Raw genomic sequence first — 288,358 nt, 5'->3', positions numbered from 1 at the left:
ACATCATGAACAGAAGTACAGACTTCACCAGAAGACACAAACCACAAATTAGCAAGACAAGCAGGAAGGCCAAGCTGGAATTTGCCAAGAAGTACAAGGAAAAGGACTGATGAGACAAAGATGAACCTTTACCAAGGTGATGGACAAGCTAAAGATTGGAGAAAGAAAGGATCTCCTCATGATCCCAAACATATGAGTTGATCTGTGAAACACAGTGGAGGTGATGTCTAGCATCTAGTCCATGTCTGTCAGGTACCGCAGCAGCTTTGGGAAAATAAGCTATTTATCAAAGGTAAGAAATGTGAATTTCATGTGGAAACAGTCTCTTTCTTGGGACAGATAATTGAAAACAGACAAATAAAGGCCTTCTAAAGTGCAAGTAGTCTCAGAATGGCCAAAACCAACAACTCACAAGGAGTTGCAACATTTTTAAGGTTTTGCCAACTTCTATTGATGGTTTATCAAAAACTTTAGCAAAATTGCCTTGCGTCTCACTAGTCTCACTTCCCCCAACATCCCGTTTCACTGGAATCCTGATGAGCCTTCAAGACTCTGAAACAGTTCGCCTCAAGGTGCTTTATATTGTAAGGTATAGATCATACAATAATACAGAGTAAATTCCAACAATTACACAACCCTATATGAGCAAGCACATGGCAACAGTGGGAAGGAAAAACTTCCTTTTAACAGGAAGAAACCTCCAGCAGAACCAGGCTCAGGGAGGGGCAGTCATCTGCTGAGGGGGGTGAGGGGAGGGAGACAAGACAAAAGACACACAGTGGAAGAGAGCCAGAGACTAATAATGACTAACAATTAAATGTAGAGTGGAGTATAAACACATAGCCAGTGAAAAGAGGTGTGTGAAGAAGAAACAGTGCATTATGGGAACCCCCCAGCAGCCTAGGCCTATAGCAGCATAACTAAGGGAGGGTTCAGGGTCACCTGATCCAGCCCTAACTATAAGTTGATCATAAAGGAAAGTTTTAAGCCTAATCTTAAAAATAGAGAGGGTGTCTGTCTCCTGAATCCAAGCTGGGAGCTGGTTCCACAGAAGAGGGGCCTGAAAGCTGAAGGCTCTGCCTCCCATTCTACTCTTAAGCATCCGAGGAACCACAAGTAAGCCAGCAGTCTGAGAGCGAAGTGCTCTGTTGGGGTGATATGGTACTATGAGGTCTTTGAGATAAGATGGTGCCTGATTATTCAAGACCTTGTATGTGAGGAGAAGGATTTTAAATTCTATTCTAGATTTAACAGGGAGCCAATGAAGAGAAGCCAATATGGGAGAAATCTGCTCTCTCTTTCTAGTCCCTGTCAGTACTCTAGCTGCAGCATTTTGGATCAGCTGAAGGCTTTTCAGGGAGCTTTTAGGACAGCCTGATAATAATGAATTACAATAGTCCAGCCTAGAAGTAATAAATGCATGAATGAGCTTTTCAGCATCACTCTGAGAAAGGATGTTTCTAATTTTAGAAATACTGCGCAAATACAAAAAAACATATCACTGTACATATTGATCTTTTGTCTCATATTGATTTTTATGTCAAATCCAAATGTTTTCAGTCTACAGTAAAAATAAAGCTTTTGGCCTCAGTGTTCCAATACTTATCAGGTGTGACTCTGGGAGCTATAAAACTAGTTACAGTCAAATTTATTTATTTATTTTACAGTGATCATAATCAGCTGGCTAGAAGCAGATAAAAGTTCTTCTGTAGGAAATTGCATTTAAAATTAAAACTCCAATCTCACCTGAAGGCCAGCTGGGCACTTGTTCTGCAGGACAGCAGCCTAAACTCATTTTTTCTCCAGAGGGAGTAGTGGAGCATCCAAACGCAGAGCCAAAGAGAAAAGCAGAACCAGATGTCAGGGATCTAGGTTTCCAATTCAGTCACGAGATGCAGCTTCAGCCACGCTGTGGAGAACAGAGACGGATACAGACATAGGTACAGAATCAAAGGGGCTCTGCCCAACTCAAACCACTTGGACATCAACTGGACTCTAACAGGAAACCTGTGGACCTTTTCATACCAATTTCAGCAGTTCAAACCTTATGCATGCTGCAGTTAATTAATTAATTAATTAAAAACACAAAAGAAAAAAATATTAGTGGATCAAGATCACTGCCCCGGAGTTTTAAAATAGATAAGACTAGTTTTCTACGTAGCTTATCAGCTCACTAGAAAAAAAAAACAAAACAGTATAATTCCATCATATCCCTGATTAACTACAGCATACACCAGTTTAAAACTGTTGGGATTTATTTTCCAGAAATGTTAGGGCTCTGTGGAACGTATAAGGACCTCATTCAACCAGTAAAGGATCGGCCAAAAAAGGATCCCAGAGGCTCCATAAGGGCAATCTGTGAGAACCCACTCTGAAGGTGAAAGACACATGACATCGCTGTCTGCTCACAGTGCGGTGAGTGTCCAAAATCAAACTATAGGATACCATAAAATCCCATGCCCGTCACCTGTCATGGAATACAACAAGGATATAGGAGATGTTGACTAGCTGGCACAGAACTATTCACCAACTCATTCACCAACTCCTTGGACACTGAAGCCCTACTGTCTTCAAAATGAGCTCTGTAGTGACTCATAAAGACATCTTAATTGTTCTGGTAGTCCAGTTGTGTGGTGCCACTCTTTCACTCGTCATGCTAGAACAAAGAGTGGCCACACATCCGTCCCAGCCTCCAAGGCAAAGGGAAGACACAAATCCTGCGCTGTGTGCAGGCAGAACACACAGGTCATTTGCTGGAAGTGTAATGTGATGAGGCCCTCTTACAGACTAAAACTGCTTTCATAACTGCCATCAGTGATTCTTGGAAAGAAAAAAAAAAAAGAACTTGATTTAAAAAAAACTGTTTCTTAGGCTGACGTGGGAGAGTCATGCAGCTGGGCCAGATCAACTGATCAGTCTCTCTTCCACTCTAACTGGCACCACGATACTTTCTTGGTGGTTTAAACACCACAAACAAAGTATCCATATTTAACTCGGTTACTTTAGGCTGCTCGCTTGTCAGAAGGGGTTGCCCAATAATGCTGGAAAATGTATATGTGTAACTATATCTTGGATGTTTAAGAGTTTGGGATTTGGTTAGTTTGTAGCCAGTCAGTTGTAGTGAGGTACCCAGAATCAGTCAGACAAATCAGTGCCAAGTCAGGTTCAGTTCCAGAGTGCTCCTAAATGAAACCAATAAGTTGTTCACAGAGGTGGACTCAGGTGAAAGCAAAGGGTGTGGTCTTCTCCTCTCAGAGCAGCTCATCACCTCAGTTTCAGCTCTTAAATAACTTGTTTGTACTTGATTACTTTAGAAATGATCATCCTTCATAGAAAACATGCAGCTCAAAGTTATTTACAACTAATATAAGTGACTGCAGTTTTAACCTATTCAAACAGAATTCCCATTATAAACTCTGTATACAACTGCTGCTCTGCAGGCATCCTGACCTCATATGTATCAGATAGCAACATTCAGTCTATAATACTGCCGTCTGATCCTTCATTAACAGAATTAACCACACTGAGCTCATCTGGGCCAATCCTGGTGGCTGGCAGTCAACCAAGGACTGATTTGTAGGCCACATCAGGAGAGGAAAAAGGCTTAATTCCTGGAACTGTCCTCAGTGATTTCATCTAAAATGACAAGCCTACTGGACACAAATCAGTCTCCAAATTACAACAACTGTTGTTTATCTTTATCACTCTGATATTGGTATTTTACTGTCATTATTCTATATCATGTATTGTTGCCTATATTATCACACACACACACTGGATTAATGGTCACATTATATATTGTTTGTCACCTAAATTGACACACACACACACACACACACACACACACACACACACACACACACACACACACACACACACACACACACACAGGAACACTGCATGCTTTAGGTGAGTGGAAAGGACTGAGGCCTGCCCGGCTCAGGGCCTCATTTTTTTCCCTTAGTAAAACCACACTCATTCATAACTAGAGTCTCACCTTTGTACACTGTGCACTTTTGACACTGTACTGCCAGCGTGAAGGTCAAGTTGCTGGGAGCTGTGTGTCCTGAAGGGGGGGGGGCTGAAGTCCCACCTGAGCTAATTTAATGATGTAAGGGAGTACTAAGATAAGACTGCCCAAAAAGTGTTTCTAGTAATGAGAAATTATGGACAGCTGGGCGGGGGAGCGCCTCTGTGGGAGGTATTTTCACGTGGGAAAATGGTTTGTTTTGACAGCCCCCAGAGAACAAGTCATGGAGCCTCTGCAAGAAGATTGAACTAGTACGGTTCATGGTGGATTGGAAGCGCCCTTCTACGCCCACTGGCCCTGATAACAGAGGGGGGAGGTGTGAATTTGGGGGAATAAAAGGCAGTGGTAAAGTTGGGAGGGGGCGCTCTTCTTGCTCATTCTCTATCACCTTTGCAGCGGCTCCAGGGCTCTCACTCCCAGGAGGGCTTTTTGCTTTCTTGTACTCTGTTTAACTCTGGACTGCTACTTCTTCTTTCACCCCATTTTACTCACTTTTTTCACTCACTACTTTCTTCTACTCTTTTGTACTTTACTTCTCCCTTCTTACTTTTTAACTTCAAAAATACATCCATCCATTTTCTTCTGCTTATCCAATTCAAAGGGGGGCTGGAGCCTATCCCAGCTGCCATGGGTGAAAGGCAGGGCACTCCCTGGACAGGTCACCAGTCTATCACAGGACTAAAAGAGAGAGATTCAAGGATTCTTTATAGTCATTCACACATTTGCATGCAGTGGAATGAAATTGTGTCCTCAGGTCCCAGTGCTGCCCATGTGATACTTATGACAGTTTCAATGATGAAAGAAGAATAAATATAAGTGTCAATAATATAAAGAAAATATATACATATATATAGACATATACATGTATGCATACTTTTATATCTACACACACTCACACACAAATATATGCACGTGTGTGTACCTTCCAAGGTAAATAAAAATAAATATGACATTACAGTTTAGGATGTGGAGTAATGGTAAGACAGAGACCCGTGGTGCCGCAGCAGCAGTGTGTGCGACAGCAGTGTGAATAGTTGTACGGGAGACAGACAACATTCACATTCAGACCTACAGCCTAATTAGAACTGCCAGGTAACCTAACCCCCTGTATGTCTTTGGACTGTGCAAGGAAGCCAGAGCACTCAGAGAGAACCGCTGCAAGCATGGAGAGAACAAACTCCACACAGAAAGGCCCGCTGACCTGTGGACTCAAACCCAGGACCTTCTTGCTGTGAGGCAGCAGTGCTGTTGTGATCCTGCAGCATTTTGGACTTGAGTTTCTTAGGTTGTTTAAGTTTGTTTCTCATCTTTGTATTTTTCTATGTTCTTATTTATCCAGAGTTTAGTTTTCCTTGTCTCATGTCCCCCTTAGATCCCGTCTGAGTGGCTCTATGTTTGTATCCCTTTATGTTTGTTCTTCTCTGTGTTTCTGTCAATCAAATTTTTTTGTGTGTCACATTATGGTTTATGTCTGACCTCAGATTTTGTACTCTGGACTTTGTTAATCAGTTTCAGCATTAAAGCTGCCTCAAACGTCAGTTTTGTCTGATGCGTCCTGCGTTTGGGTCCACCCCTGCCTGCCACACAGCCTAACCATGACAGTCATGTTGCGCCCCCCCCCGCCAAATAATTTGAAATACTTAAACTTTAGGATACCATGTCCTAAAAATGAAAAAAAGCCCTTTTGTTCAAACAAGTAAAATGTTTTATTGAACAGAGTATAGTCTACATACAAAAGCTGATGATACATTTTAGGCTGCCTTTTTTTTTTTTTTTTTAAACATTGCTTTTAGTTTTGGCATCATTTAGTTTAGTTACTAAAATAGATATGAATCATCATCATAAACCTTGAAAATTGGATTAGACAATTCAGAACTACAAATTGAGGCCCTGAGAATGATGCTCTGCGTGAACTTGAGAATACCAGGTGCTGTGGCTCAGGTGGTACAGCTGAGAGTCTGGTACTTGGAAGAAGAGTGATTGATCCACAGCTCCTCCAGCCCAGGTGTCGAACCATTCTTGGGCAACATACTGAACCCTGAGTTGCCCCGATGCCTCCGCTGGAGTGTGAGTAGTAACACCTTTTTTTCAAAACAGATTACCACGGTGTGAACGGGTACGTGTATTCAGCTAAATATAGAGATGATAAGGTGTTGCTGTGTGTGTATTGCAGGGATGAAGAGATTTGGGAGGTTGGTGGTTCACACCACGTCTACTAAAAACTGGAGACTGTTTCGCACTGTGGTAATTGTTTTAAATTCACCCTCATCATCATGCTTCTTTTTGCGAGGACGACCATCAACCTGCGCACCTGATGACGTACCTCCGAAGTCGGTCCTGATTCCAAAAGGGTCAGACGGGTTCACTCCAACAAGTGGGTTGAAGGACGTCATGGCTGTTTAGATGGATGGTTCGTTGATCGCTAGATGGCTCAAATATGCCGCTCGCTGTCGACGTAAAATCTCACCGGAGATGTGCTGATGTTGGAGGTCAATTGAAGAGGTGAGCTACGTACGATCTTATATACACACCCTATAACTTAAGACACATCCCACTAGGTGGAGACACCCATCATAACCCTTTGATGTGCACCCTGGGCCCTCCGGCTTTTCTGTATGTAAATGTAGCGTAACAGCCCAGCGGTGAGCTCGGACATTGGCCATTATTTCGCCATAGTATTTTAATTAAGTACTGTCTAACAAACAGAGACTACAGCGCGTTGTGCACTCTGCTGAGAAGGTGATTGGCTGTAACCTCCCATCTCTCCAGGACCTGTACACCTCCAGGACACTGGGGCGTGCAGGTCGGATCACAGCCGACCACTCTCACCCTGGGCACAGACTTTTTGACCCTCTCCCCTCAGGCAGGAGGCTACGGTCCATACGGACCAGAACCTCCCGCCATAAGAACAGTTTCTTCCCCTCTGCTGTTGGACTCATGAACAATAACCCTAAGACTGTTACCACCACCCTCCACAAACGCTGATGACCCTATGTCTATGCACCTGTCTGACTGCACTGATGTACATATTAGTGGAATATAGTCTACATTCTTTTATCTTTTAATTAGTCTCTGCACTGTATATTTTGTAATTTTGTAATATTGTGCTATAGTTATAGCTCTAATATCTCTGTATATTTGCAATTTGTATACTTGTATATTGTCTTATAGTTTTTATACTTATTTGTTTTTTTTCTGTAAGCACGAAGTACCGCAGCAATTTCCTAATGCTGTGAACCTGTTCACCCATATGGCAATAAAACCTTCTGATTCTGATTCTGATTCTGATTCTTGTCTGTTTTATGCTCAACAGGTGAGCTCGGATATTAGATTATTTACCTTTGTATTTTTAATTAACCACTGTGTTGTGAGATTGAACCTCTTTGATGATCGTCTGGGAAAAACCCTTGTAAGGAGAGGCAGGAGGAAGAGACAGTGAGCTCGATTGTTTTGATTGGACACCTTGTACGTCATTATCATAAAGCAGCGCAATCATGCACAGACACACACGCACGCGCACACGCCCTCTCATGCACGCGTGGGGCTTTTTTTTCACACCTAGGTGTGAAAGGGCCGCCTCCCTATTACTACTAGTGTGAGGAAGTGTGTGAATGTTAGATAAAAGTATGAATGGGTGAATTAGACATGTACTAGAAAGTACCAGCCCACTTACTTGCAAATATGGATATTGTTTTATTTTCTTTAAGCCCGAGTTCTTGCTCCTCCTACTATCTGTATATACTTTAATGCAATTTGAAAGTGATGTGATACACAATGTAATTGCTATAGCATGATGGCACATTTAGATTGACAGAGTACATCTGACAGTTGTCAGTATCCATTAATCCAAGAATGAAGATTTGCTGCTATAATTTACATCTAAATGAAAGTCTGGTTAAAGGCTTTAGCATAATGCTAAATGACTGCTTTGACTTCCTGTTATGAAAAGTGATGGCATTTTGTAAAGTGTCTACCTACAGTCATTCAGGCATCCAGTGACTAACAATATGTGAAACAAAAATTTTAAGAGTTTTCAGGCAGTCCAGTCAGAATACCACATGCAGAGCACAAGTCGCCCCCCCCCCCCCCAGCAGTGAGCCATGAATAGCAGTCACATGTTCTTTGCTCTGCTGAACTGTTCTGTATGTAGGCTGATTTCTTCCTCCACCATTAGCTTCACTTCAACACTTTCTTCCTTCTTTTTTTCCTGCTCCTGTCTCTGGGGCTCCTCTGTCCTCCTTTCAGGGTTTGTATCACTACAACAGCGATGCAGTGAGCAGGTCAGTTACACAGTCCCTCTGTGTGAGCAAACTTGCTATAAACTAACTGGCTCACAGAATGCCACAAGATTTTTTCATATGATGCACTGTCACACAATGCTATGTGTTTGACTGCTGTCTCCCTGTTTACTTTGCTTCTGCTTTTGTTTTAATAAATACATCATTTTCAGCTAACATTTAACGTGCCTGTTAGTGGTCTTCTACCTTTGGTTGCTACCAGCACAATAAACAGATGGATTCCACTTCAGAGACCCAGCACTATCAGCTGTCACCAACACCACCACTGGCCTCCTTCTGGCTGCTCTGGAAGATCAGACAGTCAACGTTTACCAAATCCCAGAGAATGAACGTCTGCTGAACCTCCTGGCTGCAGAGGCTTCCTGCCATCCTAACATGTCCTATCATGGCCATCAAACATACATCTGCAGACAGCTATGGTCACTGTTTCTAAACCCTGGATTATCTTCTGGGGGAGGAAATGAGGAAGAAAATCCTCCTGCACTCCATCAGGATCCATCACCCTGACTAACAGGTTTGACTTGCTATGGAGGATGGAACATCAGCACTGCTCTGCTGTCAGCCTGGAGCCCACGGCTGACCCTGCATGGGGCTGACTGCCTCCAGAGTTGGCCAAAGTCCCAGGATGGTGCCGTGTCCAGCAGCCATGTGACCCAGTCAAAATCCCCAGTATGCCACCTAGAGCCTGCAACACTTCTCACACAGCAGGTTACAACTGTGACTCAATAATCAAATGTTAAAATGAGCTCAGCCATAACCTACTTTTCCCCAGGACCCACTGTCAGGACAGAGGGAAAAGCTGGTGAAGCTCGTGTTGGCCGTGTTGGTGTTATTTTGCTCACTAAAGAGACATGTGGAGCCCATTATGTGTCCAGGTCCCAGCTCCACCTGTGGTCTTGGTGTTGGGCATTTCAGCAGGTTATTGTCACTGCACACCTGGCTGTCATCAGCCTGCACTGCCTGCAATGTCTTTAAGTCTCTACTGGGAAGCACCCCACCCAGAGACTCTAAGAAGGCTGGGTAATCTGAACGGTCATTCAGCGTGTAGGTGCAAACAACGGTCAGGACCCGTCCCCTGGTCCAAAGATGCAGGGAAACAACTCTCTCATCCACCACTGAGCACTCTGACATACAGGCAGCAAGCAGATGATCCAAGGACACTCGCTTCAACCCACCGCCTCTCACTGGCGGTAACTCCAGACTGGAACAGAGTCCAGCCCCTCTCCAGGAAACTGGTCCCAGAGTCCAGGCTATGAGTTGAGGTGAGCCCGTCTATACCTGTTGATGTTCCATGTGCCAGTAACCAGCAATCGGTCCGCCAGGGCCTCCGCTCCACACACTGTACTGGATTCCCATGACACGTCCTGCCAGTGGTGGGCCTACAGGAGTGCAGGCCTATTTCTCCTCTTTGGGCTGCTTCCAGTCAGGCCCCAGAGGCTCAGGCGGGCGGATTTGTGAGCTTCCTGCAACAGCTTGAGTGAACTTAGCATAATAACTACATCTTTCTTTTCCCTAGATCAGTGTCCCCTTTCCACCTCTCATGGTCACTCCGAAGATATTTTTCCCTTCTCTCTCTCTTCTGTCTTGAATGACTGAGTCATTTACAACATTCAACCGTGTTACAGGAAAAAAATTTTGCCAAATAACAAAGGTGGCAGTAATGCCACATTTAGCTAAGACAGAGGCAGCACGCTGCATTTAGAACATCATAAAACTGGAATATGTATCAACACAGCACCGTCATTTATTCATGACAGCGCTGAAGCGCTGAGCCTGACAACCTCAATCTGACAATGAAGAAACTAGAGGCAAGAAAAGACTCATTTTGTAGAGGGGTAAATGGTATGGCATTATAGGGTTACAAGTAGATTGGAGATATGAGTAAACATTGTAATTTCATAGATAATTTATGTAACTTTTTCAGAAAAGATTCAATCCTAGCATATTAATATCTTGGCACTAATTATATTTTGTGTATATTTTATATTCAATTAAATTGTAGTAATAGTGGGAGCATGCAATCATGTATGTTCTCTATTACTTAGATTTATTTATCTATTGATGAGAACACACTTGGTTATAATGCCTTTAACATATTTTGTGGTTTCCTTCAGCTGAAAATCAGAGGATCTAAAATATTCTAATTACACAATTTATAATGAGCTCCATTCCTGATCTCTCATCTTCCTTACTGAAGATCTAAACGCTGAACAAGTTAAAAGTGGTGGGGGCACTTATTCGTTCCATTGAGAGCTGAAGTGGGTGGTATGAATTGTTGAGGAGGATTTATTAATTATGCCAAATAACAAAGGACACTAAGAATATGAGAGTGAGTACTTGACTTAAAAATGTGGTGCTGTCATAAGAAGGATATAAGGTTAGGCACTGACTCCTGAAGGCTGTCAGCATTTGCTCACCAATCCTCCCTCGACTCTAATTCTAGAAAGAAATTTTCAAAAAATACAGGCTGAATGTACCAAGAGAACCTTTACGGCAGGTTTTTGTGGCATACATAATGAGAGCAGCAGGAAAACAGCTGGCTGACTGCGCAGGACAGAGCTTCATACATTTATACTTAAAAAAGTATTAATGTATGTGAGCTTCATTCAGAGCCGGAACAACTCAACAAGAGAGATCCTGACACTCTGCCAAAGTAAATGTGACTGGCTCTTCATTAAAGCTACCTGTTCTTCATTAATTTAATTAAGGTGGATGAAGCTGGAGAGACAAAAAAAGGAAACATCCTCCCTTTCAAACTCAGCATATAGCAGAGGTTGATGCAGGCTGATGAAACACAGTAGGACCAGTGGAGAATTTCATTAGGTCAAAGGCCAGAGTGGCAGCAGGCCAGTGTGCACACAGTAACCCTCTGATAGGCCAGATAATGAAGAGCTGGAGAGTGTTATATGATGCCAAATAAACAAATATTTTACTCACTTGTTCCTCCTCATCACATCAGCCTTCCTCTTCTTCACTTCCCCACCTGCTGATTTTATTCTTACATATTGCTTTAAGGAGGACGTTTATCAATTTTACAATAAAAATATGTGAGTGTTAAATGGATGGGTACTTGTATCTTCTTTTCACTGCTCTGCCACAGAGGATCGTCTGCCTCACCCCCCCCCATCATCTTCTTCTGTCACGGACAGGCTGCGTGGTGGGAAGGGTTGGACCCAAATGCAGGACACGTGAAACTGGAGCTGAACTCTAACAGCTTTTATTTGCTGCAAGCTCACAAGTTACAATAAACAAACAACTAAATATCAACCAAAGCAGAAATTAATGCACAAATAAGCCTGGGAGAAACTAAGGGGGACAAAACACTAAACAGGGGACACACTGCTAAGGTGGAAACACCAACAATGACACAACAGAGAACAACTGAGGGCTTAAATACACACAGTAGGTAATCAGGGCAAGTGGAAACAGCAGGGAACCACAGGTGAAACAAATGAAACTAATAACACAGAGAAAACAAAACTAAACACAAAGCACAGTGAACACGAGACTGTCAAAATAAAACAGGAAGTGACCAAACAAGATACAAATGCAGACACCACACGAAGAGTAACACATAGGCTGGGGAAACAGACACAAAAGACACAACACAAGGGAAGGACACCAATGGAAACACAGGGAAAACTAAACTCTAAAGCTGCGGGAGAGGAACCTAAACACCACACAAGGAAACAATGGGAAGGGCACTAAACACAGAAGGGCCAAGACACGGGGACAAAACACACAGGAACACAAACACGGGGAAGACCAGGACAAAGGGAAACCAGAATAACACCCAAACAACAAACTGAGGATCTAAACTGTAAGGAAATCTAAGAAAACACAACCACAACAAACAGAACTTCACAAAAAGAACTCAGAACACTGGGCCATCAGGACATGTGTTTTGCACGTCCTCCATTACATCCATGAATTTTCTCTGTGTTCTTCCTCTTTTCCTCCTGCCTGGCAGCTCCATCTTCAACATCCTTTGTCCAATATATCTGCTGTCCCTCCTCTGCACATGTCCAAACCATCTCAGCCTTGCCTCTCTAACTTTGTCTCCAAACCACTCAACTTGAACTGTTCTTCTGATGTACTCATGAAAATCTTCAATTTTGCCACCTCCAGCTCAGCCTCCTGTTTTTTTGTCAGTGCCACCATTTTCAAACCATCCATCACAGCAGGTCTCACTACCATCCTGCAAACCTTCCCTTTCACTCTTACTGCTCTCCTTCTGTCACAGATCACCCCTGACACTTATCTCCATCAACTCCACCCTGCCTACACTCTCTTCTTCACCTCTCTTTCCATTGCTCTGGACCAGGGCTCTTCAACTCCAGGCCTCGAGAGCCGGTGTCCTACAGGTTTTAGATGTGTCTCTGCTTCAACACACCTGAGTCAAATATAGAAGTCATTAGCAGGACTCTGGAGAACTTGACTGCATACTGAGGAGGTAATTCACCCAATTGATTCAGGTGTGTTGGATCAGGGACACATCTAAAACCTGCAGGACAGGGGCTCTCGAGGCCTGGAGTTGAAGAGCCCTGCTCTGGACGGCTGGCTCCAGGTATTTAAACTCATCAACCATCACTCCCTCTGCTCCTCACATGTTCACATTTCGACCGGTCTCCCTCTCATTCACACATTCTTGCTTCTACTGACTTTCATTCCTCTTCTCTCCAGAGCATTCACCCACCTCTCCAAACACTCTCCCATCTGCTCCCCACTCTAACAGATCAATGTCATCTGCAACTATAATTTTAACTAGCCCTAATCCATCACCATAGCAAACAAGAAGAGGGTCAGAACCAATCCCACCCCATCTGTCACTCCCACCTCACCAGAGTCTCACTGTCCTCATACACATGTGTGTATTGGGGTGGCTGTAGCACAGGAGGTAGAGCAGGTCATCTACTGATCTGAAGGTTGGTGGTTTGATTCCCTGGCTTCTCTAGTCTGCATGCCAACATGTCCTTGGGCAACATACTGAACCCCAAGCTGCTCTCCAATGTGTTCATTGGAAGGTGAATGTTAGATAGAAAGCATTTAGACATCAAAACAAGGTTGAATGTGTATGAATGAGGCATCTTGTACAGAGAGCTTTGCGTGCTCAGAGAAGAGTAGAAACATGCTATATAAGAACCAGTCCATTTACCATGTCCTGAACCAGACTCACATGCTTCTCTGCCACTTCTAACTTACTCATGCAGTACCAAACCTCCTCTCCTGGCAAACTATCATACATCCACAAAGACATAGTGCATCTCCTGACTTTCTCTATACTCCTCCATCAACACTCTCAAAGCAAACATTGCATCGGCAGTGCTCTGCCTTGGCTTCAACAACAACTCTTTCCCATATCTTCACCGTGTGCTTAATCAAATTTATCCCTCTGTAGTTACACAACACCAGTGTTGTTGAAAATAGGCATCAGGACACTTTGTCTCCATTCCTCAGGCATCCTCTCATTCTCCACAATAGTGTTTAACAGTATGGTCAAAAACCCCACTTCTCTCTCTCTCTCAGAAATCTCTGAGGAATGTCATCTGGACCAACCACCTTTTCACTCTTCATCCTCTCCATGCCATGTGCCAACACAGTGCAGAGCAGCTACCTAAACTCTACTCCCACTGAGGAAGATTATCTCATCAATAGTTTTACATCCGTATAACTTTGGATACTGTGGCTCCTCTGAAAAGGAAAGCTTCAAATCAGAAGTGCCTGACTCCGTGGTATAATTCACAAGTGCACAGCTTAAAGCAGATAACCCGAAAGCTGGAGAGGGAATGGCGTCTCACTAAATTAGAAGATGCTCATTTAGCCTGGAAAAAGAGTTTGTTGCTCTATAAAAAAGCCCTCCGTAAAGCTAGGACATCTTACTATTCATCATTAATTGAAGAAAATAAGAACAACCCCAGGTTTCTTTTCAGCACTGTAGCCAGGCTGACAAAGAGTCAGAGCTCTGTAGAGCCGAGTATTCCTTTCACGTTAACTAGTAGTGACTTCATGGATTTCTTTACAAATAAAATTTTAATCATTAGAGAAAAAATATTGACCATCCCATAGGCGTATAATTATTTACAGTGACTTTCAATACTAGTGACATTTATTTGCTTTCTAGTTCCCATTGAGCTTTCTGAGTCAACTTCAATAATTACAAACCCTTCTATTACATCCCATTCCTACTACTACACTGCTCAAAGAAGTCCCACTATTAATTAACGCTTTGATCTTAAACATAATCAGTCTGTTTCTATTAACTGGCTGTGTACCACAGGCCTTTTAGATGATTAAACCTCTACTTAAAAAGCCATCACTGACCCAGCTGTCTTAGCTAATTATAGGTCAATCTCCAACCTTCCTTTTCTCTCAAAGACTCTTGAAAGAGTAGTTGTAAAACAGCTAACTGATCATCTGCAGAGGAACGGTTTATTTGAAGAGTTTCAGTCAGGTTTCAGAATTCATCACAGTGTAAATGACATTCTTATGGCTTCTGATAGCAGACTCATCTCTGTGCGTGTTCTGCTAGACCTCAGTGCAGTGACTGATACCATAGACTACAGTATTTTAATACTGATAGTTGAACACACCTTGGGTATTAAAGGTACTGCACTGCAGTGGTTTGAATCATATTTATCTAATAGACTCCAGTTTGTTCATGTAAATGGGGAGTCTTCTTCACACACTAAGCTTAATTACGGAGTTCCACAGGGTTCTGTGCTAGGACCAATGTTATTTACATTATACATACTTCCCTTAGGCAGTATTATTAGAAAGCATTGCATACATTTTATTGTTATGTAGATGATACCCAGCTTTATCTATCCATGAAGCCAGATGACACACATCGACTGCAGGAATGTCTTAAAGACAAAGTCCTGGATGACCTCTAATTTCCTGCTTCTAAATTTAAATAAAACTGAAGTTCGTGTACTCGGCCCCACAAATCTTAGAAACATGGTGTCAAACCAGATACTCTGGGTGGCATTTCCACTAATGAGAAGGTTGGTGGTTCAATTCCCTGGCTGCTCTAGTCTGTGTGCCAAAGTGTCCTCGTGCAAGATACTGAACCCCAAGTTGTTCTCCAATGTGTTCATTGGAGTGTAAATGTTAGATAGAAAACACTTAGGCATAGAAAAAAGGTTTGTATGAATGTGTGAGAAAGCTTGAATGAGGCATGTTGTATAAAGTGCTCCGAGTGCTCGAGTAGAGCCAAACAGCGCTGAACCGGTCCATTTACCATTTAAACATATGCACTACAAGTAATTAAATAAGTGGTCTAACCATCCATAAATGCCATTCTGTAATGTGCAATTCAACAGTCAGTCATAAATATGCATTAAACACACAACCTAACACGCAAAGCCAGCTGCAAGCAGCAGTAACCCTGGGACGATCAGATGTTAAAACAAAGTATATTTGAATCACTAAAACTGCAAGAAGACGAGCTCAAATGCAGATGTCAGAAGATTCAGTTTGACTAGCATTACATTCTCGTATTTGTGAAATGCAGATTTTTTTAAACCTGGTTTTCCCAAGCAACTCAAAGGCCATTTCATTCTGTATGATACTTTGTTTTGTTTTAGTGGACCCAGTTTCATGGCAACAGCTTGTGTTTTCTAAGTTTTAGCATAAATTCTGTTTTGCTGTTGTTGTATTGCTTCTTCTTCGGTCTTAAAATTTGTCAACTTAGTGTTTAATAATAATACATTTTATTTATCCTTTCAAAACACCCAAGGACACTTTACAGAAATAAAAACAACAATCACAGAAGATAAGATAAAACTTTAATGATCCCACAACAGGAAAATTTACATTTACAGCAGCTCAAGTACAGAGAAGAAGGATAAAATAATATAGAAAACAATATATACATTTGTAATTAAAAAAAAGCACATAAAAGCAAAAAAAAAAGAAATAAAATTCAAATAACCTGGGAACTAGAGTGAGTGTGTTGGCTATCTTAAACAGGTGAGTTTTGAGTCGTGTTTTGAAGACAGAGTGAGTCAGTGTTGCGGATGTCAGGTGGGAGAGAGTTCCACAGTCAGGGAGGAGAGTGAGAAAAGCTCTGCTCCCCATGGTGCTGATGTGGGTGGGGGGTACAATAAGGCAGATAGAAGAAGAATGAAGGAAGCGGGAGGAGGAGGAGGCAATGAGAAGAAGATCCAGGTTGTGGATGGCTTTGAATGTATTTAGACGAATTTTGAATTGAAGTCGGAATTGAACTGGGAGCCAGTGCAGTTGCTGTAGGACTGGGTGATGTGGTGAAATGAGGGGGTTTTGGTGATAACATGAGTGGCAGAATTCTGAAACATTTGAAGCTTCCGGAGAGATTTGAGAGGGAGGCCAAATCAAAGAGAATTACAGTAATCTGTCATGGTCCTGGGCCGGTGGCCCAGTATTCTATGTTCTGGTTATATAGTTCTGTTTTATTATGGTTTCACTGTTTCTGTTCCCCTGTGTTCTGTTGTGCTGGTGTCAGTTATCCCTCTGTCCTATCATCGGGTGTCTAGTCAGTGTGTACTATATAAGTTACTTCCTGTTTTATGTTGATAGTTGTCCTGTCTCTGTCTGTTGTGTTCAGTTTTGCTTCCTTGTAGTTAGCATCACCTGTGTTCCCGGCTGTTTCCACTTCCCTCGTTATCCTCCCGTGTATTTAGGTCCCCTGTTTTCAGTGCCTGTTGTTGTTGTGTCGTCTTATCCTCGTCCCAGCTCTTCGTTTCCCCGTGCTGTGTGTGTGTCTGTCAGTTTTCCCTGTGTTCTTGGAGTATTGATTTTTTGTTTGTGCCTTTGTCAGCCCTGCCTAATAAAGCTGAGTTTATTTATCCTGCGTTGGGGTCCTCCTTCCTGCCTGCCACACAGCTGATTCATGACATAATCAATACGGGAGTTACCAAGACTATGAACAAGGATGGAGGTGGAGAGGGAGGGGCAGAGACGCTTTATGTTTCGGAGATGAAAGTCTGCAGTATGGGTAATATTACTGATATGGGAGTGGAAGGATAGAGTGCTGTCGAGGATAACACCCAGACTGTTAACCTGAGGGGAGGGAAAAACTGAGGAGCTGTCGATGGTGAGGGAGAAACTGCCGACTTTGGATAAGGTGGATTTTGTTCCGACAAGAAGGAACTCAGTTTTATCGCTATTAAGAAAGTTTGAGGTGAACCAGCATTTGATTTCAGACAAGCAGGTGGTGAGGGAGGAGGGAGGGAGGGAAGAGTTAGGATAAATAGATCTGGGTATCTGGGTGTCATCTGTGAAGCAGTGAAAATTAATACTAAATTTATAAAAGGGGAAGAAGATAAATAATAAAGAGGAGGGGCCCCAAGACAGAGCCCTGAGGCACACCTGTGGTAAGAGGGGAGGGGTGGGATTTCACATGAACAGAGTGCAGCCTGTGAGATAAGATTGAAACCAGTCAAGAGGGGTGTGGGTGATGCCAATGGAAGCTAATGTACTGAGGAGGATGTTGTGGGAGATGGAGAGCAGTCCAGAATCAGCTGCCATTTTAGAGTTCATTTTAAAATTCTTTTATTTGTATTTAAGTCTTTAAATGGCCTTGCTCCATCGTACCTCTCAGTTACTGCACCTACACTCCCCTTCCCACGGGCTGAGATCAGCTGACAAACTGCTTTTGGATGTGCCGAGGACTAAGCGGAGGCTTAGGGGGGACAGAGCCTCGCTGTGGCAGCTGTGAAACTTCCTGCCATTGCATATTAGACAGGCCTCTTCGCTGACAACTTTTAATTGGAATTGTTCATACAGATTGTTTTGGGTTAAATGGGAGTGAAGTTGAATAGAATTGGTGTTTTCAAGTATCTTGGAAATGAAGAGCAGGTTAGAAATGGGGCAAAGATTATTGTAATTATTTTTATCAGAACCAGGCTTTTTCAGACTTGGAGTAACAGCTGCAGTTTGATAAGAGTGGGAACAATTCCAGTGGTGAGAGAAGAGTGAATAATGGCAGATATGAAGGGGGGGGGGGGGGATTTAACCAGAGCTGTAGGAAGAGGATCAAGGAGACATGTGGAGGGCTTGGATTTACGGATGAGGTCAGTGATTTCAGAGGAAGTTGGTAGTTGAAAACTGGAAAATGAGGGGGTAACATTCAGATGGGGGAAGGGCAGAGAAACACAGCAGAGGTGCTGGTGGATTTTGTTAATTTTTTCATTGAAAAATAGAATAAGGGGGATGCAAGTTGCAGGTGAATAAAAGTGGAAGGGAAACGAGTCAGGAGTTTAACAGTGAAAACAGGGTTTTAGTGTTGCCTTCATTTCTGTTCCATTCTGTTTGTACATGGCTGACCAGTTTCTTGGGATCAATGCAAAGTAAATACACAGTAAAAAGCCCAGCTCAGTATTTCTGTTTTCATATCTCTATACCTTGCTGGCTACTCAGCATTTAGCATTCCCAACCCCTGTGACAAATGCTGCAGGTTATGTATGAGATCTGTAATTGCAGAGGAGGAATAAGCTGCTTATGCTGAATGTTCACACTGTAAGAAGTCACAGTCTCAGCATGTACTGAGAGCACAGTGCTATTTCTGAGGACAAAAGCATATTCTGATTTGTTTTTAAATGACATTTCTAAAGCTTTTCTCTTGACCCACTTTTTCCAACACAACTCTGACCTCATTTCATAAAAACCTGGATAATCTTTTTTTTTTTTTTTAAACCAGACCCTCATGTCACAGATACACAGGACAAAGCAATGATAACTAAAGAACAGAGAGGGGTGCCCTTCATCCTGACTACACACCAGGCCACAGAATGGACGAAAGAATAAACTGATTAAAATGAAGTGAATGTGGTTTGTTAAGAGGTGGTCAGCAGTGTTGGGAGGGTGGGGTTGTTTTTGAAGCAGGGACTAGAGTGGGCCTACAGACTGAAGCCTGTTAGTATTTACTGCTGCTGCCAATGTGACATTTATAATTATAAACTTAAACTCCACAAGTTTAGAAGGTAAATTATAACAAATACATTTACAAGATTATTTTAAATTAATTTATTACTCGTGTTTTGGACCCAAATGCAGCACTCAGGACACACGAGTGGACAGAAAGTGAGACGTTATTGCTCACTGTTCAAATATAATCCAGGAGGTAAGCTCACATTAGGGAACACAGAGAAGAGGGCACACAGCAAAGTGAGGGACAACGCAACAAAGGGCAATGACACACTCAGACAATATATACACAAAGGGTAAAGACGGCAGGAACAAATCAGGGACAACAACAGAAGGGAAGATAGATACAAAGCACAAGAGACAAAAGACCACCAAAGTAAAACAGGAAGTAACTGAACAGACGTCAGACACGTATAAAAAAATAACGACACAACAGAGCACGAGGGGAAGACTTAAGACAACAATAAACTATAAAAAATACCCCGAAACTTGAGTATACATGGAATTAACCAGAACTGAAACAACTGCTTAAAGGGGCAAATAAGAGTAAACAACAGTTTAAATATGACAAGAATTTAAAATACATAACAGATAAACAGTGACAAACTCAAACCCCAAGAACCACAACAGTAACATTACAATAATATTTAACATGCCAAAATAAAACTCCACCTCACTTACAGTATCTCCATTTGGCCACACCTGCCATTATAATATTTAATAAGAACTAACCTCAAAATCCACAGTATAATGTGCAGTCAATAAAAAACAAAATAAATATTGTGCTACAAAAATAAAACAAACACCACTCTGTTTTGAAGATGGACATTTTCTGCTTTCCTGCTGGTCATTTGTGGCATTTTTCCATCATCTCTGCAAATCTTCAGACAGTGAAGATTACATGTTCCATTTACTGAGATGAAGGTAGACTTTCAGAGTTTGAATGTCAATAATTATCACATTTTCACAGTATCAAGTTCTAATTTGTAATTTGTCCTTTGAATGAAGGTCAGGTTGCTCTTCTCACAAATGTGTTCGGCTGCTCCATCACAGCAGCTGCATCATCAGTTTCAAAGCCAACAAGACCCAAGGTAACATCTTCAAAGGAAGCCTGCATTCAAGGCTTTCTAGCAGCAAGAGGTCAAGTAGCTGAGGTAGCTTCTTGAGACTGCCCATTAAAATACCTCATTAAAAAATGATGCCAGTACACTCTTAACCCAGATATTAATTGTAATTAAACATTTTAGTAATCATTACTTATTCTTTCATGTTTGGTAAAAATGTCCCATTACTAAATCAAATTAGTTAACTGTACTTTTCTACACAAATATAGAGTGTAATGAACTTGTTAAGCAGAGATAACTAAAGATATTATGTTTTTGAAGTGAAGGGCAGGGCATATATTCAAACTCAGTCCTGCTGCAACATGCACGCAGCAAGTTCAACGGCTCCAGAATAACTATTTTAAACATGTCTTTGCTTAAAAGATAGCTGAGTTCCATGTACAGATATAACTGAAAATTACAGTTGCAGCCTACCACCACTATTATCGACACTTTGGTAAAGAGAGGGGTTTTGGAATCGAAGTTAAATATCGCGAGTGGAGCAGCGAGCGCGAATGTTAGCACTGGCTTAGTGTTAGCGTGCTGACAAGTCTCAGTTTATAACGGACAGTTACTTTAGGAGAGATGCAGTTTGCTGAAATAAACCTTTATTACACCAAGTTTAAGTCGAGTGTATCCTGTCTCTGAGGGTAATTTTTTTTTAATCGAAAAAGACAGCTAAATGCTATTGTAAGCTTAGTGTTTCATATCGTTCATAACAGCATGTGCTTGTGTTAACACTAGTTCAGGTTTTTTTTTTATACGGTTTCGGACGTACTGAAATGTAATGGTCGTAACCATTACATCTGAAGGTTAAAATCTTGTATGACTAAAGAGCTGAGGCTGAGCTTATTGCCAGTGGTTCTTCTCCACCTCTGATCTCCAGACTCTTAAAATACAGAACTGACAATAACAAGTTAGAAACATTATTAAATCTGTCAAATGTCTACAGACAGAAGGGTAAGCCTAACTCATTTGGCATTATTTTAACTCTAATGTGAAACAGGAAAACAAATTTTTCAGACTGAGAATAGAAATTTGAAAGGTAGACAGTATATCAAAGTACCATATTTCCTTGATCACTGATGACATGGTTGTGGACAAGTGTGCTAAAAATTTTATTATTTTTTGTTCTTACAGGTCCGTGTGAAGATGCAGTGGAAGTGCAAATACTGTGAGTTTACATCAGAGAAAAGGGGTTACCTACATTACAGGCTAAAACATGGAAGCTACACCAGAACTGTACCATGTCCTTGCTTACAACAAGAGTGTTTATGCACATTTATGTCCATCAGTGCACTTAGGGTCCACTTATCCAAAATTCACCAGAAAGACCAAGATGCACAACTGTGTGAAACACTGGCCTTTCATTTAAGTGAACTGTCCCAACCACTGCTGCATAATTCAGTCAAGGACATTTTGAAGCTACACACAGATGTAGATGATTCAACTGTGAAACAGGTAGTCAGGGCTGCCTCAGAGAGCAATATCATACTAAAATATTGTGGCAAAGGTGGCTCCTTATCAAGCTTTAAAAGGAGAGCAGCATATGTGAACAAAACCTTTGATGTGGTTATGCCAGTTGAGTACTTTATTGACAGAGAAAAGAAATCCAGTGCTGTATATGTTCCGATAAATGCCATGCTACAGAAAATGTTGAACAGGGCAGACTTTTTAGATAAAGCTCTTCCAGTACAAAAACACGTGCCACATGAGTACAGTACATACAGACATGGTTTGTACTGTAAAGAAAATGGCCTCCTTAAAGGCGAGGAATTCAGAATTGCTGTTGGACTTTACACAGATGATTTTGAAGTGTCCAATCCATTAGGGACATCTAAGAAGAAACATAAAATGACTGCAGTGTATTGGGTACTTGCCAATGTGCCATCAAAATATAGGTCCACACTCCAGTCCATTCAACTTGCTCTTTTATGTAAAACCTCTGATGTAAAAGAATATGGCTATGCTAAAATTCTTCATCCTCTAATCCAGGATCTGGTTTCTTTGGAGCAAGATGGCCTATATTGGGGTGGCTGTAGCTCAGTAGGTAGAGCAGGTCACCTATTGATCGGAAGGTCAGCGGTTCGATTCCTGGCTACTCCAGGTTACATGCCAATGTATCCTTGGGCAAGATACTTAACCCCAAGTTGCTCTCCGACCGTCCTGTCGGAGTATGAATGTGTGTGAATGTTAGCTAATTAAAAGCACTTAGCTTAGTAAACATGGAAGTGCTTGTATGAATGGGAGTGCATGGGTGAATGTAAAACATGTTGTATAAGCACTTTGAGTGCTCTGACTGAGTAGAAAAGCGCTATATAAGAACTAGTCCATTTACCATTTATATGTTGAGAAGTTGGAGCATGTGTCAAAGGCACAGTGTTGCATGTGGCTGCTGATAACTTGGCTGCTCATTCTTTTGCAGGATTCTTTGAGAGCTTTGAAGTGGACAAGTTCTGCATGGCAACGAGGAGTGAGATCCAAGACAAGGAGGTAAGCTCAGGCTCTCTGCAGACATTCACAACAAACAGGTACAGGAGGTACAGCAGGATCCCACTTTGGCAAAACGGTATAGTGCAAAGGGACGGTGTGTACTAATCTTTTGCATATACTTTTCATGACAAAACTGACCAGCCTCAGCCTATTGCCCAAGGCTTGTCAACCAAAAGGACCATAGGTGGAAATGGCCATGAGAACTGGGCTCCAATCAGATTGCTCACACTTCTCATTGGCCATAAAGTGCCTGAAGGGGACAATGCCAGGAACGTTCTGATGCTCCTTAAAGATATTGTTGAATTGGCTGTAGCAACAAGGCACACTGAAGAGTCTATACATTTCTTCTTAGCACACAATTAAGGATCAAGGACATGCTAGACCAACAACTCTTGTGTTCTGTGAAAATTACTAATTTTGCTTATGGCATTTGGTTGGCATGAAGAGAGTGCTGTAACTTAAATTTCTAGTCAGATAGGTCAGTTGGACAGCAATGTATGATGCTGAAAATATACATATAATATGAAAATATAAGTATGCATCCACTAAAACTGATATAAAATACAAGTTACAGCAGTGCATTGCTTATCTACCTACACTGATCCACCTGCTGCTTCTGCAAAGTGGGGAAAGGCTGACCACCATCTACTGTAGGTAAATATGCTGACCATCTGTAAGCACCTCATGAAACGCACTTTAAAAAAACCCCAAACTATCCCTTTAATCTTAATTTATATCTTATGCTATGCTGTGTTGGGTTCATGTCAGGATTTGGGCATAGACGTACAGGTGTGGGAAAACAGATGGCAGTTCCAGTGGTTGAAGAAAACTTGTGAGCATAGTTTTAAACAATTCAAAGGATAAGGTATCATTCCACTTAGCACTAGCACATGAAGATGCTGGATAGGTGTTCTTTTGTGGAGCTGAAACTCATTCAACATTTACACTAGGAAACTAGGGCTGCATAGTATGACAAAACAGACAATATGACAGAAATTGCAATTTCATTATGGAAGTTATTTTTTTATCAATTATTGATGGTCACTGAAATATCACTGTTGTGCTCTTGTCATTTATAAAGGACTCAGATGATGATGACTCCTTCCGCAACATTGACATTGGGATCCTCCTCATTCAACCTGAAGGTGCTGTGCCCTCATCCTCCCTGCATCTCAGTCCAGCCTCACTAAACATCATCATTGAGGGAGAAGTGGTGATGGACAACATTCAAGAGCTGCCAAAAGCTGTCTGTCTTCTCTTTGGACTTGCATATGCAATGCATCTCAATCACCCCATTTCTATGAAGTTCACATTCCAGTTCATCCAACAGGTATTTCTTGAGCTGGGCCATGTTGTACTAAAACCAAAGTTACAAACATTGAAAAACCAGCTTGCGATGTAAAGAAATGTCTCGTGTTGTCAGTGAACAGTCAGGGGGTTGAATATATACTCAAGGGCAACTTTATCAACTCCATCTGCATTATGTCATGCAGTTCAGTGCAGCAGTACTGCCTCAACTTTAATTTCTTAAGAAAGTTTGTAATGTTCAGTTTACAGTGTTATAAGAGACATCAGTGTCAGGCCACTTGTACTCTACAGGACAAGATTTAGAGGTGTATGCTCAGGGCTCCATAGTAATACTTAGTTGATACAGTTCAAGGAAAATTCAGCACTTTTCATGTAAATGTCCAGTTTGTGTTGATGGTAAATGTAGTCATTTGAAGCAGTAAATTCAAAATAATGTAATTCTTCCTCAACAGCAACATCCCCACTTATTTTACAGGTTCTCACAGTCAATAGCAGCACAAGAATTTATTGCTTCAGTTGATTACAGTTACTAACAACACAGACTGTACATTTACATAAAACATGCAAAATCTTCCCTTAAATTTAGTTGATCTGTTCATTTTCAAATTGGAGATTTGTGTTCAGTTTTAAGGTGTCCAGTTTTTCCAAAAGGATGTAAATATTTTTGTTGAATGCTGCTGCATTTGTATTCCTTCTCTAAATATGTTAGAATTGATTTCAAGAACATATGCCTATTTTTACTTCCCTTGTGGATGGCAAACCTTTTTTGAATGGCTACTGTTTTGATACATGTTTTATACTTGTGAAAAGCATGACAAACTACAGTTAAAATTGTCTTTTGCATAAATATTCTGCAAAAAATAAAATATTGGAATATTGAAATGTATTTGATTTATTCTCGTTACAATTTAGTGTTACATTCAGAACAACTTGAACATCAAAAGGGTAAATAATTACATCAGAGGAAATGTTATTAATTATATTAACAAAATATAAATAGCTTTAAATGTTAAATTGCTTATTTGCTTTACATGTAATTTTAGCTTAAAATAGTAATTTTATACAACTCACTCTTAGCCCGAATTAGTTGAGTTTACTAGAAATTCGCGTGGAAACTCGTTGCCTTAAACCATTCTAGTCATCAGGTATCAGGATGAAATCCTTGGGTCCACGCTGGTGCAGTGGGTCCTGGGTCCCTCTTGGTGCACAACTATGCCCGGCCTCGTGTGGTGAGAGTATGCAGGCAGTTCCTGGAGGATAACCAAATTAACAGCATTGGCTGGCCCCACGGGTTATGTTTTGTTATCTTTTGTATTTGCCTTCAGTTAGTTATTTCTAGTTCCTTGTGTCTCCCTGTATTCTGTGTCAGGTTTGCGTCTCTGTTCCCTCGTCATACTTCCTGTTTTATTTTGATAGTCGTCCAGCCCCTGTCTGTTGTATTCAGTTTTGCTTCCCCTGGTCTCGTCTTGGTTATGAGCGTCACCTGTGTTCCCACCTGTTTCCTCTTCCCTCATCAATTCTTCTGTGTATTTAAGTCCCGTGTTTGCGTTGTTTGCTCCCCGGCTGTGTACCTTCCGTGTTCTTCTTTGGTTTTCAGTTCATACCTGATAGTATTTCAGTTTTGTTACCTTTTGCTCCTGGCTCAACCCTGCACTACGTCTAAATAAAGGCTGTTTCACCTTTTACCTCATCTGCCTTGGGGTCCCCTTCTTGCCTGTTACACAGCCGTTCCATAACAATGCAACACCACCAGTTTGCACTTCAGGCTGCCCAGGAGCTCAGTGATGCTCTGGTCTGGATCTGGGAGGAGATCCCCCAAGACACCATCCGTTGTCTCATTAGGAGCATGCTCCATATCATGATGAGTGGGGATGTGGACCCCAGACACTTAGACACAAACATGAATGAAATGAAACTAGGAGCATACCTTCAATGATAATCTGTATAAACAATCCAAAACAAACATAGTCCAAAAGGTACAAAAATCCAGGAAGTTCAGGAAAATCATGGAAACAGAAAATCGACCAGGAACATGACGGGAAGTGAAAATAATGCACTGTCAAAGACAGAGAGGAAATTGACTCTCCTTATACACAGGGAACAACTCAGGTGTAGACAACTGGGGAAATTATACTAGGGAAAGTAAAACTGAATACTAAACACACAGGACCAGGGCTTAAGAAAATAAAACTAGTAGTGACTTCATGGATTTCTTTACAAATAAAAATTTAGACATTAGAGAAGAAATGATTCATAACCATCTCAAAGATTATTCTTCATGTTCGGCTGCTTTCAGCACTGCTGGTATTTGTTTAGACTCTTTGGCTCCAGTTGATCTTTCAGAGTTAACTTCAATAGTTACTTCCTCCAAACCAGCAACATGTTTGTTAGATCCCATTCCTACTAGACTGTTCAAAGAAGTCTTTCCAATTATTGATGCTTCAATCTTAAAAATGATCAATCTGTCTTTATTAGTTAGCTATGTACCACAGACCTTCAAGGTGGCTGTAATGAAACCTCTACTTAAAAAGCCATCAGTAACCCAGCTGTCTTAGCTAATTATAGGCCAATCTCCAACCTTCCTTTTCTCTCAAAGACTCTTGAAAGAGTAGTTGTAAAACAGCTAACTGATCATCTGCAGAGGAATGGTTTATTTGAAGAGTTTCAGTCAGGTTTCAGAATTCATCACAGTACAGAAACAGCATTAGTGAAGGTTACAAATGATCTTCTTAGAGCCTCTGACAGTGGACTCATCTCTGTTCTTGTCCTGTTGGACCTCAGTGCAGCTTTGATACTGTTGACCATAACATTTTATTACAGAGATTAGAGCTTGCTATAGGTATTAAAGGTACTGCACTGCAGTGGTTTAAATCATATTTATCTCATAGACTCCAGTTTGTTCATGTAAATGGGGAGTCTTCTTCACACACTAAGGTTAATTATGGAGTTCCACAGGGTTCTGTGCTAGGACCAATTCTATTTACATTATACATGCTTCCCTTAGGCAGTATTATTAGAAAGCACTGCATCAATTTTCATTGTTATGCAGATGATACTCAGCTTTACCTATCAATGAAGCCAGATGACACACATCAATTAGTTAAACTGCAGGAATGTCTTAAAGATATTAAGGCCTGGATGACCTCTAATTTCCTGCTTCTAAATTCAGATAAAACTGAAATTCTTGTTCTCGGCCCCACAAATCTTAGAAACATGGTGTCTAACCAGATACTTACTCTGGATGGCATTACTTTGGCCTCCAGTAACACTGTGAGAAATCTTGGAGTCATTTTTGACCAGGATATGTCCTTCAATGCACATATTAAACAAATATGTAGGACCGCTTTTTTGCATTTGCGCAATATTTCTAAAATTAGAAACATCCTTTCTCAGGGTGATGCTGAAAAGCTCATTCATGCATTTATTACTTCTAGGGTGGACTATTGTAATTCGTTATTATCAGGCTGTCCTAAAAGCTCCCTGAAAAGCCTTCAGCTGATCCAAAATGCTGCAGCTAGAGTACTGACAGGGACTAGAAAGAGAGAGCAGATTTCTCCCATATTGGCTTCTCTTCATTGGCTCCCTGTTAAATCTAGAATAGAATTTAAAATTCTTCTCCTCACATACAAGGTCTTGAATAATCAGGCCCCATCTTATCTTAAAGACCTCATAGTATCATATCACCCCAACAGAGCACTTCGCTCTCAGACTGCTGGCTTACTTGTGGTTCCTAGGATACTTAAGAGTAGAATGGGAGGCAGAGCCTTCAGCTTTCAGGCGCCTCTTCTGTGGAACCAGATTCCAGTATGGATTCAGGAGACAGACACCCTCTCTATTTTTAAGATTAGGCTTAAAATTTTCCTTTATGATAAAGCTTATAGTTAGGGCTGGATCAGGTGACCCTGAACCACATTTGGATGTTCAGAATTAACACGGTTTCAAGGTGAGTAAATTGAGTAAATTGGTTATAACTACACAGGCAGGACTGCTATGCTGTTATACTTATTTCTGCAGCATATAATCTTTCCAGTTGTTGTTTAGCGCTCCAATATATATATATGCCAAACTGACATTTATTAGATATTATATTTTGCTATATTATTTCACAAAAAGATTTAAGGTCCTTGTCTTCATCATCTTCACATGTCAGACTTTATATTTTAGATGAGGTCTGATAATAATTTTAGGACAATCCTCAGATACTTTTTTTTTTTTAATCTTAAGCTTAATAAGTTGTATCCAGGACAACAGAGCACATAATTATCATATTAACTGAAGTGATGTATATTTATTTTACTATAATAATGTAATACATTGACAAGGACTTTGGGTATTATGGACCCAGGTCTCTTGTTATTGAGAACAACCATTAGCTTTTATGGAGTTATGTACTTATGTACTGATTTCTAAGAACTGATCTGGAAAGCAATAACACAATGAATGGAGTTGACAAACTGATCAAAATATAGCACACTATCCATCAAGCAACACAAATGGACACAGATTTGTTACTTTCATGTTTGAGAATAGACTGAAGACCTACAGGGCAAATGTAGGACAGTTCTTTCATTCAAAGTGCTGTGACCTGGACCTGCCTGCTAGTAAAACAACCACAACTATACTGTGTAGATGTGGATTGTCTGCTAGCTATCAACCATGGGGCCAAAACCTCTTATCATTTTTTCATGATTTCTGAGTCCTTCTTGTATGTGTGAGCTAATCCTGACTGACAGTTCAGCACTCTGGTAAGTCTGTGGTCCCCCAGCACTGAACTCAACATGCCATGAAACCAAGCACCTGGGCTCTGCTGCTGCAAACATCAGTGAAAGAATGAGTCTCAGTGGGTTCCAGCATGGTACCGTGATAGGATGCCACCTGTGCAAACAGGTCCATTCATGAAATTTCCTCTATTAAACATTCCACAGTCAGCTGCTAGTGGCATTATAATAATGTAGAAAGGATTGGGGACAACAGCAAATCAGCCACAAAGTGTTAGACCATGTAAAAATCACAGAGCAGGGTCTGCGGGGGTCGGGGGGGGGGGGGGGTCTGGGGATTCATCTAGTTTCTTTTAAGCAAAGCCACAGGAAGCTAAAACAGCCACAAGGTTGAGACTCCTGTTTTGAGATTTTTCAAGTCACCAAATTTCTGTGATGCTCAAGAAAACTCGAAAACCTGATGACTGACAGATCGGCTGCACCTCTGTCTTCTAAGCAAAATTATGGACTTTTACAATGAACAGGAGAAAACAGTGATAACAATACTAAAAACCTGTAGTTATGAGAGAAGAATTTCTGGTTCCAACTGTAACAGCTGGGCTCCTTAACACTTTAAACACTTCCCTGTTTAGCATGATGATGTTGGCCTCAGGTTTCTCTCTCTGCAAACGGAATCTTATTTTGAAGGAGTCAAAATGAAAAGACAGGACTGTTGCTGCAGCACAACACTTCACACATCAGTCCTCCCAAAACAGGAGACAGACATCTACATCGTTGTTTATTTGTTTGTTTGTTTGTTTGTTTATTAAGTTGTTTTGTGCAAGAGCTCATATTTTGTTACCTGATTAAATTACGTCCATTTGATCAAAGTCGATCAGTGTTGTTACATCAATTTATTGTTATTTTTTCTTTTAATTGAACATTTTTATCATTTTTTGAGGCTGTTTTTGAAGAGAAAACAGGCTGAAAAAAGGTTCAAACCTAAATGAAAACCACTGGTAACTCCCATTCTCTGGGAAAATGCCAGATTGGTAAAATCACTGTCCGAACCACCAAAGCAAAACAATATTTTTTTTAGTTTGTTTCCATGTGCAGAACTAGAAAAACAGTTTAAACCCAAAGACGAGAGAAAAGCGATGTTATCACAGCTGTTTTCCAGTCACCAAATCTTCTGCTGATAAACTAGTTCTGTTTCCCACACGCAGATCAGATCATCTACTAATAAAAAAACTGACTGGGCACGATGCTCACCCCCAAACTGTCCCCAGACTACAAAAGTATTACATCAATAATAGTAACCACCAAGTGATATCTTATATCTTTCTACTCTGAGCATTTAAAGCACTTTCTAACTATCATGCATACACAGATGCAACAGGGCCAACTTGGAGTTCAGTATCTTGCCCAAGGACACATGCAGACTGGGACTGAACCATTAAATGACTCCTGTTGTACCTCCTGAGACACAAGCACTCCAAGCATCAGTTCAACTACAGATTATGTACTAATTCATAGCACGATGTTGCTAACAGCTGCTTATTTACATAGAAATAACTCTGTTAAAAACTGCTCACTGGCTTTAGTGTACTTTCACATGTACAACACAATCCATGGATGGCATATGGAGAGACCGCTGCTCCCGCCACAGACATATCACCTTGCACTCTGGGAGGAACATCCTTCATTTGGTGCGGGCTGAAAAGGGATGAAAGGGAATCAAGGACGTTAGCGGACTACAGGAACCAACCTGAGATGGAGGCGGTTCAGACTGGTTCCCAAGAGTGCAGCTCGGGTCCACAGTCAACGGACATAAAGCTTTTGGAAAGCACAGAACCATCTCCTGAGTGAAAGGATATGATAAGTCCATTTCACTATAGATGCACTCCAAAACAAGAACAACCAGACCCTGCAGGAACGCTCACCACACTTACCTTCCTCTAACTTGGACAAGGAACAACTGGCACAACATATAGACAACTCCTGAAATTCCAGTCACTGCAAACAAGGACCTACCATTCAGAGCTAATACCCAGAACATCTGGACACAAACAGGAAGACGTCACTATCAAAGACAGCCAAGAGAAGTGGGTGAAGAACCTATCAGACAGGCTCCTCGCTGAACCAGAAGAGGATGTGCTAGCCAAGGGGCTCAGTTTTGCCATATCCCCACAACAGCTGCTCGTAGTGGATCTCATCACAGCCACAGAGTCAGCGATAAGGGTTAACAAACTAACTCAACTTAATTTTTTTTTCAAAACGTTTTCTCTTCTAAACATATACACATATCTATTGGCATATTTAGGTCTACTTTGAAATCTCCCCCTCTCTCTGGACAGCTACCCCATGAGGCAGTGATTCGGGTGGGCAGTGGAGCCGTTGACAACTCTTGACAACTAGAAAACCTCTGATATGACCCTTCAAAAACACGTCTACAGGTTGTAATCAACACAGTCTCATCTGAGCATATCAAATCATGCTGTTTGTCTGAAGCCACGGGTGTCTCCAAATTATGCACAGGCTGTTTTTGGTGTCCATGCTTGAGCACTGAAAATGATGCTTAGAGATGCTTACAGCCCTGCTGTTGTTCCTATGAAGTGATGACTCAAAGACTGGTGTCAGTCTGTCTCACAGCACTGCTTCCGGCTCCTGCTGCTCAAAGTGATTGAAGCTCTCAGAGCACATCAGATACATTAAAGAAACACGCTGTTACTAACTGTGCTCCTCCATCACCACAGGCTGCACAGAGAGAGGAGGTGGGTGCTGACTCACTGACTGACCACAGAGACAGATGAGGACCAGATATGACAGAAAGCTAAGGGCCAAAAGGGAATGCACCTTAAGAGAATGTAGATGGAACATAAGGTGTGCGCTAGTCTCCGTCCAAGCCACAGTACATCAGCCAAGAGCACTGTGACATACTCTATGTGCCATTATTTATAGTCATGAGATCCACTGGAAGACCAAGGACTGATTAAAGAGGGCATCATCTGGGAGCCCAACAACCAACCTGGTTGCTATCATGCTCAGAGGACACATATGACCTACACCTGACCCCAAAATGCACCACATGCAGTGCTGTGAACAAGTATTTGCCTCTTCCTGATTTGTCGGTTTTTTACATATTTGTTACACGAACATGTTTCAGATCATCAAGCAAAATGTATTATTAGAAACAAATAAACTGAGTAAATATAAAATGCAGTTTTTAAATGATGATTTCATTTATGAAGGGAAAAACTCTGCCTGCCCTGTGGGAGAAAGTAATTTTCCCCTACACCTAATAACGGGTTGTGCCACCCTTGGTAGCAAGAACAGCAATCAAGTATTTGCAATAACTGGCAGTAAGATTTTTACATCACTGCGTATGAATTTTGGCCCACTCTTCTTTGCAGAACTGTTTAAATTCAGCAACACTGGCCTGTAAGGATGTGCCAAAGCAGCTGATGTAAGTCCAGACTTCAATATAACCATTGAGCCATCAGAGGTGCACTTTCTGTTGTGTTCGGATTATTGTCGGATTATTATTGGATTATTAAAAGTCTTGGGGATCATTAATATGTTTTTTTGGAATATGTGAGACGAGCCTTTGTGTTCTTGTTGGTCAGCAGTGGGTTTCTCCTTGGAGCTCTCCCATGGAGGCCATCTTTGCCCAGTCTCTTTCTTATTGTTGAATCATGAACTCTGACCTTAACTGAGGCAAGTGAAGCCTGCAGTTCTTTAGAGGTTGTTCTGGGTTCTCCTGTGACCTCCTGGATGAACCATCAATGCACTCTTGGAGTAATTTGGGTAGGGTGGCCTCTCCTGAGAAGGTGCCAAGTTTTCTCCATTTGTGGATAATGGCTCACACTGTGGTTTGCTAGAGGCCCAAAGCCTTAGAAATGGCTTTATAACCTTCTCCAGACTGATGGATGTCGATGTTTCTTTAGACTGTGCTATAACGCATTGTTGTCTGAGCTCTTTAAGCCTGCTTCACTTTATCAGACAGGTTCTGTTTCAGTGATTTCTTGATTCAACAGGTCTGGCAGTAATCAGGCAGTGAAACTTAACTCCAAAAATGTGGTTAATCACAGTTAATTTAAAATTTAAGAAGCAGGGCAATTACTTTTTTCACACAGGGCCAGGCAGGTTTAGGTAACTTTTTCCCATAATAAATAAAATACTGCATTTTCTATTTACTCAAGTTGTCTTTGTCTAATATTCCAATTCGTTTGATGATCTCAGACATGTGTGACAACAATGCAAAAAGATAAGAAGGAAAAGGAATACTTTTCCACATCACCATATGTTCTCAGGAGATGGACTAATAATGCCACCAAAACACAATTAAAGTGAAGGGGGTACACTGTCCTCACACTCACACTCCCTTGAGGGTGGCTGCAGTAGGACGTAGAGCAGGTCACCTACTAATTAAAAGGTTGGTGGTTCAATTCCTGGCTGCTCCAGTCTGCATGCCAAAGTATCCTTGGGCAGGATACTGAACCCCGAGTTGCTCCCGATGTGTTCATCGGCGTGTGAATGTGTGTGTAGGTTAGATAAAAACACTTAGATGCAGAAAGTGCTTTTATGGATGGGTGAATGAGGCCTGCTGTATAAAACACTTTGAGTGCTAATGTAGAGTAGAAAAGCACTATATAAGAACATCCTGTTCAGTGCACCAGTGAGGTAATACAAGTCATAGCTCTGAAAACTATCAGCCACGATTAGCGTGGGGTTAGCAGCTTCACTGTGCCGCCACGCCTGAGGTAGATTATTGTCCACCAACTTGTATCAGTCAGGACGTAGTGCTGCTCCACCTCCTGCAACTCAGCCGCCTCTCTAACATCAAAATATGTTCTGGAAGGGTTGATGATAAATCAGTTAGACTGCGGCTCTACTCAGGCAAAGGCCATCTCATAGCAGGCAGTGGGATTAAGGCCAGAGATTCCCTCAGTTGGCGTGCTGCTTCACCTGAACCCACACTGCCTGTCTAATCCTCTGCTGAAAAGCTGCAGCAAAGTAAACAACTTCCAGCTTACATCCTTCTCGTTGGCGAGGTGGCCACCGAGACAGATGTACAAGGCCATGTATTATTGCACTCAACCCCAGACAAATACCTGAGCGGGAAGCACAGGGAAAGTCAAGGTTGTGGGCCATAAGGTTCAACAAATATTCACAATTCTTAGCTTCTGAGAACAAAATGGGAGATGGGAAACAAAATCCAAGTGCACATAATCATCGGCGCTGCAACCACAACAAGGCTGTCCTCAGACTGATCCTGGGTCCGTACTGCTACATGTGCTCTGCAATCCTCTGCTTTAGCAAACAGTCTGAGGGACAATACAGAAATACTAAACACTCCAGCTGTATTTCATTTGTCTGTCAACGATCAGAATAAGCAGGCAGATGGAAGCTACTGCTGGACACCTGCACCTGAAAGCCTTTTTACCCCCCTGTTCATTAACATCAGCGTTGGAATATTGCGTGGGGAATACATTTGATACTTGACTCGGTTTAATAAACATAGCACAGCTTGTGCATGCGAGCTGGCAGGGGAGTAAAGGCGGAGCAGAAACAGCGCGAACGCAGCCGAGCCAGAAATCAGACCACAGCTTGGAGCATGTATGATCATTTAATGCGCAGGTCGTTAAAATGCTCAAAGATAGCTTACAGCGTCCACAGAGCGGAGTCAGTCACAGGAGTCAGTCGCGTTCTTACCTCGTGTGTCGGCTTTTTCAGACGTGTCCTCTGTCCAGAACATGGTCAGTGGTCAGTAGATTATCTGTCACTTCAGCATTAATTCCTGTAACGTTTTGTAATCTCCGTGCTCTCTGCTGGATTCCACCTGCCCACGCTCTGCGCTGCGTGCTTGCGCGCACCCCTCAGCCCACTCTGAACGCGCCACGGACGAGAAAACCGCTCCTCCGGAACCTCGCGTGGACATGCTCCGAATGGAGGCTATTTTAAGTTCGCAAGAGAAGAGGCGTGCTCAGACTCTCAGTACTCAGTACTGTATGTCCTAAATAAATGTGCGTCGCACAAAGTCTGCGCTGCTGTCTGTGGATGTGACTGCAGACTCCTGCAGACTGCGCTCTGCGCGGACGGCGGATCAGCTGGAAACTGAGCACATGCACACATTCAAGATGCGGATAATGGACGCCTCCCAGCACATATCTGATTCACAGCAGCCCTTCTGAGCACTGACCAAACAGCACTGCTTTATTACAGAACAGCGTTTCTCACACCAACTGCTCCATCCTCATCGATCAAACCGTGTCCCTTGCACTCACTCTTTATTTATCACAAATTGTGATTACAGGCATGATTAGAGTTGTTATTATTATTTAATTCATTTTATTTGAAAAGGGACCATATACAATATTAACATAAATGTTGCCATTTGATGCACTGTATCAAAGTTAGCTTAGAGCTCATTTGCATCTGCAGTCTCTTACAAGCAAAACATCACAACAATGAAATATATAAAAACCGAATTATAAAATGCATAACAAATTCTCTCAGACACATTCACCACACACACCCTCATACACCAAGCAAGAAAAAGTGTGTACAAGTCTATAAGTGCTCGGTAGAGTTTTCCATTTGTTTTTAAAGCTGCAATAGAGTCGCAGCTTTTAACGTGGGCATCCCACTGGGTTGAAGCTTTCACAGAGAATGCTGATTGCCCAAAAGCAGAGTGACAAAAAGGTACAGTACAGTCTTTAGTTGAAGATGTTCTTGTAGAACCTTAATGAAGCAGTGGATGAGGGGCCAAACCTTTTAATATATTTAACACAAGACGCATATTAGAAAATAATTTTTAAAATATAAAAACTCCAGACTCTTACAGAAATCAACCTACAGGAAGGCAACACAGGAGCTGGCAGGGTGGTGCAGCAAAAACAACCTGGAGATGAACACCACTAAGACCAAAGAGATGGTCACTGACTTCAGGAGGCAGAGAGGGGACCATGCTCCACTTTACATCAATGGAGTCTGTGTAGAGAGAGCAGCCTCCTTCACTTCCTGGGGACCCACATTTCTGAGGACCTCACCTGGACCACCAACACAGCAGCGCTGGTAAAAAAGGCCCAGCAGAGACTCCACTGTGGAGGAACCACCTCGAGGAGAAGCTGCAGGTGTCCTTCTACCGAGCCACCATAGAGCCAGTGCTGATGTACTGTGTGTCTGTCTGGTTCACTGCCTGCTCTGCTGCAGACAGGAGGGCTCTGCAGAGGGTCAGCAGGTCTGCCTGGAGAACGTTGCAGCTCTGGCTGCATTAACAGAGCAAAGAAACTCTTGGCAGACTCCTCCCACCCTGGTCAACACCTGTTCAACCTGCTGCCATCAGAGAAGAGACTCAGGTCCCACAAAGGAACAGTTTTTACCCCTGGGCCATCAGACTCTTGAACACTACACAATAATACACAACAGTAGCTTCACTGCTCACTTCTTCTTCTACTGCCTCACTGAGCTATGTTCAGGATACCATAACCCTCCTCTGTGCAATAACTGGCATTTGTGCAATATTGGTATATTTTGTATATTTGTCACATATTTATTCACCTGTAAGTGCGTGTGGGATTTTTTGCTTGTTTTTTTGATATACATATACATACTGGTTTTACAATATTTTTCTTATTTTCTTGTTTAAGTTTTATAGAGAAAGGCAGTGAACAGTGGCAGCTGCTACATTTTCATCATGCTCTGTGTTTGATGACAATAAAAGCTTTCTATTCTATTTCCAAAATCAGTCACTCTGGTGGAGGGTTCGCACACATCCTTGAACCAATTTGTCACTGTACAAAATGAAAACAAAGGTCCAGACAAATGACAAAACAGTATACCTGCCACAAGTGTAGTGAAAGAGCAGCTAGCTCATACAGTCATTGTTTTGTCTGTGGGGAGGCAGATCGCAGGGCAGTTGGAGTTGTCGCAAACAAGGCCAGCAAAAAAGCTCTAGTCTGTCTCCTGCTGATGCACACCCATTCAGCAGCAGTGGACAGCCAAACCCAAAACCACCAGACATATTTCCAGAGGAGTTCATGTGAGAAGTAGTTGGGTGAGACTGAGGCAAGTGAGAGGGTGGCACAGCTGGTGAGTACAAAATGTAAAATCAAGTGCTGAATTCACAGCTGTTCAGTGGAAAGCGCATTGGACACAGGTGCCAAAGTGAAGCGGACACAGACATGCCTCCCTGATTACAAACTACGACTACTGACAGAAATTATTGGAGATAAGTCTCTCAGTGTGCTTGGTGTCAACCATTGCCCTACAATGGCTGGGTGATGGGAGCCTCCCACAGAACAGCAGCCCAAATGTGACTGTACAAGAGTGCCCGTGGACTGTTCCATGATCAGTTTCAATGTAACCGAACAGTTGGCAGTGGGTCAAACGCAGTGCAAACCTCATACCAAACATTAGAGCTGTGTCCAAATTCAGGGGCCGCAAGACCGCATGAAGCCCACGAAGACCGCAAAGGCCGGAAGTGAGCAGCTGTGAAATTGGACGGTCTAGCCTTCATATCAGCATCGCCTGCCCTCACCTCAGCATCACTCATGTTGCCTGGTAACTGTGACAATGTGAAGCACAGCTGTGGAAAAGAAGCTATTAAAATGGAGCCGAACTTTTGCTCCTTTTTGTGGTTTATTTAATGCCATCTTTGATTCAAAATAAACTGTTAAAACAAGCATAACACACTTCAAGGAATACAGATGAGCAAATGGGTCAGGGCGGGCTGTGTGGTTTGTGGGAGTGTCTGTCTTCCAGGTGATCTGTTGGGGCAGGCAGCTGTGTTCCTGTTGTCACAGCTGCACCTGGGCACACACCTGTTCCTGGTTGTCATCAAGGTCGGGAGTATTTAGGAGGAGCTGAGACGCTGACTTGCTGCCAGATTGTTCAAACAGCAGCTGTTAGAGAGCAGCTGAGTTATATCTGTGTTTAACTTCCACTCAGTGGCAAAAGCCAGCAGGAGTTTGAAAAGGATGTGCTGGGAGTCAGGCGTTCTCTCCGGGTATAGTGAGCCTTGATCAGGCGGTTCGCTGACAGGTAGCGAGGCGAGCTGCTGGTAGAGCAGCGGTAAAGGACATCTCCGAAAACGTCAGAGCACTTTTGCAATTAAGCGTTATCTTGATAAAACGAGCCGATATTTGAGGTTTACACATCTACATTCTCGCATGAAAACATCTTAAAAGTTTATTTTGTGTCACAGAAACAGTCATATTTCAAACTTTTGGGCTGCTCTCCTGGGCCATTGCAGCGTTTGTGTTTTGATGTGCAATGAATCATGGGATATGGTAGGCCACAAAGGATACACCGGACCCATCCTCCAAATTTGGGAAAAAGAAGGATGCATTCGTCAACCGCATTTGGAGGAGCCTTCAAATTTGGACAGCCTCCATCACCTCGCTGTGACGTAATTGGCCTTCGAAGGATGTGGCCCCTGAATTTGGACACAGCTCCTGAGTCTCCTGTGCAGTGCAATGAACCCTCAGGATGACAAAGTGTACTGAAAGTGGGGCTGCATGACATAGTAATTCTGGCTGACCAGGTCAAGCATGTTGAGTGTAAAGTACCCTCCACACTTGACATTTCTAACACATGCTCTTTGAGCCAACTGGGAGTAACCCACAACTGCAACAGCTTGATGTTGGCAACAGCCTCCTGACAGTTTATGAAGCAAAAGTCATGTATATATGAATTCCCAATAGTTATGACACAAAGCATGATGTGGCTCTCATCCGACAATGTTGGACTCTGTAGTTTTCTCTGGGCCTCTCCCTAATCGGACCAGGAGTGACATGTTTAGCTGCATGGTCTCCTTAAACTGCTGTTGGCCTGAGTGGTGTCGAAAAAATTAGCTTTATGGATAATTGGGAAACTGTCTGGGTAAAATGTGGTCTTGTTAGCCACTTTTGATCTAATAGCTCTCATTTCTAGAAATCCGATTTCTCAAACCCCTCAAAATGTGACTGTCCAGGGTTGAGACCAGGAAGTAGGGTTACAGTCTTTCATGCCTCTCTGCAGCTTCTCGCCTCCTTTTATCCCCCCAAAATGCCATCCCCATAGAGACTGTGTTTACTCCCAGACCACCAAAGAACAAACCATCCATCCATTCATTCATTTTCTTCTGCTTATTCTGAATCACAAAGGCAGCAACCTAAACAAGAAACCTAGACCTCTCGCTCCCCAGCCACCTTCTCCAACTCATCCGGGAGGACACCGTGGCATTCCCAGACCAGCCCAGAGATATAATCTCTCCAGCGTGTCCTGGGTCTGCCTCGGGGCCTCTTCCCAGTAGGACATGCCCAGAACACCTCACCCAAGAGGCACCCAGGAGGGATCCTAGTCACCTTTTGATGCGGAGGAGTAGTAGCTCTAGTCTGAGCCCCTCCCAAATGACTGCACTCCTCACCCTATCTCTATGGGAGAGGCCAGCCACCCTTCGTAAGAAGCTTATTTCCTCCGCTTGTATCCACGATCTTGTTCTCTCTGTCACTAACCAAAGCCCATGACCATGTACACTGTTATGTGTACATGGTCATGGGCTTTGGTTAGTGATCATGTACACTGTTATGTGTCTCATGCGCATGCTCCAAGATAGGCCTGAGATCCTTACTTGATGCCTGTGACCGTTTAGCATTCCGGACCACCTCTGACACTCCTGCAGCTTTGGTAACCCATCTCTTCCAAAACAGGTCAGACAGGTATTGGACCTGTGCACATACATGTCCATGGGTTGGAACACCCCTGGTTGTAACGATGGAGAGGTCTTTAAGAGTAGCAGATGGTTTGGTGTCAGTGCTTCCAGGTCCTTTGGATCCATGGAGGCCTGGGTGATTGGGTGGCTGTGATGGCCTTGCAAAGCACTGTGTGGCCTCTTTCCCACCAACAGGGTTCCGGAGCCCGTGCCGTAATTTGAACCGTTAGGCGGGTTTTCCACCGCCAAAACACTCGGTGCTCGGCCGAAAAACAGGTTCAATTCCGGCCCCGCAAGCTAGCTGGTCACGAACCAGGAACGCGTGATGAAAGCGGCAGAAGGGCGTGACTCTGCCGTCTCAACATCAAGTTTTCTACCATATTACATGTGTATTACATGAGAAAAGCGAAGCGATTTTCAGGGCTGTGAATTAGGTTGGGCTCTAAGGCTGAGCTTGCTGCTTTGTATCAGTTCATATCACAGATAAAAGGACACAAAGTGCGTACTTGTCGTCTTGCTCTAATCGCTGTCTGTGTTTCCCTCTGTGCTGCACACAGATGCTGCAGTAGTTTGGTTTGGACCCTAAAACGTATTTGCAGCACAGAAAGGAGAGCGTGTTCTCCCACGTTTGTGCGCTTCGGCTTCCGTGTCCAGACGAGGACCCGCCCACGCTCATACGTAAAGGAGCAGTTCACAGAAACGCGGTGGGAACGCGGGCCCGTTCTTAAGTGTTTCGCCGGTTCATTGGGAACAACACGAGCACTGGCACGCGAACCAGTTCCTCGGCCGTGGGAAAGTAGCATGCGAAGACCCTCTTCATCCAGGTTGAATTAAGAACCTTAGCTACAGATCTTATGAGCCGTTCCCATGACCCTCCATGATGCGAGCCAGCTGATGGGTTATGGGTTATTCCCTTCTGCAGCATGATGTCGTTAATCTGCTCCTGATTCCACTGGTCTATGGTGGTCCTCAGCTCACACTCTGCTCCTATAAAGTTTGTTCCATTGTCACAATGCAGCTCCCAAACTTGACCTCTTCTGGCAATGAAGTGCCTGAATGCGTTTATGAAGGAGTCAGTATCCAGTGATGGCACAACTTCAATATGAATAGTCCTGATTGCTAGACAGGTAAAAATGGCACCATCCCTCTCCACTAAACTCCTTCTACTCCTTACCCAAAGGCCCAAAGTAATCTATTCTGAGTGAATGGTGGTTCAGCTGGAACAACTCTTTCATGGGGTAAATCTGCCATCTGCTGGAAATGTGGCAGAGCATTCATATGGTGACAGATGACATGTTTTGACAGCACCTTCTTTATAGCTGTGCTCACTCCAGTTATCCAGTACCCGTGTCTCAGCTGGGAGAGCATGTGGTCATGGCCACTATGTCCCACTTCCTCATGTATATGGCTTAGCAAGAGCTCTGACACATGGAGATCTTTTGCTAAAATTACTGGATGTTTCACTTGGACAGGCATAGACAATCTACTGAGGCGACCACCAACTCTCAGGATCCCATCTTGCAGTTGTGGACAAAGATGAGTGGAGCTCTTAATTGGCTGGCCTTTCTCCAAACTGGCCAGTTCCTCTGGAAATCTTTTTTTGCTGGCAAAATCTGATGATTGCCAACTCAGCCTGATCCAATTCCTTCACAGTGAGAGTCCCAACCACAGGGATCTTCTTAAATTTGCTCATCTTGTGAGATTTTTCTTGTGTAAGTTTTTATACTCATTTTATACTAATCTTGTGTGTTTTTATATGCTATTTTTGATGGTTTTTACATTACTTTTGATGACTCTCAAGCAAGATAGTTTTTCACTAATAGTGATCACAGCATGCACTGAATTATTATGAAAGATATTGATTTGAAATGACTATTGACTCAGTTTGTTTTGACTATGATGCCTGACTTATTCTGACTGTACTGACTGAAAACGTTGACTTAGACTGTGAGATTGAACTGAGACTGTTTTGATTTACATTCTGTTTTGCTTTTGTCATTTAAAAAATGATTGTTTTATACTTATTCTAGATATTGTTTTTTATGTCTGCATTTAATGGATCCTATCATGAGTGTGCTGTGTATTATGCTCTACTGTGCTCTATTCTGAGGTTGTGCTGTGAGTGAGAGAGTCAGACTAGTGGGCAGTCAGAGTAACTGCAGGACATAAATTAAGGCTCCCCCCCCCCCATGGTATTGCCACAGTGTTACCAAGTAAAGGAGTTTTCACACCGGGTATGCCCCTCCCTATCTGTGTTTTGGCATCTGGGGGTGGTACAAACAGATGATGGATCATCACCAGGCACCTGCATGTGACAGGAAGGCTGCCCAATAGGTCAGGCAGAAGGCCAAAAGATTATGTAAACTCTAGCATCAAATTTGATAAAGAGAAATAAAGCTTATATAATCATAAATAAAATGTGAATAAGCATATTCAAAGTATGTAATTGGTTTTAAAAAAAACAACTGGACAAAATTGGGAAAGAGATGATTCTTAAAGTTCAAATAAAATACAATTACAGCCAAGAATAGTAAAATATGACATAATGAATGGAGGTGTGTTTAGACCAGCTGAAAAAAGGTGGCTCGTAGAAGCCCCAGAAGCTTTCATCTCTGAATGCTACTATTACCTGTTGACCTGCTTATGGCTCAAGCCCCGGAGCAGCATTGCTTTTTTCTCTTCATCTTTTTGTGCTTTGTTGAACTCTTTGTTCAATAAAACTGGCAAAACTGCTCTGTTTAGTGAATTTTTCCTCACGTGTTGATTCTGGAACTAAAAAACTGGGAAGATAGCATATCGGCTCAAAAAGGGAGGATTACTCCCGGCAATCTCCTCATCCACAGCCAATGACCGCTCTTCCTTGGAGATGTCTAACTGTGCCAAGGTCAAACGCATTCGTCTCCTCTTCTTTATACAGGACAGAAGCCAGCGTTTAATCTTCAAGATCCACTGAGTTCTCCAAGAGAAATAATGCTGAATAAGGTGAAATACTGGCTCCGTCTTTGTCTGTACAGCATTCACTATAGCACTCCTTTTTAGCTCATCTGTTGAAAGCTGGTCGTCTACATGTTTCAGTGAGTTGCTGAATAACTCCATGAACCTCTGATTCTCCCTTGACATTCCAGGTTGCTCATCCAGGCTGACTTCAGGGAAGTCATTATTGAATCCCTGCTGCCAAAGCTCATCCAGGTGCACAACTTTCACACATAGACACAGGTAAGGGGAACTATGTGAGAGTGCTGTTTGTAGATTACAGCTCAGCATTCAACACCATAGTTCCCTCCAGGCTGGTCTCTAAGCTGCTGGACCTGGGCCTGGGCCCATCCCTGTGCAGGTGGGTTCACAGCTTCCTGACCAGCAGACCACAGGTGGTACGAGTGGGTCACCTCACCTCATCCTCCCTCACCCTCAACACTGGATCCCCCCAAGGCTGTGTGCTCAGCCCTCTGCTGTACTCACTGTACACCCATGACTGCGAGGCCACGTCAGAGTCCAACGTCATCATCAAGTTTGCTGATGACACTGCTGTTGTGGGACTAATCTCTCACAATGAGGAGACAGCCTACAGGAGAGAGGTCTCCTGCCTGGAGAACTGGTGCCAGGAGAACCACCTCCTGCTCAACGTCAGCAAAACGAAGGAACTGATCGTGGACTTCAGCAGGAAGCAGCAGAGGGACTACCATCCACTTGTCATCAGTGGTGCTGAGGTGGAAAGAGTGGACACTTTTAAATACCTGGGAGTGACCATCTCACAGGACCTGTCCTGGACTCATCACATTAACATCACTGTGAAGAAGGCCAGACAGCGTCTCTACCTCCTCAGGCGGCTGAGAGACTTCAAGCTCCCACTCAAGGTGCTCAGGAACTTTTACACCTGCACCATCGAGAGCATCGTGCGTGGGAGCATCACCACCTGGATGGGAAACTGCACCAAGCAGGACTTCATGGCTCTAAAAAGGGTGGTTCGTTCAGCTGAACGGACCATCAGAACCACCCTCCCCAACCTGCAGGACATTTACACCAAGCAGTGCAGGCTGAGGGCCATGAAGATCCTAAAACAGCCCAGCCACCCCGGACACTCTCTCTTCTCCCTGGTCCCATCAGGCCGGCGTTACCGCTGCCTGAGGGCTAAGACTGAAAGGTTGAAGAAGAGTTTTTACCCACAAGCCATCCGTCTGCTCAACTCTGAGCCCTAACTGGACCATTATTGCACAGTGTAAATATCATAATTTATAAAAGTGTGTATAGTGTATAGTATATAGAGTATAGTGTATAGTGTGAATTACTTTTTTTTTATTTTTATTCTTCTTATTTATATGTGTGTGTATATATGGTTGCAGGTACAAAATACATTTCACTGTGCATTGTACTGTGTATAACTGTGCATGTGACAAATAAACACTATCTTATCTTATCTTATCTTATCTTATCTTATCTTATCTTAACTGGAATTCTATTAACAGTTATTTGGGGCGGATTCGATTTTACAATCTCTTCACTGTCTCCAGTAAGTGGTCGGTTTACAGTCCAGCCCAACATGGGCGTGATGACACAGCACACCACTTCCAGTGGTTCCAGGTCCCTTGGGACATTGATTCCTAATGTGAGCTGACGTGAGCTGCATTAATCTCAGGTAAGTGGATATATTTCAGATGAGGCCCTTTCTTTGGGAATATTTCCTTTGTGCGCGAGTGTGGACTCCTGTGTGCATGCTCTTGGCAGCTTGAGAAGTTCACTTTCATCCAGCACTGCTACCTCCAGTCCTGACACCATGTTGCTTCTCACAACCTTCTCCTGGTCCATGGTCTGAAGAAGAACGTGTCCCTGTAAGATGGAGCTTGTACATAAGGCTCTCAGTACAAAACGCTGCTGTACTGCCTTGATCCAAGAAGGCTCAAGTTTTAATCATTCTGTTTCCCTTTCTAGATTTAACCTGCACTGGAACAGTGGCAGTTTACAGTCTTGGTCTCCAGCCCCTGGAAGTCCACTGGACACATCAACCATATGTGGACAATAAGCATATTGTCCACATAGCCGTCCATGTTCCTCTCTGTCTGCTCAGGATTGTTTGCAGAGGTTTTGTGGAGTACACTGGGATGTTTGAGGCTACACTTTAAACAGGAAGTCCTTTTATGGCAGTCTTTACTGATGTGTTCTGTGCACAAGCAGCTGAAGCAGATGCCATTTTCCTTTAAGAAGCCTATCTTCTTCACGTGTGCCATTTTTCCCAACTTAGTCCACATATGCAGTGTGTGTTCTCCTCCACAGCAAATACAAGCTTTCCTTCCTGTTTGTCTGATTCCCTTTTCCTGTATAGATAATGTCCCACAGGACCTACGATAGCAGCAAAGCTGCTTCCTTTGGCTCGAGACTGTGACTTTGGTTTCTTTGTTCCTTTATTTGAGGCTATAAGTGGGTTTTGTATGTTTCCAAACACAGGATCTGAAAGTATTCTCACTTGTTTTTCAATAAAATCAGTAAATCTGGCTCTTCTTTGTTTTTCCTGAAGTTCACAGGCTTTGCCTCTCCATCTGTCTCTGAGCTTATATGGCAATTTCTTTATGATGATCATCATATTGGAGGACATGTCTAGGTCATGAAGATCTTGTACGTCCTCCGTGATGTTACAGCAGCCTCTGAGGAAGAGGCTCGTTTCCAAACTGTTCTTTCAATAAAGTTTTTGCTCTGAAATGTCCATCCTCTGGGTTCCTGTGGTGACAGCTCCTGACGAGCTCTTTGGTATGGCCTTTTGTGTACTCTTCTAGGAAGTATAGACAATCTATTGTTATTGGTATTCCTCTCAACTCCGTTCTCAAATGCCTTTATGAAGGTATGGAATTTTAATGGATCACCATCATAAACTGGAATCTCTCTCTTGCAGACATTACCTTTGGATTAGCTTATTTCATTCTGCTTCCTCATTATGCCCAGAACATCGTCTGTCTCTACGTCCAGTACATCATTTGAACAGAGTTCTGGATATTTACTGTATCCATGTTAAGGTTGATGGCTGTGCGGTTATATTATTTGAGGGCTGCATGTTCTCCACAGTTGTTTTTAACTGGGCATTTTTATTATTGTTTAGGTCATTTGGTTTTGAGGGTACTGTTGGAATAAATTCCTCTCATTAACATTGAGTTGATGACGAGATGTTCTCTTTTCCAAATATGAATTCATTCCATCTGAAACTTTTCTATTCTTTCCACTTATTGTGCTTTTAGAACAGTCTCCAGTGGCAGCTTCTCCTCTCTTTTGTGTAGTTGTTGCTCCTCTTCTTCAGGTCATGTCTCTCGTGTATTAGCTTTTTTCTAATGGCTAACGCAGCTAACTCAGCTTCAGCTTTCAGACGTGCTGACGAAGCTGTCGCTGAATTTGAAATACTGTCAGCTGGTTTAACATCATCTTTGTTTCCATTCAGACTGATCATTTGCTCCATTTGTTTCCATAGAGAAACTGATTCATTTCTGTTAAATCTTCTTGTTCCTGTGGATTATGATGTTCAGCTTCCTCAATCCATTCATGAATATCCTTTTGAAATGCTTCAGCATGTTTAGTTATGCTTGAGATCCATTCCTTGTTTTAAAACTTCATGTTGTGGAAGCAGTGGTAGCGGTTCATTCTGAGCAATTTATGTGTAGTTATTTTATTTGAGGCACATTTTCCCTTTGTTTCATGAGCTTTTTCATTTCTGGCATCAAAGCTTTTATTTTATTTGACACCACCGAGAAACGTCCTCTGAACCCTTTATGAAAAGCAAACATTCCCCTAACGTCAAGAAAGCTTTCCTGCACGATGTTCCCTAAACGTTCCCCTGTTTGCTGGGCAGTAGGACGGTGCGTCACTATGGATTGTTGGGGTGATTTTGTCTCAAATCAATTCAATTCAATTCAATTCAATTTTATTTATATAGCTCCAAATCACAACAAACTGTCGCCTCAAGGCGCTTTGTATTGTGGGTAAAGACCCTACAATAATACAGAGAAAACCCAACAGTCATAATGACCCCCTATGAGCAGCACTTGGCGACAGTGGGAAGGAAAAACTCCCTTTAACAGGAAGAAACCTCCATCAGAACCAGGCTCAGGGAGGGGGGGTCATCTGCCACGACAGGTTGGGCTGAGGGGAGAGAAAGACATGCTGTGGAAGAGAGCCAGAGATTAATATCAATTAATGATTAAATGCAGAGTGGAGTATAAACAAAGTAAATTAGGTAAATAAGGTAAGGTCTCCTCTCTTTTCATAAGGATGTGATTCATCTGTTAGAGGTGGTAATAAAGGACGCACTGAAGCACATTTCCTTCTATCTGGAGAATTCCAACAGCTCTCATCGTGTCTGCCACACAGATACTCTCAGGAACCTTCCTAAAGCAAAATTTATGGTCCAGGAGAGGCAGTGCAGGGACTCTCGGCTCCAGCCTGGGCCCGTCTACCTGCAGAGAGCGCTGTTGTCAAGCGGCGGCAGTGTACAAAATATGTAATACAACCGGCCTCTGTTGTTGTTGTCCATCAGCCAGCAAGGGGCCGATGCTGTTGGATTTTTTTTTCTTTGCTTTTTTTTTTTTTTCTAAGAGACCGGCCCACAAAAAAATGAACAAATTAAAATAAGACACTGACCTACTTCATTTTCTTTTAGCAATGAAACTGTATACTAAAATGATAAATCCATGTTTTATTGCATACAATACATTAGAAATTAAAACAAAAAAGAGTTGTTTCCAACTTTTGTAAAGTTCTTCATAAATTAAATGTATTATTATTACACAAACAAGGGGGACAGGAAGCAGAGATGTCAAACAGCGTGAGGAGCAAACAGAAGCTCAGTTTGGAGCTGGTTCGTGTGGTCCGGACTCCCGAGTGGAGCACAAACTTGCGCCAAACTAACGGCTTTGTCGCTACAAACCAAGCGATTTTTCCCGGTGTTATTGGACCTGTGGATTAACCCCAGAGGTACACGTACAGGTTCGATTACGACTACAAATGACGTAATTTAGCGGCTTCTAGCGACGTTTAGGACAGCCAATAGCTGCCTTGTTTACTGAGGAGTTGGCAGCACTGTTCGAGGGCTGTGGTGCAACGTCACTGTGTGTTTGCGCGCGGGAGTTTCACAGTGGAGTTTGAGGGAAACAAGAAAGCGGTAAGAAGGTAAGCTCAGCTGCTTCACCAGCCAACAACAGCTGTTAGCCCGCTGTGTGTGACCGGTTGACGGCTGGATATTAAACTGTGGTAACGTTCGTTCTTGGATTTGCTGTAATGTGGGGAAAGCGTCACAGTTTTACTGTGTGCAGTAACATGGTGTCGCTTTGAAGCGCAGAGGCTTACAGCATGAACACTGCTCTGTCTCGGCTCTTCCGTCAGGCGCTGAGCTGGTTCTCGGATCATGGCGATGAGGAGCGAAGCCAGAGTGGAGGCTGCGGTGGAGGAGGAAGAAAACTTCGGGCCACAGCCGTTATGCAGACTGGAGGTGTGTAACGCACTTGGATCCTGGTCCTTCTGATTAGTGGGAGCTGTTCCGTTCAGCTGTGACGAGCTGGCACACATTAGCTAAAGTGCTTACTGTCGTTTTGGGCCAGTGTGGCTCCATTAGTGTGCAAATGAAATGGCTTCTTACTGTGCCTTCTCAGCTTAATTTCATACTTATAAATTGTCATTTAGTTATTCCATTTATAAATGTTTGGTATATTCAGGTATGGCTTAAAATTTGGTGCCTTGTAAGTCACTATTTTTCCATTAGCTGTGAGTCCAGAGCTGAGCCTGGCTCCGAGCTGAGCTCAGCCTGCAGGACCTCAGGTGATTTGATCAGTGTGAAAGTCCAAATTAATTCTACACGAACAAAATCAGCTGATTCTTGGGGCGTCAGCTGGGAGGCACTGATTGATTTCATATCTTTGAACTTGGCCTTTTTTTAATCTCACTTCCTGTGACTGTGCAGCGTGTTAATGATGGTGTGTGTGTGTGTGTGTGTGTGTGTGTGTGTGAGTGGGCTGTATGACAGAAACAACACTTTAAACATCGTCTGTTTGAAGCCAGGATTAATGCTGAAGTATCAGTATGAGCATTTATAACTGCTGATAATGAACAAAGGAAAGCAGAGACAGGACAGCCACCCTTCACTGAGTGGGCTCTCTGTTGGTAACAGTGCAGAGGTGGGCACACAAATCCACAGCTTGTTGTGGCAATAAAAATGTCTTTTTAAACTGCAGTGTTGAATTGTCACAGTAAGGATTCGTAAATAACTACACATAGTAAATGTTTGGGAAATCCGTTTATGCTCCGGCCGGGATGGAAGGGTGGCATTAAAACACAAAAATCCTGACTGTGTCAGAGTCACTGCCCTGTGACACAGGTAGGTCTGACTGAAATTCCAGCTGTGTATTTGTTAAAGGAACTTGGATTTGAGAACTAAAGAAAACCAAAGTGCTGCAGCTTTAGTACAAGATTTAGGCTTCAGGATCCTATCATTCTATTACAGCTTCCAGATCAGTGAAATTCCTTTACACTGTGTGTAGCTGCTAGGAAAGCCAGAAATGACATGTTCCAGAGTAGGTCTGCAGGATCAGTAACTTTGTAGTCATGAAGTAAACACAGTGCAGGCCTTTCGGTTATGGAGAGTCTTGAAAAACTTCCTGTGTGCGGAAAGCTTTTCTTTCTGTCAGTGAATTTAGGCTTCGCTCGCTCTTGTTTTGATGCACACAGCAAAGTGGAATCAGTGCCAGCGACATCAAAAAGCTGGAGGATGCAGGATTTCACACCATCGAAGCCGTGGCCTATGCACCCAAGAAGGAGCTGCTCAACATCAAGGGCATCAGTGAGGCCAAGGCTGACAAGATTCTGGTAAGAAGCAGCAGTCTCCTCTCAGAGGAGAGTGTGAGATGTGTTTGTGTGGAGGAGATGACAGTAGGGATTAATTGTAGGAGCACATCTGTTTGCTTATGCACAGGTCTTCTGTTACAGAACACAGCAGGAAAACGGACTGCAGTCATATCTGTATGTGTATCAGCGCAGGGCTGCAGCTATCAGTTATTTTAGTAATCGATTATTGCATCAAGTAATCAGATAACAAATATCTTAATATGCCCACCATCTCAGTAACAGCTCAGTAACATTCCCAAAGTTTTCCAGCCTCCTCCGGAGTAAACAGACGTGGACCCTTCAGACTTGTGGTGGGGGGGGGGGGGGGGATATCGTTGTCACCCACTTAAACCTAAAGACTGGACTGGCGGGAGACTGAGGAGAAGCCTCGCTGACAGTATTTTTTTATTTATTTTACTTCCCTCACAGACTGAAGCTGCCAAACTGGTGCCGATGGGCTTTACCACAGCTACCGAGTTCCACCAGAGGAGAGCAGAGATCATCCAGATCTCTACAGGCTCCAAGGAGCTGGACAAACTTCTGCAGGGTTGGTTTCATGTAGCTCACGTGTCATTGAGAGGACCAGCCTGGTAGTTATAGTTAAACAGTTGATAGCCAGTGAAGGTCAGATCTCCTGAGCTTGTTTGATTTGATTTTTTTCCCCCTTTGCTCTCCTGTAGGTGGGATTGAGACGGGCTCCATCACAGAAATGTTTGGAGAGTTTCGGACAGGGAAGACCCAGCTGTGCCACACACTCGCTGTCACCTGTCAGGTATTGTGTGTTCAGGAAGCCTCAGTGGTGCCAGAAGTTGTGTAAAAGTCAGTTGCTGTCCATAAATAGGAATTCAGAGCAGCTTGTGATGTGGAGGATCACAAGCTGCTTGCTCAGAGACCTTTAGGAACACTTTACAATCAGTTGTGTTGATGTATCCACAGCTACCCATCGATCAGGGAGGTGGAGAAGGTAAAGCCATGTACATCGACACAGAGGGCACCTTCAGACCAGAGAGGCTCCTTGCTGTAGCTGAGAGGTGAGATGGCACATCTCCCCTACACTGTGGTCCTTTGTTTTCAGCATTCAACACAGCCAAAAAGGAAAATGGGGATGATAACTGAATAAATAAATGTATAACAAACACATGATTTATTTTCATGTTGTTGTTTTTATTATTTGTTTTTATTGGAGCTGTATGTGTTGTGTATCCCTCTGTCCTCAGGTATGGGCTGGTAGGCAGCGACGTTTTGGATAATGTGGCCTATGCCCGAGCCTTCAACACAGACCACCAGACTCAGCTGCTCTATCAAGCTTCTGCCATGATGGCTGAGTCCAGGTCAGTTACAAACCTAAGGACCAGGTAACAAAGTTTAGGTAATCACTGGAGGATGGTCATTTTTTTAGCCTAATTTCACTTAACCAAGAATCAGGAAACGTAGCCAGAAGATGCACTTTTAATGTGTCTGGTGTGGATGATGTTCAGTGATGGCACTCATGAACCAGTTATTTGGTGTTTCACTACGTTCAGAAGTTACTATCCGCCTCTGGAGGGGGAACAGGGTATTGTTTTGGTATGTGTTTCACAAAATTGTTATCTATATCCTTGCTTTGTTCCTTCCTCAGTACAGCTTTGAGACTGTTGACCATAACATTTTATTACAGAGATTAGAGCATGCCATAGGTATGTGCTGCAGTGGTTTGAATCATATTTAGTAGTGATGTGTCTTTGTGTCGAGGCTTCGAAATGCGTCGAGTACTCCAGGAAGATTTTTGTGAGGTGCGTTAAGGCTTGAGTTAATGACATTTGAAGCTGCCGTACTGCGACTCATTCAGGAAATGGTGTGCGAGTTGAAATATAAGCGTCAGCAAATCCCAGTGGATCCTCCCACAGTTTGTGGATTTGGGACTTTATTACAAGTTTGTTTGCAGTTTAGTTGTTGGCAGCACGGCGGTGTGGTGGTTAGCACTGATGCCTCACAGCTAGAAGGTCTGGGTTTGAATCCACCTTGGCCCGCGCCTCTCTGTGTGGAGTCTGCATGTTCTCCGTGTGGGTTTCCTCCCACAGTCCAAAGACATGCAGTTACTGGGGTTAGGTTATTTGGTGACTCTAAATTGCCCACAGGTGTGAATAGTTGTGTGTCTCTCTGTGTTAGCCCTGTGACAGGCTGGCGACCTGTACAGGGTGTACCCTGCCTCTCACCCCATGACAGCTGGGATAGGCTCCCCCCCACAACCCTGGAAAAGGATAAGTGGAAGAGAATGGATGGATGGATGTTTGCAGTTTATTTGAGCTTAATTTTTTTTTTTGCTATGAACTACCCAGAAAGAGGAACGATCTCTCATAATAAGATATGCACATAGTAATAAATTAAGCAATAATTAAATAACACAATCACGTTCACATCACAACCCTCTCCCCACTTTGTTTCCACTTCCCCTCTTGACCCCACCATAGTATCATAAAGTCAGACACCATATTAATAAGTTAATAATTTATGTATTGGCATCACAAACATTCATGGGTTCACCAACTGGATGGAAAGATTCAATGCTTCACGAAGATTCATCACACCATCACTAATATTTATCTCATAGACTCCAATTTGTTCATGTAAATGGGGAGTCTTCTTCACACACTGAGGTTAATTATGGAGTTCCACAGGGTTCTGTGCTAGGACCAATTTACATTATACATGCTTCCCTTAGGCAGTATTATTAGAAAGCACTGCATCAATTTTCATTGTTATGCAGATGATACTCAGCTTTACCTATCAATGAAGCCAGATGACACACATCAATTAGTTAAACTGCAGGAATGTCTTAAAGACATTAAGGCCTGGATGACCTCTAATTTCCTGCTTCTAAATTCAGATAAAACTGAAATTCTTGTTCTCGGCCCCACAAATCTTAGAAACATGGTGTCTAACCAGATACTTACTCTGGATGGCATTACTTTGGCCTCCAGTAACACTGTGAGAAATCTTGGAGTCATTTTTGACCAGGATATGTCCTTCAATGCACATATTAAACAAATAACATTGCTTAAACATCATTTATTATTATCCAAATGATCCAAAATGCTGCTAGAAAAAAAGCAGATTTCTCCCATATTGGCTTCTCTTCATTTTCTCCTTTAGATCCAGAATTGAATCCTTCTTATTGGCTATAAGGCCCTGAACAGTCAGGCCTCGCATTATCTCAAAGACCTCATAGTATCATATCACCCCAATAGTGCTCTTCACTCTGCATTTGTCATCCATCCATCATTCTCTTCCACTTATCCTGTTCAGGGCCGCGTGGGGGTGGAGCCTATCCCAGCTGTCATAGGGCGAGAGGCAGGGTACACCTGTACAGGTCGCCAGCCTGTCGCAGGGAGACACACAACCACCCACACTCATTCACACAATTTAGAATCACCAATTAACCTCTGCATTTAATCATTAGTTATTATTAATCTCTGGCTCTCCTCCACAGTGTGTCTTTTGTTCTGCTATATAAATAAAACTGAATTAGTTTTAAAGGTCAGTCAGTTATGAATAATCTGCTGCCTTGTTTTGTTGTTTTTGTTACACAGCAGCCTGTGCCCTGTGCTGTTGTCTGTCTAGATTTGGTTGTGTTCGAGTTGTGTCTTTCATAATGTATTTATTGTACAGTTTTTAAGCCCAACTAGAGATGGATATCGCAAACTAGCGTGGCTTTTAAAGGCTGTGGTCTGTGGCGTTTCACACATTTGTCCCTACACAAGGAATAATAAAAACACTGAGATTTGAGTGTGAACATGCAGGCTAACATTCTTCGTCCCTTTGTGTGTCAGGTATGCTCTGCTCATAGTGGACAGTGCCACAGCTCTGTACAGAACCGACTACTCAGGCAGAGGGGAGCTGTCAGCCCGGCAGGGACACCTGGGCCGTTTCCTCCGCATGCTGCTCAGGCTGGCTGACGAGGTGGGCAGCTCAGCTCTCACATTTGATTGGATAGTACGCTTCACAAATCAGTGGCCACTAGAGGTGGAAAAAGTACATACATTTTCACTTAAGTGGAAGTATAGACACTTCTATTTAAAATACTGAGAGTTAAAGTACTGATTGAATTTCTCTACTCAAGTAATAGTGTTAAAGTACAGGCTCTGAAATGTACTCAAAGTAAAAAAAAAGTAACTCTCTGGAGGATATTTCTGCCATTTATTTTTCTGCAAGGCTAACTGAACCTCATTATTAATAATAAAAGAATATTTAGGGAGTACAGACTTTAGTTATGTAGATGGGTGACTCTGTGGAATCGTAGCTGTAGGTGGAACTCATTCATTGTGTGAATGTAATCAGCATCATCAGCTTGAATTTCATTGGTCTTATTACACTGATGATGAACACCACGCTGCACCAGTACAACACAGTACATCACTGTAAACTTCACAGTACTGCAAACTAACCCGTGCAGCCTGAAATAACTGCTGAGTATGTTCAGCTCACAGCCTCAAGGAGCTTCACACTGTAAGTAAAGACCTACAATTCATTTGAAGAACAAAAAGTTAATTTACCTCAGTTTGTACTGCAACACGTTTCACAATAAGAAAAAACATAACTTCAGCAGTACCTGATTTAAAAAAACTCAAATGAATGAGGGCATTAATACAAGCTTTAAATGTCCAGGTTATCAAACGTCTCTGAGGGCCCTTATTTTGAAAATCTCCTCTCTCCTTCCTGTCCAGTCTTTCTTCATCCTTCTCCATCTGACTGAACTTCCTTTGGGAAACAGCAGCTGTGCCTCCAGCTAGCAGACACGCTGACACACAGTTTGTGTGTTTGCTGATATTTGTTGAGCTCTTAGAAATGGTGCATTGGAGATGAGCTGCCTTTATGCTCACTTCTCTTCTGTAGTGCTAGTTAGATGCTGAAAAACCACAACCACAGCTTATGGACATGTGCACCAAAAATGCTGGACTGTTCCAGCCCACTTTAGAGCAATAAACGATCCATAGATCATGTTTTCTGCCTCTCAAGCACCAATGAGAGATACACCCATGTTTTACGTGTTGTTTTCTCCATTTGGTTTGAAGGCAGGGAGTGATGGGAAATAACAGTCTTAAAGTAGTGAGCCTGTTTTGAAAATGTAAGGAGAAAGTACAAAAATAAAAATATAGGGCGTAAAAGTAAAATAAATACTCCAGTACAGATGCTTGAAAATTCTGCTTCAGTGCAGTAATGACGTATTTGAGCTTGATGACGTCTCAGCTGTGGTGGCCACAGAGAGACCTTTAAAAAGCTGGGTGTGGGCTGACTTTGACCCTGACGCTCTCAGGGCTTTGGTGTGGACTCGGATCACTTCAGTGCAGTGAGTGTGTACGTTAGCGATTCCCCAAACCTCCCAGTTTGTGTTCATTTAAAGGTGGAGACACCCTGACTTGTATTCAGGCTTGATTGACTGATCATTGATCAGTGCAGTCAGAGAAGCTCGCTTCAGCATAAACTGTATGTGTACAAACACACAGCTTCCCACGGCTGTCAAAGTGTGAAAATTGATCAAAGGTGTTTACATTTACTGTGGCTGAGGTTCACATCAACCCAGCAAGCATCTAAAACATGACTTTTGACCTCTGTCGACACAGTTTGGCGTCGCTGTGGTGATAACCAACCAAGTGGTAGCACAGGTGGATGGGGCAGCCATGTTTTCTGCAGATCCCAAGAAACCAATCGGCGGCAACATTCTGGCTCACGCCTCAACCACACGGTGGGCTTTTATTCCTGACAGCAGTAGCTGCCATCAGTGGAAGTCGCTCTGACTAACATCGCTCTCTCATTTGCAGCCTGTACCTCAGGAAGGGCCGAGGCGAAACGAGGATCTGTAAGATTTACGACTCGCCCTGCTTGCCGGAGGCCGAAGCCATGTTTGCCATCAATGCTGACGGAGTGGGCGACGCCAAGGACTAAAGCTGCTGGGTGCGAGCTGCACCTGCTGACTCTGGGACTGCGGTGTGAGGGAGAGGGTGACCTCACACCGTCATGGTGTTTTGATATGGAATTTGGTGGTTTGATATGGAATGAGACCACAGAGCTGCATTCAGTGATGTAACAGCTGGATGAGATGTGGGCCCCTCCACAGACTGGGAGTTCTTTCATGTTAAAGCACAGTGTGAAAATGAGATGCTTATCGCTGTCGTGTCTAAAGATCTCAGCAGATGTTTTGAGTTTATTCCTTCTGATCCACATCAGTTTGGTGTGTTCCACTCAGATCTAACACACTGCCATGTAAGGGGAAAACTGCACGTTCAAAAGGAAAGCTATTGTATATGATGCATTGGTGCTCACTGGTAATGAAGTTTAAGTTCTCACTGGTAACCCTAACCCCGTTTTCTTTGGGAACTGTTCTCCCAGGTCAGAGAACAAAGAAAATCATTCCGATTGACGAACTTCAAAATGGGCTTTCTTTGTTCCAGCTGCCAGTTTGTGAGCACATCTGTCATCACACAGTGTAACAGCAACGCTCTCCATGGCTCTGATGAAATGCACGCATCATAGGGAACGCACCCAAAATCCTCGCTGGGATCTTTGTGGGACACGGCAATCATTCTGAATTAGTATCTAGAAAAAATAAAGTGGTTCTACGTAATGACAGGAGCTGCATCTCATAAGTATAAAGATGTATAAAATTTGTGGGGATCTTAATCTGATAACGTTTTGTGAAACTGCACAAACACGAGTGACTAAAAATTCTCTGTTTGCTGAATGCAGTGTTTCTGTAGTTGGAGGCTGAGTGGTCAAAAATGATTTTGTATAAAGTATTTTGAGTAGTAAGTGAGGTTTTTCCTCTGTTCCTTTTTTGGCTGTGTGGCAGGAAGTTGTGAGAAGCTGCGTGTCTGTTTGGCCTTCTCAGGACTTCCTGTATCAACACTTCAGAGCTAATTAAATTTCCTTTACCGTTCATGACGACTTCCTGCAGTCATTCTGGATCGAGCTCACGTGTTGCCATAAATGAAAAACATTTTTAATCATCTGTTTCACATCGGTGCGTATTAACAGCCGAGTGTCAGTCTGATATCCACTCCCTGCCTTTATAGTGACATCTGATACACAAACAGCACTGAGGATGAAAATATTAGAATTTTCACATTGATAACCACACAGACCTCCAACAGCAAGAAGTTTGTTACAAAGGTTTTACATCACGCTGTACAGCAGGGACTCGATAAGACCTGAAGAAGCCAGCCGGTCTCATCTGATCCTGATTATCTGCTGCTTTCTCTACAGCTACAAGCATGCAGCACAGAGCGAGACGCACTCAGCCCAACAGTGACAACACAAGTACAACACAAAAACTATGTTTAATCCACTGAGAGGAAAGAATAGTTTTATTCCAAAGGTCCCTGATTGAACTGGATTAGCAGCTCTTAGCCACAGCTGAGCAGGTTAGTCCCACTATGGAGCCCTGCTGCTCTCAACTACTGTGAAATCACCTACTGAAGAACAACTAAATCACACACAGCCTCCTGGATTACCAGATAATGTCAATGATCCAGAGCCTGCGACGCTTGTCTTTAAGAGCAAACACAGGGTTTCATTTTTTACTCTGTAAGCATGCTTGTTGAATTCAGATGGAGGGGCTGTTCAGTTACATTAAATCTAGCAGACTGAATATATGTTAATGCAAATCATTAAAGTTGGCAGAACATCAAACTCATCATTTCACAGTGACAGTCTTCAAACATCCACCCGTGAGGCAGCCGGTCGGTGTCATCGGCTAGCAGGGATGCTCGGTGTGCGCGCCGCCAGTCAGCTGCTTCTGTCAGTCAAGCCCTGAAGCTCCGCCTCCAGTTTACATGTTTCTTCATCCTTACAAATGGGCAGAACAAGAACGATGGTGAATATGCTGCAGCGGTGATTTAAATGGGGACGGGGGTGTGCTCTTACATCATTGGTGTTTGCAGGCATCTTCAGGGCCAGCTCAGCCCAGTTTGTGGCCTCAGAGATGTTTCCCAGCTCTCTGTGACACTGTGAGCCAAAGACAGCACCACGGTTAATCTCACTGATGGCACAGAAGTGGCTACTGCTTGGCTTTTACCATTTGAACATTTGCACTCAGTTTTGACATAACAGATATTCATTGGGTTTCATGTCACTCCTGTTTTACTGATGCCAAAGTACAAGCAAGTCTCTACTCTTAGGCAGTGCAGCCCAGCAGGGGGCTGGAGCCATCTCATCCAGTCACTGAACGTTATCATTAAGGATCAGTCGTATGTAGAGCCAAAAGGTTGCAGCCTCCTTATAAACCTGACAGGTGATGAGAAGAATCTGTGTTTGAGGACGTGATCTGGGACAGCAGGAAAATCTAGTACACGTCCCTGTGAGCACATTAATGTGTGGGAAACAACAATCACACGTGTACAGTGTGGGATCAGCAGATCTGTTGTGTTACCTTGGCGATGTACAGTCTCACAGTCCTGGAGAATCCTGGACTGAGCTCCTCCGCCTGCAAGGTCACACAAAAACAAAGACATCAGCTCACAAAATGAGGGCAAAGACTGATGAAGCACAGCAGGAAAACACGTTCTCAGAGTCCTGAGGGCGATGATGAAACACCAGCCACCTTTCTCATTTCCTCTCCTAGCACCTCCAGAGGAGTCGAGGCAGCAGGCATTTAACTAAATGAGACAAACTCACTTTAGATTTATAGAGTCATCCTCCCTCAGTGCTTTGATATCGCACCTCTCTGCCATCCAGAGGATGGAGGACAGCGGAGAAGGTAACTGATCAGAGAGATGTGAAGAGCCTCGGCATCACACTGATCCCTCCTCCATCCAAGTGTGTCTTTATTAGACACAGGACACACTGCCAGGAACATGTGGCCCAGGAGCAGAATGCATTTTGGCTCATCACACTGAAAGCTCACCAGCATACCCCACTTTGAATGAGAGGTTTGAAACCGCCTGACAGTGAGGAGTCTGACTTCTACAGGAGATTCATACCTTGAGGAAGCTCTCAAGGGCGTCATGCAGTGTGGAGGTGGGGGTGCTCTGGTAGTGGGCAGCAGCCGCCGCCTTCTCCAACCAGTCCAGAGTGGTGACCTATAGACACACAGACAAAGCACTGAAGCACTTGGACACCTCTGATATTAGAACAGAAGTCCAGAATCACCACCAGGCCCTGCAGTGTCACCTCATAACACCATCGGCCAAGCAGGTAGAAACACACGGGGTCATCGTCTCTGAGGGCAAGTGCTCGGTCCAGATGCTCCTAGATGGAAAAAATGATCCGAATAAACTGAGCTGCTCTGAACCTACACTGCTGCCCTGCACCGGGTCTGCCTGGGTTACCTTCAATATGTAGCTGCTCCTCAGTTTGCTATGCATGCTCTCATGCTGGGAGGTCAGTCCAGCCAGCACCGCAAACCTGGAGCCACAAACACAGAATAAGCAAACGATCGCTGATGGGAATTCAGAGCCGGAGTTCTGTGAAAGTTCTGTGTTCATGAGGATTTACCGTTTGTGACACTCTGCATTCAGGCTGTTCTTCTTCAGGGCCAGCTCTGCCTCGTCGCGACCTGCAACATGAGCTCACAGAGTAACAACAGCCTTCCCACAATGCACAGAAGCACCGCCTGTTGATGATGTGCAAACACAAGTATTAACTAAAGGGAATCAAAGGAAGCACGTGGAGAAGAGCACTTGCTGTGGTCTGATGCAGCACCACAGTGGTCTCCTTATTCAGTCTGAACTAGTCTGTTACACTGTTACATACTGTCAGTACAACGATCATCTTCTTTTATACAGAGACCCAACAGTTATTCAATCCATGCCCCACAAATGAAGTGACAGTTGTATAATTGACCCCATTTGACTTTTCTTTGTCGTCTTGGTCTGTGGGAAATGAAATCAGACATTTATTTTATTTATTCATATTAATGAACATTTAAATAATGTAAAATATGCCAGATTACAGTCATTTTCAGGCATTTTGGACACAAACTGGCTTATGATGGTAACCACATGGTAAGCTCTGGAGTTAATCACCAATGTAAAGGTCTGCATCCAAGGTATGCAGAAGACCATATCTGAACACAACACATGGAGGCCTGAAGTAGATGGGACAGAGCAGCAGCAGACCACACTGGGTGGAGCTATAATTCAAATGGGCCTCAGTCAGTCAGTGGAAGACTGGAAAAATGTTGCCTGGTCTAAGAAGTCTCAATTTCTGCTGCAGGGTCGTAGGTCAGCATTTGGTGTAAAGAACACTAAATCATGGCCCTTGTCCTACCTTCTACCAAGGTAGAAGGGTGTGTAATGATGTGGGCGATACCAGCTGAGCATCGTTTAAATGCCACAGCCCACGGGAGTATTGTTGCTCACCACGTCCATGACCACAGTGTACCCATCATCCAATGGTGGTATCCAGCAGGATAATGCACCATGTCCCAAAGCTCAAATCATTTCAGCCTGGCTTTGTGAACAGCTCACTGCACTCAAACAGCCTCCACAGTCACCAGCTCTCAATCCAACAGAGCACCTTTGGGATGTGGTGGGACAGGAAATCCCACCACATCCAAGAAGCAGAATTAATGCAGAGCTGAGCCCTGTTCAGTTTGGCCAAAAACTCTGAGTTTGTTGAACTCCAGGAAGAGCTAACTCCAACTCTGAGTCAGTTACCATGGTAACTAACTCCAACTCTGAGTCAGTTACCATGGTAACAGCCTCTGTGACCCTAACCTGGCAGGTTTTATCCAACAACCTCTGAGTGTCTCTCTGACTCCGCCCCTCCTGCTGCACCTGACCCACCTGTCTGACACTCCCATTCATTTCCTCCTTCATGAAGTGGCTGTCAGAGCGTCAGAGGAGCGAATTCATCTGCAGACGTTTATGTTTCTACAAGCTCTGAAATCCCAGTTAGACGTTAGTTTGTTATTTTTGTAACATGAAGCTTTTACAGTCGTTCACTCATCAGGCTGCAAGGACGGAGACAGCGATGATGTCATGCATTTATAATGAGGCAGCTGCAGCTGTCAGACTGTCAGTCAGTTCCTCTGAAACATTTACTGTAGTTACTGTAGCATCACTGTTACATCACACTGATCTGGATGAAGCTGCTGACACAGAACACACTGATCAGTGATCAATGATCGATCATTGGTCGTGTTGATAAAGCTCACTGATGGAAAAATGTCTGATCCTGGAGATGATGGGAATGTTTGAGTGAAGATGAGGCTGAAATGATCTGAAGACTTCAAAACAAAGATCGATCTTTATCTTTTATGAACATTTAAACTTTCCTGTAAATAAAGTTTCAAGGGATTCAATCTTTCCTTTGGTCCATGAAAAATTTAGTGAGAGAAAAGGAATACTAAGATTCACTTTTGGAAATTTTATTTGTCTTCATTTGATAACTACAAACAATTTAGTGGGAAAGTCTTTTATGTTCAGGCTTAGAATAAAACCAGTGGGGACATTTCACCCCGAGAGCCAAACTTCAGAAATTCCTAACTAATAGTATTCAGAGCATTTTGTAAGCTGTAAATGTAGAGCATGAATGTTGAGGTGGATTGGTATTAAATAACCCATAATAATCTTTAAAATAGTGTGTGTGTGTGTGTGTGTGTGTGTGTGTGTGTGTGTGTGTGTGTGTGTGTGTGTCCATTACCTTGCTGTGCGTAGGTCTTCTTCTCCTGTTTGTCTTCGGTGGACTCGTACATGTCGCTGTAGGCTCGAGCCAGTCTCCACAGAAACTCCCTGTTGTGTCCGTACTGTCGACGCACACAAACACAAACACAACAGCAGAGCAGTGACAGCTTCACTCACCACAGGGCATCTATCATTTCCTTTAACCTCTAGAATGGGATGGATGATGTCGCCTCAAAATGATATCACAACATTTCTAGAAAATTGGTAATAATATTTGTCATAATACAAAAAAAGCAACAATTTATTGATGTTTGCAGGCAGCAGCATTTGCAAGTGTAAGTAAATGAAGTGAGATGCTGTCACTGATGACACACTTCCCAATGTTACGTGTGAATCTGCTGAAACAAGCAGCAGCATTGTGGTGGAGCGTCACACAGTGAAACTGAAAATGATTTTCTGCATGTGACCTTCTATCCTGAGAGGAGCTTTTTGATGTCCTGCTTTTCCACCACACAACTTCCCTCATTTCCATCCTCTGCTTGCTCTTCCCGTCATACGGAGCACAACTAGCGAGTGCAGCTAGCCGAGCTTGGTTTTACTGTTGGTCACAAATCATCACCTGCTAGCATCTCCTCCTTCTTAGCCTGGCTGTGCTCAGGTGCTGAAACATGTCTGTCGCGTCTGTGAACACAGAGTTTGCAAAGTACTGTACTACCCTTCAGACGTACTAAATCATCATGGTGGATTGGTGGACCTCTGTCCATCTTTATTTCTGAGACACTCTCTAATAACTCTTTTTACACCACATCATCGTACTGACCTGTTGCCAATTAACCTAATTAGTAACAAAATGTTCCTTAATGTGTTTCTTTTTACAACCACTTACTGCTGGCTGGTTGTTGCCCTGCACTGACTGTTCTGAGAAATGTTGCTGCCATCAAATTCAAAATGAGCCAATATTTTTAAGAAATAGCAAAATATCTCATTTTTAAATTGTCATAAACTTTCTGTGTAAAATATGGATTAATGACATTTGCAAATTGTTGCAAATTCTCTTTTGATTTACATTTTACACATCATCCCAGCCCACCTGGTCCCGCTGCATTCGGATTTAGAAAATCAATGAAAATGGCTGGCTCACCTCTATGAATGCCACTAAACTCAGTTCAGTTCAACTCCATTTTATTTATATAGCACCAAATCACAACAGTCAGTCAGTCACCGTATATTGTGGGTAAAGACCCTACAATATGTAAGCCAGCAGTCTGAGAGTGAAGTGCTCATTTGGGGTGAGCTGTGAGATAAGATGGGGCCTGAGATAAAGGAAGGTTGGAGGTGAGACGGCTGGGGAAGGTGAGGGCTTTTAAAGTAATTACTGCCATACACGGCCACAGTCACAGAGATACACTGTAAGATTGAAGCATTCATTAATGGAAGGACTCGTTTGAGCAGTCTAGTAGGAGTGGGGTCTAACAGACATGTTGAAACTACTGAGGTTAAATCAGAAAGATCAATCAGAGAGAGTCTAAACAAATATCAGCAGTATTAAAAGTAGCTGTACATGATGATATATCAGTGATATATTTGTGAATAACTAAAAACAATGTGGGCTTTAAAGATAGCTGGGAAACTTTCTGGGCATCCACGTGTCTGATTGTGACATTATTGATTATCTCTGTCAGACCTGTGACAAGCAGAGGTGATGCTGTGGCCTGAGAGCATTTCAGAGTAGTTTGGTGAACTGCTCCGGACTCCGGAGGCCTCAGTGTAACGACCTAACACAGCATCGCTTTAGTTTCCCCTCTGAGACTATTGTTGTATTGAAATTTTCATTGTTGCCCTTGATAAATGTATCCTTCATGTCTGCTCTTTGTAATGACCAATTTTCACAAACAATCTCAATAATAATCACTGTTACTGTTGCATCGTTAGCTTCCTGTCACGTGACCAGCAGTCAGCGTCCTCTTACTCACTTCTGCTCTGTTGTCCATTAGCAGTTGAAAGCCTTCCGCCTTTAAACTGGCATCTCCTGTGTGAAGGATATCACTCTGAGCCAGCAGGAGAGCCAGCTCCCCACTGGGAACCTCGGTCACGAGCTGCAGCCTCTCCTCCTCCTCCTCATCCTCCTCCTCCAGCCCCCTCTCTTCCACCTCTTCCTCTTGGGAGCCATCCTGGCAGAGGGTAAGGACTGTGGCACAGCTCCTGTCCTCATCCTCAGACTCCTGCTCCTGCTCCTGCTCAGCCTCCTCTCTATCCGTGTCACGATCAGTGTAGTCTGACTCAGCATAGGCCGTGGAGTACCTACGACATATACTGAAGGTCACTTCATTTTTATTTGGTGATTCTAAATATGTTAAAGCTTACTTTGAATTTCATATTGTATTGCAGATGATTCTGCTGGTTTTCAGTAGTTTTTTCAGTAGTTTCAGTTCATCCAAATACCAAAGATCATGTTTTATTTATTTACTGTAACCATTCCTGTAGCTGTTGATAGTTTTGGCTTCAAGCACATTATGAAACATAAAGCCTCTGACATTTCTGCCACTGCCCCAGTCAGGGGTGATCAGAGCTGGCTGTGTGGTGCTCAAAGCATTGAAGGTATTATATATGTATGCATTTTATTTTGAAAGTTCAGTCCCTGCTAATCAACAAGCTGCAGACCTTCCTGTTTGCCAACCTGTAGGCTGTCATTTAATGCCTCACAGCAGCAGCGTCTCAGCCTGTCTTCATATACAGAAGAAGGGCAGCGCTGCCTGGTTAGCATGCACTGAACCTTTGAGAAAATCATCTATAATTTAAAAAAACAAAACAACAGTGGTGCTACTTACCACAATCATTTTAAAGTACAGAACACAGCCTTAGCAGATTTAATGTGGACTCCAGCACCAGTTAATTATCTCTAATTGTCTTACAGATTAAGATCAATAAGCCTGTGAACAAACCTACTTAAACAGCCACACACTTGGATCCTGATCAGAGGGTGTCCTCTTTTTACCTGGCTAATCACCATGGTAACTGATACTGAGCACATAGCCGGGGTGTGTGTGTGTGTGTGTGTGTGTGTGTGTGTGTGTGTGTGTGTGTGTGTGCGCGCGTATGTTTATAATACCTTGTGGGGACATTTTTCCTGACATATACTACGTTGTGGGGACCAATTGCTCCTTGTGGGGACTGGAACCTTGTCCCCACAAGGGGAAACCCTGTTTTTGGGTCAGGGGTCAGAGTTAGGGCTAAGGTATGAATTGAGTTTAGGTTAGGGTTAGGGTTAGGTATGTGATGGTTAGGGTTAGGAAAAGGGTAAAGGTAAGGTTTAGGCTGTAGAAATGAATGGAAGTCAATGGAAATTCCCCACAAAGATAGCAAAACACACTTCATGTAAATATGTTGCTGTACCTTACTGAAAGCACTGAGCCAAGCTCCACACCGTCACAGGAATGTTCATGTATTCATTTGGTGATGCAGAAAATGTATCAATGTTATTCTACTTGATTCTAATCTGCTGCTCAGGCTCTTTTACCCTGCTGGACCTGCAGCCACCAGAACACAGAACACACCAAGAACACCTGTTTAATCAATCAAATGACCTTCACTGTGACCTGCGACAGGCTGATTTCCACTTCATGCTGCTGTGGGTCAGTGAGCACACCAGTCATAGCTGCTATAAATGTACAGAGGCGAGCGGCCTCTCCTTACACTGAAGCTTTGTTGTCTGGTCTCTCCTTATTATCCGACTGTGCCTAACATCCTGGTTCACAGTAAAGGGACTGGTTCTTATATAGTGCTTTTCTACTCAACCGCTCAGAGCCCTGAATATAACACATCTGCATTCACCCATTCACACTCTGATGAATACACTGGGAGCAACTCGGGGTTCAGGATCTTGCCCACAGATACTTCGGCACGCAGACTGGAGCAGCCAGGAATCGAACCTTCCGATTAGTAGATGACCTGTAGATGCTCGAGTTCCTGAACCACAGCCACCCCGCGGTACCTGCCTTGCCGAGAGACCGAGAACATCTGAGCATCTCTGTCACGCAGAGAGAGAAAGGGAGCACAATGCCTGATGTTTGGACTCTGCACAGCCCATAAACTACTCAACATGAAAGTTCACACAGATAAAACGACCCTCAGGCCACCGGGAAATGTCCTGCTGCTGCTGTCTGCCCCAGAGTACAGTCTACAGAACAGGCAAAGAGTCGAGCGAGTGTAGGACACTGGGCTGAACCGGTGACATACCCCCCTTCACTGGTCTCTTCAAAGGTGCTGGTCATGCCCTGGCTGGCAGTGAAGTAAATCGAGCTGGATGAGTCGGTGCGCTCTCTGTGGACCACGTGACGCCGCCGCCGTACCCGCTGACTGTCCTCCACCCCCTTCCTGAGTGTGAGCAGGACAACTGTTACTCAAACATCAGCCTCATTTATCATCCCATTACTGGAACACATTTACTCCAGACACTAATGATCCACACTTATCAGTGTGATGTACCATTACTCATCTGAACCTGGAACCCAAATATTTTCCAGAGTTTAAGATGGGAAATCCAACTGGAATGATCAGACTTCAGAACAATATTTACCACGACACAAGTTTTCCAAACCTAATATTAATAACATATCAAATACTCCCCAATCATTAGGATTTCTTTCACCAGACTGATACAGTACTGTGCAAAAGTCTTGAGCCACTTTCTTGTAATTTTTTAAAGTGCTGTTGAGCAGTAGTTCTCCAGGCCTTCTTTCAGAGTTTTCTCTGGACATCGGCTCATTTTCAGTCCTTGTATCAGAGCAGCTTCAGACAGATGTTTTTCTTGTTTGTTTGTTAAGCCTCTTAACTCTGATTCATTCAGTCATTCAGGCGAAAAGGCTCCTAACTCAAGGGATGAGCCAGTGTTGTGGCTACATATAACAGACAACTTAGCAAAGAGCCATTTTTAATAAAAAGGCTCTTTAGGCACTTTGTTACTCGTAGCCTGTTACTGAAACACATCCTTTGTTCCCATTTTTTTAGTCAAATCTATGAAAAATACCAAACATAACCCAGTGTGACAGGCACAAAATAGTATTTTTGCACCACCAGGGATAAGGTAATTCCCAAAAAGCTATTCCCTCAAAACTTGGAAGATCCCAGCATGGTGTGCAGTGTATCCTTAAAAAAATATTATATATATATGGAGACACTCTGGAAAGTGTCTGATTAGCTGCGGCTTCCTTCTCCATGACAATGAATCCAAACACACTGCCAATGCAGTAAGAGCATAGGAACCAAAAGCACAATTGAACATTGTCAGTCATAAATCAGCCTTCCCAGAGCCCAACCTCAATATTATTAAAGGAGTGTGGGGTCATCTTGGCACAGAGCATAACAAGGCAGCTAACATCCAAAAGAGAGCTTTGAAATGTCCTTCAGGAAGCCTGGAGAACCTTTTCCTGAAGACTACTTAAAGAAGTTACAAGAAAGCTGCCTAAGAGCTCAAACTGTGCTGAAGGTGAGTCATACCAAACACTGAATTAGATACGGACTTCGACCTGACAAAATATAAAGAACGCTCAGGACTTCTGCACAGTACTGTAGGGCAGATTCTATGTGGCACAGTTCAACTCACTTGACATCCTGAATGATCTGCAAGGCAATGTCCTGCAGACCTCCCCTCAGCTCAGCTACCTCTGACCGCAGCAAGGCCACGCAGCTCAGTACTTGGTCCAGTTGGTTTCTGAGCTCCAGCTGCTGCTCTGGGGACAGTCCCTGCACCACAGCCTCCACTGCTGCCAGAGCCTGCTGCTGGGCCTCCATCTCTGCAGGAGGAGACAGGAGTTACTATAATGTTTTAAACTTGCTGCAATTTAATAAGTACTGTAGCCATATCTCCAACCTTCCCAGTATAAACACTCTGGTCCAGGTTGCAGTGACACTGATATAAAGTATAAATATGTCCTGGTCCCCTGGTGTGACCTGTCTGAAACACCTCCACAGGGACGTTTTAGTGAACAGGAACAAGGCATTAGTATTAATATGCTGGTACAGTTAACCCATCAATTTATAAAAATAAAGTAAATCATATTTACAAAAATGGAAATCTGAAAAAGAGACAATCAAAGACTGACATGCTTCATTTTTAACATGAATGAATGGCAATATAATCCAGCCTCAACTCACACACTGGTCATTATACGCCAACCTCGACTGCACTGGGTTTACAAAGACATGCTACTGAACACTCAGTGATGTTTCCACGTGGTTGATGGAATCCACTGAAATCATGTCCCTCTTAATCATGTTCTTTGTGATGGCAATTCATGTCATGCCACAAGGTGGCAGTGTTTATTTGTCTAGGGCAGTGGTTCCCAAAGTCAAGAGTGCTGCAGCCCACTTAAAAGCCTCTTTCCCACCAGCAGGGTTCCGGAGCCGGAGCCGTAATTTGAACCGTTAGGCGGGTTTTCCACCGCCGAAACACTCGGTGCTCGGCCGAAAAACGGGTTCAATTCCAGCCCCTCAAACTAGCTGGTCTGGAACCAGGAACCCGTGCCGAAAGTGGCAGAAGGGCGTGACTCTGCCGTCTCAACATCCAGTTTTCTACCATATTACATGTGTATTACATGAGAAAAGCGAAGCGATTTTCACGGCTGTGAATTAGGTTGGGCTCTAAGGCTGAACTTGCTGCTTTGTATCATTTCATATCACAGATAAAAGGACACAAAGTGCGTACTTGTCGTCTTGCTCTAATCGCTGTCTGTGTTTCCCTCTGTGCTGCACACAGATGCTGCAGTAGTTTGGTTTGGACCCTAAAACATATTTGCAGCACAGAAAGGAGAGCGTGTTCTCCCACGTTTGTGCGCTTCAGCTTCCGTGTCCAGACGAGGACCCGCCCACACTCATACGTAAAGGAGCAGTTCAGAGAAATGCGGTGGGAACGCGGGCCCGTTCTTAAGTGTTTCGCTGGTTCATTGGGATCGGCACGGGAACTTGCTCCAGCTCTGGAACCTCGGCGGTGGGAAAGTAGCAAAAAAGTCTAAAATCCCACAGGGCCTCCCTCCCTCCCCCGGACTTCCGACAGTGCCGGCCTGTGAAATTTTCCTGGCCAGAAGCCTGTCTTCACTCTCATCAACATACAAAAGAAAGTGATGGATTTCCTTAAAAAAAAAACATAAACAACACAGGCTGTTGGCTATAAATTACTAATATTACCCAGTCATATGTAAAGTGCTAATGCCAATATGTGACCCACTTGCCACTGGGACACAAACTTCAATACAAGAGCAGTAAATTTAGATCAGAGTAATGGGTAATATCACAAACTAAGTACCTCCTATTACCAGTTTTAGTTCACTTTATATATAAATAAATACATTTATATAAATATGTAACTGTATATCCTTGTGACTAATTTCAACCTGAATATGCTACTACCTTTGCGGCCCACCTGCAGAACCTTCGCGGTCCAGCAGAGGGCCGCGGCCCACACTTTGGGAACCACTGGTCTCGATGATAGGGGTGGGCGGACTGATCCAAATACCAACAGTATCGACGCCTTAGCTTAACTCCTGTAAGTTCAGTACATTCGTCAGAAAGGAGACCGTGCAAACACCTCCTTCCTGCACGAACACTTTGCTCCGCCCCCTCCTCCCTGCACCGCTGTTCAGCTGTCCTGAGGTCACATGAGCAGAGCCATGCAGGATGCAGGGAGTGGATAAGTGGAAGATGATGGATGAACCACTGCAAACAGTGATGCGTGTTGTAAGGAAATTCCCTACTGCGGCAACTCCAACTCATAAACACATGAAAGACCACGAAAAGGAGAGCTTTGTGAGAGCAGCTTCCTGCGAGGAGGAAGGAAACCCCTCTGACCCCACCACGGAGGTCAGAGGTCAGAGAGGCAAAAATTATATCCAGGTAGCTCATACAGTGGTGAAAGCAGTGTTTCAATCATGACACTTGCCGGTTTTCAGCATTAGTTAATGTTGAAGTGTTACTGTCACAGGTGCTACTTCAGCTGAATGATTACCTATAGACGACATTCAGACACTTTAAAGACTAGAAGCTGAGCCTGTAACCACAATTACAAAAATGCGCTCTGGTTGGTTCACTGCTCTCACCTACATACGTAGTATCAGCAGTACTGGCCCTGTATTTACTCGCTGTCGGGCGGTATCGCAGTACTAGATGGAAGATGATGATATATATATATATATATATATATATATATATATATATATATATGAGAGCTGGCCCCTGACGTGCTGCCTCCTTAAAAGAAAAGTAACAAAGGGATGCTGCAGAGGTTTAAATTCTTCAGAAATAAGGAGACAAACAGCACTGACCAGCTGAGGCCAGCGCCAGCCTACCCTGTGCATCCAGCAAGGCTGCTCCATCCGCCCCGAGAAACAGCCGGGACGCTGGCCGGGCCTCCAGCACCAGCCTCTGGGATCTCCTCCGACTGATCTCCCTGTAAATTATGAAGGCAATCAAGCCCAAACCGGCCGTAGCCCCGACAGCGAGCCCGATTAACCCGCTCCTCCCGTGCAGCAGACTCATGACTCCACACCGCCACCGTTTCCACGCCGGTTGCTAACAAATAACCACATTCACGTCATCAGCGTGGACGGCCGTGACGTCGTCAGATCACGATAACAGCGTCATGAATCTGACTTCAGCACACGCACAACTTCCAGGTTAGCCTGGCGGCGTTAGCGTCTCGCGGTTAAACCGGTTAAATCAGTAATAACGCAAATATTCAAATACCGCACTTGTGTATTACAGATAAACAAGCCCGTGTAGTGAGCCTGCACAGCTATGATGCTATAAAAACGTGACGTTCCTGCATCAGCACCGGGAAGGAAAACAACTTCCGGTGATAACTTACAAAATAAAGCGCGTTTTCCCAGAGTTCTGAGGTCAGGCTCCAGAGAAGTCTACAAACGTTTCTTTGTTAAACCTTAACGCTGTGCTCCCTGCTTTATATTTATTAATACGCTACATGTTTATAATTGTATACAAATCTAAGCTGTTTGGAAATAAGTATTAAAATGCTTATTCTCTGCATATTCCTGTTGTCATGTTTTGATCCCCAGTTCAAATGTCTGTGGAAAGCACTAAATTATTAAATGGTCACAGGTATTAGATCATAATTATTTAACAAAGTCAAAGGGGATTTGACCCTTTTTTACACCTTGTGGAATCAGAATGACCTCATCAGAGTACTTTGGCATGGACACAGGAGAAGATCTTACAGGAAGTCAGAGTGGGAGTGTTAAGGACGTTTTTCCCTGAGTCCGTATTTTTCTCAGTGGATTTGTGAGTCTCTTCTGAAGCCTGTTGTCATGATTCCAAACTTTCCAAGGCAAACTGATGCCAAAAGCATAAGAATCACCACACTCATAGGCAAAGCTGTGCTGAGCATATTGGAGCTTTCTGGCTGTGTCTGTGTAAACTGAACACGATGCCTTGAAAACAAAGATGCTCTGAAATAAAGCAGTGACAGAATTACAGGTGTCTAATGAATCCTGTTATCAGGAACAACATAACTCACAGCTGGCAACGAGCAGAGACCCCTTCTTGTTAATATTTCACAACTCAGCAGCAACCACAGTGAGGCATACCTGGCAGGGTGGAGAGTGAGACAGAGATCATCTTCTTGTTAACATCATACAAACACGTTTCTGCTTATAGCAAACATTTAGATATAATAACATCCTTTTGAAGCACCAGTCAGTAAACAGTACCAGTCAAAAGTTTGGACACAGTGTTTTTATTTTTTTGTTTCTTGGTTTTTTCCTACATTGTAAATTAATGCTGAAGTCATCCAGACTGAAGGAACACATAAGGAATCACGTAGAAAACGTAAAGTATGAAACAAATATGTTTCCATTCTTCAATGTCGGCTCCTCCTGTTTTGATCACAGCTTTGGTCACTGTTGGCTTTCCCACAGTCAGCTTCATGAGGTCATCACCTGAAATGGTTTTCCAACAGTCTAGAAGGAGTTCCCAGAGGTGCTGAGCACCTGTTGGCTGATTTGCCTTCACTCTGCGGTCCAACTCATCCCGATTCCCAAACCATCTCAGCTGGAATTAGATCAGGTGATTGTGGAGGCCAGGTCATCTGACACAACACTCCATCGCCCTCTTTCTTGGTCAAACAGCCCGTACACAGCCTGGAGGCTACAGTCTGCTTTTGTGTTATTTGCACATTTAGGCAGAAATGCTCAAAGTTAAGCTGCCAGTTGTTGCCTTTGTTATATCGAGACTTAACAGTAGAAATACAAACTGATTGTAGATCAGGACTTTGTTATATTCAGGACTTTATATGGATCCTACCTTATTAATTATTATTTCATGAATTTGATTTAGCACTGCTTTTCTTTACTTCTCCACTCTTTTGTATCTCACATAACACACACAGAAAAAATGAAATGAGTTTTCAGTCTTTTCCTTCAAGAAACTCACTGAGTTGATGGAGGAAATATTTTGGTCAAACCAACATGGAGACAAAGTTTGATTTAGCCATGGCACAAATAGGCCAGCAGGTGTCGCCATTCTTTTGAAAACATTTCCTGGGAAGCAGCATCAGGATCATTTTGGACTCAGGATAGTTTGTGTTTTTGAAGTCAGAGATCACTTTCTGATCTTGGGAATTATATATATGGGTATAATAATGTAAACAAAACAAAGAGATGATAACTGAAAATACAAATGCTGTTAATGATTTGTGTTTTAGGTATCCAGCTGATAAATTCAATAAATTTCAATATGATGATGGAGGAGTGGTTTGATAGAAGTCCCTCAAGATATCAGTGTTATCATCACAACCCAGTTTTACTTGATTTTGCTGATGTGTTTAGTTTGAGAGATGCAAGGCGCTCCATAAACCCTGATGCCCAAGTCTGAGCGTACCCACCTGGTTTAAACCAGATTACTCGGTCAAATCTAGATGAGACCTTTGGCATATGTCAGAAACTAGCCCTAATCTGGAGACGTTACAATATCTGCTGCTCCTTTAACAGACCACTGCTTCATTAAACCTATTTTCAAACCCGTACATGTGCATCAAAGGAATAAAGGTTACTGAAAATGTTTATTCATGCTTTCATGTGTTCCATTCTGTCAGGAAATTATGTGATACATGATATAATATAATATAATATAATATAATATAATATAATATAATATAATATAATATAATATAATATAATATAATATAATATAATATAATATAATATAATAAAAGACTCAAATATTACAACCTGCAGGGATAAATGGGATTACCTGAAATATAAGGTTTGTCAAATTTCCATATGGGACAGGCTCCAGCACACCCACCCCCACCCCAAGGAAAAAGGAAAAGGAAAAGCGGAAAAGGATTGATGCATGGCTGGGTGGATGGATGGGTGGATGGATGGTTGTTTGTTCTGGACAAGCTGTGGTTAGCACAGAAGTCCAACAACAAAATACCACGTGGTTCAGATGGGGCAGGCTGTTCCTCTCAATCAAATGCCTCCAGGTCACACTGCCATTGCCCACAGGGCTGTTAAAGTCCCCCAACAATACAATGTAGTCCCTGGTACAGCCAACCTCAAACACTGCACCCAAGAAGGCCAGGAACTCTGAACTGTCATTTGAGCGTAAGCACAAATGATAGCCAGAGCCAGTTCCTTGGCCCAAAGGCACAGGGCAGCAACCCTCTGATCCACTCCCTTATCACTCTAGAGCTGCCCTCAAGAGGCGGTGGGCAGGGGTGAGTATGCTGGTATTCCCCCAGTTCGGCGCTGTGGGATACCAGTAGTTCCAGACCCCAGGCTGTTGAGGCATGCCACATTATAACTAGATGGTACTTCTCAGTCTCAAGCACTAGATCAGACTCCTTCCCACTACAGAGGTGACAGTCCATGTTCCTGAAGCCGGAAATTGAACTGCCAGGACCTGTGCCCCGACTGCCGCCCAATCCACAAAGAACCAAACCCCTATGACCCCTCCTCCTCATAGAGCACAGTTGGCCCATTACTTGAACCTCAGATTCAGGACATTTGGCTAAACGGGAACTCCATTAATGGAACATCAGCGTATTCACAACAACAACAAAAAGGTCATTTTAAAAGCAGAACTTTCACAAGACAAAGCAACAGCCGTGTGGATGTAGCAACACTCCCACTGCAGGTTCTCATAGCTGACTTGTGTTGTTTAGCTTTGTTAAGTTAAATAAACACTGCTGATGATATTATCATGAGATATGCAGTCAGACCAGTCGAGTGAACTGAGGGAAGACTGGGACCTGTTCTCATACAAACAAAGTGCTCGAGGCATGAGTGATCAGCTGCACCGAGTGAAACACTTCTGATTAATGCCAACAAGAAATCTATTGTACATTTACTGATACAGGTTTCACATTAGTATCCACACAGAGTGTGGAGAGAGATGGGAAAGTTGTTGTACTCCAAAGATTAAACACTGCAATATCTGAAGTTTTAGTTGATAGTTTTGTGTTTCTTTGGGGTGCTTTGTCATTTTGTGCCTCTTCTGAATTGGTTTTGTTTGTCTTTGTTCTTATTGTGTCTTTTTTGTCGTCTGGATGTCTTTGTTTTGTGTCTTTTTCATTGTGCTGCTTTGTGGTCATTTTCTTCGGAGGTGTGTGTTTGTGTCATTGTGGTCATGTTGTGTGTCTGCAGCTGTGTTGTTTCTAATATTTGAGGCTCTTGTGTCTCTCTAACACATATTTCTCACAGGCCCAGTGACTCTTTGCTGGATGTGGTTGGGTACAGACTCCGGAGTAATGCCTTGCTTGTTGGCAGGGTTCAGCCGGTGGTACAGGTCCTGTCCGTCCCCCTCGAGGTTGTCTCCGCCTCCTGCTTTATAAAAGGACGGAGCAGCCTCCGGCCCGCGGAGGTGCGTCAGTCGGAGAGCGGATGGAGGCAGAGAGCGGTCGTGGTTAGCCCGGTGTTGTTGTGCTGCACCGCGGTGGACCTCAGTGTGCAGCCATCCGTGGATACTCGGTGTTGTTCGCGCACAGAGAAAAACATGTCGTGGAAACGAGTCACGGCTGGGGAGTCCCCGATGAGCCGACACGCAACAGGTAGGAGAGACAAGTGCGTGTGTTTGTCGGCGGGGTCGCTGCGGGCCGCGCTGATGCCCCGGGCTGGATCAGCTTTACACGCTGCTGCTGTCGGCTAACTTTTTGTAAGGCACTGAGGAATTTGCCGGACCGGTTCCTCCAGTCGTCACAGATCACGGACTTGTTTCCCGGCGTGTTGTTAGTTAAAATAATTTGTTGCCAAACTTTTCAGACTTCCAGGGGCCGCTGCAGGAGCAGGAGCCGGCTCCCTCCCCGCCGCTGCCCGCCGATCATGTGCTCAGCTCCGGAGCGGTGTTATTCCCGGGTAGATATTAACCCACACTCCTGTGTCTGCGCTCGGGGCAGTGTATTCATAAATGTTTGGGAATATGGGGCCTAACAGCTGACGGGAAGTGTAGGAGTGACCGGCCCTAAGTCTCTTTACTTGTTTTGGCAGAAATGACAGTGAGAAGAAAACATGGACCGGATGTGAGACTTTTTTCATTTGCACTAACAGCTGATTTCTGGTTCACAGGTGCTTTTGATCAACATGGCTGCCCTTTGGTCCTGTTCCCAGTGGATGGGCAGGAGAAACTGTCCTCAGAGCTCAGCAAAGCTGAAGTGATGGACTTCATAAATTACTTTCAGTATCAGCACAGGTAGGTGGCCTCAAACCCAACATACCCAGCTTTTACACTGTGTGAGTGTGTGCGCCTGTGTGAGTGTGAGTGTGTGCGCCTGTGTGAGTGTGAGTGTGTGCGCCTGTGTGAGTGTGTGCGCCTGTGTGAGTGTGTGCGCCTGTGTGAGTGTGTGCGCCTGTGTGAGTGTGAGTGTGAGTGTGAGTGTGAGTGTGAGTGTGAGTGTGAGTGTGAGTGTGCCAGTGTGAGTGTGTGTGTGCCAGTGTGCCAGTGTGAGTGTGTGTGTGCCAGTGTGCCAGTGTGAGTGTGTGTGTGTGTGTGCCAGTGTGAGTGTGTGTGTGTGTGTGCCTGTGTGAGTGTGTGTGTGTGTGTGCCTGTGTGAGTGTGTGTGTGTGTGTGTGTGCCTGTGTGAGTGTGTGTGTGTGTGTGCCTGTGTGTGTGCCTGTGTGAGTGCGTGTGTGTGTGCCTGTGTGTGTGTGTGTGTGTGTGTGTGTGTGTGTGTGTGTGTGTGCCTGTGTGAGTGTGTGTGCCTGTGACGTTTGGCCTGCTGCTTCTCTCTGACAGTAAGAAGCAGGAAAAGCAGAGTCTGGTGTCGGTCGTCGCTGACCTGCGGGACGCGTCGCTCTCTACCATCAGTTTCATCGCTGAGACTCTGCTTCTGCTTCAGGTATTTCTATAACAGAATGGATTTTGTGGCTGTATTGTGGGAACTAAATGCAGGTGTTTATGTTGTTGTTGTTAAAAATAATAATGAAGTTCTCTGCTGTCTTTGGGCTGCTGCTGTTTGCAGTTCACATACAGCAGCAGGGCCAACTAGCCATGTGTACAAAAGTACTTTATAATCAGGATGGTTTAACCTTCACCATCATGTGACCATGACCAATATGAGCCCAGCATCTGCACTAAGGACTACACAAAAGAACTGCATCAACTGTTTGGAATTACAGGTTAAAGATGTGGTGTAGGGTCATAGGCGAGATGCACAGACTGCAACTATTTCTATTTTTTTTCATACCGGGACCTGCTGATACAGATGTTTCTAAGAAGTATAACTGACCACATACACAGTTCAACTTTCCTTCTATACAAAATACTGTTTTTGTAACAAATGATTAAATGTAACAGTTTCACCCAAACTGCAGTAAACTGCAGGATGTTCTCTCACAAACAGCTGATAATAAAGTGCTTTGCTGCACGTGCATCAAACAGAGCAGCTCGTAATGAGGCTGACGGCCAGAAATGTGCAGATCTCAGTCTCTGGCTGGTTGAGCGACGCGTGCAATTCCAAATGTTGAACTTGAGTTTGGTGGCGTAAAGATCCAAATGTAGAAGCCTAAGAAGGCTTTGGTTTAAAAAGAACTGCTGTTGGAGACTTCAGTCAGAAAATGTGGCCTGGATTTAAACAGTTTTTAAACAGTCAGTTTCAAAGATGTTTGCAGTCATTTGATGAATGAAACACTAAATCTGTGACTGATTCGGTGATGCAGGAGCTATCATTGATTTGAGGATATCAAAGATGATGGTTGGAAAGTTTTCTCCAATATTTTCTAGCTGCAGAAGCGGACGGTCCACACTGCGTACATCCTTCAGCCCAGAAAAAAGGATGTTGACAAGCAGCTGCTGAAACTGTTGGCTCCATCAAAGGATTGTGTCTCTTTCAAGGTACGTATGCTGAACTGTTGAGTTAACTTCAGCGAGTAGTTCTGATCTGCTTTCTTGAACCTTTGTAGAGAGTCCTCCTGAAGGAAATCCCAGAGCTGCAGAACTACATTGACCGCAGCCAGCTACCGTGGTCGCTGGGTGGATATCTGCTGTACCGTCATCAGAGCTGGGTTGCCTTCATTAAGGTAACAGTTTCTTTCTCTGAGGCTGGTTTAGAGTCAGCTGAGCATAAATGTTTGAATGTGACAGTCAAACCGGTTTCAGGAATATTGCTGCGGTAGTGCTTTTCAAAATGAAAATGTCTGAGTGATGATGTGCATGACTAGGTTGGGTAATGCAAAGAGCTGACATGCATCACAGATGTGTGGTAATAATAAATTCTTTGGTAGGGGTCAGTCCAAGGATTTTGTTGAACTCGGTCCTAGAGAGTGAGAGGATGCCTGCTGTCTAGTAACTGCAGAGGGAGAAAGTTAAGTCATGCTATGGAAGCTGGGTTAGCAGAGCAGCAGTATGGCTTCATTCTGAGTGATGGACAGGTAGATGGCAGCAGGCAGGCGTCTGCATGGACGGCTGTTCAGGTGGATGATGATCTGTAGTGAGAGTATGAAGCAGGTGGAGGACACAAAGCCCCCGGTACACCACCAACCTGTTTAAAGTGCTTTTTCCCCTACTCGGCGACACTCCCCCCGAGGAACAAACTCTGGTTATCGGTGACTGTTTTGGGAGACTAGAAGGTAACAGCATCAGCAACCACTGATGGTCTTTGAGGGACCAGAGCAGGTGACTGAAGGAAATCTGAAACTACTGACTGAGGATATATGTAGATGTAGTGAAATGATTCACACTCCAACACCAATCGGAGGTCACTAAAATTAATATTGACTCGGTGTGTAACTTTGCAAAAACGATGTCGGACTCTGTAGTTTTCTCTGGGCCCCCCCCCCCAATCAGACCAGGAGCGACATGTTTAGCCGCATGTTCTCCTTGAATCGCTGGCTGTCTGAGTGGTGTCCAAAAAATGACGTGGGCTTCATAGATAATTGGCAAAGTTTCTGGGGAAAACCTGGTCTTGTTAGGAGAGACGGCATCCATCCCACTTTGGATGGAGCAGCTCTCATTTCTAGAAATCTGGCCAAATTTATTAACCCTCCTAAAAACTGACTACCCAGGGTTGAGACCAGGAAGCAGAGCTGCAGTCTTACACGCCTCTCTGCAGCTTCTCTCCTCCTGCCATCCCCCCAAAACCCCATCCCCATAGAGTCGGTGCCTGCTCCCAGACCACCAAAAACCAAAGCTAAAATCAGCACAAAGCTATTTAAGCATAAAAAATCAAAAAAGAATAATATACCATCCTCAACTGCACCAAAGAGCAAAGGTTAAATGTGGATTATTAAACATTAGGTCTCTAAGTTCCTGTTAGTAAATGAGTTAATAATTGATCAACGGGCAGAATAAATCAATATAACAGAAACCCGGTTACAGGAGGATGAAGATGAATTTAAATCAACTCCCCTGAGTCACACTGTGGAGGAGGAATTAATTGATCTTCAGCTCGACTCTCAGCCTCACTCAGACTTTTTATCTGATTTAGTGCTCAGTTCAGATAAAATCATTATAGTGGGTGATTTCAACATCCATGTAGATGCTGAGAATGACAGCCTCAACACTGCATTTAATCTATTGTTAGATTCAATTGGCTTCTCTCAAAATGTAAAGGAGCCCACCCACCACTTTAATCATACTCTGGATCTTGTCCTAACATATGGCATAGAAACTGAAGACCTAACAGTATTCCCTGAAAGCCCCCTCCTGTCTGATCATTTCTTAGTAACATTTACATTTACTTTAATGAATTACACAGCAGTGGGGAATAAGTTTTATTACAGTAGAAGTCTTTCTGAAAGTGCTGTAACTAAGTTTAAGGATCTAATTCCTTCATTGTTATGCTCTTCAGTGCCAACACAGTGCAGAGCAGCTACCTAAACTCTGCTCCCAGTGAGGTTGATTATCTCGTCAATACTTTTACATCCTCACTGCGTATAACTTTGGATACTGTGGCTCCTCTGAAAAATGCCTGACTCCGTGGTATAACTCACAAATGAACACCTTCCCTTCAAAAGCTTTTTGTCATGGGAAGAAACTGGAAGGTTCAAGGACAGTTGGTAATGGATGCTTGTTTTTATTTATTAATCATTGTTTGTCTTGAATATGTCTGCCTGGACCATGTAAGAGTAAACTGCTCTAACTGCTGAACTTATGTTTGTGTAGCACAGAACCATTAGTCTGATATGAATCAGTCTTATGATTAGTCAGAGGATTTCATACAAAGTAGCATTGTTCTGTGTGTGTGTGTGTGTGTGTGTGTGTGTGTGTGTGTGTGTGTGTGTGTGTGTGTCCTAAAAATTTTCAGCTTGAGTGTGAAGTAACAAACAAATGCAGTCACTGGGGATCCATGGATGTGTAGCTCTGCAGCAGATGCAGGTTCTCATGAGCTCTGCAGACAGCCTGCCTGTCGGTCGCCTCTGTGAAGCTTGTGCAAATGCATTACGTAATCAGCTGATCTTATTAGCAATTGAAAGGAGGCCTGGTTCTATTGATTATACATTCAGTCATGTTTGACTGGGCCATGACTATTAACTGAGGCAGCTCGTGTCCTATAGGAAACTTCTTTAGACTTCACAATTGTCGGTCTGCCTTTAGAATGAACTGAGGTTTAGTCGACTTGATCGATCGATGGCAAAACAGAATCCTAAATGAATAGACCTGAAGCCCGTGCTTAACTTAAAGCTGGCCTAAAATAAACAGTGAGGTTCCAAATTGTGAAATCCTGTTTACATATTGATGGATTTGGATGTTCTTTTAAAGTGACTCTGACTCATGTTGCTTCCTGCAGGAGATTGATGTGTTTGCCCAGGAGTTTGTGTCTGTGGTCCAGCGGCTGCCTGCGTGCATCTCCACACTGCAGGCTCTGTCCAGGCTGCCACTGCCCTCCACCTTCAGTGAGCTCCAGCAGTTCTGCTCCACCACTGATGCCAAGTATCAGCAGCTCAGGAGGTCAGACTGGCCTCTGCTTTATCTAATCAAGCAGCTCAAGTTCAAAAATGCTCTGGCACGACTAATACTGCAATATTCAGTGAACATAAAGGATAAGCACATGACCAATGTACTACTCTGCATAGATGCATGTGATGATGTGGTTCATCAGCACAAGCTGTTATTTACGCTCGCTAATCAGTCGTCTGCTTAAAAACTACTAAACTTGTGACGCCGTCTCCCGTTGATTACACGTTACCATGTCTACGATCAAACCAGACAGCACGGACAGCGTGCGGGTCAGCGACGTTTCGGATCTTCCTCACAAAAATTCAGTCAAGTGAAAGCGACTCATGAGTCGGTTGATTTTAATCAATGAAGTGACGCCTTTAGCTTTATCTGCCTCCTCCGCCACTGCTAACTCCTCCCTCATCCTCCTCACCTCAGGCTTCATCTCCTCAGCTGAAGTCAGGGCTCGAACACACAAAATGAGCATAAACATGTTTGTTCTGTGTTTTGTGTGTGTTTTTTTAAATAAAACAATTTAAAAATGGGAGGAGCTCAGAGTAGAGCTGCTGCTCCTCCAGATTGAAAGGAGCCAGTTGAGGTGGTTCGGGCATCTCATTAGGATGTCTCCTGGGAGCCTCTAGGGAGGAGGCCCGGGGGCAGACCCAGGACACGCTGGTCTCGGCTGGCCTGGGAATGCCTTAGGGTCGACCCCGGATGAACTGGAGGTGGTGGCTGGGGTGAGGGAGGTCTGGGCTTCTCTGCATAGGCTCCTGCCCCTGCGACTGTCCCCAGAGATGATGGATTAAAAAAACCTTACCAGTATGATGCTGTGTGCAGGGAGCTGGGGCTGGAGGAGCTACTGAGGAACTGTGAGAGCTTGGTGGAGAAGCTGCGTTGCCCTGACAGTGAGCCGTGCTTCCAGGACATGGCTGGCACTGCCCTCTTCACCCAAACTGCCTTTGAGATGCTCCAGAACCACAGCAGGTACTGCAGGCAACCAGATCTCAGTGCTGAGTCACGACAATGTCTTTGTCTTAATCTGCCACACATTCCATACAGCAGTGTTACGCTGATCCTGTTTCTCAACAGCTAAAGCGCAGTGCCGTGAGTGTGAGGAGGAAGGACTGTCTAAGCTAAATGTTTTTGCCTCTGTAGTTTTTACAGGTTAGCTTGCAGTGGCTCATTCAGTGAACTTTCATTACAGGATAACTGCTGCTGTGGCCAAAGTGGAGCTGCTGTGGCAGCAGCTCTTTTCTAAGGCTCGTTTACAGCTGCATGTGTGTCAGTTGCGTGATAATGCACTGCAGGTGGGTCTAACAGCTACTCCACATGTAAATGGTTAGTTTTTCATTTTCTTCTGTATAAAATCCAAAAAAACATGGCAGATAGAAAACCATGCTTCCATGTAAAACCATGTAACAAAATAAAAGTCCTGCTCAGTAGGTGAAACTGCAGTGATACAGGTGTGATACAGGTAAACCTGTCTGCCTGTGGACGTCAGTATGAGTGCCAAAAACACAAGTGACCAGTTGAAGAAACGGTCAGCTCTCCAAACACGGGGAGCAAGAAGCGATCCACAGCTGAAGGATGTCGTCCGTCACCTCTGACGCTTCCTGTTCACAGATCACTGAGGAGATTGAAGCACTTCAAGAGAAGATCCAGCCTTACAAAGTAGAGATAGTCAAGGACGCTACAAAAGCTGCGATGCTGGTGTCTGAGTTCGAAGCCTCCGTTCACGCTCCTGCTATGGTATGGCATCAGCTGACCTGGCCTCCAGATGTCACACAGCTGTAGTTGCAGCTGATGACACTGTGGTTCAGTTAAATCATAGAAGTTTTGTAACATCAGTGCATCACAGGTACTGTTAACTGGCTTATAACTTAACATGCTTGAAGTAAACTTTACCTTTGACCTACCAGGCCCTTGTTCGCTGGGCTGAAGATGTGATCCAGACTTCAGCAGAGATCCTGCCCTTGGACAGTCGGCGCACAGAGTGCTGGGCTGCGGATCTGGAGAGGCTGAAGGACAAACTCGACTCTGCCGTGAACTTCATTCTGCAAACCCTTCGAGCAGTTTCCAGCTACCATCGCTCCTACAGCAAGGCAAGTAGTGAGCAACTTAAATGTGCTCATTGCTGTGAGATCTCCTGTAGCGTGGAACCACCCCACTACGGTTTGAACTGTTGATGGACTTTTTTGTTTAGTTATGGTTGCAGGTTTCTGCCAGCAGCATACATTTTGGTGTTGAGTTAGTTTGCCAGAAGGACGCGTGGTTATCGATGGCTGACAGATGGCTTTTTTTTTTTTTTAAGAACATTAATTGTAGCTTATTGTTGCAAAGTCAGCCAAGATTACAAACTGTACACTAGCTCAGCTGGTGTCTGCCTACCTCATGTACTTGCTTACTAAGACTGATTCTTAAAACAAACACAAAATTCTTATAAACGGCCAACAAATGCTAGCACGTTGCGTCGCCACCATCCTGCAGTCTAGTGGTAGCTGGTGTGCATATTTCTTTCCTGCTGTTGCTCAGGTGGGGCTAAATGTCCTCACCCCCAAGAATAACAAAACTGATGTGGTTTACCTGTTTAGGCCAGCTGCTGGTACAGTTTGGTCCTCTGTCAGAACTTCCTCCAGGAGCTCCTATCAGGTGTTCATGGAGATGCTCCCTCAATCCGGCTGCAGCAGAAGAGCTGGGAGACGATCCCCGTGTGGAGATACAGGCTGTCCACATTTCTGAAGAAGAATCCCCCCCCTGAGAGGGAGGAGCTGCTCTATCTGGCTCATCTGGCCAATGCTATCCCAGATGATGAGATCCAGCAGGCAGGGAGGCGGATGTCTCAGAGGTGAGAAGACTGACCAAGTGGCTGTTTCCACTTCCACAGATGGGACAGATGAACAGTCACAGCTTGTGTCCAGAGTGCAGCAAATATAAGAAATGTGTTTGTGTGGATTTATCAACTTTCTTGCAGTTTGTGCCAAAGCCGAATCATTGCAAGATGGACACATCAGATATACGTCAGCCATCACTAAATGTCATTAACTGGATGGCAGGAAACACTTCTCTAGATTTAGAGAAACCTCTGAACATGTATAGATGTTCTTTCAGAAAGGATGCTCCAGTGTGTGCTCTGTTACAGGAGGTAATACAGGAAGCACTGAAGCGCTGCTCTTTAGTATTTGGAGAACTCGTCAGCTCTGTTTATGGCATGTTTGTCCATCAGCAGTGCTAACCGCTAAATTACCAGTGTGACTCATACAGGTTTGCCAGTGACCCCTCGATCACCTGATCAAATTTTTGCCATAATTGGGCAAAGGTCACAGGTCAAGTTTTTCTGAGAATCTTGTGAACACAGTAACTTGGAATGATGTGAGGTAGGATGTTCAAATTCACTCCATAGATCAATCTATTAAAAATCTCTGAGTTTGAGTCTTGGCGACCTTGACTTCAAGGTAAAGGTCAAAGGGAAATGATGTCATTTTATGACCTGGGACAGTTTGGCTGAGCAGGAACAGAGCGTGTTCATGACACCAGTGTTTTTGAATTGTTGGCATTTATTTTCTTCTGTGCTGTTATTTTACGTTATTTTTCCTTCATCAGGTGCCTGATCCTGAGAGAACTGCTACTTTCTTCAGGCCCGGTGGCTGTCAGACTCCTCCAGCTGGCCCTTCAGTGGCAGTACGAGTTATTGAGGAGCAACCAAGCGACTCAGCCAGCTGCAGCTTATGCATCGATGTCTGTCCAACACAGCCCTTCAGACTCAAACTTCACTAAATGTGAAGGTGGTAAAGAAGCTGCCCATTTCTTTGGAACATCTTCCTTGACCACAGTTTCAGGGGTGGTGGCAGCTGAATGCAGGCCCCCCTCCTTCAGCTCATTTGACTCTGGTTTTGATGGAGCTGCAAACAGTCCGCTGGAGGCCTTGGGAGGGAGGGAAAGATTAGCTGGAACCACAGACTTTGAGAAACCTGTCTTGAGCCCACCTCAGATCCATGAGATTATCCCCGGAGTTTCAGACTGTGGGGATCAGAGAGAGGAGCCTGACTCGGGCTCTTTGGGACACTCTTCTAAAGCGGATTCGCTCCATGTTGAGATCAAAGTAAAGCGCTCGGCTGCCCTCTCCAGTAACCCCTGGCTTAGCTTGCCAGTAGATTTGGAAAACTCGTACACTGTCAGCAATGCGCAGAATTCTTGTACTGCTTCTTCAGATGCACATCTCACTGCTAACCAGACCAGCAGGTCTCGAGCTCAGCCTGCACAGAGCTACCCAGAACCCGAAGGACCGCAGAGCGGGGAGTGGACGCTGCATTCACAGAGCGGTGTGGAACATCCCGAATTAAGTCCCATCTGCAACATTCTCTCCAGCACTGTCATTGAAGGAGGAGACAAATCCATCTCTTCCACAGAGGAGATTCCCACTCTCCTCTGGGATTCTTATGACCTCCATGACCAAAATCCAGAGGATGGGTAATATTTGACTTCAAATATAGATCAATATGTTATTTCTCTTACAATGTTATTGATGCACAGTGGAGGGTTTTTTTTTTTTTTTTTTTTTTTTTTTTTTTTTTGGTCTGCAGAGTTTTCTGACGACTCAAAAAAAATCTCACCAAGAGTCGAAGGAAACTCATCTTCCAGCTGGCTGGCTGTTACCGTGGTTGCATGTTTGTCCTACTTGAGATCTTTTACTGTTTAGAAATGACACGTCTCAGACATGCCTCAGCGAGCTCATCTATTAACCCCCCCCAACCTGTGTTTTTATTTTGAAATCACTGGAGTACTCGTGAGTTCTTAACTTGGTTCCCAGTGGAGCTGTAACGAGTAACAGTCTGGATGTCATAAGTACTGAATAACTAGCTTTGCTAAAAAGGAGTCAGAGTGCCTTTTTATTTATTTTTCCAGCAGGGAGGCTGAGCTCTCTGTGAAGGACTGGGATCTGAGGGAACAGGAGGGTCTGAGGGAGGTGGAGAAGATCCTGGACAAGGCCAATGAAATACTGGAGGTGAGGTGGACCATACAGTAACTGCTGTAGCTCGTGATGACTTCACTGAGATGTCAGAACATCTGAGAAACAAAGTTTTGGTTCGTGTGAGCTGAATAAGTTATTGTTGCAGGAGGAAGAAAATGTTCTGGCTCAGGAAGCTGTACTGGATGCACTGCTGAGGACGGAGGATGGGCAGGATGTCTGGCGACTGTGTGATAGTGAGGACCAGTTTGGTGCGGTAGGTCAAGGATGCAGCACATCGAATCTTTGAAGAATCTCTTTATTGGTGGCTCTTGCTTTGTCTGTTAAACTCCATCCAGTTATTTTTGTACCTGCTTTACATGGAACAGCTCATTTCTGAAAATCTGGCCAAATTTATTAAATGCAGCAAAACACGACTGTCCTGGGTTAAGACCAGGAAGCAGAGGTGCAGTCCCTGTTGGTAATTGTCCAGAATGGAGAATCCTCCATCGTTGTGACAGTCGTGTTCAGAGCAGCCGCTGAGTTCTCAGAGCTGGCTGTGAAGATGGAGGCGGTCTGTCATCAGGTCCACCAACACAGCTGAAACACTGTTTATGTTCTTACTGTTTCTGCGATGGACGCGTGCTGAAACACAGCTTTGCTTTCTGCAGGCTGACTGAAGGCTGACCGCGATGACCACACCGCACATTAATTTTTACAGCATGGATTGATCGTGTGGCTCAGAATTATGTGTGTTGGTGAATTTGATGCATGAAAAAAAACAAAACGCTGCCAGCTGAAGTGACGCTGCTGTGTAGATCCATGAACCAGAGCAGGTGTAGCTTAAAAAAACAAAACTATGAATATGATCATGAACTTTGTCTAAAACGTGGTCATTTCAGGAGGGTTTTATTTTTGGTCAGGCGCACAATGGTAGGAAACGCTGACAGAAACAAGTTAAACTGTGCAGGAGTGACCAAACCAAAAAATGTAACAGTGCTTTCTAAAACATTAGGAGGATAAAATGGAGCAAAAATAACATCTGCACCAGGCCGGTACATTATACTGACATTGAAACTGTATTTTAAACCACATCTCCTTTTGAAAAAGTCCTCCATGTGTTGACCGCTTCATCTGTTCCATACTGGCCACCAGGTGCCTGAATATGAACTTATGCAATTCCTTCCACAAAGAATTGGTTCAGATTCATATAAAAACCCTCAAATTTCATCTTAAAGTTAGCTTCCTGTCATAACATTTTATTCTTCTACACAAGGGCCACCTTTAGATCATTTATATTGTGCTGTTACTGGGCACAATATAAACGTATCATTCCATCAATAATGGCATCAACTGACAGCCGTCCTCAGGACTGTTACTAGGGTAGTAATTTTAATAATTGATCAACATATTGATTTTTATTCTGCCGTACAGAGATCTGGTTACAGCAGGATGATAGTCAGTCCTCACAGGCTGAGCAGCAGCAGCAATCTTCCACTCCAGCTTATTAATTAACCAAAGACCTCATCTATCGTCCACCTGGTCTTAGTTTCTGATTTATCTGATAATTTGTCCAAAATCATTTTTGTAGGTGAGTTTTAGAATTCATATAGATGTTATCCAATCTCATTGTACATCATGTATAATGACAATAAAGGCATTCTATTCTATTCTATTCTATTCTATTCTATTCTATTCTATTCTATTCTAAAATGTCAGTGATCCCACTCTTTGTCTGATTACATTCTGGATCTTGTCCTGACACACGTCACAGAAACTGAATATTTAAGTGAAAAGCCTCTTATCTCATTTACAGTAATGGAGGGTAAATTTTTACAGTGTTTTCAGAAAAACATCTCCAACAGTGGAGGAATCACTGTTAGTGTGTCAACACAATGCCGGGCAGCTACCTAAACTTTACTCCCACAGAGGTCTTGTTAACGGGGTTACATCCTCACTGCGTACAACCTTGTATCCTGTGGCAAATCAGAGATGCTTGGAGCCCTATGTATGTCACAAATATGTCACAAATATGCACCTTAAAGCAGATAACCTGGACAGATGGTGTTGTACTATACTCATTTAGAAGATCTTTGTTTGGCCTGGAAAAATATTGTTACTCTATTAATGTAACAGTTTTGCTTTGAGTGCTCAGAGTAGAAAAGCGCTATAAGAACTAGTCCATTTACCATACATTACAACCTTGCTTTGGTCATAGACCCTTATGTGATCCAGCTGTCTTAGCTAATTATAGACTGATTTCTAACCTCCCAAGATTTTTTTAAATTTTTTATTAAAAAAAAAAACAGCTGTAAAACAGCTGATCATCTGCAGAGGAATGGTTTAGTTGAAGAGTTTCAGTCAGGATTTAGTGCACCATAGCACAGAAACACTAGTAAACACTGGTATTAAAGGAACTGCACTGCAGTGGTTTGAATGTAATCTAATACGCACTAATTTGTGCATGTAAATGGAGTCTGCACACAGGTTAGTCAGAGGTCCACAGGGTTCTGTGCTGGGACCAAAACCTTTTTGATTATACATGCTCTGAAAACACTGCCTACATTTTCATTGCTATGCAGATGATACCCAGCTTTATTTAGCTATGAAGCCAGATGTTACAATCAGCTAGTTAAACTACAGTTATGCTATATTGCTAAAAGTATTTGCTCACCTGCCTTTTACATGCATATTCAATTTTATTTATAAAGCACCAAATCACAACAGTTGCCTCAAAGTGCTTTTTGTATTGTAAGATAAAGGTCATACAGTAATTACAACTTGAGTGACATCCCATTCTTAATGCATTGGGTTTAATATGATGGCAGCCTGCCCTTTGCAGCTGCAGCAGCTTCAGTTCCTCTGGGAAGGCTTTCCATAAGGTTTAAGTGTGTTTATGGTATTTGAGCATTCTTCCAGAAGCACATCTGTGAGGTCAGATGTGGAGAGAAGGCCTGGCTCAGTCTCTGCTCTAATTCATCCCAAAGTTGTTCTATCAGGCTGATATCAGGACTCTATGCAGGCCAGTCAAGTTCTTCCACATCAAACTTGCTTATCCATGTCTTTATGGACCTTACTATGTGCACTGTTAATTCGTTTACTACTAGTTTAAAAAAAAAAAAAAAAAAAAAGACCGTAATGGCCAGAATGGAAAAACCTAGTCTCCCTATAGGGAAGTCCATGAATCAGTGGTTGTTAACTTGTCTTTAAAAAACCTCCTGTTGGTGTTCATTATATTTTTCTGCTTATTCTTCTTTTTAAGGCGTTGTCATGTGAGCTGACTGAAGCTGGTGTTCTTGGTTTTGAGGACTTCCTTGACTCTGCAGAATCTGACGGTCTTGGTGAGCTCACATCAGCTGAATCTGCACGTGAAACTAAATCCACCAGGGATGAGCTCTACAGCAAAGCTGCAATAGTATCTGAAGTATCTAACAGCAGGCCAGACCTGCTGACAGAGCTGAGAAAAGTTCACATACTGGACAAGCTAATCATGGAAGAGAACCTGAAGATCCACGAGCTTCGATGCAACAAAGAAAGCCCCAACACAGAGTTCCCAGAGAGCAAACCTGTGGATGCAAACGTGCCATTGAGTGTGAGCAAAGAGAGGGAGGCTTTATGGTTGCAGCTGGCAAGGGAGAAACGGGAGGTAGAGAAACTGGGGAAGAGTTTAGAAGAAGGGTGTAAAGGGAAAAGGGGCAAGGACCATGCTGAAGAGGATGTAGAATGTTCTGTGACTGGAAAACCAAGAACAGAGACTGAGGATCGAGCACTCTGTGACTTCTTTCCAAATGGTTCTGGAACATCAGAAAGCAGGCTTTCCACGGATGAGTCTTTGAATACACGCACGACTAAAACTATTCAAGCGGTTTCAGATCTTAAGGTAACCAAAGTGGCTTCACTACAAAATGCGGCTCAGCTCCCACTTTGCCAGTGTCCAGATGCTTGTAGTTGTGCAATCAGTCTCTGTATTTCATAGAACTACCTTTTTAACAATGTATTTGATTTATAGGAACCCTCTGAAGAGGCCGGGATCCAATCACATCAATATATCTATGGGAAAGAATTGGACAGATCTGGAGAAAACGCTTTTTTATGCAGTCCAGAAGCCTCTTTACCCCCTGAAATAAGGCTGGATGATGGCGCCTGTGACCCAGGTAGAAAATCACTCCTTCCTCCTGTATCCGAGCCAAGAATGTCTTCACTTCCTGGGAATGAAGGCCCGGCTGAACTCGAAACTCCTCATTCTGCAGAGGTGCTGAAATCAGCTCTGTCCTTAATAGAGCAAGATGGACATTTTGTGCAGCTTGATCTAAAAGATAAAGTACTCGAAGAGCTGCCAGAGAGTGCATCTCCAGACTCCAGCCACAGCTTGGTTCCCAATCCAAATGTAATGGAACACGGTGGCAATAACCACGCACTCCCAGAGAACAGTCGGGCATCATTACAGCTCTTGTCTAAAATACTCACTAAAACAGAAGAGGGACCCGCGTGTTCACTGCAACTAGATTTACAGCCAGCAGAGGAAATCCACAATCCAGCAAATGAGCGACTACTTCAACAGTCTGCATCCCAACTGACTCCTGATCAGCCTGTGGAGTTTGACCCGGGTGGAAGAGATGAACCAAAGGAAGAGCTGCCTGATGGGGTTCAGAGGACATCATACTCTGGGTCACCTGGAAGCCAGACCCAGTTTCACAGCCACCTGAAAGAGGTTCATGTCGTCTTCTGCTGTGATCTTTTTGTCCTCATTTAGACCATTAAGTATTTCACATGCAAAAAAACTGGCATTAAAATTGGCTACAACTGTGAATTTGACAGTTTATTCACAATGTACACTTGTAGATCATCTCAGTGTTTTGGAACCTCTGCAAGTTGATAAAGATACCCACCCCCCCACCCCTGTGTGTAACTGCAGGTTGCTGATTTCAAGAGCCCCATTGTACTGGATACAGGCTCTGGTTTGATGAAAGCAGGATTTGCAGACCAGCACCTACCAAACGTTATTTTCCCCACAATAATCGGGGTGCCAAAGTATGAGGTAAGGACAGTAGAAGCTTGTAGCTGGAATGAGTCTACATGTGGAAAGGTGCTGTTTGTTAAATCACATCATTTCAGATGACTTCTAATAAATGAATTCCACAATTGTTTTAACAAATGCTCAAGATTATTCTACTACTGTTAAATATTTTATGTAACTAGTATATGAAGGATGCAGCTTGTGTAGGCAGATATAACCTTAAAATATCTGAACTGTTGAGTACACTTCAGGTGTTTTCTGTAGTACTGATGTGTTTTAAAAAGCTGCAGCTGCATGCACATCACTTTGTGTTTACCGCCTTACAGCAGCCTCCTGAAGGAGGCTCACAGAATTAGTTATAAAATGCTTTAAGACACGAGAAGAGCCTTTATTAGTCCCACATTTGGGAAATTGATACGATTACAGCAGCAAAATGAATAGAGCAGGAATTTAAAACTGGGATGCAACATGATGTAGAACAATACTACACAACAGAGAAATGTACACTATACAAGGCAGGGAAGACAAAATATTTTTGCTGTAAGCTTTTTATTAAATCAGTAAAAATTTGGGCACTTGAATTTTTTTGTCTTTGCAGGAAATATTGAATGGCAGCCTTGAAAGAGAAGCCTACATTGGCCATGATGCACAACACATGAGAGGGGTTCTGACTCTGAAGCACCCCATGAAGAACGGGATCATTCACAACTGGGATGAAATGGAAAAGGTGAGAAGAATGTCTGCCTGATGGTGCTGCGTGAACATGCAAAGCAGGTAACATAAACTAAAGTGGTGGTTAAGCACGATGGCTGTGACTCAGTCACAGATGCTCTTTGTTCACAAGGTTTCTGTGTAGGACTAATAACTGATTTATGTTGATGTGCTTTTAAAAATGTGTTCTATTCAGATTAAATTCCTGCTCCATAAAAGACACGACATCAGTTTGAGTAACTTATTAATCTTTTCAAGCCTTTAAGAGGCCCAGTCTGCTCTGTGAGGGAAACCTGATATTTGACTGTTTTGTGACAGTTGGGCTCTCTGAAATGTTTCCACACTTCTAATTTTATTCATATGATTAACAACTGTGGGAAATGAAAATGGTTAATTCATGTATCCTTCTCTTTTGGTACATAAATGGATACACCCTCTTCATTACTGACACTTCCACACACGGCCGGCTGAAGCAGCATGTGGGAGTCGGTGTACCCTTAAAGGTTGCAGCAGTTTGACCTTATGGCCTGAATCTTGATGGGTATTACGACTTTTCAACTTGTGCGTCACAAAGTTAAAGGGAAAAGTGGTACTTTCTCTCCTTTATGATTTAACAAGTACAGTTCAAGTCTCAAATCCACTACTCAAAAAAATTAAACTTTTTAATCAGTTTAGCATTAAGTCCATTAAACATCTGTGACGTCAGTTTTCAGTTTCAGCTTCTTTGGTGTTCATGAAATTACCAACAGGTGCACAGGAGGGGCAACAATGAGACACACCCCGAACAGGAATGTTTTACAGGTGGAGGACGCTCAGTTTTCCCTCCTCATCTTTTCTGACTGGTTTTTACTAGTTCTGCATTTGTTTAGGGTCAGAGTCACTGCTGGTAGCATGAGGTCATACCTGGGCCCTACAGAGGCTGCACAGGTAGTCCAACTCCTCCAGGATGGCACATCAATACGTGCTATCACCAGAACGTTTGCTGTGTCTCCCAGCACAGTCTGAGAGCATGGAGGAGATTCCAGGAGACAGGCAGGAACTCTAGGAGAGCTGGACAGGAGAAGGTCCTTAACCCATCACCAGGATCTGCTCCTTTGTGCAGGAGGAACAGGATGAGCACTGCAGAGCTACAAAATGACCTCCAGCAGCCACTGGTGTGAATGCCAACACCGTGGAGCCCAATAGGCATTTGCCATAGAATACCAGAATTGGCAGGTCCACCACTGGAGCCCTGTGCTTTTCACAGATAGAGAGTTCACCCTGAGCACGTGACAGACCTGAAAGGGTCTGGAGAAGCCGTGGAGAACGTTATGCTGCCTGTAACATCATTCAGCATGACAGGTTTGGTGGGTCAGTGATGGTCTGGGGAGGAATCTTCATGGAGGGGACACAGACCTCTACAGGCAACGACACCCTGACTGCCATCAGGCATCAGGATGAAATCCTTGGACCTGTCAGAACCTACGCTGGTGCAGTGGGTCCTAGGTTCCTCCTGGTGCAGGACAAATCCTGGCCTCATGTGGTGAGAGTATGCATCCTGGAGGATGCAGGAATTGATACCACTGACTGGCCCCCACGCTTGCCTGACCTAAATCCAATAAACACCTCTCTGATGCCACAAGGTTGCACCTCAGTGTCTGGGAGCTCAGTGAAGCCCTGGTCCAGATCTGGGAGGAGATCCAGGATACTGTGGGGTCCACACAAACTAGAACCATTTTGAATTGCTGCAGTGACATTTCAGCAAAATGGAGCATCACCTGCTGAGGTTTGGCTGACTTTGAATTCAGCCTTCTACAGGTTGATTTTTCATTTCCATCAAGATGTGGCATCCTTTCATTAACACATTAACCAGTCCATATCAGTATAGATATCCAACCCCCCTAAACCCCATCCCAAATTGAGATCTGGTGTTTTGTGAACAGTACAAAACTCCTTCACCAAAACACTCGAGCTTTTATTCCATTAATGGTTGTACAGTGTGCACCGTTACATGCCCTGATGCTGTGAAACTGTCCTGAGGGCTCCTCTGAAATCTCAGGCTCAGAGTGCAGCTGCAAGGCCATTTGTCCCTATGGGGTGAGTCAAGGAAGGTGGCAGGTGGACAGACACATTCAGAGTGCTCATACACTTCGTCACACTTCTCCACCACTTAACATACTGTCACCTTTCTGCACAGCTAGAATTAAAGGGTGGGTGCTTGTCTGTAGGCTCACTTACACTCCCTGCTTTACTTTTTCAGATCTGGCATCACACATTCCAGCAGCTGCGTGTGGAACCAGAGGATCACCCGGTTCTTCTGACTGAAGCAGCCATGAACCCTCTGAAGAACCGGGAGCACATGGTTGAGATCATGTTTGAGTGTTTCAACGTGCCTTTTACTTATGTAGCCATGCAGGCAGTGCTGGCACTCTATGCAGCAGGAAGAACCACTGGTACTGTACTCGTCATTTTATGCACTGTTTTGTACACACAGATAAATGGCTGAAGGACTGACTTGTCTAAAGACTTGGTTCATCTGTCTCGTGGTGTATTTAAAGTCTTGCATGTCCTGCTTACGTAGGATCATAGCTGAGAATACACCAAATGCTTCTGTGCATTGATTTTTCTTGTAGGTGTGGTGTTTGACTCTGGAAATGGAGTGAGCCACAGTGTGCCTGTGTTTGAGGGATACTCTCTACCTCATGCTGTGCAGCGCTTTCCTCTGGCTGGATTAGATGTTACAATGCATCTTAAAAAGGTATTCACCACTTCGGTAGTTTATACACAGGCTTAGTTACAGCTGTGCTCAAAAGATTGCATACCCTGGCATTTTTCAGAGAATGAGTGGTGAGTGGTTGGGCGAGGCTATTATTATATATTATCACATGTATATTGTTTGACCTTTATGTTTATGTATAAACGGTGAGGTTGTGTGCTCCTGACGGACCGCTGCGTGTTTCATCCAGTGTGTCACAGGGAAAGATTAAAGCTCTGTGGGAGAAGGTGGTCTGACTCTAAAACAGGAAAAGAATAAAAGATTGAAGGAACTGAGATGCCAGTCAGTGTTCAAACTCTAAGTGGAAAATGAGGGTTTCTGTTGAAGCCCAGCTGCTGTCAGGTAAACTGTGATCGAGAGCACAAGGCCGAGCCAACCGGGGGCTCCTGACCGCGGGGCTCCTGACCGCGGGGCTCCTGACCGCGGGGCTCCTGACCGCGGGGCTCCTGACCGCGGGGCTCCTGACCGCGGGGCTCCTGACCGCGGGGCTCCTGACCGCGGCGTCATTGAGCTGCTCTGGGGAGATCTGACATGAAGCTCATGCAAGATGACTTTGAAGTGCCTGATCCACAACCACCACAGAGTTCATGCTGCTGTTGATGCTGGAGGTGATACACGGTATTAAGAACTTTAATTATCATGACAGACTCCACAAATGACTGATTTTAAAGTTCAAACACAACTGATTGATAATAAATGGCTTCACCAATGACTGACCAAAAGTTTCCCTCATATTCTCTGAAAAATGGCCAAAAATCACATTCTGTCAGGGTAAACTTTTGGGCACAACTCTAACTCCATTGTTGCACACCTGTTATGCTCTATGTGCAAGTCATAATCCCGGCATGGTTTCTAACTTGGTTTGCCTCATTTTGAAACTAACCTGACGTGCTCGAAGCTTCTGCAGGAGCAGGGAGTGTGCATGCGTACCACGGCAGAGGAGGAGATAGTGAGGGAGATGAAGGAGAAGTGCTGCTGTGTGGCTCTCAACTATGAAGATGAGCTCAGTCAGGGGGGGTCATCCTGCAGAGAGATGCATTACACCATGCCAGATGGGCAGATTGTTACCCTCAGCACAGAGAGGTTCAGGTAACTGTCAGTGGGGGTGAGGATGGGGCTGCTCTCTGCTGTTACCAACACTTAGGTCTTGAAGTGATATTGAGGCCACCTGCCTCTTTCTATAGCAGACTGTTTAGATGCATGTGATTCCCCGTTCCATCCAGGGCACCGGAGATTCTGTTCAAACCTGAGCTGATTGGACGGGACCATTATGGGATGCACGAGAGCATCTTCAAGTCAGTCCTGAGTGCAGACATTGACCTGAGGCGCTGCCTCCTGGGAAACATTGTGCTGTCAGGTAACATGTGGTTTTAAAGGTGCTGAAATACAGTTTGCATTTTTTTTGTTTTTTTTTGTTTTTTTTTTATGGCCCTCCATTTGGAAACTATTCCCATTTGCTGCTTTGTCTTCTCTTCCTGAAGGTGGGAATACTCTGCTGCCCGGCCTTCCTGAGCGACTGCAGGCTGAAATCAAAGGCCTGCTGCCCACAGACATGGAGGGGGGAGTTCGCGTCACCAGCCCCAAAGACAGAGACTTCTCAGTGTGGAGCGGGGGAGCAGTGCTGGCCAGTTTGCCCACCTTCACCACTGCATGGATCAGTCAGGAAGAGTACGAGGAGTACGGACCGCAGATTGTCTTCAGGAAGTGTTTCTGAGACCGACTGTTAGAGCGCTGCTATGGTGCCACGGACTGCCGAGCCAGCAGGACTGTTTGAGTCGTGTTTCCTGATCTTCACACCAAACGCTCCTATACAGACCCAACCATGGGGTGAAAAGGAAGTTCAAATCATTCCATCCTTATTCCGGTTGTTGCTGTTGTCACTGAACCCTCTGAGTGTGTGTTGGGCTGAGGCTGTTTTTGTGTCCCAGCAGCTTCAGCCTGACTATATCAATGTTTTGTGGTTTAGGGGCCAGAACTGAAGCTGGCCTTTAATGTCTGTCTGTTTCCAGAATAAGCAGCTGAGGAGCATGAAGAAATCTCAGTGTGCCAATTTTAAATTATTGATTTATCTAATATTATCAAATATTTATTTAAAAATTTTTTTAAATCAAATTTTATTACTTTGTGCTAAATATGGTGAAACCTGCTCAGTCCAGCTGTGACATTAACCTGTTTTAATGCTATCAGCGTTGATGAGTGTTAAAGCCTCTGCAGACATTTTTTTTTCCTCAATAAGGGATTTCATAAGCAGTTTCAAACATTTTAATAGGACTCAGACTGTTGCAACAGTCCTATATCCTCTACATAATCTTTTTTTCCTGTTAGACTCCCTGGAAAAAAGCTTTTAACGTTCAAACAGCTGCAGCATTCATGAGTGTTTCATTCAGAGTGGGGAGGGGAACAGTGGGATGTGGCATCGCTGTGAAGTTTATATCTGAGTGTAGTGCCTTTCCAGTGTTTTGTGAGACCGTTGCTTTGTACATGCCTACTTGTGTAACAGTGATTCTCCTGAATGTGTAACAGTGATGCCAAACTGCTTCATTCCCATGAATTCTGAAACAGTCCATGCTATTAGACTTGGTTGACACAGATTTATTCACTGCATGAAATTTAGTTGTATGTATTTGAATTTCTCGTGTGTGTGTGTGTGTGTGTGTTTGCGTGCCTTTGCATGTGTTTCTTTGAATTTTTGCCAAGTGCCTGTCTAAAAGCATGGGGGTTTGTCCTGTGGCTAAAGCTGTGTGACTGTAGGAACTGCGGCGTCTGACAAGTCTGAAGAGAGCAGGCTCTTGGATTGAGTCCAGCAGTTTCTCACCTAAACTCTGCCATTTGTCATGTAATTTTTCTAAATAAATATGATAATCCTCATCCTGTTGTGCTGATCATCTCTGAATATTGTGAGGCCAACGCAGGAACAGATCTGCTTTTAAATATCTGCCCAAGTCAGAAACTGATACGTTTCTCCCTGTCCCATGTGTCCAGTGTTGCACGCTGTCCCCAGTGACGGCAGCTGCTGCTCTCCGTGCTGTAGACGGTCATGGTGGGATTCCCAGATTTGAGGTATTTGAGTTTTGGTGCAGATACTTGGCATTCATTATTATCAGGCTGTCCTAAAAGCTCCCTGAAAAGCCTTCAGCTGATCCAAAATGCTGCAGCTAGAGTACTGACAGGGACTAGAAAGAGAGAGCAGATTTCTCCCATATTGGCTTCTCTTCATTGGCTCCCTGTTAAATCTAGAATAGAATTTAAAATCCTTCTCCTCACATACAAGGTCTTGAATAATCAGGCCCCATCTTATCTCAAAGACCTCATAGTACCATATCACCCCACAGAGCACTTCACTCTCAGACTGCTGGCTTCCTTGTGGTTCCCAGGATGCTTAAGAGTAGACTGAAGGCTCCGCTCCCATCTGGACCATGTACCGAGGGTTAGTTCTCTGCACCGGGAATTTGCCCGCCCTCTTCTGGCTGTCTCACTGTCAAAGCTCAGTCCGCTCTTTGACCCTGACGCTCCTGAACTCAAAGGATGTTTAACGGTAGCGCCCTCTAGTGGACGCAGTAACGAAAAACTTTCACTGTTACTATGGCAACTGGCTATCAACAACCACCTGTGGCTTCCTCGGTACTTGTTGTTGTTGTTGTTTACAGTGTAGATGTCTCAGGCTCGTGCGGAAAGCCTGCTGAAAAGCATAACGGGGCACATAGTGCAGCAGTGTGCAGCGAGGGGCCATGCGGTATCAGAGCCTCTGGCAGCTTTTATGGTCGGTAAAGCCAGGTAAGCAGTTAGCCGCGGAGCTAACCCTAGCTGCTATTATGATGATGATTCATATACCCACAGGTGACCGCTGTGGTGCTGGACCCGAGAAATGGCTTCAGCGCTGACCGGACCCTTACTAAGGAAGATGTTCAGAAACTCCAAGAGGTGAGCGACTTCATTTCTTTGTCTAATCAAATTATGCTTCCGTGCTTTTGAAGGTCACTGTGTCGGTTTGAATGATCGGCCCAATCACAGAGCTTCCAGCAGTAGGAGGAGGTAGAAGCTTCAGCCACCAGCTCCCACTGTGGGCTCAGACACCCTTCAGACTTTAAATGCTGCTATAGACTAACAATGGAAGTGCCAGGTCACAGCATCTCAGGGTGTGATGTTCAGGTAAACAATCCACAGTATTAGATAGAAGCCCCTAACAGTCAGAGGATCCCCTACCATTTCAACAGGAGACTAAAAACGGGAACAGGGGGCCTCGTTGCTACTGCATGTCAATTACTTTTGTTTTATTAATTTATTTAAACCTTTATTTAACCAGGCAAACAGATTAAGAACAGTTTACATCTGTGGCCTGGCAAAAGGCAGAGAGGGGAAGTGAACAGAGAGACAATGAATTACAAAATAGTACACAACAAATGACAATCATGAAGTCACATTAACCACCCTAAGTAAAACATCTACAAACATCCTTAAGAGCACGATCCCTGACTGCTCCAGTCTGCGTGCCTACGTGTCCTTGGGCAAAGTACTGAACTCCAAGTTGCTCCTGATGCGTTCACAGGCATTAGCTGTAAAACAGTTAATGTAGAGGTTCTGGTGTGAATGAGGCATGCTGTATGAAGCTCTGAATGCTCGAGTAGAGAAGTCCTATATAAGAACATATTTAATATTTCAGTTTATTTCCATTAACAATTTTGGGGCCATCAGTTCCATTTGTCTCTGTTGAATGTGACTTCTTTGGTGTAAGACTGGCAGCAGCAACAATGTCCCTCCACATGTTTTCCAGCTGTGTCTGGATAAACTCTGGGAAGAGTGCAGCCCATCCCTCGACACAATCAAAATGCAGCTGTATTTTGAAATGAATTATGCTTCTCGACGTGAGTACGAACTCATTTTGATTTTATATGGAATGAATGTAATGTTTCTGATAGAGGTTGTGTAATTGTGTCTTTATAGTGCCTTACAATAAGTGTTTAGTTTCCAGTGTGATATCTACAGATGAGCAGGAGCACCTTTATGATTTGGTGCTATATAAATAGAACTGAATTATACTTTGAGGACCGCCTCTATCAGCTTTTCGATGATATTTTTCAGGGTAGAGCATTGTGCCTTTTTCAGTAGGTGTGTGAGCACCTGTGTGATTGTCTATGAATGTGTGAATGAAGTTTGTAGTAACTCCCTTCTATGTGAGTGTGCACAAAGCCCAGTACACTGATAATACCCATTATCTCTGACATGGATTTTAGGCTTAGGGGGTGAACTATCTAATGCACAGGAAGCCTGGCTGTGTTGAACTTGTTTCATGGAGCCACTAGAGGTCATAAACACCTTCAATTATCAGATGAAGCTTTCCTAAAGTTTTTTGTGGATTTATTTAGTCATTTTTGGGCTGTTGCAGTCTGTCTGCAGTCTGTGCCTCAGACCATAAAAGGCTGCCGCAGGTTGTTCAAGGATTCTTTAGCATTCACATCACATTTACATGCAAACCTCAGTGTTGCCCTTAAAGAATAAATATAAAGTAACAATAATATAAGCATACATACATCTGTGCCCATACACATATACATAACTGTATAAACAACATAAAAGCAACAAATCAATTTGAGACTGAATTAAGGCATTAACAGGTGGTGCCACAGCAGTGATTTGTGCAAATGACAGCTGTGTGTGTGTGTGTGTGTGTGTGTGTGTGTGTGTGTGTGTGTGTGTGTGTGTGTGCGCGCACAGTTGTGCGAGAGCGGTGCAGCTACACAGCCCGCCCAGAGTTCAACAGCTTCAGGGAAGAAGCTGTTCCTCAGTCTGCTCTTCCTGCTCTTCCTGCTCTTCAGCCTCCTGCCTGAGAGGAGTGGAACAAAAAGTGTGTGTGCTGGGTGTGTGTGTGTGTGTGGGGGGGGGGGTCCTTCAGGATGCAGGTGGCCCTTTTCCTGCATCTGGAGGTGTAAATGTCAGCGGTGGTGGAGAAGCTGACTCCAACAGTCCTCTGAGCAGCCTTCACCACCCTCTGCAGAGCTTTCTTCTCTGCAGAGGGTGGTGAGCAGTCAGAGGACTGAGCAGCCTTCACCACCCTCTGAGCAGCCTTCACCACCCTCTGCAGAGAAGAAAGCTCTGCAGAGGGTGGTGAAGGCTGCTCAGAGGACTGAGCAGCCTTCACCACCCTCTGAGCAGCCTTCACCACCCTCTGCAGAGCTTTCTTCTCTGCAGAGGGTGGTGAAGGCTGCTCAGAGGACTGAGCAGCCTTCACCACCCTCTGAGCAGCCTTCACCACCCTCTGCAGAGCTTTCTTCTCTGCTGCAGAGCAGCTTCTGTGCCTCGCAGTGATGCAGGAGCCCCCGATGCTCTCACCACACTTTCTCTACTAAGACAGGGAAACATTTTATACTATATACAGGTGTTTCAACAGATAGCTGAAAGAAAACCAAATTAAAAAAAGTCAGGATAAACAGGAACGATGCTGTTATGGGTTTTGATGGTGTTGAACGTTCTGTTTGTGTAGGTGAGTTTTTTGAGGTTATACACCAGGCAGAAGAGTCCAAGCTGAGCCCACTCTGCAGAGAGATCACTGACAGCAGGGGGAAAACAAGGGGGGACTTAGACGCCCTGTACCGGAAAATTGTCACCTATATCCTGCTGCGCTCTGCCATGGGTTCGCCTACAGATACCAACACTGTGGAAGAGGCTACAGGTGTCACACTGCAGCACCACACTACAACAAAGGCTAATTCTACTCCCAAATGTTATCCCAGTCTTCCAGACAGCACTTTCTGCTATTCTCTGTGCACCCCCAGCACACTGTGAGCTGAACTTAAATCTGATTCTGATGAATTGTGAATCAGCTGACCAACACTCCCAATTACAAAGTTCAGGGAAAGGGAGCAAACTGTAAGCAGTTCCCAGAGTGCAGCAACACATAATGTAGTGTAACAATTAGGTGTCCACATGCATTCAACCAAGCGGGGAATAATAATGATGATGGTAGTATTGATTATGTATGCAGTGTGTCTGATGTTTGATTTCTCTTCTCTTGCCTCAGCTGTCCTACAGAGCATCTTCCCTCAGACTGAACTGGGAGCCTTTATGGGGCTCTTAAAGAGGGACCAGGAGCAACAGCTCGATGAGCTCACCATGATTGTCACCGGGATCCGACTCTTCAATGAAGCCAGCAAGAGGGGAGAAGAGGAGGTCAACATCCATGAACTAAGTACAGTTTTTCTGCTTATGTTTAATTTTACCAGCTTCAGAGTGATTGTTAGATTGAGCTCAGTGGCTGTTTCTTCACTATTTGAAATTATTAAGCTGTTGCATGCAGTTAAAATATATATATAAAAAAATTACACTTTAAAGTTGTTGGCTGAACAAAAGAAAACATTTTAATACATCAGTTCTCAAAGGTGTGAGAGGCATGTTCCTTAAAGGATAAGCACATTACAATGTACTGCTTTGCAGATGTATTTAAATCACCCCCAGAAACGTTATGTTTGATGATGTGGTTCATCAGTTGATGAGCACATGCTGTTTTTTATGCCCACTAATCAGCCGTCTGCTAAAAACTACTAAAAACTTCTTGTGAGCGCCGTCTCCCATTGATGACACGTTACATGTCTGCGATCAAACCAAACAGCATGGACAGCGTGCAGGTCAGCGATGTTTCGGACCCTCCTCATAAAAAGTCAGTCAAGTGAAAGACACTCATGAGTCGGTTGATTTAATCAATTATCTAAATTTGTGCCTTTGTGATAATTCGAGGCTCTAAACGGAGAAGAGAGCAACAAATTTTGCGCAACACAGCAAGTGCCACAATTAGTAACACAAGATGTGTGTGGATGAGCCCTCTACAGAAGTTAGTTTCAGAGTTCAGTCCATGAAAGTGATATTTGTACCTTTTCTGTTTTCTCTGTAGTGCCTGCAGCTCTTAAAGGAGCTCTTGCAGTCACCAGTGAGAGGATAGAAAACGAGCTGCGTGTGACACAGACTCTGGTGTACAAATATACCGCGGTGCTGGAGAGGCTAACAAACCCTGAGGTTCAGCTGGGTCAGGCTGACGTGCCCGTCGCTCTGCTCAGAGAGGCGCTGTACAATGTCAGACAGCACGAGGTTTTCCTCAAAATGTTACAGGTGAGACGGCAGCAGTTTTGTGACTTGAAGTTTTGTAAATTGTGTATTTTCATGGCGACTGCACCTGTTATAATAATAGTAATATCAATCATTTAATAATAACAACTTTCAGTACTTTGCAGAAGTCTTGAGCCACCCTTCATTTCTTTATATTTTGGAGAAATGATTGCAGCGATTTAATGAAACGTCAAATGGAAAATAAATACATGAAAATACAGAATATTAAGCTGCATACACACTGGAAGCAAGTCGCTCATTGCTTTGAGGCTGATGGTGGTCGCTTGCTGACACTCCGTGCTCCAGTTGCCTCAGTGGTCCTAAAATATATGCTATTTAACAGAAGTCTTCACTCACCATCCAAACCACTGAACTCAGGTGTTACAGTCACTTCCATGGCCACAGGTGTATAAACCAGCACCTAGGCATGCAGACTGCTTCTACAAACATTAGTGAAAGAACGGGTCGCTCTCAGGAGCTCAGTGGATTCCAGCGTGGTACCGTGATAGGATGATACCTGTGCAACAAGTCCGGTTGTGTCACGGTCCTGGGTCGAGGACCCAGTCTTTTCTAGGTTTGGAACTCTGGCTCTGTTTGAATGCTGTGTCTGGGATCACGTTCTACGGTTTCACTTTCTGTTTGGTATTTTCATTCCGAGGCTTTCTCAGTTTTGATTGGCCACGTTCTGTTTTGGGTTGTTGCTCATTTGTATTTAATTCCATGTCCAGTTAAGTCTCTCCCTGCATTATTGTGTTTCCTTAGTGTGCCTGCCTCCCTGGGGTCTGTGTCCAGTCTGTATTTCTGTCTGTCATGTTTGGTCAGTTCCTGTCAGCTTTGCTTCCTTTGTCCTGTTAGATTCTGTTCAGCTGTGATTCCCTGGTCTGTCCCTTCTCCCTGATTTCCTGGTATGTATATATTCTGTTTTTGCAGTTCTGTCACATCATTTGTTGTCCATGGCTTCCTGCCTGCTGTGTGCTCTCCCATCTGTCTGTATTCCTGTTGAAGTGGGATTCTTAGTTTGATCTGCTGGCTCCTGTCCAGCTCTGTCTGTCCTGTGTTTTCCAGTAATAAAGCTGATTAAGTCCTGTCTCTAGTCCTGCACTGGGGTCCTAAAATCTGCCATACCTCACTATACATAAGTTGTGAGATTTTCTCAATATTAAAGGGAGTGAAAGTCACATGAATTGGAGTTTCACTCTAGTCTGATGGCTTCTGCAGGTCCCAATTTTTGCTAACATTAACCAATAAAATCATCACCTAAATCAGATCATACAAGTCAGATTTTCGCCTACCTCAGGTAAAAAAAAATCTGGTCTCTTTATAAAACATTTTCAATTAAATGTGACCACATAAGTCAGATGAATTTAGCGCTAAAGCCCTCCTCATCTCCCGTCTGCCCACTTCCAATATTTACACATGCACAACTACACACAGTAACAACGCCTGACTGGATTGGCTGCACTGGGCAAATCAGTTCATTTCACAGGAGACAATCATGGCAAGCACAGAAGGCGAGCGTAAACTACAAACTTGGATTTATGAGCAAAAATACGAGATTATTTTGCAGAAGCAAATCCAGGGATGAAGCAGAAAACCATTGCTGTGAAATTTGATATTAGACCCCAAACTGTGTGATATTTTGAAAAATCAGATTTTATCCGACTTACAAGACGGACTTTTAACAAGTTGGATGAAATTCCATAGGCCATTTGAATCTGACCTAGGCGATGTTTACTGTATTCCACAGTCAGCTGTTAGTGGGATTATAACAAATTGGAAATGATTGGGGGGGCAGCACGGTGGAGCAGTGGTTAGCACTGCTGCCTCACAGTTAAAATAACATCTGAAAGGTCTGGGTTCGATTCCACCTTGGACCAGGCCTCTTCCTCTCTCTGTGTGGGGTTTGCGTGGGTTTCCTCTGAGTACTCCGGTTTCCTCCCACAGTCCAAAGACATGCACTTACTGGGGTTAGGTTAATTGGAAACTCTAAATTGCCCATAGGTGTGAATGTGAGTGTGAGTGTGAAAGGTTGTTTGTCTCTCTGTGTTGGCCCTGCGACAGGCTGTTCAAGGTGTACCCCGCCTCTTCCCTATGACAGCTGGGATAGGCTCCAGCCCCCCCACGACCCTGAACAGGATGAGTGGAAGCGAATGGATAGATGCAAGCGATTGGGAATGACAGCAGCTCAGCCATGAAGTGGTAGGCCACGTAAAATCACAGAGTGGGGTCAGTGGATGCTGAGGGTCATAGTGCACAGAGGTCACCAACTTTCTGCAGAGTCAATCGCTGCAGACCTCCAACCTTCATGTGGCCTTCAGATCAGCTCAAGAACAGTGTGTGGAATGGGTTTCCATGGCAACTGCATCCAAGTCTTACATCACCAAGCTCAATGCAGAGCGTTGATGCAGTGGTGTAAAGTGTTGATGCAGTGGTGTAAAGCACGCCGACACTGGACTCCAGAGCAGTGGAGACGTGTTCTCTGGAGGGATCAATCACACTTCTCCATCTGCCAATCTGAGGGAGGAGTCTGGGTTTGGTGGTTGCCAGGGGAACGTTACCTGTCTGACTGCATTGTGCCAAGTATAAAGTTTGGTTGAGGGGGGGGGGGGGGGTTATGGAGGGGGGGGGGGGGGGGTTATGGCGTGGGGGTGTTTTTCAGGAGTTGGGCTCGGCCCCTTAGTTCCAGTGAAAGGAACTCTTCATGCTTCAGCAGACCAAGACATTTGGGACAATTTGATGTTCCCAACTTTGTGGGAACAGTTTGGGGATGGCCCCTTCCTGTTCCAACATGACTGCACACCAGTGCACAAAGCAGCTCCATAAAGACATGGATGAGCCAGTTTGGTGTGGAAGAAGCTGACTGGCCTGCACAGAGTCCTGACCTCAGCCTGACAGAACACCTTTGAGATGATTAGAGCAGAGACTGTGAGCCAGGCCTTCTCTCCAACATCAGTGTCTGATGTGGTCAAAAAATGATCATAAACACGCTCCTAAACCTGTGGAAAGCCTTCCCAGAAGAGCTGAAGTTGATATATTGCCTAAGAGTGGGATGTTGCTCAAGTTCATGTGTGTGTGAAGGCAGACAAACAAATACTTACTGGCAATATAGTGTATTTACTAGCAGGTCATATGACAGTCAGTGGTAGTTGCTTCAGTCACTCACCTGGAAGTTGAGAAAAGTTTATCTTGGGTTCCGCCCACTTCCTGGCTGCAGAGGTTCACCTGTAGACAAAATCATTCACTTTGTGTGGTCTTTTCTTGTTTGTAGCTTAAGGCAAAAACAGAGTTTCTGAAATTCTAATGAGCTTGAAAGTCATTATTTGGCATGATCACCTTTATTCTACAGCACAGCTTGAACTCTTTTCGGCAAGCTGTCTTGAAATTTCAGGAATAGTTCCCCAGACCTCCTGAAGGACATTCAAAGCTCTCTGGATGTTAGCTGCCTTGTTCTGTTCTCTCCGGATGATCCCTCACCACTTCTATAATACTGAGGTCGGGCTCTGGGGAGATCAGTCATGACCTCCTTTATGGGTTTTTCTATCCAGGCATGCTTTTACTGCATTGGCAGTGTGTTTTATTTTCATGCTGACTGAAGCTCTTGCCAACCAGGTGCAGGTGGTATTTCATGGTGAATCAAATTCTGAAGGTAATTTCATAATTCATTCATAATTCCATCAGTTTTGACAAAATCCCTCAAAACACTAATAACTAAATACAACTCCAAATACAGCCTCCACTGTATTTTACAAATGCTGTAGACACTCACTGTTGTACCTCTGTCTTGACCTCCTCCATACAAATTGATGATGATTTAAATGAAAATGTCAAACTCTGATTCATTACTCCATAAGACCTCTTACAACTCATTTTCATTTCAGTTATTGTATATTTTAGCATACCTCAAGCTCTTCTCCCTGCTTCTGTCGTGGTCCTGGGCCAGTTGCAGAGTGTTGTGAGTTTTTTGACTCTGAAGTTTTCTTTGTTTAAATATTCCATGAGATTCTTGGTTTGCCTTCTGTGTATACTGTTTCTTATATATTTCCCCCTTTAGTACATTTACTCATGTTCATAATTCCTAGTGGTTTAGTTTATTTCATTATTCTTTGTGATTCCTGGGTTGTTAATCTTTATATTGTTTTATGTTTTCTCTTTAAGTATACTTAGTTCCTAGTTCTGACAGGAAATTCTGCATTTATCCAGGACCAGGTGCACACAAACGGTTCTCATAGTAAGAAGTTTAATTTCTTGCAAGAAAGAAATACATTATACACACACAGAGAACTGCAAAAAGCTTAATGTCTTTGCAAAGCACCTCATACACATGATTACATCTAAGGCGTGACCTCTCACACAGAAGGGAGAGCAGATAAGGAGACCATTGACAGTTATCTCCTCTTCTTAAAATAATAATAATAATAATAATACATTTTATTTATGGGCGCCTTTCAGGGCACTCAAGGTCGCCTTACAGGTAAAAAAACAATCAAAGAGGAAACAGCAAAAGAGAAAGCACAATTACACAATAAACAAAACAAAACAAAAAACAAATTAGTTAAGACCAAGGTACAATCCTAGAACCCACACAGTTACAGGCCAAAAGCTTGTTTGAACAGATGGGTTTTTAAACGGGATTTAAAAAGAGATAAGCTATTTATGACCTTTAGGGGTTGCGGTAGAACGTTCCAGAGATGGGGTGCTGTATGACAAAAGGCTCTAGACCCCATAGTTGCTAAGCGGACAGAAGGTATAGTGAGGAGCAGTGACGAAGAAGAACGAAGTGGGCGTGAGGGAGTATAGGAATGGATTAGAGCAGCAATGTAGGGGGGAGCAAGGTTATGGAGAGATTTGAAGGTGAGAAGAAGAATCTTGTATTTGATACGGTAGTCGATTGGAAGCCAGTGTAGGTCCTGAAGGATGGGAGTAATGTGTTGAGTAGAGGAGGTTCGGGTAATGATACGTCCAGCAGAGTTTTGAACCATCTGGAGTTTACGGAGAAGTTTGAGTGGTAGACCAGCAAGAAGTGAATTGCAGTAATCCAAACGAGAAGTGACAAGAGCGTGGACAAGAGTTGCAGTACTGGCAGGTGTAAGAGAGGGACGGAGACGATTAATGTTACGTAAGTGAAAATAAGCAGAGTGCTATCGAGGATGACACCCAGACTCTTAACTTGGGAGGAAATGGGGACAGTGTGAAGTGATTGGATTTTGCAAGGGTAGATTTGGCACCAATCAGCAGGATTTCTGTTTTATCATTATTCAATTTGAGAAGATTGTCAGAAAACCATGATTTTATTTCAGAAAGACAGTCAGAAAGGGAGGACGGGGGGAGAAGAGCATTTGGTTTAGAAGAGACATAGAGCTGGGTGTCATCGGCATAACAATGAAAATGGATGCAGTATTTCCTAAAAATATGTCCTAATGGTAGTAAGTAGATAACAAAGAGAAGAGGACCGAGGACAGAGCCCTGAGGAACACCAGAGGAGACTGGGGTGATGGATGACTGGCAGTTTTGAGCTGAATGTATTGGGTGCGTCCGGAGAGGTATGACTGAAACCAAAGAAAAGGAATACCTGTAAAACCTAGTGAAGCTAATCTGTGAAGGAGGATTGAATGGGAAATAGTGTCAAAAGCCGCACTAAGGTCGAGAAGAATGAGTATAGTTAAGAGACCAGAGTCAGCTGCCATTAGTAGGTCATTTGTGATTTTAACTAACGCAGACTCGGTGCTGTGTAGAGGACGAAAACCAGACTGAAATTCCTCAAAAAGATTATTATTTGAGAGGTAGTTGTAAACCTGGTTGGCTACAATTCGTTCAAGAATTTTAGCAAGGAATGGAAGATTAGAGATGGGCCGAAAATTATTCAAATTACTGGGATCTGCTTCTTTAACAATGGAGAAATAACAGCTGTTTTAAATGGCGAAGGAACTTGACCAGAAGTAAGAGAGAGATGCATGATATTTGTTATAAGTGGAGACAGAGGTGATAAGCTGATTTTGACCAGGTAGGTCGGCAGAGGATCTACATGGCAGGTGGAAGCTTTGGATTTCTGAATAATGGCAGATATTAAGGCATTAAGGCATTGATGGAAGCAAAAAACTAGAAAAAGTAACGGTTGGTGAATTGCAGGACACTATTTGGGATGGGGCAGACACAGAATGGCTCTGAGAGGCTAATTGCTGGTGGATCTGTTCAATTTTAGAGTTGAAGAAGTCCATAAAATTGTTGCAATGTTCAACAGTGTACATATCACATGATAGCAGATGAGGACGTTTGAGAATAGAATTCAAAGTAGAGAACAGTATTTTAGGATTTGCTTCAGCAGATGTAAAGAGGTTAGCATAATACTCAGCCTTGGTTGTAGACAGAGAATTCTTATAGGCTTGAATATGGTCGGCATACATATCTTTATGAACCATAAGTCCAGTCTTCCTAAAGAGGTGCTCTAGACGGCGACCCTTAGCTTTTAGGAGCCGGAGATCTGGAGTATACCAGGGTGCAGGATGAGAAAAAGAAACAGTTCGGGTTTTAACAGGAGCAATATCATCCAAGATGTTCTGAAGTCCACTGTTATAATGAGTAACCAGGTCATCCAGAGTAGATAGATTATCTTTACTAGCAAGACTATGAAGTTTATCAAGCAAAGTCAGATGATCAATATTTTTAAATTTCTAAAGGAAAAAGAGCGAGGTAAATTAATATTCGTGACCGGCAAGTTGATATTAAAGGATACCAGTTTATGGTCAGATATAGTGAGATCTGAGAGAGTGCAGTTGAAGGGAGTTATTCCGGAACAGCAAACCAAGTCCAATATGTGACCTTTAACATGTGTAGGAGAGTCAACACATTGCTGCAAACCAAAACTGTCCAAGCAGGATATAAAGTCCCTGGTGAGTGGATCAGCAGCATTATCAATATGAACATTGAAATCGCCCAGCAAGATAAAATATGTTGACATAGTCGATAGCGAAGACAGACATGCAGAGAGTTCATTTATAAAATCCGGGCTTCTTTTAGGTGGGCGATACAGAACTGCTAAAACCGTGGGCATAGCTCCTTTTATCTGTAGGGCCATACATTCAAAGGAGGTGAAATAAGGTACAGGGATAGATGTAACTTTCAATTTCTCCTGGTAGAATATCGCAAGACCGCCACCACGACCGGTGTCACGTGACCGAAACATGTAAACAAACCCAGGAGGCGTAGCTTGATTTAACTGGGAAAAGTCATTATTTTGATTTTATTTAACTGGGAAAAGTCAATAGTTGCAACAGGCAACTATTGAGGTAACTAAACTCAGGTAAGTAAACTAAGAAAGTCTGAAGATCTAAATAAACGAAGAACAAAAACCCATAACGAGGCCAAACTAGAAAACGGACCAATAAGGAATCTATTAAGGAAAACAAAACTCAAAACCACCACAAACACTTCTTAACATAAATAAGAGTCAAGGCTCCAAACCAAACGCTGGTTCAGCAGACCCAGGATCATGACAGTCATTTTCATCATAACGTTTGATGGTCTTTCTGACGGCACTTGAGGAAACTTTCAAAGTTCTTGAAATGTTTTGGATTGACTGACCTTCATTTCTTAAAATAATGATGGGCTGTTGTTTTTCTTTACTTAGCTGAGTCGTTCTTGCCATAATATGGATTAGAACATAACTCAAACAGGGCTGTTCACTGTATACCAACTCTACCTCTTCACAACACAACTGATGGTCTCAAACTCATTAAGAGGGCAAGAAATGAACTCTTGACAGGCACAGCTGTTAACTGAAAGTTATTCCAGGCGACTGCCTCATAAAGCTGACTGAGAAAATGTGCAAAGCTGTCATCTAAGCAGGAGGAGCCTACTTTGAAGAATCTAAATATAAAACAGATTCTGGTTTGTTTGACACTTTTTTGTTTACTGAATAATTCCATATGTATTTCTTCATAGTTTGGATGAATTTAGTATTAATCTCCAATGCAGACGATTTCTAAATAATGAAAAACCTCTGGATTAGAAGGTGTGTCCAAACTTTTGACTGGTACTGTAACTTTCAGATAATGTTCTTCTGCTGTAGATGGGCCTGCCACTACTGATTCTGTTCATTACTTCAATTTCCTCAAAGTTCTTAAGGATACATTGCACATCATGCTACGAAACACCAAGTTTTTTGCTCATAACTCTTTGGGAATCACCTTGTTTGTGGAAAAATACAATTTAATGCCTGTCAAACAATCATATTTTTATCACTTTTCATAGATTCAACTGAAGAAATTGGAACAAATGTTTTAGTTACAAAGTGTCCAAAGATCCAATTTAAAATGGGTTCTTTGCTGAGTTGTTGGTTGTGTGCAGACACAACACTGGTCCGTCCCTTGAGTCAGGTGCCCTTTTTATGCTTGAATGATTTTATAGGACAGTGGTTTAACAAACACAAACAAACAGACTTCCAAATAAAATGCAAGCTTCCTTTCATCTGAAAAGACTTTGGACCACTGACCAACAGTTCAGTTCTTTTAGGACGATTCGATTGTTGTCACTGGTTGAGGAGTGGCTCGATGAAGGCCACAGTAGCTCCTTTCCTGAAGGTGTTTGGGTGTGCTGGCTCTTCATGCACAGACATACTGTTTCTTATACTTATACACAGACACTGGTCCCGAGACCGAGAGAAACACAGTATATATATACTGTCTGAATGTTAATTTAGTCAATCACAAAATGAAACATTTTAATAATCCTGATAATCAGATTTCTGATTTCACAAGCTGTAATACATAATGAACAAAAGGAAAAACAGAAAAAGGCTCGAAATATTTCAATTTATATGTAATGAATATAGAAGACATGAAAGGTTGGCCCTGCGACTGGCTAGGCTGGCGACCTGTACAGGTGTACCCTGCGTCTCGCCCTATGGCAGCTGTCTGACAGCTCATCTGCTATTTTTATGAGATTTGAAAAGCCTGGTGTTTGTGGGTACAGATGCTTTTCTGTGTTGCTCCATTTTACAACAGAGAGGGGGGAGTCTTCTAGCACTGATGTTTTTTGTTCTAAAGTGGGTGGTCAGAGTTGTTCAGGATGGTCTGATCTAATCTAAGTATTGTTATATGACTGAATTCTCATGGTCCATAATATGGTCGCATACCAACTGCTAATAATTTGATACCAGGACAACACACCCTCTCCTTGACAGTGACTTGTGCAGGATTACACCATCTCTGGCTCACAAATAAAGCCAGACCTCCACCTTTTTTCTTTCCACTGGCTTTAACTTCTCTGACTGTATGAGGGTGAAACCAGGTAGATCCACACTAGAGTCTGACATGTTTTGGTTCATCTTTCAATTCAATTCAATTCAATTCAATTCAATTCAATTTTATTTATATAGCGCCAAATCACAACAAACTGTCGCCTCAAGGCGCTTTAGTAAAACACAGGACTGCACTCATGCATACTTTGAGTCTTCACTAATATCTCCAGCTCATCACTTCTGCTGGGCAGAGAGTTCACATTTCCCATGATGACGGTTGGTAAAAAGGCTCATATCTCCACTTCCAAGCCTCCACCTTTACACTAGCATGGCAACCATGAAAACAGCTCTTTATCTCAGCTGGAGTAGGGTGGGATCTTCCACATTTGCTTCATTTCAATGAAAAAGGGTCTTCTCCTGAGTAAACTCTTGTCCTCACAGAAGCAGCCATCAGAAATTGACAAAAACAACAACAAAAATAAAGATCAGAGCTACCAGACTTTGCTGCTACCAGCTGAAGGGCATGTTCTGGAAATGAAATTATGAAAAAAAATCTTTGCACAAACAGTAAAAGTGTATGTGCACACCATGTGTATGTCATTGACTCAGTGTTAATCTAAATGGCAAGTTTATGGAGTCTGCACACTGCATACTATCACGTGCCCATGTAGATACCACATCCTCTATAAGGAAATACACTGACTTCCCAGGGAAGCGTAGCGTGACAACGATGCTGTAAAAGAGAATCCTTCAGAATTCTGACTGAAGGAACTGAAATAATAGTGTCTAAGGAGGAAAGCAGCAGGTGTTTCCACCGGAGTGCCTGTCAGGCTGAAATAATGGAGCATTATATCAGCCTGAGCTTAATTTTCCCCTGAGATACTCACTGTGGCTCAATTAAAAAAAAAAAAAGCCACTAAGAGACTAAAAAAAAAGAAGAAAACAGGTGGAGGAGAAGGAGCATGTGATCTGTGAGCCTGAGATGAGGAAAAATAAGAATCCAAATTCTCTAAAATAGTAAAAAAGAAATTAGACTGATAATCTTTGGATGTTTACTATTTTACTTCATTTTTGGTTTTATTTATTTGTAATGCTGAGAATTTTTTTTTTTTTTACCTATGGTGTTTTGGACAACTGTGAATAATGACTAGGAAATAACTAATTATTTTAGTTATTAATTTTAGTAGTTGTATTCATTTTAAAGATGCAAGTTTAAATTTTCTAAGTCAGCCAGGCCTTCATTAGGGTTAGGGTTTGTACGGTCTGGGACACTTCTACACTTGTTCTTAGAGTTTGAACAAACTGAGCTACTTAAGCGCCTTCAGGAGACTGTTGTGATTTGGCACTATATAAATAAAACTGAAGGGAATTAAGTACTGATGAATCTCATATTTGTATGCAACATGTTTGGATGCACAGTTTTGTGTGTAGGCATTGTTTGTGAATGAGGCCCATTGCTGTGATTTGACACATGGCACCCATCTGAAAGAGGACAGGAAACCACTTCAAAGCTGGAGCAGAGGCATCCACCCAGCCGTTTAGTCTGTTTGCATCTTATCGAAGGTGAATTTGTTTTCTGAGTGAAATGTTTAGCGAAATATAAATTTTCCTTATTTTCCTTTTAAAGGCTGATGCGTATTTCTGTGCTAAGCGTGTTGAAATCCTGCAGCGTGAGGTCTCGTCACAGATGAAGCTGCTGAAAGAAGCGATGCAGGCAAAGATGGCGGTACCAACTGCGAAAGTTTTTGTAAGTGTTCTGATGGCTGTCCTTATGTTGTTCCTGCTAATATGTCTGTTACGTTTCATGTGTTGTGGGGTATCTTGTGTTTCTCTGTAACGATAGCCTTTATTGTGTCATTCTTCATACTTTCTTTCAGCCACTATTCAAGATGCTGTCTAAGTTATGGTCTGGACTTCGGGATGAGGGCGAGTTGCTGAACATCCTCAATAACATCATGCTCAGTCTCCAGCCCTTCCTTGGCTCCCAGGCTCAGATTTTCTCTGAAGCTTATCTGGACAGTATGCTGGAGGACTCGGAGGTGAAGACAGATGAACAGAGAATGCTTGAGTCTTCAGGTATGGCTAACAGCCTCAGATTAATCAATAACATGTCCCACAAGACAGAGCTGGCCTGAAATGTGGTTGTCTTTCATTTTGCCTTCCAGATGACCGCATTGATCCAGTTCAGCTAAAGACTCAGGAATGGCTTTTTCCTGAAACAACAGCCAGTTTTAATGAGCTCCCCCTCCAATATAATGGACTCTGTGGCTACACGCTTGTGAACAGAGATGGCCTTCTACTTCCAGGTACTTTTTTTTCACAGGTTTCCAGTGCCAGGAATGGATTTTACATTAGGTACAGCCAGGGCTGGCCCATGCCTTGAAGGGGCCCTAAGCAAAATTTGGTTGGCACTTCATTGTCACCTGACTAACCATTATTAATGCTGGAGGGTTGAAGTTGAATATTAATTGTTTTGGATACATTTCTGTTTCAGCCTCATGTACACGAGCCTGTTGAAAACAATGTGTTTCAGTATGATAAACATTGTAAAACAAGTATCAATGCACGTCATATCCAATCTAGAGGGCATAGGTGTCTGACCTGCTTTTGGACATGTTGGACTGTTTTCATCCCAAAGATGTATATTTTTGCATAAACATGCAAATGCACCCAATTACAGACTAGTAAATAAGCCATTTGTAATATATGAATAATTATGCAGCATACAGAATTGCTGAGCATCAGTGGAGTAATATCTAAACAGGTGGTCAGCAATTGGGCCCAGTGCTACAAGAAGTGCAGAAAATATGTTACGCTGTTATGCCACAAATGAAGCATAAAAGTGAGGCCTACTAATCAATCCTTGTGACCTCACCACAGTGTGAAAAAACAAAACAAAACGCTGTCACCTCAGGAACGGTGAGTAAACCAGTTGGATTAAACCACCACAGCTCACAAATGGGTCATTCCATATGAACTCAACCAATAGGTCCCCAGGTCACCATCCCAATCTTCATCTAAGGAGGGCCCTATTTTGCACCTGTCATGCCTGTTGGAGGCCATGCTGAATCTGCATCAATTTTGCTAAATGAGGACCTTTTGTTTCTACCAGTGAATGATGATGCAATACCAATAACAGCTGATGCAATCACACAATGCCTAGCTAGAAGATGATTCAACATTTATAAAATGTGAGTGATGCAAGTCTGTTTCTCTAGCAGTGTCTGGAAATGATGTTTGATGAGGATCTTTGAAATATTCTGGATGAAGCGAGGGATAATAGAGGGCGCTTTTGGCCAAAAACACCTATATTTCAAATGATTATAAAACAAAGAAGGAGATGAGAAAACAAGTAGAACTTTTGAGGAAATGTAGTTAAGATATGTAAAATTATGTTGACAAGTGGCATTACCTTGGGCAATTGCCCAGGTGCCCAACCGGACAGGCAAAAACAAGCAAAAAATTAATTTTTTTCACCCAGAACCCTTTTCTGAGTCCCTTAATTCCAATTTTATGCTTTCTACAGAGGTAATCTTCCCCAAACACACACACCTGTCCTGAAATAATAGGAATATGGCATTAAGTGGTCTCTGAGAGAGATCCTGACATGGGAGGACTTTAAGATCTGAATTTTGTATTTTCGCCTGTAAAAATATTGTTTTTTAAGGGGTTAATAACTTGAGAAAGAGAGAAGATACAACATTTATGATGCCAGATTCTGAAAGTCTGGGTCAAAATTACCCCAGACACCAATTTTCAGGCTAAGCATATTATTCATGTGGGAGATATTGCCTGTTGAAATATTAAGAAATTGAAACCCATGATTCACAAGGTCAAATATTGGGCATGCACCCAATGTTTGGAGGGCCATATCTCGGAAACCCTTTGGAGCTGAGGCCTATAATTTTGCACGTGTTCATTATACACATAGAGGTACTTTCAAAATAATTTTCACTCAAATCAGAGTTGGTGACCCGGGAAGGATTTTTGCTTTTTGGTTGAGTTCATATGGAATGACCCAAATGTAGTCATGTCTGAACATGCATGAATAAAGCCATGGAATGCCCAGCTAGCATGTCCCGTCCACTGAACCTTATAAGTATTCAACAGTCCTCACATGTTAGTGTCAGGAATCTGCAGTGTGGCAGGCAGGATAAGGACCCAAACACAGGACTCAGGAGGGAAGGCGTGAACTCAGAAACACACAACTTTATTGCTGGTTGCATGTCAGCTACAAGGAAACTAGGAAAGCTCAACTGGAGCTAATAATTCAACAACTAGGACTACACAGGGAAACCAAGTAGGCATTTGTGTGCCATGGAGGGACATTTAAATTTGGGCATGCACCTTCAGATATGAGATATGAAGGATCATACCTATGTTTTATTGTTGGAGAAGGGGTCCCCTTAAAGCAAAAAATGCAAAGGAAAGAGACAACACCAACTGAGCTACAGAGATTAAGCTACACAGAACTGACTAAAATTCTTGTAATTTTCCTCTTTGGGGATCCACGCTCCCTCTGCACACCTCCACTGGTCAGCAACCAGTGGCCGTTTAGGAAGGCCAAATGAAAGGACACAGGCAATAAGAGCAGGCTGTTTCCTGGCCCTCTCTGACTCTTATCCTGTGCCATTCTGCCCCACCTTTCCAAAGGGTGATTCGTAGGTAAGCCAAGACGTTCTTCTTTTATGGACAGCTATGGCTCGGGTGGTAGAGCGGGTTGTCTGCCAGTCAGAATGTCAGTGTAATGATCCTCCTACAGCCCATGTGTCGTCATGTCCTGGGGCAAGATATTGAACCATGAATTGCTCTCAGTGCATCCATCGGAGTGTGAATGTTTGCGTGAATGTTAGATTAAAGTGCTTAGGTACAGATAAAAGCACTGTATGAATGTGTGTGTGTGATTGGGTGAATGAGCTTTGAGTCCTCCAAACTGAATAGAAAGGCGCTATATAAGTCCATTTGCCATTTGCTTCTCCTCTTCAGTAGCTGTCTTATATTGTCTTTTGAGGGTTTGAAGCTCCTTGCGGTTGATGTATTATGGTGGCTCTGCAATGCATGGTTTAGGTAGATGGCTCTGTGTTACCTTTCTCACTATAGCTGAATTTTTCTGAAGATGACAACAGGGTTTAATATCTGGATTCAGAGATGAAATGTCTTCAGAAATTAAAGAAGGCCAGTTACCTTTTTTTCAAGCTCTGAGACTACCATACCTGGATGACTGAGAACCTACAGACAGACCTAATTATATAGTGCTTTTGACTACAAGCCCCATTTACCCAATCACATACACATCCATACAAGCACTTTTTTTCTATGCCTAAGTGCCTTGTCTAACATTCACATATACATTCACATCTGATGGATGCAACAAGGGCATCGAGGGTTCAGTATCTTCCCCATGTAATTAGGGAGCAGGGGTTAAGAGACAAGTACCCTCAAGTTTGTGTGGTTGACTGCAAATTAAATGATCATAGATCAAAGTGAGGCTGAAGACTGAAATTATATTACTAAATATTTGTCTCTTGTAGGTAATCCAAACATTGGAGTCCTGAAACACAAGGAGAAGCTCTATGTTTTTACCTCCAAAGAAGCTGCTGTGAAATTTGCCTTCAGTCCAGACAGCTTTGTCAGTGAGGTGGCAGAAAAAGCCAAATTCTTCCCTGAACTCATTCATCTCCTCAAACTCCAACAGTTTTCCTGTCTCAGTCTGTGCTCTGAGGTGACCACACTCTTTTCGGTAACTTCCTTCCATGCTTGTTAATTTCATAGCAGTGAGAAACAGCTGTCTGATTGATTTTTCTTTTTTCTAATAGCCAGAACACACATTTCAAATATATTAAATTCACAAGACAATTTGAAACTTTCTGGTGGTAGTATTAAAAATGTAACTGTAACTGTTCACATGATTTTGACTTTTGGTTTTGCAGATGCAGCCAAGGGAGGGTTTAGTGGTGAAGCCCATTATAAAATGTGAGAGTGGCACTCAGACTGAAATTCACCCTGTGGAGAAAAACATCGTGAAGTCATACGAGTGGAATGAGTGGGAGCTTAGACGAAAAGCTCTCAAACTGGTGAGCCACATTCATTTTCAGTTCACTTTAACCCTCATGTTCTAATTTCCAAATGTGTTGAAATGTATATTATACTATTATTACTTCTTCTACAAGGTAGTGTTATGAAATTTATTGAATGTTAAAACTGGATTGCTTGTAGCATTTTTACACATACTTTCACAATTTGATGTGGTTGTCTTTAACAGAAATTAAAATTTCCCTCATGCATCTTTTCTAACTATGCTTATATTAGATTTTCAATTAGATATGGTGGTGATATGGTGATTTAAAAAAATTATATACAGTACCGGACAAAAGTACTGACACAGCTTATAGTTCAGAGGTTTTTCATTATTTAAAAATTGTCTACAATGTAGATTAATACTGAAGTCATCCAAACTATGGAATTATTTAGTAAACAAAAAAGTGTCAAACAAACCAGAATGTGTTCTATATTTAGATTCTTCAAAGTAGGCTCCTCCTGCTTTCACATTTTCTCAGTCAGCTTTATGAGGCAGTCGCCTGGAATAACTTTCAGTTAACAGCTGTTCCTGTCAAGAGTTCATTTCTTGCTCTCTTAATGAGTTTGAGACCATCAGTTGTGTTGTGCAGAGGTAGAGTTGGTATACAGTGAACAGCCCTGTTTGAGTAATGTTCTAATCCATATTATGGCAAGAACGACTCAGCTAAGTAAAGAAAAACAACAGCCCATCATTACTCTAAGAAATGAAGGTCAGTCAATCCGAAACATTTCAAGATCTTTGAAAGTTTCCTCAAGTGCCGTCACAAAGACCATCAAAGGTTATGATGAAACTGGCTCTCATCAGGACCGCCCCAGGAAGGGAAGACCAAGAGTTCCCTCTGATGCTCAGGATCAGTTCATCAGAGTTACCAGCCTCATAAGAGCCCACCTCCATGCTTCACAGAGTTCAAGTAGCACATACATCTCATCATCAGCTGTTCAGTTCAATTCAGTTTTGTTGATATAACAGTCGCCTGAAGGTGCTTTAGATTGTAAGGTAAAGAGCCTACAATACAGTTCAGAGGAGACTGCGTGAATCTGGACTTTATGATTGAATTGTTACAAAGAAGCCACTTCTAAGAAATAGAATAGAATAGCCCTTTATTGTCATTGTACATAGTACAATGACAATAAAGATGTAGTCAAATCAGTCTCTATGCACTCAATTATATAGGGAATGTAAAATTAAATATAAAAGTACAATGAAATACAAATTAATGCAGAAAGTATACATTACTACACAAGTAAAATACACAACTGTAAGAACAGTGAATCAGATGGGGGGGGGGGGGGGGGGGGGGGGGGGGGGTGTTCATTGTTTATTTACAGTCCTTCCTGTTCTCAGCTGTGGAGCTTACGTACCATACGCCCAGACAGTACGTCAGTACACTTTCCACAGAGGAGCAATAGAAGGCCATCAGCAACTTCTTGCCTACGTTTTTTTCTGAGAACATGGAGGAAGTGAAGCCGCTGCTGTGCCTTCTTCAGTAGGGCCTTGGTGTTTGAGTCCAGGAGAGATGCTGTCTCATCCCCATTTAAGGTGAGCCCAACCACAGTGGTATCATCCACATATTTGATGATGATGTTGGTTGGGTGAGTTGGAGTGCAGTCATATGTATAAAGGGCGTACAGTAGAAGGCTGAGCATGCAGCCTTGAGGGGAACCAGTGCTGATTGTGCGTGTGGAGGAGAGATGACAGATGACAGATTGTGGGCGGTGAGTGAGGAAGTGTTGTATGCAGATGCAGGTGAGAAGGGGGTCTGCAGTTTGAGCAGTTTGATGGTTTAAATATCTGGGATGATTGTGTTAAATGCTGAGCTATAGTCCACGATGAGGATCCTCACATACCTCTTCCAGTTATCCAGGTGACTCAGCACTCTGTGAAATGTTACTGCGATGGCATCCTCTGTGGACTGCTTAGGCGAACTGATTGGGGGGGTCAAACAAGGGAAGGAGGCAGTCCAATAAGAGGAAGAGAATTGCTTGGGCCAAGGAACACCAGGAATGGACATTAGACCAGTGGAAATCTGTCCTTTGGTCTGATGAGTCCAAATTTGAGATGTCTGGTTCCAAACACCATGTTTCTGTAAGATGCAGAAAAGGTGAGTGGATGGTTCCTACATGTGTAGTTCCCACCGTGAAGTATGGAGGAGGGAGTGTGATGGTAGGGGAGTGCTGTGCTGGTGACACTGTTGGCAATTTATTCAAAATCCAAGGCACACTTAACCAGCATGGCTACCACAGCATTCTGCAGCGACCTGCCATCCCATCTGGTTTGTGCTTAGTGGGACCATCGTTTGTTTTCAACAGGACCATGACCCCAAACACACCTCCAGGCTGTGTAAGGGCTATTTGACCAAGAAACAGGGTGATGGAGTGTTGGGTCACATGACCTGGCCTCTACTATCACCCAGCTGAGATGGTTTGGGATGAGTTGGACCTCAGAGTGAAGGCAAAGCAGCCAACAGGTGCTCAGCACCTCTGGGAACTCCTTCAGGACTGTTGGAAAACCATTTCAGATGATGACCTCATGAAGCTGACTGAGAGGATGCCGAGAGTGAGCAAAGCAGTGATCAAAGCAAAAGGAGCCGACTTTGAAAAATCTGAAATCTAAAACATATTTTGGTAATACTTATAAGTTTTCTACATGATTCCTTATGTTCCTTCAGTCTGCATGACTTCAGTATTCATTTACAATGTAGGAAACAAGATACAAACATTGAATGAAAAGCTGTGTCTGAACTTTTGACTGGTGCTGTTTATTCTTTTCTTGTGTACTTTTATGCTAGAACTTCAGTTTTCTCTTTGCAGACATGCTCATATTTACATGTATTGGAAATCTTGATTCAGTGGATATTAACTTTGCCCACTGATTGGTTTCATCTCGTTTTAATAGTAACTAGGTATTGATTATAGCAGTATTTGTAATAAGTATAAAACGGTGGACAGCCTGGAGTGAGTCTCACTCTTTGTGTGTGTCTATGGGTAACTTTGCTGCTTTCATTGAGAATGAATACGAAGATGTTAATTCCTGCAATGACTACTGTACCTCAGCGTATAGAAACTAGGGTTTAATCCCGGGATCCGGGATTCCCGGGAAATGCGATCAGAACCATTTCCCGTTTCCTGGAAAACGTTAAGATGGGAAACCGGGAAAAAAGTCGCGTGAAAGAAAATAAAGAAAAGAAACGAAAGCTTCAGAATGTTAAATTTAATGAAATATTGAGAGAAGGGTTCGTTTAATGTGAAAAGCATTACTCTTCATTTCAGGCACGTTCAGCCTCCGTTTAAGGCTTCAGCCTTCATCTCAAGCGTTTTAATAGAGGTATTACACAGTTGTACTTTTTTCCTCTTTAATTTGTTGAAATCGTAGGCAATGTGTTTAGCCTAAGGTATTTTGTATTATATAATTTTATATTATTATATATTGTTGTATTGCATTATATAGCCTATAAAATATGGCTGCCCTGAACAATAAAGAAATATCTGTTTAACTTCGAGTGTTTCTTTTCCTCGTTTGCAGCCGCTTACTAACAATCATGAATTAGGATACGGGCCTAATGTGTGAAGAAAGTATCATGAAATAGATACTTTAACATATTTCACTTTTAGAGTTGAGTAAAATGTATATTTTTTAGGCTATATGGCCAGTTTTTCAAAAGACGATTCACAGCGAACCTACTTTAACCCTCAGACACGGTGTTATAAATTTGCTGTTGCCAGAATGGCAATGACCAAGTCGTAGTGCATTACTCAAGGCCCTGTGTTATGTCATATTATAGTGTAGTACGGTAGTTAACTTTTCAATGACTATTACAGCGTTCCACTGGTGGAACGGTGTTCACGACAGCGCCAGTAGCTGAGCCTTTATCAATGCTGTGTGGAGATGAACCGTACTGTTTTGCACCAGTAACTGTAAAATATCTTGGTATAATTCCATGTACAATACAGGAATTTGAATTATATTTGTTAAGGGAGTGTTGAGGAACGATACAACACCGCATAGCTCGATCACTCGAATGTCGAGATGTAGGTTTTATTGCATTAATCAAGCCAACGTTGCCCCCTACTGGGCATAACAGGACATAGCTGAAAGCTACCTCTACAATATCAGAATAGGTTAAGCCCGACACAGGCTACAGAAGGTCTATCCATCCATCCATTTTCTTCCGCTTATCCGGGGCCGGGTCGCGGGGGCAGAAGCCTAAGCAGAGAAGCCCAAGCTTCCCTCTCCCCAGCCACCTCCTCCAGCTCATCCGGAGGGACCCCAAGGCGTTCCCAGGCCAGCCGAGATACATAATCTCTCCAGCGTGTCCTGGGTCTACCACGGGGTCTCTTCCCGGTGGGACATGCCCGGAACACCTCACCCAGGAGGCGGCCAGGAGGCATCCTAATCAGATGCCCGAGCCACCTCAACTGGCTCCTTTCGATGTGGAGGAGCAGCGGCTCTACTCTGAGCCCCTCCCGGATGGCCGCACTCCTCACCTTATCTCTAAGGGAGAGGCCAGCCACCCTTCGAAGGAAACTCATTTCTGCCGCTTGTATTCGCGATCTTATTCTTTCGGTCACTACCCAAAGCTCGTGACCATAGGTGAGGGTAGGAACGTAGATCGACCGGTAAATCGAGAGCCTCGCTTTTACGCTAAGCTCCCTCTTCACCACGACGGACCGGTGCAGCGTCCACATCACTGCAGAAGCAGCCCCGATCCGCCTGTCGATCTCCCGTTCCCTTCGCCCATCACTCGTGAACAAGACCCCGAGATACTTAAACTCCTCCACTTGAGGCAAGAACTCGTTCCTGAGCCGGAGATGGCACTCCACCCTTTTCCGGCTGAGGACCATGGCCTCAGACTTAGAGGTGCTGATTCTCATGCCAGCCGCTTCACACTCGGCTGCGAACCGTTCCACTGCGAGCTGGAGGCCCCTCCCTGATGAAGCCAACAGAACCGCATCATCTGCAAAAAGCAGAGATGAGACTCTGAGGCCACCAAGGAAGAAGCCTTCCGCCACCTGGCTACGCCTAGAAATTCTGTCCATAAAAATTATGAACAGAATCGGTGACAAAGGGCAGCCCTGACGGAGTCCAACACCCACAGGAAACAAATCCGACTTATTACCGGCTATACGGACCAAGCTCTCACTGTGGTTGTACAAGGACTGAATGGCCCGCAACAATGGGCCAGACACCCCATACTCCCGCAGAACCTCCCAAAGAACACCCCGAGGAACACGGTCGAATGCCTTCTCCAAGTCCACAAAGCACATGTAGACTGGTTGGGCAAACTCCCACGCACACTTGAATATCCTTGAGAGGATAAAGAGCTGGTCCAGCGTTCCACGACCAGGACGAAAACCGCATTGTTCCTCCTGAATCCGAGGTTCGACTAACGGACGCACCCTCCTTTCCAGCACCCTGGCATAGACCTTACCGGGGAGGCTGAGGAGTGTGATCCCCCGAAAGTTGGAGCACACCCTCCGGTCTCCCTTCTTAAAGATGGGGACCACCACCCCGGTCTGCCAATCCAATGGCACTGCCCCAGATCTCCACGCGATGTTGCAGAGGCGTGTCAACCAAGACAGCCCTACAACATCCAGAGCCTTCAGGAACTCAGGGCGAATCTCGTCCACCCCAGGGGCTCTGCCACCAAGGAGTTGTTTAACTACCTCAGTGACCTCACCCCCAGTGATGGTCAAGTCATCCCCCTCATCCCCAGACTCTGCTTCCACTACAGAAGGCGTGTCAGTGGGATTCAGAAGGTCCTCGAAGTATTCCTTCCACCGTCCGACTATAGCCTCAGTTGAAGTCAGCAGCACCCCCCCCCGCACTATAAACAGTGTGAGTGAAGCACTGCTTTCCCCTCCTGAGTCGCCTGACGGTTTGCCAGAATCGCTTCGATGCCGTCCGAAAGTCTTTTTCCATAGCCTCACCGAACTCCTCCCACACCCGAGTTTTTGCTTTGGCCACTACCCGAGCTGCATTCCGCTTGGCCTGTCGATACCTGTCAGCTGCCTCCGGAGTCCCACAGGCTAACCAAGCCCGATAGGACTCTTTCTTCAGCTTGATGGCTCCCTTCACCTCCGGTGACCACCATCTGGTTCGGGGGTTGCCACCACGACAGGCACCAACCGCCTTGCAGCCACAGCTCTGAGCAGCAGCCTCAACAATGGAGGTGCGGAACATGGTCCATTCGGACTCAATGTCCTCAGCCTCCCTCGGAATGCTGTCGAAGTTCTGCCGGAGGTGGGAGTTGAAGATCTCCCAGACTGGGGCTTCTGCCAGGCGTTCCCAGCGCACCCTCACAATACGTTTAGGTGTGCCAGGTCTGTCCAGCATCTTCCCCCGCCATCTGATCCAACTCACCACCAGGTGGTGATCAGTTGACAGCTCAGCTCCTCTCTTCACCCGAGTGTCCAGAACATACGGCCGCAGATCTGATGATACGATTACAAAATCGATCATCGACCTGCGACCTAGGGTGTCCTGGTGCCATGTGCACTTATGGACATCCTTGTGTTCGAACACGGTGTTTGTTATGGACAAACTGTGGTTTGCACAGAAGTCCAATAACAAAACACCATTCGGGTTCAGATCGGGCAGGCCGTTCCTCCCAATCACGCCCCTCCAGGTCTCACTGTCATTGCCCACGTGAGCGTTGAAGTCTCCCAGCAAGACTATGGAGTCACCAGATGGAGCACTCTCCAGCACCCCACCCAGCAACTCCAAAAAGGGTGGGTACCCTGAACTGTCATTCGGCGCATAAGCGCAAACAACAGTCAGGACCCGTTCCCCAGCCCGAAGGCGCAGGGAAACTACCCTCTCGTCCACCGGTGAAAACTCCGACGTACAGGCAGCAAGCCGGGGGGATACAAGAATACCCACCCCAGCTCGCCGCCTCTCACCGAGGGCAACTCCAGACTGGAACAGAGTCCAGCCCTTCTCCAGGAGACTGGTTCCAGAGCCCAGGCCATGCGTTGAGGTGAGCCCAACTATGTCTAGCTGGTATCTCTCAACCTCACGCACTAGCTCAGGCTCCTTCCCCACCAGAGAGGTGACATTCCATGTCCCAACAGCCAGTTTCGATAGCCGGGGATCGGTCCGCCAGGGCCTCCGCCCTCGGCCACCGCCCGACACACATTGCACCCGACCCCTACGACACCTCCTGCGGGTGGTGGGCCTGCAGGAGGGCGGGCCCATGTAACCTCTTCGGGCTGCGCCCGGCCAAGCACCACGGGCTAATGCCTGGTCACCAGACGCTCTCCCTCGAGCTCCCTCCCCAGGCCTGGCTCCAGGGTGGGGCCCCGGTAACCCTATCCCGGGCAGGGTAAACTGTTCCCTTGTTTTTTCACTCATAAGGGTCTTCTGAACCGCTCTTTGTCTGGACCCTCACCCAGGACCAGTTTGCCATGGGAGACCCTGCCAGGGGGACAAGCCCCCAGACAACATAGCTCCTGGGATCACTGGGACACACAAACCCCTCCACCACGATAAGGTGGCGATTCACGGAGGAGTACAGAAGGTCTAATTAAAATAAAAAAAATAAAAAACTTTTTCCTGGGATTTGATTCATGTTATTTTCAGGAAAAATATTAAACCCTAATAGAAACCTGAGGTACAGTAGTCTACTACTATAGAATAAACTAGTACATGTGGATTGGAGCAAGGAGGCTAAAAATGTCTACAGCAGCCTCAGGCTCATCTTTATCTGCATACCTTTGGTATGCTGTCTGTTCTGAACCCAACCAGTATCCAGCCAAACAAACATACTAATGGGCCTGGGTTTAGTCAGTGGAGTCATAACACAACTGTGCCCCCATCAGGCCAAGCTAGAAACTACACTGCCCTCTGTGATGTCCAGTTGTCAGAGTGTAAAAGAAAAACAATGTTACCTTATTAACTTCCAGTCACGTGACAGCAACAGTCATAGGCTTCACAGTCACCAGATCTCAGTCCAGTAGAGAACTTCTGGGATGTGGTGGAATGGGAGATTTTCATCATGGATATGTAGACATCAAATGTGCAATAATGCCATCGTGTTAGTATGGACCAAAATCTCTAAGGACTGTTTCCTGCACCTTGAGTCTATGCCACAAAGAACTGAGGCAGTTTTGAAGGCAAAGCTGGTACTAGCAAGGTGTAACTAATGAGGTGAGCATAGGTGCTCATTTAAGGCCAGTCTTTAATTAACTTGAGTTTCTGGATTACATTTTACTGGTTTACAGTGGTTTCAATCAGGGCTCTTTTTTGTCTCAATCCCAGACTTCATTTACTGAAAGTATCATTTTCTCCTCCATGCTTCATTACCCAGGCTGATCTTCTCTCCAGAGTTACAGTTTCAGTGCAGACTGACCTGAGCCACATGAGGCGGGAAAATGCCACTCAGACATGGCTTCCCAGGAATGCTGCCTGTCAAAGCAAGCGAGAGGGTGCGAGCAACGTGCCCAAACCTCAGACCTATGTGGCAGGTCTGAGGGGACAGAGGGGTGCACATGTGGTCAAAGCAAATCTGACCAGACCCGTGGATGATTAAAGACATTTAACCAAATAAAAGTTGATGTAGGAATATTTTTGTTTTTACGCTTTTTTTTTTCTTTTCCCAGCAGTGCTGTGTTGTGTTTACACCACTTGACCTCAGGCTGCAGTAACCTGCAGTCTACATTACAGTCATGTGAAAAAGAACATTCTCACAATACTCTGTGCAGCCCTGTGAAAAACTAGCACACCGTTACTGCTTCTATAGGAAATAAGATGGTAGGTTCACCGAGGTGCTGCTAATCAAATGTACTTGATTAACGGATCATCAGAAAGTGTGGCCCTTTATTAAAGCTGGTCTGTGTGTTAACACAATGCCACAATCTTCATAGGAGTGGACATCCCAGCTCACACCACTGTAAGACTGTGCATTGCTCAGATTAATAAAAAATACCCAAGAGCTACATCTCTGACTCTACAGCCCTGAGCAGGTTCAAGTTTATGACAGTACAGTTAGTCTCATCTCTATAAAGAACATGCAGCACAGCTTAGGTTTGCAGAGCTGCATGTGAATGAACCACAAGACCTCTGAAGCAGTGACCCGTGTTGGGCCATAATGCTCAGTGTAACATTTGGTGAAAGCCAAACACAGCACAGCACAAACGCCTCATAGCAGCTGCTGAGCGTGGTGGTGGATGTTCCAGGTAACTCATTCATAAAGAACTGTGTAGATGACAAATTCATTTACAGAAGTTTTTATGTTAAAATTCTGGTTAGCTTTTAGGTCACTATGGTAACATGGCTGGTTTTATATGTAATTTTTTATTAGCGCAGAATAAAGGCTATGGTTTCCATTCTTTTAACCCTGTAACAGTGTTTAATTTCCCTAGTTTGCTTTTGCCCTAGTTTTATGATGGGTTTACAGTTTGCATTTTTAGATCTTTAGTTATTTGAGATATGTTCTTAATTATTGTTTAGTTATATTTTGAGTCCCCCGTCTGCACTTCCCATGTCCTCCTGTTCTGTCGGCGTTCCTGAGTCTTTTTTGTTTCTCATGTCTTAGTTCCTTGTCTCGTGTCTTGTGTTTAGTTTCACCTCCCGGTGTTTCCCTGTGTGTTTTTAGATTTCCGTTTTAGATTCCCTCAGTGTGCCAGTCCCTGTATGTCAAGTCTGTGTTTGCATCATGTTTGGTTACTTCCTGTTTTATTTTGACAGTCCTTGTCCTGTGTGCTTCGTGTTTAGTTTAGCTTCCCCTTGTCTCCTCTCTGTAGTTGTGTTCAGCTGTGCTCCTCACCTGTTGCTTGTTGCCTGATTGTCTCTGTGTTTGTCATGTCAGAACGATCATGTTTCTGTTCACATTTGTAATTTTGTTCCAGTTCTTGTCAAGTTAAGCTCTAGTTTCCAGTGAGAATTTCATGCTGCTGGCACCTGTCCAGTTTTAGTGGTCAAGCAAATAAAGTTGAAATCTAAATTTAGTTTTGTCTGCATTGGGGTCCTCTACCTTGCCTGCCAAACCTACTGCATGGCAGCATTTTACTGTAGCAATCAAAATGAATGTCACAGTTGGGATATTCATGATGTGAATATTTGAGTGAAGATGAGGCAGAAAGTTTAAGACTCAAAAGCTGAACTGACTGTACTTTAAAGACAGTCTGACCGTAACCTTAAATTTCATGTTGAAATTTGCTCACACATTGAGATTCAGTCATCAAATGTCAATATTTTGAAAGGCATAGTGTATGAAAATGTGGTCTGAATCTTAAGTTTTCCACTGAAAATCGTCTAAATCGTTGTCAGCGGGTCAATCCAGAACCAGATCTGCCCAAAGGTATCACAGGCACCGTAACAGATCAGTAACTCTGTCCATTCAGTTCATAACAGCACCCAGAGAAGGATCATGGATTCAAACTGCAGCAGGCTCGGCTCCGATCATTTACAAGCTGATCCTGTCCAAATCTGTTTTGGATCCGTTCATAGCGTCATAGTCATTCTGTCCTCTATTCCTTATTTTCAATTCAGTTTTATTTATAGCACCAGATCACAACAACAATCGCCTCATGCTGCTTTCTTAATTTACTTTATTTGAAATCACTTATCCTTCCAAAACTATGCTGAAATATTTAAAATCTATTAAAGCTTAGACATTTCTTATAACATGTTTTCCTTTACTGATAAAAGACTTGGAAAGCTGCCCAGCATTTTTTGAGTTAAATGAAAAACAGTTATTACAGTTGTTATTTGCTAACTGTAGCATGGGAGATGGGTGGTCTCATAGGGTGTCTTGAATTGAAATCTGCTGCAATGACCCGGTTACTGCGTTCACCAGACATCAACACAATTTCTATCCGCTCCTCACGTGTTAACCTTTGCGCATGTCAATGGCTGTGAACAAAGAGAAACTTGTAAATAACTCATGAAAGAATAAAGTTATGTTAACACCAAGCACACCGTTGGTTTTCTTGTGAAATTCCCAATAAGTCTGATGTGTCACATGACCCTCTTCCCATTGAAAAAAACAAAAGTTGGATCCACAATGGTCGACTTCAAAATGGCCGCAATGGTCACCACCCATCTTGAAAAGTTTTCCCCCTCCCATATACTAATGTGCCACAAACAGGAAGTTAATATCACCAACCATTCCCATTTTATTAAGGTGTATCCATATAAATGTCCCACCCTGTACTGCCATCCATCTGGCTAGATACAATGTTTCTAAGATTTTTAGAGGCAAATATAATAACTTGAGTTTTATCTGAATCGAGGAGAAGAAAATTATGGGACATTTAGGCCATTGTGTCTTATTGGTTAGCTAACTGGTTTGTGTCATCTGGCTTCATGGATAAAGCTGGGGATCATTTGCATAGCAATGAAAATGTTTGCAGTGTTTTCTAACGGTACTGCGTAATGGAAACATGCATAATGTAAAAAGTATTGCTTCCCCTGTGTGACTAACTTTCATGTGTGAATAAGACTGGTTTACACACACAAACTGGAATAGAATAGAGTGCCTTTACTGTCATTATACAGGATGTACAATGAGAGCAGAGAATCTATCTGATAGATATGATTCAAACCATTGCAGTGCATTTCTTTCAGTGCCAACAGTACATTCTAGACTTTGTAGTAAAATATTGTGTCCGGATGTATCGAAGGATAGTTCTGGCCATTAGTAACCTTTACTAGTGCTTTTTCTGTGTGATGCTTAGTTCTAAACCCTGACTGAAACTGTTGAGATAAACCATTCCTCTGTGGGAGATCACCCATCTGTTTCACAACAATCCTTTCAAGAATTTTTGAAATAAAAGGAAGGAAAATGTTAGGTAAGCCAGCTGAATCATAAAGGCTTTTTTAAATAGTGCTTTAATTACAGCCGTCTTGAAAGCTGAGTACATAGCATGCTAATGAGATCAATTGTCCTGGTTTGTATTGATGTATTCTTGCTTCCATAAAACTGTAGGCCAGGTTGGGTCTGGGTGTTCCTCCCCTTGGGGCAAAGCCACATTCCCATGATGCTCTGTTTCTTTTTCACTCACCTCTTGTCGTGCGCTCTGTGTTTATACCCCACTCTGTATTTAATCACTAGTTATTATTAATCTCTGTCTCTCTTCCACAGTGTGTCTTTTCTCCTGTCCCCCCCCCCTCAGCAGATGACCCCCCCCCCCCCCCTCCCTGAGCCTGGTTCTAATGGAGGTTTCTTCCTGTTAATGTTATGTTCCTGTTGGAATATAGTCTACATTCTTTTATCTTTTGATTAGTCTCTGCACTGTATATTTTGTAATTTTGTAATATTGTGCTATAGTTATAGCTCTAATATCTCTGTATATTTGCAATTTGTATACTTGTATATTGTCTTATAGTTTTTATACTTATTTGTTTTTTTTTTTTTCTGTAAGCACGAAGTACCGCAGCAATTTCCTAATGCTGTGAACCTGTTCACCCATATGGCAATAAAAACCTTCTGATTCTGATTCTGATTAAAGGGAGTTTTTCCTTCCCACTGTCACCAAGTGCTGCTCATAGGGGGTCGTTCTGACTGTTGGGTTTTCTCTGTATTATTGTAGGGTCATTGAGGCGACTGTTGTGATTTGGCGCCATCCATCCATCTTCCACTTATCCTTTTTCAGGGTTGCTGGAGCCCATCCCATCCCTAGGGTGAGAGGCAGGGTACACCCTGGACAGGTCGCCAGACTGTCGCAGGGCTGATTTGGTGTTATATAAATAGAATTGAATTGAACTCAAAACAAAAACAAACAAAGGTTAACTTTCTAACCTAGACTCTTTAACCAAAACAAGATGAGAAAGAAACAGGAGGAGGAGGAGGAGGCTATGCTGTAGTGACACGAGACTTTGACTTCCAGGATCTCTGCAGCATTGAACATGAAGGTACCCCACTGATTCCAAGCATTCCAGTCATTGCTTTCTCCACCAGTTCATTTACACAAAGCCTTAAAGCTCATAAAAATATTTCTAGCTAGATTTCTAATACATTTACACTCTGGAGCACTGCAAAGAGGACAGTTTACAGCTTTATATTGATGAGTGTTTTGAGTGAATTCTCATGGGCAAACCAGACAAGGCGCCGACTCCCTCCCCCAGTAAAGGAGCTCCGTCCACCAAGAGGAGCCACACTGAAGACTCCCTGGATGCCACCTCTCCACATAACAGCAACGTGCTGGACATTTTGGAGTCCATAAATAAAAAAACTGTCAAGCTTTGATGCACCCGTGGCCCTAATGAAAGTCCTCCACACAGAGTTTCCAGCTCTGCAGGAAATGATGGCGTTCAGGCAGCAGCAGGTGGAAACACTGCAGAAAACACTCCTCAGGGAGTCGGTGAAATCCCTCACCGAGGGAATGACCCGGCTCTCAGAAAAAAACAAAAAAATAAAATCAAAGAAACTGTTATTGAGGTTCAGGAGGGATAACCTTGTGTTTTCAGGAATACAGGAGAAACCAGAAGAAGACCTGGAACAACAGTCAGAGTTTGTACAAACTCACCTGAAGCTCCCGGAGGACACACTGAAAACCATCAGCTTCCATCGTGTTCTTGTTGTTGTTTTCGGTCACGTTTGGAAAAGTTTTTGGTGTTTGCACTTTTTTTCATTTATGTCACTTTTCACATCCTTTCTCTTCTCTTTCCACATTCAGCAGCATGTTTGCTTTACTGTTAATGCTGCGATCTGTCACACAAACATACAGCACAGGGCCATGCAGGACACACACACACACACACACACCCGCCACCTGCGTATTACACGACTCTTTCACTCTTCCAGACTCTTTCAGCCCTGTTCACGCTGCCCTGTGGAGATACGCCTCAAGAACCCTGAAATTCACATCATTCATAAATAGCACTTCATTCAGTGATCTTTAATTCCAAAAGGCAATCACTACATTTAATGTAATGGTTGTGTGGGAGATACTTTGAGCAATGTCCAAGTACATAGCATGTGCTGCTTGTGCATCTAAACACAGGCAGTTAAAAAATGCCATCCTCTGAAGCATGTGATGGTATACAATCAACATCATATACATTATAATAGTTTTGTAATATAGCATGCCTTTTTGTTCCATGTCTTGGTTTTCTTTGTATGCTTTTCATTTTTGTATTTCTTGGAAGCATTTTAAAACACGTTGTTCTTGCTTTAGCTGCATTCACACTAGCCTAGAGCTTCACATAATAATGTGAACAGTAAGTTAAGACAGAGTGCATACACAGATAGTGAGTACATTATCATGAAGCCAGGGACTCTGTTAAAAACATAGTATAAACATCATAATATCACAGTCAGTGGCACAGTATACATTTTTATGCATGTGTCGTTTCCCTTCAAAGGTACACAGTGAGTATGAGACTGTATGTATGCTGTGGGAATAATATTATACGCTCAAGTAGCCACCACCATGGCTAAAGCTGCAGCCAATGCACACGTTCATTAAATGGAGTACTGGTAATGGTCACCAGATGCAGGGTGCAAAAAATCTCCAACTGCATAGAAATCCACTGAAAGTGTCCCAAATCTGTCCAATCCAAGTTTGTTATTCTCAAGAGCTAAAATCCTTTCTTCTGTGAACATCCATCAAAGAGGTATTAAGGCTAGAAATGTATGATTTGGACCATGTTTGCTTGCCTGACAGGTGTTTTAGCCTATCAGCTGTGTCAGTCACGGTGGTTCCATGAAGTCCATCCAATTTTCCAGACAGCAGATGAGGGTTAAACCCCAGTCTGAGGTCTAAAATGTCCCTCCCAGAACTTACAGCCAATCTATACTGACACGTGTTGTGACAATCAGTGAATATGCTTGGTTAAAGTACAACAACAAAAACACAAAGCAGTCTCACAGTAACAGCAGTCCCCTTTGTAATCTCAACCCATCGCCTCACATCATTAATGTTTCTTGTACAGTTTGGATGTCCTGTTTCATTATGGCTTATCTTCCACTCTATTTATTTTCATAGAGTACAGGTACAGTCACTGACCCCTCATCTAGCACTTGTCAGCAAACATTAGCAAATGAGGACAACAAGCCCTGAGATAGTGTTAAGAGAGGTCATGATCTCGGTAGTAGTTTCAGACACTGCACACAGAGACAGTGGCTCTGTGGGGGGACCATGCAGCATGTGGCATGTTTGCAGTCACATTTAAATGCATGTTTTCTGAGTCCAGTTTCAATGGGCAACATAAAAAATAGCATGACAACTATCACATCATAAGAGAGCCACTTTTAAATCAAGCTTCTCTTATGTTTGAATCTTCTACACGGCCTTTTTTTTTGGCTGTTTTCTTCTTTATTTTTGTATATTTCTTATGTTCTGACACATAGAGTCACAGCACCAAGTTGGAGGCCAGTGTGTACACACCAGGCCTTATTTAAGACACCTCTAATTCTGACACTGACATCCATTAAACATGACGTTTGAATGAAGTAGGTTTTCATGTCACATCCAATTCATTATCTAACACCTCTCAGTTTGGACACTGATCTGCATCAGCATTGTCTGCTTATAAAACGTGGATGTCAGTAACAGCCTCCCTCTCTTTCTGAACATTTCCACATTTCACTGTAATAGAACACAAAACAACAGGTTTGACCAACATTTTTGTCAGTGATGATAACAGTATACTCAGCTGCTCTGATACTGGGCACCTCTCTCTTTGTATTTTATAGTATTACCTCAGGAACATTTGGTGTGCAGGTCCATAACCAAACCATATTAACCATAACTAGATGCTACATGTTGGATGTACTGGAAAACATACACGTTGTACCCAAAACAATACGGTGTGAGGTCCATCAGAGACACAGGTTTCTGAGAAGGAAAAATTCTGGGCCTCATGTAGAGGATCAGAATAGATTCATGCAAATACCAAAAGTGGTTTTTATGTTCAAATAGCTAATAGCTGTTATATTTCAGATCCAGGTGAATTATTGGTGTAAACAGTGTGTGTTTTGCCGTCAGTCTGATTGCAATGTAGAAACAGTGCTGACCAACAAGTTGCAGGTCAGATAGTCTGATTGTATGTTCATGTTAGGGTACGGCTGAGCTGCTGTGCTCTATCATGAGGCAGATGGTTAACACTCCATTTCCACACAACTTAAATGTCTCCACGTGTATCTTTATAGACTTTATAACACTGATGACAGCTGAGCACAGTATTATCATAACTGAGAGAAATAATGGCAGAAACCTTTCCAAGTCTTACATTTATACACAGTAATATGTGTCCATCAGATCTACAGAGCTCATTGAATACGTCAACATTACCGTATTTAGCAAAAGGAGCAGGTTCTGTCCCCGCTTAAGCACACACAAGAACAAGAGAGACCTAAGGCACTAATGGTGGCATCTAAGAACTATCTGTAGGATTATGCAGAGTCTACAGGCCCATCTCAATATGGAGCTCTTCTGTATCATGTATTTTGTCATTCTCATTCTCTTTGGTCTGCTCCAACAGAAGCCCATTCTGTGGCTTGCAAGCTTCCACAAATAGTGAAAAATCAGACAAGCTGGTGTTGCATTTTTTGTCTTCATTTTCATCCTCTCCTTCATCTTTCCTTTTCCCTTCATCTGCAGTAGGTGTGCTGCAGTCAAAAGTAGATGTGTAGCCATACGCTTCACTATGAGGCCGGCGAGCTTCGTCTGGAATGTTCTTCTTCAGGTCTCTATTCCTGTTACGCTTGGCCAGCTTGGTGACAGAGCCAAGGCGGTTAAAAATGTTGTCCTCAGACATGGTTTGATGGGTGGAGCGCTGGTCACATTGCTCAGCCCCTCGCAGTCGAAGGTTGTTTAGCTTGGTGTCAATACTCTCCTGGGAAGAAGTCTTATAGTTGTTGGCATCCAGGCTGTTGAAGATGGCACGCCGTTCTGGGGAAAGCATGTCCAAGGACACGGCGCGCTGGTCCAGGCCCAGCTGCCGTCTCTCCATGCTGCGGATGGTGGCAGCTCGCTGTAGCTTGTCGTGGACTTCTACACTCATGCGCCGACGTGTCTCTCGGAGCTCTGCTCGAACATTTGCTTTCCACTCTGCTGCATGAGCCTTGATCTCTCCAACCTCAGGAAAGAATATTGTTGCACATACATTTCAGTAAATGTACTGTACTATTTTCACTTCACCTGGTCTGCGTCCCACCTGCAGTGGCTCTGCAGGTCAGGCAGTGATCATAACCATGCTACTTTGAGTATTTGGAACACAATACAAATTAAATTACATTTTAATTCCAAACAGAGGGTGTTCTCACAAACTAAATATGCTACCAGTCAAAAATTTGTTGAACTGTGAGGATGAATAACTTGTGAAAGGATTAGCAAGGCATTGCACAAGAGGCAAAATTTGACAATTTATACAGAGAATGAACAGCTGTATAGTAAAATGATAACTGGATATAGTGATAAGTCAGTAAATGGCAATCCTGTGGTACCCTGAATATGATGGGAAATCATACCTCTTCTTTCGTCTTTTTGGACAGCACCCTCAGCCAGTCACCGATCATGTTCAACACTGCAGCAAAATAGGCCAGGCCACCCAAGATCCAGAACCACACTAGTGGCCTGTACCACTTTCGGTACTCAATTCTCCGATCGCCACCTGATTAAAAAAAAAAGAAGAAGAAAAAAAGCTACACTCCTGGACCACACAAGCTCCAGCAAAAACTTTGTCTCCCTGTTAAATCCAGAACTGAATTTAAAATCCTTCTCCTCACCTACAAGGTCTTGAATAATCAGGCTCCATATTATCTCATAGTCCATCTCATGACCTCATAGTCCCATATCACCCCAACAGAGCACTTCTCTCTCAGACTGCTGGCTTACTTGTGGTTCCTAGGATACTTAAGAGTAGAATGGGAGGCAGAGCCTTCAGCTTTCAGGCGCCTCTTCTGTGGAACCAGCTTCCAGCTTGGATTCAGGAGACAGACACCCTCTCTATGTTTAAGATTAGGCTTAAAACTTTCCTTTATGATAAAGCTTATAGTTAGGGCTGGATCAGGTGACCCTGAACCTCCCTTAGTTATGCTGCAATAGGCCTAGGCTGCTGGGGGGGGGGTTCCCATAATGCACTGAGCATTTCTTTTCATTCACCTCTTTTTACTCTGTTTATACTCCACTCTGCATTTAATCATTAGTTATTATTAATCTCTGGCTCTCTCCCCCCTCAGCAGATGACCCCCCCTCCCTGAGCCTGGTTCTGCTGGAGGTTTCTTCCTGTTAAAGGGAGTTTTTCCTTCTCACTGTCACCAAGTGCTGCTCATAGGGGGTCGTTTTGACTGTTGGGTTTTCTCTGTATTATTGTAGGGTCTTTACTTTACAGTATAAAGCTCCTGGAAGTGACTGTTTATTGTGACTTAGTACTACATAAATAAAATTGAATTGAACTGAATAAACATAACTGGCAAACATTCATTATGGCTACACTTTGCTACTGCTACTTTTTTCTTTATTAGGAAATTACAATAGCATTGCCGTGTGGCCTTCATCCATCACATATCTGTCCTCAGTGGAAAATAAAGATTTAAACCTGGGGCTGAGCTCAACCTTTGCACAAACATATAATGTATAATGTAAAATATGTTGAATTACAAGTGTGCAGAAGATGATGTGCATATTTTTTTTTACAAAGATGTGGTCATTTTAAATTCAAATTGATCTCTGCTGTCCTTGATGTAACCTCTTAGGAACCATGAAATCACAACCACGTGGCACCAGTCCAACTTCAGCAACACATCTTGGACAGATGCAATACCTGATTTTAAAAAAACAACAACTTTAAAATGAATTAGGACAAAGAAGCTTTAAATTTCCAGTTTCTCAGATGCCACTGAGCAGTTATTACCTTTAAAATAATCTCTCTTCTTCCCCGCCTGTTCTGTGCTTCTCCATCTCTGAATCTCACAGATGTTTTTTTCCTTCTAAAGCAACTGTACCTTTATCTAGCTGACATACTCTGACAAACTGCACAACACTTGTGTTTGCTGATATTTTTTGAGCTTTTAGAAACATTGAAAATACCTGCCACACATAAAACATTAATGCTTTATACTAACTAAATGCTGAAGTACTGTGACCACAACTTCATTAACATCGGCATCAAAAATGCTGCTCCATATCGTTCCGACCCACTTTAAAGTATAGTGCCTTTTGCCTTTTTCATCTTGATGTCTTTTCCATCAGTCATGTCTGACAGGCACCAATAATGGCTACACCATTAGCATTGTCTTTTGTATGTTATTGTTTCCTCCGCTTAGGTTCAAATCAATTTGATGTCTAAAGGAGCACAGTAAAGCAAGTAATGAAAAATAATCTTACCTCCCCTGAACATAAAGTAATGAGTAATGAGCCTGTATTGAAAATGTAAGGAGCACAAAGTAGATATGTTTGTGTTAACATGTAGGGAGTAAAATTAAAATGTTGTCAAAAAATAAATCTCAAGTAAAGTACAAATACCTAAAAAAAAAATCTACTTATTTACAGTAATAAAGTATTTTTACTTCATTACTCCCCCCTCTGCCCTTTTCTCACTCTGAAAAGCTGCTTGGTTGTGGCTGGAGGCCTAGCTCTTTTAACTAGTGATGATACTCCACACAAAAGTTGGGTAATATTGAAACAGAACTTTATTTTTGTGATTCCACCATTCCGTTAAATTTTATTTATATGATTCCAACTATAAGCTTGATCACAAAGTAAAGTTTTAAGCCTAATCTTAAAAATAGAGAGGGTGTCTTTCAAGATAAGATGGGGCCTGATTATTCAAGACCTTGTATGTGAGGAGAAGAATTTTAAATTCTATTCTAGATTTAACAGGGAGCCAATGAAGAGAAGCCAATATGGGAGAAATCTGCTCTCTCTTTCTAGTCCCTGTCAGTACTCTAGCTGCAGCATTTTGGATCAGCTGAAGGCTTTTCAGGGAGCTTTTAGGACAGCCTGATAATAATGAATTACAATAGTCCAGCCTAGAAGTAATAAATGCATGAATGAGCTTTTCAGCATCACTCTGAGAAAGGATGTTTCTAATTTTAGAAATATTGCACAAATGCAAAAAAGCGGTCCTACATATTTGTTTAATATGTGCATTGAAGGACATATCCTGGTCAAAAATGACTCCAAGATTTCTCACAGTGTTACTGGAGGCCAAAGTAATGCCATCCAGAGTAAGTATCTGGTTAGACACCATGTTTCTAAGATTTGTGGGGCCGAGTACAAGAACTTCAGTTTGATCTGAATTTAGAAGCAGGAAATTAGAGGTCATCCAGGCCTTAATGTCTTTAAGACATTCCTGCAGTTTAACTAATTGATGTGTGTCATCTGGCTTCATTGATAGGTAAAGCTGAGTATCATCTGCATAACAATGAAAATTGATGCAGTGCTTTCTAATAATACTGCCTAAGGGAAGCATGTATAATGTAAATAAAACTGGTCCTAGCACAGAACCCTGTGGAACTCCATAATTAACCTTAGTGTGTGAAGAAGACTCCCCATTTACATGAACAAATTGGAGTCTATGAGATAAATATGATTCAAACCACTGCAGTGCAGTACCTTTAATACCTATGCCATGTGTTAGGGATTATTTTTTACTCAGTGAATAAAGGACAGATGTTTAAAGGTAAACTCCAGTAAATTAATTAATAAACAGTGGATCAACTAAATAATAAAAAATTTAATAATACATTAGACAGAGAGCAACAGATCAGAAAGTACTAACTTCTCTCTTTCAGTGCATCTTATCTTGAGGCTTGGCCAGAGAACGTACAATTAGAACATCACCAACGTCACCATGTTCTGTCATTAATCTGGACAAGATTTCTCTCTATTGATTAAATTGGAACATCAGGAAGAAGATGTGCTTATGACTGAGAGGAATCTGGGTCATGAAAAACCAGCTTGAACAAGACTGAATGACGAAGGTCAACTCATAGCACCCAGAGATTGTTCATGTTTAGATAACAAGCTGTATAAAAATGTTAGACAGGAACACAGGCTCAGAGAGAGAGAGAGAGCACACTCTTACTCTGGGTCCCCACATGGCCATGTGTGTATTTTTTCTGATTCTTTACTACATTAGATGTCTTACTTTTTTAATTAAATTGTTTTAGGTGTCTTCCTTCATTAAAAACCCTGATTAACTGTCACATGCTCTAATCTCTGTAATAAAATGTTATGGTCAACAGTATCAAAGCTGCACTGAGGTCCAACAGGACAAGAACAGAGATGAGTCCACTGTCAGAGGCTCTAAGAAGATCATTTGTAACCTTCACCAATGCTGTTTCTGTACTGTGATGAATTCTGAAACCTGACTGAAACTCTTCAAATAAACCGTTCCTCTGCAGATGATCAGTTAGCTGTTTTACAACTACTCTTTCAAGAATCTTTGAGAGAAAAGGAAGGTTGGAGATTGGCCTATAATTAGCTAAGACAGCTGGGTCAGTGATGGCTTTTTAAGTAGAGGTTTAATTGCTGTCACCTTGAAGGTCTGTGGTACATAGCCAACTAATAAAGACTGATTGATCATATTTAAGATCAAAGCATTAATTAATGGTAAATGGACTAGCTCTTATATAGCGCTTTTCTACTCAATCAGAGCACTCAAAGCGCTTACACAACACGTTTTACATTTACCCATGCACTCACATTCATACAAGCACTTCCATGTTTCTACTAAGCTAAGTGCTTTTAATTAACTAACATTCACACACATTCATACTCCGACAGGACGGTCGGAGAGCAACTTGGGGTTACCGTATTTTCCGGAGTATAAGTCGCACTTTTTTTCATAGTTTGGCTGGGGGTGCGACCTATACTCCGGAGCAACGTATATGTGACATTTATAACACATGAACCAAAATACTCCAGCCACTTGACATCTCCGTGAACTGCAGCTTTAAGGCAGTCTTGCGTAACCTGTGGGCGCAGTGGATGATGGATGGAGAGCACAGCTTAACGGCAACTGGGAGAATGCGCCACCCAACTTTCCTGGAAGTCATTGGATGGATCAAGAAAACATGGGCTTCAGTGACAAACCATCCTGTTGGGATTCAGAAAGGCTGGAATAATTGGAACTGCAGCTGACGACGAGTCTGACTAACGCGACACAGAAGAGGAAGCGGCGCTTCGTCTACGGAGTGTACGGAATTGTTTAGAAGTGACACCGAGGATGAAGAATTCAATGGATTGATGGTTTGGTTAACTTGTTAGTATGTTCTTTATGCTATGGTTATCTGAATAACTTAATGTTACGTTAACATATTGTAGCGATTCTCTTAGTTTAGAGAGCGTGTTGATGTTGTGGGATTTCGGACTGTTCGGGAGGTTCGTGAAGGCAGCATGGAGAGAGAGAAAAAGACCGAGAGCTTGCCTGTGTGTGTGTTGCTGTTCCGCTGTTGTAGTTGTGGTTGGCGTGGCTGTGGCCTACAGCAGCCGTTTTTCTGTTAATAAAGACGACCTTTGTTGTGAATATCGCCGACTTTGGAAGTGTGTTTACAACGTTACAATACCGAACACGTGTTCGTTGTGCGTCATGTAGCTGAATGTGCTACGTTAGCATAACGTAGGCGTAACCGTGTGCGTCCTGTTCTTTAATCCATTATTATTTTAAATTGCCGTTCAAGATGGAATTTGTGCTCTGAGTCTCGGATTCTATCAACCCCCCCCCCCCTTCCTTCCAAAAAAGTGCGACTTATAGTCCAGTGCGACCTATATATGTTTTTTCTTCTTTATTATGCATTTTTTGGCTGGTGCGACCTATACTCCGGAGCGACGTATAGTCCGAAAAATACGGTAAGTATCTTGCCCAAGGATACATTGGCATGTAGCCTGGAGTAGCCAGGAATCGAACTGCTGACCTTCCAATCAGTGACCTGCTCTACCTACTGAGCTACAGCCACCCCGGAAAGACTTCTTTGAACAGTCTAGTAGGAATGGGATCTAATAAACATGTTGCTGGTTTGGAGGAAGTAACTATTGAAGTTAACTCTGAAAGATCAACTGGAGCAAAAGAGTCTAAACAAATACCAGCAGTGCTGAAAGCAGCCGAACATGAAGAATAATCTTTGAGATGGTTATGAATCATTTCTTCTCTAATGGTTAAAATTTTATTTGTGAAGAAAATCATGAAGTCATTAAAGTGAAAGGAATACTCGGCTCTACAGAGCTCTGACTCTTTGTCAGCCTGCACTCTTAACCCAAATTAGTTGAGTTTACTAGAAAATCGCGTGGAAACTCGTTGCCTTAAACCATTCTAGTTTTTACACAAAGATGAAACTAAACATGTTTAGTAGTCTTTACTAAAATTGATTAGCTCATATAAATTTCTTCCTATTTATGAGAGCTAATCCATTTTAGTAAATACTACTAAACATGTTTGATACATTGTACTAAGGTTCTAAGTTAACACAACTAAACATGTTTAGTTTCATCTTTGTGTAAAAACTAGAATGGTTTAAGGCAACGAGTTTCCACGCGATTTTCTAGTAAACTCAACTAATTTGGATTAAGAGTGAAAATTACTTTTAAGCTAAACTGTAAAGCAAATAAGCAATTTAACATTTAAAGCTATTTATATTTTGTTAATATGATTAATAACATTTCCTCTTACCCTCTTCCTATTACCCTTTTTATGTTCAAGTTGTATTGAATGTAACACTAAATTGTAAAGAGAATAAATCAAATACATTTCAATATTCCAATATTTTATTTTTTGCAGAATACTTACGCAAAAAGACAATTTTAACTATAGTTTGTCATCATGCTTTTCACAAGTATAAAAAAGTATCAAAACAGTAGCCATTCAAAAAAAAGTTTGCCATCCAAAAGGCAAGTAAAAATAGGCATATGTGCTTGAACTCAATTCTAACATGTTTAGAGGAGGAATACAAATGCAGCAGCATTCAACAAAAATATTTGCATCCTTTTGGAAAAACTGGACACCTTAAAATAGGACACAATCTCCAACTTGGAAAATGCACAGATCAACTATGTTTAAGGGAAAATTTTGCATGTTTTATGTAAATGTACAGTCTGTGTTGTTAGTAAATGTAATCAACTGAAGCAATAAATTCCTGTGCTGCTATTGACTGAAAAAACCTGTAAAATAAGCGGTAATGTTGCTGTTGAGGAGGAATTACATTATTTTGAATTTACTGCTTCAAATGACTACATTTACCATCAACACAAACTGGACATTTATATGAAAAGTGCTGAATTTTCCTTTAACTGTATCAACTAAATATTACTATGGAGCCCTGAGCATACACGTCTAAATCCTGTTTTGTAGAGTACAAGTGGCCTGACATTGATGTGTCTTATAACACTGTAAACTGAACATTACAAACTTTCTTAAGAAATAAAAGTTGAGGCAGTACTGCTGCACTGAACTGCATTAGATAATGCAGATGGAGTTGATAAAGTTGCTCAAGTATATTTTCAACCCCCTGACTGTTCACTGACAACAACACACAAGACATTTCTTTACATCGCAAGCTGGTTTTTCAATGTTTGTAACTTTGGTTTTAGTTCAACGTGGCCCAGCTCAAGAAATATCTGTTGGATGAACTGGAACGTGAACTTCATAGAAATGGGGTAACTGAGATGCATTGCATATGCAAGTCCAAAGAGAAGACACATAGCTTTTGGCAGGTCTTGAATGTTGTCCATCACCACTTCTCCCTCAATGACAATTTTTAGTGAGGCTGGACTGAGATGCAGGGAGGATGAGGGCACAGCACCTTCAGGTTGAACGAGGAGGATCCCAATGTCAATGTTGCAGAAAGAGTCATCGTCATCTGAGTCCTTTATAAATGACAAGAGCACAACAATGATATTTCAGTGACATCAATAATTGATAAAAAGAAATAACTTCCACAATCAAATTGAAATTTCTGTCATATCATCTGTTTTATCATACTATGCAGCCCTAGTTTCCTAGTGTAAATGTTGAATGAGTTGGAGCTCCACAAAAGAACATCTATCTAGCATCTTCATGTGCTAGTGCTAAGTGGAACAATACCTTATCCTTTGAATTATTTAAAACTATGCTCACAAGTTTTCTTTAATCACTGGAACTGCCATCTGTTTTCCCACGTCTGTCTGTCTATGCCCAAATCCTGACATGAACCCAACACAGCATAGCATAAGATATAAATTAAGATAAAAAAAAAACTATCCCTTTAAAGTGGGTTGCATGAGGTGCTTACAGATGCATCAGCATATTTACCTACAGTAGATGGTGGTCAGCCTTTCCCCACTTTGGAGAAGCAGCAGGTGGATCAATGTAGGTAGATAAGCAATTACTGCTGCAGCTTGTATTTTTAGATAAGTCAAAAAATTTATATCAGTTTTAGTGGACGCATACTATTTTCAGCATCTCAAACTGCTGTCCAACGGACCTATCTGACTAGAAAATTAAGTTACAGCACTCTCTTCATGCCAACCAAATGCCATAGGAAAAATTAGTAATTTTACCTCATAGAACACAAGAGTTGTTAGTCTAGCATGTCCTTGATCCTTAAATGTGTACTACTGTGTGAGTTTAGTGAACTCAAACCAACCAAATAATAACACAATCGAACAGACTGAGGCAGCAGTAGAAGAGCCGTTCCTCTGTTCAGCAAAGTAAACAGATTTTGTCTATGAAGTTTGGCAGGAGAAATCTTTATACAACTTATATAAAAGTAATTTTATGTCAGAGGTCTGACTGACAGTAATGCAGTGAAAATATTCTATGTATAGTGTACATTTCACTGATCTAGATTTTTTAGGTGGCTAAAATAATGTTGTTAGAAACACTGATCACAGCAGTATATTGCTTAGTTTCCTACACCAGTACCTCTGCTGCTTTTCCAAACAGGGGCCATGTCAAATGGCACTTAATGCAAGTAATACACTGACTTTGGATAAATAGGTCATACAACACAGCTGCAAAACATTATTGCAAAGTAAATATTAAAGAATTTAAAGTATTTCAAAGACCCATGAGAACCATGTATAAGAGTGAAAATTCAAGATTGAGTTGTTATTGTTCCTTTAGGTAGTCTTTAAGTAAAATTACTTACAAAGGCTGGTTTGTAGAAGTCTGTGGGGTTGTCACCAAGGATAACAGGAAGTCCTCTGAGCACCAGTGTTCGAATATCAGTTGGCTCTGCAGTCTTTTGGGCAGTAAAATGACAAAAATAAGCAAGTAACTAAGCACAATTGATTGTATTAAACAATATAAAGTCCCCACACCTTCTTAAGCATCGTTATTACGAATGTACAATATATCGGCATTAACATCGGTATCAGCCAATATTAGTCATTTGTTAACATGTGAGTATTGGTCCGATAAATAAAACTGGGTCAATATTAACAACCCATATCTATTTCCATCTTCTTGACGGGCAGGGGAGGAGGTTGGTCATGTGGTATTTGTTTGGTCATGTGACAGCGATGCAGCGCAAGATTGTGAGGAGTTCATCTGAAGCAGAGAATCAATGTCAGCGGTGGGATTGTTTTGTTTTTTCCAAGGTGTCGAAAGGGTAGTGAAATATATATATTGTATACATTATCAGTTATCTGCCATAACAGCAATATTAATATCGGGTATCGATATCATCCCACATTTTAATATCAGTGCATCCCTAATGGTAATCAAGGACTTTTGAAGGCACATTCCCTAAAATTTAAGAAATACATGGCTCATGGTTAATTAACCCACTGTTACAACACTGAGAAGAACTAGCAGGTTTTACTGAAGTTCTCTGAAGGTTTTAGTGAAGTTCAGAAACTCAGCCTTGTTTTTCCATCCCTAAATTCAAAATCTTTTAATCATTTCAACAATCTATGGGAAGCATGAAAATGAACACAGTTGGACTTAAAGCCAAGTCATTACATGAGCTGTTGCACACAATGCAAGTGCATAATAGGACCAACCTTTGTTTGTTGGGAAAGCTGTGTCAACATTTGGCCAATGTTCCCTCTCTTGGATCGAAAAATCTCGATAAGACGAGGACTGTGCCGATCAATGCTCTCATAGAATTCCTGTTTGAGATTCTTGCCAACAATCCTGTTGAACTCCATGCATACCTGCAAAATACAGAAAATGCTCCAATATTACATCTTTACAGCTAATAACTGAAGGTGGAAGCACCAGAGTGAGGCCAGCAATAAAAATTGCACAGGTGTGGACATGGTCAGCTGTAAAACACAAAGCCCCCTTCAACTCACTCACTTTACACTTTAAATTTGGGGATATTTCAGTTATTCTAGTCAAACGTCTTTGACAAAAACTTTGTACCGCGCACAACACAGGAGTTGCTTTTCTACTGCCCTGATTGTTTGTGGTATTGTGTTACTTTTGTGTAGCAGACCATTGCTACATATAAACAGACTATTAATATTTTGCGTCAAATTATATATTTTTGTTGGCAAGTAACCTTTTAATAAGCAGGATAGCGTACTGTGAACAGGGAATTAATAGATGATAAACCTCTTCAGAATAATCTGAAATCAGAGTTCTGCATCAGGGTGTTGGGATTGATTTCACAATAATGACTAACTCAATATACAATATTCCTTACCAAAAAAGATAAAGGCAGCTGTAGATAGCAACTCCCATGTCCTGCATGGTAAAATTACTTTTTTTGCTGACAGTGGGAATGGCTAACAGATAAATATTTTTAGGTTTTATAAAGGCAGTTTCCTAAGAGAAACACAGACACATATTTAAAAAAAAGTTCTCATTATCTTAATCATGAATGAACTAACCTGATCTTCTGTGAAAAGAGCAGGCCAACGTTCCACCATCTCACATACAGCAGGTTCTGACTCCACCACCTCTTTTCTTCTCAATGCAAATGTCAGATCCATCTTCTCTTTCACAAGCTGTCCATTTGGTGTTCTCTTCTGCATTTCATTAACCAAGTCTTTGTGGGCACCCTCAAGGGCTACCTGATTAAATCCCTCTGGAAAGTTGGGTAAGAAGTTGATCTCGCCTTTCTTGATGTTCTTGTTGGCTGGTTCTCCTTCAGTTGAATGCCCTCCTCATTTCCCTGCATTTACTGCTACATCAAGGCACCCTGATCTTCTGCGCTTTGTTCTGTAATTAGCCATTTTAAATTTTAGACTATTTTTCCAGCCACTACAGCGACTGGTTGAGCCTCGCTCCTGGAGAGAGGGGTGCTTGCTTATGAGGGCTTGTGCAACACTTTCAAACTGAGCATTATTTGGGTATGCTGTGCAACTATACATGCTCTCTGCCAATCTTTCAAGAATCTCATGTTTCAGCTCTTTTGTTACTTTCAGGTGCGTACCATCACGAAGAAACTGATGATCTGCTTGCCTAAGTCTATATGCTACATCAACAGAAAAATCTGGGATATCAAAACAATCTGGCCACTGTTTCTGTCGCTCCTGCGAGGATGTAGAGAGGATCTCTGTATCTGCTACACTGGGTGTGCCACTCAAGATTTCTTCAGATGTTGAGACAGATACCAACTCAAGTAGAGGGATGACCTTGACTGTTGGTTTTTCAGGAAGATCTTCGATATCTGTCAGATTGCACACTTCATAATTGAATTCAGGATCTTGGTACTGGAGACTGAAGTTAAAATTAAGTCCCAGTGATCTTTAAGCTTGCCTATCAAATCCTCCACTGTAGTGGGTCTCGTATTCAGAACAACCTTTCTTATATCCGTCTCTGTGAAAATTACTCTCAAGGTCATCTTCTGGTGTGCTGCCATCTTGGAAATAAAAAAAATAGCTTATTAGAAATATATACACAAAGACATAGATATTCAGTTTAACATAAGGCTTATCAAAAAAGATACAAAATTACCAATTAGGCTTACATTTAGACTCTATCTAGAGCAATGCTAGGACTGACAACACTTGTGGTTTCTCAACACAGAATATAACGAGTGAGTGTCACTACTGAATTTTCTCCAAATCTGTATGCTGACAGAGGGAAAACATCATTCAGCTCTTTTAGTTCCACCACACATAAAGAGGGATTTGTGCTGCCACAGAGTTCAAATGATCTGACATGTTCATGGTACCATGCCATCATTGTATTGCAGACAAACAAGATCTCTGTGTTTATTGCCACAATCTGCTTGATCTGTTTGAAATTTGGGGAGGCCTGAACATGAACCAACAGAGTATCATATCAGCATAATATCTAATTCCATCTACAGAGACTGATGATGCAACCATAACCTTTGTAAGTTGGGGTACTCTATTGCAGAAAACTTGTTGGACATTCTCGGGGAAAGATGTGATCAGTGCTGTGGTAACCTTGTCCAGCTCAACTGAGGGCTTGAAAAACGAACTTGTGTCCAAACAGTAAGCCATCATTTTCTGATGCTTTACAGCCAGTGTAAGTGCCACATGTCTGAAGTTGTGTGCATTACGAATGACCCGCTTGAAGAATTTATGTTTTCCCTCGAAACGCATTGTCCAGACATCTGACAGTGGGCCAAATGCCTTAATCATCTCAGGATAATGCTCAATGAAGTGGTGTTTTGGACGCAATTTGAAATTTGGGAATGTAGTTTGCAACAGTTCTCTGTGTTCTGACACTTTGCATTCAAAGAAATGTATAGACTCTTCAGTGTGCCTTGTTGCTACAGCCAATTCAACAATATCTTTAAGGAGCATCAGAACGTTCCAGGCATCGTCCCCCTTCAGGCACTTTATGGCCAATGAGAAGTGGGAGCAACCTGATTAGAGCCCAGTTCTCATGGCCATTTCCACCTATGGTCCCTTTGGTAGAGAAGCCTTGGGCAATAGGCTGAGGCTGGTCAGTTTTGTCATGAAAAGCATATGCAAAAGATGTGATAGCATGGTTCAGTGTTTCTAATGTGAAATATTTCTTAGAAATCAGTTCTGAAATGCAGAGTGATAACTCAACAGGAACAACCCCTTCAAAAAAGTCGTGTAGGATGTCAGGGGGATAGCCATGAACAACATGAAAGTGCTCCAGACTGTCAGTTAGTACACATCGTCCCTTTACACCATACTGTTTTGCCAAAGTGGGATCCTGCTGTACCTCCTGTACCTGTTTGTTGTGAATGTCTGCAGTTCGGGGTTCAAAAGAGCCTGAGCTTACCTCCTTGTCTTGGATCTCACTCATCGTTGCCATGCAGAACCTGCAGAACTTGTCCACTCCAAAGCTCTCAAAGAATCCTGCAAAAGAATGAGCAGCCAAGTTATCAGCAGCCACATACAACACTGTGCCTTTGACACATGCTCCCAACTTCTCAACATTTAGGCCATCTTGCTCCAAAGAAACCAGATCCTGATCAGAGGATGAAGAGTTTTAGCATAGCCATATTCTTTTACATCAGAGGCTTTACATAAAAGAGCCAAGTTGAATGGACTGGAGTGTGGACCTATATTTTGATGGCACATTGGCAAGCACCCAATACACTGCACTCATTTTATGTTTTTTCTTAGATGTCCCGAATGGATTAGACACTTCAAAATCATCTGTGTAAAGTCCAACAGCGATTCTGAATTCCTCGCTGTTAAGGGGCCATTTTCTTTACAGTACAAACCATCTCTGTATGTACTGTACTCATGTGGCACATGTTTTTGTACTGGAAGAGCTTTATCTAAAATGTCTGCCCTGTTCAACATTTTCTGTAACATGGCATTTATAGGAACATATACAGCACTAGATTTCTTTTCCCTGGCAATAAAGTACTCAACTGGCATAACCACATCAAAGTTTTTGTTTACATATGCTGCTCTCCTTTTAGAGGTTGATAAGGAGCCACCCTTGCCACAATACTTTAGTATGATATTGCTCTCTGAGGCAGCCCTGACTACTTGTTTCACAGTTGAATCATCTACATCTGTGTGTAGCTTCAAAATGTCCTTGACTGAATTGTGCAGCAGTGGTTGGGACAGTTCACGTAAATGTAGGAGCTGTTGTATAACTTCATCGATAGAACTTTGTGGAATGTGGAGGATGGTTTGCATCTTTAAAAAAAGAGCAGCTAGGTTGTGCTCCAACTGTTTCCCAAGATCATGATGCTCTTCATCGCTGGACTCTTCGCTGCCTTCTAAATCAACAGTGTTGTTTGGGGGCCCAGGTTCCTCTTCTGCCACTTCATTGGTTTCACTACCAGACACTATTTCTGGTTTGAACATCTTCCAATTGCCTGTTCTGTGCTGTTTACTTCTGTGTGCATTGAATGTGGAGTACACAGTAGTATTAAAGTTACACCCATTATATGGACAGTGGACTCTGTGATTAACTTTTAAATGTGTACTCCGCAAGTGAGTGATAAAAACTGCCTCTGTGCAAGCAGCAGAAAAATCACAGGACTGACAGTGAAAGGTCAGTGTTTCACACAGTTGTGCATCTTGGTCTTTCTGGTGAATTTTGGATAAGTGGACCCTAAGTGCACTGATGGACTTAAATGTGCATAAACACTCTTGGTGTAAGCAAGGAAATGAATGGTACAGTTCTGGTGTAGCTTCCATGTTTTAGCCTGTAATGTTTTAAGAGGTAACCCCTTTTCTCTGATGTAAACTCACAGTATTTGCACTTCCACTGCATCTTCACACGGACCTGTAAGAACAAAAAATAATAAAGATTTTAGCACACTTGTCCACAACCATGTCATCAGCGATCAAGGAAATATGGTACTTTTAAATACTGTCTCCCTTTGAAATTTCTGTTCTCAGCCTGAAAATTTTGTTTTCCCGTTTCACATTAGAGTTAAAATATTGCCGAATGAGTTAGGCTTACCCTTCTGTCTGCAGACAACTGACAGGTTTAATAACGTTTCTAACTTGTTGTCAGTTCTGTATTTTAAGAGTCTGCAGAGGTGAAGAAGAACAACTGGCGATAACCTCAGCTTCAGCTCTTTAGTCATACAAGATTTCAACCTTTGTGTCCGACCATTACATTTCAGTACATACGAAACCGTATAGAAAAAAACGTGTACTATGTTAACACAAGCACATGCTGTTACGAACGATGTGAAACGCTAAGCTAACGATAGCATTTAGCTGTCTTGACACTACTGGAGCGGCTTTTTCAATTAAAAAAAATTACTCTCAGAGACAGGATACACTCGGCTTAAACTTGGTGTAGTAAAGGTTTATTTCAGCAAACTACATCTCTCCTAAAGTAACTGTCCGTTATAAACTGAGACTCGTCAGTACGCTAACACTAAGCCAATGCTAACATTCGCGCTCGCCACTCCACTCGCGATATTTAACTTCGATTCCAAAACCCCTCACTTTACCTTTACAAAGTGTTGATAATGGTGGCAGTAGGCTGTAACTATAATTTTCAGTTATAGCTGCACATGGAACTCAGCTATCTTTTAAGCAAAGAAATAGCTAGTATTATTTAAAATAGTTATTCTTCACACTTACCAGTCAGGAGCCGTTGAACTTGCCACGGTGCATGTTGCAGCAGTTTGAATATGCCCCGCCCCTTCACTTCAAAAACATAATATCTTTAGTAATCTCTGCTTAACAAGTTCATTACACTCTATATTTGTGTAGAAACGTACAGTTAACTAATTTGATTTAGTAATGGGACAACATTTTTACCAAAGACGAAAGAATAAGTAATGATTACTAAAACGTTTAATTACAATTAATATCTGGGTTAAGAGTGTGGCTACAGTGCTGAAAACAAACCTGGGGTTGTTCTTATTTTCTTCAATCAGTGATGAATATTAAGATGTCTTAGCTTTATGGAGAACTATTTTAATAGAGCAGCAGGCTGTTTTTCCAGGCTAAATGAACATCTTAGGAATTACATCCTCAATGTTAGTTACAGGACTTTCAGAAAGACATCTACTTTAATGGTATGGAGTCCCCACTGCTGTGAAATCACTTATTGTAAATTTCTCTTTATTAAGAAATGATCAGACAGAAGGTGGTTTTCAGGGAATACAGTTAAATCTTTAATTTCTATGCCTTATGTCAGAATAAAATCCAGAGTGTGATTAAAGTGGTGGGTGGGCTCATTTATATTTAAAAGAATAATAAATTAAATGCAGTGTTGAGGTTGTCATTTTCAGGTTGGCTGGAGAGGACTCATGGGCATATCAACCACTAGGCTTGCTGGTTGCTGGTGTCTCTAGCTTCAAGTTTCTTAACAGAGTTGCTAGTAACTAGAGTTTGTTTCTTGGTGGGTGTGTCGATGAGGGGTGAAAAATGATTTGAAACGTGAACGGGTTGGTGGTGTACGAGGGCTTCTGTTTAGGGCTACGTTTCCTCCTCATAGTCATCCAGACAGCCTGATTTCCCTGCTGCTTGGGATGGTCTGCTGGGCGAGAGCCAATGGCGTCTAAGCTATGTTGGTCCAAACCGACTACAGGAGCCTGACTAACTACAAGATTTTCCAGAATGCAGAGTTGAGTCTCCAGTTCACTGAGCCTGGCCTCCAAAGCTACAGAAAGGCTACATTTATTACAAGTGCCGTTACTGCTAAAAGAGGCAGAGGAGTAACTAAACCTGTGACACACACAGCAGGAAGGTTCAGGAGGGACATGCTGTTTGTGACTCCGTACAGATAATAGCTAATAGCTATGCTACGCTAAGAAACACTAAAGAAACACTAAGTGAATACTGTGAATATAATTTGCAGGTGATTCAGCAGAGAGTGTGCTTTGACTAAAGCACATGAAGATTACACTATGAAATAAGTCATCTAGAGATTTAGAATTGATTAAGCTACACAAAAACACCACTGTGGTCTGTAACAGGAACAGGAAGTGATACAATACCACAATGAGAGCCAACACCAAGAAATATGAACCTTAATTCTCAATTTGATGAGAATGTGCCTTCCTGGACTGACTGATCCAACATCCAACATGATCCAACAAAAAAACAGTTTCTATCCACAGGCCATCAGGCTACTGAACCACTGACTGATTACCAAACTGTGATTACCTGCCTTTCTTTCATCTGTATATATCTGTATATATTGCACTTGCTTTATTATTTATTTATTTTTATTTTCTACTTTTACTTTCCTAAGATACTAGTTCTTAAATTTTATTTTAACTTAGTTGCTTATTTCAATTGTTTGTAAAGCAGTCGCAAGTAAGAATTTCATTGCTCAGCATAACCACAGTGTTTTGCGGTGTACATGACAATAAACTTCTTGAATCTTGAATCTTGAATAACTGAAACATTTCAATCAGAAAGGCTTTTGATTTTTATGAACCCATTCTCACAAGTTTCTGATCACATCTTGTATGCATAAAAGCAGAAAAGACTTGATTTATGTATTTATACATTAATAGAAAAGCAATTCATTGCACAGATGCAAACTATGCACTATAGGTACATGGTGACTGTTTTAAACTATTATTCAAAAAGCTTGATTAATTATTGACTAATTTCTAACCTTCCCTTTATTTAAAAACAGTTCAATTTGCAGAGGAGTTGTTTATCTGAATGAGTTTCAGTCAGGATTTAAACTTCATCATAGCACAGAAAGAGCACTAGTCAAGGCTACTAATTATATTCTTATGACCTCTGACAGTGTACTTGTCTGTCTGCTTGTCCTGTTAGACCTCAGTGCAGCATTCCATACGTTCAATAACAACATTTTAATGCAGTTACTACAGCATATTCTACTGTTGGTACATCTAATAGACTCCAATTTATGCATGTAAATGGGGAGCCTTCTTCTTCACACAAAGAAGCTAATCATAGAGTTCCACAGGGTTCTGTGCTAGGACCACAGCCTTCTACATTAGATACAGTTATTATAAAACATAGCATACACTTTCATTGCTATGCAGATGATACCCAGTTTTATTTATCTATCAAATCAAGTTAAACTAAATGCATGTTTTAAAGACGTAAAAGTCTGGATGACCACTAACTTTCTGTTTCTGAATTCTAAGCTGTCAAGCTGGCCAGCAGCTCTGACAGGAATCTTGGAGATATTCGGGTCCATGATACATCCTTTGTTGCTCATTAAACAAATATGTAGGACTGCCTTCTATCATCTGTGCAATATGACTGCTAAAATTAGAAACATTCTGTCTCAGAGTGATGCTGAAAAACTAGTTTATACATTTGCATACATTACCAGGGTGTTCTAAAAGGACCCTGAAAAGCCTTCAGTTTGATTAAAATGCTGCAGCTAGAGAACTGACAGGGACTAGAAAGAGAGAGCAGATTTCTCCCATATCAGCTTCTCTTCACTGGCTTCCTGTTAAATCCTGAAATTAATTGCAATCCTTTGTCTAACATACAAAGTCCTGATCATCAGGCCCCATCCCCAGTGTATCTTAACAAAACCATAACATCATATGGGGTCTTTAACACCAGAGTGCAGACTTAGCTTCTTCTCTACTATTAAAATTAGAGTCAGACATTCCTTTTGATGAAGTTTATAGTTAAGGGCTCGATAAAGTGAACCTGAAACCTCTCTTGGTTATACTGCTTTAGGCTCCAGTTGCTGAGGAATTTCCCATAATGCACTGGGCAATCCCCCCTTTTTACTCAGTGATGTGTTTACATGCCCTTGCTACATGCTGTTTTATTTACCGTATTTTTCGGACTATACGTCGCTCCGGAGTATAGGTCGCACCAGCCAAAAAATGCATAATAAAGAAGAAAAAAACATATATAGGTCGCACTGGACTATAAGGCGCACTTTTTTGGGGGGGGGGGGGGGGGGGGGGGGGGGGGGGGGGGGTTGATAGAATCCGAGACTCAGAGCAGAAATTCCATCTTGAACGGCAATTTAAAATAATAATGGATTAAAGAACAGGACGAACACGGTTACGCCTACGTTATGCTAACGTAGCACATTCAGCTACATGACGCACAACGAACACGTGTTCGGTATGTTAACGTAACATTAAGTTATTCAGATAACCATAGCATAAAGAACATACTAACAAGTTAACCAAACCATCAATCCATTGAATTCTTCATCCTCGGTGTCACTTCTAAACAATTCCGTACACTCCGTAGACGAAGCGCCGCTTCCTCTTCTGTGTCGCGTTAGTCAGACTCGTCGTCAGCTGCAGTTCCAATTATTCCAGCCTTTCTGAATCCCAACAGGATGGTTTGTCACTGAAGCCCATGTTTTCTTGATCCATCCAATGACTTCCAGGAAAGTTGGGTGGCGCATTCTCCCAGTTGCCGTTAAGCTGTGCTCTCCATCCATCATCCACTGCGCCCACAGGTTACGCAAGACTGCCTTAAAGCTGCAGTTCACGGAGATGTCAAGTGGCTGGAGTATTTTGGTTCATGTGTTATAAATGTCACATATACGTCGCTCCGGAGTATAGGTCGCACCCCCAGCCAAACTATGAAAAAAAGTGCGACTTATACTCCGGAAAATACGGTAGTCTTCTCTCTCCCATAGTTTGTTTTGCCATTGTCTCTCTATACTCTTCTTTTTTCTTCAATTTCACCTCAACCCCCAACCACTCATGGTGCATGGCTGTCCCAAATCCAAAACTGGGTTAACTGCTCTAGACTTGTCCAAAAAAAAACCTAATTGTTGGGTGTGATGGTCTTCAGATGTTCTTAAAATAAGTTATTATTGCATTTGTAATTATAAAGTGTGACTAATGGAGAATGAATGACAAGCACTCACCTGCCACATAATCGCCTATTCCAACTGTTGTCAGTGTAATGACGACAAAATAGGTAGACTCCAGAGCTGTCCAGCCCTCAATGTGTTTGAAGATCACAGCTGGGATGGTGACAAACAAGATGCAGCCGGCCAGAATGAAGAGGAGGGTGGACGCCACCCGGATTTTAGTCTGACTGATCTGGTTTTGTTTATTCTGTGTGTGTGTGTGTGTGTGTGTGTGTGTGTGTGAGAGAGAGAGAGAGAGAGAGAGAGAGAGAGAGAGAGAGAGAGAGAGAGAGAGAGAGAGAGAGAGAGAGAGAGAGAGAGAGAGAGAGAGAGACCTACATCAGAAATGTCTAGTTGACAAGTATATAATTTCCACAAATTTATGCTGCACATAATAGAACAGTACCACTATGACTCACCCGAAACATTTTCTCCACTTTGGCAATGCTTTTGACAAATATGGTACCTAGCTGGTCCCCAACACCTGCCAGGAGAAATCCAAACAGCGGGATGCCAAATATTGCATACAGAATGCAGAAAATCTTGCCTCCCTCGGTGCTTGGGGCAATGTTACCATATCCTAGAGGAAAAAATGGGAGATAGAGGGGGGGATTATAGAACTACAGTAAGCAAAAAAAAAAAAAAAAGCTGAATTAGTGAGACATTCTACTCTGTATGCAGCTTTCAAAGAAGGTATTTTTGTGGTCTGTTACAGACTCAGAAGATTGGTGGTTTAAGCCCCAGTCCCAGATCCTCCAGTCTGATATATGAAGGACTAAATCAATAAATGAATCAAGCCCATAGTTCCATTTTTAATTCAATTTCAATTCAATTTGATATACATAACACCAAAACAGAACAACAGTTGCCTCAAGGTGCTTTATATTGTAATGTGAAGAGTCAGAGAAAACCCCAATAATCAGAACGACCCTCTATGAGCAGCACTTGGCGACAGTGGGAAGGAAAAACTCCCTTTTAACAGGAAGAAACCTCCACTCAGGGGCAGCGATCTGCAGTGACTTGTTGGGGGTGAGGTGACAGAGATAGGACAAAAGGCATGCTGTGGAAGAGAGCCAGAGATTAATAATAAATGGTAAATGGACTAGTTCTTATATAGCGCTTTTCTACTCAATCAGAGCACTCAAAGCGCTTATACAACATGTTTTTACATTCACCCATGCACTCCCATTCATACAAGCACTTCCATGTTTTGCTAAGCTAAGTGCTTTTAATTAGCTATCATTCACACACATTCATACTCCGACAGGACGGTCGGAGAGCAACTTGGGGTTAAGTATCTTGCCCAAGGATACAATGGCATGTAGCCTGGAGTAGCCAGGAATCGAACCGCTGACCTTCCGATCAGTGGGTGACCTGCTCTACCTACTGAGCTACAGCCACCCCAACATAACTAATGATTAAATGCAGAGTGGAGTATAAACACAAAGAGAGTGAAAAGAAGTGACAGAAGAAGAAACACCCAGCAGCCTAGGCCTATAGCAGCATAACTAAGGGATGGTTCAGGGTCACCTGATCCAGCCCTAACTATAAGTTGATCATAAAGGAAAGTTTTAAGCCTAATCTTAAAAATAGAGAGGGTGTCTGTCTCCTGAATCCAAGCTGGAAGCTGGTTCCACAGAAGAGGCGCCTGAAAGCTGAAGGCTCTGCCTCCCATTCTACTCTTAAGTATCCTAGGAACCACAAGTAAGCCAGCAGTCTGAGAGTGAAGTGCTCTGTTGGGGTGATATGGTACTATGAGGTCTTTGAGATAAGATGGGGCCTGATTATTCAAGACCTTGTAGGTGAGGAGAAGGATTTTAAATTCTATTCTAGATTTAACAGGGAGCCAAGTGCTCTATTGGGGTGATACAGTAAAATGCTTACAATATAAAACCCTTTGAGGAAACTGTTGTTGTGATTTGGTGCTATATAAATTGGATAGAATTGAATTGAAATAAACTGAATTGCACTGAATTGAGTGAAGTGTCTGACAGGATCGTGATATTGACGCTGGAAATTGAAGGAGTGATTTTGACTGTCGTCAGTGTGTATGCCCCAAAGGTTGGATGCCAGAAGAGAAAGAAGAATTCTGTTGGATGAAGTGCTAGAGAGTGTGCCCAGGGTGAGAGGGTGGTGATTGGAGCAAACTTCAGCGGACATGTAGGGCTATGAGAGTGGAGGAAGGTACACACAGGCAGACTACAAGTGCAATCTGAAAGCAATAGTAAACTGCAAGGTGGTGTCAGGGTTGAATGCAGCTGAGCAGCATCAGATGGTAGTCTGTAGGATGATTCTGGAAATCAAGAAGAGGAAGTGAGTGAAAGCAGAGACAGGAATGAAATGGTGGGAGCTGATAAAGGAAGAATGTTGCTCCGAGTTCAGGGAAGAGTTGAGACAGGCTCTGGGTGGTAGGGAAGAGTTACCAGATGACTGGGAGAGTACAGCATAGTGCTGAGGGAAACAGCCAAAGAGGGCATTTTTCCTTCCCACTGTCACAGTGGGCTTGCTCAGGGGGTCATCTGGTTGTTGGGGTTTTCTCTGTATTATTATACAGTTTTAACCTTACAATATAAAGCACCATAAAGTAACTGTTGTTGTATTTTGGCTCTATATAAATGCAGATGAATTGAACTGAATCTTCTGGACAGAGGAATGAGGACAAGTAGACTTGGTGGTGGATTGAGGAAGTACAGGAAAGTATTCAAAGGAAGAAGTTAGAAAAGTGGGATGAAGTGGGATAATCAGGGAAATGATGAAAGTAAACAGGAGTACTGGGAAGCAAAGATGAACAGCAAAGAGAGGTGGCAATGGCAAAGGAAAGGGATTATATTGAGTTGTATCTGAGGCTAGACACTAAGGAAGGAGAAAAGGATATGTATCGATTGGCTAGTTGGAGAGAAAAGATGTGCTGGAGGTTAGTGTGATTAAGGACAGAAATAGAAATGTATTAATGACAGAAGATAGAAGGAAACCTCTGGGAGCTAGTTAATGTAGAAAATGAGAGAGAGAAGACAGATGGAGGACAACTAGTCAATCAGGAAGTGTGGAGGATTAGTAAGGAGGAAGTGAGGGCAACTATGGAGAGAATGAAGAGTGGAAAGGCAGTTGGTCCAGATGACATACCTGTGGAGGTATGGAGATGTCTAGGAGGGCAGTAGACCTTTTAACCAGATTGTTTAATACAATCTTGGAGAGTGAGAGGATGCCTGAGGAATGGAGAAGAAGTGTACTGGTACCAATTTTCAAGAACAAGGCTGATGTGCAGAGCTGTAATAACTACACAGGGATAAAGTTGATTAGCCATACCATGAAGCTATGGGAAAGAGCTGCTGAAGCTAGGCTAAAAAGAGAGGTGACGATCAGCAAGCAGCAGTAGGACTTCATGCCAAGAAAGAGCTCTACAGATGTGGTTTGGTTTGACAGTATCGAAAAGGTCAGAAGGAGTTTCACTGTGTCCTTGTGGATCTAGAGAAAGCATACGACAGGGTACCAAGAGAGGAACTGTATGAGGGAATCAGGGGTGGCAGAGAAGTATGTGAGGCTGGCGGAGGACATGTATGAGGACAGTGAGTGGTGAGATGTGCGGTTAAACATGGGGGGCTGGGATTACATCAGTTATTGGCTGTGAACCCCATCTTGTTTGCAGTTGTAATGGACAGGTTGACAGATGAGGTCAGGCTGGAGTCTCCATGAACCATATATTTACAGATGACATTATGATCTCTTTTGAGAGTAAGGAGCAGGTGGAAGAGAGCCTGGAGAGGTGGAGGTATGCTCTGGAGAGAAGAGGAATGAAAGTCAGCAGAAGCAAGACAGAATCCATGGGTGTGAATGAGAGGGAGACAGGTGGGAAGGTGAACATACAAGGAGTAGTGATAGAAATACTTGGGGTCAACCATCCAAAGCAATGCACACAAGCAAGGTGAAGAAGAGAGGTTGGAGTGGGTGATCTGTGACAGAAGGATGAGGACTGTGACAGAGAGGTAAGGCTGAAATAATTTGGGCATGTGCAGAGGAGGGATAGTGAATATACTGGTCAAAGGATTTTGAGCTGCCAGGCAGGAGGAAAAGAGGAAGACCACAGAGAAGATTCACGGATGTAGTTAAGGAGGACATGCAGAGGGTTTGTTAGGGCGAGATGGAGGCAGGTGATGCGCTGTGGTGACCCCTAAATAAGCCGAAATAAGAAGAAGAAAAAGAAGAAGTGTAAAAGTGCTCTGAATGCTCAATAAGGTAGACAAGCACTATATAAATAGCAGTCCATTTTTACTTTCACACAGCAAATTAATTTCTCCATTTGACCACAGCAATGAGTGGCCTAAATTACTGGTGTTCAATAATTAATAGATAATAAAAGCAATTTCATTTCATTAGCTGCCATGCTTTGAGTGTTTTTCAAATGATTATAGCCAATTGCTAGTTAGAGCTGGAAATATCACCCCGTGAATATACTCTGCTAATGTTCCATCTTGCTGCAATAATGTACAGTTGTTCCTTGGGACCAGGTGACACCATGATTATCACTGACATGTATCACTGCAGATTAGAGTCTGTTAACAAAGGCGGGGAGATTTCTGCTTCATGAAAGGGTCCAAAACTGTCTGGCTGAGTGCTGAGCATTGTGAATTCAGTGTTTATTAAACTCTTTTTGCCTTCCAAATCTTCCAAATGCTTTTGAAGTCACAATCTGATAAAGTTTTGAGATGTTTCATCTCACACACAGATGATCAGAGTTCAGCCCAGCCTGCAGGGCTCTTCTACAAGCTTCAGTATCCGTCCATAGTCATAGTACCTATAGTGGTGATGACAGTTCCAGCAAAGAAGAAGGCACTACCCAGATCCCAGTGGCTTGAGTTGTAGGAGGTATCACCAACAGGATTCACTCCAGCATTCACAGCCTCCACAGAGTGCTGAGAAGATAAGCAGAGACAGATGAACATAAAAAAGCCTGATTGCATTCAGCTAGAAATGAGTCTTCACACTTCAGTAAAGAGAGAATTTGCACTACTAAAATGCAACTCCTAAAATGCTTTGTTTGCTGCTTTCATTATAAGTATAACACAGTATAACATAAAGTTAAATATCAGGGAAATTAATCCATCTAATCTGAAAGCATAAATCATCAAGAATTTTTTTTAAAAACCTTTATGTTACCAGGTAAAATGTTTGAGAACCAGTTCTCATTTACAAACATGACCTGACCAAGAGGCCCCAATAGAATCAGGCCCACGACACCTAGAATTAATTTCACCTGCTTTGACGCACATTACTGACATATAAAGGATATCACAGCAAGGCGCATAATAAATGTGCTGGTCCACTGTGTGGATATTACACTTTGCCTGTTATCAAATGGACACACATGCTTAAGTTGCTTATACGTTTTTGAAAACTTTATTTTGGGAAAGATCTGCCAAGTTTCTAAGTGTTTTGATAAGATTTGACTGGTGATTCTATCCATGTCTCAGTGACTATTGAACAAAAGGTTAAATTATATAAATCTTCCAAAAAAAAACTGAACTCATAATAACTGACCACTTCACAGATATTTTAAGATATTTACAATGCCGAGAGTAATATTAGATACATTGTATCAAAAATGATTTATAAGGAGTAGCTGTCGTAATTTTATGACATGTCATGAAGTAATAAGAATTCATACTTCATATTACTAACTATTAATTTCATCACATTACATTATTGTACGCTCTTTACCTTACAATATAAACTGCCTTGAGGTGACTGTTGTGATTTGGTGCTATATAAATAAAATTGAAATGAATCACTCATTATCAATTATTGGGTGATTGATAATCCATCCATGTAGATGCTGAAAATGACAGCCTCAACACTGCATTTAATCTATTGTTAGATTCAATTGGCTTTGCTCAAAATATAAAGGAGCCCACCCACCACTTTAATCATACTCTGGAGCTTCTGCTGACATATGGCACATAAATTAATCATTTAACTGTATTTATTGAAAGCCCCCTCCTGCCTGAGGGCCATTTACATTTACATTAATGAATTACACAGAAGTGGAGAATAAATTTCATTACAGTAGAAGTCTTTCTGAAAGTGCTGTAACTAAGTTTAAGGGTATAATTCCTTCATTATGCTCTTCAGTGTCAAGTGCCAACACAGTGAGAGCAGCTACCTAAACTCTGCTCCCACAGAGGTCAATTATAGTTCATTATGTTACATCCTCAATGCTTATGACTCTTGATACTGTGGCTCCTCTGAAAAAGAAACCTTCAAATCAGAAGTGCCTGACTCCGTGGTATAACACACAATCGCACAGCTCAAAGCATATAACCTGTAAGCTGGAGAGGGAATGGTGTCTCACTAACTTAGAAGATGCTCATTTAGCCTGGAAAAAGAGTTTGTTGCTTTGTAAAAAAAAGCCCTCCGTAAAGCTAGGACATCTTACTATTCATCATTAATTGAATAGTAAGATGTAGTAATTGAAGAGTTTCAGTCAGGTTTCAGAATTCATCACAGTACAGAAACAGCATTAGTGAAGGTTACAAATGATCTTCTTACAGCCTCTGACAGTGGACTCATCTCAGTTCTTGTCCTGTTGGACCTCAGTGCAGCTTTTGATACTGTTGATCATAACATTTTATTACAGAGATTAGAGCATACTATAGGTATTAAAGGTACTGCACTGCAGTGGTTTGAATCATATTCATCAAATAGAGTCCAGTTTGTTCATATAAATGGGGAGTCTTCTTCACACACTAAGGTTAATTATGGAGTTCCACAGGGTTCTGTGCTAGGACCAATTTTACTTACATTATACATAAATTGCATACATTTTCATTGTTTTGCAGATGATACCCAGTTTTATCTATCAATGAAGCCAGATGACACACATCAATTAATTAAACTGCAGGAATGTCTTAAAGACATTAAGGCCTGGATGACCTCTAATTTCCTGTTTCTAAATTCAGATAAAACTGAAGTTCTTGTACTCGGCCCCACAAATCTTACAAACCAGATACTTAGTCTGGATGGTATTACTTTGGCCTCCAGTAACACTGTGAGTAACTTTCTCCCATATTGGGTTCTATTTATCCTTCTCCTTCTGTCTTAAATAATTGGGCCCCATCTTATCTTAGAAATCTCATAGTACCTTTTTACCCCCAAATAACACTTTGGTCTTAGGCTGAAGGCTTACTTTTAGTTCTTGTAGGCCAGGGTATTTTAAAAGTAGGATGGGAGGCAGTGCCTCATACGCCACTTTGCATGTAATCATTAGTTGTTATTAAACTCTTGTCTCTTGTCTCTCATCTCATCTCATCCACGGTGTGTCTTTTGCCTCCCTTCCCTCACCCCAAACTGGTGATGGCTGGCACTCCCTGAGCCGGGTTCTGCCGGAGCTCTAAAAGGGAGTTGTTCCTTCCTACTGTGGCCAAGTGCTTGCTCATAGAGGGTTGTCCGTTTACTGAGGATTTCTTTCTATTATTGTAGGATCTTTTACTTACAATATACAGTTCCTTGAGGCCACTGTTGTGATTTGCTGTTATATTAATAAAATGTAATTGAATTGAACTGAAATAAAGCAAGCCTGGCTGAAGCACAACAGCGTGAAGAAGCCAGGATGGAAGACCAGTAAACAGAGAACCTCATAACCAGCGGAACAAAGGTGAAAGTAGAATTTCCACCTGTGGCGGAGAGCAAGAAAGTGGCAATGTTCAGTATGTGGGAGACAAAGACCTCAACGTTGGTACTAGTCAACGCTGTCGCCTCATCAAATCATGGAGGGTAATGAGCCAGCAGACGAGTTTTTATTGGAGTATTACAGTTCACAGTGAGGGCTGTTTCTTTATAGAACTTTTTAGACAGAGCCAGAACATGAAGGAGATTGTGGTGGTCAAAGAAGTAACTAACTGAAATGAGCTCTGCCCCTCACCCCTTTCCCTCCTACCCTCCCCAGTGGTCTTTTAGGCCTTCCCTGGTCCTCTCTTCAAAGTGTCTTAATCACAGATTCTCCAGAGCATTCTTCCCACTGATCTGATCATTGAGAGCCAGATTACTCTGGCTACACTAGTCCTGTCTCCAGAGGCATGGACTTCCGTGACAGCTTTGGAGGCTTCAATTCAATTCAATTGAATTCATGTTATATAGCACCAAAATACAACAAACAATCATCTCAGAGCACACAATCAAGCCCCCATCTCCGGCTCCACCACACATGGCTTTCATAGACGTCTTTTGGGCTGAGACGTTTGTTCTGGCGGAGCAATTGTGGGCCAAGGAGGAGTCGGTTTACAAACCGCTGAACCCGCTGTACTCCCCCCAGCTGAAGTGCAGTCTCCAGCGGTGGTGAAAGGAGTAAACCGGCTGTGATGAGACTGACAGTTTACTCCCAATCATCAAACTCACATTAAAATTAATTTATAATGTGATTATTCAAAGACACCGCTAAAAAATCTGTGTAGGGTACGAGGTCTCCCACCCCTTGCAGATTAGACAATCTTGACTTTTTACACTTGAAATATAAGAATATATATACAAGAAACACAAGCACAAATACACTGGTGACCTGCTCTACCTACTGAGCTACAGCCACCCCAATGATGACAAAGGTAATGACAAAGGTACAGTAGGTTCCACTGTTGGATTTCTCTCTGTTGATGTTTGCAACAATCTTGGACTGGATTTGAGTCATGTTTTCACCATTTTGGTCTTCACCACAGTGTTGCTTCAAAGATTCAACTGATTCAAACACATTGTTTCAAATTAAATGTTACATTAAGTATATTACTAGATCAGCAAAATTTAGATTATCACATCATATTCTCTTTGCCCAAGCTACAGCAAGACCACTGATGGAAATGCAAAAATACATTTCTCAACACACCCAATCACCCTGTTTGTCCTGTTACATAACACTGTGGTTGCATCTCTGCGTGCGCCTCTGTACTCTGTAAATTTGTTTGGCTGAAGTGAAGGGGGAGGACAAGGAGACGGGGGCTGATGTCACAGTATGTGCCAGTCTACCCTGCAAGTGTCTTTCATAGCAGATGGAATCTCAGTGTAATGAGTCACACTCAGGGTGTGACAGATAGCTGTTTGGCTGGATGAAGGGCAAATCACAAGGACACAGTTGAGCTAGCTCACCCAAGCTCTCATAAATGGTTCCACAGACATTTTACTTTTGACTCACTGTCCTTTGTCTCTTCATATTAGACTTATTTCAGCGCTAATCAAACAGCCCTTGCATACATTATACTTAAACCATGATGATTTTCATTGAAATGGTAAATTGCCTGGTTCTTATATAGTGCTTTTCTACTCTGCATGAGCACTCAAGGCACTTTCTAATGTGCTGTAGCTTAAGAGGTAGAGCAGGTCACCTACTCTACCTAATTGTTTTTGACAACCTTACCTCAAACCTGAGCTACTGGGGACAACTTATCAGTCAAGTAAGAAGACAGAGCTGAACTTTGATGAATAGCTCAGCATGAGCTAGTTTATTATCCACAATGATGAGCATTGTGAATAATAACTGCTGAAAATCACGTCTATACTACAGCTGGCCACAGACTGCAAAGCTTGAGATGGTGCTTTAAGGTAGGCCATTCCTCATAAAGCATAAAACATTGCCACCAGGAAAGATTTTCTTAGACAGAGGCAAAGCTTTCTCTAACAGCAAGGTCTAAGTAGCTCCTCTGTGCCTTTTAAAACAGACTGGGACAGCCTTCTCCAAATTAGATGCTGTTAAAGTCATAAGCAACTTGTTTATTGCAAGAAACCAACTAATTCCCAGTCTTAGGTTCACCTGCTATGGTTGGTTTGCCACATAGTTTTATTATGCAACTTATTTGCTTCCACATTGCACAAGAATTTTCCCCGGGCTTTATGATTATGGAAATATTTTCAGCTTTTGCATTTCTCATTCCTCAAAACCTCAAAATCGCTGGGCACATAATGGTCCCATTCCAGGAAGCAGGTTTAGCTACAACTCTGGGTTTGTTATCATGGTAACAGACTCTGTGACCCTAACCTGGCAGGTTTTATCCAACAAACTGTCTCTCTGACTCCGCCCCTCCTGCTGCACCTGACCCACCTGTCTGACACTCCCATTCATTTCCTCCTTCATAAAGTGGCTGTGAGAGCGTCAGGGGAGCGAATTCATCTGCAGACGTTTATGTTTCTACAAGCGCTGAAATCCCAGTTAGACGTTAGTTTGTTATTTTTGTAACATGAAGCTTTTACAGCCGTTCACTCGTCAACAGGCTGTAAGGACGGAGACAGCGATGATGTCACGGATTTATAATGAGGCAGCTGCAGCTGTCAGACTGTCAGTCAGTTCCTCTGAAACATTTACTGTAGTTACTGCAGCATCACTGTTACATCACACTGATCTGGATGAAGCTGCTGAACTACTTTAACTGCATCAAACTATAAAAAATATCAACCAGCTAAAATGCAAAATTAGCAGTAAGATAATTAGAGTAAAGCAACAAATGAAAACAAATCTGAACTGAATTTGATGAAACTACTTTCCAAGAAATGAAAAACGTAATTGGCAGCTAAATGGCATCAAAAACAGAGAGGCCTCGGTCTTAGATAATTTTGCTTGTATGGAACTGAATGAACTCAACCAATAAATGATGAAAAATAGGATAAATAGATAAAAAATCTAGATAGATTATATAATAGAAATAATAGAAAATTAATTTGAAAGTGACTGAGAATTACTGAAAAACATTTAAAATTCATTGGGAACTAATATTTTTTAAGCAGCTATATATTTTAACATTAGAATAATGCAGTCAAAATGACCAGGTGGAGACAGCCTGTGTGAGGCAGGTGACAGCTTTGTGGGAGCAGAGTTGAGACAGATGACCAAATAAAGAGCTGGATGATGTTTTGGACACACGTGGACCTCGCGAAGCGTTCACAGGTGAAACTTGTGAAATGGCCAAAGGTCTCCCCGACAGCCTAATAAGTCGGTCAGAGTGAAAGCATGTTAATAATTTCTTGCTAAAATGCAGTCCAGCAGAAACAGACCTGAAAAGTCTGTTTGAATCCACCAATCAGAAACAGCTTGTTTCTGATTGGTGGCTGGTTTAAGTTCTCTCCCTCTGAGGAAGCGAGACAATGCACAGAGAACCCTGCTGAAGGACCCTAGAACGAGCAGAGACTGTGGCTCCCTGTAAAAACGGTCCCAGTATGAGCACAAGGACATGTTTCTGAAGCAGGGGTGCTTATGGGGTGGGGTGTCGATAACAATAAAACTGCCTGAGATATCACAGTTTAAAAGGTGCCTTTTTAACTTACCAGGCTATACTCTGAATATTGAAAAAACACAAGTCTTAGCCTTTAACTTTAACCCTGCACCTGACTTTGAAGCAAATTATACATTTAATTGGATTCCAGCTCTATCAAATATTTTGGAGTTAGACTAAAAAAGGAGGTATCTGAACTCTATGCTGAAAACTATCTGCCTATTAACATATGCATAAAAGCAGACCTGGATAGATGGACCCTTCTGTCATTACACTTAGGTAATAGAATAATAGTGATAAAAACAAACACCTTACCCAGATTTAGCGGGGGAATGGGCTTGACTCAAAGACTACTACATAGCAGCACAGTTAAGACAGGCCATGCTCTGGTGTAACAAGGACTATACAGAGTCACAGTCAAACAACCCATTACGGAGCTTACCAGGCAGCCCAGTGGCTGCCAAACATGATACCCAGAATCACTGGATCAAACTCACAATAAATACTTGGTTAGACATTGCGAAACCTTCATCCATCCATCCATTCGCTTCCGCACATCTTGTTAAGGGTCACGGGGGGGGCTAGAGCCTATCCTAGCTGTCATAGGGCGAGAGGCAGGGTACACCCTGAACAGGTCGCCAGCCTGTTGCAGGGCCAACACAGAGGGACAGACGACCTTTCACACTCACATTCATGCTCTCATTCACACCTATGGGCAATTTAGATTAGCCAATTAACCTAACCCCAGTAAGTGCATGTCTTTGGAATGTGGGAGGAAACCGGAGTACCCGGAGGAAACCCACGCAAGCACGGGGAGAACATGCAAACTCCACACAGAGAGAGGGAGAGACCTGGGCCAAGGTGGAATCGAACCCAGGCCTTCCAGATGGTATTCTAACTGTGAGGCAGCAGTGCTAACCACTGCGCCACCCTGCTGCCATTGCAAAACCTCCAAAATGAAATCTGTGTATTAAGGTGGCCAGCACACAATCCTGACTTTGAGTCAGCTCAAATGGACAGAAGTTTCACCCAATGGGAGAAGCCAGGGATCACTACGTCATGCCTTTTAATCGACAATCAAGAGCTTATTGATTTTAAAACCGTGTGTGAAAGATATACTTTAACCCATCAGGACTTCTATAGATACCTCCATCATTACTGTGCTAAAGACAAAGGTTCACTCACACAAATGTTCATACTGGAATATACAGTGGGCCAAAAAAAGTATTTAGTCAGCCACTGATTGTGCAAATTCTCCTACATCGGTACATCTAGGTCTGTACACTTCAACAATGAGAGGCAAAATGAGAAAAAATAAAATCCAGGAAATCACACTGTAGGATTTTTAAAGAATTTATTTGTAAATCATGGTGGAAGATAAGTATTTGTTCAATATCAAATAAGCAAGATTTCTGGCTCTCACAGACCTGTAACTTCTCCTTTAAGAAGCCCTTCTGTCCTTCACTCGTTACCTGTATTAATGGCACCTGTTTGACCTCATCACCTGTATAAAAGATACCTGTCCACAGCCTCAAGCAGTCAGACCCCAAACTCAAAAACTCAAGATCCAGACCCAACTATTCAGCAGAGCTGAAGGCTATCAGAGCAACCTGGGCTCTCATAACACCTGAGCAGTGCCGCAGCCTGATCGACTCCATGCCACGCCGCATTGCTGCAGTAATCCAGGCAAAAGGAGCCCCATCTAAGTACTGAGTGCTGTACATGTTCATACTTTTCATGTTCATACTTTTCAGTTGGCCTTTCTAAAAATCCTTTTTTTTGGTCTTAAGTAATATTCAAATTTTCTGAGATACTGAATTTGGGGTTTTCATTAGTTGTCAGTTAAAATCATCAAAATTAAAAGAAACAAATTTTGAAATATATCAGTCTGTGTGTAATGAATGAATATAATATACGAGTATCACTATTTGAATGGAAGTACTGAAATAAATCAAATTTTTCATCATATTCTAATTTTATGACCAGCACCTGTACACTGTCAGATCCCAACCTGTGCACTAATGAAAGAAGGAGAGGAGCCCCACCGGCCACTGTTTATTTGGGAGCTTGAAGTGGAGAGGGTGAGCTGCTTTGAACACCTGGTGTCTCTCAGTGAGGACCTCACTTGGACATTTAACACCACTCAGCTGGTTAAGAGGGCTCCACAGTGGCTGTACCTGCTGGGGAGGCTGAGGATGTTTGGTATGTCTACCCACCCAACATGGGCACATCACACTCCTACCCTCAGGGTGGAGGTATAGAAGACTAAAGGCCCCCAAAGCCATTAGACTACTAAACATCTGATAGGAGTTTACAACCATGGTCTACCTCAGCTTGCAACTACATTTGACTATCTACATTTTACAATTTGCAAATGTGCAATTGCACACATTGCTGTTTACTCCACTACACAACTGATATAGCCTACCAAATTTCATAAATATGGACTTTATTATTTATTTATTATTTATTTATTATTTTGTGTGATTTTTAAATGATCATTTCTTCTATTATTATCTATATTACTTTTTTTGCCTGGCATCTGTTGTGGACAGCAAAGACAGAATTTTATTTTACAGGGAAACATGTTTCTTTACTCTGCATGTGACAATAAAATTTTAAACTAATGAATGTACTCTTACTGCACCATGTGCATAAATATGTGCATCACTCTTGTTTTTTTCTGCAAGCTGTGCGAGGCTGCAGGAACTCATTAAAGCCAATATTACATATGTTAGATTCAGGCATTAATCTGACACACTAACAATCACATTAACGGCTGTAAACTGATCTACACTTCAATATGGTATGTATGGTTCTGATAGACAGAAGTTAAAAACAACACAAAAAAATCGCTGTTTGTGCTACAGAGAAAACTCCAACAGTAGAAGGAAGAGAAGAAACACTTTACAAAGATATTTAGTATCATCGTAACACAAAGGACTCACAACGTTCTTCTGTCTGAACACAGACATAAAAATCAGCTACTCCCAGATTTCACCATGTGTGCTTCACATTACTGCAACTCAACCACTTTGGGCTGCAAAAATGACAGAATCAGTCTGAGCAAGGTTTAGGTTTATAATGTTTAAAACAGCCCTCCTTTGGATGAGTCCTGCTGCCTCCTGAGCTTTCAGGTATGTTTTTAACTCTAATGTTAACTTTGTGAAAATCAATGGGATTAAAATTCACCAGATAATAAGTGAGGGAAAGAGATGGTATCAAATTTAGAGAGAAGGGAACAACAGGAAAGAATGGAAAAAAAAAAGAGAAGACACATCCTGAGAGCAACATGTAAAATCGATGAAGATGCTCAGACAGATGGCTTTATGTTCTTAATTATGGATTACAGAAAATCCAAAAATAAATTCAAACTTGTCCACCTAATCCTTGCTTTAAACAGTTATTAAAGATTTATACTGTGCAGTCATTCCTCCCTGGAAAAAGAACAATTCAAAGAAATCATTAAAGGCCCCAAATTACCACAATTCATGTCCACGATGAGTGTATGTATACTTCTGACCACAAATGTATAAAAATAACACTAAACTTGAATAAAACTAAACTAGTTGCTTAGTTATATGTTCAGCAGACACCACAGAACACTGTTATCCAGCTGTTCTGGTATTTCTTTTCACCTCATAAATGCTAGTCTAAAATTAGTTCACTGTTTTAGCTCAGTTTTACACTTCCAAGGATAATATTTGGCTGAATAACTTTCTTACAGTTTGATGACTGCAAGACAATAGTTAACAGTGGGTTTTTACTGCTGGCTGCTGCTGATGAAAACAAGGCAGAAGAATCTAAAGAATACACTCCAGGGCAAGGAAATCCCCAAACAGTTTGTTCAGCTCATCTAGACATGACGGGAGAAATGTCATCATCCATCCAAGTGATTTCCTCCGCCTGAGTCTGAAGAGACCGAAGAGGGCTGAAGATGAATGATGAAATTGTTCTGGCATTAAAAAATAGTTTCCAGAGGCACTGAATCTTCTCTCTGGGGCTAAAGAACAAGAGTCGTTAGATGCTGAAATGCTCACTAAAGCTGAGGATCCAGCCTCCAGCAGTGCCTTCAGAAGAGCTGTAATGCACTTCTTGGCTGTGCAGTACTGTACATTCATCTCATCACCTTCGTCTCCATCAGTACTGCACAGCTACATAATTCATCATCTTCATCATTCAAGTTGTAGTATATTTTAGTTTGTGAGTACCCATATAGAATTTTATATGTTGTTAAAATTATGTAGGTTTAAGAGTGTAGAAAGTGTTTAATATAATGTTGAATGTGTCCTCAGAGACACAACATACTTCAAATTGCTGCCATTCGTGGACTTCCAGTAACAATTACCATAATAACATATGTTGTCTATGAAGCGGAGTTTCTCAGCTTTCAGAAACTGAATTTTTCCAGTAGGACAAACGGTCGCATAATTACGACAAACTTCCTTTGATCAGCTGACTCAGGGGTTACGCTCTGTGTTAACCAGCTGTTCATGGCTCATAGGGTTAGGTAACGGGTGCTTCAGTGGTGATCACACGGTGTTAATAAGAAAGTTTTAATAAAACTTAAAACTTTCCTTTTTGATCAAGCTTATAGTTAGGATCAGGTGACCCTGAACCCTCCCTTAGTTATGCTGCTATAGGCTTAGGCTGCTGGGGGGGGGTTCCCATAATGCACTGAGTGTTTTGTTTCATTCACCTTACTCTGTTTATACCCCACTCTGGATTTAATCATTAGTTATTATTAATCTCTGTCCCCCCCCCCCCCCCCTCAGCAGATGACCCCCCCTCCCTGAGCCTGGTTCTGCTGGAGGTTTCTTCCTGTTAAAGGGAGTTTTTCCTTCCCACTGTCACCAAGTGCTGCTCATAGGGGGTCGTTTTGACTGTTGGGTTTTCTCTGTATTATTGTAGGGTCTTTACCCACAATACAAAGCACCTTGAGGCGACTGTTGTGATTTGGTGCTATATAAATAAAATTGAATTGAAATTGAATTAATAAGAGAGGGGGAAAGTTTTCTAGGAGTGTGGGAAGGGCTTATAAAGCCTTAAAATATTTATAAATGATAAAATAAATATAACACCACTACTTCGTGAATTTTCACCTATTGCAGGGGTCTCTGGACCGTAACCCCTGCGATAGGTGAGGGATCACTGTATTAGTTTTACAGATCATTCTCCTGAGACCCAAACTCTTGTTTGCTGTTTGCAGTTTTCATTTCCCCTAGCTATTGGGGATTAGTTGGATCTTAAAAGTACAAAAATTATGCATCTAATCTGTAGAAATTTGGCAGAAATCATACCCCATTCATGCCCCCCATGCCACAGCAGAAGGTGATGGTGGAGAGTTTAGCTAGTTGCTGTGCTAACGTTTTCTTCTTCCGCCCTGAAGAAGAAAACACACTCCACCTGTAATGACCCTGCACCGCCCAGTTTGAGAAACAATGGCCTAACCTAACATGGTTAGTCCAAGGAAGTGAATTTTGGACACCAGTGTGTTGGGATGTCATTGAAGGCCACATTGAAGTAATGCAAGTGATGCAAGAATTCAGTCAGTCAAAGTGCAAGGTCCAGATGCTTCAGTGCAGAATGAAGAGCTAGGGTGATTGCATCCTCTGTTGATCTGTTTGCCCTATAAGCAAACTGATATGGAGTCAGGGTGGCTGTGGAGGAAATACATTATACAGGTACACTGGCTGTTCTTTTGTAGCCTTGTATATCTTCCCACACAAAAGGGGGTTATTGTTGTTGAAGCTGTCTTCAGTTCTGAGTTTATGGTTCAGTTTTGCTGCTCTGATGCTCTCATGGACCAAGCAGCCAAAAACATATAGGCACAGGTGTAATTTCCATATTGTGGGTTTTATAGTACCCAAAAAAGGACAAGAAATGGAAATATAAAATCCTATATTTATAAAACCCTACTATATTTATACAAATATAAATAAATATGACCAATTCTGTAGTTGTAGACAACCATCACACACTCCCCCCACTTAAATGTCTCATTGGGACAGTGAGATAGGTAATCTGCTGTATAACTGTTCTTGCCTGGGATGTGATGGACAGTGAAACTGAATGGCAGCATTGCGAGGTACCATCTGGGGATTCGTATTCTTCATTCTCTCCAGCCACTGAAGAGCTTTGTGGTCTGTTTCCAAAGTAAATTCTCTTCCCAAAAAGTAATACTTCAGGGAGTCAAGTGCACACTTGATTGCCAGGGCCTCCTTTTCCACTGCCGAATACCTCAGCTCCCTTGGGACCATTTAATGACTGATGAAAGGAACAGGATATCGTTCATCTGGTGGTCTCTGGAGAAGGACCACCCCCAGACCCCTGTCTGAAGCATCAGTTTGAAGAATAAAAGTTTTTCAAAATTTGGGCTATACAAGGCTGGACTCTTACTGAGTGACTGCCTGATGTCCTGGGAGGCCACCTCTGCCTCCTCTGTTCCCTGGATCTGGTTGGGACACCTAGACTCTGTTAGATTAGTGAGGGGAGCTGCCCTAGCACAAAAATGAGGGATAAATCAGTGATAGAAACTTGTTATTACTCAGAAATTATCTAAGTTGTTTTCTTGTCTGTGGCAAGGAACAGGACTCAAGAGCACTTATTTTATTTACTTGTGGTTTTATTACTCAATTTCCAATGAAAAAACCCAAGTATTCAATTTCAGCCTTAGCAGAGACACACTTGGATAGATTAACAGTTAACGTGGCTGCCCGGAGACGCCCTAGGACCTCTCCCAGATGTTTGAGGTGCTCCTCCCAGGTGAGGCTATAAATCACAATATTGTCAAGCAAATTCTGACAATCCACACAGTACAGTTCCTGAGCCATCAGCCTCTGAAATGCTGCAGGTTCTCCATTTAATCCAAAAGGCAGAACGGTGAATTGGAATAGACCCCATGGTGTCTGAAAGCTGGTCAGTTCCCTGGAGCTTTGAGTGATTGGTACCTGCCTTTGCAAGGATCCATATCTGACTTCAATTCTGGGTGTAGGATATAAATCAAATTTTGAGATGGCATTCAAATACCTAAAGTCAATACAAAACCGTATGCTACCATCCTTCTTTGGGGCCAAGACCACTGGGTTGCACCACTCACTCTTGGATGGCTCAATGATCCCCAGAGAAAACATTATGTCCACTTCCTTCCTCAGTGAAGTCAACATCCGTTTGGGAATCCTGTAACTCAGATGTCTCACAGAAGCCCCATCTTTTAACACAGTGTTATGTTCAACCACATTTGTCCTACGAGGGTTCTCCTGGAAGACCTCAGAGCCACATAATTCTCTCACCTGGAGTTGCTTTTCTTCTGGAAGATGATTAAGATCTAGGTCCAGAGGAGAAGCTGAAGGCAGATACTGCTCATTCACATCTTCAGCCTTTTGAATCTCCCTTATCATTAAGACTTCTGCCTTCTTAGGTCTTTCTACCCACTCCTTTAGGGGGTTTACATGCAAAACTCTACTGGATCAAGACTGACCTGGAGTGGCCACCTTATAGGTGGTAGCTCCAATTCTGTGCTGTTTTCAAAGGGTCCTTGCCATTTCACTTGGAGCTTGGTGTCACTGCGTGGGAGCAGTACAAGTTCTTTTTGCCCCAGATGACCTCTGTCGGGCTGACCAATCATACAGACTTTCTGATGCTGCTGAGCGTCCGCCATAAGATAAGATAAGATAAGATAAGATAAAACTTTAATGATCCCACGACGGGGAAATTTGCGCATTACAGCAGCTCAGTACAGAAAACTAAAATAGAATAGAATAAAATAGAAAAACACTATACACATATACATAAGCACTATATACAGAAAATATATAGTCAATACACACATGTACATATACACACATATACACACACATCAAAACACTATATACAGATATCAAAATATTATATACATTTGTAGCCGGTAAGGTACACAGCATACACGGTATGCATTATATGGGTGAGTGTAATAAATAAAATGTATCTGGACTGTAAGGATAAAGTGATGGCAGAGGAGGTAAAGTGTCCAAGTGACCCAAGACATTATGATGCGTTATACAGTCTAACTGCTGTTGGGATGAATGACCTGTGAAAGCGCTCCTTCCTGCAGCGAGGATGTTTCAGTCTCTGACTGAAGGAGCTGCTCAGCTCACCCACGGTCTCATGCAGAGGGTGATGGGGGTTGTCCATGATGGATGTCAGCTTTGCATGTGAGCTTGGGCTAGAATAGTCATCTTCTTCAATCATTCTCTCTCATCTGCACAACATAAGAGATGGCATTAGCAGCCCTGCTCCCCTCCCATATATTTAGTAAGGAGAGTGGGCCCCTTCATGACTTCATGACAATACAACAGCTCAAAAGGAGAGAAGCCAGTAGAAGCTTGGGGTACTTCTCTATATGCAAAGTGGTGGTAAGGCAGCCACTGGTCCCAGTCTGTACCTGTTTCAGTCACAAATCTGCGTAAAATTTGCTTCAAGGTTTGGTTAAAGCGCTCAGTCAGGCCATCCATCTGAGGGTGGTATGGAGTTATCCTTAGGCTTTTAGTACCAAGCAGCTGATACTCCTGTTTCAATAAAGTTGACATGAAATTATTTCCACAGTCTGTCAGGATCTCATGAGGAGATCCAACCCTTGAGAAAAACTGTACTAGAGAGAATGCTACAGATTTAGCTTTTATGGACTTGAGGAAAAACCTCAGGATCATTTGTGGCATAGCCTGTTTCTACCAGCATATAACGGTTGCCTGCTTTGCTTTTCGACCGGTCCAACAATGTCCATTTCCAGTTGCTCAAATGTAGTATTAATAATTGGTAAAGGCTGGAGTGGAGCTCTGGAGGGGATTTTGATAGAGGTCTTCTGGCACTGAGGGCAACTTTTACAGAATTGGGCCACATCTGCATGCAGGCCACGCCAGTGGAAATATTTCCTAATGCAAGCAATGGTTCTGCCTTTTCCTAAATGACCTGCCCATGGCACAGAGTGTCCCAAGTTCAGTACCACTTCCATGACATCTCTGGGAACCATCAGCTGTACATGCGGCCCCTGCTGGCAATAAAGGATACCACCTTTCAGGAGGAAATCCTCACTATTGTTGAGGTCCAGTTCCATTTCTTGCTCCCGCTCCTTGGTTTTCTGCAAAAAAGGTGCCAATGCTGGACCATTGTGTTGCATCTCAGTAATGTTAACAGGGATTTTAAAATCCAAAGGCATTTCAGGCTCAATGCTAGAAGATGATTTTACAATAGCGTGCTGAAATTTTTTGCGCCATTAACCATCTGTTGCGGTCCCAACAGATGGTTAATGGATTAACCACATCTAACTTTACTACACAACTTCAATAATTACAAAGTAATGAGATGGGAGTATAAAACTCTACTATATTTATACAAATATAAATAAATATTACCAGAGTCTTTCAGTTCCGTGGTTTTAGACAACCATCACAGATGCCCTGCATTGGGTTACCTCTGCCTTGACTGTAAGCTGCAAGGTTGCCAGACCTAAAAGCTGTGTCAAGGATTTTTAGTAAATGTTTGACTTCTCTGGTCAATCAGGATTTCTAAATGGGGAACACATGAATTATCTTGAGTGCTGCAGAAATGAATACAGGACAGAAAAGCTGGGGTGTATTTCTCCAAATCTGAAGGGGAGATGTGGTCAGCAAATACAGTCCACTCAGTTTAACTCAAGGACATTCTTTTCTTTTTTGTGTTTATAATCGTAAAGAACTGTTTTTTATGGGCTGGGATATGTTTTGTAGATTCAGATTTTTGGTAGTTATTGTATAAATGTAATGTAATTATTCAACCAAAGAAATGAGAACACATTCTGTTTTGCTACAGGCTGCTAGTAACAAAGTGCCTAAATATGAATGGTTTAGTGCCTCCTGTGATGTAGTGGGTAACACAATTACTTTGCATGTGAAATGTAGCTGGTTTGGTTACAGTGGGAGACAAAAATTCCCATTAAGTGTGTGTCAGGGAGGGTAACTGCTGTAAAAATTGCCAAATCGAAACATGTAGTATTACCTGCTGTAGTAGAGGAGAAGCTGAAAAATTGCCCTCCATAGCCAATTTCTCAGCTTTACGGTAATTGTTACCAGAAGTCAGCAGGTAGAACTGAAACATGTTGTGTCTGTGACGATGATGTTGATGTTAAAGGGTTAAGTGGCTTAACAAACAAACAAAAATGGTCAAATACAAGGACTACACTGAAAATGAGTGAAAAAGGAGCCATTGTCCAAAGAAAAACTGCAATTTGTCTCGAGTTTTGCTATGTGTGTGAGTTGTTTGGGGTAACACATTTCAGAGCTCATCATGCAGCGACTGTGGCTCAGGCTGTCAGAGATGGATCTCTGGCTCCTCTGGGCTGCATGTTGAAGTTAAGGTGTGGTCGGGCCTAAGCAAACTGAAAGTGTACATTTTAAGTATGAGATCAGAGTAGAATTCAAATGCACAGGTACACAGAGAATAGTTAGGTCTAAGGAACATAACAAGTGTAGAAAATCTAACCAATGCAGCACTGACTCAGCAACACAACCAACAATGGAAGCCATTATAGTAAGTGCGCAGCTGCTTGTTTTAAGATAATTTAATTGTGAGGTGGATCAGCATCATGGTTCCCAGCAAAACCGTTTAAAGTCAGTGAGCCTTAGCAGCCACTCTTAGTCCCTGCACACCTCAGCTAATACTAGAAGTAGTCTTTTCTACAAAGTGGCTTGATATGATGACTGACAGCTCTGGGACTTTTGTCCATCCACTACTTTGTCTTAAAAAAGATGAAGGACTGCTTCAGGTTTTCCTTTTAGAACTAAGGCGTGCATTCACAGCACACACTAACAACTGTGGCATATTGTGAAAGGTGGGTGGTTTTACAGCTCTGGTTTTTTGTGTTTCTCTTGTGTGTGGATTAATGTGTTAGGTAGTGAAACAGAGCTGCCAACAATCCACAGCAGCTTTCCAGATTTAGCTGCAGCAGCTGTGCTCTGCAATATCCTGTCCATTATCATACCGGGTTTCACTTCTGCTGAGGTCAATAAGTGTTCAGACCAAACAACTGGCTGTTACTACAATGCTTTATAAGTAGCTGCAAGCATCTAGTCATGAAAAGCCCTGGCATAGGAAAGTTGAAAGTGTTTTAGCACAGCTCAAATTAAGATCTACTCATGACATCTGGTTTTTAAGCATTGATTCATTCTCTTAAATTACCTATCAAAGTCTGCACTCTTTGAGTTTCTAGCAAGGCTGTCAGGGTAAAAAATTGTTGTGATGGATCTGCATGGATCAGTTGAACATGCGGAAGTCTTGGGCTGATGCATTCATCATGAAAACTCTTCTTCTTTATGAAGAATGGTGTTCAGTCTCTCCACTAGAATTTCAGTGATGTGGAGGATCCCTGCTATGGTACACTGAAACTGGTCTGGTTATTCACACCTTAGACACTTCCAGCTTTCTCAGACTTGGATCAAGCTTTTGAATAAAAGAAAAGGTTGATGAAGTTTTAGTCCAGGAATAGGCTTAATCCATGGAAAACTAAACCCTTCTGCTGACTTTTCCTTCAATTTGCCACTTGTTTATAAATAGGCTGCAGGCTAGGTGGAGAGTGACATGAACTGTTCAACAATAACTAAGTTATTTCAATTTAATTACTTGGCTGTTTTTCTTCAAGCCTTAGTTTGTTCATAAATTCTAAGATGTATTTTATATTTATAGTCTGTAACATAGTGAAATAGACTAAAGCAAATGTCAAATTCATAACTACTATAAATTGAATTTGAATAAACTGTCAACATAATTGCTTCAAGAACTCTTCCTGATTTTTTATTAACAATTTAAGCAGAAGAAAGGTTGAGAACACAAATGCCTAGGCTTTCTTTAAGACTGCTCATTAACAGGTATATAAAGTGAGACCAAGGGGTGTCTGGAAGAACACAACTGAAATATAACCGCTAATTAATGGTGAAAAAAGAAGGAAAAAGAATAACAAAAAAGAGTCAAAAAGCACATGCAGCATTTAGCACTGACATCTTACTGTGAAGAGAAGGTTCCTGGTTCAACCCTGTGTAGAGTTTGCATGTTTTTGCTCTGCTTGTGTGGATTCGCCTCATATACTCTAGTTAGAAATACATGTTAGACCCCGTTAAGTCCTACCATTAATTAATGCTTCGATCTTATCTGATTAGTTTGTCTCTATGAGTGGGATAGGTACCACAGGCCTCCAAAGTGGCTGTAATTAAACCTCTACTTAAAAAGCCATCAGTAACCCAGCTGTCTTAGCTAATTATAGGCCAATCTTCAACCTTCCTTTTCTCTCAAAGATTCTTGAAAGAGTAGTTGTAAAACAGCTAACTGATCATCTGCAGAGGAACGGTTTATTTGAAGAGTTTCAGTCAGGTTTCAGAATTCATCACAGTACAGAAACAGCATTAGTGAAGGTTACAAATGATCTTCTTACAGCCTCTGACAGTGGACTCATCTCTGTTCTTGTCCTGTTGGACCTCAGTGCAGCTTGTGATACTGTTGACCATAACATTTTATTACAGAGATTAGAGCATACTATAGGTATTAAAGGCACTGCACTGCAGTGGTTTGAATCATATTTATCTAATAGACTCCAGTTTGTTTGTGTTAATGGGGAGTCTTCTTCACACACTAAGGTTAATTATGGAGTTCCACAGGGTTCTGTGCTAGGACCAATTTTATTTACATTATACATGCTTCCCTTAGGCAGTAATAGAAGCCATAGCATGTATTTTCATTGTTTATAGATTATCTATCCATAAACTGCAGGAATGTCTTAAAGATATTAAGGCCTGGATGACCTCTAATTTCCTGCTTCTAAATTCAGATCAAACTGAAGTTCTTGTGCTCGGTCCCACAAATCTTAGAAACATGGTGTCAAACCAGATACTTACTCTGGATGGCATTACTTTGGCCTCCAGTAACACTGAGAAATCCTGAAGTCATTTTTGACCAGGATACGTCCTTTAATGTCATTGGTTAGGTGTTTTATTTATTTATTTTTTTATTAGTTTGGTTATTTAAATTAACAATTTAAGTCCCAGTTTGTTTAGTTTGCAAAGCGGTGTCTACCTACATGGTTTATAGCACGGGTGGAGTGCTGCTGACTTCAACTGAGGCTATAGTCGAGTGGTGAATGAATACTTCGAGGACCTCCTTAATCCCATTGACATGTCTTTTGTAGTGGAAGAAGAGACTGAGGATAAAGGCGATGACTCGCCCATTGCTGGGGATGAGGTCACTGAGGTGGTTAAACAACTCCTTGGTGGGTGGATGAGATTTGCCCTGATTTCCCGAAGGCTCTGGATGTTGTAGGGCTGTCTTGGTTGACATGCCTCTGCAACATTGCATGGCGATCTGGGATGGTACCGCTGGATTGGCAGACTGAGGTGGTGATCCCCAGAAGGGAAATCAAAAGGTGTGCTCCAACTATCGGGAGATCACACTCCTCAGCCTCCCTGGGTAAGGTCCATGTCAGAGTGCTGGAAAGGAGGGTCTGCCTGTTAGTCAAACCTCAGATTCAAGAAGGAACAATGAGGTTTTCATCCCGGTTGTGGAACAGTAGACCAGCTTTTTATCCTCTCAAGGATATTTGCGTGTCGGGGTATCCTGTGGGGAATGCTGCGGGAGTATGGGGTGTCTGGCCCGTTGTTGTGGGCCATTGAACAACCGCAGCAAGAACTTGTTCTGTATTTCAGTAGGTTGGACTCATTTGGTGTGGGTGTTGGACTTCTTCAGGGCTGCCTTTGTCACCAATTCTGTTTTTAATTGTTATGGACAGAATTTCAAGGCTCAGCCAAATGGCAGGAGGCTTCTGCCTTGGTGGACTCAGAATCTCATCTCTGCTTTTTGTGAATGATGCAGTCCTTTTGGCTTCATCAGGTGGTGGCCTCCAGCTCACAGTGAAATGGTTCACACCCGCGTGTGAGAATTAGCATCTCTAAGTCTGAGGCCATGGTCCTCAGCTGGATAAAGGTGGAGTGCTCACTCTGGCTCAGGGACGAGTTGCTGCCCCAGGTGGAGGATTTAAGTATCTCAGGGTCTTGTTCACGAGTGACGAGAGAAGGAAGCGGGAGCTTGACAGACGGATTGGGGCTGCATCTGCAGTGATGCAAATTCCTACTATTTTACTGTTTTTACTAACTGAGTACTAATTGTTTTTTGTGGGTTTTCTTGTATTTCATTCAACAGATGCCATTTCAAGATAAATACCAGTAAAAGGTGAAAAGGGGAAGAACACTTTGAGCAAGGCAGCTGTCAGTCAGCTTTTCCTGAAAATGTGTGAACCTTCTCTCATATGTGAAGAGAAAATTGATCTGCATGGTGTTGGATGGTGAGCACAAGTCCCACTAAAGAACTGGGAGTGTTTGTCCTGTTTCTCCTTGCCCAAAGAAGCAGACACTGGCCCTGCAGCTTAGTTGATGCCCTTCTACTGTCCTGTTCTGCTCTCCTCATGTAGCAGCCTGTCTTCTGGTATCTCTACCACACTTTTTAGGCTTTGTTCAGAGGCACAGCAAAACCCAAGCAACTGCATCTATGGATGTCCTGCTCAGTCCTGCTCATCCTGGTTGAGCAGGACTACTTGAGCAACCTGACTGGACCAGTTGTACTGTCTCATGCTACCAGTAGGGAGAACACTGGTCTTTGGCCAATTATTTCATTGTGTTTCACAGCAAACCGGAACTTTAACTGTTGTCAACTGCATCTGGATTAAAAAATAACTTCACTGTCTACAAGTGTCCAAACATCTTCAGGTGTCTACTAACAAGTACAGCTACATTCAGTTCAGAATGGGTACCTGCATGATGTAATTGTAACAGTTAAAAACTTTGGGAAACTTGCAATGATTGTGACTCTAAATTTAGGGTACCCTTGTTTTGATTGCTAGTTCTGTTTTGTTTGTATGGCTCACTAACAGCCATGTGGACCACAACACTTTTTAAAACAAATTGTTAGATATTTTCTTTTATGGTCTATTTGTTAACAATTAAGTGTTGAAGCACAGGAAGTGTTCTAATTGTTTAAGAGCTATCACTGTTAAACAAAACCTCATCATTCTCTAATTTAGGTCATTAATTGCCCTGTAGCTTTACATAAGTGAAAAATCATATGAAGTGGTCTGACAGCAGCAGTACATGTTTTTGTTTTTAATATTTTAAGGACAAATATAGCAAGATGAAATGTAGTAATGTATTACAGCAGTATTATGACAATATTATACAAAGTAAAGCTAATATTTATTAAGTGGAACTCCTTCAATGTTCATAGCCATTATATAAACAATTTTTTGTCTCATTAATCAGTATGTACTTGATAAGATCTGTAATTAACAGTATATTGTAAATACAATGAAATTTTCTGGATATTTTTAAAAAGATAAATTCATTAAATTTTACAGTTGACATAATCAAAAATGAACAGTAAGATGTTCATTATGAACCTATTTACGATTTAGATTTTTGTGATGGATGGTATATCATTTTATAACATTAACCATGAAATAAAAGCACAAGATTTTTCACGCAAAATTATATAACAAAACCCAATGATTAACTTTTTATTTATTTAATATTTTTTTAGAATTTTAAGCCTGAGTAATTGTTTTGTAATTTCACTGTTTTTACATATGTAAACAGCCTTTATTTCTTATAGTAAATCTGTAAAAATACACAAGATTTCATACAAATTTAAAGCTAAAATAACAGTATTTTTATTTACCGTCTGATAAAAATACAGAAATAATCCATTTTTATTTAATGGCAAATTTCTGTTATTTTATGGTCTTTTCTGGCATCCCAGCTGCTGGAATAGTCCCATTTCTTATAGATATTTTTTTACAGTGTATAGCTGCAGTTCCAGCGGTGTAAAAGAGAACAGCAGATTACATTCAAGTATAAAAACATCCATCCATCCATCCATTCTCTTCCACTTATCCGGGGCCGGGTTGCGGGGGCAGGAGCCTAAGCAGAGAAGCCCAGGCTACCCTCTCCCCAGCCACCTCCTCCAGCTCATCCGGAGGGACCCCAAGGCGTTCCCAGGCCAGCCGAGAGATATAATCTCTCCAGCGTGTCCTGGGTCTACCACGTGGCCTCCTCCTGGTGGGACATGCCCGGAACACCTCACCCAAGGGGTGGCCAGGAGGCATCCTAATCAGATGCCCGAGCCACCTCAATTGGCTTCTTTCGATGTGGAGGAGCAGCGGCTCTACTCTGAGCCCCTCCCGGATGGCCGCACTCCTCACCTTATCTCTAAGGGAGAGACCAGCCAGCCTTCGAAGGAAACTAATTTCTGCCGCTTGTATTCGCGATCTTATTCTTTCGGTCACTACCCAAAGCTCGTGACCATAGGTGAGGGTAGGAACGTAGATCGACCGGTAAATTGACAGCTTTGCTTTTACACTAAGCTCCCTCTTCACCACGACAGACCGGTGCAGTGTCCGCATCACTGCAGAAGCAGCTCCGATCCGTCTGTCAATCTCCCGCTCCCTTCTCCCGTCACTCGTGAACAAGACCCCGAGATACTTGAACTCCTCCACTTGGGGCAAGAACTCGTTCCTGAGCCGGAGAGGGCACTCCACCCTTTTCCGACTGAGGACCATGGCCTCAGACTTAGAGGTGCTCATTCTCATGCCGGCCGCTTCACACTCGGCTGCGAACCATTCCACTGCGAGCTGGAGGCCCCCCCCGATGTAGCCAACAGGACCGCATCATCTGCAAAGAGCAGAGATGAGACTCTGAGGCCACCAAGGAAGAAGCCTTCTGCCACCTGGCTACGCCTAGAAATTCTGTACATAAAAGTTATGAACAGAATCGGTGACAAAGGGCAGCCCTGACGGAGTCCAACACCCACAGGAAACGAATCCGACTTATTACCGGCTATACGGACCAAGCTCTCACTGCGGTTGTACAGAGATTGAATGGCCCGCAACAACGGGCCAGACACCCCATACTCCCGCAGGACCTCCCAAAGGATACCCCGAGGGACGCGGTCAAATGCCTTTTCCAAGTCCACAAAGCACATGTAGACTGGTTGGGCAAACTCCCACGCACACTCGAATATCCTTGAGAGGATAAAGAGCTGGTCCAGCATTCCACGACCAGGACAAAAACCGCATTGTTCCTCCACAAGCCGAGGTTCGACTAACGGACGGACCCTCCTTTCCAGCACCCTGGCATAGACCTTACCGGGGAGGCTGAGGAGTGTGATCCCCCTAAAGTTGGAGCACACCCTCCGGTCTCCCTTCTTAAAGATGGGGACCACCACCCCGGTCTGCCAATCCAATGGCATTGCCCCAGATCTCCATGCGATGTTGCAGAGGCGTGTCAACCAAGACAGCCCTACAACATCCAGAGCCTTCAGGAACTCAGGGCGAATCTCGTCCAACCCAGGGGCCCTGCCACCAAGGAGTTGTTTAACTACCTCAGTGATCTCACCCCCAGTGATATTCAAGTCATCTCCCTCGTCCCCAGACTCTGCTTCCACTACAGAAGGTGTGTCAGTGGGATTCAGGAGGTCCTCGAAGTTTTCCTTCCACCATCCGACTATAGCCTCAGTTGAAGTCAGCAGCACCCCACCCGCACTATAAACTGTGTGAGTGGAGCACTGCTTTCCCCTCCTGAGTCACCTGACGGTTTGCCAGAATCGCTTCGGTGCCGTTCGAAAGTCTTTTTCCATAGCCTCACCGAACTCCTCCCACACCCGAGTTTTTGCTTCAGCCTCTGCCTGAGCTGCATTCTGCTCGGCCTGCCGATACCTGTCAGCTGCCCCCAGAGTCCCACAGGCTAACCAAGCCCGATAGGACTCTTTCTTCAGCTTGATGGCTCCCTTCATCTCCAGTGACCACCATCTGGTTTGGGGGTTACCACCACGACAGGCACCAACCACCTTGCAGCCACAGCTCTGAGCAGCAGCCTCAACAATGGAGGTGCGGAACATTGTCCATTCGGACTCAATGTCCTCATCCTCCCTCGGAATGTTGTCAAAGTTCTGCCGGAGGTGGGAGTTGAAGATCTCCTGGACTGGGGCTTCTGCCAGGCGTTCCCAGCACACCCTCACAATACGTTTAGGTGTGCCAGGTCTGTCCAACATCTTCCCCCGCCACCTGATCTAACTCACCACCAGGTGGTGATCAGTTGACAGCTCAGCTCCTCTCTTCACCCGAGTGTCCAGAACATACGGCTGCAGATCTGATGATACGATTACAAAATCGATCATCGACCTGCGACCTAGGGTGTCCTGGTGCGATGTGCACTTATGGACATCCTTATGTTCGAACATGGTGTTCATTATGGACAAACTGTGGTTTGCACAGAAGTCCAACAACAAAACACCATTTGGGTTCAGATCGGGGAGGCCGTTCCTCCCAATCACGCCCCTCCAGGTCTCACTGTCATTGCCCACATAAGCGTTGAAGTCTCCCAGCAAGACTATGGAGTCACCAGATGGAGCACTCTCCAGCACCCCACCCAGCGACTCCAAAAAGGGTGGGTACTCTGAACTGTCATTTGGCGCATAAGTGCAAACAACAGTCAGGACCCGTTCCCCAGCCCGAAGGCGCAGGGAAACTACCCTCTCGTCCACCGGTGAAAACTCCGACGTACAGGCAGCAAGCCGGGGGGGATACAAGAATACCCACCCCAGCTCGCCGCCTCTCACCGAGGGCAACTCCAGACTGGAACAGAGTCCAGCCCTTCTCCAGGAGACTGGTTCCAGAGCCCAGGCCATGTGTTGAGGTGAGCCCAACTATGTCTAGCTGGTATCTCTCAACCTCACGCACTAGCTCAGGCTCCTTCCCCACCAGAGAGGTGACATTCCATGTCCCAATAGCCAGTCTCGATAGCCGGGGATCGGTCCGCCAGGGATCCGCTATGTTACAAACATAGGGGTCTTCTGAACCGCTCTTTGTCTGGACCCTCACCCAGAACCAGTTTGCCATGGGAGACCCTACCAGGGGGACAAGCCCCTGGGCAACATAGCTCCTGGGATCACTGGGACACACAAACCCCTCCACCACGATAAGGTGGCGATTCACGGAGTATAAAAACATTTCTAGATTTACTGCATCATGAAATTAATGTATGTACACACTAGTGATAATGCAGTCCAGTCTGCACTGCTGCAACTTTGCAGCTGCACTTCATTTGTGATATTAGTAGCAAGTTGAGTGCGCGCACGCACACACATATATGGTTCAATACAGGAGCGAGGCCCAGAACGGAATTGGCAGAGATACCTGGGGAACAAAACACCAGCTACTGGTATATAAAGCAGTCACTTGAGACTGTAAGACCAGAATGACCAACTTGTGCACCGCCTAGATTGATTACAAGAAAGCCTATGACTCCATGCTGTACACATGGATCCTGGAATGCCTAGAACTATATAAGATCAACAGGACCCTCAGAGCCTTCATCAAGAACCAAGTGGGAATGTGGAGAACAGTAGAGGCCAACTTCAAGCCCATCACACAAGTCAACATCAAGTGTGGGATTTACCAAGGAGATGCTCTGTCCCCACTGCTGTTCTGCATAGGCCCGAATCCTCTCAGCAAGATCATCAACAAGATTGTCTACGGATACCGAATACAGAATGGAGCAAACATCAGCCACCTCCTGTACATGGATGGCATCAAGCTGTATGCTAAGAGTGAATGAGATATCAATTCACTGATCCACACCACCAGGATCTACAGCAAGACATCAGAATGTCATTCGGACTGGAGAAGTGTAGTTGGATAGTGACAAAGACAGGAAAAGTAGCCAGAACTGAGGGGATTGCACTACCAGAAGGCAACATCACAGACATTGAGGTCAGCTACAAGTACCTTGGAATCCCACAGGCAAATGGAAACCATGAAGAGGCCACTAGGAAAGCTGCAACCTCCAAGTACCTGCAGAGAGTAAGGCAAGTCCTGAAGAGTCAGCTGAATGAATTCAGTTAGAGCTGGTGTTTAAACCGTCATCCTCATCATGAACCAGGACATTTATTGGTCGATTTGAGGATCAAACACCTGTTGTGAATTTTGCCGTTAAGTTCCTCGTTAGAGAACAGGAACTTGTGCAAAAAGTTTTGAAACATTTAACAGCTGGACATGTGCATTCAAAAGCTTAGAGAAGGTCACATTAAGTTCACCTGTAAAGGTTTGAATGCATTTTAGGCTCGTCCTGCAATTTCACCCAAAAGCCAAATATCCCTAACTTTTTGTGAGTATTGTGTATATATATCAAAAAAGTAATCAATTTCCTTTTCGTTAAGCTTAAGGGCTTCGTTTTACTCCTGAGTGAGATGTGAAAATATCATAAGGTTAATTTTGGTTTAAATATTATTTATTTTCTGTCAGAAGTTGCACATGACAAATGTACTGTAGTACATTATACAACTGTATTTTCAATAAACAACATAGGTATGTATAATAAACTTAAATCTTATCGCTGATATGCCAAAAGCTTCAAGTGTTACAAAAGAACACACAAAATGGAAAACTCTCCTCTTTGGCAGTTCCAAATAAACAAAAAATTAGATATTAATACAAAGTAAAATGTCAGAAAAACTGCCTCTAAGCTGTGTGATTTATTTTGTATAGATTCCAACTTTTTCAAATAGTTGGGAAACAACCTCATGAATAAACAAAAGACATTCTGTCCATATCCTCAGTAGAAATTCACAAAACTTTCAAATTTAAAACAAAAAAGAACATAAGCAAAATGGACATATTCACTCATTTGTGGTCCACTTGTGCTCCAAGGCAAAAAACAAAAACAAATAAATCAATCAAAATTTTAAAAAAAGGCACAATAAGTACACTGTTGTCTCAATGAATTGGGCAGTGATGCTCATATATGGATCAGACGTCCAACTTGACCACAAATGCGATCTGGCAGTGAAGTATGACACAACTGTTCACCTGTCTCTCTACACTTTGTGTGTAGCTGGGAAAGTGCCATCTGAGAGAAATGTTTATGGTGCGCGAGTTGGTAATGATGGTCACTTTGAGATTTTGCATCTGTACTTCAATGGCATCATGTGTTTGGGCTGGTATCACTGTTTCTCTTACTTTTTTGTTCTAAGACATGGTATAAAAAAGTGTCTGGGACTGTAAATTCTTGCATTGTGTGTGCTCTAAAGTACAGGACTGCTGCCACAAATAGTTGTATTATCTGCTTTTGTGGGAACATGCTTTTGACATAATTTGCAGTGCACGCTACTCTGCTTTTTTGTCTGCGTTTAAATAGTCAAAAAAATCAATCCACACTACTGAATTCCTCGGACCCTTCTTTCCAATAATGTCCCCATCTTTTGATCCTTTTGTCACGGCGTGGGGTGCTTAGGGGCAGCTGTTGCTCCTGAGGTAGAGTGGGTCATTTACTAATCATTCAATCCCTGGCTCCTTCAACTAATCTTTGGGCAAGATACTGAACCCTGAGTTGTCCTTGATGCATGTATTGGAGTTTGAGCATGTGAACATTAGGTTGTACAGTAAGTGCTTAAGCATAGAAAAAAGCACTTGAATAAATGTGTGTATGAATGGATAAATGAGGCTTCATAAAGCTGTCACCTGAGTTTTTGTTAACATTTGATGTTATCATTTTGTCTTTTATCTCACTCGCACTTCTAACATACTTCAATTCAGTTTTATTTATATAGCACCAAATCACAATAAAAAGTCGCCTCAAGGCACTTTATATTGTAGGTAAAGACACTACAATAATTATGGAGAAAACCCAACAATTAAAACGACCCCCTATGAGCAGCACTTGGTGACAGTGGGAAGGAAAAACTCCCTTTAACAGGAAGAAACCTCCATCAGAACCAGGCTCAGGGAGGGGGGGTCATCTGTAGAGGGGAGAGAGACAGGACAAAAGACACACTGTGGAACAGACCCAGAGATTAATAATAACTAATGATTAAATGCAGTGGGGTATATATATATATATATATATATATATATATATATACAGAGAGTGAAAAACACTGACAGCAGCTCCAATGGCTCCCAGTTAAGTTCAGAATTCATTCGCATTCAAGGCCATCCATAACCTCACCCCTCCTTATCTAGTCAGACTTCTTTACATCACCTCCTCGTCCTGCACCCTCCTCAGTACCATGGGGAACAGCATTTTCTCCCGCTCAGCTGTGGCACTCTCTCCCACCATATTGACTCTCTTTGTGTTTTCAAATCACAACTCAAAGCTTACCTGTTGATTGCATACTGGCTTTAGTTCCTTTGGTCATTTTAGTTTCTGTTTGTGCTTTATGAGATTTGTGTTGTTCTTACCCCAGTAAAGTATCCTTGGGTGTCATGAAAGGCGCTTATAAATGAAATGTATTACTATTATTGTAAGTAAGCCAGCAGTCTGAGTGTGAAGTGCTCTATTGGGGTCATACGATATTATGAGGTCTTTGAGATAAGATGGGGCCTGCTTATTCAAGACCTTGTATGTGAGGAATACTCAGCTCAACAGAGCTCTGACTCTTTGTCAGCCTGGCTGCAGTGCGGAAAAACTCGGGTTATTCTTCTTTTCAATTAATGATGAATCGTTAGATGGCCTAGCTTTACAGAGGGCTTTTTTTTATAGAGCAACAACTATTTTTTCCTGGCTAAATGAAGATCTTCTAAATTAGTGAGACGCCACTTTCTCTCCAGTGCACGGGCTATCTGCTTTAAGCTGCGCATTTGTGAGTTATACAAAAGTACTGAGAGTCACTTAGTTATGGTGTACCGGTGTATATGGTGTCAACCTAACCCGACGTGGTTTTTGATGTGTTCCAAGTTGCAAGTGAGAATTTCTGAGTTTACAGTTGGAATTTTCAACTGGAATGTCCCCTCAAGTCAGACTTCCAACAGCCCCACCAACCCTGATTTCACAATCCAATTAGATGGCAGTGCATGTAAAATGTAGTAAAACTGTAAGATCAAGACAAAGATTGGGAAGGCAGCAGGTCCGGATGGAATCAGCTCCAGACTGCTGAGGGACTGTGCAGACCAGCTCTGTTAGGTGGTCCTGTATAGCTTCAAGCTGAGCCTGAATCTGGAGAAGTTTCCTGAACTGTGGAAGACTTCCTGCATAGTTCCAGCGCCAAAGATTGCACACCCCAGGGAGCCCAACCACTACAGACCTGTGGCCCTGACTCTGATGAAGACCGTGGAGAGGCTCATCCTGCACCACCTTCGCCCTCAGCACTGGACCCCTGCAGTTCACCTACCAGCCTGGCATTGGGGTGGACGACGCCGTCATCTACGTGCGGCACAGATCCCTCTCTTGCCTAGAGCAGGTGGGGAACACTGTGAGGGTCTTGTTCTTTGACTTCTCCAGTGCTTTCATCACCATCCAGCCTGCACTGTTCAGAGGGAAGCTGGAGGGAGCCAGAGTGGACAGGCAGCTACCGGCATGGACCAACAACTACCTCACCAGCAGACCACAGAATGTGAGGTCCCATGACTGTTTGTCTGATGTGGTAGTCTGAAGCACGGGGGCGCTGCAGGGCATGGTCCTCTCACCCTTGCTGTTCAGTCTGTACACTTCAGACTTCAGGTACAAGTGGTCTCTTACAAATACCTGGGTGTTCACCTCAATAACAAGCTGGACTGGAGTACAAACACAGACGTCCTGTATAAGAAGGGCCAGAGTCAACTCCACCTGCTGAGGAGACTGAGGTCCTTTGGTGTCTGCAGGACTCTGTTAAAGACCTTTTATGACTCAGTGGTAGCATCTGCCCTTTTCTATGCAGTGGTCTGCTGGGGGGGTGGATGCACCGAAAGGGACAGGAGCAGGATCGACAAACTGGTGCGGAGGTCTAGCTCTGTGCTGGGATGTCTGTGATGGTGGTGAGTGAGAGGAGGATGTTGGCAAAGCTGACCTACATCATGGACACCCCCCCCCCCCCCCCCCCCATCACCCTCTGCATGAGTCTGTGGGTGAGCTGAGCAGCTCCTTCAGTCAGAGACTGAAACATCCTCGCTGCAGGAAGGAGCGCTTTCACAGCTCATTCATCCCAACAGCAGTTAAGACTGTACAACACATCATGATGTCATCAGTCACCTGACACTTTACCTCCTCTGCCATCACTTTATGCACATAGTGTACCTTTACATATAGTACATATAGATTTTATTTATTTACACTCCCACCAATAATGGATACTGTGTGTGCTGTGCACAAATTACCAGCTGCAAATGTATATAGTGTTTTGATGTATATGTGTATTGATATATATTTTATGTATACAGTGTTGTCTATTTTTATTCTATTTTATTTTATTTCATCCTTCTTCTCTGTACTTGAGCTGCTGTAACATGCAAATTTCCCCATCAGTGTTCTTGCAGCAGTGTTTTTAAAGTACAAAAAGAAAAGCACTGTTTTATTGCTAGTGATGCATGAATGGTTCTACTTTGCTAAGGAGCAAAACAATGCCTGTTTTCCTTGCTTTTCAACTTTACTACTAGAACATGATAAAGTCAGGAGGCAAATGGAACGCAGCATCCAACCACACGATTGGTCCATCACTGCACTATTATCGTTGTTGTTGTCCTTCCTATTGTCACTGTCATTTTGACTGTTGGGTTTTCTCTGTATTATTGTAGGGTCATTAGCTTACAGTATAAAATGCCTTGAAGTGTTTGTGACTGTTTGTTGTGATTTGGTGCTATATAAATAAAATTGAATTGAATTGAATTATGGGCCTTTTGTGTTGTCTGTCAAAACATGCACGGAATGAGCTTACTGACTTTGGATTGAAAATGCCTCCTGGTCCTTTTTCTTCTATTGAGAAAAAATGTATTTTGCAATGATTAATTTTAGCATTTTGTGACCCAGCCCTAATTAGATATTAAACCTAAAGGATAACACTTTACACAAATATTGTAGTTCTATATAAACATAGGGGTCTGTGCTTTTCAGAGTCAATAGTAGGAAGAGTTACTAAGAAATACTTCAACTTCACCACTTTCTATTTTTTCAGTTATTGTGTTTTTTATGGCTATTATTTAATTATTATTTATCTTGTTTACTATTACTCACCATTCCTTTCTGAGTAACAACCAAACCCACCAACACACTCAACAAATTAATTTAATTAACTATCATCAGCAGGCTTTCCTTCCACACACATACATATCCAGTCATATCTTTCAGAAAAGCACTTCATCAAGGAATTTCAAGGATGTTTGGAAGCATTAAGCCATCTCACATTTGCACCAGACTATTCAGTGTGGTTTGTATCCACTCCAGCGTGCCTGGCAGAGTGTGGAGTATGTGCTTGAATGGCATCAGATCGATGTGAAGCTTAGGTTTCAGTTGACCTGAGTCCCCACTGGGGACCCAGTGGAAAGCAAAGGCTGATGTATCAACCAACGGCTACTCCTACCTTGATGATAGCCTCCAAGTCTTCTGAGGACACACAGGGATGTTTCAGCAGGAAAGCAGCCTTCTCTGCTGTGATGGTGATCTTCTGGTTATTTTCAAAGGGTTGCTCCAGTGCTCGAAATACCAAACCCCCTGCTACCAGGTAGGCCACCACCACCACGAACACAGCTAGCACCGTCTTCAGCTTCATCATGGTGAAGGGAGCTGAACCATCAGCCACTGCCTCCATGCTGGTCACCACGCTGGGGGGACGGGAGGAGACGGACAGCCTAGGCAGAACGCAGCCCATCGGGTTCTGCATAGTGGCCACACTGGCGTGCACCAGGCTGGACTGAAGCATGCCTGGCTGCACCTTCTTTGGTGGAACCAGGTTGGTCTGGACTGCCACTGAAACAAAGGGGAAATGAAAAACAGTATGATGCAATATCTGAATGAGCGTAGCAATGCTTCCCATTGACAAGTGCTCTGATACACAACAGGTGAACAGCAGGAATAAAGCAAGAGAGAAACAGGAAGGGCAGTTTGTTTGATTTTTTAAAAAGTATTCTCATAATTTTAGACATGAAGAGCTGGAGGGAGAAGGCAGGACTCAAGAAAGCAAGTCCTCCAGGTATTCAGTGGCGGCAGTAATAGTGGTGCAATGGGAGTTTATTGAAGTACAATTTGTAATGTACTTGTACTAGAATATTTCTTATACTGCTTTTTGCTTCTATATGACTACATTTATCTGGAACCCTTAGAGACTATATGCATATAAAGTGCTTACAAAAATGCTTTCTTATACAGTTATTTGGCATTTTACCAACAAAAGATTAATCTGATGATGACGGATTTCATTTAGCACTTTTTAAAAATCAGTTATTCTTATTTAATAGTCTAAATGTCATGATTATCAATTCTCAAATATGACAATTTGATGTCTTATTTAAATATTATTTTGAATGTTTGGACTAGGGCAGCACTGCTGTCGAGGTGTCTGGGTTTGATTCCACCTTGGCCTGGGCCTTTCATTGTGGAGTTTGCATGTTCTCTCCATGTTTGCGTGGGGGTTCTCCGGTTTCCTCCCACAGTCCAAACACATGTACTTTGTGGGGTTAGGTTACTCTAAATTGCCTGTAGGTGTGAATGGTTTTCTGTCTCTCTGTGTTAGCCCTGCAACAGGCTGACGACCTGTACAGGTGTACCCTGCCTCTCACCCTATGACAGCTGGGATAGGCTCCAGCACCCCCGTAACCATGAAAAGGATAAGCGGAAGAGAATGGATGGATGGATGGATGGATGGATGCTTGGACTAAGCACTAAGGTGGTAAAGTTACTTTATAGTAAGAGTTCTCTCTTACTATACTGGCAGCCAACAGTGCTCCCCCCTCAGCCTCCTGGCATTAGAATCGTTAGTTGGCACAAATCCTGTGGAAGTACAAGTTCTACAACACATAATTACAGGTCTCAGCAGATCTTTATGGGGCGCATATGAGCCTCAGTTCCTTTATTCATCATATCAATTTCAAAGCAAATGGCTGAGAAAGACCAGGAATCATAATAAATATAAACCGCTGAGAATACTGTCACTGTCTGTGATTGACATTATTATGGCAAGAACTATAGCTGGACATTCCTTTATGACCATAGGGGTTTGAGACAAATATTCTCCTCAACTCAATAATGAGTTATCAGTGTCAATGTTGATGCCAATCAGTGTTGGCTTTTATATGTTATATGCCATGGAACCAATACTGAAAGCTGACTTACTGGAGTGACTAATCAGACGAGCTATTACAAACACATCCAGCCAATTTATCCACCCAAAAAGCCTGTTTTGGCTGTTTGTAAGTGAAACACTTTTTTGATGCTATTCTTGCTGGGTGGCCATAAAATATTACCTTAAACATGCTCAGGTACCAGACCCCTTTCTTTCTTTAAGCTAATTATTTATTATATTCTATTTTCTTAAATTATTCTATTTATTTGTAAATGTAGTTTCTTTGTTGCAGCTTGCACTGGAGGGACCTCAGAATCCAATTTTCTTTCCTGTCATGTTTACATGAGAAGAATGACAATAAAGATTTTTGAAATTTTTGAATGTTTTATCACAAAAGAATACTGAAAAAAATGTTTTCAGGTTAAAAAACCATGAAGGTTCCTGACATATGAAGGTGATGTATGTGATCTTTGTGGACTTCCAATGACCAAGCACTGATTTTGTGTTACTGTTTCTTTCATATCTTTTGCCAGGTGTTCAAAATTTGAACCATACTGTTGACTGTAACTGACATGTTTATTAGTGCACGCAGCAACATAAAATACATCCTTCCAACCGCATAAGGAAACGAGTGCTGATATTTTACTCAGCCTAAAAAAAACTTTGCTTCTGGTGACCCTGCTGGCTGAGTTTCAGACCCCACGATCATAATTCTTTATTGGCAAAACTAAGTAACCTCCACAATGACGTAAAGACCCAGATTTTACAGGTTGCAGCCACAAATGCTTATTAATGTAAAAAATAAATACATAAATTCCTGCCTGTATGAATGCTCCCTAATCACAAAGTATTCTTACCTCCATTGTCATGCCAGTACGCATGACCAAACAAAACTTTATTTAAACACATCCACTCTCCTTATTTGTAATTGTAACAGATAATAAAAAAAGAAACTGTGCAGCATTAGAGCCGGTCCTTTGAACCTCATCATTGTGGCTACAAACTGCAGCAATACTGACAGAACGTTCCAGCCATGTTTACATAAAAGGCAAAAAAAAAAATCTGAACTGAAACAATGTTTGTTTTTTTTTGTTGCATTTTTGGCCACAGCAGTGGAGAGAGACAGGAAATGGGAGGAAGATACAGGGAAAGACACGCGGGCAAATTGGCGACGGACCGGGAGTCGAACCCGTGCCACTATGCAGCATATGAAGGTGGTCACCGGCTTCACCACTAAGCCACCCAGGCGCCCTTGGAACATCTTTTAATACTTCTGTTATCAAACTGTGCCCTGGCCTGAAAATCCATAAGACCACAGCAACTGACAGCAAATGGGTTATTATTGGGAAAATTGACTGAAATTGTAATTTTGTCAAACTACTGAAAGTGGCACTGGTATAGCTGCATATTATAGTGCACCACTGAGAAACAAAGACAAGAAAGCATGAATTGTATCAAGGTTGCCAAATGCCAAACTGTGAGAGATTGTCAGAGGATGCAGCTTAGCTATCAGTGTGAGAGACCTATATGATATCCTTCCTAAGTGAATACACCTATGGCATAGTTTTTAGTAGCTGCATCTATGGTGTCAGTTTGAGCGTCCTAGGTCACATGGTTCTCTAGTTATAGTGAAAGTTGGAGGCCTGTGGTCTGGTGGGGTAAAGACAATATGCCATCAGCCTTTTTAGGCTGACGGGTAAAAAAGCCTCTAAAAGCCATTCTATTTTGAGTGCCTGGGTAGCTTAGTGGTGGAGCAGGTGACCACATATATATGCCACTTTGCAGTGCGGGTGGCGCGGGTTAGAGTCCCAGCCTGTCACCCATTTGCCTGTGTGTCTTCCCTGTATCCTTCCCCTGTTTCCTGTCTGTCTACACTGCAAATGAAAGTGGCCAAAAAAAGCCATTGTATTTTACCTCTCCCTTTCTTTGCCTGTTTACAGAGAAGAGCATGTGTGCATCTTTCAACAGGAGGAATGATGAGCCTTCAGGCAGGCTACAGAAACAAGCCTGATGTTGTGTACCAGCAGCTATTACATCCAGCTAGACAATATTATAGTGGAGTGCTCCACCTGCCTCCTTCCCTTCTGCTCCAAAACACTGGACACAGCACAGCAGGAAAACCCTGAACACTCATCCATCCTTCCAAATAATGTTTCTCCTGGTGAACTGTCTAATATCATTTACATATTTGCTTCTATTGCTTTTTCCACTTCTTTAAGAAAATAACTTCCCTCTTCCTGATCCACCAGTCCATGAAAGTGCTATACTAAATCTGCAGTGGAGTAACCCTTTATTACACTGACTCATCATTTCATCCTTACATCCTTGTGCATATCCAGAGAAATTGGAGCAATACTAAAGTCTATAAATTTTAGATTAACAAAATAAATAACCCAAAGACGCTGACCCAGCGATGATGGGGTGCAGCACTAGAATGTTCCTTCTTGACCTTGGAAAGAGTATTTGGACAGAAGATCTTTATTCCAGGTTTGACAGAGTGTTCAACTCTTATCTTTCTTATCAGAGTAGAGGCTTGGTGGACCTGCTGGATAAACTGTTTATAGAAAACTCTGACAGGTGTGTAGAAATAAAAGCAGTTTAAGAGGGCTGTGAGATGCAGAGTTAACCATTTAAGCCTTTTCTCCTTTATTGTTCTAGTTCCTCGCTGACTCATAAGCAGTTTCTTAATATGCTTTATACAAGCATGCTATGAATGCATAACATATAATTACTGAGCCACCAGCAGGACGTTGCTTATTTGAGAATATGCTGGACTGCTAACTCACTGGTGCGCCTCACTAAGAGTGTAAATGTAAAAAACAGACAACATATTGTAAATGTCACACCTCCTTGTGCTGTGCTGCCACTGAGAAAAACAGACTTTGGTTGAAGCTCCCAGTGTGACGACGAGCCCAGCAGAGCAGAACAGGTGGATGTTGCATTTCTTCTGTTCACTAAACAGTGTTATGTAACAGCAGCACGGGGAATCATGACAGATGCACCACATTTCAGACAGTAAGCACACTTGTAGAAACCGATAGAGATGGCTGCTTTGATTTATGTAATGAATCAGCTGCAGTGAACATAGAAAGATCGGTTTATTTTACACTGCTCACGTGCAGAAATTCCCTTGAAAACAGAACAGGGTGGCAGAGAGGGTCATATAGAAAACATTCATATAGAAAACATCCATCAACATATTGTAAAGGGCCGACAAACGCGCGTGTTGACGATGTGGGAGAACGTGACAGTCATTACTGATTTGGGGGGTATTTCCACGGGGGTGGATGAGGTAATGTTACGGCAGACCTCACTGCATCACACCGAAGCTTATGTCAACTAATCGCGTCTGGTTAGATTTCCCCGCGCAGCCCCGCTGTGGGCATAATGACTCTTTTCTGCCTTTAAATCGTTTCTCAGGTACCGACGCATGTCGCCTTCATGGAGCACCGAAGGTGCGGATGCGGCTGCAGGATTCACTCATAGTAAACTTCAGCATACAGCATTAGCTTTTACTGCATTTCTCTAGAAGCTCAATTTTGGATCAGCATAAATGTTTTGTGGCCAAGTCAGTGGGAGTTACTGGATGAACCATTTAGTCAAGGCTAGAAAGCGCAGTTTAAATGATTACAGTATTTCATTTCAAAACATGCAGTAATTACATGATGTGAGCGCCAACTTTCACCGAACCCACACCAGAATCTACTGGGAACGTGAAGCATGATTAAAACCACCGCATTCACCAAAACTACAGACTGGAAACTGACTGACGGTCTAACCTGGTGGAGGGTTCATGTTCCCCGGTTTTCTTGGATTCTCAGTCGGAAATTTCATCTTTAGTCTTCTGGCACTTGTGTGGTTGGGGAAATAAATATCTAAGCGTTCAGGGTCTTTCCGATGATTCCGTCGCTTTTAACCGAGAGAGGATGGAGAACGGCAGGGAGTAAAAACACATTATCCGCAGCGCGTGGTTCTGCTTTAGTCACTTGCTGTTTGGACGAAGCTCCTCTTCTCACCAACGGCGGCGGTCTTTAGAAGCGCACACCCACTGCTCGCCGCATCACCGTCTGCAATGTGTAGCAGTAAACAGCATGGGCGCGGGCAGCGGGAGGCGAAGCTCCACTGAAGAATCCAACCTTTACATGATTTCTGGATTTCTGTTATGCAGTTGCCTCACGACGCATCTGAAGAGCTCTGCAGTGCTAGTTGTCAGATCCACCACTCCCAGATGCTGCTGCTGCTGGTGCGCTTTGGCTCGATCCTCACGCTGTGGCGCACCGTCGCGCCTTTACGGAGAGAGAAGTCTGTCTGAATAAGAGGCGTGAGCAAAAGAAGAGAGAAAATTAAAAGAATAGCGTGTTTCGGTGTTTAGTTCACAACAATATCTGGTAGCTGTGGAGGAGAAAATGTAAACATTACTTAAGAAGTCTGTTCTTTGTTGGTATATTTTCCCTTCATTACTACATGGATTGTGGCTAGGGTTGTAGGCGTGTTATAATTTACAAATGTGAGTCTGCTAGGGTTCAAGTGCCATAAATGTAGCTGTATGCATGCAATTTTTTAATGACCACACTAACTAGTCTGCAGGGACATTACAATGAACCAACTATGCACGTACCTTTTAGTGAACTTCAGTTAGCCTTCAAAAAAGTATAACAGTTATCATTTCCACATCCCTGAGTCTTCGAGGGTCCATTCATTGGCAGTACAGACGTAACTTGTGGCTTTGAAAAGTCAAGCCAACGCCAAAGTGCCTAACCTGCATTCTTTTTAATGACCACCAGGGAGCGATCCTTGTGGGAAGCCTGGGCTCTCGCCCCAGACCTCAGCAAACACTTTCTTGATGTGTTTATGGACTGGTAAATGGTTAATAATTGGTTCTTTTATAGTGCTGTGCTGCTCAACATGAGCAATCAAAGCACTTTATACAGCATATGTCTCATTCACCCATTCAAACACATTCATACAAGCACTTTTTATGTGCTTTCTATCATTCACACACACATTCACACACTCATGAATTTACCCAGAGCAACTTGGGGTTCAGTATTTTGCCCAAGGATCTTTCAGCCATTAATTGTGGGTCATATTTGATGGAAAATTAAATAAATTTTGTAAATTATGGTTAATCTAAGAGTCAGAAATGAGGATTATTCAGGATATTGTGCTGAGGTTTCCCATCAGATCCATCCCAGCTTGTCCCATCCATTTTCAAAACACAAACATGACAATGAAGCAAATGCACAGCTCGTGGCTTCATGATGGGGTCTCACTAACCAGTGATTACATATAGGTTCTCTCCTGTTGTGTGGTGTTCCATCAGGGCAAGAAAGGCAAGCGGTGCTTGTCCAGTGAAATCTAAAAGTAGACATCAATTAAAATTGACCAAAGTGGGGCCTTGGGGGGCAGGCGTATCACACAGTGCTTGGTGGGTGGAGCTGCTGAGGTGGCCCCACGTGTCTGTTCACTGCTGCCTGCTCCTCAATTTTATTTACATCTTAGACATCGAGGGCCTCGAGGCACTGCTGGCTCTGTACTGGTGCCTGCTCACCCACATTTAGTGCTCTGCTGGATGTTGGGTGGTTCTAAGGTGCCTGGGGCCTCGGCTCGTGCTGCTCATTGCCTCTGGCTTTCTAGGTTCTTGCCATTTGACCATTTGACGTCTGGGGTTTCCCTCCTTCCTCCTCTGGGGTGTGCACGTGGTTGCCATCAGGATGTGTGGCCTCAGGTCTTCTGGGCTCCTGGTGGGCCGTGGACGTGGATTGCCCAGGTCCCCTGGGTCCTTCCCTGCTTGCCTTGGGATCCTGAGGGCCGTGGTTGTGGCTTCTTCCCCTCATTACTGAGTAAGTTCCATGACAGAGGCACACACACACACACACACACACACACACACACACACACACACACACACACACACACACACACACACACACACACTACAACAAACAAAGCTAGATTTTGTGTATGTGTATATGCATGTGTATAGACGTGAAGATGTGTAAGTTTGTGTATTTACGTTTCTGTATATATTTTTCTGTTTTCTCTCCTTTTTAAAAACTTTTATTTATTTATTTATTTTTTTCTTTCGTTCTCTCTTTTTCTTTATCCCTCTTCTTACCCCTTCCTTCTTGCCTGTCAGGCCTGGCATGAATAAATAAAATAAAAATGAAAATACAAACATTAACAAGAGTAGCCTATAGAACACTTATAGAGCTGCTCTTGTAAAAGCAACTATGTTTGGTACACCAGTGCATTCAGATGATCATTCTGATTGTGAAAACTGCCAGCAAAGCAATTGCTCTCAAATAGTATTCATCTGTTTGCTTCACAATGGCAATAATTTAAAGAGTTTAAATTACTGCCATCTTGTGGATGCTGTTGGCTACTGCCTCTTGAAGCAGGCTTGACTCTGCATCACTATGATTTCATTGCAATCCATACTGTGTCTCATTCCTATGAGTCTGTCCATGTCCTTTTAACAGAGGTGGAGCTCTGTTAAAAGGACAGCGATTTTTTGTTTGTCTGCACATCAGTACATAAACCTGTGGTCTTTGACAGGAAACTAGTGGGAGACCAGTGTGCTAGACCAGCTGCTGCAGGCTCTGCTTTCACTGCTCTGAGATCAGACATGATTTGTATTGTGTTGTGTTGTATGGAAATAGAGGTAGCATAACTGTAATTTCCCCATTGTGGGATCAATAAAGTATCACCATCATCATCATCATCATCATCATCATTAGCAAGTAAATGAGTTTCTGACATTTATCATCATAAAGGTGAGTTTCCTTTTGCTAACCACCTTGACCAACATGTGCAATGTAGAGGAGTTAGTGTAGTGTGAAAAGGTTTTAGTAACTCTTCAGCATGTTAGCAAGGAAAGTCTTGATGATGAAGGGAAATCCTGCTGTGTGTGTAATAACAGCCAGGTAGAACAGGTGCGGACTCAGCCGACATTTTCACACCTCTGAGAAATCACATGGTTGACAGAATTTACTAAGGATAATCAACTGTTTTGCTAATGCACTTCAATTTTTTATTATTTTTAATCACCTTGTAGATTTTGACAGTTAGTCACACAGTGCTCAAGCCCTTTAATTCAGCTGTTTATTATTTTATAAAAATATTTAATATACTGGGTGATATGGTACTATGAGGTCTTTGAGATAAGATGGTGCCTGATTATTCAAGACCTTGTATGTGAGGAGAAGGATTTTAAATTCTATTCTAGATTTAACAGGGAGCCAATGAAGAGAAGCCAATATGGGAGAAATCTGCTCTCTCTTTCTAGTCCCTGTCAGTACTCTAGCTGCAGCATTTTGGATCAGCTGAAGGCTTTTCAGAAAGCTTTTAGGACAGCCTGATAATAATGAATTACAATAATCCAGCCTAGAAGTAATAAATGCATGAATTAGCTTTTCAGCATCACTCTGAGAAAGGATGTTTCTAATTTTAGAAATATTGCACAAATGCAAAAAAGCGGTCCTACATATTTGTTTAATATGTGCATTGAAGGACATATCCTGGTCAAAAATGACTCCAAGATTTCTCACAGTGTTACTGGAGGCCAAAGTAATGCCATCCAGAGTAAGTATCTGGTTAGACACCATGTTTCTAAGATTTGTGGGGCCGAGAAAAAGAATTTCAGTTTTATCTGAATTTAGAAGCAGGAAATTAGAGGTCATCCAGGCCTTAATGTCTTTAAGACATTCCTGCAGTTTAACTCATTGATGTGTGTCATCTGGCTTCATTGATAGGTAAAGCTGAGTATCATCTGCATAACAATGAAGATTGATGCAGTGCTTTCTAATAATACTGCCTAAGGGAAGCATGTATAATGTAAATAAAATTGGTCCTAGCACAGAACCCTGTGGAACTCCATAATTAACCTTAGTGTGTGAAGAAGACTCCTCATTTACATGAACACATTGGAGTCTATTAGATAAATATGATTCAAACCACTGCAGTGCAGTACCTTTAATACCTATAGCAAGCTCTAATCTCTGTAATAAAATGTTATGGTCAACAGTATCAAAAGCTGCACTGAGGTCCAACAGGACAAGAACAGAGATGAGTCCACTGTCAGAGGCTCTAAGAAGATCATTTGTAACCTTCACTAATGCTGTTTCTGTACTGTGATGAATTCTGAAACCTGACTGAAACTCTTCAAATAAACCATTCCTCTGCAGATGATCAGTTAGCTGTTTTACAACTACTCTTTCAAGAGTCTTTGAGAGAAAAGGAAGGTTGGAGATTGGCCTATAATTAGCTAAGACAGCTGGGTCAGTGATGGCTTTTTAAGTAGAGGTTTAATTACAGCCACCTTGAAGGTCTGTGGTACATAGCCAACTAATAAAGACTGATTGATCATTTTTAAGATTGAAGCATCAATAATTGGAAAGACTTCTTTGAACAGTCTAGTAGGAATGGTATCTAACAAACATGTTGCTAGTTTGGAGGAAGTAACTATTGAAGTTAACTCTGAAAGATCAACTGGAGCAAAAGAGTCTAAACAAATACCAGCAGTGCTGAAAGCAGCCGAACATGAAGAATAATCTTTGAGATGGTTATGAATAATTTTTTCTCTAATGTCGAAAATTTTATTTGTAAAGAAATCCATGAAGTCACTACTAGTTAACGTGAAAGGAATACTCGGCTCTACAGAGCTCTGACTCTTTGTCAGCCTGGCTACAGTGCTGAAAACAAACCTGGGGTTGTTCTTATTTTCTTCAATTAATGATGAATAGTAAGATGTCCTAGCTTTACGGAGGGCTTTTTTATAGAGCAACAAACTCTTTTTCCAGGCTAAATGAGCATCTTCTAATTTAGTGAGACGCCATTCCCTCTCCAGCTTTCGGGTTATCTGCTTTAAGCTGTGCGTTTGTGAATTATACCACGGAGTCAGGCACTTCTGATTTGAAGCTTTCCTTTTCAGAGGAGCCACAGTATCCAAAGTTATACGCAGTGAGGATGTAAAACTATTGACGAGATAATCGACCTCACTGGGAGCAGAGTTTAGGTAGCTGCTCTGCACTGTGTTGGCACATGGCACTGAAGAGCATAACAATGAAGGAATTAGATCCTTAAACTTAGTTACAGCACTTTCACAACGACTTCTACTGTAATAAAACGTATTCCCCACTGCTGTGTAATCCATTAAAGTAAATGTAAATGTTACTAAGAAATGATCAGACAGGAGGGGGCTTTCAGGGAATACTGTTAAGGCTTCAGTTTCTATGCCATATGTTAGGACAAGATCCAGAGTATGATTAAAGTGGTGGGTGGGCTCCTTTACATTTTGAGAGAAGCCAATTGAATCTAACAATAGATTAAATGCAGTGTTGAGGCTGTCATTCTCAGCATCTACATGGATGTTGAAATCACCCACTATAATTATTTTATCTGAACTGAGCACTAAATCAGATAAAAAGTCTGAGAAATCAGACAGAAACTCTGAGTAAGGACCAGGTGGACGATAGATAATAACAAATAAAACAGGTTTTTGATTTTCCCAATTAGGATGGACAAGACTAAGAGTCAGGCTTTCAAAAGAATGAGAACTTTGTCTGGGTCTTTGATTAATTAATAAGCTGGAATTGAAGATTGCAGCTAATCCTCCTCCTCGACCTGTGCTTCGAGCATTCTGACAGTTACTGTGACTCGGGGGTGTTGATTCATTTAAACTAACATATTCATCCTGCTGTAACCAGGTTTCTGTAAGGCAGAATAAATCAATACGTTGATCAATTATTAAATCATTTACTAATAGGGACTTGGAAGACAGAGACCTAATGTTTAACAATCCACATTTAATTGTTTTATTTTTTGGTGCAGTTGATGAAGCTGTATTATTTATTGTTTTTGAATTTTTATGCTTAAATAGCTTTTTGCTGATTTTAGCTTTGGTTTTTGGTGGTCTGGGAGAAGGCACCGACTCTATGGGGATGGGGTTTTGGGGGGATGGCAGGAGGAGAGAAGCTGCAGAGAGGCGTGTAAGACTGCAACTCTGCTTCCTGGTCTCAACCCTGGGTAGTCAGTTTTTAGGAGGGTTAATAAATTTGGCCAGATTTCTAGAAATGAGAGCTGCTCCATCCAAAGTGGGATGGATGCCGTCTCTCCTAACAAGACCAGGTTTTCCCCAGAAACTTTGCCAATTATCTATGAAGCCCACGTCATTTTTTGGACACCACTCAGACAGCCAGCGATTCAAGGAGAACATGCGGCTAAACATGTCGCTCCTGGTCTGATTGGGGAGGGGCCCAGAGAAAACTACAGAGTCCGACATCGTTTTTGCAAAGTTACACACCGAGTCAATATTAATTTTAGTGACCTCCGATTGGCGTAACCGGGTGTCATTACTGCCGACGTGAATAACGATCGTACCAAATCTACGATTAGCCTTAGCCAGCAGTTTCAAATTTCCATGAATGTCGCCTGCTCTGGCCCCTGGAAGACATTTGACTATGGTCGCCGGTGTCTCTAGCTTCACGTTTCTCAAAACAGAGTCGCCAATAACCAGAGTTTGTTCCTCGGCGGGTGTGTCGCCGAGTGGAGAAAAACGGTTAGAGACGTGAACAGGTTGGTGGTGTACCCGGGGCTTCTGCTTAGGACTACGCTTCCTCCTCACCATCACCCAGCCGGCCTGTTTTCCCTGCTGCTCGGGATCTGCTGGGGGGGAGCTAACGGCGGCTAAGCTACCATGGTCCGCACCCGCTACAGGGGCCTGGCTAGATGCAGGATTTTCCAGGGTGCGGAGCCGAGTCTCCAGTTCAGAAAGCCTGGCCTCCAGAGCTACAAACAGACTACATTTATTACAAGTACCGTTACTGCTAAAGGAGGCCGAGGAGTAACTAAACATGTGACACCCAGAGCAGGAAAGTGCAGGAGAGACAGGAGAAGAAGCCATGCTGGTAGTGAGTCGGCTAAGGGCTAAGCTACTAGCTGAGCTAAGCTAGCGAATTTCTAAAAACAAATAAAGTGAGTAATGTGAATACAGGTGATTCAGCAAAGAGTATGCTATTTAAAGTAGGTGAAGATTACACTAAAATATGTTATTATCCAGAAAAATCGAGTTATACAGATATAACAGCTAACAGACAGCAAAACACTGTGCTCCGAAACAGGAACAGGAAGTGATACAATACCGCAGTGAGAGCCAACACCATTATTCTTGTTATGATGTGCTGCCCTTTAATGCAAACCTGTTTGTTTTGTATTTTCTGGTTCAATAAAGTTTAAAAAAAAAAAAAAAAAAAAAAAAAAAAAGTCAAAACCATTAAATGGTATGTACATTAAATTAAATGGTAATAGTATTAATCTGGTCCAATTTGTCTTGTTAAACAACACAATCATCTCACCATCATGTATAATAGCACATCTAAGTCCCCATGTGTAAGTTTAAGAATTAAGCTGCTGTAGTGCTATCAACACTGATGGCATAATTCACTTTTGTATACATGTCCGGTTATGGTTATGGTTATGGTTAGGTTGTTTGTTCACCGTCTTTAATGTTGTGATTCATGTAATGGTCGCGGTCTCTTTAAGAGTCCCGATGACGTTTTTTGCTGTTGGTGTTTTTTGGCTAGCTTTTTTCCTGTGTTAATAAACACGACTGACGGAGTCTTAAAGTGAGAAGTTTCCCGTTCGTTTTTCCACGCAAGGTTAACTTCCACACTGGTGACCCCGACGTTTGTTACTGGACGTATCCAGATCACCATGACCGCCAACGCTGTGTCTCTCAAGCTACCCGAATTCTGGGAATCGTCTGCTTCAGCCTGGTTTGCTCAGACTGAGGCACAGTTTGCCTTACGCCAGATAACCGCCGACGAAACTAAATACTACTACGTGGTATCGGCCCTGGGCAGTTCTACGGCATCGAGAGTGGTGAGCCTTCTTACTCACCCTCCTCCAACAAGAAAGTATGAAACTCTGAAGGAATACTTACTGCAAACATTCGGACTGTCCGACGCCGAGAGGGCCAATAGGCTTTTTTCTCTTCAAGGGCTCGGTGACAGCAAGCCCTCGGAGCTCATGGACCGCATGCTCGCTCTGCTCGGTGACAATAAGCCGGATTTCCTTTTCGTACACCTTTTCCTGCGCCAACTGCCTGCCTACGTAAGAGCCGCTTTAGCCAACACTGTCAGCACTGATTGCAGAGAACTGGCTGCGGAAGCCGACAAGTGCTTCCTGGCTAGTCAGCAGCCTTGCGCGGCTGCCTCCCTCCCTGCCGGTGATTTCTCCGAAGTACGGGATGATCACACGCTCGTCGCAGCAGCAGCCCCGCGTCGGCAGCCGTCTTCCGGTTTGTGCTACTACCATGCCAGGTTTGGCTCCAAGGCCAAACGATGCCGCTCTCCATGCAGCTTCAGCGGGGTGGGAAACGCCAAGGCCGGCGCTCGTTAGTGGCCGTGAGCGTCGGCCATGTCGGCAGGCTGCCCTTCATCCACGACTCCATTTCCGGCCGGCGTTTCCTCTGCGACACAGGGGCGCAGCGCAGTCTCCTGCCTGCTTCACAAGTGGACGTTGTAGCTGACACCCACGGCCCCCCCATGGAAGCCGCTAATGGCAGCCCCATCCGTACGTACGGCACAAGACATGTTGAACTGTGTTTTGGGGGGCAACGCTTTGGCTGGGACTTTGTGACTGCCAAAGTCGCTGTTCCCCTCTTAGGGGCAGATTTTTTGTGTGCATATGGGCTGTTGGTGGACGTTAAAAATCAGTGCTTGATCAACGCCGTTACCTTCTGCTCTTATGCATGCACGCTCGGAGCCTCTGACGCAGTACACCTCTCCAGCCTGCTCTCTGTCACGGACAGTTTCCAGCATCTGCTTGCTGAGTTTCCAGCACTCACACAGCCCACCTTCTCCTCTTCCACAGCCAAGCACGGTGTCGAGCATCACATTGACACCACTGGCCCGCCGGTATACGCTCGTGCTCGGCGCCTCGAGCCAAGCAAGCTTGCCGTGGCCAAGGCGGAGTTCGAGTCCATGGAGCGTATGGGGATTGTTCGACGCTCCAACAGCCCTTGGGCCTCCCCCCTTCACCTCGTCCCTAAACCCGGAGGGGGCTGGCGTCCTTGCGGGGACTACCGACGGCTCAACGACGCGACAACGCCTGACCGCTACCCAGTGCCACACATCCAGGATTTTTCAGCGCACCTGGCCGGTACGGTCATTTTTTCAAAGGTGGACCTGATCAGAGGATACCATCAGGTGCCCGTACACCCTCTCGACATCCCAAAAACAGCTGTAATCACACCGTTTGGATTATTTGAGTTCCTGCGCACACCATTCGGCCTCAAGAATGCTGCTCAGACTTTCCAGCGGCTCATGGACTCTGTGCTACGAGATGTCCCTTTCCTGTTTGTGTACCTGGATGACATCCTGGTGGCCAGTTCATCACCTTCAGAGCACCTTGTGCACCTTCGCACGTTGTTCGAGCAGCTGACCGAGCACGGGCTCATCATCAATCCAGCCAAGTGCGAGTTTGGCCTGTCCACCATAGACTTTCTGGGGCACAGAGTCACGAAGGATGGGGTCGTTCCTCTTCCGTCAAAAGTCGAGGCCATCACCACTTTTCCACGCCCAGTCACTGTCAAAGCCCTGCAGGAGTTTCTAGGCATGGTTAATTTCTACCACCGTTTTCTCCCTGGGGCCGCCCAAACCATGCGACCCTTATACGAGGCCCTGAAAGGCAGCACACCCAGACAGCCTGTGGGCTGGAGCCCGGAAAGAGACAAGGCTTTTGTCGACGCTAAGTCAGCCTTGGCTAAGGCCGCCATGTTGGCCCATCCAGCCTCCTCCGCCCCAATCGCACTTACCACGGATGCCTCGGACTACGCAGTCGGTGCGGTTTACGAACAGTGGGTGGGTGATACTTGGCAGCCCCTTGCCTTTTTCAGCAGGCAATTGCGCCCCAGCGAACGGAAGTATAGCACCTTCGACCGGGAGCTCCTTGGTGTATACCTCGCCATCTGACACTTTCGTTCGCTGCTGGAGGGACGCCAGTTCACCGTTTTTGTGGACCACAAGCCTCTGACTTTCGCCATGTCCAAAGTCACTCAGCCATGGTCCGGCCGGCAGCAACGGCAGCTGACTTACATTTCGGAATTCACAACGAACATTGCACACCTTTCCGGAAAGAACAACCATGTCGCAGACTGCCTCTCCCGTGCTATCGCAGGGGCGGTGCACCTCGGTTTGGACTACGGCAGCATGGCAGCTGACCAGGCCACAGACACGGAAGTGCAGGCTTGCCGTTCATCCAATACTGGGCTGCGCCTACAAGATGTGACATTCGACGAGGCTGGCACCACTCTGCTTTGCGACATCTCCATGGGCTCTCCTAGGCCTGTGGTGCCTGCGAAATGGAGGCGACCCATTTTTGATGCCATCCACGGCCTCTCGCATCCTGGAACCAAGGCCTCACAACGGCTGGTGGCAGCCAAGTTTGTGTGGCATGGACTTAAAAAGGACGTGAGGGACTGGGCAAACACCTGTGTGGCATGCCAACGTGCCAAAGTACACCGCCACACTAAAGCGCCACTGGAACAGTTTCGAGTGCCGGAACGGCGATTCGACCACGTCAACATCGACCTAGTCGGCCCACTTCCACCCTCGCAGGGTTACACCCATGTGCTCACTATGGTCGACAGGACCACACGGTGGGCGGAGGCTGTTCCTCTCTCATCCATAACATCAGCGGATGTGGCACGGGCATTTATTGGCACCTGGGTGTCCCGTTTTGGCACCCCTTCAGACATTTCCTCAGACCGTGGCATTCAGTTTACCTCTGAACTTTGGAACGCTGTTGCAGCGAGCTTGGGGGTTAAACTCCACCGCACCACGGCCTACCACCCCCAGAGTAATGGCCTCTGTGAACGTTTTCACAGGTCGATGAAAGCCTCCTTGCGGGCCAGCCTGACGGGCAGTTCCTGGGCGGACAAACTCCCATGGGTCATGCTGGGCATCCGGACAGCACCTAAGGAAGACCTCCAGGCCTCCTCCGCGGAGCTGGTCTATGGCCAGCCGCTGCGGGTCCCTGGGGATTTCGTCCCCAGCACCACGACCCCTTGGTCAGCTGCACTCCAGCGCTCCAGCCTGTTGGACAATGCCAGACGGTTTGCTCCACTTCCTACTTCCTGCCATGGTTTGCCGAACTCTCACGTCCCCAGGGGCCTGCAGTCTACGGGCTACGTTTTCATTCGAGTAGATGGTCGCCGCGGACCCCTCCGGCCGCCTTATGAGGGCCCCTTCCGTGTCATGGGCACTGGAGACAAGCACTTTGTGGTGGACGTGGGGGGCAAAGCGGAGACTATATCCGTGGACCGCCTTAAACCAGCTCACCTAGATCCGGCTGGGCCGGTCGAGTTGGCGCTGCCCCCAAAACGAGGTCGGCCCCTGACTAGGCCCCCTTTTCCCGTTCCGCCTGCCCCTCAACCATGCCGCAGCAGAGCCCCTCAGCCGGCCGCTGAGGACGCGGTTCTGCCTCCTCCCGTTCGGCGGAGCCGTGCCGGGCGTTTGCTTCGCCCACCACGCCGTTGATGTTTTCTTCTTCAGGTTTTCTGTTGTAGTGAATTCTGGGGGGGCATGTGTAGTGCTATCAACACTGATGGCATAATTCACTTTTGTATACATGTCCGGTTATGGTTATGGTTATGGTTAGGTTGTTTGTTCACCGTCTTTAATGTTGTGATTCATGTAATGGTCGCGGTCTCTTTAAGAGTCCCGATGATGTTTTTTGCTGTTGGTGTTTTTTGGCTAGCTTTTTTCCTGTGTTAATAAACACGACTGACGGAGTCTTAAAGTGAGAAGTTTCCCATTCGTTTTTCCACGCAAGGTTAACTTCCACACTGCTCAGATAAGAATTTTATGGAAGCAACAACCTGCACATAATATGGTGTAACAAGGAGAAGACTATAGAATGTAGGTAAATGCAGAAGAGTGCAGAGGATGTGGCATGCACACTGATTCTTCTAGTGCTGCAAAAGAGACAATTATGTGTGAGTAAAATAAGAATCTGTGACCAAAGGAACAGGAGTGACTGGATGTCCAGTAAACGCCTCCAGGTACTTCTGTCCAGTATCAACATTTTCCAAAGTGTCTAAAGTATACTCTTTTTCAGACCCCTCCGCCCTCCCCAAAAGTGTACAAAGAAAATGTTCATCTTTTTCCATGACATTTAATTTCACCTGGTTCTTTGGTATTTTGATGTAATACAACATCCTGGTGTTGAAAAATTCTGTAGATCTTGGTATCAAATATACTCTTTCCTATCTATTAAAACATTGTATTGTTGCACTAATAAAAATCCATCCATCCATTCTCTGCCGCTTATCCTTTTCAGGGTCGCGTGAGGGCTGGAGCCTATCCCAGCTGTCATAGAGCGAGAGGCAGGGTACACCCTATAATGAACAGATATACCTATGTTTTAGAATTTATAGGGTGCAAGGAACTGATTTGAATTTTAATGTGAATGTGTACTGCACTGCATGTATGGAAAATGTACACGCCGCCACACTGTATACAGTGGCAGTGGAGCAATTTGACATCTGAATAGCCGGTCTTGTGCCAAAAAGTGATTTCTGGTATTTGCCAAAAAAAAATTATTGCTGGTATTTATATTGTTGTAAATGACTTGCGGACCTATAATCTGTCAAGCATATCTCAAACATGATCTCTTATGAATGATATCAATTGATTTTCAGTCATAAAGAACATTTCTGTCACATGGTAGAAGCTGCAGTCAGTTTTTGGCAACACCAACTTAGTGACTTTGTCAATAGGCCTTTTCAGATACCCCCCCAGAACCTTTTTTTTTTTTTTTTTTTGAAAAAGCGACTAGCAACAAAGTTAGTGACTTTTTCTGGTGACATCAGTGACTTTTGGAGAGTTTTGGAGATATGCTGGTGTTGTGCCAAAAAGTGATTTTATTTGAAGAGTTTCAGTCAGGTTTCAGAATTCATCGCAGTACAGAAACAGCATTAGTGAAGGTTACAAATGATCTTCTTACAGCCTCTGACAGTGGACTCATCTCTCTGCTTGTCCCGTTAGCTTTGATACTGTTGACCATAACATTTTATTACAGAGATTAGAGCATGCTATAGGTATTAAAGGTACTGCACTGCAGTGGTTTGAATGATATTTATCTAATAGACTCCAATTTGTTCATGTAAATGGGGAGTCTTCTTCACACAATAAGGTTAATTATGGAGTTCGACAGGGTTCTGTGCTAGGCTTACATTATACATGCTTCCCTTAGGCAGTATTATTAGAAAACACTGCATCAATTTTCATTGTTATGCAGATGATACTCGGCTTTACCTATCAATGAAGCCAGATGAACACATCAATTAGTTAAACTGCAGGAATGTCTTAAAGACATTAAGGCCTGGATGACCTCTAATTTCCTGCTTCTAAATTCAGATCAAACTGAAGTTCTTGTTCTCGGCCCCACAAATCTTAGAAACATGGTTCAAACCAGATACTTACTCTGGATGGCATTACTTTGGCCTCCAGTAACACTGTGAGAAATCTTGGAGTCATTTTTGACCAGGATATGTCCTTCAATGCACATATTAAACTAATATGTAGGACTGCTTTTTTGCATTTGTGCAATATTTCTAAAATTAGAAACATCCTTTCTCAGAGTGATGCTGAAAAGCTAATTCATGCATTTATTACTTCTAGGCTGGACTATTGTAATTCATTATTATCAGGCTGCCCTAAAAGCTCCCTGAAAAGCCTTCAGCTGATCCAAAATGCTGCAGCTAGAGTACTGACAGGGACTAGAAAGAGAGAGCAGATTTCTCCCATATTGGCTTCTCTTCATTGGCTCCCTGTTAAATCTAGAATAGAATTTAAAATCCTTCTCCTCACATACAAGGTCTTGAATAATCAGGCCCCTCTTCTGTGGAACCAGCTCTCAGTTTGGATTTGGGAGACAGATATCCTCTCTGTTCTTAAGATTAGCTTTAAAACTTTCGTTTTTGATGAAACTAAGGCTGGATCAGATGACCCTGAACCCTCCATTAGTTATGCTGCAATAGGCCTAGGCTAGGGTCTTCCCATGATTCACTGAGTGTTTCTTCTTCACTCAACTCTTTTCAGCTCTGCTTATACACCATGATTGCATTTAGAGGTTCAAACCCATATTTAATTCTTTAACTCACTCTCACATTGTTTTTGTTCTGTCTTTCTCTGCTGTATGCTCTTTCCTCACAGATTTACATATTATTTCATTATTGTTATTTTTTTATTCTGAATTGCCCTTAATTTTGACACAGGTTTTAAACAACTAAGAACATCCCCTAATGTTGAATCTTTGTTTTAGAAAAACAAACAAACAAACATTCATAAACTTGTGATTTTTAAGTCTGGAAAGGAGACTTTAGAAAAATCAAAGATGGTGATAGAAGAATGACTACCAGGGGTGAAAACCCCCCTTTTAAATGTCATCTTGAGAACAAAATAAAAACAAACAAACAAGAATAAATGCTTGCATCCTTTGTTTGTTTAACTGGTGAATAACTGGTGAAATAAGTACCTGAGGCGTTTAAAGATAACTGCTGAACTGTGAAACCTTTTAGAAACAAGTATTTATATAGTGCTTTTCTAGGCTAGTAAAGCACTATACTATTGATATTCTATATTTTAAACCTAGTATTCTGTGATATTTTTACATGCTACCAAACCTGTTGTGGATTTTATGTATTTATTTATTTGTTTTAAGCAAAAGCTTTTACATGTTGAGAATGAAGGGATGATATGTACTGTTCCACCCCCTGATGAAGCCAACAGGACCGCATCATCCACAAAGAGCAGAGATGAGATTCTGAGGCCACCAAGGCAGAAGCCTTCTGCCACTTGGCTATGCCTAGAAATTCTGCCCATAAAAATTATGAACAGAATTGGTGACAAAGGGCAGCCCTGGTTAAGTCCAACACCCACAGGAAATGAGTCTGACTTATTGCCGGCAATATGAACCAAGCTCTCGTTGCGGTTGTACAGAGATTGAATGGCCCGCAACAACGGGCCAGACACCCCATACTCCCACAGGACCTCCCACAGGATACCCCAAGGGACACGGTCGAATGCCTTCTCCAAGTCCACAAAGCACATGTAGACTGGTTGGGCAATCTCCCACACACACTCGAATATCCTTGAGAGGATAAAGAGCTGGTCTAGTGTTCCATGACCAGGACGAAAACCACATTGTTCCCCTTGGGTCCGAGGTTCAACTAATGGACAGACCCTCCTTTCCAGCACCCTGGCGTAGACCTTACTGGGGAGGCTGAGGAGTGTGATCCCTCGAAAGTTGGAGCACACCCTCTGGTCTCCCTTCTTAAAGATAGGGACCACCATCCCAGTCTGTGAATCCAGTAGCACCACCCCAGATCTCCATGCGATGTTGCAGAGGCGTGTCAATCAAGACAGCCCTGCAGCATCCAGAGCCTTCAGGAACTCAGGGCGAATCTCGTCCACCCCAGGGGCCCTGCCACCAAGGAGTTGTTTAACCACCTCACTGCCAGTGATGGGCGAGTCATCCCCCTCGTCCCCAGACTCTGCTTCCACTACAGAAGGTGTGTCAGTGGTATTAAGGAGGTCCTCAAAGTATTCCTTCCACCGCCTGACTATAGCCTCAGTTGAAGTCAGCAGCACTCCACCCACACTATAAACTGTGTGAGTGGAGCACCACTTTCCCCTCCTGAGTCACCTGACGGTTTTCCAGAATCGCTTTGAGGCTGTCCGAAGGTCTTTTTCCACGGCCTCACCGAACTCCTCCCACACCCCAGTTTTTGCTTTGGCCACCACCCGAGTCGCGTTCCGCTTGGCCTGCTGGTACCCGTCAGCTGCCTCTGGAGTCCCATAGGCTAACCAAGCCCAATAAGACTCCTTCTTCAGCTTGATGGCTCCCTTCACCTCTGGTGACCACCATCTGGATCAGGGATTACCACTACGACAGGCACCAACCACCTTGCAGCCACAGCTCTGAGCAGCAGCCTCAACAATGGAGGTGTTGAGGCTACACCTCCATTGTTGATGTCAACTGATCAGTTGACATCTCAGCTCCTCTCTTTAACCAAGAGTCCGAGGGTCTTGCATTCAGTGGTTTGAGTTTATTATGTTATGCTTAGTTAAAGAGTTCATAATTATGATTTTTCTATGTTCTTGTAATTATATTTCGAATTTATGCTCGAGTTTCTAGTTTCTTGCATTCTAGTTCTGGAGTTTCAGTTTTCACTGCCTTCCCTATGTTTCCCGTGTCTCGTCAAGTCTCCATCTCTGTTTTATTTGCCAGTTCCTTGTCTTGTGTGTGTTGTGTTCAGTTTTGATTCCCCTTCTCTTATTAGTTAGATTCTGCTCACCTGTGTCTTTTTTCCCAGCTGTGCCCTCTCTCCCTAATTACTTTGTGTGTAAATGGTCAACGGACTAGTTCTTATATAGCAGTTTTCTATTCTAACGGAGCACTCAAAGTGCTTATACAACACATTGTGTGTGTATTTACAGTATTTCTGAAACTAAAACACTACACCCCATTCCCTAAACCAAATCCCTAAACCAAAGCCTGAACGAACTTCCTGAATCACACACTCTTTTGGCCAAACTCCCAACACAGTTCAGGCACTTAGACACATCTGGTGCAACTCAATCACTCTTTTTTGCACAACAGCAAACACATTCTCAGTCACTAAACACACTTCACATGTGTGTTGCTGAACCTTAAATACTGTCTCAGTCACTAGCAGCAGAATGCAAACACAACTCCAACACTGCTGTCGTGTTACATTAGATTCAACTCATTGTACACACAAGGCACACAACGAAATGATCGTTCCAGATCACTCATCCAGAGACAAGCATCTGCGGTCATGCAGCCAGAGACCAGCGCTACCGTTAGGCAATGTGGTTTAAGCGTTTTGCCCAAGGACACAACGCAAGGACAGGGGCTCAAACCTGCAACCTTCTGGCTGCAAGGTGAGCGCCTACCCACTGCGCCACTGCCATGATACATACAGCAACTCACAGTTGAACACACGTGTCCAAAGATGTGACCAGACCAACTGGGCAGGATAAAAGTCAGTTTAGTGTGCAGGTGGCACATGTGCATCTACAATGGACCAACACATACAGAGGCAGAGGAGGAACAGTGCGTGGCGGGCGAAGAGGAAGCGTCCTCCACCGTCATGCTAACCTGGGACCATATAACACTGGACATCTCCTCACATTCCTGGGTGGTCAATAATATATGAACTTTCACCATGCCGTCCAGATATGCGAGTGGTTCACAAACAACCAGCGCTACATCACCGTGATCCATCCACCTTACAGCCTCCTCCTCAATCCAATAGAGGGTTTTTTTTCTCTGTGTGGAGGTGGAAGGTGTTTGACAGTCAGCCCGACACCAGGGAGAATATAGTGGAGGCAATGGAACATGCATGTGATGATGTTACTGTAGAGTCGTGTCAAGGCTGGATTCAGCACACAAGGGTTTTTTTCCCCCGTTGCCTGGCAAGAGATCACATTACCTGTGATGCAGATGAGGTCCTCTGGCTGGACCACACAGACATGATGGTGCAGACTGAATCTGTGTCCTACAGTGCTGTGCTTTTCATGTGCTTTTTATTTTTATTTCTTTTTTGTCTACATTCAGGACTGTCATGTCACTGTGACTATGGCAGTGTTTTTCTGTATACACTTGAAATAAACATTTTCTGTTGACTGTATGCCCTGGATGCTGTGTCTTAAATTATTTGATGTACAGTAGTGTGTAGCAGATGACCCATGGGCCATCCGATTAGCCACTGCCTCACAAAGACAGAGTCTTTGTGAATAGATTTATTACTTGCTGTGTGTGATCTGTGTGTGATCTGACCACAGTGTTTGGTTTTGCACACAGGTAACTGCTTTTTGCAGTGATTGTTTGATTTTGATGGAAAAGTCTGGGATTTTGGGGCATTAGTTTGAGTTTTTGGATTTACGTTTAGGGTTTTGGGAAAATGGGTGGTGGACTGAGAAAATGTCTATTAGCAGTTCAGAAATACTGTAAGCCCTCAGTCTTCTTCACTTCTTTGTTGAGTCCTCCCCTCATGCTGTGTGCGCCTTTGTCCTGTGGTTTCCCTTGGTCTCTGAGTTTTTGTATTTCTGGCTCCAACTCAGCCTTGTTTAAAATTTGTATTTTTTCTTGTAAGTCTCCAGCAATAATACTTTAAGTTGATTCTCTCTTCTCCAAGTCCTGCATTTGGATACTACTCTGCCTGCCACACTGAAACTCAGACCTCCCTATATCTAAGGGAGAGGCCAGCCACCTTTCAGAGAAAGCTCGTTTCTACCACTTGTATCCGCAATCTCATTCTTTTGGTCACTACCCAAAGCTCATGACCATCGGTGGGGATAGGGACATAGCTCATCTGGTAAATCAACATCTTTACTAGTGTAGAGTCCACGTCACTGTAGCCACAGCGACAATCACCCTCTTCCCTCACTTGTGAACAAGACCCTGAGATACTTAAACTCCTTCACTTGAGGCAGCAACTAGCTCTGACTTGAAGTGGACACGTTTGGAGGCCACCAACTGGTATGGAGTGTGGACTAAAATGTTGCTTAAAAATAAAGCTAATTTTTGCCACTCCGTTACAAAGGGTACCATATAGCTGATTTAGCAGGTTTTTACAGCACACATACATTCTGTGTGTCAAAGTCTAGTGTCAAACTCTGATATCAAACATGTTAGTCTTAGGAAATGGAAAATGGAGCTTTTATTTCTTGAGTTCTTTTGCAGTACAACAATACGATCCAGCTTATCTTCAGTTTTCCAGGAGTTTTGAAACAGTCTCCTGTCAACCTCAAATTTCTGCCATTGTAATAAAACATGTTTTATTCTCCACAACAGTCACATTTCTCTGTATGGGGTTTCCTTATATAATAATGGACCAGCCAAAATGCCTGTGCAGGCCCACACTGGGTAGATCTGGGTGAACTGTGGGGCTGAGTGGGCAGGGCAAACACACATTTATCGATCACAGGCCCCCAGTGGGCAAATCCATTATGGGGGCAAAACTATCTGAGCTGACATCTTTCAGGCTCATAAATATTGGTTCCAGTGTATTTACAGTGAAGCTGCATTAGCTAACACACATGTACATACATAAATAAAAAAAAGACAAACATAAAGCAACAGTTACACTTTTTCAGCTGATGCTGCACTCGACACAGATTTGACCTCAGTTAGAGCTGTTAGTTTCTGTTTTGAGAATATGTCTCACCATTTACTGACTTTTGTGTGTCCAAAATGAAAATCACACCTGATTACACACATGAATAGAGAATAGCTCAGTTTGTCTTTTTGAGACAGTGACTGAGTGCTATTTCATGAATTTTCCTTATACGCTGCCTATGCAGATTCATTTTTAGTCTAACTGTCATGATAAATACATCACCAATGTTATCATTATGAGCTTTTTGAAGACGTGGTCTGTAAGTTAGATTTGGATTCCAAAGTCTGGGATATATTAGTAGCAATAGAAATGGACTGGTATCTTTAGCAGTTTTAACAATGTCCAAACTCTTATGGCCGAGGGCATCTTAGAACCTGACCAGGCTCGTCCACTGATTTGCTTCACTTCATAAATTCACTGTATAATTTTAATCTTGTGTTTTGCATGCAAAAGTGTTTTACCTTAAACAACATACTTTCATTGCCTGTTTCATTAGTCTACAGCTCTGAATAATTTCCAGACTGTTATGAGTAATACTGAGAGCTTTTAATTTTGCTTTGTCACCCGGTCATTCTCTGCAACAGATAGCCAAGCTGTGGTGACCTCTTAGGAAGAAAAATTTCTATTTCCAGCACTCCTGTTCTTACAGTTGGTGCTGGTCACAAGTTTGATTCTTGACAGGTGGTGCTATTGTCATATGTCCAGTAGATGGCGATATTTAGCTTTGTGAATTTAAATGTTAGTTACTAGCTGATCCCAGCAGGGGGTGTATCTTGTCTGCATGGTAGCTGCATTAGGTAGTACAACCATTCCTCAGCTCTGTACCAGAGGCTGGAGAATAGTTATCAACCTTTAAGCGTGTTTCTTTGAAACAGTGGCATTTATAGTAAATTATTCTTTCAAGTGTCCATGATACACTTATTTTAACATTTTATTGCCATTTTAAATTCTGCTTTGTTTGGTTGATTTAGGAACTATACTATTCTAGTATTACTATTAGTAGTAGAAGTAGTAAGTGCTGTAACAAATGAATCACAAATATGACATTATCACAAATATAATCATTTTCCAGATGCTACAAGTGTGACTGAATTTTGCTTTTGTTCTGTCTCTGCACCAGAAAGACTTACGAAAAAGTCTTTTTTGTCTTGAGAGACACATTTCCTGTTTCTGAGCCAGTATATTATAGTGTTTCAGGCCCTATGTCAGTACCAACAAATTCAGACACTGTGTTTGCTTGTGACTGATAATAAGACTGTGCACTGTTGCTAAGCTGGCTTATTCTGAAACTTTTTGTGGAGTGATTAAGCCTGCCTCCGCAGAGACTGCTGGTGTATCTCAGATTACAGACTGAATTTTGTGCTCCTTGCTCTGAACCCTTATATTGTATGTCTCTGAGATTACATCCTCTGTTCCTTTGCCAACTCAGCTTGTGGTTACATGTCCTGTTTCTCAGTCTGGAAATAAAGAAGAGTTGTGTATGGCGCAGTCAGTCCATTCAAAGTTTGAACATTGTGCTTCTCATTCAGACTTAAAGACTGAAACTTGTGTTCCACACCCTGCCTGAAATGTGCTTCACCTCCTAGGAACACAAACTCACACTCACCTCAATCCTCCTGACTTGTCAGTTTCTGAAGTTTATCATGACCTAGCAGAGGTATTTCAATTCTCTTCCTCCGACTCGCCTGCTGACAATGAAAACATCCTTGCTCCATCTTCTGTCATTAGTACCTTGACTTGGGTGATCAAGAGTTTGGTTTGAGAAGCCCAGCTGGATGAAATGGACCACTCAACTATGTCCCATCAAAAGTCCACTCTCAGGTAATTCATTGGGCTCATCCTTCTTGCAACATTTGTTTAGGTGGCCAACTCTTGTTAAAGATGTCTGAGAATATGTACCTGCCTGCTCTATTTGTGCTCAAAACAAGTCTTCTAGCTCACCACCTCACCACCACCACTCAGATTACTTCCCTCTCCTGGCCACCCATGGTCAAACATTGCCTTGGATTTCATCCCACTCCCACCATCATCTGGCAATGTCGTAATCCTTACAACCATTGTTCATTTCTCCATTTTGTTGCTCTCCCAGCACTGTTGAGTACAAAGAAGCAAATGGCTCCCTTCCACTTTTGAAACTGCTCAGTTCCTCATTGACCACATCTTTTGACATTGTTTTTCTTACTATGAGGCCTGATCCAAAATTCTGCAACAGAGTGTACTGACTGGAACTAGAAAGAGAGAACATATTTCTCCTATATTGGCTTTTCTTCACTGGCTCCTTCTTAAATCCAGTATTGAATTTAAAATCAGGTGACCCCGAACCATCCCTTAGTTATGCTGCAAGAGGCCTAGGCTGCTTGGGAGTAACCATGATGCACCGAGTATTTCTTGTTCATAAACCTCTTTTACTGTGTTTATACACCACTCTACATTTAATCATTAGTTATTATTAATCTTTGGCTCTCTTCCACAGTGTGTCTTTTGTTGTGTCTCCCTCTCCTCATACCCAGCTGGTCTCAGCAGATGACTACCCCTCCCTGAGTCCGGTTCTGCTGGAGGTTTCTTGCTGTTAAAGTTTTTCCTTCCCACTGTTAGTGCTTGCTCGTGGAGTCGTTTGATTGTTGGGTTTTCTCTGTAGTTATTGTATGAGCTTTACCTTACAATATAAAGCACTTTGAAGCAACTGTTTGTTGTGATTTGGCGCTATATAAATAAAACTGAATTGAGTTGTTTCAGACCAAGGACCATAATTCACCTCTTGTATGTGGCAGGAGTTCTATGCTGCACCACGAGCTCAGGTTATGCTCTCTTCTGGTTTCCATCCCCAGACCAATGGGCGAGCAGAGAGGGCCAATCAGGAGCTTGAGGCAGCCCTGCAATGTGCCTTTTCCTCCTATCAGTCCACCTGGAGCTCCCAACTGCCTTGGGTAGAGTATAGGCATTACTCCATGAACTCCAATGCAACTACTCTCTCTCCTTCTGAGTCATCACCTGACTACCATCCCCCAATTTTTCCAGGTCATTTGGACTGTGCTCTTCTGGACAGAGATCTCGGATGTCAGTCCTTGAATCTGGTGGAGCCATTCTCCCAGTTTGGGGGTCAGTTTGGGCCCTGAGTGTTCTGATTACCACGGGACCCACTGTTACCTTCACCCTCTACATCCTCTTGAGGTCTTCTCTCAGCCCTTGGTATTTCTCAAGCTTCTTGTGTTCCACTTGATTTGGTTTCACTTGGTGTTGCTATATCCATCATTACGGTTTTCTTCCTCTGCTTGTCCACCACTACTATATCTAGTTAGTTAGCAATCACGAGTTTGTCCATCTGTATCTGGAAGTCCTACATTATCTTAACTTGGTCACCAGCCTTGACCTTGACCTCAGGATTTCCAGGCCATACTCAGTACAGACTTTTCTGTATACTATGCCGGCCACTTGGTTATGGTGTTCCATGTATGCACTGCCTGCTGGCATCTTGCACTCTCCTGTTATGTGCTGGATTGTCTCAGGGGCATCTCTGCACAGCCTGCACCTGGGGTCTTGCCTGGTGTGGTAGACCGCAGCCTCTGTCACTCTTGTGCTCAGAGCTTGTTCCTGTGCTGCCATGATTAGTGCCTCTGTGTTATCTTTCAGCCCAGTCTTGTCCAGCCATTGGTAGGATTTTTCTTTGTCAGGCACTTCTTCTATCAGCCGGTGGTACACGCCATGCAGAGGCCTGTCCTTCCATGATGGTTCCTGTTCTTCCTCCTCTTCTTTCTTGGGTTTCTGCTGTCTGAGGTATTCACTAAGCACATGATCAGTTGTGACTATCTTCCTGATGTACTCATGGATCTTTGTTGTCTCATCTACGATAGTGGTTCTGATACTCACTAGTCCTCGGTCTCCTTCCTTCTGCTTAGCGTACAGTGCTGGATTTGGTGTGAAACCCTACATGCATGGTAAGGAGCTTTCTTGTCTTGATGTCAGTGAGCCGAATCTCCTCGTTTGGACAGCTTATAATCCCAGCAGGGTATCTGATGACCGGCAGGGGATCTTGTTTTTCTCATTCAGCTGACTCTTCAGGACTTGCCTTACTCTCTGTAGTTACTTTGCAGTTGTAGCTTTCTTAGTGGCCTCTTCATGGTTTCCATTTGTCTGTAGGATTTCAAGGTACTTGTAGTTGTCCTCAATGTCTACAATTTTGGCTTCTGGTAGTGCAGTACCCTGTGGCCTTTTGACTATCTTCCCTCTCTTTGTCACTATCCAACTACACTTCTCCAGACTGAATAACATTCTGATGTCATTGCTGTAGATCCTGGTGGTGTGGATCAGTGAATCAATATCTCGTTCATTCCTGGCATTCAGTTTGATGTAATCCACGTGGAGGAGGTGGCTGTTTGCTCCATTCTGTAGTTGGTATCTGTAGACAGTCTTGTTAATGATCTGGCTGAGGGTGTTCAGATGTATGCAGGACAGCAGTGAGGACAGAGCATCTACTTGGTAAATCCTGCACTTGATGGTGACTTGTGCAATTGGCTTGAAGTTGGCCTCTAGTGTTGTTTTTCCACATCCCCACTGTGTTCCTGATGAAGGCTCTTAGGGTTCTGGTGATCTTGTATAGTTCTAGGAATTCTTTCTTGTAGTCAGTCCAGGCACAGGTTGGTCAGTGGTCATGGTGACTGTGTTTGTGCCCCCTCAACTGATAAACTGTCCAGGCAGACAGGCTGACGCTGGTCTGTGTCTTTTATTAGAGCAGGATAAACAGTGTGTGTGTGACTCTCAGTTTTAGGAAGTTAAATCATATTCAGTTAGACAGGTCATTTTTTTCCTACCACCATGTACTAGATAAGGCTTTTAAATGAATATGAGGTGATATTCCGTCTCATCCACTGATGCAGATTGGATGGTGCTCTCTTGCTTTCTGTAGCTGACTGCTACAGGGTGATTAATGTGTTCATTCCCCATTATTAAAGACTTGAGCAGTGCTGCAGGCTACAGATATAGGGCCTCATCATAAATCTTAGCCAAATGAACAGTCAAATAATCGCTCATCGGAAATGAAATCTGGGCTCATTAATACTGGCGCCCAGACTGGGGTAGAGTACGCATACATGCACACAAGTCTAGCTATCTTATTCTCATACTGCCACACACATGCATGAATACACACACACATACAGATGCACACAGAAAGGAGGGGCTCTGCTCTGGTCTGCCACCTTGGTGTGCCATTCCACAATGACAGGCCAGTAATTACTGGAGAACACAGACACAGGTTTGTTGTGGGTCTAATCACAGGCTCTGACTGAAGCTCTAAATAACAGTAAGCATGTTGTTTACCTTCCTTCACGGGCTTTATTAAGAATTCTGCTGGATTTAGTGCTCATAATCTGGGCTACTAAAAAGCCAATAAACGCTCAAAATAAAAAGCATAGTGTGGACAGTAATGCAAGCTCAAAGTGTAAATAAGGCATTGACATTGTACTTTAAAATGAAAAAAGTTGATGCACACAAATAAAACTGGATGTTGGGATCCTTTTAGAACCTGTAAATGCCTTTAACCCCATAATTACTGTAAAGTCAAAACCAAATATCAAGACCCTAAATGTATTGTCTTCACTACTCAAGTTCACTGGGTTAATGACCCTGATGTTCTGTCTAAACCAAACAGCATGTCAACTGCTCCAGACTGGGCCCATCAAACAAGCTAATCACTTCAAATTATTTCAAAATGGCCACAAACACATCGAGAAGATTGAGTTGTGAAATTGTGTTGATTTAGCATGTTTTTGTTGTTTTGTATTTGTATTTGATACACCACCATCCCTCTTTTAACACCACTTCCCTTGAATGCACATGCGCGCACACACACACACACACACACACACACACACACACACACACACACACACACACACACACACACACACACACACACACACACACACACACACACTGCAAATCCCCATTTGAACCCCTGTCTATTTCACTAGAAAGAAGAATTCTATAAAATTCTATTTCATCTTTCTTGTGGGCTCCCCCAGCAGTATGGAAGTGTAGTAATATATCAAAACAAATATCTATTAACAAAAATGTCTTTCTCTGATTTAGTACAAATCAAGTAATTTTACTAGGTGAGTTATTTTAACATTCACTTAGATGGTGAAAATGACCAATGCTGCATTTTATTGATTAATAGATCCACTTGCTTTTTCCTGAAACCTGCTCATTGTTTTAATCACATGCTCACTCACATTCTGACATGACATATAAACTTTACATTTGGCAGTAATACAAAACAAATGATAATATTTAAATTCATAATAATGGACTACACAATTATTGGAAAAAAATCTATAATCAAGATGTCTATCTGAAATCCCTCTTTGGTAAAGTACTATAAACAAATTTAAGTGAATCCACTTTCATTTCCTTTATTGTTCCAAAAGCTAACTAAACTTTACTCCCACACAGGCTGGTTATTTTCTTCATAATTTTTTGATTTTTTTTGTGACACCACCAAACTATTGTCAAACATATTAACTGTCCTTCAGCAAGAATCTGTGCTAGAGCTGATGCTTTTTGCACTGTGCGTACTTCCCTCTGCAGTGTTATTAATTCAGTTCAGTTTTATTTACACAATCACAAATCAAAAGTGCTATATAAGAACCAGTCCAGTGTTTGAATACATCAAAGGTGAATAACACAAAAGCTTGAAAGGAGATGCCTTTCCACTAATATGAAAGAATTTAGAATTGGAAAGATAACATGTAAAAACAGAAAAATCAGAATCATCTCAAATGTTGGAACAACAGACTATTCATCATTGATAGAGGAAAATATAAACAATCCCAGGTTTCTTTTTACAGCTCTGCTGAGCTTTGTTCTTTAGCTCACAGTACTAAGGTCTTCATGAACTTCACAAATAAAATTTTGACTAAAGGAGAAAAGAAACTGTCAGCATCCTTCGTAGATAATTGAAATAATGGATAATGATTGACAATGAGCAACTATGTGATCATTTGCAGAGTCATTTACTTTTAGCCATGGTTTAGAGGACTCATCATAGCACAGAAGCAGCACCAGTGAGGATTACTAATGATCTTTTTTTGGGGTGAGACAGTGGACTTGTCTCTGTGCCTGTCCTGGTAGATCACAATCTAGCATTTATTACCCTAATCTCAGCATTTAATTACAAAGGAATACTCACACCGATGGCCTTCACTGTGCTTTTCTGAATTGTGTTTTTTTTATGATAGATTCCAATTTGTTCTTGTAAATGAGAAGCCTTTCTCAAACATGCATGTTAGTTAGTGATAGACTGATACTTTTCTTGTCTTACACTGCCAGTCAAAAATTTGGACATACTTACCCATTAAGTATGTCTGAATTTTTGACTGGTACTGTACATGCTTCCCTTAGGCAATATCATTAGAACACTGCATACAATTCTACTTTTAAGCAGATGATACCCAGTTTTACAGTATGTATCTATGACACAATCACTTAGTTATAATATAGGCATGTCTTGCTATTGAAATGTTCTATTTGTAATTGCTTTTAGTGCTAAAAGTCCTCAGAAACATGGTGTCTAACAGTCACTCTGGATGGCATTGCCTTGGTCTCTAACACGACTGTCGGGAACCTGGGAAACAGAAACAGAGCATCATTCCCTTTGAATTCAGAATAGAATTTAAAATAATTCTTCTCACATACACTGATCAGGCATAACATTATGACCACCTATTGTGTTGGTCCCCCTTTTGCCACAGCAGCCCTGACTCCTTGAGACATGGACTTCCCCAGACCCCCTGACTGTGTGCTGTCCTATCTGGCACCAAGATATTAGCAGCAGATCTGTAGAGGCCAAGCCAATGCTTTAAGCCACTGAGGTGCTGCACTGGGATGACTAATTGACGAGCTAATTGCTAACATGTCTGATGAATCAAAGTCTGAGTCAAACTAGTTGAACACTTTGTTCATTTATTTTCCATCCAAACTCATTAGTGTCCATTAAACTTGAACATGTTTCCAAAAACACTCAAAATATCCACATGTGTAAGTCCTGTAGCACCTAACTGGTGGTCCAAAACTGTTTACCCTTCCAGGTAGAACACCTGACCAGACAAAGAGAGGTTCCTACCATATATAGACATGTCATTCCCATGACATGGCTATATATGGTGGCTGTAACTCAGGAAGTAGAGCAGGTCACCTACTAATTGGAAGGTTGGCGATTTGATACCTGGCTGATCCAGTCTGCATGCCAAAGCAAGAGGCTGAACCCCAAGTTGCTCTCCGATGCAACCATCGCAGTATGAACGTGTGAATGTTAGATAGAAAATACTTTGAGTGCTTAAGTAGAAAGTTCTCTATAAGAACCAGTCCATTTACCATTGTAAGCCATGTAATAAGACCTGACACCTAATATACAAATAAATTGATTTACATTCTGCTCCTACACACATAATCAAATGCACCAAGGTGTGAAAAAAGGCGTGGGTCATTACAATGATGAGTGAGATTTCGCCCCACTCAATCAATCTATCTATTGAGGTCACCTGAAGTCAGGTGTGAGTGGGGGTTGAGGCACCTTAGAAGGGAGCTCAGGACTGCAATGTAGATGGGGGACAGTTGGTGTCGTAATCCACTACCTCTGTTCAGTGATGGTCATTCACAGTGGACATAGATGCTTCTTTTATGGCTCTTTCAAATCATCTGTCTTCCTGGTCCAAAATGTGAGCATTGGCATCCTTGAAAGAGTGCCTTTTCTCCTTTAGGTGCAGATATACAGCCGAGTCTCGTCCTGTCAAGGTGTCTCTTCTATGTTGTGCCATGCATTTCTGAGTGGCTGTTTGGTTTCTCCAGTGTAGAGGTCTGAGCACTCCTCTCTGCGCTGCACAGCATACACTATGTTGCTTAACTTGTGTCTTGGAGTTTTGTCCTGGGGAAGAAGCAGTTTTTATTTTAGAATGTGGATCGGTCTGAAGTATACTGGGATGTCATGCTTGAAGAAAATTCTCCTTGAGTTTCTCTGCCACATAAGGGATGTCAACAGGTGGCTGTACCTCAGGAGGAGCAGTTAACCGACTAATCAGAAGTTTGGCGGTTCGATCCCTGGCTGCTCCGGGCTGGGTGGGCAAGATACCGAACCCCAAGTTGCTCTCCGATGCAAGCGTTGGATTGTGAATGTTAGACAATACAAGTGCTTAGTTACACATGGAAGTGCTTGGGTGAATGTAAACATGTTGTATAAGCGCTTTGATTGCTCAGAGTAGAAAAGCACTACATAAGAACTAGTCCATTTACAATGTTGTTCCATTTGTCATTCTTTCTCCCCAGTTGGTGCCTGTCTCTTATCCTGTAGAGTTGCAGAGGAGACCATAATTTCTCTTGACATCTCCTTTTCCTCTGAGGTCTTTCCATTAAAGTCATGGTTATACTGATTGCTCCAGGTTAGACACATAGATTTTATTCACCACAACAGAAGGAAGCTCCACATCAAGACCATTCCATTTCCATTCAAAGGGCCATTGAAGGGCCCAACACTGTTCTTATAGCCTAAGGGCCAACTCCACAGCTGCTGACCACTTCCTATCAACAGTTCAACATTGGCCTTTATGTTGAACCTTTGACAAGTAAGGCCACTTTTCCATATCTGCAGCAGTGACAAATATCATCTGAAGTGACTGGCATCCACTGCTGTATGAGGACTTTTTTTTTTTTATTTATTTTATTTAACTTTTATTTTACCAGGAAAATCCCATTGAGATTTAAAATCTCTTTTACAAGGGAGTCCTGGCCAAGACTGGGAGCAATTTAAAGAGTTACATAAAAACCAGACATATACAACTTGAATTAACGGTATCCCACAGCTTTTGGGGGTTATTGAGGTTTCAATTAGAAAATGTTGAGCTTTTGCATTACTGATGGTCACTGTTGTAATATTTCTCAGTTTTCTAAAAGTGAGCCAATAAGAGTCCAAATCAGTTTTCCATGCTTTAGCCCAAGTTTTATTGCAAGTAATTCCAACAATTTAGGTGTAAACTATGCATCATTATGGCCTTTTACCCTAATTTTCTTGAATGGAGCAACTATTTTAGAGAAACTGTCATTAAAAGAGTTCCATGCATTTTCCACATCAGCAATGACACAGATTCCCTTCCAGCTACAATGGTACAAATCATGAATAAAAGCTTGTTCTGAGAAATGCTCCAAATCCCGTTTAATAATAAGTTGTGGCTTAGCTTTAGGAGTCTTGGTGTTTCTGACAGTGGCAATGACACAGTGATCACTAATGTCATTTGCAAATACTGAAGCCTTAGTATATTTATATGGAATATTGCTTAGTATGAGATCAATCTATGTTGCTTTATCAGGATTTTTTGGATTGGCTCTGGTGGGACGGTCTACAATTTGAAAAAGGTTTAAAGAGTCACAGTAAGATTTAAATTCATCTGAAACTGACTGTATCCAGTTCAGATTAAAATTACCAAGTATTACCCAATCTTTAGCATTTAATCCTTCAGTGAATCAGATTAAAGAAGGGAAAGCATCACTGGTAGCTGATGGTGTCTATAGCAGCCAATAATAGTAATGTGTGTCAGAGATCTGCAGCTCAACCGCTAAAAATTCCAATTGTTTTGACAGTGATTTAATGTTTTTGATTGAAGCTTGGTTTTCATATAAATGGCAACACTGCCGCCCTTTTGTGGTTGTCTGTTCTAAAAATATTATAACCATCTCTTTGTTCAGGATTGATTTACTTAACCACATCTCAGAGGACAATTACATCAGCATCAGTGAAGTGTGCCCAGATGCAATCATATCCATTTTTGTGACTTGACCACGTACATTCAAATGAATAAAACTAAGCCCATTTCTGGGTTTAAATTCGTCAGGTGTACTAAAAACTGAATCTGGATCAGGATTTGATTCTACATTTCCAGAAATCAGTAACAAAATGATTAGACACCTGCGCTTCCCTTTACATGTAAAGCTGATATAAAAACAGGCAAATGATTTATAGAAACAGTAAAAGTATCTTGTAAGACCATAATACTAAGCAAACACTTTAAATCTCTCAGGTCATATTCAGAGGAAATTAAGAGGAAGAGTGGAAATTTAATATTCAATCCATAATAACATATTCATGTTCCATAGTTCTAATGGACTAAATATGTGTGGGCAATACTGGACTTATTGTTCTTATGAAGATATCCAAAAACAAAACAAATAATAGTGCATAAAGCAGTGTCATTTTTAAGTCCCTTTGACTTAAACAGCAGTGCAAACAAAGCCTGATGCCCAAGTTGAATCCAGTGCTGCAAGAACTCCAGTCTCTCTTTTATGTCTTGCTTTCTCCGGGCCTTGGTGACTTCCTGACGTCACATGTAAACAGGAAATGGAGTCAGAGGTAACGCTGCTGTGGATTAAATTAATTCAAATCAGAACCACCATGGTTCTACGATGTGAGTAATTTTTAGAATGACACCAGAAAAGGACAGAAAGAATAACTTTCCTTAATGATGAGAGATTCAGGCACATCAGCTTCTTGCAGAGGATAAAAGTAGTTTCCATCCAGACCTGATACCTCAGTTCCAAACAAACTGCCCCATTGTTTGAAAAAAAAAAATTAGTCCTTTTTCCTGTGATGCTTAATTTCTGCATGAGATGTTTGGAACAGAATGTAACCATGCTGCCAGGATCCAGAAATGCACACATCTGTATGACCTCACTTCCCTTGGTAGACTTGACCTGCACTGGAATAATGAAGAGAATGCAGTGATGCTTTCCAGCCTCTGTATGCCCACATATCTGGGGAAGAGTTGATGGTTTAACTCCTGTTGGCTCATCTGTTTGCTCTGGCTTAACCTTTGCCTTTGGAATGAGGCACAGTGGGATGTTGATCACAAACACAAACACTGATTTTACTGTTGTAGCAAAACTACTTTTTCCTGCTGCTCTTTCACTGCAGCTTGAACTTGCTGGAAGGTCTTACCAAAGATTGGGTCAGACAGGATCCTCACATGCTTCTTCAGCAATACAACAACATCAATGAAATGAGCTCTCTAGTTCTATGTTTCCATAATGTAATAAGCAACAGGTCTCCATCATTCCTGGAATTTGTATGGCAGCTTGGAAATCAGCATTTTCATATTACTTGGCATATCCAACTCCTGCATATAATGAAACTTCCTTTGCATTACAGCAGTCGTGTAAGAATAAAGCATAAGCTTGCAGTTCTTTAACATCCTCAGACTTTATCGATGCAGTAGATATCTTGTATTCATTCTCAAAATGTTCTTGAAGAATACCCTTTGCCGCAACATAGCCATGTTCAGATGCTATGTGTGGGCAGCTGTGAACCAATTCCTTGAGCTGTCATAACTGTTCCAAATGGTACCAGCAGTCAGCTTTACTAGCTTTGTCCTCCACTACTTGTTCAAATGCCTTAATAAAAGCTTTATATTGGAATGGATCTTCTACACACACAAACATGTCTCATGCTGGCATAGACACTAAGCACTGTTGGTGCACAAGGGCAGCTGTTATTTCATTTTGCTTATGCATAATAGTGACAACATCTCCAGGTAGAACCAAGCAGACATAGCAAGCTGCAAAATGTGCAGAGTTTCCAAATGCCTTTGATCATGTGTATCAAGATGTTGCTTTGCCACTGAAATCTTCCTTTCAGGCTGTTTTGGTCACATGTCCATTGTTTGCAGTTTGTTTTGTGTTAGTGAGACATCACTTTGCTGTGTTACTTTACGTGCTGCAGGCTCATATTCCTTTGCCATGCGATTAAGAGTACTGGTTGATGCCAGTTTCCCTTTTTCCTTTTCAAAATAAGAGCTCTTGCCATCTGTTGGTGCATGAGAGAGACACTGTCCATCTGAAGCCTGCAAAACTACCAAATTAGCAACTAGCTCAATTTCTAACATGAGCTGTTCCTTTTTCCTTTTTATCAGTTGTTCCTGTTCTTCCAGCACATGGTGTTTCTTTACAGCTGCCATTCAAGTAACAAATGCAGCTCTATCTGCTGTTGCTTTAATTTGTGGACAGGAAGTGGTAACTGAACTATTACTAGTGACATTTTTGTTGGAATGTTTACCCACTTTGGAGACAGCATCGTTAGGGTCTTTGTCATCCTTATCATCATGGTCCGAACACTCTCTACTGCACTAGACAGCATACATACAATGTTGCTTTTCTAGTGCATGGGAGTTTTGGCCTTTCCATCATTATGCTTTCTTTTTCCTCCCTTGCCTTTGACTTCAGTTCAGCATTCCCTGTGCAACTGACTGCCGGACTTCCTGACCAGGAGACCACAAGCAGTTCAGGTCAGCGGCAACACATCCAGCACCATCACTCTGAGCATGGGGGCCCCCCAAGGATGTGTGCTGAGCCCCCTCCTCTTCACACAGAGGGTGGGCAGCACTAAGTTTCTGGGTGTGCATGTCACAGAGAACCTCTCCTGGACCCTCAACACCACTTCTCTGGCCAAGAAGGCTCACCAGTGCCTCCAGCTTTCACCACAAACTCCACAAAAGAGCCAGAGCCCCAGCCCCCATCATGTGCACTTTCTAAAGGGACACGATTGAGACCATCCTGACCAGCTGCATCACAGTGTAGTATGGTGCCTGCACAGCATCTTGCTGCAGGACTCCCCAGCGCATCATGGGAGCAACTGAGGAGATCATCGGTGCCCCCCCCCTCCAAGATATCTATAACACCTGCCTCACCTGAAAAGCCCTCTGTATTGCTGTGGACCCCACCCACCTGTCACACACCCTCTTCAGCCAGCTGCCATTAGGGAGGAGACTGCAGAGTCAGCCAGGACGAGCAGACTGAGGGACAGCTTCATACACCAGGCTGTCAGAGCACCCAACTCCCTCCCTGCTCTGCCCCCTCCTCCTGCTGTCCCCTGCACACACGAGCCCCTGATCCTGACCATCCCCACCACTAATATCACCAAATTACTCAGGTACCCACCAAATAACCATGTTTGCACATCATATATTTGCAGTACCACCTTAAAGACTTTATATGTTATGTGCCTCGTGTCTCTGACATTTTTTGTAATTATTATTTTTATATTTATTTAAAATTATTTCTTAAATTTTAGTTCTTTTTTTTTTTTGGCCACAGCGGCTTTATTTGCAGTAGAGGAGAGACAGGAAATTAGGGAAAGAGGGGGGAAGACATGCAGGCAGATTGGCGACAGGCCGGGACTCGGGCCCACACTACGGAGCAGCATATGTATGTGGTTGCCGGGTTTAACCACTAAGCCAACCGGGCGCCCCAAATTTGAGTACTTTTGATACTCTTTTGCACTTCTGTTATACTGTGCAAATTCAGATTGAGGTGTCGCTCCGCCTCAGGTCTGAGAGTAAAGCAGTTTCAATGTCCTGCACATAGGTGGTACTGACAATAAGGAAACTTTGAGTCTTCTCAGATCAACCACAGAATTCATGAATGTAACATACTGTAAAGTCATGTAAACTCTCTAATGATGTAATCAACATGACCTACAATGCTGAGAGACTTTATTAAACTGTATTAATAGAAATATAATTTGGCTTTTTATTGAACAAATAGAAAAATGCTGAGAAAATGGCTGTACAGTCTGTACAAATATCACATTTCTAATCAGTTGTAAAAAACAAAGGGAAAAAAGACACGCAGACTATACACATACTATGTTATTCAGGTTTTTCAAGCTCACAGACAGAATGTAGTCTAATGACTAATAGCATGCAGAGGATTGATTATCAGAAAGATTAATGGCATACATAGGCTGCACTGACAGATTTATAATAAGTACACTTTGATTTATGGTTTATGGAAATGATGAAGACTACTTTTCTTCAAAGGTATCAACGATTCAGTGATCACTGCCTTTGACTCTGTGCACATTTACTGTAGGTGAAGGTACATTTGACCAGTGGTTATCAAACTGTGGCAGGACCAAAGATTGCTGGTGCACAGAGGGACTCGGGAGGACTGTCAGAGATGTATGAGACCTTTATAAAACACTGCAGGCAAAAACTTTTTTCAAATATTATTCAATTGTGAGTTTTTAGGCTATTTAGCCTGCTTGACATGTCCTCTTTTTGCACGCTGCATATGCACTCAGGTGTTTATTTAACTGCACTTTGGCTACTGGATATAGAGATAAATGTGGAGATACTTTAAAAATGCATTATTTTCATATGTGTACATAAAATGTATTTTAGTTCAATGGTGACTGTGTACACTAATGAACAAATATAAACTGTAAACATGCCAGATTAAAAATTAGGCCTTTACATAGGCCTAGGTAGGTACATTACACATATCGGGCTTTGACTGCTCAGCAAGAATAGAAAAGTGCTCTATAAATATCTGTCCATTTACAATGTAGCAACATAGAAAGATATCGTTTTATTACATAAAAAACTTGTAATAAAAAACAATAGTTTTAATGCAAGTGTTCTTTGTTTATTGAAATTTATATTATTTTAATGGTTTCCTTAGATCTTTAAATAGTCCCTGCCTTACTCCTCTACTGCTTACCTGAAGCCTACTATACTATGTGAGCCTCGCTCGCTCTGGCAACATAAAGAGACAGACCGCTCTGAAGGGTATGCTGAGGAGTAGGATTAATAGTTTAATGAGCCATGTAGAGCTTAAAGTCAGAGTTTTCAGTGTCCAGAAGGTGGCTCTCGTATGGCTAAATCACCGATCAGGCATAACATCATGACCACCGAGCGGTGAACTGAACAACACTGATTATCTCTTCATCGTGGCACCTGTTAGTGGGTGGGATCTATCAGGGAGCAAGTAAACATTTTGTCCTCAAAGGGCCAAATTGCTCTTGTAAGCAGATTGGTTCTTATATAGCACTTTGCTACTCTACTTATTGGGAACAATTCAGGGTTTAGTATCTTCAATTCAGTTTTATTGATATAGTGCCAAATCACAACAAACAGCCACCTCACAGTGATTTATATTGTAAGGTAAAGACCATACAGTAACATATTGCCCAAGGTTATTTTGGCATGCAGGCAGGGATCAAACCACCAACCTTCTGATTAGAAGATGACCTGCTCTGCCTCCTGAGCCACAGTCACCCCAATGAGAGTTTTCAGGTGGAACATTCTCCAAAGTGCCCACGGGTACAGCTTCTGACACTGCTTCTCTGTTTTCCTCCTCCAGTTCTTCCTCCTCCTCCATCCAACGTCCTCACTGACTTGGCTGCTACATGTGGAGTTACCCATGCAAGCGGCTTTCCTCTTACGCATAGAGCCCAGGATATGACCCAGATTCCTGGGTCATACTGTAGCTCAAATTGCTGAAAAAGTTCGTGGTGGTTCTGATAAAAAGATGTCAGAACACACAGTGCAGTGCAGTTTGTTGTGTATGGGGCTGCAGAGCTGCAGACCAGTCAGGGTGCCCATCCTGACTGTTCACTGCTGAAAGAGCCAACAATGGGCACATGCATGTCAGAACTGGGCCATGGAGAGATGGAAGAAGGTGGCCTGGTCTGATGAATCACATTTTCATATACATCACATTGATGGCTCTGTGCATGTGTGTGTGTGTGTGCATCATTTACCTGGGAAACACCTGACACCAGAATGCACTATGGTGTGATGCTTTGGGCAATGTTCTGTTGAGAAACATTGGGTCCTTCCATCCATGTCAATGTTATTTTGACACGTACCATCAAACTAAACATTGCTGCAGAGTACGCACACCCTTTCATGGAAACGGTTCCCACTGATGACTGTGGCCTCTTTCAGCAGGATAATGCCCCGGGTGTCCTGTAACACTGTGTGGCAGACAGGAAGAGGACCCCATTGCAGGATACACCAGACAGAAGTAAGATTTTAAACTCAGCTTTATTGGCTTGAGTGCAAACAAAAGGCAGGACTGGATGGGACCAGTGGCATAAACTCAGAACAAAAATAAACTTCACTCGATTTGATTTCCAGGTACAAGGGCAAAAACAGGACACACACACAACAGGACAACAACGATGAGGACACAACAACAGGCAGAGAAAACAGAGGACTTAAATGCACAAGAGGGCTGATGAGGGAAGTGGAAACAGCTGAGGAGCACAGGTGAACCAAATTACACTGACCAGACAAGGGGAACACTGAACAACACTGAAAAAACACTGAAAACTAAACACAACACACAGGGACCAGATGACTATCAAAATAAAACAGGAAGTCAGATGAGGAAACAAAGATGAGGACAGGACACGGAACACCTGGAAACACAAGGAACTAGAAATCACAACAAACTAAATCCCACAACACAAGAAACCCAGAACAGACAAAAACAAAGCAAAAACAAAACACACTGGGTCAGAAGGACCTTGGACCGTGACACCGGGACCATAAAGGAAAAATGGTTCAGGAATCGTTTGAGGAGCACAACAGTCAGTTTGATGTGTTGACTTGGCCTCCAAATTCCCCAGATCTCAGTCCAATCGAGCATCTGTGGGATGTGTTGGACAAACAAGTCCAATCCATGGAGGCCCCACCTCACAACTTCCAGGACTTAAAGGATCTGCTGATAAATACTGGTGCAGATACCACAGTGAGTCCACGCCTCGACTGGTCAGGGCTGTTTTGGCAGCAAAAGGGGGACCAACACTTATGCTTTATTGGTGTGTCCAAACTTTTGACTGGTACTGTGTGCTGAACATATAACCATGTGTGAAGCAGGTTATGTTCAAAGCTTGGTTTTAAAATTGGCTGGAAGCACCACATTTCCACAAATTATTTTATTTAAAGTATAGGCTATGATTTAAGACTCTCTGCTGAAGCACTGTTTTATATGTGCAACTTGTTAAACTACACCTCACTAACAGCACCAAAGCCATAAAGTTACAGCATAGTAAACTGTGTGTTGCATTGTCAACATTGGTCACTTTACGAGGGATACCTGTTCAAAAGCTTCTTAACTCATATCTAATTAGCCAATCACATGGTAGCAAAGCAGATTTTGTGACCATTGTCAGCACAAGTGCTAGCAACCTGGCTAAGTTTGACTTCAATATTGTGTAGTAACTGCACAAGTGATCTGGAGATTTGACCCATTCACCATTTCTGCTTTTCATCAGGACACCTAAACCAATGTAACAGCTTTGCTTGGACCGGCCACATACATAATATCTATCATTGATCAGCCACTCTCACAACTCTCTGTCTGAATGCATCACCAGGGCTAGCTCTTTCTCTCCCTCACTCAATCACTCTCTCTCTCTCTCACACACACACACACACACACACACACACACACACACATGCAGAGATGCACCATTCCTCAGTGATAGACATTCACGCTCATGAAATACCCATAGAAGAAAAGCATTTGTTCATAAACCTACAGAATCTGTATGCAGATACATACAGTATATACTACCACCCACTCTTTCTCCCTGACAAGCACAGATATCCCCACCCCCCCACCCCCTTCAACCAGGTCTCTGCTGGCCTCCTTTCCCAGCCAGTTCTGACAATGCTAATGATTCTCACTAGAGCGCCGGATGACGGCTGACAGAGCCAACCAAACCAGCTAGCTGATGATGGAGGGGGAACTGGAGGTTGCAGTGTGTGTGTGTGTGTGTGTGTGGAGAATGGGGACTAGAAGAGGAGGTCAAGGATGGTGGCGCACAGGCTCCTTCTCTGGTGATGTGTCGGGAGGGATGCACCTTTCCCCAGCTCAGTGCTAATTTATTACATTTAAGACAGGGCCTGACACCCTGAATCAGACTCTATTCAGATCACATTGGCTGGTCAGGGTAGTGGGAGGGTGTGTGCAGTTGAAGGGATGGAGGGGGAGGTAAACACAAAGGAGTAGAAAGCAGGAAGCGGAGGAAGCAGTGAGTGACTACATGGAAATTATATGCAATGAGGAGAGACGTAGCCTCGGGCATGGGGCATGTTTTGCCTGTTTTCTTATAGTTAGTGTATTTATAATTCAAATGTATGCCTTTAATAATTTATAGACAGGACATAGAATCAAAAGAAAATGTGTGAGATATTTCTGATCACAAAAGCAATGTGCTCGAAATATTCCACTTTTTAAATAAGTGCTTGATGGATGTGAATGAAGAAGATGGCCTCCTGAAAACTTTGAATTCATTTCATAGATTGATATTTAGATTTAATTTTACTGATTTAGAGTTTATGATATATTTTTATTTTAAAAAATTACATTCATTTTAACAAGTGTGAGAGCAAAATACCTCAATAGATTTATATCTGTTAAATGAAGAAATCTTTCTTGCAGTCCACTCTGAATTAGCAGGGTCACCGTGAGGGACCCGAGTCACAGAGGGTCAAATCTGATGACGTGTGGACTCATTTTGGGGGTCTTATCTGTGTGTGTGCTGGTTGCATTTCTAACTTCTCTTTTTTTTTGTCTGACCCAGAAACATTTTAGAACTCAGTCAGGTTGATAAGAGCACCTGAGCTCAGCCCGTCACTGGAAACCTTCAAACACATCTGGAGATATTTGGTCTGACACAGATGTTTGTATGTTTGTAAGGTAAAGTGTGGTATAAAGAAACATGATGAGAAGCCATTGTGGACTTTGTGGAAAGCTGCTGACTGATATGATGAACAGAATTAATATATAAATACAAGGCAACAATGTTAAAGTGTTTCTCAGCAAGACACTTATTCTGTCAGCTCCATAGTTTGACCTTTGACTTCTGACCTGTATACCAAAAAAGGCAAAAAGAGAAAATCAATATCAAATGATTACTGACAGGTAAGTTTGGGCTGATGGAGTCTGACGACTCTTCTGACACTTTTTGTCTCATCCGATGCAAACTTCCTCTAGTTTTACTGGACACAAGCACCTAAACCGGATTTAGGTCAGTGGTCTTCAAAATAAAGGCATGGATCCTTAGCTTTGTGGAGATGTGTACTGCGCCTGATTTTTAGATTTCAAATGGCAGCCAGTAAAGTCCATATATGTGTCCCTCAAGTTATTTCCCAAAGGAGCAGCTAAATGTACAGTTCTCTTTGTACTGGTTGTATGATGGACTTCCAGCCTGTCATACAACACTGCTTTCCTTCTTTGCCAGTTTCTTCTCTCCGAGCAGCTAACGGTATCGCTGAATTTCCAGAATATGTAGAACTTGGCGTAATCCAACATATTTCACTTTGACACTGTTAAATAATATTAATAATAATAATAATAATAATAATAAATGTTGCAAAGGATTCTGGGGGATTTTGCAATAAGTGTGAACATGCTGCAGCTGGAGGTTTGTCAGGTGACAACAGCTCATTTGACATAATATAAAATCACGCATGTATTTATATTATATTTAATGCCACATTCATGTATACTCTACACTAAAGGTGACAGCCAAAACCTTCTGCTTTTGAAACCATTAAATGAGTTTCGTGGCTTCTCTCTGAGAACAACATCCTGACATGAAAAAGCAAAAAATGCCAGCAAGTAATATGATTTTCAAGTCTTGTCCAAATTCAAGCGTTAATTGTAGCAGATGGTCTTTTGTTCACTGTCCTTTCTCCTGGCGATAAAGCGATGAATGAACGTCTCGTGTAGTTTTATTTCGAAACCAATGACCGGATAAAAATGTTTAAAAACACGCAGACTTGACGGGGGGCTGGGGGCTGGGGGCTGGTTGCACCCAGCCTTCTCCCCTGCGCTCCGTCATCAGCGCCTTCTTTAAGCGGCCGCAACCGACCTGCGGACAGTGAGCGTGTCGGCGCGCAGAGACATGGACGCGAGGACGCGGAGTGCAGAACTGACCCGCTGACCGTGTATTCCTGAGACAGGCACAGCGATGCTGGGAACTACATCAAACTCGCAGATCTGACAGATTATCGCCTCCCCACTCTGAACACTCACAGGAACCTGTTTGCCAGGTGTCAGCGCGCCTTTCTTTTTGGTAACTTGAGGACGTCTGCTGTTTTGCTCTCATTGCGCTGATCTTGATCATTACCTCCATGCCACAGAACAGGACAAGATTATAACTCCCTCTTGGATTTAAAAAATTACAATTTAACTGCGTATCCGCTCCAAACTCCTCTGTACACGCGGAAACTGCGCACGGACATGGCGCAACGGGTACGTTTATTCTGATTTAAATTGTTTGCACAATGGAAATCCAGTTAATCACAAATCATATTTCAGTAACTGCGATTATCCCAAGCGTGACGCATGTGGCTAATTCAGGAGGAGATTTTTAGACCATAGACAGCCTTAACTCTGAAGTCTAACACTTTGAAATGGATATAAGAACAACTTCGTTCAAATATACTTTTTTTCTTTATTAAAATAATCACTGTGCTGATTCTATTTTTGAACGTACAGGGAAATGTTGATCACACGTTCATGCATTAATGCAAACTTCATTTTCACTTCAGTATGATGAGCTGACTCATTACGGGGGCGCGATGGACGGAGTCGGAGTTCCCACCTCCATGTACGGAGACCCGCACGCGCCCCGGCCTCTGCCCCAGGTCCACCACCTCAATCACGGAGCTTCCCCACACCCGACGCAGCACTATGGAGCCCACGCTCCGCACAACATCATGCCCGGCAGCATGGGCAGCTCCGTCAGCGACGCACTGAAGAGAGACAAGGACCAAATCTACGGGTGCGGACAGAACGATTATTATTATTATTATTATTATTATTATTATTATTATTATTATTATTATTATTATTATTATTGTTGTTGTTGCTGCTGTTGAGTGCAGATTGATGTTATAAGGCCATGGAAATAACTGTAAATTTGACGTGTTTGGGGTCATTTAAGCAAAACAACAAAACAAAACCTTTTTTTTTGGCCTTTCAGCAGAAAGCCAGATTAACATTTGATCCAAGCTTCATACATAAAATGTATGAAATAATTTTTTGCCTTGCAACTGATGCTCAGCTCGTTTCTCGGTAGCTTCGAGAAAGGACTCAGTTAACAGGTTGTTGGCACGGAACACATCTCGTTATATTGATACATTTCTGTGGAGGGAGAAATAAAGATTTCTTGCAGGGTTCAGAGCTCCATCCATCCATCCACCCATTTTCTTCCGTGTATCCAGTTCAGGGTTGCGGGGCTGCTGGAGCCTATCTCAGTTCCCATAGGGCGATAGGTGGGATACACCTGGACAGGTTGCAGGGCTAACACAGAAAGACAGACAGATATTCACACTCACATTCTAGACAGTTTACTATCACCAGCGAACCTACAGAAACAATATTTGCTGGTTCTTTGATGGTTCATATCTAGGCCTTACAGTGGCTTCCAACGGGCCTGTTGTCACCTGTTTTGTAGCCACCCTTTATTCCCTCTGCTGGCTCTGGTGTTCGAGAAGTGCGAGCTGGCGACCTGCACGCCCCGAGAGCCCGGAGTAGCGGGAGGAGACGTCTGCTCCTCCGATTCCTTCAACGAAGACATCGCCGTGTTTGCCAAACAGGTACGAACCCACAGGCGCGCTGAGAAAAGGAGAGCCGATTTAAATCTGAAATAAGGACAGCATCAGCACTGCACTCAGCAAATGTGGTCAGACAGCTGGACTGCAGTTTAATGTGGAGGATGAATATCAAACCCCGTCTCTCTTCAGTCTTCTGAAAGTGAAAAAATTATAATAAGGTTAATAACATTTCCTGACGCCTTTCATTTCCCTGTCCTCTCCAGATCCGCGCAGAGAAACCTTTATTCTCGTCCAACCCGGAGCTGGATAACCTGGTGAGTGCTCCGCTCTCTTTCTTTGATTCTCCGCTGTTTTCTGCCCGCACAGCGGGACGCTGCAGACGTGCCCAGGCAGCCCCGTACCGTACCTTGCGCACTCACTAAAACCCTCTTACGTTATTAATCAACAAAGTTAATTACATTATTATTATTATTATTATTATTATTATTATTATTATTATTATTCTGTAATCGTCTAATGATTTGACGACTTTCTATTTTTTAGATGATTCAAGCGATTCAAGTCCTGCGGTTCCATCTCCTGGAATTAGAAAAGGTAAATTTTTTTCTGTGACGTGGCAAAGTGATAATTGTTTTTAATTAAGCATTTCAGTCTCGTCAGAACCGGAAGAATCTAAATGAAAGACTGGCATTGGCAGGTTCATGAGCTCTGTGATAACTTCTGCCACCGGTACATCAGCTGCCTGAAAGGAAAAATGCCCATCGACCTGGTCATAGAGGAGAGAGACGTCTGCAAGTCGGACTTTGACGACCTGTCAGGATCCTCCACTAACCTTGCAGATCATGTGAGTCAGCCTTATTTTTTTATTATTTAAGGGTGAAATTAGTTGAGATTCTGCCTTTGTAATATGTAAATTGTAATGTTTTGGGTCCATCAAACTGTATATATATATATATATATATATATATATATATATATATATATATATATATATATATATATATATATATATATATATATATATATATATATATATATATAGCAAAAGGCCGCAAGGAATAAAAAATTGAGTCTGCATGTCAGCCGAAATCCTTTGGCATTTAAAAATATGTCTCGACAGAAAAGATTTGGTGGTGTTTTGGCAGCATTAATGAAGCCTTGAGCTGCTCTTATTTGGGAACACAGAACAGTACAAATAGTTTTTATTTGTTTCATTTCTCGGTTTGCATTTCTCTGTAAATGCCGAAAGAAAAGCGCAGCGGCTGCGGTGCGACCTTCGCAGAGACAACAGAATTATTTTAGCTTGAGCACGGGAGGCCTTTCTGAGGCTGCAGCCCTGTTGTGTGCATTACATAGCACTTCCTATTTTTGGTACCTCTGTTCATTTGCTAAGACATTCTGTTTGTGAACTAATGCTTATTAGTTATATTGTTTTATTAGTTATATTGTAGCAGCACCAGTTGTCATAAGGCTTCATTGACAAATTGCTAAAACAGGTTGACTCCCCACTTCACTGATTTTTTTTATGACAGATATCAGCTGATTAGTATTTTTCTTCTTAGAAATGAATGAATGATGGGCATTTTGACACAGACAGTTACAGTGTTACAGGCTGTAATTATTTCCTGTGTTCCACTGTGGAGCTCTGAGTTCATGGTTGCTGCAGATCAAGTAAAAAAAAAACTGAAATGGATGAATATTTGTTTAAATAGATTTTACATATGAATTATAAATGTTTCAAATGAATGATTTCAATAAATATACAGAATCTCTCCAAAATATAGAATCAAGGGAGAGAATATTTTTATCTGTCATACAGTCAAATTGTGCTACATCAGCTTCAGCTTTAGTGAAAGTCAGAACTGCTAACTCAAACATACACTGGCTGTGTGTGTGTGTGTGTGTGTGTGTGTGTGTGTGTGTGTGTGTGTGTGTGTGTGTGTGTGTGTGTGTGTGTGTGTGTGTGTGTGTTGAACTGCAGTAATATTCCTGCTCCTCCTCCCAGGCTTTAAAGGCTCGTTTGGACTAATTCCATTTATTTATTACTTTTTGTGCCCAGGAAACATTTTAACTAATTTTAACTAAGTTTTTAAAGTGAAATTTTGCCTTTAAAAATTTGCATTATCACACTGTAATTTAATTAAGTCTTCTCACAAACTTTACTGAAAAGGACAATTTTTTTTCAAATGTCTAAGATTTTGGAGAAATGTGTTAAACAGTGCTGTGATCATCTTTGTGAACATCTTTGTGAAGAGTGTCGTTAATAACACGGAGCTCTGAAGCTGTTGTTGCAGCAGCTGGATGTCCAACACTGAATGCTGGGTTTTCTTTTCATTTGCCTGCAGTCTGTAAAGTACATATTTCATGCTGCGTATTTATTCATGATGATGTGATGTTCAGTAAATGATGACCTCTCTAAAATGCACTGTCTTTAGGTTGGGTTTCTCAGTGAGTACGTCCTATAAGTGTAACTCTGCCTTCACCTGAGCCTTCCCATAGGTGTGTTAACCTTAACTCAGCATCACATTCCAAGACTCTGAGGGAAATTTGCTTATTTGTTACAATTGCGCAACTGACAAGTGAACATTGGTGTTATTATAGTCAATTACATATTCACAGTACATGCTAGGTTAGGGAAGACATTAAGCCTGTATGCATGTTCATAAGCATGTTTACCTCATGTGTGCTGCAGCTGGTCATGCTAACTGTAACAGGGGCAGTGTGAGACAGAGTTACTGTACAAGACCCAGCGTTTCCCCTCGGTGAATAAAGAATATTATATCCTAGGCTCTGTTCCTGTTAACAGATGGTCTTCATTAGCTTGATAAACAGGAAAACACTCGGCGCCTCTTTGAGTAGCCGTGTGTACCGATGAGCTGTAATTATTGTGCGGCCGGGTATGAAAAGAGGGTCCGGCACTGAGAGCGTTGTTCACACTGCGCCATTGTCCCAGTGCTTCTTCTTGTCATCTGTCGAGCTCTTCATCCGATCACCATTTGCCAAACAGCTGACGCAAAGAGACTGAAGAGGGTTTAAGATAAAGTGTGAGTGGCAGCCAGTGAGCCCAATAAATACAGGTTTCACCCAGTCTGTGGTCACAGAAACAGCTGGGACACAGGAGAGTCCACATGCTGCAGAGCTGCTAAACTCTCTGCTGTTATATTCACACCTCCCTTATGGACAAATTGGTAATGTCATATTACTGACAAATTGATTGCCACACATCTGTCTTTGTGTCTTTGTTAAACTGGAACTCATACTGGACCTTACTGGACGTTTCTCATCTGTTTGCCCCTCCTCTCTCTGACCTCTCAGAACCCAGCATCCTGGAGAGACATGGATGATTCCCATTCCACACCCTCTGTAGGCACTCCAGGACCATCCAGCGGGGGACACGTTTCCCAGAGTGGAGACAACACCAGTGAACTCGGTAAGAGGGCCCACAGGCCTCCATATCAAAGGCTCGACTGTGCTGTGACCTCTTTCTTAGGCAATATAATTGTTACGGATTTGAAAAAAGCAACATGGCCACCAGCATCCTCACGTGCTCTGGAAGAGTCAGCCTATACTTATATTTAGGTATGAGGGCATATACAGTAAGGGAAATAATTATTTGATCCCCTGCTGATTTAGTAAGTTTGCTCACAGAAAAAAATGAACAGCCTCTAATTTTTTATGTAGTTTAATTTTAATGGAGAGAGACAGAATATCAACCAAATATCCAGAAAAACACACATTAGATAAAAACTACACACTGAACTGCACATCACTGAGTGAACTAAGTATTTGATCCCCCACAACAAGCTCGATTGTTGTGCTTCATGGACACACAGCCAGCCTGCTGGGTTGTATTTCACTTATTTCACTGTGTGTGCAGTTCAGTGTATAACTTTTATGTAATGTGTTTTTCTGGATTTTTGATTAAAGTGAGCAAACTTACAAAATCATCGGGGTATCCAATAATTGTTGGCCCGCTGCAGCAGAGTGTGGGTCCAGTTCCACCAAGAATTCTGGCTCCTTTTTACACCAGCAAAATAAATGAGTTGATTTCCTCCAGAATTAATTTCTGCCAGTAGTTTTTCAAGCAGCATTCAAACGTTTGCTGCTGTGAATGGTTTCTTCAGAGATTATGATTATTACGGATTTGGGAGAAAGTGACTGGCATTGCTGGTTTGGGTCTACTTGGTCTGGATTTTTGGTGACAGTAAAAAGATTATAGAATGTACTTTATGTATCTTCACACTTTTCAAGAAATAGTGTTGCTTGTTTGCACATTGATGGCTCTTTATTTTTGAGTGATGGTATTAAACTTTATGTTTAGTTAATTATGATTTGCTCTGGTGGGTACATATGTTGGTTGTCAGTTATGAATCAGTTGTGAGTGATAAAGAGATCTTCTGAGTTTACTCGAGCTGTGTGCAGTTACTGTTTCTGCCTCCCTCTGATGCCGTCCAGCCTTGCTTTGTCTTGTGTCACCCTGGTGTTCCTGCCCTTAATGTGATTTCTCTTTGGAGGCTTTAAGGGTTTTATGGCTTGTTATTGTTTTTGCACCTTTGGCTGCAGTAAAAATAGAATGGACTTTAAAGCAACTTTCCACCCTCTGCTCATCAGGTAGTAGTGAGCGAGCATTAAAGAGAACAATGGGACGATGCTCTGCAATACAAGAGAAACTCCGAAGATTCTGAGAACATCAGAAAGTGAATAGGCCTCTCGCTTTGATTATACAGACATACTTTATCATTTTCATCTCTAAATTTCAACCAAGATGCTGGCATGCATGCTGTGGTTAATCTTAATTCACACTTTCATGATCCAGAAGTTGTGTGCAGAGGTGAGCTGAGGAAAGCCACAGTATGAATGCTTTCTTTCCTTTTGGCTTTTTTAAAAACAACAGTGGGGGGGGGGGTCCACGACCTTTTGACCTGGGAGAGAATGCATAGTGGATGGGGGTGCAGAATGCCCCCCATAGAGATGTAAGGACACAATCATTAGAATATTGGCTGCTGTAGGATCTGCTGCATGCTACCTGCTGCTCCAAAGGATGGAAAAAACATACTAGGAGTAGGTGGACGGCCTTCATTTAGTTATAATATTGGAGCTATACAGACATCAGGGCATGTTTAAGCTTGCATGGAATTTAAATGCAATTAATACAAGTCAGGTGCACAATGAGCATAAGTCTTCACATTTTGCTCATTGTGCCCCTGAGGTTATAAAGCAAAGCAACACAAACCTCGTGGCGACTTCTCTCTTCTTACTGCAGAACCCTGTTTGTCCAGGTCACCTCCAAATCCAAGAACAAGTTCCTGCTGTTCATTCATAACATTTTCTTTGCCTCAGTTAAAGCTTTGAAATGAAACTTTTAGCAGACAGGTGTGCTCTCATCATACACAGTGTTAGGAGTTGTTCCCGTTTCTTTTCTCCCGTCTTCTTTGTCAGGAAGTTTCAAAGTGCACCAAAATGGAACGCACGCTTTAAATCAGAGCTAGCGCTCAGTGTCAGTGCTGCCGTGTAGCAGAGAGGAAAGAGAAGACTTTTATAAAAGGGTTTTAAAATATAAAATGAAATGTATTTGTTTAAATGCTGAATATGAGCGTAATCCTTTAATTTTATGTGTAAAATCTGGCTAAAATAATGAGAAAATTAGTGACATATTCATCATTATTTGAACAATCTGGACTGGAGAAAAATAGTCGAGAAAAAAGTACAATTTCTTTACCCAAATATGTCTTTAGGTCTAATTATAAATCACTCCAAAATAATGTGCAGAACAAATATTCTAAAGATTCCTGTTTGTGTTTACAAAAGTGCATTTGTCTTTTATATCAGGGATGTATTTACAAATAACTCAGTGTAATGTTTATGTGTGATTTTCACTAACAGTTCCTTAATGTTGTTAGGAAGAACATATTTGGAAATATATATATGGGAAAATAATCTCATATATATATATATTAGGGGTGGGTCTCGATTAAAAAAATGTATCTAATTAATTACAAGCTTTGTAATTAATTAATCGAAATTAATCGCATTTTAATCACATTTCAATATTTAACATGATAAATATTAATTAAAGTTTAGTTGATGAATGAATCAATATACATAAGCTTAAACTTCAAAATGTTGTTTATTTTCCCACCAGTCTGCTACACAGACCAACGAAGGGTGGAAGTGCTCCTGTGATGAGCAAACTCCTGAAATTAAAGTTAAGCATCATAACTGGATAGTTTTATTCAACATTAATGTCTCACTTGTTATAGTTGAAATTAATCATCAGCTGTATTCCTTGATGTTGAAACGTGTTATGCTTGTTTTAACAGCTTATTTTGAATGAAAGACTTAAAATTAAACCACAAAAAGGAGAAAAAGTTCGTTCTCCGTTTAACAGCTGTTTTTACACAGCTGTGCTTCACACTCACGGTTGCTAGGCGACATGGTGAGGGCAGGTGATGCTGATATGAAGGCTAGACGCTCACAGCCGCTCACTTCCGGCCTTTGTGGTCTTGTGGGCTGCGAAGGACGTGCGCCGGGTCCTTCGAAGGATGCGGCCCCTGAATTTGGACAGTGTGCGTCGATATAATCTGTATGCCGGGAACTCGTGCACTGAGAAACGTTCCACGGTGCAAAGTGCGTTTAAAATGCATTAAAATTTTTAATTCGTTATTTTCCCCGTAATTAATTAATCGAAATTAACGCGTCAAAGTCCCAGCCCTAATATATATCTATAAACAGACAATTTTTTTTTATATCAATAAACTGCTTCCATTTGAAATGAGCCATGGTTGGGCGACAGGAGGAATCAAACATCGCTCCAATAAAACTCTTAACCACATGGGGTGAAAAGGATGGTGTGGATCTCCATGTATATTGTGGTGTTTGTGGTATCATCACTGTAGTGGGATATCATTAGCCAAGCTTCCAGGGTCTCATTAACCTTTTAAAATCCACAGTGATTTGGGAACACTGAAGTGCTGGTGATGTAGCTGCCAGTCCCTGCTGACCGCTGGTAGATGATCCATTCTGTATCTGGCTGGCGGTTTGGCACATGGCTGCCTGCTCCGCTGTAACCTCCCAGTTTTTGGTCTTGCAGAGAATGCTGTATTTGATAGCTCAACCCCTCGGGTTGACCGCAGCTAATGGGGTTGTGCTCTCCCAGGAGTGTTTGGAGTCTGGAGATGCTGAGGGGGAGGAAGTGTCCATCACAAAGGCTCAAATAAAACAAAAGGCAATGGGAGGGGCTCAAAAATATCCTGGACACTCCTGCTGAGAACTGGAATGTAAGGAACAGGATGTGTTGTGTCTTTTTTGTCACATGCAGAGCCTGGAGTCTGGAGGAGAGACTCGAGTACAGTGGAGGTGCTGGCATGCCAGTGACATCACAGTTTCAGTGAGACTGTGGGCTGCTGCCATCTTTCTGGATCCTAGAAGTTATTTCAACAGGATGAGCAGATTTGTGTATTATGTGCCAGTGATTGTGCATGTTTAACTCAAGTTTGATTTCAAACAGATTACAACAAAACTGTTGTAATCTGTTTGTGGTCACAGAGTGGAGGCATCCTCTGATTGGCCAGAAACCACACACACAGACACAAACGGTGTGAACACAAAGAGCATTCTGAGCTTATAAAGGACACTTAGGAAAGGAAATTATGCCTACCATTTAATTTTGAAGACATTTGCAATGCTGTGAAGACCACAAGCAAAAGAGCCATTTTTATATGTCAATCTTCTAAAACAACTAAAGGATGAAAGGATGCATCCCATAAGGCAGACTCATCCTCTGTAAATTCTTATCTTAAATTATTTGTGCACCTTTGTTAAATTAACAATCTGACACTTTCACATATGATGTCATGAATCCCTAAAAGTGGATTCAGAAAGCAATTCAGCATTCCCACATACATATCCTTGTATGTGCAGCAAATGTGTGTTTCTGACCTCTGAAGTTTCAATTTCTTAAATAGCTCTCACTGCCAGGTGGTGCTGTGAGCACAAAACCTTCCTGCCTTTAAACCACTTTGAACAGATTCACCTCCCCCCGAGAGTTTCTAATCATCGTGCTCACAGAGAGGATTCCTCAGCTTTCTGTGCTGGAAAGCTTCCAGACTCCTCCACTGCAAGCTGTGCATCATGTGTAATAATGGGAGGAGTCTTAAGGTGTCAGTGATGATGGATCAGGGCCTGCTGAGCTCATTAGACAGGCCATGCTGGCTTTGCATCAGTGATGCTGCAAGGGGTGTGACAATCAGTTCTGCTAGCTGTTTCACACTTACAGACATATGCAGGGAAAGAATACAAAACCATTGAAAAATCAACTTATGATTTTTCTTTCTTTCTTTGCAAAAATTGAAAAACCACAACACAAAGCCTGCATCCAATAAAAAGATAAAACATTTCTTCATTCCTTTTTTATTATAATTGTTTTTTTTATTTATACACATCATTTACACACATTCACGTGCAAAAGCTTAATTCCCATAATTCGAGGCATACTTTAGCCTTAAGTGTAGCCAGCACTTCCAGTTAAGACTAGAAAAATAATAGTCATAATAATAAACACAGTAATATCCACATGTCCATAGATATAGATATTGATAGAAAATTTACTGGGGACAGAAAAAGTACCAAAGTAGGATCAAGATTTTTTTAGATGTTTTCTTTATTACACATTATTACATATTACATACTGTAGCAACAGTGAAGATAAATCTGGGAGAGAATAAAACAGTGACACACAGTCAATCAAACATTAACTTACTGTTTGATATTTTATTTGTGTCCTAAACACTTTGCTACTGGGGAGGCACGATGCCTTCAAGTACACACATATACACACACACATATATATATGTGTGTGTGTCTGTGTGTTTGTGTGTATATATATATATATATATATATATATATATATATATATATATATATATATATATATATATATATATATATATATATATATATATATATATATAGACTGGTGATGCAGTATAAGAGTAAGCTGTGGTAAGAGGGGGTAGAAAGGATAGGAAGACTTCTTTTGATTTTTTAGGGTGCTGTTTTTTTGTGTGTGTTTTTCTTCGCCCTGGGGCAATACTCCAGTCATCCCTGCGGTAATGCCCACCCCACCATCCTCCCCACTCCACCTACCCCCTCTTGTGTCACGTGTGCAGACACTGGGAGGCAGGGATAACTATGGAGGGGGAGCAGAGAAAAAACAGGGTGGGGGGCACAGGGGCATGGGAGACTTGCACTGGCATATGACTGCACCGTCACACACTGGTTAGATTGGCCGAGTTGCCGGAGAACAGTCAGAAGCGATTAGTGTAGCAGAGGATCTGCCCTGCGGCTTTTCCCTCTCTGGAGCAGAAGAAAGAAAGACGAGGAGAGGAGAGGAGAGGAGAGGAGAGGAGAGGAGAGCAGAGGAGAGGAGAGGAGAGAAGAGGAGAGGAGAGGAGAGGAGAGGAGGTGGACCAGTGGTAGAGTGGTGAGGATGAGGGGTGGGGGAAACATGCGCTTCCCTTTGATATGATTAAGCTGAGCAAGTCCTTTTCTTTCTTTCTTTCTTTCTTTCTTTCTTTCTTTCTTTCTTTCTTTCTTTCTTTCTTTCTTTCTTTCTTTCTTTCTTTCTTTCTTTCTTTCTTTCTTTCTTTCTTTCTTTCTTTAGCTGTTATTCAGTGGATATTTTATTATTCACCATATTTGGGCAGTGGCCAGTGAAGCTGTATTTAGTTTGTTAGAAAGATCATATCACCGTCTATCATCTCATCTGAATCTTACTAGTTATTTGAAACTGTTGGTCTCATATTCAGGTAATGAAAACTGTCTTCAGAAGTTGAAATGAGAATGAAACTTCATGCTGGTTACTTATTGTCATGTTGAAGTTACCAGAGACTGCAGATGGAGAAACAAATAAGAATATAGGAGTAGGGGACAGAGGCAGTGTGAATATAGGTCCTGTCTGTGAGTTACAGCTGGTAGACACCATCCGTAAAAACTCCCACAGCCCCTAGAGCCTGACCCTGGAACACAGCCTTTTTAATGTCAATATTCATTAGCTGAAATATTTATGCATGAATATGGCTCATATAGGCACAGTTGATTGATGCATCTCTAAAAACAAAAAGACATACTAGGGCAAATCTTAAGAAAAGTAGGGTTCCTGTCTCGCCTCAGGGGAGGAGTCTCTCAGATGCATTATTCACATACCCTCCAGGCAGGCTTTCAAGGCTTCTCTGCCCCGAGGGCAAGAAAAATAACCACCACTGTTAAAAGTAAATCATCTCGGCTGATGCACAATTAATGGCAGAGAAGGAGAGAGACCGGAGTGCGAGCTGGAGTGAGTTAGCTAGTGGGAGCGGAAATCTCAGCTTAAAGGAAGCCTCCTGCTTTGGCCCATGCCAGTTTCCTGCTGAAATCAAACAGAGATGCTTCTAATCGCAGGATCCAGAGCCAGGCACGATGCTGTGATGCAGACAGGCTGACATTGATACTGTTGAGGTGGGGGTGGAGGTCGGGGGTTGGTCAGTGAACACATGAACACACTAAAATGCAAGGTGATGGATTCACACTCTAACAACCCATCCACCCACGCCCCCTCACTCTGCCTTCATAGCCCACATTGCTTGTGAGTTGAAACACAGTTTGATGGCATTGGGTTCATACTTCATTTACAAGCCAGACTTCTTGTTTTTGTTTTTCCCTGCGTTTGCTTGAGTCTTATTTCAAACAGGGGTCACATATAAATGAGCGAACATAGAACTTAGTCTGACTACATTTTGAACATTCATTATTTCATGTCAGGCGCACAGCTCCCACAGTCATTACCTCATGTCAAACGCGTGGCTCACATTGAATTAATAACTCTTGGTTTTACTGAGCTCCTACGCTGCAAACTCCTCTTCATTATCCAGTGGCCGGGGAGTCAAAGAGAGGTGAGACAAATAAACTTGTGCTGCCATGCCATAAAGGCGAATGCGGCTTTATCGAGAGATAGCGCCACATTAAAGCTTCCTTATAATGACTTCTTTTCTCTGTAATTGCAGGTGATGGCCTTGACAACAGCCTGGCATCACCCGGCACAGGAGATGAGGATGACCAAGACAAGAAGAGACAGAAGAAACGAGGCATCTTCCCCAAAGTGGCCACAAATATAATGAGAGCTTGGCTATTCCAGCACCTTACGGTAAGGGAAAAGACCCTCATTCAGACAAGCCACATCCAGCTGTGGCTTTTTACATGTCTGCTTCTCTGCAATAGCACCTCTACAATGTACATAATGCTAGAAATGAATGTTGTCTAACTCAGGCCCCTTCATCAGGCAACAGTTGTTTGAAATGATGCCTCTCCATCCCAAAATAAGCCTGGCCTGCATTTTCCAGAAAGGTCTTGAAACTATGTTCATCTTTGTTCCATTGCAAGAGAATAAAGCAAAGAGGAACTAGTGAGGAATGGACCTTTGTGAAACACCCGTCCAGGCACTTTCTTCAGAAATCAACATCAGAAGCGTTTCATTCAGGAGGAGCAGCATTGATTCTGAGCACAGCAGAGTGGATGAGCAAGTCCCACAAGGACAGCATCACCTTTTATCCAAAGTCCAAAAGATACTATGGTCACATGGTCCTCACCTTTTCTACCTCTTGCACTCTTAGATGTGCAGCAACCCCTCCGTTGTTTAGTTTGTAAAAGGCCCACACAGGTCCTGGATGTCGAGTAATCTCTTCATTTCCAAAGCCTACCTTTAGATTTTCCCGATAAAAAAGAGGATAATTGAATTATCCCCTCTCTGTTCCCATTTCCTTTCAGGCCTAATTTGTTAAGCACAAGTATTTGCCGTGGCAGAATGTGCCTATGAAAAGTGTGCAAGGGGACTTTGGCCTCTCAAAGGCCTTTTGCAACACCCAAGCGATCAAGCATTCATCAATTGTTCAGCGTGTGAAAGGAGTGGGATTATGTTTTGTCAGACATTGCAGTGTGGTTGGCTGTCTCTGGGGGCAGTGGGGCTATTTCTATCCTCCAGTAGCTGTACTCTCCTGCTTTAGTCATCTGTTCTTAAGACTCTTAAAACTTTGCCTTGGAAGGGATTTATATAGTAAGCAACAGTGCGAGGCTTTGATACATTAGATTATTCATTCTCTGCTCATTAGCCTGGTGGGATCGCTTGGTTTCATACAAGTCTTCATCTCTCCACGTTCAAAGGCTGGTGTCAGAGTTTGAGTTTGAAGCGCAAACTTTAAATCTGCTTCAGTGTTAAGTGTCATGTAAGGATCAACTGGAATTCATTTGTCTCTCATCTGAGATTTAATCACTTGTTTCCATATAACACCCATACATATACAACATCTACCTTAGGCTGAATTTCTAAGAAAATAATAATCATTAATTTTCTTGCATAAGTTTTGGCAACAAATTCTCCTGCCTGTGTTTTGATCTGCGTTCCTCTACAGAAGCAGCTGAACTCACTCTCTTAAAGTCTCTGACGTGCCCATAAATTATCTTTAGCAGACACAATTCTGACATCTGTACTCATCATAGTATAATTGCTGATTGCTGCAAGCACATGCTTTTAAGATGGCCCGTTCCTTTGTTGTGCTCTGACTGCCGGAACTTTAGGACGTTTTTGGATTCTTTTCATGGAAAAAAGTCCCTCCTCCACAGTTAGGACTCGAGCAGCCCAGAAAACCTGCTTGATATTGCACAGTGCTGTTTCGTTCATCTTGGGACAGTTGCAGAAAGACTGAAAACATATTAATTGCTAAACAAATTGCTAAACATTTTATTAGCACAGACTAATGTTCAGATTTTGATGAAATTTAAATTATGAAGTTTATTGTGTTGAAATATAGTAATTTGTAACAATGTAAATAAGATTTGTGATCTTTGATTCAAATTATACTGAAAAAACTGGGCAAAATCATTTCTTTAGTTGGGGTTATCAAATAGTGAAAGTCAATTAAGTGTCAACCAAGTGTAGCAATAATGTCATCAATACTATATTTTTCCTTCAGAGTATTTTAAATGCCTGATATAGAAACTGCACAGAGGACAGGAGAGTGTTTTTCTCTTTGTTGTTCTGTCTTACAGCTTTGATTTGGCACTTTGAGCAACCATTTGCTCTTCTGTCAGCTGTGAGCTACAGGGGGGTTAAAAAAAGCACCCTCAGTACATATACTCAGTACATATACTGTGTGTTCTATTGTAAGTGTCTGAATATGCACCTTTTCTTACTGGAAATTCATTTTTGGCTCTCTCTCTCTTCCATACTCTCTGTCTCCCATGTCATATTGAGCCCTTGGTGAAAAACTGCATACTGTACATTTGCTTGCATGTGTGTATTTGTATTTATAAGCCTGTATTTGAGCTAGTGTGTGTATCAGGGTTCATTTGTGAATGTCAGAATACATTAATATAATAATATATATGCATGTGTGTGTTTGAATTTGTTTTCTTGCTGTTTGTATTGACTTTGCCTGAAAGGCAGTTTAAAAATGAAGTACTTGGAAGCTCATCCTTCACTGATGACCACAGGAGGCGGCTGCTGGCCTGACAACAGCAGAATGGAGACTGGCCCACGACCCTTCTCTGAGTACATGGGTCACCTCTGTCTGCCATCTGCCACCCTCCTCCCAGAGTCTCACATACTCAAGCACATACAGAGTTTGCAAAGGGGCTGGGGCCAAAGGACAAGAGGATGAAGCCGAGGAATGGCCTGGCCTTATTGGGCTCCAAACAAAAGGCACCATTGTGCCTCTTTATATACCACACAATCATTTGTCAAGCAATATTAAATAATGTCAATGCTGTGACAGAGTTCCACAAACCTTTAGTTTAACATGTTTGCGATACCAAACCAGTACCAGGCTGTGTTTTTACAGAGATTCCTTGTGAATTCGCTTCCAGGACTAATGAGAGAAACTAGCACAGAATATGATTCCACATATACTCTGAGCAGGAGTTTTTTCTTGAAGTACTTGTATTCTATTCTATCTATCTATCTATCTATCTATCTATCTATCTATCTATCTATCTATCTATCTATCTATCTATCTATCTATCTATCTATCTATCTATCTATCTATCTATCTATCTATCTATCTATCTATCTATCTATCTATCTATCTATCTATCTAACTTCCACTTCTTTGTTGCTCATAGCACCCATACCCGTCAGAGGAACAGAAAAAGCAGCTAGCACAGGACACAGGTCTCACCATCCTTCAAGTGAACAACTGGTAAGTCTAAAATCAGATGTAAGCATCTGCATTTGATCAACATTTGAGCATAAACATTTGACTGTCCTATCTATTCACTCGATTGCAGTCTCTGCATCGTACAATGCATTATATGCAGTACCAGTCAAAAGTTTGGACACACTTGTCCAATCATATGGGTGGCTGTTGCTCAGTAGGTAGAGCAGGTCACCTACTGATCGGAAGGTCAGCGGTTCGAATCCTGGCTACTCCAGGCTACATGCCAATGTATCCTTGGGCAAGATACTTAACCCCAAGTTGCTCTCCGACCGTCCTGTCGGAGTATGAATGTGTGTGAATGTTAGCCAATTAAAAGCACTTAGCTTAGTAAACATGGAAGTGCTTGTATGAATGGGAGTGTATGGGTGAATGTAAAACATGTTGTATAAGCGCTTTGAGTGCTCATACTGAGTAGAAAAGCGCTATATAAGAACTAGTCCATTTACCAAATCTCACTTGACTTTACAGTTTTTCTTGATTGGTTTGGTGCAGTTCAAACAGTTAATGTCTTTTTTTAAACAATAAAACAGACTCACCTGTACAAAAGACACTAAAACAGTCAAAACCTTTTTCACAAATGTCAAAACATAGAAAGTCAATCACTTCAACTTTGTGACCAAAAAATAAAAAGCTTTTCACCACTATTTTAAGACTTAGACACTAAATGGTGAGTGGCGGTTCTCTGGGTGAACATACCTTGTTGGTGTCATAGGTCAGAGGAGAATGGCCAGAATATTTCATACTGAAAGAAAGGCAACAGTAACAATATACTGCTTGTTACAAACAAGTTATGGGTATCTCTGAATGCACAATACATCAGACCTTGATACAGATAATCTACAGCAGCAGAGGATGCCACTCCTCTCAGCTAAGAACAGTAAGCTGAGGCTACATATCACAGACTCTCCAAAGCTGAACAATGGAAGACTGGAAAAATGCTTTACCCCTATGGCCTCCACAGTCACAAGATCTCAATCCAGTAGTGCATCCTTGGGATGTGGTTGAAAGAGAAATTTGGATGAACAGCTGACAAAGCTATAGCAACTGTGTGATGCTATCATGGAAGGAAAAAAAAAAAAACAGTTCTCCCTGCAGGCAGTCTTTGTCCGCCTGGGAGCTTCAGGGTCCTGTGCAGTATCTTAGTTGTTCCCAGGATAGTGCTCTTCTGGATCTCCCAATTTGGGGGGTCACTGCCCCAGGTGTTCCGATTATCAAGGGGACCACTGTTACCTTCACCTTCCACATCCTTTCTAGCTCTTCTCTGAACCCTTGGTATTTATCCACCTTCTCATGTTCTGTCTTCTTGATGTAGCCATCACTTGGTCTTGCAACATCTATCACTAGACTTCTTCCTTTGTTTGTCCATCACTAGTATGTCCAGTTGGTTAGCCAGGAGGAACAAGCTGTGAGCACAAGACTGATAGAGGCCGGGGATCAACCACACAATGCAAGACCCGAGGTGCAGGCTGTGCAGAGATGCCCCTGAGACAATTCTGTCATGTACTGCTGTACCAGGCAAGGCAGAGAGGACCCCAATGCAGGACTTGGAGGCTAGAGCTTCAGCTTTATTTGAGTAAACACAGGAGATACAAGGCTGGTCGGGAGCCAGCTGCACCAAAACACGAAACTCACAAGAAACTTAAAATACTAAGGGCACACAGCAGGGAAAGCCAACATCGATGGCAACACTGACGAGGACACAATAAGGAACAAGGGAAAACACAGACAATGTAAACAGAGGGATAATGAGGAAAGTGGAAACATCTGGGGAAAACAGGTGACAGCACACGCACAGGAAGCAAAACCAAACATAAAGAACATGGGACAAGGGGTTGTCAAAATAAAACAGGAAGTGAACAAACATAACATAACGCAGACTAGACACAACACGGGGGAACAAGTCCACAAGGAAACATCAAACAGACCTCAAGACTACAACACAAGAACCAGACAAGGAATTAACAAAAACAGAAAAAACACAACACTGAAGACTAGACATGGCAGGGAAAACATAGACACCTGAAGTCTGTGTAGATTCTCAGTCATCCAGGTCATAGTAGTCTCTGGAGCTTGAAAAAGGCGACTGGACTTCTTTTTGTTTCTTGAAGACGTTTCACCTCTCATCCGAAAGGCTTCTTCAGACACCTGAACACAAGAACATGGGGAGACAGATACATCGAGGAGAACAGACGCAGGAACACAATCAGCTAATCAGAAGGTTGGTCTTTAATGCCTGGCTGATCCATTCAGCATGCCAAAGTATCCTTGGGCAAGATACTGAACCTGAAATTCTTAAAACTCCTCCACCTGGGGCAGCAACTTGGCCTCAAGACATTCGAGATTGGTACCCAATCTCAGATAATGGGGCCTGACCTTATGTCCTCTAGCTGCAATAGCTGTTGCTTCTTGCTGGAACACTGAGCTCCTAGGTGTTTTGATGTCTTTGACTAGATAATGGGTGTCAGACAAACCATAGGTCACACTTCATGTAGCATGTAGTAGCATTCCTTGGTGTTGGTCACTTGGTGTTGGCTCTCACTGCGGTATTGTATCACTTCCTGTTCCTGTTTCGGAGCACAGTGTTTTGCTGTCTGTTAGCTGTTATATCTGTATAACTGGATTTATCTGGATAACATATTTTAGTGTAATCTTCACCTACTTTAAATAGCATACTCTTTGCTGAATCACCTGTATTCACATTACTCACTTTATTTGTTTTTAGAAATTCGCTAGCTTAGCTTAGCTAGTAGCTTAGCCCTTAGCCGACTCACTACCAGCATGGCTTCTTCTCCTGTCTCTCCTGCACTTTCCTGCTCTGGGTGTCACATGTTTAGTTACTCCTCGGCCTCCTTTAGCAGTAACGGTACTTGTAATAAATGTAGTCTGTTTGTAGCTCTGGAGGCCAGGCTTTCTGAACTGGAGACTCGGCTCCGCACCTTGGAAATTCCTACATCTAGCCAGGCCCCTGTAGCGGGTGCGGACCATGGTAGCTTAGCCGCCGTTAGCTCCCCCCCAGCAGATCCCGAGCAGCAGGGAAAACAGGCCAGCTGGGTGACGGTGAGGAGGAAGCGTAGTCCTAAGCAGAAGCCCCGGGTACACCACCAACCTATTCACGTCTCTAACCGTTTTTCTCCACTCGGCGACACACCCGCCGAGGAACAAACTCTGGTTATTGGTGACTCTGTTTTGAGAAACGTGAAGCTAGAGACACCGGCGACCATAGTCAAATGTCTTCCAGGGGCCAGAGCAGGCGACATTCATGGAAATTTGAAACTGCTGGCTAAGGCTAATCGTAGATTTGGTAAGATCGTTATTCACGTCGGCAGTAATGACACCCGGTTACGCCAATCGGAGGTCACTAAAATTAATATTGACTCGGTGTGTAACTTTGCAAAAACGATGTCGGACTCTGTAGTTTTCTCTGGGCCCCTCCCCAATCAGACCAGGAGCGACATGTTTAGCCGCATGTTCTCCTTGAATCGCTGGCTGTCTGAGTGGTGTCCAAAAAACGACGTGGGCTTCATAGATAACTGGCAAAGTTTCTGGGGAAAACCTGGTCTTGTTAGGAGAGACGGCATCCATCCCACTTTGGATGGAGCAGCTCTCATTTCTAGAAATCTGGCCAAATTTATTAACCCTCCTAAAAACTGACTACCCAGGGTTGAGACCAGGAAGCAGAGTTGCAGTCTTACACGCCTCTCTGCAGCTTCTCTCCTCCTGTCATCCCCCCAAAACCCCATCCCCATAGAGTCGGTGCCTGCTCCCAGACCACCAAAAACCAAAGCTAAAATCAGCAAAAAACTATTTAAGCATAAAAATTCAAAAACAATAAATAATACAGCTTCATCAACTGCACCAAAGAATAAAACAATTAAATGTGGATTGTTAAACATTAGGTCTCTCTCTTCCAAGTCCCTATTAGTAAATGATTTAATAATTGATCAACGTATTGATTTATTCTGCCTTACAGAAACCTGGTTACAGCAGGATGAATATGTTAGTTTAAATGAATCAACACCCCCGAGTCACAGTAACTGTCAGAATGCTCGAAGCACAGGTCGAGGAGGAGGATTAGCTGCAATCTTCAATTCCAGCTTATTAATTAATCAAAGACCCAGACAAAGTTTTCATTCTTTGAAAGCCTGACTCTTAGTCTTGTCCATCCTAATTGGGAAAATCAAAAACCTGTTTTATTTGTTATTATCTATCGTCCACCTGGTCCTTACTCAGAGTTTCTGTCTGATTTCTCAGACTTTTTATCTGATTTAGTGCTCAGTTCAGATAAAATAATTATAGTGGGTGATTTCAACATCCATGCAGATGCTGAGAATGACAGCCTTAACACTGCATTTAATCTATTGTTAGATTCAATTGGCTTCTCTCAAAATGTAAAGGAGCCCACCCACCACTTTAATCATACTCTGGATCTTGTCCTAACATATGGCATAGAAACTGAAGACTTAACAGTATCCCTGAAAGCCCCCTCCTGTCTGATCATTTCTTAGTAACATTTACATTTACTTTAATGGATTACACAGCAGTGGGGAATAAGTTTAATTACAGTAGAAGTCTTTCTGAAAGTGCTGTAACTAAGTTTAAGGATCTAATTCCTTCATTGTTATGCTCTTCAGTGCCATGTGCCAACACAGTGCAGAGCAGCTACCTAAACTCTGCTCCCAGTGAGGTTGATTATCTCGTCAATAGTTTTACATCCTCACTGCGTATAACTTTGGATACTGTGGCTCCTCTGAAAAGGAAAGCTTCAAATCAGAAGTGCCTGACTCCGTGGTATAATTCACAAACGCACAGCTTAAAGCAGATAACCCGAAAGCTGGAGAGGGAATGGCGTCTCACTAAATTAGAAGATGCTCATTTAGCCTGGAAAAAGAGTTTGTTGCTCTATAAAAAAGCCCTCCGTAAAGCTAGGACATCTTACTATTCATCATTAATTGAAGAAAATAAGAACAACCCCAGGTTTCTTTTCAGCACTGTAGCCAGGCTGACAAAGAGTCAGAGCTCTGTAGAGCCGAGTATTCCTTTCACGTTAACTAGTAGTGACTTCATGGATTTCTTTACAAATAAAATTTTAGACATTCAAGAAAAAATTATTCATAACCATCTCAAAGATTATTCTTCATGTTCGGCTGCTTTCAGCACTGCTGGTATTTGTTTAGACTCTTTTGCTCCAGTTGATCTTTCAGAGTTAACTTCAATAGTTACTTCCTCCAAACCAGCAACATGTTTATTAGATCCCATTCCTACTAGACTGTTCAAAGAAGTCTTTCCAATTATTGATGCTTCAATCTTAAAAATGATCAGTCAGTCTTTATTAGTTGGCTATGTACCACAGACCTTCAAGGTGGCTGTAATTAAACCTCTGCTTAAAAAGCCATCACTTGACCCAGCTGTCTTAGCTAATTATAGGCCAATCTCCAACCTTCCTTTTCTCTCAAAGATTCTTGAAAGAGTAGTTGTAAAACAGCTAACTGATCATCTGCAGAGGAACGGTTTATTTGAAGAGTTTCAGTCAGGTTTCAGAATTCATCACAGTACAGAAACAGCATTAGTGAAGGTTACAAATGATCTTCTTAGAGCCTCTGACAGTGGACTCATCTCTGTTCTTGTCCTGTTGGACCTCAGTGCAGCTTTTGATACTGTTGACCATAACATTTTATTACAGAGATTAGAGCTTGCTATAGGTATTAAAGGTACTGCACTGCAGTGGTTTGAATCATATTTATCTCATAGACTCCAATTTGTTCATGTAAATGGGGAGTCTTCTTCACACACTAAGGTTAATTATGGAGTTCCACAGGGTTCTGTGCTAGGACCAATTTTATTTACATTATACATGCTTCCCTTAGGCAGTATTATTAGAAAGCACTGCATCAATTTTCATTGTTATGCAGATGATACTCAGCTTTACCTATCAATGAAGCCAGATGACACACATCAATTAGTTAAACTGCAGGAATGTCTTAAAGACATTAAGGCCTGGATGACCTCTAATTTCCTGCTTCTAAATTCAGATAAAACTGAAATTCTTGTTCTCGGCCCCACAAATCTTAGAAACATGGTGTCTAACCAGATACTTACTCTGGATGGCATTACTTTGGCCTCCAGTAACACTGTGAGAAATCTTGGAGTCATTTTTGACCAGGATATGTCCTTCAATGCACATATTAAACAAATATGTAGGACCGCTTTTTTGCATTTGCGCAATATTTCTAAAATTAGAAACATCCTTTCTCAGAGTGATGCTGAAAAGCTCATTCATGCATTTATTACTTCTAGGCTGGATTATTGTAATTCATTATTATCAGGCTGTCCTAAAAGCTCCCTGAAAAGCCTTCAGCTGATCCAAAATGCTGCAGCTAGAGTACTGACAGGGACTAGAAAGAGAGAGCATATTTCTCCCATATTGGCTTCTCTTCATTGGCTCCCTGTTAAATCTAGAATAGAATTTAAAATTCTTCTCCTCACATACAAGGTCTTGAATAATCAGGCACCATCTTATCTCAAAGACCTCATAGTACCATATCACCCCAACAGAGCACTTCGCTCTCAGACTGCTGGCTTACTTGTGGTTCCTAGGATACTTAAGAGTAGAATGGGAGGCAGAGCCTTCAGCTTTCAGGCGCCTCTTCTGTGGAACCAGCTTCCAGCTTGGATTCGGGAGACAGACACCCTCTCTATTTTTAAGATTAGGCTTAAAACTTTCCTTTATGATAAAGCTTATAGTTAGGGCTGGATCAGGTGACCCTGAACCATCCCTTAGTTATGCTGCTATAGGCCTAGTCTTCTGGGGGGTTCACATAATGCACTGTTTCTCATTCACCTTATTTACTTTGTTTATACTCCACTCTGCATTTAATCATTAATTGATATTAATCTCTGGCTCTCTTCCACAGCATGTCTTTCTCTCCCCTCAGCCCAACCGGTCGCGGCAGATGACTGCCCCTCCCTGAGCCTGGTTCTGCTGGAGGTTTCTTCCTGTTAAAAGGGAGTTTTTCCTTTCCACTGTCGCCAAGTGCTTGCTCATAGGGGGTCGTTTTGACTGTTGGGTTTTCTCTGTATTATTGTAGGGTCTTTACCCACAATACAAAGCACCTTGAGGCGACAGTTTGTTGTGATTTGGCGCTATATAAATAAAATTGAATTGAATTGAATTGAATTCCAACAGTTCCCTGTTTTCATCTTGTGTCTACTTATGCTATAGCATGGGGCCTAGCCTGGGTACCCTTACTGGATACAGGCCCCACCTAGGATTCAAACCCACAACCTATTGTTCCAGAGATGGTAGTGTTGCTACAATATCCAACTTTTGGAGTGCCTCTGGCAAACTTGTCAGGTGACTCGGGGGGAAAGCGGTGCTCTACTCACAAGGTGGATAGTGTGGGTGGGGCCCTGCTGATTTCAGCTGAGGATATGGTTGGGTGGTGGAAGGAATACTTTGAGGACCTCCTTAATCCCACTGACATGCCTTCTGTAGAGGAAGCAGAGTCTGAGGATGAGGCGATGAATTGGCCCCATCGCTAGGGGTGAGGCCACTGAGGTAGTTAAACAGCTCCTTGGTGGCAGGGCCCCTGGGGTGGATGAGATTCACCCTGAGTTCCTAAAGCCTCTGCATGCTGTAGGGCTGTCTTGGTTGACACGCCTCTGCAACATCGCATGGAGATCTGGAGTGGTACACTGAGGTGGTGGTTCCCATCTTCAAGAAGGGGGACCAGAGGGTGTGCTCCAACTATCAGGGCATCACTCTCCTCAGCCATAGGGAAGGTCTATGCCAGGGAGCTGGAAAGGAGAAATTATCCATTAGTCAAACCTCAGATTCAAGAGGAACATTGAGATTTTTGTCCTGGTCATGGAAAGCTGGACCAGCTCTTTAACCTCTCAAGGATATTTGAATGTGCGTGGGAGTTTGCCCATCCATCAACTTGTGTTTTGTGGACTTGAAGAAGGTATTCCAGTGGGTGTTGGACTCCACAAGGGCTGCCCTTTGTGACCGATTCTGTTCATAATTTTTATAGACAAAATTTCTAGTTGTAGCCAAGCGTAGGAAGGCTTCCACATTGATGACCTCAGAATCTCATCTTTGCTTTTTGTGGTCCTTTTGGCTTCATCAGATGGTGGCCTCCAGCTCACACTAGAGTAGTTCGCAGCCAAGTGTGAAGTGACAGGTATGAGAATACTGAGGTCTGAGGTCAAGCCGGAAAAGGGTGGCTTGCCCACTCTGGTCAGGGACGAGGTGCTGTGCCAAGTGGAGGAGTTAAAGGTCTTGTTCACAAATAAGGGGAAAGGAGATTGGGAGGTTGACAGATGGGTTGGGGCTGTAGCTGCAGTGATGCAGACACTGCACTGGACTGTTATGGTGATGAGAGAGCTTAGCACAAAAGTGAAGCTGTTGATTTACTGGTAAATCACTGTCCCCACCCTCACCCATGGTCACAAGCTTTGAGAAGTTACAGAAAGAATTTGCAGATACAAACAGTGAAAATGAGTTTCCTCCAAACAGTGGCTGACCTCTGCCTTAGAGACAGGGTGAGGAGGGGCTCAGAGAAGAGTGCTGTATAAATAAAACTGAACTGAATTCAGTTGAATTGAACTGAGCCAAACTGAATGTGAGTAAAGAAAACCACAGATATCAAATCATGCAGACTCACCATAACGTGTGCTGGGTGTATCAATGGCAAAAACACTGGCAAAGCAGTTTTACAGCCTCAGGCTACAGGCCTGAACCCAAATCAATACATTTTAAGCTATGTTACCTTCTCTTAATGACCCAGATTATGTCAATAAAGGAAAAATAGGCTATTAGTTAGATCCCTGGAGACACACAGTAATGTTCCAGTTTTTTTTAAATTTCCAAATTACAATGGAAGTCTTCATAAATGCTTGATATTTTAGGTGACAGCTGGAGATTTAATTTTTTAAGTGTAATTTCAAGTAGACAAGTGGGGGGCAGTACTGTGCAGAACACAAATTTTTCTTCTTTTTTTCAGCATCTTAAAAAAAAAGAGAGTAAAGTCAAAGTTTACTTTTTTACTTTTTTTTCAGTACTTTTGACTATTATCTTGAATACATGTAACTTGTGCGAATGTAAAAAAAATACACAAAAAAGCACAAAAGGCTCCCTTGAATTCAGATTTTTTTTTTAATCATAACATATATCACATATGTTTTATATATCCATTTTATTGACTGTTGATCTAATTATATTGAATGATATTGAACTGAAAAAATTGAGATTTAGTAAAAACTTTTTTATTGTTACTCATCTTTGTTTTCCAGGTTTATCAATGCAAGGAGGAGAATAGTCCAGCCTATGATTGACCAGTCCAACAGAGCAGGTGAAGACAGTCACATTCAGTGTTCACTGTACTGCTAAAGAGTTCCCTCTCTTTAGGAACCTGACGTTAACTGACAGCCTTATTTCTCATCTTGTCTCACAGTAAGTCAGGGTACAGCTTACAGTCCAGATGGCCAGCCAATGGGAGGCTTTGTTCTTGATGGGCAGCAGCACATGGGTCTGCGACCTGGCGGTGAGCAAGCTCTCAAACATTTGATAATAATAATAATAATCAAGGACAAAATCAATATAATTGGATTAGTCTTGTCCTTATGTGAGTTTCTAAGCTTAAGGAAAGTTTTCTTCTGGCATTATTCAAAGCATTTTTCTGGCCTTTCTGATCACATTTCTATTATAAGCCACATTTACCCTTTTCCACATGTATTCATACAACACTTTAACCTATGGCTAATTTAGGCTCACCAATTATGATGCATGTCTTGGACTTTGGGAGGAAGCCGAACATCCAAACATCATGCAGAAGGCCCAGAAAGTCTCTTCCAGTAGACCCCCATGCTGCTCAGTTATTGTTTTGTTCAGATGTCATCATGGTTGACATTTCAGTGGTAATGATAAGTGCTAATGCAGGAAGTAGTGTTTTTATGAAGCAGGACAGAAAAATAAGAGTGAGTGGGTCATGCCAGTGCATAGGTCCAGAAAGTTTGTCCTGTTACAGAGCGTGAAGAACTTTTGCATTTTTAGCAGAACAACACTCTTTAAAAATACATCAAGTATATTTTGCCTTGAAATAATTAAATAAGCACCTTGAGGCAACTATTGTTGTGAACTGGCGCTATATAAATAAAACTGGATTAAATTGAATTGAATTTCCAGGGAACAATGACATATGAGCACAGGACAAAAGTTTGAAAAGATTAAACATATTATAATGTGAGCATAAAGTGAGACTAAGCAGGTTCTATATGTTATTAAGTGGCAACAACCATGGAGGAGCATGTGTATATAATCTGTCAGGAGATTGTTTAGGTGCAACAGTCTTTAAGAAAGCTTTAAAAAAAGAACCAAAAATCACAGAAAAGCACGTATAAAACAGTGTTTTATTTATTGTTTTAGCGGCTGGCACTGAATTATAGGAAGAAATGCTTGTGTGAATGAAGCATGTTATAAGAACCCATCCATTCACCATCCAGACTAACACACATCAGTGAAGCTGTACATTAAACTAATATAAATGCAGTTATTCTTTTACTCAAGATACTGAACTCAGAATGACCTAAAAGATTCCTCGTATACTCTGAGCAACTGTCTTTATGGTGCAAGAAGGTTGCTGGTTTGAATCTCCTGGTCTGTTTGAAGTTAAGTTAACAAAGAGCCTAAAGATACAATTTAAAATTGGTTCTTTGTTAACACTTTGTGTACACTTGCAATAGGCCCCTTTTTTATTCATAGGTCAGAGTTAAGTGGCTTAATGATCCACTTATTTGGTGATTCCTGTGGATCCAGGTTAGAGAAACCATGTAAGTGAATAAAGTGCTGTTTGAATATTTGTTAAAAAGAGAGTTTGGTTTATGTATAAAGTGATTTGACTTCTCAGTAAGCCTAGAAAAGTGTCAATGCCAGTCCATTCCAAGAACGAAGTTAAAAGTTACTCTTTGATTTTGTGTTTGTGGTTTTTGTTTAACTTTGTTGTAATCTACAGAACCAGCTGATGATGTGTTCTTTTGACTGTGCATTATGTGTTACCATTAAAACTGTAGCTGCTAGAAATACTGTTTTTGTAAAGAATGCTTTCGGCTGTGACGCTGCTGTGCTGCTCTCTTTCATGTTCTTGGTCCTTAACAGTGCATTTACTTTCATTGCAGGGCCAATAGGTAGCATGGGGATGAATATGGGGATGGATGGGCAGTGGCACTACATGTAAATTCACTCCACTGAGGCAATCCTGAACAACAGGGTGAAGTAAGAAGTGAAGTCTTTGTCACTTTCCATTCATACCAGAGAAACAATGTTTTTGAACTCACTTCTCTTTTTCTGCTGTTACTCGTTCTTCCTCTCCACTCTTTGCCTTCTTTGGCCGTCTAATATGACGCAGGAAGAACTGTTCATTTTCATGTTGATGCAAGAAACATATTCTAAAGTGCTACAGGTTGTGTGGGAATTGCACCTTAACACAAAGATACCTCTGCCAAGGAACAAATGTGATTGGCCTGTTGGTTTATTAGCAGGAATATTCACAAAGTCCCAGATTCACATTAAAATGGTCCCAGAGGAAGGGATGGTCCCAGCTCGGACTTTCGGATGGAATTTGGAATGTGTCATCACATGAAACAAGAAAGAATTGGAAACATCTTCTTGATGGTGTCACAAATATATTACAAACTAATGAAGTCCTTCTGGATCCCGTCCATGTACTGTGTGAGCGGAGTTTTCAGGACTGCTTTTCTTCTTTATTACAACCAAGATGTAATTTTTGTAGATCATTATTTCAATTAGATTAAAAACTTATTGCAGGGGTGGGGGGGGGGTAAACATTGTCTTTTACAATGAAAAGCATTTTTTTTCTCAGTAAACAGTCATTGTGTGTGTGTGTGTGTGTGTGTGTGTGTGTGTGTGTGTGGTGGTGGTGGGGGTACTTCACACCACTCCTCCCCCACCCCCCCCACCCCCGGTTTTGTCCTCTTTCTCTTTTTCTCTTCTCCCCCTGCAATCTGATTAAGAATCAGGGTAATACTGCCCCCCCCCCCCCCCCCCCCCCCACCTCACCCCCCCACCCTCTATCAGCTTCCCACCTCTGCTGACAGTTCTCAAATCAAGACATATCGCCTGCCGGAGGCACCCAAGCACAGAGAATTTTATTTAACACCCACTCTCCACTGCTCAATGAGCCACGCTGTAATGACACTTACCTTGATTAATAGAGCTCTTTATATGTAAATAGGAGCTGCATTTGCTCATGTTTTTTTTCAGCAGGGTGAATTTTTGCCAGTACATCCCTCTCTTCCCCGATAATTTCAGCTCTCCCCTAATGAAGTTCACAGGGCATATAGTGATGGTTCTTTTTAAAAATACATCTCTATAGAGACATTGGGCTCTCTGAATCAGTGCTGCCTGTACATGTATTTTTGAAGGTATTTAATCAAACTTTTTGTCAGTGAATGACCACTGACCAGTTACAGGAATTAACACAGTAAAGTCGGCTGTTTTTGCCTAACCTGATCTATGATGGTGTTCTGACAGCAGCAGTAAATCTTCTCCAGACTGCATAAAGACATCGAGCCGTGTTTGGAGTAATATGAGGGTTTTTCCATGCACAATAAAGCCTGAACCATAACATTTAGCCATTACAGAATACATGACTGAATCCACACCATTTTACTCTCCACGCTGGTGCACTATACAGATTGCCCCACAATATGCTCCACTATGTCCTGCAGCTGTGCATATCTACAGTTTCAAACTGTAGATATGGGACCAGGCAATTTTTAGTGAGATTACAGAAGAAGCATCTTCTACATGCTTTGAGGCAACTGATTGCTGTGATTTGGTGCTATAGAAATACAACTGACACAAGCAAAGTTTGAATTGACAGATTGAATTTAGTTTAAAGTGGCAGTTTCTCACATCACAGTTTGAATCAATTAAAGCCAAACACATAATTAGAAGCTGAAATCAAGCTGAGCATTCTTAGAATTCAAGTTAAAAAAATCAATATGAGCTGCAGTCGAGCTTTTCTGACTTTCAAAGGCGCCTCATGTTTTTATTGGCAAATGGACAAATAAACTGTAATGACAGTTTATTGAAATTTTTAATATTGATAGGATAAGATATACTTTAATTAGCTCAAAGGTTGGGAAATTATTATGTCACAGAAGACAAAATATTCAAACTTAAGACAAAATGGTTTATGGCAAAACAAAATAGCTCAACAAGATAAAAACTTACACAATAGAAGGAGCTCATTTACATAGAAAAGGATAAAAAAGTGAAATAAAATGGTGACTAAAAGTCTAAATATAATACAAAATATAAGCAACATAAATACAGGTATCATCAGTTCAATAGTGTTACTGTGAAAGAACAGAAACATGCTTCACAGTAACATGTCCAGGATTACTTTTCATTTACAAACAGTCCCTGCACATCTCAGCTCACTGCTTAGATCATCACCTGGTCTACCAGAAAAAGCAGAAGCCGGGCAGGCCTGTGGTCACACAGTCACATCGCTGTGAGCCTCGGTATTCCCTCTGGGTCCTTATCGAGCTGCTCCACCTGTATACTTTATATTTCCTCTCATACAGTTCTGTGACATATAATTTGCCCCCTTCCAGATTTCTTATTTTCTTTGCATATTTGTCACACATGCATGTTCCAGATTAAACACATTTTAATATTAGGCAAAAATCATGTGAATAAATACAAAGTTCAGCTTTTAAATGATGATTTTATTTATTTATTATTTCATTCAAGGAAAAAAATTATCCAAACATGTCTCACCTTGTGTGAAAAAATCATTTGTCCCTAACCTAATAACTGGTTGTGCCATGAACTGCAATCAGGTGTTTGTGATAACTAGCAACAAGTCTTTCACATCACTATGGAGAAAATTGCAGAAATATTGTAGGGTCTTTACCTTACAAAGCACCTTGAGGTGACTGTTTGTTGTGATTTGGTGCTTTATAAATAAAATTGAATTAAACTATGGAGGAATTTTGGCATACATTGTTTGCAGAATTATTTTAATTCAGCCACGTTGGAGGTTTTTGAGCACAAACAGCCCGATTAATATCATGCCAGAACATCTCAGCTGGATTTAAGTCCTAGGCCACTCTAATACCTACATTTTCATCTCCAACTGATGGCCCAAAATCTCCTTCAGGATTTTCTGGGAGAGAGCAGAATTTATGGTTCATCCAGTTCATCCTGGAGCAGCAAAGCAGCCCCGGACCATCACCCCAACACCATCCTGTTTGACTGTTGGTACAATGATCTTGTTGGCAAATGTGAGACGAGCCTTTGTGTTCTTGTTGGTCAGCGGTGCTTTTTACCTTGGAGCTCTTCCATAGAGGCCATTTCTGCCCAGTTTCTTTCTCATTGTTGAACCATGAGCTCTCTCCATTTGTGGATAACTGTGGTCTGCTGGAGTCCCAAAGCCTCAGAATCATGTCCAGGCTGATTCCAGGCTGATAGACATCTGTGACTTTATCTGTTCTTGAGTTTCTTTAGATCGTGGCATGATGTGTTTCTTGATGGTCTGAAACATGTAAGTGTGACAAACATTAAAAATAAGGGGCAGAAATCACAAGACTAAGAAGGGACCCTCTTCTCACATCACTTTACTGAATGTCTCCTCAGTAGCTTCTCCAGGTTTAAAGGCCTCACTCCTGTCAGTAGACCTGCCAGTGCCATCAGCTGGCGAGGAATCTGACTGCATGTAGCCTAACATTAGAATAATGGAAAGAAAAAGCCAAAACAAACAAACAAACAAAAACATGAGTTGAGCTCACAGTAAATTGAGCTTATCAGGTAAAAAAAAAATGTCCTAAGAAAATGGAAGCTGCTGAACCACACTGCCACTAAGCACACAGCCAATAAATAAAATAAAGAAATAAATACAGACCAACATGCCCTTTACCATCAGACCCTTCAGCCACACGCATAAAAGCATTAAGTGATTAATCCCAGACCTGAAATCAGTTCAGATGTTTCTTTTTTCCCCCTCAAATTATGGGCGGGACCCCCATAATAATAAAAATTAATAATAATTCTGAGGAGGGTTGAGAGCACTGAACAAAATTATTTATGTCATTTTAGAGACTTTCAATGAAATATAAAAAAACAAAAAACTGTGTTTTGAATTGTGTCCACAATTGCATTTGGGCTGCAAGACTGTGAAGTGGTTAGCACTCATGCCTCACAGCAAGAAGGGTCCTGATCTGATTCCCTCTCTGGCCTCTGTGTGCAGTTTGCATGTGCTCCCTGTGCCTGTGTGGGTTTCCTTCAGGTCCTTCCTTCCATGGTTCAAATGATTTTTATTTATTTTAATGTGAACTTTTTGATGGGACTGAACTGTGTGCGACAGTTGTCTTTTATTTGGCGAATCCAGAAAGAATTGCGTGTATTACTGGAACACCGGGGGGGGGGGGGGGGGGGGGGGGGGGGGGGGGGGGGCTCATGATCAGACTTGCGTGCTAATCTGCTTTTTTTGTCTGTGGCCAGGCCTCCACGGTTGGCTCAGGGATCTCCTTCCTTCTGGCTGCGCAGCTCAGCCGACAAGTCACACTTCTGACCTACACCCACTCCACCTCCCGCTGCGCCTGTGGAGGATCACCGCGGAAACGCCTCACAGCTCAGCCCACGAACCATCCGCAGAGTTTCGATGTGATCTGAGGAGCTCTGCGTCTGCACGGGAAATAAGAGCAAGGACTTTACAGTGAAGAGACGAAGCACCAAACATTATCTCCATTTCCTTTTAAATTATTTATTTATTTTTCTACAAAGACAGACCTCTTTCTCCGTGTTTTTTAATTTACACACACACACACACACACACACACACACACACACACACACACCTTGATGAGACACAAAGATCACTGTGGAGTGTGTTTCTGCTGAGAAACTGGAACTCACTGCGGGACCGTGTTGGTTGTGCTGTAGAGATTTGTGCTCTTTATTTGGCTGTTTTTGTCCATGTTTGTGATCTTTAGACGTTAGACTGCAGCTTTAACACTGACATGTTTTTGTAGCCAAACTAAAAGAAAGATTTTGTAAGAAAAACGCGTGATTGTTTGTTTCTGCATCTTTTTCTTCTGTTTGATCTCTCATCGCTTTCTTAGAGTCTGGAGTGGAGGGTCTGGCTGAGGGAGAGTGAGCTGATGGCACAGTTCCGTTTCTCATAATGTTTGAAATCGTTTTGTAGCACAAATCACAGAACAAACTGCACTAAAACCTAAATAAAGATTTTACCGAGGAAAGCAAAACATGTTTTTTCTTTTACTTGATCATCGTTTCTTCCTCCTCACTTTAAAACTCACTGGACAACACAGGAGAAAATAGTTGAAAATAGTTGAAGCAACAACAGTCGTTAATGGCGCAGCTCACGTCGCTAGCTCTGGTTCGATATGAGAGGGAATTGCAGCTGTCTGGCCTTCTTCGATTGATGGTGGCAGGGATGATGGATGAGCCGCCGCGAAATTCAAGAAAATCACACAAGTCGAAGTTGGGCTGCAGCGCTGGCAACTTTACTAAGTGTTGTTCCCTGAATATTGCTGCTGCTGCTCTGTGTGTGTGTGTGTGGTGTGTGTGTGTGTGTGTTGTGTGTGTGTGTGTGTGTGTGTGTGTGTGTGTGTGTGTGTGAGAGAGAGAGAACTTTGGAAAATGGAGAAGGGTGAGCTGGGTTGTTTGCCAAAACAACAAAACAAAGAAACTACCCCCCCCCCCCCCCCCCCCCAAAAAAAAAAAAAATGACTTAATTAGTTATTAATTAATCATTTTAATTATTACTAAACCACTGATGACTATAGATTTTTATTTTCTGTGATAAGACTCCTTATCTGGAGAACATAATTAAACAGGGAAAGTACACACGGGCTAATAAATAAATGAATGCAGCGAGCAGCTCGTTAATCACTGTCAGCCTGCACCGATCCTTTGTTTGCAGAGACGGAGAGCGGCTAAACGCGTGTCCGATTATTGATAAATATTCAGTTTAATCGGCAACAATCGACCTAAATCATCACGCGAATTATTATTATAAATAAATTCATCCCTATTGCCAATTTACAATCACCAATCAGCCTGACCCCACGCGCGTCCTTGGACTGTGGGAGGCAGCCGGAGCACCCGGAGAGAGGCCTCTGGATTCAGCCCCAAGACCTTCTTGCTCTGAGGAGACGGTGCTATTTATCTGGGCTCCCAAATAAATCAATGCTTTCCCGTATTCTCTTTTAATTACCATTTTAATTATCAGTCACTGCTTTGTCGTAACAGTTACTGCATTCACGTGATCTGCAGGCCTCGGTGTGCCGAGCCTCGATATATCTCAAACCTTCTTCCGCTGTTCCTTTATCGATGGTGAAATACGGTTTATTCTTGGTATTTATACAGTCTGGATTTTTTTATTTATTTATTTTTTTAATGAACACATACCGCTCACGCCATCATCGGCTGCTGGTTTATTCTATTTCACGGTCTATTTCCCGATCTTTCTATATGTATTTGTTTACATAGCCTACTCGTCGGAATCCCTTCTTTTTACATTTAATATTTTAATACTGCCAAACGCCACAAACCAAAGCTGGAAAATCACCTTTTTAGGACCCACAGTGGCAAATTGCAGGAGTGTATCTTTCCACGGTGAAAAAAAAAAAAGACAAAGAAAAAAGTTTAAAAATGTTGAAGATTGAACGATTTCGTGTTCTTTTCCAGGCTGAGGAGCTCCGCTCTAGCAGGCTTAATTCGTGCATCTCCACCGACTGTGCTGAAGATAAATGCGTTTTGAAGGCTGCTGGAAACAAAGGCATATGAAATATGGGTCAGAGCTCCAGCAGAAAACTGCATCACATGATGCACAAGCTCTGCTTTTTCCTCATAACTGCAGAGCGCGGACGTTACCGAAGAAAATGCCTTTAATGTTACAGCAAGAAAATCAAGGCAAAACTGTGGGAAGTGGCGGTGGATATGAGTTACATAAAGTGCTTAAAGTGCATATAGAGGGATTTACTGTATGAATATATGGCTAAACATGGCTTTAAATCACTTTGAGTACTGTTCTATTTCCATTCAAATGTGGCAAATTCACTTTGTTTTTCTATTTTTTTAATTAATGAATTAAAAATTTCTGCAATCATCAAATTCAAAAATAAAATATGGGAATGGGATGGCAATAAAGAAACAAGTAAGAGATGAAGTAAACACACAAAGCAACAGTTTTCAAAATGCTCTGTGTCCAGATCAAACTGGAAGCTTGTCACCATTAACAGGAAAGTTCATGAGCTCAGCTGTAGTAAGTAGGATGTGGCTAATCATGCTTTACCTTTGCTTTCCCTACAAAATAAAAAAATGTCATCCGTGACACTACATATGACATCCCAACAGAAACATCACAATGTCCATCCATTATCCACGTGCATCTAATACAGAATATTGGGATTCTAATATTCCCTGAAAGCCAGCAAAAAAGAACAGAGTTAGGTTCTGGTCACACCTGCTGAGGATGATCACTATTAATTATCATTTATCATTATTATTATTTTTAGTTCTTCTGGCACCACTCAAGCAGGCAGCCTGTTTCAGCAGCTCCGCACTGATTCCCTATTTTTCTCATTTGTTGTTCAGTCTTGTTAGATGTGTTTTGTGTTTCTACTTGAATTTCCCCTTTGGGGAACAATAAAGGCTGTTTCTTCTTCTTCTAATTTTCTCATAATATAATGTAAAGCTGCATGCATGTACCTAAAAGACCACTATCTATAAACCAAGACATTTAACAAGCACTTAACAGCATCCATTTGCAAAATAACCAGTTTGTTAAAGTAAAATATCCATCTTCTTCTTCTGCGAGGGGGGTGGGGTGGAGACTACCCCAGCTGCCATAGGGTGACAGGTCACCATTGTGTTGCAGGGCTAACACAGAGAGATACACAATCATTTACACTCACATTCATACCAATGGGCAATTTAGAATCACCAGTGAGGCAATTTAGTGACCTATGCCCACTAACTGCATGTCTCTGGGCCGTGGGAAGAAGAACCTGAAGAGAACCTATACAGATACAGGGAGAACATGCAAACTCCATACAGAAAAGTCCAGATGAGAAGTTGGATTTGAACCCAGGACCTTGTTGCTCTAAGGTTAGAGTGCTAGCTACTGCACCGCTGTGCTGCCCTCTAAAGTAAAATATATACCAAAGATCAATCAGTTATAACATTGAACTCACCTGATTAGCCTTTCCAGAGACCAGCTGCTCTGGATCAGCACCAGCTTGTGTCTTCATCCTCTTTCAGTCACTGAAGTCTTTCCTTTTCTGGGCCGTTAGTCTGCAGCTACCTTTGCACTAAAAGTGTGTTATTCCAGTTTAAACTGCTTCATTTGGTGACAGCTGTTAATCTACTTTTCAAATAATCATATCATAAAACCTCTGCTCACTGTAAATATCAGATCCTTGAAGAAGTATATTTGCAGGTTTTTAAACGTATTTATTGCATGCTTTTATTTTTGTGGAACTTTTACTTCCTGCCTCACTAATCAGGGGAATGGGCAACACCTACTTGGTTACCTTTATTAAGGATGGACACAGCAGAGAAGAGGAACATGGAAATAGAGAGAAGAACAGAGAGGAAAAAGAAATGAAACAGAAGAGGAGAACAGGCAAAAAGAAAATGGACTGAGGGATTTGAACAGAACGGAGGAAAACTGAGCAGAGGCGACCCAGCAGAGGGGACTAGCGATGGGAATTCCAGCTCTTTTTTGAGAGCCGGTTCTTTAGGCTCGGCTTACTAAAAAGAGCCGGCTCTTTTGGCTCCCAAGTGTCTCAGATTTTATTTTTAAAAATGTGTAAAATGAATTACTAATGTAAAAACATACATTATGGCCAATGTTTATTTACAGTGGTATGCAAAAGTTTGGGCAACCCTGATAATTTTCATGATTTTCCTTTATAAATCATTAGTTGTTCGGATCAGCAATTTCAGTTAAATATATCATATAGCAGATGAACACAGTGATATTTGAAAAGTGAAATGAAGTTTATAGGATTTACAGAAAGTGTGCAAAACAAAATTAGGCAGGTGCATAAGTCTGGGCACCCCAACAGTAAAATGACATCAATATTTAGTAGATCCTCCTTTTGCAGAAATAACAGCCTCTAAACCAGGGGTGTCCAAACTTGAGGCCCGCGGGCCGCTTCCGGCCCCGCCCACTTCCGGTCCGCGAATTGATGTCAAAAATAACATACAATTTGGCCCTTTAAGTTACTTTTTTGACATTTCGCCTTCTGAAGCGGCCCATGGGCCACAAGTTTGGACGCCCCTGCTCTAAATGCTTCCTATAGCTTCCAGTGAGAGTCTGGATTCTGGTTGATGGTATTTTGGACCATTCTTCTCTCCAAAACATCTCCAGTTCAGTCAGGTTTGATGGTTTCCGAGCATGGACAGCCCGCTTTAAATCCCACCACAGATCTTCAATAATATTTAGGTCTGGGACTGAGATGGCCGTTCCAGAACGTTGTACTTGTTCCTCTGCATGAATGCCTTAGTAGATTTGGAGCAGTGTTTGGGGTCGTTGTCTTGTTGAAGTATCCAGCCCAGCACAACTTCAACTTTGTCACTGATTCTTGAACATTGTTCTCAAGAATCTGCTGATATTGACTGGAATCCATGCGACCCTCAACTTTAACAAGATTCCCAGTACCTGCACTGGCCACACAGCCCCACAGCATGATGGAACCACCACCAAATGTTACTGTGGGTACCAAGTGTTTGTCTTGGAATACTGTGTTCTTTTTCCACCATGCATACCACCCCTTGTTATGTCCAAATAAGTTTTAGTTTCATCAGTCTACAGCATCTTATTCCAAAATGAAGCTGGCTTGTCCAAATATCCTTTAGACTCTGTTTGTGGCGTGTGTGCAGAAAAAGGCTTCTTCTGCATTACTCTCCCATACAGCCTCTCCTTGTGCAAAGTGCGCTGAATAGTTGAACGATGCACAGTGACACCATCTGCAGCAACATGATGTTGTAGGTCTTTGGAGCTGCTCTGTGGGTTGACTATAACTGTTCTCACCATCCTTCTCCTCTGCCTATCTGAGATTTTTCTTGCCCTGCCACTTCGGGCCTTAACTAGAACTGTGCCTGTGGTCTTCCATTTCCTCAATATGTTCCTCACAGTGGAAACTGACAGCTGAAATCTCTGAGAGAGCTTTTTGGATCCTTCCCCTAAATCATGATGTTGAACAATCTTTGTCTTCAGCTCATCTGAGAGTTGTTTGAGGCTCCCATGTTGCCACTCTTCAGAGAAGATGCAAAGAGGAGAAACACTTGCAATTGGCCACCTTAACCCTTTCTCATAATTGGATTCAACTGTGTATGTAGGTCAAGGGTCAATGAGCTTACAAAACAAATTTTGTGTTCCAATAATTAGTGCTGAATGTATTCAAATCAATGAAACAACAAGGGTGCCCAAACTTATGCACCTGCCTAATTTGGTTTAAATAATTATTGCACACTTTCTGTAAATCCATAAACTTCATTTCACTTCTCAAATATCACTGTGTTCGTCTGCTATATGATCGATTTAACTGAAACTGCTGATCCCAACAACCAATGATTTATAAAGGAAAATCATGAAATTTATCAGGGTTGCCCAAACTACCAAGGTATATACTCAACATAAAATTAATTGAGTGCTCTAAATATAAATTATAAAAAGACTAAAGATTGACTCTCAGAAAAACCAAGGGCCTATGAGGAGTTGATCCTGTTTCTCCTTCCTGATATGACCTGCCCTGTTTTGCTGATGGATGAACAGTTCACATATGCCTATGCAGGTTGTTTTTGGAGCCTGCTCGATAAGAAATTCTATCGTTGCACAGTCTACACTCTGCCCATCTCTTCAAAATGTGTCTAAACTTTACTACATTTTCTGTCAGTCATTTTCATCACTGTTCCCGCATGCAGCCTCTATCTAAAGCATAACTTCCTCTTGCTCTTTCTGGTCTCCGACTGAACTTTCCAGGAGCCCCTCCTCCTACTGTATGATGTGGCTGTGCCCTAATCCCTGCCTTGTCACTCGGTGTAGACACACAGATGCTGCCACACATCTTAACCAATCATGCGCAGCTCCCAAAATTCATTTCTTAGAGCCGGATCATTCGCGACCAACCCATCACTGGAGCAGACCACACAGATGGCCATGGGAGAAGCAACAATGGACAAATTTTGGTATCAGGGGAACCTGAAACAAGCCATGCAGTCCTGGCTGTGGTCGACAGTGGGGCTGGGCCCAGTGCAGGTGTGGCTTGCAGTGGGGCGCCCTTGGTGAGAGGACTGTTTGCTACAGTGGCCCGAGAGGATTTGTGTGGGACTGAAATATGTGCAATAATGTTTAGCTGGACTGCAAGGATACCTCTGTTCTGAGTTTGTGTTGCCTTTGCCCTGTATTCATTTTGTTGTAAATAAATTGCATATTTTGACTGATTTTTGGTCAAGTGTACTCCTTGGCTGCCACCTACAGTATTTTTGTTTTGTTTGAAAAGCTGATTTAATTGAACTGTGTTTTTTTTTTTTTTTTAATCAATCATGGACCTTGGTCATTTTTTCTATGTTTTTATTGACTTCAAGGTCTTTTATTATGTTTTCCATGGTGGTGGCGAGGGTCATACTGACAGGACTGGCTCTATGTTTACATACACTTGGGACCAGCTGCTACTGCTCTCCAATATACTGTTGCTGCTCAGAGCCAAACTGGTCATCCCACAGGAACTCAAGACGAGATGTTGCACGTGCAGCGCTGGAACGAGGGTAAAAGTGAGGAGATATATAAATATATAATAATAATACATTAGTCTTATATAGCGCTTTTCTAGACACCCAAAGACAATTTACAATTTCATGCACTATTCATTCACACCTCAATCATACCTGGTGGTGGTAAGCTACTAATGTAGCCACAGCTGCCCTGGGGCAGTCTGACGGAGGCGTGGCTGCCAATTTGCACTTTGCACTCCGACCACCACCAAACACATTCACACTTAGGCAATGTGGGTTAAGTGTCTTGCCCAGGGACACAATGACAGCATGCGCTCAGATGGGGACTCAAACCAGCAACCTTCCGGTTGCAAGGTGAGCACCTGCCCGCTGCCATATATAAGCCTTCCATTCCATCGGTCTTCATGGGAAAAGTATGGTCTCCGGCTAATAAGATGAACGAGCTGTGGGCCCTGATAAGACATCAGAGGGAGTATCAGGAGTGTAGAGTGTTATGCTTCGTGGAGTCATGGCTTCACCCGGACCACAGTGCTACAGTAAATGGTAAATGGACTAGTTCTCATATAGCGCTTTTCTACTCAGTATGAGCACTCAAAGCGCTTATACAACATGTTTACATTCACCCATGCACTCCAATTCATACAAGCACTTCCATGTTTACTAAGCTAAGTGCTTTTAATTAGCTAACACACACATTCATACTCCGACGGGACGGTCGGACAGGTTAAGTATCTTGCCCAAGGATACATTGGCATGTAGCCTGGAGTAGCCAGGAATCAAACCGCTGACCTTCCAATCAGTAGGTAACCCGCTCTACCTACTGAGCTACAGCCACCCCACTACCTGACTTTTCCACTGTTTGGGCCGGCAGAGATACTAAGCTGAGTGGTAAAAAGAAAGATGGAGGGATTGCAGTGTTTCTGAATGATAGGTGATGCAATCCAGCATATGTTACCATGAAGGAATGTCTCTGCTTGCCTGACATTGAACTTTAAGGTGTGAGTATGCGCCCACATTATTTACCTCAGGAATTTACCTCCACTATATTGATCGGTGTTTAAATACCACCGTTAGCTGATGGGGCAGGGGCATGTGACTGTCGCTGACTTACAGCGGATACGCCCAGAGGCTTTCATCACCATCACAGGCGAGTTTAACCATGTCAGTCTGGACTCCACTCTGACAACTTTCCAGCTGTATGTGGACTGTAAAACACAGCAAACTCAAACTCTGAACCTTCTATATGCAAACACCCAGGATGCATACAGGATGCCCTTCACCCTCCGCTAGGTAGATCAGACCACAATCTGGTCCTGTTAACACCTCAGAATGTCCCTGCAGATCGAAGACTTCCTAGTCTGTGAGGAAGTGGAGTCAGGAATCCAGCAAGGCAGTGCAGGACTTCTTTGACACTACAGACTGGGATGTGCACATTGGGATGATATCAATAGCATCATAGACTGCATCACTGACTATATAAATTTCTGTGAAGATACCATCATCCCAACCAGGCCTGTACATTGTCTTTCCAAAAACAAGTCCTGGATCACCAGTGACCTGAAGGCCCTACTGAATGAAAGGAGAAGGTCTTCAGTTCTGGGAGCAAGAACTAGTTAAGAAGGATACAGTGTGAACTGAAGGCAAGCCTAAGAAGGTGTAAAGATGTATACAGGGAGAAGCTGGAGACCAAACTCCAGCTGAATGACATCAAATAAATACACGAGAATGATCCAGTGGAAACTGTTTTGTTTTTCAGTTTTTGTTTTTGAAAACTAACATGTTCAGATGGAAATGTTTTAAAAATGATCGCCATTTACACAAAAACCGCAAGATTCTGGAAACACTGTAACTCCCATGCCAGGCCACAATTTGGCTGTGTGGGTATAGGAGTCGCAACCATAGCATGCATATGCCAGTACCTCCTGTTTTCAAAAAGTAGGGTTTTTTTTTCTGTTAACATGGACACAGAGACCAGAACATTTTTGAAAACACTCCACTCTGGATCCCGATTTCGAATTGTATTGTTTTCAGGGACTCAAAACGCTGTTGTCATGTAATTGACAGGCCATCAAAACGTTATAGTTTTCACCAGAAAATGTTCTTGTGTACATGGGGCCTGAATCCGTTTTTCTAACAATCCACCAGTCCAGCCCTCCTCCTCCATCATGGGCTTGAGTGTAGTGGCTGGCCAGGTGAGGAGACAGCTGGAGCGACTACACCAAACCAAAGCTGTAAAGCTGTAGGCCCTGATGGCATCGGTCCCAGGGTCCTGAAGTCCTGTGCTGCACAGCTATCTGGCATCCTGCAGTATCTCTTTGACCTGAGTCTGCTGCTGGGAGAATTACCAGTGCTAGGGAAGACATCGTGTTTAGTGCCAGTACTACAGAAAGCCACCCCTTCTGGCCTTAACGATTTCAGACCAGTTGCCTTGACATCACATGTCATGAATGTGATGGACACACTGGTTCTTTTCCAGGTTAGCTTGAAGGTGAAATGTAGCCCGGGTAAACACAGTGTATAGACTCTGGAGCTTGAAAAAAAGATGGCTGGACTTCTTAAGTTTCTTTTTTTTTCAAGCTTGAGACTAACTATGACATGGATGACTAAGAACCTACACAGACATAGTGTATAGTTTACATTGGATGAAAACCTGTTAATAAACATTTTTATTTTCCTGTTAAAAGGGAGTTTTTCCTTCCCACTGTCGCCAAGTGCTGCTCATAGGGGGTTGTTTTTGACTGTTGGGTTTTCTCTGTATTATTGTAGGGTCTTTACCCGCAATACAAAGCGCCTTGAGGCGACTGTTTGTTATGATTTGGCGCTATATAAATAAAACTGAATTGAATTGAATATTATCATTTCATCTGCTTAAAAAGATTAACTCATATTTATAAATGCAAAGATGAGATGTCATGTTCCTTGTGTTTCTGAGTTTACTTGTTGCCTAAATTCTTAGTTTGTATAGTGTTCTGTATTATGTTATTAGTTATAGATATTTATTATTCCTGTTTCCCTTTGTCCTTCTTGTCATCCCTGCATCTCTGTGCTCCAGTGTCGGTGTTGTCTTGTTTATTCACAGTATTGTGATGAGTCTGCGTCTCTGTCCCGGGTGTGATTCCCTGCACCTGTGCTTCCCACCTGTTGCCTGTTCCCTCATTAGTCCTGTGTATATATTGTCTGTGTTTTGGCCCAGTCCTTTATCATGTTGTGTCTCCCTGCTCCCTTAGTTTTGTACACTGCTCAAGAAAATAAAGGGAACACTTAAACAACACAATATAACTCCAAATAAATCAAACTTCTGTGAAATCAAACTGTTCACTTAGAAAGCAACACTGATTGACAATCAGTTTCACATGCTGTTGTGCAAATGGAATAGAAAACAGGTGATAATTATTGGCAATTAGCAAGACACACTCAATAAAGGAGTGGTTCTGCAGGTGGGGACACAGACCACATCTCAGTACCTATGCTTTCTACTGATTTTTGGGTCTCTTTTGAATGTTGGTGGTGCTTTCACACTCCTGGTAGCATGAGACGGATTCTACAACCCACACAAGTGGCTCAGGTAGTGCAGCTCATCCAGGATGTGCCATCCGTCTCATCAATGCGAGCTGTGGCAAGAAGGTTTGCTGTGTCTGTCAGCGTAGTGTCCAGAGGCTGGAGGCGCTACCAGGAGACGTGGAGGAGGCCGTAGGAGGGCAACAACCCAGCAGCAGGACCGCTACCTCTGCCTTTGTGCAAGGAGGAACAGGAGGAGCACTGCCAGAGCCCTGCAAAATGACCTCCAGCAGGCCACAAATGTGCATGTGTCTGCACAAATGGTTAGAAACCGACTCCATGAGGACAGTATGAGGGCCTGACATCCACAGATGGGGGTTGTGCTCACAGCCCAACACTGTGCAGGACGCTTGGCATTTGCCCTGCGCTCTTCACAGATGAAAGCAGGTTCACACTGAGCACATGTGACAGATGTGACAGAGTCTGGAGACGCCGTGGAGAGCGATCTGCTGCCTGCAACATCCTTCAGCATGACTGGTTTGGCAGTGGGTCAGTAATGGTGTGGGGTGGCATTTCTTTGGAGGGCCGCACAGCCCTCCATGTGCTCGCCAGAGGTAGCATGACTGCCATTAGGTACCGAGATGAGATCCTCAGACCCCTTGTGAGACCATATGCTGGTGCGGTTGGCCCTGGGTTCCTCCTAATGCAGGACAATGCTAGACCTCATGTGGCTGGAGTGTGTCAGCAGTTCCTGCAAGATGAAGGCATTGAAGCTATGGACTGGCCCGCCTGTTCCCCAGACCTGAATCTGATTGAGCACATCTGGGACATAATGTCCCGCTCCATCCACCAACGTCACTTTGCACCACAGACTGTCCAGGAGTTGGTGGATGCTTTAGTCCATGTCTGGGAGGAGATCCCTCAGGAGACCATCCGCCACCTCATCAGGAGCATGCCCAGGTGTTGTAGGGAGGTCATACAGGCACGTGGAGGGCACACACAATACTGAGCCTCCTTTTGACTTGTTTTAAGGACATTACATCAAAGTTGGATCAGGCTGTAGTGTGTTTTTCCACTTTAATTTTGTGTGTGACTCCAAATCCAGGCCTCCATTGGTTAATAAATTTGATTTCCATTGATGATTTTTGTGTGATTTTGTTGTCAGCACATTCAGCTTTGTACAGAACAAAGAATTCAATGAGAATACTTCATTCATTCAGATCTAGGATGTGTTATTTGCGTGTTCCCTTTATTTTTTTGAGCAGTGTATTTTAGTTCTGGCACCTGACCAGCACCTGACAGGACAAAAGACACACTGTGGAACCTTTCTTCTACCGAACCTAAATAGCTTAACATGAACAACAGAAAATATAAATAAAAATATAAATATTAAAATATAAATAAATAAACAAAATAAAACATCAGGCTGCTTTAAACATAAAAAAGTCAGTGTTCTTGCTTAATTAGTGCTCGTTAAGCTGGTGCACTCATCTTAATGACAGAGCAGAGACAAGTCAGAACACTGAACCTCAAAGTAATGCATATGCACTGCAACGTCCAGCTTTTAGAGCATAAAGCAACATAAATCTTCCATCTTAGCTTAGCTTCCATCTATGCATTTTTTGATAAAATGTCTTCCACATGACATCTGCCTGTGGACATGAAACTTTTTCAGTCAACAGACCACAAACGTCAGGATCAGCCCCCACCACTCCTCACTTTCACTCAGTACAAGGGCCCCACATGGCTGTTTTTGGAGTCCTTTTCTATACTCTCTGTATACATATGACTGCATTGCCTCCATAACAATAAAACTGACATTAGGTTTGCAGATGACAAAACAGTGCTGGGACTCATCACTGCGGGAGATACAGGAGGTAAAGAAGGGAAGTCCACAGGTTGACAGAATGGAGCACAGAAAGCACAGCCTGGTTCTGCTGGAGGTTTCTTCCTGTTTAAAGGGAGTTTTTCCTTCCCACTGTCACCAAGTGCTGCTCATAGGGGGTCGTTTTGACTGTTGGGTTTTCTCTGTATTATTGTAGGGTCTTTACCCACAATACAAAGTGCCTTGAGGAGACTGTTTGTTGAGATTTGGTGCTATATAAATAAGATTGAATTGAAGTTTGAATAAAAACTGAAATAAGACTGAACTGTGAACCTGCTGAACTGTGCATTTGGTGCAAAACTCCATCTGCTGGGCGTTGACTAGTTTTCATCCAAGCTGGTAGGATTTATCTTTTACTGCAAACTGCAGTGGATTTAAGACTAGCACAGGATTCACAATTCAGGAGAACTGAAGGAACAAAAGAGACCTTATTGGTATTAAGAGTCTGTTCAGCCTTTTGCTGAATTATTTTGAGTTTTGTACATTTTGAAAATTTTTACTTTAAAATTGAATCACCATATGTGGTAATGCTGTGAATGCTATTATTGCAAATGTGAAATCTATTGTTGGTTAAACACTGAGCCTATTGAGTCCTAACATGGAAACACAGTAGAAGTAGATATTAAAACTGAAGACGCAAAATAGATCTTGAAACTAAAGGACTAAACTAGATTTACTTATAAGTTATATTTTGGCCAAATAATGAATGAAGTATCTGCCTAACTTTTTGCTAACACTGTACATTCATTTAGGCAGTCACGCCCCATGTGCAGGTTGATGGCAAACCAAATCGGACTACTGCACTGGCACCACTGTATCCCATCCCAACTGTGGGTGAGCCCTTTGAAAAGGTAATTATTGATTTCACCAATCTCACACAAGTGTGGCAATAAGTTTTTTTGGCAGACCATTATATGTGTGATTTTCCATTTTCCTGATGCAATACCACAGTGTAAAATAATTGCTTGTGCAGCAGTGAAAGCATTGATCAAGTTTTTCTCAGTTTTTGGGTTAATTAGACTGACCGAGGCCTAATGTCATGTCTCTGATCTCTGCTAAGGTTCTGAAGTGATTAGCAATTTACACTCACTGGATTGCATACCATCCTGAGTTGCAGGGAACCCTTCAGCAATTCTATCAAACACTCAAGTCAATGCTATGTGCGTAATGTTTGGAATTTGAGATTGCATTGAAATTAATATTTATGCATTTATGACATTTTCTCCAATACACTGAAATGGCTTTTGGAATGCATAATTTGCCTGCTACAGTTCCCAGGCTGGTTAACAGTGCGCTGTCAGGTCTCTCGATGTGTGAATGGAGGGTCTGGTCACATATTCTGCAGGGAAAACATTTTTGTGTGGTTGAGCAAAACAAACTTGACTCTTTATCTGGCAAAGCACATCACTTTGGACAGGCCACTATTGTCTATGTGGGAAAAGTGGTGAGTGGTGTTCCGTGCAGTCAAAGGTGGAAGCAATACTGGCGTTCCCTGTCCCAGGATCCATAAAACTACTACAACAGGGGGAATTATAAAAATGTATCTACTGTTATGGCCCTACTGACTGATTTGTTAACCCTGAAAGTCCAGTTTGTATGGTCCAAAAATCATTAACATGCTTTTCAACAGATTAAAACAACGCTAACCAACGCTCCGGTGCTCATGGCTCAAAACTTTGATCGAGCATTCAAGTTGGCAGTTGATGTGGGTGAGCTGGGGGCAGGAGCAGGATGGTGCTGATGGAGAAGAACACCCAGTGTCCTACTTGAAGAAGTTTAACTCTCACCAATGTGCTTATATCACTATTGAGAAAGAGGCTTTGGTGATGGTCCTCGCCTTAAATTAATTTGAGGTATATGTTACTGTCACACTGTATATCGATCACAACCCACTCATATTCCTGCAGAGAATGCGCAACACAAACCAGCAGTTGATGCACAAGAGTTTTCTTGCAGACTTCAGTGTTGATGATGCCTTGTTGCACTTGTAATGTAGTGTTTGTGATTTGTTTTTTAAAAAAAAACACAAACAAAAAAAACACAAAAAACCAATGCTATGTTATGCTCCCATCCTTTGTGTTTGCTTCTTCTCTTCTCTATCTCTTTTGCGTCACTCACCTAACTCTCCTACTCTCATGTGGGCTGCGTGGGATGATTATTGATTGCTTTCTCCTCTAACAGACGATGGGTGCGTGTTTCCCAGCATGCAGCTTTCCTGCATCGCCCAGTCTCTGTTTCCTTGTGGGGATTTACTTGTTTTGGATTTTTTCCCCTCCTTCTTTGATGGAGGCTCTGGCAGTCAGTTTTTCATGGTTTAGTTTGTTAGTTTAGTACAGTAATCCCTCGCTACTTCACGGTTCGCTTTTCAAAGACTCGCTGTTTCGTGGGTTTTCAATCAATATTAGTGTAAAATATTTATTGCGGTATTTTCGCTCTTTCGCGGGTTTTTGCAGTACTCGTTCTTCACATGCGTAGTACGTGTTGTACAGTAATGTATATATTTGGTGTATAAGTGTGTGGGAAGGGTTTATAAAAACGTAAAATATTGTATAACTACTAAAATAATGTATAAGTATTAAAATAAATATAGCGTCCCTACTTTTCACTTATCGCGGGTGGTCCTGGAACGTAACACCCGCGATAAGAGAGGGATTACTGTATTTGGTAAATGGCAACCGGAGCTGATATTGCATTTTTCTACTCTAACTGAGCACTCAGCGATTGTTGAAGCACTTTTCTTATTCTGTTAGTTTAAGGAGGAAAACTCTGGACCCTATGGCCCATTGCCTGGCTGGCCTGGACTCCGTCCACCATTTTGTTTTGTTATTTTTTTTCCTTTTATTACTTTTGATGCGCTCTACAGGAAGGGCCAGAGCAGACTCTACCTGCTGAGAAGGCTGAGGTCTTTTGGAGTGCAGGGGGCACTCCTGAACACCTTTTATGACACTGTAGTAGCATCAGCCATTTTCTATGCAGCGGTATGTTGGAGCAGCAGCTTGTCTACAGCTGAGAGGAAGAGGATAGACAAGCTCATCAGGAAAGCCAGCTCTGTCCTAGGATGTACTCTTGACTCAGTGCAGGTGGTGGGAGACAGAAGGACTCTGACCATCCATGGAGGGATGCATAGACCTCTAAAGGCTAGGCAACAGTTTCCTGACTGCTATTATGTGTCAGACCCTACGCTGGTGCAGAGGGTCCTGGGTTCCTCCTGGCGCATTACAGTGCCTAGCCTCATGTGATGAGGGTATGCATCCTGGAGGATGAAGGAAATGATACCATAGATACCCACGCACAATGAAACATAATACCTCTGGGGTATTATGTTCCAGTCCATCAGATGCCTCCAGGTTGCACCTCAGATTGTTCAGGAGCTTAGTGATGTTCTGGTCCAGATCTGGGAGGAGATCTCCCAGGACACCGTTTGTTGTCTCATTAGGAGCATGCCCTGACATTGGCAGGCATGCATACAAGCATGTGCAGGCCATACAAACTACTGAGTATGAGTCTGAGTTGCTGCAATGACATTTCTTCAAAATGGACCAGCCTGCTGCATCATTTTTTCACTTTGATTATTGGGGTGTCTTTGATTTCCATCAAATGATGTGACATCCTTTCATTTCTAACACATTACCTAGTCCATATTAGTATCCAATGTTTTTTTTTTTCATTGAGATCTGATGAGTTTTCAAAGTGTTTCTTTAATTTTTTTGAGCTCTGTGTTACAGATTAGCTATGACTCTTAGCTATGACTATAATAGGAACGAGTGGGGAGGTGTAAGAATCCTGGGGTTTTATTTATGAGTGAGTGAAAGTGTTAAACTCCTGGGGACCTGGACACAAGCACAGAGCATGGTGGTAAGGTTCAAGGGAATTTATTATAACAATAGTCTTTTGAGCCAGAGATTCTTGATATGGCTGGCAAGCATTACAGGTGAGTGAATGCTAACACAACAGTCGTTGCAATGCGGCAATCTGGCGTTGACTTGGGAGTGTGTGTGTGTGTGTGTGTGAGTAGACGTGTTGTATAAAGCACTGTGAGTGCTCCAGTAGAGTTGAAAAGTGATATATATAAAAACCAGTCCATTTGTCTCCAGTCTCTTACAGTCAGGAGTCAATCAGCTCAACAGCAAACAGGTGCGTAATCAGGTGCGAGAACTCAGGTGCTTGATAAACTTGGCAGAGACCGTCCACACACTCTGCCTCTGAAACACAGGGCAAAGCCTACCACACACACACCCACACTGATAGAAAGAGCAGGTCAGCCAGGAGGACAGAGGACCATGACAGGGAGACTGACAAATGGACCGAGGCCCCATTGTCAGTGATGTGGATGCTGCACCAGTATGAGGAGTGAGGAGAGAGCTGAACACAAAAGCATAAGCTTTGGAAGTAGCCGGGATGAGGGAGGTCTGGGCTTCTCTGCTTAGACTGCTGCCCTCATGATGGGCATACGCCTGTACACACAAAAGTGAAAGAGTCAATGAAATACATTGAAAACTGGAACTTCTATCCACCACCATGTATTGGTGGAATGATGGCCCAAACTCTGTAAGTAATAAAAAGGAACCAAATCTTATCAAGAGGATACTCTTTTTTTTTTTTTTTAATTTAAGAATAAAGTTATTTTAAAGAAGGACGTGCTCCTGAAGGGTTTATCACAAATACAAAGACACACATACTGTAATCAATGGAAGAAAAATGGATAGCTGAATTCATTTGAGGAGCATATTCCCACCCTCTGTGTGATGAATATACAGTTCAGGGCAAAGACAAAGATACATAGAGAGGAGGTGTTCTGAATAGAGAGATGGTGATGCTGGTAACTTGGTTCTTCCCTGAGCTCTCATTTTCTCAATCATGTCTTCATCCTGTCAACAAACCTGAGCCGCTGTCCCAGATATTTACTGCTGACACACTGTGTCCATTACCTAATGAATGCTATACAAGCACCACAACGGTCCTTTTCTTTCTTTCACTATGAGGTGACAAACAGTCATCTCGGGGTGCTTTATACTGTAGGTAAAGACCCTACAATAATTACAGAGAAAACCCAACAGTCAAAACGACCCCTGTGAGCAAGCAGTGGGAAGGAAAAACTCCCTTTTAACAGGAAGATGAGGAGGTTTGGGGAGATGGCAGAGAAGCTGCAGAGAGGCGTGTAATGCTTCAGGTCTGCTTCCTGGCCTCAACCCTGGATAGTCATGTTTGGGAGGTTTTCCCTTTGTATGTAAACAAGTGTATTTTAAGGCCACAGCAATTTTGGATATTTGTTTTTTGGTACTTCAAGCACTTTCAAAGATTTGTATCATTTTTGAATTTACAGTCATCAGCCCATAACCAACACTGATTCAAGTTACCTTTTCTTAAGGACATTTTATACTACTTTTTATTCATATGCAGGATCAAGTGTTTCATGTGGTTAAAGAGACTAGAAAAGGTACTTAAAAAATAAGTCCATTTAATATTTACAATTCCCAGCAACTAGAAACACACATGTAGAATTTACATGCCCAGCATAGAACAGTACAGTGTGGTAGTGTACAGCGTATTTTAGGCACTGAAAAAAGTGACCATTTTAAAAAATAATGACAAATGTTCTTTATTACATAAATAGCTTGGTATAAAGCAAAGTATAAAGTATCTTCTATGAGAATTCTGCCTTTAAAACTGCACCACTTAGTCCACCCCACCCACCCACCCCCCCTTTCCCTTCTTTTTGTGGACCACAAGGAGGCAAACTGTTGGACACTGAAAGTGAAAAATAGAGTTAAACTAGAAAATCTCTATAATGTTACTTATCACTTAAACCAAAAACATAGATTAGAAGTCAATCTAAAGCAAATTCAGCTTTACCAGGAAGATTATTAAGATATCACTAGAGAAGGCAATGATGATGGGGAAGGAGTACCCACAGAAAAAGGATGAAAGCACAGAGGGTCCGTGAGCCACTGTCACTGTCCAGTGTCTTGTCAGTGAAAGATATTCTTGCCTAACTGAGACCATCAGTGTCCCATTCCCTTAGTTTTACAAAGAAACCAGTATTTTTTGTCAGTCAGACCCTTCTTCCCCTGCAGCTCTGTCCGTGTGGCTCTGAATATAAGTGTTTTCCTTCTGATTAGTTGGAAACAGACAAGGATTTGGACAGGCACACTGGACATTGAAGTTACAGCAGTGGCCTCTGCTCTGGAATTAAAGTGACACATGTCGTCCCGGCTTTTTCACCTGACATTTTTGTAGCTACTGTTGTCCAGCCTGTGTGACAGCTCCTCACACTATGGTTAACACATCTCTACAACCCCAGACCCCACTGCTCCCACCCATCAACCCAGCCCTCCTTCTCATGCAGACAATTTTACCACTGGCTGTATTGTTTACAGAAGCAAACAAGTGCAAGTGGCCCATTAAATTTTCTCTCCCTTTATTTGACTTCTACTGATCCAGGTAAGCTCCACTGAGGGTGCTGGCACACAGCAGCACATTTCTTTACAGGTTAAAGAAAAAGCGTTGCAGTTATGTGTCCTCCAAAAAACAATGACAGCCAAAATAAATGCTTGTTAAGGAATGCATCCTTCATTAAAAAAGACTATAGACTGCAGAATGCAAAGAACTGCGTGAATAATTTTTTGAAGAGTTCAGAAACAAAAACCTAAACTGGACACTTTTCTTTTATAAGAGGATTTTTAGGCTTATATGTCAAAGTTCAGTAATTTAATTTTACAGGCAATGATGAGAGATGCGATATAAGAGAACAAACTGCCTTGTTTCCAAAAATGTAAATATACTTATTTCTCTACTTTAACAAAAACAAATATTTTGTTTCATGGCAAAACCAGCGAAAACCAGAGGTTTTTATATTTCTGCAAAAACCTCCAACTCCACTCCTTCCACACAGACATAATTAAGAGTGGAAAATCACCTTTTGTCAGGTCACTGCTGTGTGGTAGGCAGGCTTAGGATCCCAGTGCATGACTTGGGAAACAGTCTTTCCAAAAAATAAAAATAAAATATATAATAAACAAAGAAAGTAAAGTTGACTAAAGCAAGGGATACGAATTAAAGAATTAAAAAGTCACCGCACTAGAAATACACAACATGAGGGAGAACGCAGCAAAGAACAGCAGGAGGACGCAGACCCAAATATCCATAAAACTCAATCCTGGGTGCAAGACCCAGCAATCATAAGTGGAAGTGGAAACACTGAAAATGATGAAAGAACACAGAACAAATTTGAAATTCATCATTTCTGGTGATTAAGGGGGTGGGTAGGTTCATCCATACCCATACCTATCAGGGTTGTGGCCGGTGGTTCATTGCCCAGCCCTGCCACCAATACCAGACTGATATTTCTTTCCTTCTCTGACTAGATCACTTTTAAGTATTATTTCACCGCAATTTGCAATCTACCACTGGGCACGGAGAATGTTATTTACAATGTGCGATCTTGCAACGGTCCTGTTCATGCTTGATTTCATGGGGCTACAGAAAGCAAAATGGCAACCAGCATGAAACCGAGGTGGAGGAAGATGAGGGGAAGGAGCTCAAAGGACAATTTTGGTCTTTACATTAAACACAACATCCCGGGAGCCGTGGTGAAAAACAGTTCCCAGCAAAATGATGACACCTCCTGTAGTTGTAGTTAGTGGCTTGCATGAAAAATATGATAGTTCATGCTGACAACGTGATGACGGATTTTCTAATGTCAGAAGTTGATCGGATCGATAAAACACCTGGATTATAATGTTTTTGTTGTGTAAATGTGATATCTGCAAACCCATTAGTGGAAGGAAACGGCACTCTGGGACACGGTGAATGCGTGACATGTGAGTGTAACTCTTCTGGTTTAAATTATCGCTCTGTGATCTAACTGTTCACCATCACTGCAATTAGCAAATGGGCACAGCATTTAGTCATTAACATTAGCAAGCTAAGGTGCCGTTTACACGAAGCCGTTTTCACTGGAAACGGTGTCGTTTTGATGCGTTTCAGCCTTTCGTTTACACGATGGCGTTTCAGAAACGATCCGCGTTTACATGAGGACATGTGAAACGATGAAAACGATGTAGTTCTCATGCCAGGCCACAAGTTGGCGTTGGTTTTCTCTTTGCAAAGTTTGTTTATGCAAGACGCGCATGCGTGGAGTGACACAGTAGGTAGTGCGGCAAATTGTTCATTACTTACAAAACGGCCAATGTGAGAGGTTTTGTGTGGACCGATGATGAGGTTGGATCGCTGCTGCACACAACGCTGAATTACAAAACGGTAAAAACACAGGAAAAGCATAAGAAGCACTCGTGAATCCGCGAGTACTGTTTATCAGTTTGCGCGTGCGCGAAAAATTGTGGCCGTCGCAACCATAGTGCGCATGTGCGAGTCGAGCGTTTTCAAATCATCCCGGTTTCAAGTGTTTACACGAAAACGCAAGCCGGTGCGTTTCTGAAACGCTCCACTCTGGACCCCGTTTCTGAAACACATCGTTTTCACTCTGTTGTCGTGTAAACAGAAGGGCGAAACGCATCAAAACGACACCGTTGCCGTGTAAACGCAAGGCCGAAACGCATCAAAACGACACCGTTGTCGTGTAAACAGAAGGCCGAAACGCATCAAAACGACACCGTTTCAAAATGAAAACGGTCTCGTGTAAACGGCACCTAAAATGCACTAGAATTCTCATTAGCATTAGCTTGCTAATTGTAACCCCCCCCAACACACACTTGACAGGCTGAAATTTTTTTCTGGCTAGAACCCTGCCCTCAGTCCGCCCCTGCCCAGTGTGAATATAAGCAAAAGACCCAAACATTAGATTGTGATAAAAAGATTTCTGAACCCCGCCTGCCCGGCCCGTGCACTCGGCAGCCAGTAATGATCCTTTCGCAGGTTCACCTGCTTCCTTGTTACGACTTTACTTCCTCTAGATAGTCAAGTTTGATTGTCGAACATTTATTCTGCACTCAAAACAAAGTTAGACTCACCTAAAGCTGTTTACAGTCTGATCACCTGCAATGTTTACAATATTTAGGTCACATGATCAGATATTGCATTCTGATTGGTTCTAGAGATGTAGAGGCTTTTGCTGGCAATTGAAAGTGGCTTTTAGAGGCTTTGACAACACAAGTATAATTCAGACTAGGCAGATACTGGTATTTGGGGGCTATGATGCAAAAGTATTTGATTGGTGTATAGTACATGTGGAAAGAATTCCATCAATATACTTGTTTCATTTTTGACAGAAGTGGCATTCAGCAGCTTTTGCATCTGAATTCTTTGTTTGCATGAATACATCTATTTAATAGCATTCGATTTTATTTAAATAGTGCCA

General features: G+C 42.6%; 7 protein-coding genes across 13 annotated transcripts; 4 read left to right on the top strand and 3 right to left on the bottom strand.

The window, feature by feature from the left end:
• Positions 1-47,471: 47,471 nt before the first annotated feature.
• On the top strand, positions 47,472-56,388 carry rad51 (RAD51 recombinase). Of its 2 annotated transcripts, none has more exons than XM_030722345.1 (10): positions 47,472-47,672; positions 47,886-47,991; positions 49,224-49,361; positions 49,809-49,926; positions 50,060-50,151; positions 50,316-50,410; positions 50,597-50,710; positions 53,189-53,318; positions 54,980-55,101; positions 55,178-56,388. In XM_030722345.1, the coding sequence occupies exons 2-10, from the start codon at positions 47,908-47,910 to the stop codon at positions 55,299-55,301; spliced, it is 1,017 nt and encodes a 338-aa protein (XP_030578205.1). In that variant the 5' UTR covers positions 47,472-47,672; positions 47,886-47,907; the 3' UTR covers positions 55,302-56,388. The 2 variants fall into 2 exon arrangements, with proteins under 2 accessions (XP_030578205.1, XP_030578206.1); XM_030722346.1 differs by having other exon boundaries at positions 47,626-47,753.
• A 93-nt stretch (positions 56,389-56,481) lies between these two features.
• Positions 56,482-69,790, bottom strand: rmdn3 (regulator of microtubule dynamics 3). 2 transcript variants are annotated; one of them, XM_030722319.1, is made up of 13 exons: positions 69,319-69,790; positions 69,070-69,132; positions 66,582-66,771; positions 65,216-65,353; positions 62,953-63,280; positions 60,999-61,101; positions 58,848-58,908; positions 58,682-58,757; positions 58,524-58,601; positions 58,334-58,432; positions 57,784-57,837; positions 57,279-57,359; positions 56,482-57,200 (listed from the first exon to the last, which is right to left on the bottom strand). In XM_030722319.1, the coding sequence occupies exons 1-13, from the start codon at positions 69,506-69,508 to the stop codon at positions 57,141-57,143; spliced, it is 1,521 nt and encodes a 506-aa protein (XP_030578179.1). In that variant the 5' UTR covers positions 69,509-69,790; the 3' UTR covers positions 56,482-57,140. The 2 variants fall into 2 exon arrangements, with proteins under 2 accessions (XP_030578179.1, XP_030578180.1); XM_030722320.1 differs by lacking the exon at positions 69,070-69,132 and having other exon boundaries at positions 56,682-57,200.
• Positions 69,791-73,866: 4,076 nt separating this feature from the next.
• Positions 73,867-95,647, top strand: LOC115774840 (uncharacterized). The gene is made up of 24 exons (XM_030722287.1): positions 73,867-74,036; positions 74,248-74,340; positions 74,551-74,674; positions 75,218-75,320; positions 76,205-76,315; positions 76,384-76,500; positions 79,209-79,369; positions 80,195-80,341; positions 80,562-80,664; positions 80,981-81,106; positions 81,277-81,459; positions 81,949-82,202; positions 82,958-83,824; positions 84,260-84,359; positions 84,472-84,579; positions 87,565-88,182; positions 88,312-89,013; positions 89,218-89,340; positions 89,918-90,046; positions 92,270-92,462; positions 92,643-92,767; positions 93,684-93,874; positions 94,009-94,142; positions 94,267-95,647. The coding sequence occupies exons 1-24, from the start codon at positions 73,982-73,984 to the stop codon at positions 94,497-94,499; spliced, it is 5,100 nt and encodes a 1,699-aa protein (XP_030578147.1). The 5' UTR covers positions 73,867-73,981; the 3' UTR covers positions 94,500-95,647.
• Positions 95,648-96,342: 695 nt separating this feature from the next.
• cfap206 (cilia and flagella associated protein 206) lies at positions 96,343-127,076 on the top strand. 4 transcript variants are annotated; one of them, XM_030722310.1, is made up of 12 exons: positions 96,343-96,545; positions 96,623-96,706; positions 97,557-97,647; positions 99,264-99,452; positions 99,801-99,968; positions 100,668-100,882; positions 111,742-111,861; positions 111,992-112,190; positions 112,280-112,420; positions 115,646-115,836; positions 116,045-116,188; positions 124,499-127,076. In XM_030722310.1, exons 1-12 carry the CDS (start codon positions 96,438-96,440, stop codon positions 124,718-124,720), a joined length of 1,872 nt encoding a protein of 623 aa, XP_030578170.1. In that variant the 5' UTR covers positions 96,343-96,437; the 3' UTR covers positions 124,721-127,076. The 4 variants fall into 4 exon arrangements, with proteins under 4 accessions (XP_030578170.1, XP_030578169.1, XP_030578171.1 ...); XM_030722309.1 differs by having other exon boundaries at positions 115,646-115,854; positions 124,499-127,075; XM_030722311.1 differs by lacking the exon at positions 96,623-96,706 and adding an exon at positions 96,760-96,934 and having other exon boundaries at positions 96,402-96,559; positions 115,646-115,854.
• A 5,212-nt stretch (positions 127,077-132,288) lies between these two features.
• Positions 132,289-195,124, bottom strand: kcnk10a (potassium channel, subfamily K, member 10a). Its single transcript, XM_030722317.1, has 7 exons — positions 194,798-195,124; positions 189,321-189,706; positions 157,508-157,625; positions 153,135-153,295; positions 152,731-152,923; positions 133,607-133,749; positions 132,289-133,215 (listed from the first exon to the last, which is right to left on the bottom strand). The coding sequence occupies exons 1-7, from the start codon at positions 194,850-194,852 to the stop codon at positions 132,541-132,543; spliced, it is 1,731 nt and encodes a 576-aa protein (XP_030578177.1). The 5' UTR covers positions 194,853-195,124; the 3' UTR covers positions 132,289-132,540.
• LOC115774887 (uncharacterized) lies at positions 139,849-148,714 on the bottom strand. Of its 2 annotated transcripts, none has more exons than XM_030722359.1 (7): positions 148,521-148,714; positions 147,672-147,705; positions 146,236-146,312; positions 143,895-144,868; positions 143,061-143,213; positions 142,205-142,297; positions 139,849-140,942 (listed from the first exon to the last, which is right to left on the bottom strand). In XM_030722359.1, the coding sequence occupies exons 4-7, from the start codon at positions 144,036-144,038 to the stop codon at positions 140,622-140,624; spliced, it is 711 nt and encodes a 236-aa protein (XP_030578219.1). In that variant the 5' UTR covers positions 144,039-144,868; positions 146,236-146,312; positions 147,672-147,705; positions 148,521-148,714; the 3' UTR covers positions 139,849-140,621. The 2 variants fall into 2 exon arrangements, with proteins under 2 accessions (XP_030578219.1, XP_030578220.1); XM_030722360.1 differs by lacking the exon at positions 148,521-148,714 and adding an exon at positions 148,388-148,495.
• A 39,774-nt stretch (positions 195,125-234,898) lies between the features above and the next one.
• On the top strand, positions 234,899-267,157 carry meis2b (Meis homeobox 2b). Its single transcript, XM_030722334.1, has 13 exons — positions 234,899-235,317; positions 235,617-235,849; positions 236,525-236,666; positions 236,888-236,938; positions 237,168-237,218; positions 237,322-237,468; positions 239,940-240,054; positions 247,664-247,803; positions 250,773-250,849; positions 260,159-260,217; positions 260,320-260,409; positions 262,040-262,136; positions 266,394-267,157. Exons 1-12 carry the CDS (start codon positions 235,306-235,308, stop codon positions 262,096-262,098), a joined length of 1,176 nt encoding a protein of 391 aa, XP_030578194.1. The 5' UTR covers positions 234,899-235,305; the 3' UTR covers positions 262,099-262,136; positions 266,394-267,157.
• The last annotated feature ends 21,201 nt before the right edge of the window (positions 267,158-288,358 follow it).

The sequence above is a fragment of the Archocentrus centrarchus genome, chromosome 24 (genome assembly GCF_007364275.1).
Source record: "Archocentrus centrarchus isolate MPI-CPG fArcCen1 chromosome 24, fArcCen1, whole genome shotgun sequence".
Lineage (NCBI taxonomy): Eukaryota > Metazoa > Chordata > Actinopteri > Cichliformes > Cichlidae > Archocentrus > Archocentrus centrarchus.
Note: the sequence above shows the minus strand (reverse complement) of the source record. Positions and strands in the feature narration are given on the sequence as shown.

Bases quoted from the DNA above. Each gene is read 5' to 3' on its own strand.
- rad51 (XM_030722345.1), top strand. From the start codon at position 47,908: ATGGCGATGAGGAGCGAAGCCAGAGTGGAGGCTGCGGTGGAGGAGGAA. The intron at 50,152-50,315 runs GTATTGTGTGTT...ATGTATCCACAG, and splicing joins CACTCGCTGTCACCTGTCAG to CTACCCATCGATCAGGGAGG. The intron at 50,411-50,596 runs GTGAGATGGCAC...CTCTGTCCTCAG, and splicing joins CTCCTTGCTGTAGCTGAGAG to GTATGGGCTGGTAGGCAGCG.
- rmdn3 (XM_030722319.1), bottom strand. From the start codon at position 69,508: ATGAGTCTGCTGCACGGGAGGAGCGGGTTAATCGGGCTCGCTGTCGGG. The intron at 65,354-66,581 runs GTGAGTTGAACT...GCTCACACTCAG, and splicing joins CAGATCATTCAGGATGTCAA to GAAGGGGGTGGAGGACAGTC. The intron at 57,201-57,278 runs GTAAGAGCACAC...CCCATTTGTAAG, and splicing joins TGCCTGCAAACACCAATGAT to GATGAAGAAACATGTAAACT.
- LOC115774840 (XM_030722287.1), top strand. From the start codon at position 73,982: ATGTCGTGGAAACGAGTCACGGCTGGGGAGTCCCCGATGAGCCGACAC. The intron at 76,316-76,383 runs GTACGTATGCTG...GAACCTTTGTAG, and splicing joins AGGATTGTGTCTCTTTCAAG to AGAGTCCTCCTGAAGGAAAT. The intron at 84,580-87,564 runs GTAGGTCAAGGA...CTTCTTTTTAAG, and splicing joins GTGAGGACCAGTTTGGTGCG to GCGTTGTCATGTGAGCTGAC.
- cfap206 (XM_030722309.1), top strand. From the start codon at position 96,438: ATGTCTCAGGCTCGTGCGGAAAGCCTGCTGAAAAGCATAACGGGGCAC. The intron at 99,453-99,800 runs GTGTCACACTGC...CTCTTGCCTCAG, and splicing joins CACTGTGGAAGAGGCTACAG to CTGTCCTACAGAGCATCTTC. The intron at 100,883-111,741 runs GTGAGACGGCAG...TTCCTTTTAAAG, and splicing joins TTTTCCTCAAAATGTTACAG to GCTGATGCGTATTTCTGTGC.
- LOC115774887 (XM_030722359.1), bottom strand. From the start codon at position 144,038: ATGCAGAAGAGAACACCAAATGGACAGCTTGTGAAAGAGAAGATGGAT. The intron at 143,214-143,894 runs GTTAGTTCATTC...TGTATTTTGCAG, and splicing joins CTCTTTTCACAGAAGATCAG to GTATGCATGGAGTTCAACAG. The intron at 142,298-143,060 runs GTTGGTCCTATT...ACTGCCCAAAAG, and splicing joins AGCTTTCCCAACAAACAAAG to ACTGCAGAGCCAACTGATAT.
- kcnk10a (XM_030722317.1), bottom strand. From the start codon at position 194,852: ATGAAATTTCCGACTGAGAATCCAAGAAAACCGGGGAACATGAACCCT. The intron at 189,707-194,797 runs GTTAGACCGTCA...CCTTTGTTTCAG, and splicing joins GAACATGAACCCTCCACCAG to TGGCAGTCCAGACCAACCTG. The intron at 133,750-152,730 runs GTGAGTGCTTGT...TTTTTTAATCAG, and splicing joins AATAGGCGATTATGTGGCAG to GTGGCGATCGGAGAATTGAG.
- meis2b (XM_030722334.1), top strand. The intron at 237,469-239,939 runs GTGAGTCAGCCT...CTGACCTCTCAG, and splicing joins CCACTAACCTTGCAGATCAT to AACCCAGCATCCTGGAGAGA. The intron at 250,850-260,158 runs GTAAGTCTAAAA...TTTGTTTTCCAG, and splicing joins ATCCTTCAAGTGAACAACTG to GTTTATCAATGCAAGGAGGA.